The 243793-nt window shown below is 44.4% G+C and overlaps 2 protein-coding genes and 1 long non-coding RNA gene across 3 annotated transcripts; 1 reads left to right on the top strand and 2 right to left on the bottom strand.

The window, feature by feature from the left end:
• Window positions 1-5878: 5878 nt before the first annotated feature.
• ITGA1 (integrin subunit alpha 1) lies at window positions 5879-136920 on the bottom strand. Its single transcript, XM_090038058.1, has 30 exons — window positions 136426-136920; window positions 97221-97341; window positions 92433-92545; window positions 91413-91501; window positions 91204-91318; window positions 90428-90555; window positions 78036-78184; window positions 75413-75563; window positions 69356-69521; window positions 53236-53309; window positions 51696-51837; window positions 47601-47743; window positions 45415-45558; window positions 44222-44476; window positions 42512-42642; window positions 37708-37874; window positions 37359-37495; window positions 34883-34993; window positions 33661-33746; window positions 33324-33459; window positions 32002-32082; window positions 30088-30164; window positions 29275-29364; window positions 26044-26146; window positions 23285-23398; window positions 20721-20825; window positions 19322-19426; window positions 17779-17871; window positions 15849-15965; window positions 5879-10868 (listed from the first exon to the last, which is right to left on the bottom strand). The coding sequence occupies exons 1-30, from the start codon at window positions 136763-136765 to the stop codon at window positions 10824-10826; spliced, it is 3828 nt and encodes a 1275-aa protein (XP_089894184.1). The 5' UTR covers window positions 136766-136920; the 3' UTR covers window positions 5879-10823.
• PELO (pelota mRNA surveillance and ribosome rescue factor) lies at window positions 117096-128873 on the bottom strand. The gene is made up of 2 exons (XM_090038059.1): window positions 127456-128873; window positions 117096-125493 (listed from the first exon to the last, which is right to left on the bottom strand). The coding sequence occupies exons 1-2, from the start codon at window positions 128179-128181 to the stop codon at window positions 125062-125064; spliced, it is 1158 nt and encodes a 385-aa protein (XP_089894185.1). The 5' UTR covers window positions 128182-128873; the 3' UTR covers window positions 117096-125061.
• Window positions 136921-176285: 39365 nt separating the features above from the next.
• On the top strand, window positions 176286-203924 carry LOC149868143 (uncharacterized). The gene is made up of 5 exons (XR_016441190.1): window positions 176286-176467; window positions 179847-179879; window positions 181415-181513; window positions 202199-202305; window positions 202561-203924. It is a non-coding gene; the product is annotated as an uncharacterized LOC149868143 (long non-coding RNA).
• Window positions 203925-243793: the final 39869 nt, after the last annotated feature.

Raw genomic sequence — 243793 nt, 5'->3', positions numbered from 1 at the left:
TTTAACTCATGCCTCAATTTGCCTTAAGGCTTCTATAAGCAACCCTCTCTCCTGGAGCTCCAGTCGTGTGGCTCCCACATACTCTGCTAACTGGCCTCCAAAAACCTCCAACTTTCCCGCTAGGCTGTTTGTGTTCACCCTGGTTTGTGATTCCCATTGACGCCTGCTCTCCTCTCTACACCTCTCAACCTCTTGGAACCGGTTGAGTTCCAAGGCCGCTTGGCTCTTTATCTCTAAGAGCTCTTCCCTCAGGGTTTGCAGTTCTCTCTGCAACTGACCCTGTTCAGTGGTGAGACACATCTCTTTGGCCTGACTTCCAGCTAGGAGAGCCTTAAGTGTCTGGGTCTGTCCCTCAAAACAGTCTTTTACTGTCTGCAGACTCTGCACTTGTTCCTATAGCTCCTCCTGCTCCTTCTTAACAGCTGCTCTCTCTCTGGCTAATTGTCCCTCGAGGTCTTCCACCTTCTGCTTGAGCGGGCTCACAGTCTCTATGACCTGCACTCCCTGACTCATTAGGGTCATGGCCTTTTGCGCCTCCGCTTCCCTGACCTCACGAACCTCCAGGGTCAGTTGGTTATTGGCCTCCCGGAGCCCCTGTATCTCTTTTTCCAATATTTGTTTCTCCCCCTGTAACTGTTTGTAATTTTCCAGGAAGGCTTTTACTTTTTCTATCTCCTGCTCCACTATTGTACTATCCTTCTCTATTTGGGCCCGGGATTGGTTCCGCTCTTCCTGTAGCTGCCTAACCTCCTGTTCAGCCTCCAGACAGTCCTCCTGCCACTTCTCTCTGTCTGCCTGTAGCTCCTCTCTCTCGTTCACTTGGTCACGGATTTCCTTTTGAAGGGCCTCTATTATGGTTTTGGCCACATTTAGTTTTTGTTGGACCTCCCACTGTTCCTTTATAGGGATTGTCCCACCCTCAGGAGACCGTGCCATCCAGGCCACCATATTCTCTTGCATCTCCTGCAGCGTTTTTTCCCCTCTCCTGACCTTTCTGGATTTCTTGGGCCAGCAACCTTTCTATTTCTTGAGTCCTATCCGCCTCTGCCGCCATTAGGCGTCTAATTTCTTTCGTCGCCCCTTCTTTCTTACTCGGCGACAGTTGCTGATCGAGCGTCGCCACTTTCGCCTCGGCCCTCTTTCTCTGGGCCTCCGCTAGAGCCAGGTCACGCTCCAGTAGAGCTATCCTTTCTTTCATTCCATTTTTAGCATGTCGACAAAATTCTCCAGCCCCTGGCCGTTCAGCCTTTTCTTCTGAGACATTATTTGCCCTACCCTTATCTGCCTTGGGTCCGGGCCTCAGTCTTTCCTACCCAATTCCTAGCAATGGGTATCTTCCCATTGCACCGCCACTAAAGCGGGGCACTCTCCCTTCACTATAAACGTCCATCTACTAGTTTAGCCCTGGGTTCGCTTTCCCTCTAAGGGGACACAGGTTTCTTGCCCACGCATGGCCGAGTTCCCGGCCAATGCACCACTTTGTCACGGGGTGGGGCCCACGAGCAGCCGTGAGCTCACTAGCGCCCCCTTGCCATGCCAATTAGGGTGATCCGGCACCCTGTACTCGCCCGCCATGTCTTTGATGTTGAGGTTCAGAGTGGGAGGCTGCCTACTTACACCTATGACAGCTTGCTGGTATCACCTCCGTTCCAAAGTGGGGTACTCTCACCCCAGCCTTATGGGCAGTGCGTGCCTCCAAACCTCCCCTTTAGCACACCCCAAGCCTCGCAGCTGTTTGTGGACGATATCTAGTCCTTGTGTCCCTATGCCTGTCTGGCGCCTCCGGGCCTGTCTCCCCACCAGCGCCCCTAGCCTGGCACCCCTGGGCTTGCCTCGCCCAGGTACTCCTTCAACGCCTCGCCCCCTCAGGGCCTTTCGCCCACCTCTGGGCTTCCCGCCCCTCTCGGGGTCTCTGCCGTGCCTCTAGCACCTCTCGCCCCTCTTGGGGTCTTTTGCCGTGCCTCTAGCGCCTTTTGGGGTCTTTTGCCGTGCTCACCGTGCTTGCCGCCCACTCTGGGGCCTCGCCCACTCTGGGGCCTCTCTCACCCCTCTCAGGGTCTTTGGTCGCGCTCACCGCACTTGCTGCCCCTCTTGGGGTCTTTGCAGCCCTTCACGCTGCGCCCACTCTGGGGCCTGTACCGCGCCCCTCACGCTGTGCGTTTCCCGTGCTTGGGGCTCAGGTGGCCGTAGCCCCTTATAGTTTCATAGTTTGTAGGGTCAGAAGGGACCTGAGCAGATCATCTAGTCCGACCCCCTGCCATGGCTGAAAGAATACTGGGGTCAAATGACCCCAGCAAATTGTTCATCTAACCTCCTCTTAAACACCCCCAGGGTAGGAGCCTGCACCACTTCTCTTGGAAGCTGGTTCCAGACCCTAGCCGCCCTGACCGTGAAGTAGCGCCTCCTGATATCTAGCCTAAATCTACCCTCTGCCAGCTTGTGACCGTTATTCCTGGTCACTCCTGGCGGTGCTGGGGGAAACAGTGACTCCCCCAATGCCTGCTGATCCCCTCTGACTAGTTTATAACAGGCCACAAGATCCCCCCTCAGCCTTCTCTTTTGGAGGCTGAACAGGTTCAGGTCCCACAGCCTATCCTCATAGGGCCTGCCCTGCTGTCCCCTGATCATACGAGTGGCCCTCCTCTGGACCCTCTCCATGCTGTCGACATCCCTCTTGAAGTGCAGCGCCCAGAATTGGACGCAGTACTCCAGCTGCGGCCTGACCAATGCCGCATAGAGGGGAAGGATCACCTCCTTGGACCTGCTCGAGATGCATCTGTGGATGCATGCCAAGGTGCGGTTGGCCTTCCTTACTGCCTCTCCACACTGCCGGCCCATGTTCATCTTGGAGTCAATGATGACCCCCAGATCCCTTTCCGCCTCCGTGCTGACAAGAGGGGAGTTCCCCAACCTGTAGGTATGATGCCGGTTGTTCCTCCCCAGGTGCATCACCTTGCACTTGTCTGTGTTGAAACCCATCCTATTCTCGTCCGCCCACCCTTGTAACCTGTCTAGGTCAGATTGTAGCCTTTTGCATCCTTCCAATGTTCCCACGTTCCCCCACATCTTAGTGTCATCAGCAAATTTGAACAGGGTGCTTTTTACCCCCTCGTCCAAATCGCTGATGAAGATGTTGAACAGTGCGGGCCCGAGGACCGAGCCCTGCGGAACCCCACTGCCCACGTCCTTCCAGGTTGAGAAGGACCCATCCACCACCACCCTCTGGGTGCGGCCCTCCAGCCAGTTGGCGACCCATTTGACTGTGTGGGTGTCTACACCACAGCCCCCCAGTTTCTTAATGAGAACAGGGTGAGAGACAGTGTCAAAAGCCTTCCGGAAGTCCAGCAAGATTATATCCACTGCTACCCCTGCATCTAACGATCTGGTGATCTGATTGTAAAAGGCCACCAGGTTGGTCTGACAGGACCTGCCACTGATGAACCCATGTTGGTTGCCCCTAAGCATGCAGTCTCCTGCTGGCCCCTCCTGGATGTGTGCCAGCATAATTTTCTCGAACAGCTTGCCTAGGATCGAGGTGAGACTAACCGGCCTATAGTTTCCCGGGTCCTCCTTCCTGCCTTTTTTTGAAGATGGGGACCACGTTGGCCCTCTTCCAGTCCTCCGGTACCTCACCAGAGCACCATGAGTGCTCATAAAGTTGTGCCAGGGGACTTGCAATGACCCCGGCCAGTTCCTTTAGAACTCTAGGGTGGAGATCATCCAGGCCAGCTGACTTGAATATGTCCAACCCCTCCAGAAGCTCCCTAACTAAATCCTCGCTAACCCATGGTCCAGGTGTGCCTCTCCCGGGGCCCAAGGGGGGCCCAGCAGGGAGGTGGCTGTTCTGGTCCCTACTTAGGAAGACGGAGGCAAAGAAAATGTTAAACATGTTAGCTTTGCCGTCTGGTGTGACGACCAAGTTACCCATGTCGTCCTGCAAGGGCCCCACATTACCCGGGACCTTCTTGTTACCCCCTACGTATTTAAAAAAAGACTTCTTATTGTCCTTAATCTGGGAAGCTAGCCCCAGTTCTATCTCTGCCTTGGCCTTCCTAACTGCCCCCCTACATCCCCGAGCAACTCCCTGGTGATGACCCCTTCTTTCCATTGGGTATAAGCCTCCTTTTTAGCAAGGAGACATTCCCGGATGCTTTTGGTGAGCCACAGAGGCTTGTGTGCTCTCCTGCTCCCTTTGATCCTCATTGGGATTACCTTCCTTTGGGCTTGGAGGATCGTCTCCTTAAGAAGCGACCACTCTTCTTGGACACCTGGCTCCCCGCCCCCGCGGGACCTCAGCGCTTCTCCAACTATCCTCCTTAGCTCGTTGAAGTCTGCCCTCCTAAAATCTAGGGCCGCTGCCTTACTGCATGCCTTTGTCACCTTGCACTGGATGGTGAATTCCAGCAGGCGATGATCGCTGTCGCCCAGGTGGTCGAGCACTCGCAGCCCCCTCACCAGGTCATCACCCGTGGCCAGCACTAGGTCCAAAAAGGCATCCCCCCTGGTGGGGCTGTGCACCTCCTGGGTTAGATGGAGGTCCTGCACTCTGGCCAAGAACCTACGGGAGTGTTCAGACCTGGCTGACTGCTCTTCCCAGCATATGTCCGGGAAATTCAGGTCCCCCATGACAACCACATCCCTAGCCTTCACTACCTCTGTGAGCTGACCCAAGAATTCCTGGTCAAGCTCTTCACCCTGACCCTTTCTTGGGTCATTTGCCCCACTGCCCTCATGGGCTGGGGTCCAAGCCCCGTACACCGCGCCACTCCGGCGCAAACAGTTGTGCCCCACTGGCACTGTGCCCCTGCTGGGCACCGGGAACTCCCAAGCTGCTGGGGAGCTCCCATGAGGCCTCCTCACACCCCTACAGCCTAACCCGGTCCTCCGGTGTAACTATAACTGAAACCCATGCCACCTGGCTACAACATAAACAGCATGGAGCCTCCCCGCTCATAATGCCAACTCCAAGCCCCTCTAGGGCTCCCAACCCTACCTCTCTTCAGGGTTCACTCCTCCCTAGCATCATTGCAGCCGGTCAGCAAGGTAAGGCTGCAACCACCAACTCTGGCCACTCAGCTCAGCCACCGAGCCCGAGCCCCAGCCCCAGCCCCAGCCCCTGCCCCTGCCCCTGCCCCTGCCAGAAGGGAACTGCTAGCTAGGCATCCTGGTGCCCTGCTACAGAGAGTTTTCCAACTAGCTTCAAATGATCTGATATTTCCACCACAGAACATTTGGTAAATGTTCCCTTTTTTGGTACGAGGCTGAAGCAGGTTCATATCTGATAAGACCAAAGTTTTAAAATTGTGGGAGTGTAATTGATTACATTTTATAAACATGCAGAATATGTTGCAATCTTTGTATTCCAGGAAATCCTGTTAAAATGTTCATCAAGGAGTGGAGACAGATGAGAAAGAAATGAGTCACTTAGAAACTAGACAGCTGAGTGTTGTCTAGTGCATGCTGCAAGAAACATTGGTAAGGGGATGGATAAGATGAACTCATATGCCTTCATTTTTAATGACCATGGTGACATGATCATTTCTCAGAGGTAGAATCTAAATATGATATGCAGATATATGAATATTTACATATGTTATTTATTTTAAAGTTTTCACAATAGTGCTCGCACACAAATCTGAATATACAATTTCAGTTATGAAAATCTGGCTCTGAATTTCTGGTATTATCAGGTTAATTTAGCAACAATAATTTCATTCTTAACAACAGCCATTTTTCCCTTGTGTTAAAATCTGTACCAATGTGTGTTTTTAACAATACTTTCTATCACTATAGAGGCAGCTTTTGTTTTCACAAATTTGCATACTTTTTAAAACACTTATAGTGATTCAATATCAGACAGACAATAAAGACAAACAGGTTGGCTGGACATTTCTTTATTACTTTTTATCAGTACATTTTATGGAACAATGTCACAGTAGAAAAGCAAAACATAGACTGTCGCGCAGTATGTAATTAGTTTTTCTTGTAATTGCTTTCTTAAAAATAGTGCAAGATTTCAACAGTTTTTCCTGTTAAGTGATATAACAAACAGTGGTGCTCTCTCTTTTAGCCTGTCTCATCCTTTTTTGTTGATACTACATACAGGAGGTGGTACAACAAACTAAAAGATCAATAATGTAGAACCATAAGCCACACAATATCAACAGCTTATATTGGGCATGATCCTCACTCCAACTTCACCTCTTATGCTTAGTAATAGAAGCACAGTAGCATTAAATGGGAAACAAAAGCTCTGATTCCAGTTAAAGGAGAATTTCCCTGGCATGAGTACTTAAAAAACCAAACAAGCAGTGCTTGGATTATTTTCCCAAAGCCCTTCTGTAGACCTTAGCACAGGAGGTGTATCTGTCCTCCGAGAAGCCACAGCTTACACCTGGCAGATACATATCTCATACTGCAGCACTAAGAGGCTGCTGTAACTCAGGCAGGCCCCTAGGATTGCTTATATTACATTAGGGCAGAGGTGTCAAACTCATGTGTCACCCTGATCCGGACAGTGGGGCTCCTCACAGACTGGATCTGGATGCGACAGTGGCTGTGGGCAGGGTTCGAATTATGCTCTGATTTGGGGCAGGTGAGGTGGGGTGGGGGGTCTGTGGTGGTGGCAGCTGGAAGCCAGAAGAAGCAGCCACTGCCTGCACTGTTTAGAAAGGCATGGAGGGGGTTTGGGGCTCTTTTTTATTACCAGGGACTCTTGTCTCTTATGGGGAGGCGGGGAGGGGCTCAGCCCCTCCAAGCCACCCCATAATTCAAACCCTGGCCATTGGGTTTAATGTTGCTGTTATTTGCCTCCACTACTGACAATGGAGATCCACACTACAGGGAGCTGTATCCCAGATTTTAACAGTAGACCCCACTCCCAAATTTCTAGCCCCTACAAGCCCCACAGGCCAGGCAACATGGCTCTGCAGGCTGGATCAGGCCCACAAGCTATATGTTTGACACCCTTGGTCTTGGGTATTCTATAGTCCCAGAAGCAACCCAGGACTGAAATGGAGCAAAGATATGTAAAGCCCTTTCTACAAGTTTATAAAATCTGTGCTGTGCCTCATAGAGCGCCATGCCTCATACCTTCAATCAACATAAAGAACACTAGAACAGATCTCTCTTGTCTTAGGCTCCTATCCTGAAACAGTCTTTGCATATGTGCCAGGAGCTTCAAAGTATGTCTATGATGACAGAGGAGTAATGTGCATGATTGGAGCTCTTAGTCATTTAAAACTAATTTAAGCCTAAAACTTAATATATACAGGGGACCTAATGTTAGACTTTTGTTTTAAAAGAACAAAAACATTCTCGTCCATCTATTATTAGAATAATATTGAAACCTTGCTGGTTTTTAACAGAGTTAGGAAGCAAACTCTACTTTTGTAACAGTTATAGTCGCTGCAGTGTTTTTGGTGTTTGTATCACTGATTGCAGTGGTATTTTCTATATTGAGCAATGATATTGTTTATGTGATATTGTGTGGAGAGGTTCTAAGGAATACAAATATTGTATCTGCTAATTCAGAGGGCATGATAGGAAGGTGTTCTGTGGCAGTACTTACTAAACCTATGACTATTTTAAAACAGATTTTACTTGATAACCAAAATGAGGAAGGAAGAGGCACCATAATGCAAACAGAGAAGACAGGCAATTATATATTGCACTTATGATGTAAAGTGAGACTAAAATGAATTGAACACTGATTTCAGATATTCTTTACATAGAAAGAATACTTATCTAGGATTTTGTATTCTTTTGCTAGGGACATGTGCTGTACTGCTAATGCATATTATAGAGTAACAGTACTGCTCTGAAATTAAATGGGAAACTTAATTAGATCCTCCAACTCCTATTTAAGAGATTATTACAGTTGCAAAGTGAAGTACTGAAAGAGTCAGAACCTACTCCAATGAAAATGGCCTGCATAACATGAATGCTGCCTTACTGAACCAATGGTTAATGGTATGAGAAAAGGAAGGATGGTTCTGTGGTTAGGAACTGAACTGGGAGTTGGAGGCCTGGTTTAGTTCCTCCAGGATAGGTACAGACATTCAAAAAGCATGAGGTGGAATCGGTTTAAGTTGCACAGTTTTCTGTAAGTGAAGTAGTTTAGATGGGAACTATCATAGACTTCATATCTGATCATAGGTAAATCATTTAATCTCTTATTGCTTCAGTTTATCTTAGCTTCCCTCCCCCAGAGAGATAACAGCCCTTCTGCTTTCCAGAGGTACTGTGCTGATACAATATTAAATTGTGAGGCACTTGAGGTATGTCTACACTGTGGCATCAGAGTGCTCAGTCTTGCTACGAAGGAAATAAGCCTCACCTACCTGCTTCTGCTCTGTATGCATCAAGCCCATATATGAGGGGCAGAGGGCACCCTAAAGGATAACCAAACTGACATGCTTGAGGATGTTGAAAACCCAGACTGAGTGTGATGATAGGGGCATCTCTCAGGACATCTTTGCCACTTTAAAGGTTAACACATATGGAATGGGAGATGGTGAGTGAAAATTTTCTCAGTCGTGTGACTGCCCACTTTGCCAGTCATACATGCATACTCTCATTTCTTGTAATGATTATTATAATCCTGACGATGAAGGCCATAACAATACTCCAAGCAGATAGACATGCTCACATAGTATGATTTTTACAAAGCCTGCATACCACATAATGTGCAATTTAGACTGCAACTAAAGCTTCTGCTTAATATTAGATTTTAATCTTCACTATTAAATGAGCAGGCCTCTGCCAGTCTGAATACTGGATAAAGGAGGGATATACCGATCTTCTATTTCCATTTACCTTGAGGGCCTCATTCTGCTCTCGGTTTTATGGCTATTTTTTTGAAGAAATTCCAGTAACTTATAAGGACAATCTATGAATGTCACAAACTAGATGGGGCAGTGACTTATAGAGTTCCTGTTGCGAGTCTGCCCAGGTTTGGATTGTTCTTACTTAGAAGCCTAGTCAGATGGGCACGTATATGGTGACTGTGAAATCATAATCATTCATGTATGCACAAGAAAAAATTACAAATGCTTTGAAACTAACTCAGACTTACTAAATTTATGAGTCTCAAAACATCCAAATGACTACCTTTGTAAGCCAGAGAGTACGTAAAAAGGACTCAACATGACTTTTTTTCTGATAACATCTTTCAAATATGAAGCATCATGTGTAAATTTCCAGAGCTACATAGGTCACCTTTGATCACTATTTCACAAAAATAGAAAATTATTATGAATTAAACTGTTTCTTATTAGACTATTAAAAAGAAATAAAATAAGCATGTCCAACTGATTTATGTTCTAGAGAAAAGCTGTGGTGGCTTTACTGAAACCACTTCAGACTGAACATAAGGAAAAACTTCTTTACAAGTTGTGTGCCGAGGGTTTTGAACAGGCTCCCACCAAAAGGCTGTACAGTCATCCACCCTGGCGATTTTCAAAAAGCGTCTTGATGCCCACCTTGCTGGGGTCATCTGAGCCCAGCAGTCTTTCCTGCCCAAGTGCAGGGGGGCTGGACCTGATGATCTGTAAGGTCCCTTCCAGTCCCTAACATCTATGAAACTAAGGAAGTGGATGAGTAAGCTACTTTGAAGAGGTGAAGGTTTATCCACAAATCATATAGTAACTGTGAAAAGGAGGCAGTTTTATATTAAAGAATATCCTAAATGGATTTAAAGAAACATTTTACTACTTATAATTTCAGTGTACTCTTATATATCATCTTTTAAATCTGTGATACAAAACAGCCATCATTTGTTAGGTTTTTATCAGCTACACACATACTGTATCAGTACTTAAATTCATAAATATTAAAAATGAGGTGTGGCTTGTGGTACTAAAAAAAGCTCATCAGTGCTAAGTTTCCTAACTGTGCTCTTTTTTATCATCAACAAACCTTTACACCTACTGGATTAAACAGTAACCTTACAAGGAAAATTCAGCAAGCACCCTGCTGGCTACTCCAAGATATACAGCAACAGCCAGATTTTCAGGGTGAATCTAAAATGCACCTGCAATAGTAGTGAACACGTGAATTTAGAGGTCTAGAGGGGCATCTGCTTATTTATTTACACTGTGCAAACAGATCTGCTTGAAATTATTCTGGGCTAAATTTTACACCTGAAAATCTATTCATAGTTCAGATATTTAAGTGCTAAAAATATCAATCCCTAATAGCCTTATTAATAATAGAAATTTCTTTCTTGGAGTAGCCCCTGTACATCTGAATACACTGCAGTAAGTAGTAAGGGAAGCCCCTGGATTTGCACTAGGCTTCATGTAAAGCTCTGCATATGACACTTGCATCAGGGTTACTGTTTTGTGAATGTACTATATTATATTTGGGGTGTTTTCAAGGTTTGAAAGTCTAATCAATGAATTATGACAGTCAGTTATCTCTTTTAAAGAATTTGGAAACTCAGTTAAAAAATGGCATTTACTCCCTAAAACCCAGTTTCTTGAATAATGTGGTATGAATTATTATTTCATGTATAAAAATATATGAAGAGGCTTGCCTCCCTATATAAAACATTTCAGAATTTTAAAGTGGAATTACTTGCCAAAAATGAGTAAAGACTTAAAATATTTTCTATCATATTACAAAACATTATAGACTTGTTCTCTTCCCTTTGTTTTCTCCAGCTATGCGCCTTATTTGTTTTCTTGTTTTTTTTAAAAGAATGACACTAATTAGTCCATGAAAGAGTTCAGAAAACCTTGTGACCAAATTTATATTTATGTTTATAACACCTGAGGACAGATCGTATAATTGCCACATTTCTTTTCTTTTTATATGATTCTTCATTTTGCCATTTTCTTCTTTAGTGGCCTTTTGAAAAATCCAAGCTGTGTATGAGAGGAAAAATGCAATTAAAACCAGAATTTTAGAAATCTTTTGGCAAAGTTTACAAGACTTTTATTTATCTTATTTTATTTTTTAAATGCATTGATCTAATGTTCATGGGTGAGTTATAACTCAGGGCCATATCAGTGAAGCTCAATGCTGTTTTCCTAAACTGGAAAAATAGAAGACATATCTCATGCCAATAGGCAAACTTAATGTACAGTAATTGCTGTATCATTCTTATGTGACAAAGTGTCAACGATTCATTAACTTCAAGCTAATAATACTCGAAACAGTGTAATACATCTTAATTTACTGTATAAACATATACATTCAATGAATAAATACCACATGTTCAGGTGATTATGCAAACCTAAATTTGCTGTAGTAATGCTAACAGAGTATTTTAATAAAGCTTTAGCTTTGGGAATACTGCCCACTTGTGTTGAAGTGGTGGTAAAGCATGGGATGATGAACAAGTATGAGTTTTTTGATTTTCGGAAAGTGATGAACATCTACCCTCAGAAGTCTGAGAATGTTTTTAAATATAATTTGATTGCTGAATGTTAAACCCCAACCCAAAATGAAAACATATTTTAGTATACTAGAAATCTCTTCAATTTGCAGTTTATAATATATTACCACTATAAATGAAATGTTGGCAGGAGAAATGGATAGCTATTTTAACAACATCATTATTATTATTATTCCTCTTATAGTCTATTTTTTCTTAACCTGTGTCTGCAAAATTGTGGATTAAAAAGAAACTTGCTTATGTGCCCAATGATCTGGAAATGGCAGCTTATCTGTGAATGTAGTTGATGCTAAGCCACCTAGCACAAAATTGGCTCCAGGCTAGCTAACTGTTGAAGACACTGTCATAGTTAATTTATTTGTATTTTAACTCTGCAAAGATAAAGAATCAATCAGTAGCTTCTAATTGTACTTTCATGCCCATGGTTTGAAATTTGCTAGTGATTTCAGGTGCCTAACTGGACTCCTTTAAAGGTTCAAGGGGGTCAGGAACCAGCATTTTCAGGAAATCAGACCCTTTTAATTAGGGTGACCATATGTCCCAGATCGGTCAGGACAATCCTGGATTCTGGAGGCTTGTCTCAGAGAACTGGCCATTAAAGAAAACTGAAGCAAAAGTCCCAGATTGGCAGGAATCTATGTGTGTGGCTCCTGAGTCATAAGCCGAGCACATGTGGGTGGATTCATGCCAACCAGGGACTATTGCTTCAGGTTTCTCAAGGGAGCTTAGCCAATGGACTGCTCCCGTGTCTGGACTCCATTGGACTGCAACTGGAGTCACTTGCCCAGTAGAGTCAGGATTGAGGAAGGTGTGTGTGCGCGTGTGCGTGCGTGTGTATGTGTGCATGCGTCATGCTGTCTTTCCTGGTTCCTGGGAGCCACAGGGTCATGGCTGGTGCCCCCTGTCCCAGATTTCCCTCAAATTATTATGGTCACCCTATTTTTAATGCATGTTATGTTGGGCACTCAGCATTACTACTTGATTTTCCTTTTGTTGCCAAATTTATTTTCTTAGTAATAAAAACATAAGATCCATGTTTGTAGAAATAATTATCATGAGTGTTGTTGTGTGTCCATAAATGACTAGCTAGCAAATACTGTAAACAGTTTGATTATATGACCAGTGACTATGTACATGTGGAACTGTCTAGCTGCACAAATATGTGAAACTGAATGTGGATTCTTGCATAAGAATCTCAAGCCTCTTTTTTTAAAATGTAGCACTATATTTTACAGTTTTCTTTTTAAAGGGGAATACTAAAGTTTTATTAGCACCATATTTGTTCTGCTCTTAACTGATCTCTGAGCACCTTCACATGAAATAAATTGGAAATATCAAAGTTCTACTGAGCTTTATGAAGTTTGACTGTTCTCCTTTTCCATAATGTAATACCACTGTTTAGGATAGTTAGGGCCTTCTTACACATTGCATTTTGATCTGCTCAATAGTTGATCAGTGTTAGTGCTAGCTCCATGCCCATATTTTGAAATTTTGAAATAGTTTGATGCAGTCACACCTTAAGTCTAAAAACTTTCTCTGACTGTCCTTCACCTGCATGGCTGTGACTTGCCACTAGAGGGTTGGTGAGCAGGAGCCTGACTAGGAGCTACAGCTGTGAGTTGCCACTACAGGTGTACAGAGTCAGGACAGGCTTCTATATAGGTGGAGGTGTGTGAGTGATGGGTTGGAGAGTGGACAGAAACATGAATCTGGGAGGTGCAAAGGAAATGGGGGTGGGGGAAGGGTGGTGAAATGAAGGAAAGTAGCCCCTGAAGAATAAAATAAAAAGAAGTAAAAAATAAAAATATTTTAAAAAGGAATAAGGAGCAACTAAATTAAAGAAGGTCTCATGTTCTAATAAACTGGGATTTGGGAATGGGATGTGGGGGGTGCTGGTCATGTTTCCCGAGGTGGCTGGGAAATGGAAGTGGTATGGGGAGGTGCTTTTGTGGGGGATAATGCCTCTGTCCTGGGAAGGAAGCCCTAGCTCATGGGGACCTGATCCAGCCTTCAGCCTTATTCCTGCCAACCCTCCCCCTAGACTCCACTCCCACTCCCGTCCATGCCCTGTGACTTAGCTAGCTGTCATATGCTTTGCAGTCTGTTTTCATGGGGTTGCATCCATGGGGGTGGGAAGGTCACACCTACAGGGTTGTGGAAGGGAGTTTTCTTGGTGTGAGAACTGCCCCCTGGGCAGTAGAGTTCAGGGGGTGGAAAATTTGCCCGCACAGAACAGGAGGGTGGGGGAGGGGACACTGCATCCTTGGATGATGCAGGACTACAACGTGGGCAGTTCGTCATTGACAGCCACACATCAGTGGAACATGATCTGAGTAACATGGATCAGAGATAAACCTGCCCAGGAATGGTGTAACTTTAAACCATCTAAATTGTGCTTAAAAATAGTTCAGGTGTTAATGTGTGGACAATCCAAGGGTTAAGAGCTCCAGGAGCCACCTAAAATCAATGTTTAACCAGGCCCTTAGTAAGTGTAATAGCATAAATCTTTTGCCCTTTACTTAAGATTTCCGTGGAGAGGAGCAGTTAGTTACTCATTAAGGTACTGCAGGCAGGGATCAGAAATAGCTTTGGATCATCAACAGTAATATCCTGAAAGATTTTGCATGCTTCTTGTGGAATTCTGAGAAATCTTAACAGCCACTGATTTTACTGCAGTTGAGCTGCCTCAATATGCTTATCCCTGAGAGATTCTTTAACTTTTTAGTAAGGTTTTAGGATTGTAATTTAGCTTAAACATCTCAAAATTCAAGGAACCCAGAAGAAACCTGGCACTTCACTAAAATTATTTACCATTATGTATTGTATACCTTATTGCCTTCAGTTTGGTGAATAACTATTAGTATTCCCCAGTGGTTAAAGAAGTAGTTTAGTGAATCTTTTACTATTTTGATTCTCAGAAGCATGACTAGAATAATTTGGCTTAGCAAAGATTTCACAAGACAAGATGAATATCTTCCAAGGGCAAAAGTGCAAAGCAGCATAGTTGCTAAGCTTAACTGGTGGCATACAGACATTCATTTTTACCAGAAGAAATATCTCCCTGGGTACCAGGGGGCTGCTCCCACTGATAATTTACAGTGTGCCCTCTCCCCTGCCTGGGAAGGGGGCAGGCTGTCCAATTGCAAATGACACCTGCTGAAAAGAAGCAGGTACCACAGACAGCTAGGGAGGGTTCCCACCCTGGGGGAATGCATCCTCATCCTGCCAATCAGCTGATTGGTAGGAGGGGGCATTTTCCTAGGGTGGGAATCCTCCCAGTTCTCTGCATAAGAATAACCCCACTCCTTGCACTCCTTCAGGTGAACCTGGGGGACAGCAGGGAGAGGAAGAAACACTCAGTTGCTCTGGTAAGCTCTGAGAGCCTTGTGGCAGGGGCATGGCAGCTTGCCTTGCAGGATGAGGCAGTGGCATTCTTCTGTGTCAGCAGAGCTTCGAGTCTTGCTGCCATGGCACATCAGCTTGTCTTGACCTGCACTGCTATGGGTCAGCTGGGTTGCATGGGTAGTGAGGGCAAGCAAAAGGGGCTGGGAGCCAAGTTGGGGCAAGCCTCTGCATACCAATTTCCCAGGCCCTTTGGTTTTTCCTTGTTCAGTACCCAAAGGCAATTTCCACAGCCCAGCATGTGGCTCTCTGCTCCCCCTTGTCCTGCCACCTGCTCAGTGGTGGAGCGTCAATTTAAAAGCCAGTGGCTGGAAGCGTGTTCACTTTCAACAGCAGCTTTTAAATCGCTGCCCTGCTGCTCAGCTGGGCAATAAAGATGACAAGGAGAAGCTGGTGGGGGCTGGTAAAGCCCCCACCTCTTCCTGAAACTGGGGACTGCCTAATTGGGGGAAAAGACAGGGGTGGTGGGAGGGGGGATCAGGTGCCCCCCATGCATTTTCAAGATCAGATGGACTCTGGTCTCAGGAAGGCAAAGGACATTCATCTTAGCTCCATTCCCCACTCCAGCGGGAAAGCACATAGACAGTCAGTCTCCCAGGAGAAACTCTCCTGGGAGCTATTTACCCTGGTTATTGCCAGGTCATTTTTCTCCTGGAGTGGACATTTTCGTTCCAGGAGAAAAAACATGAATATCTGCACACTTTTGGCTTCTACTGGGAGAATGGCAATTCTTCCAGTAACACCTGGATGTCTGTCCTTGGCTTAAGTTAAAAAGCCAATTTCTCTCTGAATTTTGTTTAATTTTAATGAAATAACACTCTTGGAAAACCAACACATACTGCCCAAGTGCCTAGAATACTTCATTTTATTTAGGGGGGAAAACTGAATTTAATTAAGTTGTCATAATTCTAATAATTTTATTTTATTATAGGTATCTCTTATGCCTAAGAAATTCTAGCTGAAAAAAACCACACACCTGAACCTTTAAAAATATCTTAGCACATCAAAATGAAAACATAAAATGAAATGATAATATGCAGCTTACCTTCCACAATGTAAATATAAGAAGCGCAAGAATCAATAGTCCAATAATAATGCTGAGTAAAATGACCCACAATGGAACATCACTGGATGGATTATATTTTAAAATTGTAATCTTGCTCTGTAAATTATTTCAAATATAAATATTAATGGTATTTTCTCTAAAACAATGACAATATTACTTGTATTATAGATACCCACTTTCAAGAGTATCAGAGTTTCATTTTTTTACTAGGAATTTCCCAGAGGAAGATGAGACTATAACCACCAATATGAAGCTTGCTATCTAGGCAACTCTCATCAGATGTATCAAGTTCATTACTATAAATGCTGCTGTGCTGTCTGATTAGCATAATAATAATAATAATAATAATAGCTTGTCATGGTTCTCCAGTTCTCATGCAAGAGTACTGAAAAAGACTGCACCCCCTAGGTTGTCTACAACATATTTTTAATAATTCAAAGACAATATTAAGCGCTTTTCTACATTGAAAGTTTGCAATGGCTTGACTAAATATATGATTTTAAGACAATGTAGTTAAATCAGTAAAGAAGGCTATACAGATACTCTGATTTTAAGCCAGTTTTATTTGGTTTTATTAGCAAATGATTTAAGCCAAACTGAAATAAGGTACTACTAAACTGAAATCTGTTTGCATTAGTTTAATCTAAACTGGTTTAAAAACTCATTTAAGTTGATCCAGAGCAAGTTTTTTGTGTAACAAGATCTAAAAATCTGAAAACTAAATATTCAATGTATAGGACTTGACATCCTAAGAATAGTATTTCAAACTCTAAATGCACTGAGGAACCAGTCCAAAGTATCTTCCATCCATGCCAAGCATATTTTAATTCATGTACTGAATATTAATGTGTGACTTTGTTTTGCTATACAAATTTAAGTGTAGAAGGGTTTTAACAAGAAGGCTGAAGGTTCATCACTGATACAATTCCAAAAGGAGTATGTACGTACAAGACCTAATTTTCCTTAAATATCGTTTCCACAGAAATTTGAGATATTTCAATATAACATAAAGTTAGATTTTTACAGAAAGTTAGCACTGCAGTAAGCTATCACAAGTATGTAAAAATCAAAATGACCTTAGATAAAAGTAAAAGATAAACCATATTCCAGATGTTTTAAAGAGTTTTTAATAAAATGATAAACTCAAAATATGGTAGGTAGGAAGATAGATATAAAAATCCATGTTCTCATATTATATATGAACTTTTTGCAAAATTTCCTATACATTTTGATTAGTTCATATGGGCTATTTCAGATCAGGCACATACAGGAGGGGCAGACGTATTTAAAAAAAAAAAAAGATCCTGTTTTCCTTTATGAGTTATTGGTAATAAAGAGGAGAGAACAGAATTAGAGAAAACACTGTACATAAGTAGTATGGTTTCTAAGTATTTACCTATAAATTATTAATGCTCTAAAAATAATTATTTTAAATCTGCTTCTAATCTTGAAGGATAGGCACAGTACTAGTTTACTGCAATGGCGAGGAGTATGCAAGGTCCTATGTAGATTGGTAAATAGGTTGTATACTCATCATTATTGATAATGTTATTTCAGGTCAGGTCAGAAATTTTGCTCTTGGAAATATTTTGGCTACTCAAATTGAAAATGTCTACCTCAGACAGCACGTCAACACAAGAAGCTACAGTGACACAGCTTATCGTCATGGTAGTGTCAGCAGGCACGAGCCATGACTCCGATGCTACATCGCCATAGCTCATCAGTATGGTGAGGTAGCATCTAAAAATAACCAAGTACTGCCAGGACTGCGCAGTACTGAACACGCGGTCAGGGGCACGTGTAGACGTGCCCACTCAGAGTAGCGGCTAATTGCTGCAGGTAGTAAACAGAACATGCCATTAGCAGAGTAAATCCAACAGAGGGTGACAGAGACTATGGCTGCACATACCTCTAATTCTCGATTTTCTCTTCGTAAAATCAGTGAGGAGTTTTTACTCTGAAGTAATGCTTTTACTATGAGTGTTAAATTGCTAATGCTTGCCTAGAAGAAAACAAGAGACTATTGTTAAGGTTAAGTATTCTGATTTGAAAGATGAATCAGTGTCTCTTCACCTTGCATGGCAACGTAAGCAGGGGATGAATGCAAACATTAACGATAAACAGCAAAATATCAGGGAATAAGCATAGTGAGGTGCTACTGGAATTGTTAAAGAAAACTGCAGAGAAATATGGATCTCTGGCCAAATCCTGAAAATTGCCTGGCCCCATTGTTTCTCCCACCTCCTTGGAGCCTTAAAGAATTAAACCCCAAAAAGATTAAAATTAAGGTATTGAAATGAAAACAAGGAATTAAGCTTGATTTAAGGCCTCAATCATGCAAAACTGTATGCTTTTAACCAGCAAATAATCCTTTTGAAGTCATACAGGGCTGGAGTCTAACACATCTTTATAAATAAGGTAAAGATTAGGTATTTAAAGAGGACAGATTTTTGCAATATCATATTGCTGAGACAGCAGCCAGTAATACAAAATACTGAATAACTGGACACTGCTTTGGGCCACATACACAATGCCATGAATGAGAAATGTCCTGTATACATTTTTTAAATAATTAAAAGAATAGCTTTCTTGTTCTACACCTAGATAAAGCAAAGAGCAATCTATTTTTTTTTTTTTGTGGAAAAACTAGAGAAAGAGAGAGACAAACATGCATAAAATGACTACTGGCCTACTGATCCAGAGTAATGGTATTAGCCTAACCTGTATTTTCCAGCATTCCTAGTGACTGCCCTAACCATCAGGGTCATTCTGGGGTAACTTGCTCACTCTTGTTCTCTCTCTGTTTCTTACCAGAAATTTTATTCTGGATGAGAGAAACATTTCCAGGATAAGATTTTACTAAAACCTGATACATTCCAATGAAAAAGCTGAGTTTCAATGAATCAATATTTTCTACTGAAAGAAAATTTTGCCCAAAAAATCCTGATCAGAAATCATCATATCACATAACAGGCAAAGAGAACAAGTGGTGTTAGTCTAAAGTCAGAAGGCAAGGTAGAAGTGCACCTTACAGACTAACTGAATCAGAGAGGCGTAAGAACAGGTAGGTGCTAGTGCTTGCCAAGCTTCTTTAGGTAAATGTGATATCTTTCATTAGACCAGCTAAATAGTTGGAAAAATTGTTTTGCAAGCTTTCAGTACAAACACCCTTCTTCAGGCACAGGGAGAGTTTGTTGATTCTTGCACTTATTGACGTGCTTGCCAAAACACTTCAAGTTCTGTGCTTTCTAATGGTCCTTCATTTCTGGGCACCTCGGCAACAGAATAGATGTAGATTAATTTTGAGAGAATAGCATGGAAAAGGATGGCAAAGAGTCAGCTACTAATGAGAATTAAGGAATTAAATATACATGTACATACTAGGTAAACATAACATTGACTTAATATTGTTTCAGCTTCATAAGGACACTGAACGTCGACAAGATACTTACTTTTATAAAAGTAGATTTCCATATTCTTAATGAAACATTCACTTGAGATATACCAGATGGATCCAGAGTACAATTAATAAATGCACAGTTGTGTGTTTCACAGTCCTGTTTAAAATGAATAATCACACACTTTCTGCATTACTCTACAATAACATAACTTCAAACATACTACATGTAGACCAGTATCTGGCAGTAGTTTAGCTCTGACAATTAACACTAACATACTTTGGGAAAAGCGGCTTTTCTACACAAAAACTTATATTGCAATAACTAAATTGATTTAACACTCAGACTCTGAGGGAGAATAGTGGAAGTTTTGGTAGACTTGTCCACATTAGATAGATTGCTGCAACTATAACTAATGGAAATGAAGCAGACAGGCATGATTTTCTGCTAGCATAGCCACATAATCTCCTTGTAGGACAGAAACTAAACTGACAAAAAGCGCTCTACTGCTGCCATAACTACATCTACACCGGAGAGGTGTCAGCTACAAAGTATGACTTCTTATGCTCCTAGCTGACTAGTTATATTGGAAATACTTTGTTGTGTAGATCTGTCCTGTATAGACTTATTCTGACTTTGATCAAACTTCTCCACAGAGGTGTAAATGATGATGCAAATTATTTGGACATTGTATAATACTGAAAGGGAAGAATTTATATATTCTATCTGCACTATTTCAAATGGATAAATAATTTACCAGATAGTGGAGAGTGAGGCATTTAAATATTACTTATTCTTTAATTCATTAGACTAGGAAAGATGGGACAGGAGCTTTGGTGTAAATGGGTACAATGCCACAGAAACCAGTGGAGCCACAACGCTCTATACCAGCTGAGGATCTCCCTCAAGGTTCCTCCCTTCAGCTTCATGATAAATATATTACATTTTATATAGAAAGTTAATTTTTTTAGCTGTCAAAATATAAGATTACACTGCATTAACATATTTCTTAAAACAATCTCAGCACTATTCTGCTTAAAACATTCCAAGTAAATGGTATAATTCAAGGATGCACAGCCTCCAACCCCTGGGCCAGATGTGGCCCATGGAGCCATGGATGTGGCCCACAGGATTCCCCACGGTTCAGGAAAGTTGGCAGTGGGAGAGCAGTGGCTTGCCCCACTTCCAAATTCTCTCCTCCAACAGGGTTGAGCCAGGGTTGGGGCCAGTTCATGACCTTTCCTTTCCTGTCATGGGGCTGGGCTGGAGTCAGGACCAAGCCTTTTCCTCCATGCAGCCAACTGGTGTCCCACAATGTCTACCCTGAGCACCCTATCAGGAGAATCAGCCAGATCCAGCCCATGGACGGACTGGGCACTGGTCATCCACCCCACTGGGCCAAACATTTGGGCACCACTGGTATTATTAACACATATATACTACACAGACTTACCATGACTGTATCTTTTGTAGGTTCTTTTATTTTGGACAACACAAATGGCTCCCCAGAGCTGATATTTAATGGATCTTCGGGATGACTAGTTTGGCAGGCTGCGTTCTATGAGAAGAAATGCCAATATCTTTCTTATTGTCTGAGCTTATAAACTAGTATATAAAAAGAATACTTTGGAAATGCATCTACATTCCTAATATTAAGCTACTTTACTTGGAAAGTTACTGTTAGTGCACTTGTCTCTATTTGTAAATAACATAACATAGAAAATCAAATTGAACTGAATTGCTGTACTGCTAAAGTGTTTATTACCATTCATATTGCAAAATAAAACAGAAAGATGGGTAGGCCAGTCACACTTGGAAGAAGGATCCAGGGGAGGATGTTTAGAGGAAGTTACCCATGAGAACTTTATCCTTAAGCCCCAGTACCCTTCAGGAGGGAAGTAGTCACCTGGTGGCATGTTCTGAGGAGTAGATATATTGGGAAGTCTCTTTAAAAGTCCAGATGGAAGGTTACCTACTAAAAAGGAAACTATAGGCTGATTCAACCAGAGTAAAGAACCACATCACTAAGAACTTCTAATAAGTGGGGATAGCCTGGCATAAGGAGAAGAATTCTATTTCCCTTTGGGCACTTAAATGGCACTTACCCAGTCACACAAATAATCTGGCACTTATGCCCAGTTTGCATTTCTATTGGTCTTACAGTGCAGAAGCATTAATGTACTCATGTACAGTAAACCATTCTGGCCAATCAGCTATGTATGCATGCACATATACAGACATAAGCCCCAAAGGAAAAAAAAGGGCAGGTAGAAGGGTGGCCTGCCATATTTCTGTCCCAATAGTTGAATGATTAGGGCACTCATTCAGGAAGTGGGAGCCTTGAGTGGTAGACACCCCCTCCCTAAGTTGAATGTACTTTTCTCTCACTTTCTACCATGCCACAGGTCACACATTATCTAGTCCTTTCTCCAGTACTCCTTCTGAAACTTAGCCACAGCACCTTGCATTGAATAGTCTTTAGATAAAATGGACAAAGAGCACTGGGGAAATTTCTGCCCCATTGGGAGCAAGTGTTTCCCCCCCTCACCCCTTTTGACTGTCTTGAGAGCCAGCTTCCAAAGAAGCCCTGGAGGAGGGACTAGATAATGCCTAGCTTGTGGCATGGTGTGTAGAGCACTATGCTGACAAAGTCAGACAGATGCAGGTTCAAACGTCCTCCGGAGGGAAGGTGGCCTAGGACTTAGGACTCCACCTTTCTTAACAAGTACACTAACTGCTCAGCTATGGGACTAAAATGCAAACACTTATGTGCTCACACTTTATCCACAGGGTAACATAATTGCAAACTGTGAGAAAATTATTAAAAAGTCACTTAAGTGGCTTGAAAACTGCTATTTAGGCATAAACATGTAACAGAACTCAAATTGCTGGAGTCCCAGTCCAAAGTCCAGGATACTGTATCGCCAATGGCAGTACCACAGGACTTACTTGGCTTTTTCATATCCAGTGGTTTACAATCTGCTTAGTTCACAGCTGGTGCATCTACATATGTACTAATGTGCTTTTGCTACTTCACATTAAGTTTAGTACCCCTGGGAAGTTTTAAATGTGCTCTGGGATTTGGGGTGGATAAGGGCAGTGCTTTAATTAGCGAGCCACTCTAATTAAAGTGCCATAGTGTCTCATGTATCAGTGTCCCTGTGCTTAAAAATGGCAGTGGGGGTGCTTCAACTAAAACTCATTCAATGCAGGAGGCTCCTGGAGTGCAATAATTCCCACGCTCCAGCTGTGCTGTAATTACAGCATGTCAGAGCAGCCTTTGTGCTCATGTACAGACACTATCTAATATGAGGTATTACATAAATAAGCATTAGGTTGCCCTAATGAACAGCAGCAAAAGTACATGCCTTTTTAGTGATGCTTAATGCACAGTAACCTATTTCTACTGTGCATTAGCATATTAGCACTGCTTTTGATGTGCCGCTTAATATGCAGTAGAATAGGCTACTGTGCAGTAAAGCACATGTGTAGACACACCCAGTGTATTGCTGAATTAAGCTCAAACCAATCAGCTACTCACTGGGACTTTTTATTTTAAAGGGTGCTGCTTTCCATTCAGCTGGAACATGACTGTGGTCCCATGCAGCTGATCAGAGAAGCAGAATGTTTTGAAATGAAAGCCATGGCAGTCAGCTTGTGCAGTTTTGTGGTCCTGCACAGCTGTTTTAAGTGACTATATATGACACCCCACTGGTTCACAAATCCTCATCTTCATAGTTGGGGTTGAATGCAGGTTCCATTGTACCATTACCTTGATCTCTTCAAAACATTTTATAACATCTTTACTTTGTCTATTTCTATCACACATCTATCAATATACCTGGTGCTTTAAATTCTACTTTTACTGTGGGCTTTCTTCATTAGAGTCCAATATGAGCTAAGCTTAAGCATATATGTCATCCAAATGAGTCTTGAAGTCTCTTACTCCAGTTAAACAAGTGCCTTTCATGTTTAAAATAAACTAAACACGCATTCGGTTTTAAATACGTAACTTACATCTGAATATGACAGCTCAGTTAGATAGAGAACTGGGTTTTTGACTGAAGTTAAGTTGGGGAATAAAATCTCCAGTTTCAGCTGAGGCACTGGAAAGTGTTCACCTTTTTCAATCTGTAAGAAAAGAAAAGCACATTATTTCTTGTTTTCACCTAGCACCTTCTTTATTGTATTGGCCTTTGGTAATGACTAGTCTCTGACTGTGGTCCACGGACACGGTGTTAATGCGCTTTAACATGTCTACACATGTGTTAATGCGTTTTAACTATTCATACCTAAATTTGATACCTGCACTTGCAGGTATCAAATTTAGGCACAATTAGCCCAAAATTGCCATTTTTAAAGCATATTGAGAGACGTGTGCCCAAATGTGCCTTATATTTAGGCTAATGCACCTTAAAGTCTCATGTAGATGTACCCATAATGTAGTAGTAGTGAAACTGAGCTTATATAAATGCTACTACTATTCCTACAGCAGCAGTTTGCATCATTTGCTATTCACAGTTAGAAAATACATTTTACTGGGGGGCTTGGTGAGTAATATTAAAAAGCAAGAAAAAGGGATTTAATGAGCATGTTCAATTTTGATGTTTTTTACATCCCAGGCTGCTATTTTGGATCCCCTTCTGCTCATCATTTGGAAATTGGGCCACATGAGTTCTTAAGGGCTAAGGACAGACATCCAAAAAGCTTGAATTGATTCAATCTTTGCAGGTTAATTTAACCTGCCTTGATTGAATCAGTTTGTGACTGCACAGACATTCCCTTGGGACTGAAGAAATGCAGGCACATTCTTGCAGTGGCACAGGATAGAATCTGGGAGGCACTAGAGTAGCCCTCTCTCCCCTTCCAAAGTGCTGAGCTGAGGGGAGGTGTGGCCAGGCCCCAGCAGGATGCTCTGATTAGGCAGGGGTTTAAACCCCGACTCTGCCTGCACAATCCCAGCCTTTTCTCTGCTTGCTGCTTAAGGGGCGGGGGTGTTGCCAGCCCCCAGCCCCTGGCTAGCACTCTGAGGCAAAGTGGGTGGGGGTGTGCAGTGCATACATTTGTTGATGATACTGAGATTTTCAATCTCCATCTCTCTGCAAACCTGACAGGTGAGTGAGCCATCAACAAAACAAAAGCTTCTCTCATAAGTTCAAGTTCTTCTTAAAAAGCTTTTTTCCAAGGAAGAAATGGAGGGAGATTACCAGCTGACCTGTTGATTAGATCTAGAAAGCTCTAAGTGGTCACTGTTCTGTTTGTCTGTCCCAGTGAAATTGGAGACACATGCACATGGACACCTCTCAGCATTAGCTAGCATACCACATGCCTAGGGTCTGTGGAACTGGGATCCGTGCTGTGGGAGATGGGAGGAAGGGAGAGAGGAAAGTGGAGATCCCTGCTTGAGCAGCGAGTGATGGGGAGGGAAGAGGAGGGGCAGGGGGAAGCCAGGCAGATGCTGCTTTGCCTGCGGTCTTTGCTGGAGCTTTGGCTAGGGAGCAGAGGGGCAGGGCCAGCTCTGTTCCTGGAGCAGACAGCCCAGCCCAGCCCAGCTCAGCGCAGGGTTGCAAAGCATCTGGGATGCTGAGGGATGCTGAGGGACTCTGGTTTAACTTAAACCAGGAAGGAGAGGTTTTCCTTTTTTATTTTGAGTATTGTAGTCAAGACCAAAACAACATTTTCACTTGGGAAGCAGGAAAGCAGCCAGTGAAAGGGAGTGGCTTCAGGTAGTGGTCCCACCTGTCTCAGAATAAAGTTTTTATTCAGAGGCTTTTAGTAACAGTCCCCCTGACGTTTCTTTCTTCCTTACTATTTCCTAGGCTTGGTGTTTAGTCATAACAGTCACAGTCCTTTGTGGAAAAGTATGGAGAGAAAGAACCTACAAGCTACTTGCAGAAATACTGCCTATTACATCAGTGACTATGTACTCTGGGGCCCGTTGGCACTTATCTTCATCCAAACCAGTAGGATTTAAAATCAGACACCACCTTTAAATAATCTCTTTATCATTAAGACAAATACTGGGTGTTATAGTAAGGAAATATTTAATACTGAGTGGCTAAAAACAACATTAGAGGGACATCATGTATAACAAAAGGGAGATTATTTCTTGTTTCTGACTGCTGTACAGAAAAAGGTTAGATTTTTCTCATGGCCTGTGTACTATAGATAATAGGTAGCTGACTCAGTCTTTTCTTCCATGTGGCTGGAGTTGAGGTTCAATGCCAGATTGATATTGGGAAACACGGATGTTTCAGGGCTAATTAAAATCAGTCCTTCTATAGTGCAAGAGTGGACTTATAACTGACGCATCCTAAACTCCTTTATTTTTTTTCCATCCTAAGCTCCTTTATTTTGTCATCTTCATTTGATTAAGAAGGCATAGCCCTTAAAGCATGGTACTCCCATTCTTCAAAGTTGACTGCTTTCTGGAAATATCTGTTCTAAACAATAACTACACTTTGTAATGAATTTAGGGCAACCTCTGATTTCAATAGCACATGCTTCTCTTCTTCTTTGTGAAAGTGGGAATGCTACAGACCATCTGGAAGGACTCCATCACCAACAAACCACATTTGAGAACCTCTGATACATATTGTTTCAAAGAAAAAACAATGCCCCTCTACGCCCACAAACTGCAGCTGTAGAAGTTTTAATATGCCACGGATCTGGCACTTAAGCAATAAATTATCATAGGATTATTCATATATTCAGAGCAGATTAAGAAAACATGGTACCAGTTCCTTTATAATAACATTTTGGTTGCTGTTTCTTACCTTATAATTTATGTTAACTTCATCCCCAATGTTCTCAGTTGTGTTAATAACAGCAGGAACTGTATCATTTGCTAGAATTGTAAAGGGGGTTCTTTTAAAAACACTGTGGATTAAAAAAAATAGAAGAAAATTTATAATTATGCACTCCAGCAGTTAATTACAGACAGCTTTTCATTATTCTGTTAATTCTCCAGGGCTAGTTTTGCCACAGTAAGTGCACTACTTCTTCCATTAATGCTCAATTCATCAGTTTCTGATTAATGCTTGATTTTTAAAGTACTGTTTACATTTCAAATGTCTTATTCAGATAAAACTTAATCTGAGCAAATACTGATCATAAAAGAATGATGCGTTTAGGCCCTGATTCTGTCATGCTTGCTCACAAGACAGGTATTATCTCACCCTGTGAGTAGTGTCACATGAAATGGACACAATCCAAGAGGCAAACATGAAATAGGAGGGAAGGTATCAAGAAAGGATGGGATAATTGGGCTCTGTTCATCAACGGTCCAGAGGATGGGATGAAGTGCACCCTCAGCAAGTTTGCAGATGACACTGCGTGGAGTAGTAAATAGGCTGGAAGGTAGAGTTAGGATTCAGAGAGTGACCCTGACAAACTCGAGGATTGGACCAAAAGACATCTTATGAGGTTCAATAAGGAGAAATACAAAGTTCTGCATTTAGGATGGAACAATCCCATGCACTGATACAGGGATCAACTGGCTAAACAACAGCTCTTCAGAAAAGGGGCTGGGGATTAAAGTGGACAATAAAATGAATATGAGCCAACAGTGTGCCCTTGTTACCAATAAGGCTAACAGCATACTGAGCTGCATTAGTAGCAGCGTCGCCAGCAGGTCGAGGGAAGTGATTATTCCCAGATATTCAGTACTGGTGAGGCCAGATCTGGAGTACTTTGTCTAGTTCTGGGCTACCTGCTACAGAAATGTTGCGGACAAATTGGAGAGAGTCCAACAGTGGGTAACAAAAATGGGTAGAGGGCTGGGGAGCATAATTTATGGGGAGAGGCTGAGGGAGTTGGGTTTATGGAGTCTGCAGAAGAGGAGACCTACCTGCAGGGTGGTTCCAAAGGGGATGGAGCTGGACTGTTCTCAGTGGTGGCAAATGACAGAACAAGGAGCAACCGTCTCAAGTTGCAGCAAGGGAAGTTTAGGTAAGATATTAGGACAATGTTCTCACTAGGAAGGTAGTAAAGCACTAGAACAGGCTGTGGAGATTAGACCATCCTGTAGGTTTTTAAGACGCAGGTAGACAAAGTCTTGGCTGGGATGATATTGCTGGGGACAGTCCTGCTTTGAGCAAGTGGTTGGACACCTGAGGCCCCTTCCAACCTTTATTTTATATGAATCTATGATTCTACATGGGGTAGATTCAAGGTTAATTTGATGCCATTTATTAAAGATGATTTAAGTTTGAAGTCAGAGGAGTTAAAGAAAGAGAAAAGGGGAAATTTAAAGGGCACAAATATGAATAAGTAACTAATACCCTTAATTTTCAGAGGGGTAACTGCCCTGCAATACTGTGCAAATGCCAGCTGGAATCAATTTACTCTAATTATTCACATAAACACCATGTTGAAATATATAGGCTCACCCGTAATTTTTTTTAAGAGGGCATACAAGCAAATCTCAAATATTTTTAAAAGTAAGGTATGTATTTTTAATATGTTAGGACTTCAGAACAACAACAACAAAATCATGTGCAAACTGATAAACCCTTTGACAACCTGGAAATTAAATCCATGAAACCCTAAAAGAACCTCCCAAAAAACAAAACAAAAACAAAACAACCCCCTACAACTCACAGTTCAGGTTGCTGGTTTTCTTTAGGACGGCTCTATGGGCTGGATTCTATTCTACCTGTTAGGCTCATAAGTAGACTTAGGCACCTAAGTGTGATTCTATTCACCCACCTGAGTCCCTAAAAACAGTTAAAGCATAAGGGGGATGGGTCCTTCTCCTCCTTGCTGCTTGTTTGTGACTCAGTCCTACAGGTCAGAGGAAACTGTGTTACAAAAGCCAGTAACATAACCAGTGCAGGATGAGTGGAGCACCAACCCCAGGTGCTGACTTGGGGGGATGGGTGTGGGGACAGTATGGCCCCCTCCCAGCAGGAATCTTTACCACAGCAGGTTCAGCCCATCCCTAGGAGTTAGCAGGTGCAGACCCATGCTCAGCAGTCTGTCTGAAATGATGCTACTCCGCCAGGAGTTTTTGTCGTGGGAGGCACAGCCATGTGCCAGGGGGTAGGAAAGGCTGAACTGGGTACCAGGAGAAGTCCATCGGTAGCCCACGCTATAGTCTTTCCTTCAGTACCAGGAGCCTGAGCCCATCCTGCTGCGGCAGTAACAGTAGCAGCTGCTGATCAAGTAGGAGAGTTATGGTGTGTGCTTCTCTCCTCACCTATTTCCCTCCTTTTCTGCCTGCCCCCCACTAATGGCTTGAAAATAGTATTTAAAGGTTTGCTTCTTGGGAATTGGCTTATATATATATTCTGAACCATTCTAAAACATTCACGCATACATACATATATACATATATACATATGTGTATTAGAATGGTTCAGAATGGGCAGCAGGGGTCAACTGATTTTTAAAAGCCTAGGTGACACACACACACGTACTTCAATCTTCAGAAGCAGAAAGGTTGTTTAACACAACAAAGCCAATGGATACACCGCCTCCCCACCACCCCGGGACAAGGCATCTAGGTCCTAAATCCAGAGCCAACACCCACCTCAGTCTCCTGTGGTCAGCATAATTCTTAGCCCCAGACAATAAAAGATTTTGCTATGGCTCTGACAAAAGTTGATACACTGATGAATTTTCAGGACTTTAATACAATAAAATCCAACTTAGGCACATAAATTCACTTAGATGCAAAAAGGTGGGCTAGATCCTGGCCTTGTGGTATTTTCTAAGGCACCTAAAGCACTTCTGAATTAAAAGAATAAGAGTGGAAGTCCACAAAGATCCTTTTGCACTGCAAATCTAACTTGAAAAGGAGCTGCAATCTTCTGCGGACAGTGACTGTTCCATTATTTCCTACCACTGCTGTTTTCAGTCAAGTCTTCGGCTTTTTGTTCATGAAAACATTATCTGTTATTTGTGCACAATACCAAACACAAGCTAACAGAAAAATGATGTTATATTTTCTGTGACCGTCTGCTATATTCCATTCTGGAAAAGGAAGTACAGAGCTAGATGAATACCTTGAAAATATCAATCCTGTTTCATATTTTACTGGAAATGTAATTTGTCCTCTGTTGTCAGCTACAGTTTCAGGTGGTTCTTCACTGTCACTAGAAAAAAAAAGAACCCACCGAGATCAGATTATGATATTCATCATTACACAGGAGGAATAGTTGGTAGGGAGAGCTCTGGACAGATTGAAATACCTGGAGTAAAACACATCAGTGACCACTTCAAGTTAATTATGGTCTTTTAAACATAAATTGAAACAGTTCTTTCTAGTAACTACAAGTGCATGTACTGCATCAGGCCAAACTCAGAAATACATCCTTGTAAAAATGAGAATACAAACTGTTGTGGATTGAAAATAGCTACATTATATCAAGTAGAGGCCATCACCATTGCACAATCCCTCTAATTTCCAGTGACAGCATATACTGCAGGGAGATTCAGTACAATTTGCCCCGGCAGATATGTCCAGGCACCTCAGTCTTGACCTGCTTCAACATCACTGAGTGGTAGGCCTCTCTTTAGCAGAGACTGCAAATTATTTTAAAGTGTATGGTAATTGTGTAATGGGAACAGATTTCTTCCATAGCTGAGTCCAGCAAATCTGATTCAGTTGTGACTCACTAGGCTCAAAAGATATAGCTCTTTATTTAATTCACTTCATTAGGTAGTCTCCAGCCAGGTATATCTTGGTACATCACTAAAGCCAGCAACTGCAGATATTAAATATCCTTTTTTGAACTGAAAACAGCTCATTTCTGTTTAAAAAGCATTGCTGTACAGTGACAGTACAGGGCAAACAAACAATAATTATTGTAACTAACCTTGTTACATACACCTCAACAGTAGCCTCTTCTAGAAGGTAAGCAACATTGAACTGAAATGCTATTCTGAAAGAAATCTGGGAGAGAAAATACATTTTAAATAAGTAATAAGGGAAAGAAAAATAAAGGAAAGAAAAATGTGTTCAGCTATGAACAAAACAATTACTCTGATGAAATGAGCTAAATGCTTTCAATGACATTCCACAGTCCTTCTTTACTTTTTACTCCATCTATCTGAAGGAATGTGATTTTATAATTCTGCCCCGAAGAAAAAAGAAATCCATGAGCTATCAATCACTACAGACTAAAGCTGAGCATAGGACTTGTAATACATTAATGAACGGCATAATTTTATTTCCTTGGCCTAAGCAGCTTAAATCTGTTCATCTTGAAAGCATGCCAAAATGGTCCTCTCTTTCCTGTGTACCAACCCCTGAGGTGGTTGTTCCCCTCCAGGTGAAGGAAGGCTGACTGGCTTTTTCCTTATCTGGATTTTAATAGGTTGCAAAGATGCCTAGAAGAATAAAAAGGCTTTAAAAAAACCTACAGAAATAGGGAATCTTAGATTTTATCATAGTTTATTAATTATTATGATTGCAGTCAATAAACCATTACATGGTCACTGTGCAAGCTCTGGGAGCTTTGTTCTAGTCATACACTTCTCAGCATCATAAGATAGATATCCCAGTAGCAGTTTTGCTTTAGTTTAATGAAAACCATCTGGTAATGCTACTAAACATAGAAAAATAGGATTGGAAGGGACCTCAGGAGGTCATCTAGTCCAAACCCCTGACCAAAGCAGGACAAGCCCCAACTAGATCATCCCAGCCAAGGCTTTGTCAAAAACCTCCAAAGATGGAGATTCCACCACCTTTCTAGGTAACTTCTTCCAGTGCTTCATCACTCTCCTATAAAGTAATTTAAGTGATGTAACCTTCTTAGTTTGTTAATCAAATGGAGTTTAAATCTGGGCTGAATCTCTTAATTTCTATAAAACAAGTATAATGTAAATCAGAGAGAGAGAGAGAGAGAGAGAGAGAATGACAGTGCTGTCTGGGAACTATGACCATATAAAAATTAGGAAGAGGCCCAGAAAAGAAAAGTAATGGGAATGTTTAGGAGCCAATGAGAGTTAAATGAATTATTCTTTGACTGTAAAGAAGGGCCTGAAGTTTCTGTGTTTTGAGGTTAAGTGGGAATTGATGGGCATCTAGCCACAGGAATACTGGAACTGAAAGCTGGAAAATAAAACAAGAAGCTAGGAATGGGAACAACATGCTCCGGTTTCTTTCTGATATATCTTCAAGGAAATAACAGCTGATGCAGTTCCTAGAAGTCAGAGACTGGAACTGGAACACAGGGTTTAGGGTTGGGGCAGAGAAAATTTAACTTTTAATCTAGGCACACAAGATCCATGTTTTCCAAAACTCAAATATTTTATCCTGAGGCAATTCACATGCAATTTGAAATCTAATGTCTATAAAATCTATGAAATTTATTGCCCCTGTTTTAAGCTACTATGCAAATATTTAAGTTTTTCTTTAAGATATTTCATTCAACATTTGGTTTTGACTAACAAAGAATGTCTGTGTGCATATACCAGAAGTTAATTCTTAAAATGTGCAGACATTGGTTACAATTGCTCAAACATTTTACTTCCAAGTCCCTGGGCAGATTTCTCAACAAAAATACAAGGAGGATGTGGGCACAATTCTTTTATCTGGCCTATTTATTTGTGATAAATTCAACTATGTCACAGAAGTCACTCATTTTGGTTCAGTCCATGGAAAACTCAAAAATTCAAAAAGGGGCTGAGAGTTTATATAAATATGCTTTTATATATCACATGCAGAAAAACGAATTATTATATTCAAGGATAAGTTGGGAACTTTACTGTATAGGAGTATCACTTACCTCTTCTTCAGATTTTAGAAAAGGGTACCCCACTCTGCAAGTGATATTGTGATTGGATTCACAACTGTCTTTCTGTATACCCTATGGAGACATTGTACAAGTAACACAAAAGTGATTTTATTTTTATATGCATCTGTCATAAAGTTTTGAATTACAAAATAAATAGTTGAGGAACACCTAACAATACTGTCATTTTCATTTTTGGGCATCACTACAGTAATTTAATATTCTAATGTTTAATTAAATTGAAACAAAAAGTAAAATGCCACAATATATGTAAAATAAATCTCCCTTACAATGGATGTATAAGACTACATCAAAGTTACTAATGTTGTTTACTGGCAGAAGTGCTCGAAGCACTTTAAGATGAGTAGGGCCTGACTTTTAAAAGTGGATTTGTGTAACTGACCTGTAAAAATGACTTACAGCAACACCTTACTTAAAAAAAATTACTGTGCTTCTATGTAAATCTAATGTTGATTTCATACAAATCAGACATCGCATAAATGAGCCATTGTATATAAGTATATGCATGTAACCATGGAAATTGTGTGTCCAATGTGGGCATTCAATCAGAGGCGCATTGGTCAATATCAGGCCCCATAATACATAGGAGCATGGGCATTTAAATTCTTTTCTCCTAATCACTGTCAGACTAGGAGGAAATTAAACCAAAGCCTTTTATGACCTAGGTGTATACTCAAACCATTTTGCTAAAAGGCAGGTAGTACCACCACCACACATCCACCTCCCACCCACTATGTACTTGACTGAAGGCGGGCCATGACTGCTGTATTTTGTATTGAAATCAGTGCTGTCAGTGTGAGGTATCCTATGGAAATACCAGATTTGCCTCCTCAGGGGACCTAGGTAGAGGGACACCTAGTTTATGGATCCTTTGGAGGCTTTTGTCCCAAGGTAGGTGATAAACTTTTCAGTCTTGCCAAGATAGTGTTGCTTCTGTGCATGCATCCTAGATAACTTTACTGGTGAAAATGTAATTGTCTATGAACCTTTAGAAACCTAAGAGGATCAAAACCTTGGACTTCACCCAAATCTCACTTCAGGTACCTAAGCCCTTTTGTGGTATTCAGCAACAATCCATTTAAATCAAAAGATCGCTTTACTGGTATTTGTTTATTGATCAGCTGAAGACTGTGTCAGAGCAATGACCTGCTCTTATATAGGCCATAATTGTATTTGGCTCCCTTTAGCCCAGGAAAATATAGTTCCATACTAATTCTCAAATTTAGCAGTATAATATCCAACCTTCTCAGACCCTACCCCCCACCCAAGAGAGTAGTAAAAAGAATAATTTCTACCTCAATTCCAGCAAAAATAATATTTGGAGAATACCGAACTAAAACTCTGGTATTATAGGCACTGTCTTTTTTATTCTTGACAGACAGTAGGACATTGAACTTGTCATTACTTGATTTTACAATGAATGGAGAAGAGCTGTAAAATAAAATGACTTCATTAATCATTTTGACTTTCCAAATAATTAAAAAACATAGACCAAGGAACCTTTTAAGGTGGCCACACTCTTTTATTTTGCTCAGAGAACATTTCATGTCAGTACTCTATTAGAGCACAGTTTATAAATATATTTATATATGCAGCTATTTTAAGAAACATAACAAGTTTCAGTGGAGTTACCTGTTACCAGTTATGCTTGCATTTGCTTTCAGAACCAGGTCAGTAGTACATATGTTTTTGAGTCCACAATCTTTGGTGAAAGGAATCTGCAACAATATTTTAATTCAAAATTCCTTATTTAAAAAAATCTATGTTACAGCATTTCACAATTCTCTATTTTATATCATATAACTTTTGATAGATGGCATGAAGATCTTTGCTAGTATTAGAGTTTAAACAAATATAACTTTGAAGCACTTTAAGAGGGGAGGAGAACTTGGTCAGTCACGTGCATCTGCTATTCTGATATAACTGCCACATGCATTGACATATAAATGAGATAAATCACTATAAATTTTAACTATGAAGGAAATAGGGTTAGTATCACAATAGTATTGCTTCATCTATACTGGTATAGAAGCATGCATTCATAATAGTTATAGCTGAACAGCATCATTCCATATATACAAATGAATGAGTAAAGATGAAATGATGTAGCCAGGATCACAAACTCAGTCAATGTAGCTAAGTGGTCAAGGTCACTAAAAGTCCTGACTCTTACCATATTTTCTTACATACCACCCCCACCCCCAAATAAAACACCTGATTTTGTGAAGGCAGTTTAAAGAAAAAAAAAGATTTTTCCAGTCCTGGCTGAATGGTGATTTCAGGAGAACCTGACTGCAGCAGCTGTGGTTGTTAGAGGGTTAAGACTGTAACTCTGATCCTAAATGGTAAATTCTGCCCCATCTCCCCCTGAGGGTGGCTGAGGGAGAAACACAGCAGTCATCTCACAGAAGTGTGTTCATGCTTCTGTTTTGTTTGTTTCATGTTTCTAGTCCAGCAAAGAAAAATCAGCTTTCCCATTTAAGACACTCCACACCTCCCTCTCCAGTTTCGGGTGCCTGATTTGGGGGGAAAAGGTGTATGTGGTATGCAAATAAATACGGAGTCTTCTTTTTATCCACACAGATGGCACAGCTGCCTGCCTCCTGCAGATTTGTATTCTGGCATGTCAGATGTAAAATCCAGTCAGGGTTCCACAAACTTGACTCAAAGCCTACTGAAATAATGTATTCCACTACTGATGGCTCTCTGGACAATGCATCTTCTGGCAGGTTCCTTTACCCTTACTGACCAATTGTGGACTATGCCAAATATAAGGCCCTATATATGGTAATTGTAGCAGGGTGGATTTCACCTCAACTACATCAGACATTAGTAGTGAAGCTTGCTGACTTACATATTCATATACTGAGTTTGGAAGGCTGCTATCAAGAACAGGACCACTCTCTGGATCAGAAAAATTGAACTCCAGCAAAACCTTGACAGAGTTCAGAAAATCTGGCTTGTCCTACAAAGAAAGCAAATGAAATGTTGTTATGATCTTTTCTCCTTTAGACCCCTTTATTGATGAAGCCACTGAAAGAAAATAAATATGAAAAGCTGAAGTACAGCATCTTTCAGTTCCATTTTTATCACAATCATAGTATTGGAGAATTATCTGAAGTATGAACTATTAATAAGCTGAAGATGGTTAATGATGAAAAAGCAGCTTGTTCCAGCCAGAATTTCAAAAATACATACCCCTATTTGTTTTGGATGTTTTATATGATCGTAAAATGTCAGTTGACCCATCCTAAAGTAGCATCCTAAAGTATTCAAGAGCAGGGAAGGGCAAAATACAGCCTGCGGGCTGGATCTGGCCTGCCAACTGATTGGATCTGGCCTGTGGGTGGGTGCCTGCCAATTGATTATATCTGGACCATGGCTGCCCCCATGGTGCTCTGCATGGGGTCAAGCCATGCCTGCTCCTGTCTGAGGCAGCACGTGCCATGCTCCCACCTAGACCCACTGACAGTTCCAGCCCTGGCCAGCACACACAGCTTCCCGACGGGGCTCTTCCCAGTGTGGCTGCCGCTACCCAGGTGCTCCTCAGCTCCCTCTGCCTCCAGCAGCTCCTTATCCTTCTCCTGCCCCTGTTGTGCCACTTTGGGCTACAGGTACCACAGAGAAGCAACAGTGGCTGCAGGGACATGTGCTGGGCATTATGTGCCCGGTCAGGTGGGGTGGAAGCTGCAGCTGGGCAGCTTCTGCCCCAGCATGTGGGGCTCCTACTCCAAATCTGGCTGCCTTACAACCCACCCAGCATAATCATCAGCCACCTATGGGCAGCTCAGTGAGAGGAAGGCAGTCTCTTTGTGAAGCTGTGTACACTGGCTGGGGTAGGTGCAGGTGGGAGCATGGTGCAAGCTGCCCTTGGTGGGAGTGGGAAGGGCTTGGCCCCATGTGGAGGGCTGTGGGGGTAGCCATGGCCCAGATGGGGTGTGGGGTGGCTGCACCTACACTGCACTTCCTGGATGAACTCTGCTGCACATATCCCCTGATCTCTCTTCCCTCCCTCCACCCCCGGCCAGCTCCTGTGACGTAATGTGTGGGCAGCTCCCCCTACATATGTGTGCAACCCCCCCACCTCCCCACCCTCTGACACACAATATACAAGAATAAGACTGTTTTTAACTATTATACAACTGCCTCTACATACACTACTCAAAAACACATAAATCAAGGCAAAAAATAGTTTTTGAAATAAAATTAAAATATTTTATAGTAGATGCTTGATTTTTAGTACGTGATTTGTTAAGATGATATCTTCTGAAAGATTTTGTATGCAGCTCTCAACAGGACCTATCATATCTATGGTTTTATATGTAGCCATGGTGCTTCTAGATGTTTCAAGATTAGGCAGATCAGGGTTGTCCAACTCATGGCCTTTGGGCCATGCACAGGCCACAAGTGGTTAAATTGCACCCCACCCCCCATCCCCCGGGCTCCTGTCTGGCTGCTGCTTCCCCTATCACTCTGGGATCCCTCTCTCGACACTGCCTTCTGCCTTCCTGCTTCTGTCCCTGGGGGCAAGGTAGTGTACTAGCATGAGGGCTAAGAGGCTAGGGGCAGAAATTACACATAAACAGGTATGAGTGATCAGGAACTGGTTCAACTCTGTAACACAACAAGAGTTCAGAGCACGTAAACTGCTTTCAAACTGGCTGAAACCAGTTAAAGATAAACCTGGTTGGATATAGTATCAGATTCAACTGATTTACGTTAAATTGGCTTATTGAACTTTTTGCCCAGATCCTCTCCAGATTCAAGTTAATTCACACTCCCCCAGCATCCCAGGATGCTTTGCATCTCTCCTACAAGCCTCCCCACCCCCTCACAGGGTGGGTGGGCTAGCCTTGACTCAAGCAGGGAGGCATGCTTTAGTGTCCCCTGACTTCTGGCCTGAGCAATAGTGATCATGGCCAGATGATGACTAGATTTGTCATTTACATTTCTTCCTATGCTGAAGAGTTCTTGCTCACACTCTCCATCTGAACAAGTTTACAGAAAAACAAACTAGTAAGGAGGGACACCAATGAACTTCAGTACCCCCTGTGTAAATTTGTTCAGATCTATTCATTATCAGTCTGATTTGTGTTATGCTGCTTTTAAATATAGATAAACAGCAAAGAAATTATAATAAATTGAGAAAGGACCATTTTCTATGCAGTTACAGAAATATAAATCCTGTGCAGTGGATTGATTATGTTTACAATCGCTATTAAAAAGGAATCTGAAGCTTTTATATCTATTTTAGAATTAATGCAATAAAAATGGACTTAGGGATCATTACGGTGTAACAATTAAATATAGCCACTATATGATTTACTTGCCAACATGTAGAAGTTATGTTTACTACATTCTGACCCTTTGACAGTGATATTTTTTTGTATCTTCCTTTCCTTGCTTCCCATGAACAAGCTTCGAGATATTTGTCTTTGTGAATCAAGGGTAAGCCAATACTGTATACCTGCAGAGACAATAGAAAGAATAAGTTATATATGGTTAGTATTAGAAAGACATTGATCTTTTCATTATTTTACCCATTTTTTGTTTTGTTTTAAAATAACCCAAACTGAACTTAAAAAAAAGCTTTTTTGGAGAAAGAAACAAACAAAGAAACAAATGTAAATACAGTAGGTTTGTAAGCAAAGATTTGTTGGTTTAGTGCAATCTACTTACTAGATTCATATACTGTATGCTCCTTAGACTTTAGTCTGAGTTCAAAGCAAATGGTGGCATTTATGCATACTGTTTCTTTTTTATCCATCCTACAATTCTTCTTTTGGATATTGATTTTGTCGGGTGTGAAATTCATGGAAACATTTACTTCAGCCACATCACGCGACCTTAAAAATACACAAAAAGGATACAGCCCCTTTTAAAATAAAACATTTCTACATTTGAAAAATAACTTTACAAAAATGTGTAATTCTTTTCATTACCATATGCACGTATGGTGATAAAGACACATAATAAACTTGGTACTCAACATATTATACAAGTATTCAGTATATTCTTCATGGTGTTGTACTTACTAGAGAAATAAACAAACAGAGAGTACATGCAGATATTACATTTATATTGACTTAACTAGGCTTAGGTCCATCTATGTGCCAAACTGCATATATGTTTGGGTAATTAAGATAGGGCAAAAACCGGCAGCCTGATCTAACTTAGTTTACTTAAGGAGGCACATTATGTAGACTAGGCTAACCCATGGCCTCTAACTGTATGTGTATACACATTCTAAGAGCAGCTCAGTGGCTTGCCCCAGCCCTGGGACTGTGGTTTTCCTCCCTCTGTCCCCCACACACCAATCAGGCTATTTGTAGCCCTCCAACCCCCATCCCCAAAAGGAGAACCCCCACAGTGGACCTGCTAGCTCCCACCATTGATCCCACCTACCTCCCCTCCCCTCTCCCAATGTATCTAGATTGCATTCCAAGTGCAGCTCCTGACACTGGTGAAGGTCTGCACAAGTGGTAACCCAATCCATGATCACATGACTTAAAGAAGACCGGGTCCTGTGAATGTGTGCACATGCCCAAAAGGGTAAGATGTTCTTTAACTGTTTTTGCAATTCAGAAGTGTAAGGGCTTGTCTACACTGCCTCCATGCTTCACCCAGGAATGTTATTGTGAAGCACGATTGACCACATGCTCCTATTCTGCACAGGACAGCTCCTTAAAATGGCGAATGTAGTAGCTTTAAAGCAGTCCTGAACATATGTCAATAAGATCTCAGGATGCTCAACAGAATGCTCACAGCCACCCTAAGGCAGTGATGTTACCTCATTTCTGGAGTTAGTGTATGCAGAACAGGCACAAGTGGCAGAAAGTCTTTTATGGAGATTCTCTTAGTGTCTTAGATACACAGTGACAGCATAAATGCGCCATTATGTCTCATTGAAAGTCAATGGGATTCAGGTTCCTGAGCATCAAGTCACATTTGACAAGGGATTTTAGACTTCTAAAGTCACTTATGCATTTAATTAAAAATATTCACAGTGCTTATTACAGCCAATTTTTGCAAAATATTAAAAGACAACAATATAAACATGTATAGATATCAAAAGTGAAAGCTGTCCAATATTATTGGAAAAGGAAAAATTATGTTTTTATGATGCAATGTGTTTTTTAACTTCATAGACAGCAAATATAGCTCAGACCCATATTATAACATTATATTAAGCACTATATAAATGTATGGAAAAATCAGAGTCCCAAATTTTGCCAATTTTCAGGATTTTATCATGAATCTTGTGATATTTGATACTTTATTTAAAGCCCTACCCCTTGGAAATGATCACTTATATGCAAATCTTAAATCCCATTCAAAATAAAAAAAGCCGAATTGCTCCCTGTAATGTCAGTGGAAAGCTTGAAAATGTAACCCACCTAGACTTTAATTGTTAAAAAATTGAGGCTAAGTAGAGATGTTCAAAAAAGTCTGAGGTGGAAGCACTCTAGGTAGCATGCTTTACTCAAAGTGCTGTAGATTAGTTTAGGAGTGAACAGAATAGATGTTCGTTACTAGAGGGCGGAGCTTGGAGTTTGCCTGCACTGGCTGAAGCCAGCAGGCTGGGGGTGCTCCCACACATCTCCCAGGAGGTTGCTGCAGATTGCCAAGTACAGGTGAGCCCAGCTGAGCAGCTGGCCACCCCTGATTCGCCAGTGTAGCCCATCTCCCCAGCCCTGTCCCCACGCCAGCTGGCTGCTGTCAGTGCCAGTGGTTGTTGGGGGAGGGGGAAAGAAACCCCTCTGACGTGAGCCTATCCGCAGTTTGCTGGCCCAGGTCCTGGAGGGGGCTGGACTGGGATAGTGCGGCAGGGGGACCCTGGCCCAGACTCCTGACAGCTGCAGCTCAGAACTGGAAATGGAGGAGGGAGAATGGAGGCCCCTGCCATGCCCCCCCAGCTTGCTGACTCTGGTCTTGGCAGGGCTGGGCTCGTTCTGTGCAGATGAAGGGCTCTATCCACCTGCCCACCTGTCCATAGTTTCTGGCTCAGCGAACAGCCACACACAGCTGTGAGCTGCAGCTGTCAGGAGGCGGGGATAGGCAGTGGGAGAAAAGAGCCCCTTGCCGGGTGGACCTGGCTTGGCCTCTCCCAAGCAAGATCTGAGCCAGCAAACTGTGTGTGTGGAGGAGGGCTGCACAGCAGTGATGCTCTGTTTCCTCACCCTCTTGCTAGGCCACACAGAGAGGAGACAAGGCCTCTTCTGTCTCCTCTTTGTGACAGCCCAGGGGAGGGGCTGAATCAGTACTCACCTGGAGCAGATGAGGACCAGACAAGATTAGCAAGGATCTGGTACTTCAATAAACTCCTCTAACCTAAAGCGCTGTAGTCTGATACTACATCCATCAGGATTTTCACAGTGGGATTCACCGTTTTTAAAGCATCTATGTGCAGTGAACATCTGTTCAGTTATGGCTGTAGAGCAATAAGTATGTCTATACCTAATCTGAGGGTACAGGAAGATCCAAAACATAATTATTTTTAAAGGCTTTTCTAAATGAATTTAAAGCCATGGTGACTAGGGGAGATAAGTAAGTTATTCTGGAACATTTGGGGGTGGTAATTCTCTCCCAGTAAGCTTGCATTCCTACTTTCCAGAACTATAGGAACTTACACACTGAGTTGGCCCTTGACTTTGCAGGACTGGAGGTTAAAAAGATGAGACAGGTGAAAGAGACAAAGAAGCAGGCTGGAAGGGAGGAGGAGAAAATGGTGTAGTAAAACATAGCAGGATGAGTTTAAAATAGACTAATGATGTGTGTAATACTCAGCCAACCCTTAAAAATAATCACAGCCCATTTATATTTGTTTCTAATGCCTGCTTACATCCCCCAATGCCTATTTACATTATCATAATGGATCTTTATACACCTAAGGTACATTCAGAGACATGCAGGTTACTGTGCAGAGATTTGGTCCCCCACCTCAAGACAAAATATAGAAGAATTTTAAAAGATACAGAGAAGGGCAACATGAATGATCAGGGACACGGAGAGGTTTCCTTATGAGAAGAGAATAAATAGGCTGGGACTTTTCAGCTTAGACATGCTTGAGAGGGACATGATAGAGGTTTACATAATATTAACGGGTACACAGAAAGTAAATTTATGATTGACTGGCATGTCTACACAAGATACTGACTGCACAGTAGCTCATTACTACTGCACAGTAGTGTTGCGTGGCACAAAATGTGACGCAACACTAATGCACAGTAGTAATGAACTCCTGCTCAATCTGCATCACCAACAAGCATATCAGGAACACTACTGCGCAGTAACACCAGTTACTGTGCAGTCATTTAGGGCTTGTGCATGCAAGTAGTAAATGACTGCGCAGTAACAACTATGTCATATATACATAGCCACTGTCTCTTGAAATCCAGAACTTGGGGATATAAAATGAAGGTATTAGGTAGTAGGTTTTAAGATAACACCAGGAGCATGCAATTAATTTATTCACACAGAATATTATTAACTTGTGAAACTCATTGGCTCAAGATATTGTGGAGGCTGATAGTTGCCCAGTTCAAACTGAAACTGGACAAATTCATGGAGGAAAAGTCCTTCAGTAATTACTGAATAAGACAGATAGAGATGCAGCCTATGAATGGAACTTCCTAAACCTCTGGCTGCTGGAAACTGCAGTGGGAGAGGAGCAGGAGATGCTAAAACTCAGGACGTGCCCTGCTCATTCTCCCCATCAGCACCTGCTTTCTCTCACTGTGTGAGACAGGACACCAGCCTGGATAAGCCTACGGTCTGACCCAGGAAATGTCAGGTCTTACATTTTAATAGGATTTTTGTGTAGTTACTGTGTGTAGGTTTGCATATATGCGGTGTGTGTATTATTTTACTCTGTATACATTAAGCCATAGGTGTAGCAATCTCATAGTAGCAGCCTTTAGTTTGTCTGAATTCTAAAATAAAAGAATCTTTATGCTTAATTTTCTGTAATGTAGGGGTTTATTTGTTCCAGTGAGAACAGACAGGGAACAATAGAGCAAACATCTTTGTGGAGTGAAGAAAAATTGCAGGCTTCCACCTAAAACAGCAGGCAGCAACAGGAGATTAAAACCATGCAGAATAGTGCCACCTACTGACAAGTGTGCATAAAAAGCACACATAATAGTGCACATTAATACTTTGCTAGTTTCTCTATGTTAAACTTTTATAATCACTAAGTTTATTTTTTTCAATATTTCAATCTCCAAGAGATCTTAAAAAATTAAGATCCACAGATAGCATCAAATTATGAAATGAAAAAATGTGAACAAGTAAGATGCATTTTCCTCCAAAACAGTACATATATATTATTTGGTCAACCCAAATTACATACCTATTTGTACCTGAATGTACTACAGCTACTAATGAAACCAACATTAAAACTTTAACGTATTAACAGGAAATTTTGAAGCATCTAACTTTTGTAGGCCTTTTCCCATTAAACAAATAATTTTCAGGTACATACCAGAAGAGGGCAGCACCACCAAGGCCTCCAATAGTGACATCTATTAGACCATCATCATTTAAATCCATTTCTCCATGTATAGACTGACCAAAAAATTTCACTTTCTCCCCATCTCCGCCTGATGCAATACGCTGTGAAAAATCATTGATAACTTGAATCTATGTATGTACGTGTATACATATATATACACATAAGTATTCTATCTCAAATAAGTGCAAATAAGCTTTTAAAAATTTTGGGCTACTGGATTTTCACTAAAACACTTCTAAGAAGGATTACCACACTGATAAGCACAATATAAATTCCCAGATTTACTACTGTGTCTTTCACAAATGAATTTATATGTCAAAGCCTCCAAAGCAAGTCCAGCACTGCTAGTGAGAAATCAGCCCCACCATTATATTTTTGCCTGCTCACTGCACACTTGGGCCTGCAAATTAGTCAGCGTAGATGGCTGCTCAGAGAAGTCCTGGGCATGCAACCCAAATGTCTCTGTAAGGAGGGCCTGAGCATATCACTGAAGCCTGCACTCAGGCCTACTTTTGAGCTGTCTTTGCTGCCTAATTTGCAGGCTTGGGCAAGCACAGTGCATGTGTTAATGGGAGAGGCTTATTTCAGAGTGGCAGTCCTCAACAGCCTATGTAGACATAACCTGCATGTTCTGCCTGGATTCCCTTGATGTCAATGCCAAGTTTGCCACTGATTTCAGTTATTGTTGATTTAAGCCGCGTGAGATTGGAACAGGGAACCCTGACCTTTGTTACTGAGGATAGTGTCAGCTGCAGTGTGCCAGCTGCAGAGATGCAGGCAATAGGAATGCAAGCATCAGAGCTGTTGGTAATGAAGAATGCTATTCCCCATTATGAGAGGGAGAGGACAGGTGACCCAAAGGGGCAGAGGCTGGGAGCCATAAAGGCCCTGCATCTGGGCTGTGTCAGCTGGGCCCAGGCTAGGCTTGGTGAAGGAGCTTCCTGCTGGATAGAAGTGAGGAGAGCCTGGGGACTGCAAGGGAGAGAGTCCCACAAGAAAGACAAGTTAGTTAAATGTCTGTCTCTGAGTTTAAGCATGAGGCTTGAGGTGAGGAGTACGGAAGCCACGGTGGGTGCCTGGCAAATGTGCTGTGTGTTTGGTTGATTTGGGGATGAGTCCCTTGGAGCTGAGAGCAGGCAGGCTAAGGGTCCTGGAATTAAGATCAGACAGGCCAAAACTCTTGGGACTGAGAGCAGGAGAGAGATGGAGCTTGCTTAGGGGAAAGATGCTCAAGGAAAGGCTAAGCCCAATGGAGAGCAGTGAAGCGCTGCAAAGAGTCGGTGTTTGACTGGGTCAAATAGAGGTGGCTCAATGATAAGCAAGACAGGGTGTGGTGTCACTCTAGTAATTTGAAGGCTGCCTCCTAAATTGAGTATCAAGGTCAAGGTGGGGCGGGCAAATACTGGGAAGTGCTGTGATGGATCTTGATATGAAATAGGCTTTAGATTGGCAGCCAGAGGCTCATGTCAGAGCCATGTGGGACACAAGGTGCCATTACAAGATGTAGTAAAGAAATTTAGGATCCGAAGCTCACAGAAGTGAATGGAAAGATTCACATTGATTTCAATAAGAGTTGGATGAGGCCCTAAGAGACTTATGATTCCACTCTCACCAAGGGTGTCTGTCTTAAGACATACACTTCTTATAGCAGACACTAAGTTTTAATTTCATACTCCATACCTGTGCATATTCTTTCCTTATAGTGGTGCCATTTCCATGATAAATGTATACAGCTCCCCGATGATCATCTTCTAAAGGAGATCCTATCACAATATCATTATATCCATCAAGGTTGAGGTCCTTTACTGAGGCAATTGCAGTTCCAAAGCGAGCACCACAAGGTTCATTCTTGTGAGTTTTGCAGGAATTATGTTTTAACAATGAACAGCAAGTTTGCTTTATAGGTTCGAGGCTCATTTGATACTCAAATGTTGTCTGCAGAAGGACAAATATAAGTTTATGGACTCCAATCAACTTTTCTTCAAAGCAAATTTTTAAAAGCACTTACATCAAAGACAAACTGACACTTTCAGCAAACACTTAAAAGCACTAAACCAAGTGATATGAAAGTATCAACAGGGAAAAACTGTAGCTTCTAAGTTATGGCTATTGGCCTGATGTAGGTAAGGTAATGTATCTGTAGGTACATTTAACACAACTTACTGTAGTTATAGGCCATAAAAAGGTACAACTTCATGACAGCATCTGTACAATGGTTTACAGTTCAGCACTTCAGTACTGGGCCCACTGACTAGCCATAGACCTAAGATACTGGAGGGTACTGGACCAAGATACTGCAGATGATGAGGTGGTTGGCACCAGGACTGCTAAGGAGGTAGTGCCAAAAAGCTGAGATGCTCAAAGATAATTAATACCCCCAGGAGCTTTTTAAAGTCTCATCTGTACCTGACATTTCAGCAAAATCATTTATAATCCAAGAGTACAAAATACTGACATAGATACACAAGATCAGGAAGCAGGTACATAAGACAAAAGGTTTCCTGGAAATCTTTTGTCCTGTGTGCTGTAATACATATGGGGTAGCAAACTCACCTGGCCTCACTAGCTGGATGAGTGACACAGGGCTGGCTCGCAGGCTAGCTCAGTCCTCTCTCTCCCAATCCCACTTTCTCCCCTCTCCAAACCACCCCACTCCCAGACTGGCTGGAGGTGGGGGGGGGGGCAGACTTATAGTGTGTGGTTCAAGTCAGACCCAGGGGCAGCAGTGTTGGGTGGGTGATAGAGTTCTGTGGGCTACATTTGGCCCACGGTCCAAATCTTTGACACCCTTGATATACATTATTTGTTTAAAATAATGATCCAAAAATCTAATGAGCCTTTCTCTGCTTCCTGCCAATTGCAATCAGTCTTACCTTGTTCAAAGAATATACGTATACTTTTCCTTGTTCCTCTTTTTCAGTTCCCATATACATTGGAGCACCAACTAGAAGAATATCTGTAAATGAATCTTTGTTGATGTCTATTGTAGTAATAACACTGCCAAAATATGATCCAATCTGCAATAAAATGATAAGATATGTGATAAGCAGAGCTAGTAACATCACCCAATATCATAAGATCCTTTTTATTAGTTACTTATAAAATCAGATGGGTAAAGAATCAGGGGCTCAGAGTGAGACAGGACAGAGGCAGAGGGAGATGATTGATGATTTATTAAAAATCATGAAACATAACATTATATTAAAAAAAAAGACCAGACTGAGACGGGACATAGGGTTTCAGTTTGGAAGAGAACAGGCAGAACATCATGTGGCCATAAGAAAACATTGCCTTCCTGAACTGGAAATGAAACCCAAGATTCACAAGCCTCACAATCTGTTGTTAGCAAATATCTTTGAAGCCCACTGGCAAAATGCTCTCATTCCTCTGCAGTGTAAAGGATGACAGTCTACCACTGCTATCACTGGCCATGTCTAGATGAACACGGACGTTTGGTTCCCCAGGGACAATTAGCAGTGGTGCACCTTGTGTTGCAGCTACTTGTCCCTGGGGAATGCCTGTGCCATGTGTGCTTTGGTACACAGCAAGTTACCCTGGGGGCAGTAGAGGAGGCTGGGGCCAGCATGTGCTGGCCCCACAAGCCTTACCTGGGGTCCTGGGGACCTCTTGGAGCTACTGCAGTGGTGATCATGTTGGGCGGAGCCTGGCTGGCAGCTGCAGCACGGCTCCTAGTGGGCTGGCTCCACTTTTCAGTGGTGTGCACTGCTCCAGTTTTTTTCTCCACAGGTTGTTTTTGCCCCTGGGATAACAGAAACCCATGGAGAAAAAAATTGGAGCAGTGCACGCATGGACAGTGCACCCTTGCAGCATAGAAAACACCTGACTTTGTGGTACGTGGCACTGCAGATGTGTTTGCGGTGCCACATACTGTATGGATGTGCCCACTTATTCTATTGGCTAAAGTGGCAGGCGTGAAGATTCATGGATGATGTCACGTAACAGCATTAAGGAATTTGTTTTTTCAGAAGCGGCATGCATGTGTGCACGCGCACACACACACACATTATGGGTGCAAAGTTAAGAATGCAAGAAACAGCAAAAGCTAGAATTAATGTTGATGAGGCAACCTTATTTTAGCTCCCTTATAATGGTTTTTTGGGGGATTTTAAAAATATTTTTCCCTCCATAGGACCCCTGCCTCATTCAGTGAACAAGATGGATATTGCTCAATTAATGGGCATCTATTCAATATTTCATTTTATCCACATTGTTCAATGTATGGTGGTAGGCCGTATTTGTTGAAAAGAAGAACTGCTTTAATTAAAGCGCCAGGATTGTCTTGTGTATCAGCATCCCCACACTAAAAATGATGTTGGGGGCACTTTAATTAAAGCTCGCTGATGCTGGAGTCAGCTGGAGCACAGTAATTACCATGCTCCAGCAGACTCAGTTAATTACAGTACATTGCAGCAGTCTCACTGCACGTGTATAGGTGTCCATTATGTCCCTCTGCCACAATTAAACCTACAGAAGATTGCATGGTACATATGAAGGTATGCATCAAAGATACAGTGTCAAAGCCTGTATGAAATGTGCATGTAAGATCATCAGCCATGAAATAGGATGAAATCTTTTGACTTTAGATATTAGAAAGGAGTTATCTTAAATATATATAGACAATCATTCTCTACATCTGCGCTGTGCTAAAATACACTTGACAATGAGGGGGAAAGGGACTTCTTCCCTGATCCTTAGTCCTTAAAGCAGGAGCAGGAGCCTACTCAAAATTTCACCACTCTGCAGAGTATGAAGTGGAACTCTGCAGCTACTTCATCTGTCTTTCTCATGACACAACAAGGGGTAAGGGAACTGCTGTGGTTATGCCACCTCCACTCAGTTTACGCTGGGAATATTCTCCAAAGGGAATCTCTGGCTGGTTTAAGTCTACTCAGCACTGCTGAGTAGACCAGAGAATCCAGCTCATATTTCTTTGGGAATCTATAAACATTTTACATTTCAAATTTCTCTTTCCACTGAAATAATGCTGCTAACATTTTATTTCCAATATTCCACTTAGATTTTAATTACAAATACATACTTGTTTTCCTTTTAACCTCTGTATTATTTTTACATCTTTTCCTTCCATTTTATAAACAATAACTTGGCCTGTGTGATTATATCGAGGTTGTCCAGCAATGTATAGAACTTCTCCAGGTGTTGTTGCAGAATTTACTGTATATCCTGGGAAAAATAAAATAATTCAAAATGTTGCATTAAGTGATGAGATTCAAATTTTTTTTAAAGCTCAATCCCACAGACACCCTTCTAACTCCAGTTCTGATAAGAAGTGCTAGTAGATGCATATGAAGGACCTGAGCATGTTCTGGTGTACAGTGGCTGCTGAGCCATGATCACTGTGGTCTTATCTAACAAGACTGGTTGGATCCTTCTTTGACAGGCTAACTGGCCTTGAGGATAAAGAGGAAGCTGCAGTTTACTAAGCTACTACTTTACTAAGGCTCTTGACACTGTCCTGCATAACAGTCAAGTAAACACTTTAGGAAATTATTACATAGTTGAAATCATCATAAGTTGGCTCTAACAATTTCATGCCACAGGTGGCCATAGTGTCCCTGGAGGTGTCTCAGCCCTTATACCAGGGGCAGGCAAAATATGGCCTATGAGAGTGGAAGTGAGGTGCCCATGTGTACAGCCCCAAACATACCTTACTGCCTTGCTCCCACCCTCATCAGTGGAAGGGCCCAGTCCTTTTGCATGGGGCTATTGCTGCAGCCCCCAGGGACCTACTCCACTTCCCAGGTCTCCTGCTGGCTCTGGGCAGCAGGTAGGGACGCAGTTGGGCAGGAGCCCTGAGTGTGGGGCTCTAGTTGGAGCTGGTGGCAGTGCAAAGCCTGCGCCCAGAGGTGTGGTAGCAGCGCAGAGCTTGGGTGGGGTATGAGGGAGGGTGGGTGTGTGTATGTGGGGACCCCTGCTCTACACTCCACCTAAGGTGCACAGCCCTAGCAGGCAGTGGCAGCAGCAGCAGCAGCAGCAGCAGATGGATTGCTCAGGATGCTGGTGCCTGTAAGGATGAAGCTCCGGCCAGCGCTGCACATTGCAACAAGGGGTGCAGCCTCTGCCAGGCAGTCTGTATCACTGGCATTCCCTGCCAGTCACGAGCAGCCCCTGCACTTGCCAGGCATGGAAGGGAAGCACCAGGCACTGGAGCCGGCTGCCTTCCCCACCAGAGCTGTGCAGCCTGGAGAGAAGCATCAGGCACTGGAGCCGGCTGCCTTCCCCGCCTCCCAGAAGAAGGTGCCTGGGGCTTTTCCCCCCTGCTGCACAGCAGCAGTGGGAAAAGCAGCCCTAGCTGGAGCCACACCCTGCTGGGCGCCTGTGCCCTGAGCACCCTGCCTGCTGCTACACCATGGGGGAAGTGCCCTCACCCCCCACCATCCCTCATACCCCACAAACCCCTTGCATACACACCCTACCCCCACAACTCCCCACATATATGCAACCCCCCAACATATCCTATATACACACAGCCACACCCCCTCATAAACCCTCCCCCACCATACACATCCACCCACCAGACATACACACAGACATACACGCATACACCATCACCAGATACACACACCCACACCCTACCACATGCAGCCCCACTCCCACACCCCACCATACACCCCCCACACTATACAAGACTAAGAATTTATTTTCAATTATTATGCAATCACTTCTATATACACTATGCAAACACAAATCATGACAAAATATTTTTGTAATAAAATTAAAATATGTTATAGTAGTTCTTTGACTTTTAGTGTATGATTTGGTTTTCTTCTGGTTCTAAGATGGCAACTGCCCCTCCTAAAAGGAGTATTTCTGGGGGGCAAAGGGAAGGGTGTCTGGTAGCAAAGGTCAGGGGTTAGGGGAAGGGACCTCTGGTCCCAAGATAGTGACAAGAGGGCAGGGCAACTGTCAAGGGGCAAGACTAGGCGTGTGACCTTCGACAGCTCACCAAAACTCGTGAAGTGGCCCTCCACCTGAAATAATTGCCTGCCCCATCCTATCCATTTCACTCTCTTTTGGGCAGTCACCCCTTCTCTCAACCATCAAACTCTGATGTGTTTAGTTTCTAGATAAAGGGAGGCTGCCCCAGGGCTTTCCAAACTTGACCTTACTCTCATGACAACAGGTATCTGTGGTCATTATGTGGCTCTGACCACCTCTTTACACTATACCTATGCCTCACAGGTGATACTTCTTCCTGTTGTTATGTGCCGCTCTTGGGCTATAGGCTCCCAGCCCCAGTCCTTGCCCCTCATGGGCCACAGGTTCCTTGGCCTCTGGTTGTGACTCCTGCTCCTAGGTCAAGTGAGACTCCTGGGCCCCTCTGGCTCTGTCAGTCTCCAGATGTGGCCTTGCTTGGCCTTTGGCCCCTCTCTGGGCCCTGGCCCCACTCCTGGACCAGTCAAACCTTTGGCTTCCCTGGCCTTGCAGACACTCATCCCTCCAGGCCTCCAGACCTCTGGGACTGCTGATGCTTGACCCTCTCAGGGCCCTGGGCCCCCATTAGTCCCACACTCTTTGCTCTCTGTCTCCTCTGTCCCCACACTCTGCCCTGCTCTGGCCCCACTCTGTCCTTTCTCAGGCTCCAGCTTTGCTCCCAGGTGTGGCTCACACTTGCTTTTCTCTAGGCACTTCTACCTTTGCCTGTGTCAGGCTTCAAGCTACAGGTCCTCTTTACTCAGTCCCTCCTGGGTTCAGGGTCTCCCCAACAGGGGCTATGGCACCCACACAGGGGTTACAATCCCCCCCAACAGGGGCTATGGCCCCACACAGGGGCTACAGACCCCCAACAGGGGCCAAATGTCCCCCAGAGGGGCAATGGCCCCTCAACAGGAACTACAGCCCCACACAGGGGATACAGCCCCCCCAACATGGGCTATGACCCTACACAAGGGTTATGGCCCCCCAAAAAGGGCCAAGTGGCCCCTGCAGGGGCTATCACCCCTGTGGGGCCCACAGGTCCCACCCCATGCCCCACCCCAGCCCCCTGATTGCTGCCCCACTTGGCCCATCCCTTGCCAGCTGCTGCAGCCTCCTGATGGCTGCCCCACCAAGCACCACCCCCTGCTCCCCCACACTCCCCAATGGCAGGGCCGGGCTGGGGGGGGTCTGGGGGAATGGGCAGGGCTAGCGGGGGTCCCCCCCATAGTCCCCTTCCCCCTCCTCCAGCCCCCATGACCCCTTAGCACTGGAGCCCTGGGCTCAGCACCAGGGCAAGGGGCCAACCACAGACTGTGCCCTGAAGCAACTGGAGACTGGGTCCTCCACAGAGATGCTGTGGCTACCAGAGCATCTCTGTGGTTGACCCCTCACCCTGCTTTTTTTAACTTATTTTTTTTTAGACCCCTGGATATCCAGGGGTCTAATTTTCTCCCCGCAGTGAACACTTTTTTGTTCCTGCACATGCCTCTTGCCCCCTCTTGAAGGGGTTTGAGATGGGACAAGAGGCACATGTGCATTGAGTGCAGTGGGATGTGCCTCCACAGGCTGGATCTGGCCCACAGGCCACTGCCCCCTGGGCACCCCTGGTCTAGGAAATGACCTATGGCAGAAAATGGGTTTGCGTAGATTTAAAAGGGGAAGACTGAGAGGAGATATATAACAACAAACAGTCTTTCAGTATGTAAAATGTGGTTAAATCATCTATCTCTTTGTCCAATGGTGTATGGATAAGAAAAAATGAACTTACTTTGCAGCAAAGATGAATTAGATTGAATTTTCAGAAAAAGAAATTTAACTTTTTTTTAGCAAAACTCCAGAACAAGCCACCCTAGAAGTACTGTGAAACAGGTGTTTATCTAATTTTTTCTTAGTAACCAACACAGAAGGAGTTGCTTCTTCTGTGCTGGTTACTAAGAAAATATTAGATAAACACATGGTGGGAATGGTCTAAGTACACTTGAACATCTTTAAGTATAGGAGCTGCACTAAAAACTTTTTAGCTTTACACACCTATGACGTATATTTCAATTATTATTTCTAAAATGCTAAAATATTGGCATGTAGACATTTCCCTAGAATCTATTTTCTCTAAAGTGGCTGAAAGTCAGGGCAAGATCATCTGAGAGAACACACAACATTCGTAAGAAAATATTTTGAGCTGGATCATTTCTCTTACCTAAATAAGCTGCAAGAGGTTCATTTTTTTCAGACTTGTCACGAAAGGTATTATTTCTTGGCATAAAAACTGCATTGTCTTTTTGCATGACCACTGTCCCATTCCAGTCGTATGCCCCAACTGCTCCAAGCATGATCCAATCCTTACTCAGAGAAAAGAGTGTTACTTATTCAATATTTTTAAATCTTCTTTTATCATTACCTTGTATTTGATTCATGTTTCACATATACTTTCAATATTTAGTCACAACATTAGCATAGTCTTCACAATCATAACACATGATTTAAAAAAACAACAAAACAACAAACTTTGGACCAGTGAAGGGAAGCAGCACAGGGGAAACTGATTTCTACAGCTTCACTCCATCAAAGGAAAGGAGGGAAAGACCAGTTAGGAGATGCACCAGTTTAAAGCTATTCTTGGTAGTCTCATTGGACAATGAATTTTGGACAGTTCTCCTTCAATGGAACCCCTAATGGTCTGATGTTCTCTTGTGCCAGCAGGAGTGAGTCTCACCCTGCAGATGGATGGTCTAAGAACACTTGAAGATCCTTAAGTGCAGGAACTGGGCTACAGAGCTTCTAACCTTATATACCTGTGACACATATTTCAATTATTATTACTAAAATGCTAAAATATTGAAGTGTAGACATATTGGAAATATTGGGAATGGGGCAAATGCAGCCCATCATCAATTTGTTCAGGTACCAACAATCTTAAATTTGTTTGTGAAACTATGGTTATGCTCATGATTGCTTGGCCCGTTGAATACTTCAAGTTAATGTACAGCTAAACATATCTGAAGCTTTCCTTTGGCTTCTGCTCTGGATAATGTCACTTTGTAAGGGCTAACACACTTTGGGTACAGACAGATGTAATAACTATAGTGATATCAAAGGATATAAACATAAGCTTATTTGCTGCAACTGTTATATCTGCATGATTCTATAGTGATACAAGTGTAGCAAAACCACTCCAATCTTTTTTCATTCAAGGGTCAAAGTTAGGGTGACTAAGCTAATTTATATCACTACAGGCTCCTGCAGATGTAACAGATTATAACAACAAACACCTTCCCAAGTAACAGCTCTCACTCTCCTTGTAAAGCAGCTTCACTGTACATTAGTTCATGCTATTTCTGAAGCATAAAAAGTCTGCTATGGACCTCAGTGTAAAAATGGAGAGAGTATTTCTGAAACAAAGTATCTATGAAACAAGGTTTGGTGTTCCAGGTTTTACCAGTGATATACTTTAGCTGTATTCAAAAGAATGTGGAAGATCTTTTTATTTGGGTCAGTTTGTCTCTGATAATTTTGGACTTTCTAAGTGTATTTACTCTCCCCTTTTGTTTTTGTTTTTTGCTATATTTTGTCTTTCTTAGAGTCTGGTTCATTGGATCCCACTTTTAATTGCCAGTTAAATTTTGTGCATTGTCCAGATGACTGTATTTGCATTTTACTTTTTTCAGAATAAATAAATACATACAGATTCATAAATAAATAACTACTTTAAAAAATATACTTCTTAACAATCAATTTACCTGAGAATAATGAGCACTGAAACCAGCTTGTGACATTTCCATTTCAAATGAGGATGCCTGCTGGTCTGTTGTAGCTACAATAAAATAAAATAAAATACAAATTTTAAACATATGGATTTCCTATATAAACAAATATGAATAGTAATAGAATGAGATGGCATGAAATTATATAGTGAACTAGAGTTTTCTCTAAACTTGGTTTGCAATACATAATTACTAGTGTTCATGACTCAAGGAATGTGTACTATCATTACAAAAGAGAAGCGTTTTCTGTTCCAATCCTTGTTTCCAGTCTTATAACCTGTTCTAAAAATATTTTTTCACTGAAACAGACCAAGATGTCCCTCAGTGCCACGGTAAATATGTTTGGAACGTTTGATAAATGAGTTCAAACATTCTTCAGTTGAGCCAAGAAGAGCAAAACCACCATTTGTGTGACCTTTTATTTGTATGGAAATAACTGAAAAATGGTAGACAAATGGCCATTTTTTTATGAGACATACTTGATATTTGGAGTGCTTGAACTTTCCACATCAAAACCTCACACCAGGAAAAACTCTTTTGTATTTTTTTCCCAAGCATCTATTCAGTGAGCCTTGGAGAAGATTCAAGGTGCAATGGCTGCAGGGAAAGGGTAGACTCCTTCAAACCTTTCCAAAAAAACACTGCAATGTTCCATATTTTTTGTTAGGTTGCTCTGAGTGAGGCAGGAATCTGGTGACCTGGTATTATACCCCATCTTTTTCAGAAGGCAACTGCCCAGCGTCTTATTATATCTTCAAGGGGCTAACTGGCTTTCTGGTTCTTATCACTTTGAACATGAGGTAGCAGGTAAAGTCATCTTCCTCACTCTTAATACAGGAAATATTTTCAGGGGAGGAAAAACCTGCTTGTTCCCTCATTCATCAGTGACAGGACTCAGAAACCTCTCTGCTTTCCAATGCTAGATGCAGCCTTTATCTTATTCTGTGGCTTGATACAACTTGAAAAGCAACCTGGCAGAAGAGCAGGGAAGGTTATAATATCTGCCATGAGGTTTGCTTGACAAAAAAAGCATAGTATGAGAACTAGACAATTGTCAAAGCATGTGACACATCCATGTGTAACTGAGCATGGCCACATGTATTCTAGATGCTGAAGTCACCAGAAGAACCTGAATCTGTGAACAGCAGGACAGATCACAGGGACTTTTCACTTCAGCAAGAAGGAATAATTTTCTTGTAAATTGTCAATCTCTGGGATCTTGCATTAAGGGGAGACATGATCACAAGCACCAATGGAATATGTTACATGTGCAAACAGAAACCAGTAGATTTTAAGGGATCTAACAACAGCTTTGCCAAGCATGAAGAAAGTGTTTTATTAAGCTCTACAGCAGGGGTGGGCAAAATATGGCCCATGGGCCACATCCAGCCCACAAGGCCATTCTATCCGGCCTGCAGGGTCCCTAAAAAAATGTAGAAAATTAATATTTCTCAGCCCTTGGTTACAGGAACCAAGGGCAGTAGGACCCAGGGGAAGCCTGGTGGGCTCCCACAACAGCAGGGCCTGCCCACCCCTGCTCCACAGCCGGAAGCCCGAACTGAGGCTCCTGGCCTGGAAACATGTGCCTGTCCTGGTGCGGGAGGTTCAGGTAAGGGGAGGGGGACCCTGGGCAGAGAAGGAGTGCGGGGGGGAGGCAGCCCTACTCCGCCCCCTGTCCGGTGCCCTGCACTGCAGCTGCTCGCAGCCCTCCCGGGGCTGCCTGTGCCTGAACCAGACAGTCCCATGTGGGCTGCGAGCGCCTGCAGTGTGCAGTGGTGGAAGGGCCGCTTCCCCCCCCGTGCTCAGTTTTTCCCTGGGCTCCTTCCTTGCATGGAGAAAAGCAGCCCCTCTTCCGCCCCATGGCTGGTGCTCCACGCTGCAGGCGCTTGCAGCCCATGTAGGGCTGCCTGGAGCAGGCACAGGCAGCCCCAGGCAGGCTGTGAGCATCTGCAGCGCAGGGCCTTGGACATGGGGTGGGCAAGGGGCTGCTTTTTCCCTTCCCCCATGCTCAGCACCAGTTTATAACCCAGCTGGTGCTGGGCGTGAGGAAAAGTGGCCAGCACCTTGCATGAGGCTGCCTGAGCCTGCGCAGGCTGTGAGAGCTGCTTTTCCCCACACTCAGCAACAGCTTCTTCCCTGCTGATGAGCAGGGCGTCGGGACTGTGCGCTGCCACCCACCTGTACCACGGGGCTGGGGGGGGGCACTGGGTGTGAGTGGGCAGGGAGCCAGCAGGGGCGTGGGGCCCGCACCAGTGTCCTGGGGCCAGTGCTGGTGGGGCCCAGAGCAGGGTGGCAGGAGCATGGGGTCCTAACTGCCGGGGGCTTTATGGAGCCGGTCCAGCTCCATCCTCTGCCAGCCCCCCAGGCCCCTGCCAGCCTGCGCCCCACTCTGGGCCCCACCCATGCTGGCCCTGGGACATTGGTCCCAAGACATTGGGTCGTTGGTCCCAAGATGATGACCAGGGGCCGGGTTCCTGTCAAGGTGTAGGGCACCTGTCAAGGGGCGGGGCTACACATGTGGCCCTCAACAGCCTGTCAAAACTGGGTGAGTGGCCCCCTGCCCAAAATAATTGCTTGCCCCTGCTCTACAGCTACGTATTTGCTAATACTTGATATCTCCAGTGTACAATTTTAAACACTCAGCATTGGTTATTCCACCATGAGTAGGTCCTAATTGTTGAATAGAAGATGATATAATAGCTATTTTGAGTATCTTAAATTGTATGTTACTAATTGCCGTGCTAATACTCTATGTCTTTTTTTTAATTGCCAAAGATTCTAAGTAAGTCTCCTTAAACAAAAAACAAAACAATCCCTGACCCCAACAAGCAAAAAACAAAAAAACCCCTTTGTGCAAAACCTTCTTGCCAGTATAGAGGGTGGATAAAACATAAAACTGCTGTTAGAAGTACAGTCCAGGCCATGATTGGAGTCATATGAAACAGATTATGAGTAAAAATGTGTTTGCTCCCATAGTATTGAATGGCACAGTCTTTCTTGGATTGAGTTTTGTTGCTTTTTTAAATTTTGTCTCCTTTCTTTCTTTTCTTTTCTTTTTTTTTTTAAACAAATAATAATTCAAGGAAAAAAAATGTAAGATTACTACAATAGGACACAATAGGAAAGGATATGCCAAATGGGTGTAACATGGCTGAGTTAACTTTGGTGTCATAGCCTGTCTCTAATAAGAAACTCATCTTCTGAAACTCTTTAATGAGTTTAAATTCTGAGTCTCAATAGCAGGAGGAAAAAAATATAGAAGGGAAAGGTACAAGGGAAAGAGAAGCTAGTAAAAGACAGGGTTGATTGGATCAGTTGAGAGAAATGGAATAATTAAGGCCCAGAGGGACAAGGGAGTAAGCAACTAGTTCAGGTGATGGGATACGAATCCTTAGTCTCCATTGAGAGCATGATTAACAATCCATCTTGTGGATGATTTCTTATTTTATAATTTATGTTCAGGTCTGTTTTTGAAGGATTTTTTGTTTTTAGTTCAGGGAAGGAGGGGGTTTAAGGACACAATGATGGAAAGTTCAGGGAGGCTACAGTGTTCTGCCATAGGCATTTATATATTTCTGGAACTCATGCACAGGGAATATTTTCTTTCTTTCAGGTCATTTAGTTCAGTTCAATAGCTATGTTACTCAAATTTGGGAAACCATTTAGGGGTTGAAAAAAGCAGGAAAGATCACTTTTCTATTCTACCCCATGAATAAAATCTAAGTTTGGGAGGCTAAACTCTAAAATTTTGGTAAGCAGAAACATATAGTTAAATTTATAACCTGCATATAAATACTTCATTTGTTTAATAAACCAGTTATATTTTTTAGCAAATACACAGCTTTTCCTTTTGAATCCAGCATATTTATTTTAACTAAGGCATTTTTATTTAACTAATAAACAATTAAAATGCTTTTTTTTTAGTATTCTTAATTGCAATATGAATCATGATCTTTAATGAGATGATATGTTGATGATCCAGCATTCACAGCCACACATTGCTTTGGTTACAAGGACATCACGCCTGTCCCTCCTTCGGACGATGACATAGTCAATACGATGCCAGTGCTTGGAGTAAGGGTGCATCCATGATGTCTTCTGGTTGGGGAGACGGAGCACACTGTTAGATATCAGAAGTTCGTGTTCAGCACATAGTCTGAGCAGGAGAAGAGCTCTGCTGTTGTAGCTTCCGATCCCGTGCTTCTTGATGATGTCATTCAATGCTTGGTAGTCAGAGCCAATCCTGGTGTTGAAGTTGCCAAGGAGGATGAGGCAGTCAGACTTCTCTTCACATCTGTCAATCTAACTAAAGCCTTTGACACAGTGAACTGTAAAGGGCTCTGGGAAATCATAAAGAAGTACAGATGCCCCCCAAAACTGATCAATATGGTTCGATAGTTCCACAACGGCAGGATGGCATGTGCCTTTGCGAATGGTGAATGGTTTGACCCCTTTCCAGTCACAAATGGCGTCAAGCTGGGCTGTGTGCTCAAACCTACCCTCTTCAGCATGGTATTCTCTGCTATGTTATCAGATGCCTTCCAAGATGATGATGACCTTGGTATGGGGATCACGTATCGTTTTGATCGAGACATGTTCAACCTGCGCAGTCTCCGAGCAAGCAGTAAAGTCCAGACAGCCACACTTTGCAACTTCCTCTTTGCTAATGACTGTGCGTTTTGTGCAGGCTTACAGGCTGACACGCAACGAGCCATGGACCTACTCTCATCAGCCTGTGACAACTTTGGGCTCACTACTAACATGAAGAAGATTGAAGTGATGTTTCAACCTGTATCTGGAACAACACCCCGGGAACCACACATCTCAGTTACAGGCCAACAATTGTTGATGGTCAACAAGTTCGCCTATCTAGGCAGCACGTTCTCTCATGCTATCCACATTGATGACGAAGCCAATGCAAGATTAGCAAAAGTTAGCATGGCCTTTGACAGACTCTGTAAGTCAGTCTGGGACTGCAGAGGCATCAGAATGTCGACAAAACTGAAGGTTTACAAAGCCATCATCCTTCTGACCCTCCTTTAGGCCTATATAACTGGGACCATTTACCAACATCATGCCAGGAAACTAAACCACTTGCACTTGTGCTACCTGCGAAAGATATTAAAGATCAAATGGCAGGACAAGATTCCGGACACCAAGGTAAGACAGCTAAGATGGGCCGGCCACCTCTCAAGAATGCCTGACACTCGCCTGCCAAAGAAAGTCTTCTATGGCAAACTGTCAAATGGAGTATGCTTTCACAGTGCACCAAAGAAATGGTACAAGGGCACCCTAAAGAGTTTTATTATTGACCCAGAGTTGTGGGACCAAATTGCTTGCAACTGTCCATCCTGGAGGTCCCAAATCCACAGAAACAATAAAGAAATGTGTGGCCAGGAAAACGTTCTTTCTCCTTTTCCCCTTCCCTTTTTCTTTCCCACTTTTTTTCTCTCTTCTTCCCTCCCCTCCCTCTGCTGGATGTGGTTTTCTTCACCTGCAAAGGATGAAAATATAATTGCAATGTCCATCTGTAGTTTATATGGAACAATCGTAAGTAAAAATAAAGTAATCCATTTAGGAAAAAAAAGTTGCCTTTCACTATTTTCAAAAAATAAAATGTAAAAAAATAAAGCTGAAATAAATGTATGATGACCTAGGTAGTCGACCAAATGCAAACAGTCAGAAGTGTAATGTGTGGTGGGCAAGAGGGACACCAGCCACAGGCCCCAACTTTGTGGAGTGCTGGACAGACACTCCACCAGAAAGCCCACTCCCCAGAAGCAGAAGCAGCAGCTCCATATCTTTGCTGTTGTGCCAGCAGCCAGGTGCATGCACATCATTCTACTCCTGTAGCAGCAACTGCTGGAGTGAGAAGAACACACCATGGCATCAGCTGGAGACTTCTTTGAGTCTCCAAAGCAGGAAGATTCCTGGGCCCTCACTTCTACTCCTTGGTTCTCCCTCCCCTCTGGTACTCAGTGGCATACCTCTCTGCCATGCTCATTATGCCTCTGTATGTGGTATAATTTCTTAGAGCTATTTTCAGGTGCAGGGCCATGAGACATAGACCCTGGATCACTTTGAAAGGGCTATAAGACCTATTCAGCAAGGGCTAAATTGAGACGCATGTGATACCTGCCCTGAATTGGAATCAATTGTGAAATGAAGAAAGAACCAAAATAAAATCACAGACACGCACTAGTATTCAAATATGCAAGGCACTGAATGTGCCCATGTATGTGTTTCAGCACAATTGCTGTGATAATTGTCCTTTGATAAAATGCTCATAGACCCCCAACCAACAGTGTGCCCAGGGCCTCCAGAATCATTGAGCTAAGCCTATCCTCTGGGGTAGCAAAAAGAAGTACCACATTTGGTGTGAAGACTATATTAATCACAAGACATTATGCCTGAATGCTTATGAACAAATAAGGATAAACCTTTCTTCATCCTAAAGCTAAAAAGACTCTAAAGCGATCCAGGAATAAAATAAGTGATTTAAATTGAAGTCTCCTGCTTGCTGATTTTAATCACAATTTAAATCCTTTGAATTAAGCAACCCACCTTATACTTTACTTATCCCTTCTATCAAACAGTGAGTTATCCCCATGTTCTGTCACCTTCAGATCTCATAGTAATTTCTGCACCTAATTATTTCAGAGCACATCTCTGAGGTATTAGGCTGCTGGTTACCCTATTGTCAATATATTGTAGTTCAAACCTAGGTTGTATTTCAACCCTACATCCTGACCTACACAAAGGATTAACCAAAACAATCTGAGAACTGGTTAAAAGTTTATTGTGACTGATTTCCTCCTTTGTTTAAATTAATAACCTATTTTGGCACAAACAACACTTTTTGCTAGAAAGTATATTATTTCTTATTGTAAGAGGGTTCTTTTTTTCAGCTAAATCTTTCCCTTTAGAAGGCCAAGAATTTACTCCCTTCAAATAAATGAAGTTTACAAGTAAGGAAATTAAGTCTTCCATAGCCAAGAAAGAAAAATAAGATTTGAAAGAAACTGTAGTATTTAAAAACAATCCAGTTAAAAAATACTGTTACTTTACCAGTTGAAATGCTAACAAGGCCCCTAAAAATACCTAAAAGTAAACTTTAACTTGTACCATCTTTATAAATATTTTCTGATATTTATATTATTTCATAGTATCATAGTGCTTAGGGTCAGAAGGGACCTAAACAAATCATCAGGTCTGACCCCCTGCCCTGGGCAGGAACAGATGTTGGGGTCATATCACCCCAGCCAAATATCTGTCCAGCCTCCTCTTGAAGACCCCCAAGGTAGGAGAGAGTACCACCTCACTTAAGAGTCCATTCAGCCGTAACTGTAAAGTAATATCTCCTGATGTCTAGCCTGAACCTTCTCTCTAACAATTTATGGCCATTATTCCTAGTAACTGCGGGTGGCGCCCGTGGGAACATAGACTCCCCCAATTGCCACTGGTCCCCCCGGTGAGTTTGTAAATGGCCACCAAATCCCCTCTCAGCCTTCTTTTGTGGAGGCTGAATAGGTTCAGACCCTTTAACCTCTCTTCATAGGGCCTGCCCTGCTGCCCCTTGACTATGCGAGTGACCCTCTTCTGGACCCTCTCAATGCTAGCCACATCCCTCTTGAAGTGCAGCGCCTGGAACTGAACACGCTACTTCAACTGTGGCCTGACCAATGACCAATGCTGCATAGATGGGAAGGATCACCTCCTTGGACCTGCTTGTGATGCATCTGTAGATGCATGACAAGGTGCAGTTGGCCTTACTGACCGCTTCCTTGCATTGGTAGCTCATGTTCATCCTGGAGTCAACAGTGACTCCAAGATCCCTTTCTGCCACTGTGTTGACAAGAATGGTGTTCCCCAGCCTATATGTGTATTGCTGGTTACTTCTCTGTAGATGCAGCACCTGCGCTTGTCTGCACTGAATCCCATCCTATTCTCATCTGCCCACCTCTGTAACCTGTCTAGATCTAGCTGGATTCTGTCCCTTCCCTCCAGTGCCCACCTTGCCGCACAACTTGGTGTTATCAGCAAATGTGGACAACGTGCATTCCACACCCACATCCAGATTGCTGATAAAGATGTTGAACAGTACAGGCCCCAGATCCAAGCCCTGGGGGTCTCCACTGCCCACAACCTTCCAGGTCGAAAACAACCCATCCACCACCACTCTCTAGGTGTGACCATCTAGCCAATTTGCCACCCATCTGAATGTGTAGGCATCAATGCCGCAAGCACCTAGTTTTTTTAAGAGAATGTGGTGGGAAACCGTGTCAAAGGCCTTCTTAAAGTCCAGGAAGATTACATCCACCCCAACACCCTTGTCCAGGGACTTTGTGACCTGATCATAAAAAGAAAACACGTTAGTCAGGTAGAATCTGCCCTCAGTGAACCCATGTTGGTTGCCCCTGAGCATTACCTCCCCTGCTGGGCCCTTGCAGATGTGTTCCTTGGTAATTTTCTGAAAGGTCTTCCCAAGGACCGAGGTAAGACTGACTGGCCTATAATTGCTGGGGTCCTCCTTTCTCCCCTTCTTGTAAATGGGGACATTGGCCCTTTTCCAATCCTCTGGTACCTGGCCAGTGCTCCACAAGCACTCACCCTGCTATGATCCCTGCCAATTCCCTCAGCACTCTTGGATAAAGAACATCTGGACCTACTGAGTTAAACATGTCCAGCCCCTCCAAAAGTTCCCTAACTAGGTTGTCCCTGACCCTAGGCATGGCGGTGCCTGCCCTGGGTCTGTCCGCAATTCTAGTGGGGAAAATGTCCTGGTCCCTGTTCAGGAATATGGAGGCACAGAATTCGTTAAAGAGGTCTACTTTATCATTTGCTGCAGTCACCAGATTGTGAAGCCTATCCTGAAGGGGTCCCATGTTACCCGGTGTCTTCTGCTTACTTCCTATGTATTTGAAAAAGGACTTTTTATTATCCTTAATTCTGGTTGCTAGCCCTAGCTCTATCTTCCCTGACAGTGAAGTAGCGCCTCCTGATGTCTAATCTGAATTTACCCTCTGCCAGCTTGTGACCATTATTTCTAGTCACTCCTGGTAGTGCTTGGGGACTCCCCTAATGCCTGCTGGTCCCCTCTGACTAGTTTGTAACAGGCCACTAGATCCCCCCTCAGCCTTCTCTTTTGGAGGCTGAACAGGTTCAGGTCCCGTAGCCTCTCCTCGTAGGGCCTGGCCTGCTGCCCCCGATCATGCGAGTGGGCCTCCTCTGGACCCTCTCCATGTTGTCCACATCCCTCCTGAAGTGCGGCATCCAGAACTGGACATAGTACTCCAGCTGCGGCCTTACCAGTGTCGCATAGAGGGGGAGGATTACCTCCCTGCACCTGCTTGAGATGCATCTGTGGATGCATGACAAGGTGCGGTTGGCCTTCTTGACTGCATCCCCACACTGCCGGCCCATGTTCATCTTGGCATCAGTGAGGACTCCAAGATCATTTTCTGCCTCTGCACTGACGAGCAGGGAGTTCCCCAGCCTGTAGGTATGCTGCTTGTTCTTCCTCCCCAGGTGCATCACCTTGCACTTGTCAGTGTTGAATCCCATCCTATTCTTGTCTGCCCACCCCTGTAACCTGTCTAGGTTCAATTGTAGCCTATTCCTTCCTTCTAACATGCCCACATCCCCCATATCTTAGTGTCATCAGCAAATTTGAACAGGGTGCTTTTTACCCCCTCATCCAAGTCACTGATGAAGATGTTGAACAGTGTGGGTCCAAGGACCGAGCCCTGTGGGACCCCACTGCCCACATCCCTCCAGGTCAAAAATGACCTGTCCACTACCACTCTCTGGGTGTGGCCCTTAAGCCAGTTGGCGACCCATTTGACTGTGTAGGTGTCAACACCACACTCCCCCAGTTTCTTAATGAGAATGGGGTGAGAGACAGTGTCGAAGGCCTTCCGAAAGCCCAGAAAGACTATGTCCACTGCTACCCTTGCATCTAAGGATTTGGTGATCTGGTCACAGAAGGCCACTAGGTTGGTCTGGCAGGACCTGCCTCTAATGAACCCGTGTTGTTTGCTCCTAAGCATAATCTCCCCTGCTGGCCCCTCACGGACATGTGCCAGAATAATTCTCTCAAAAAGCCTACCCAGGATCAAGGTAAGACTAACCTGCCTATAGTTCCCTGAGCCCTCCTTCCTCCCTTTTTTGACGATGGGAACCACACTGGCCCTCTTCCAGTCCTCTGGCACCACACCAGAGCACCACGAGTGCTTGTAAAGCCATGCCAGGGGTCCCACAATGACCTCAGCTAATTCCCTCAGCACTGTGGGGTGGAGATCATCTGGACCAGCTGATTTAAACACATCCAGTCCCTCCGGAAGTTCCCTGACTAGATCCTCCCTGACCCTTGGCCTAGGTGTGCCTCCCATGGGGCCTGAGGGAGGCCCAGTGGGGGAGCTGATCTGGTCCCTGCTCAGGAAAATGAAGGCAAAGAAGTTGTTAAATAGGTTAGCTTTGTCATCTGGTGTGACGACCAAATTTCCTAGCCTGTCTTGCAGGGGCCCAACGTTACCCGGTACCTTCTTTTTGCCCCCATGTATTTAAAAAAGGACTTCTTGTTGTCCTTGATCCAGGAAGCTAATCCCAGTTCCATATCCGCCTTGACCTCCTTGAATGTCCCCCTGCATCCACAAGCAACCGCAGTATAATCCTCCCTGGTGATGGCCCCTTCCTTCCACTGGGTGCACGCCTCCCTTGTAGCTAGAAGACATTCCCGGATGCTTTTGGTGAGCCATGGGGAATTTTGGGCCCTCCTGCTCCCTTTGATCTGTGTTGGGATTACCTCCCTTTGGGCTTGGAGGATCGTCTCCTTAAGAAGCAACCACTCTTCTTGGACACCTGGCTCCCCTTCCCTCCGGGACCTCAGGGCTTCCCTAACTATTCTCCTTAGCTCATTGAAGTCCGCCCTCCTGAAAGCTAGGGCTGCTGCCTTGCTGCAGGCCTTTGCCACCTTGCGCTGGATGGTAAATTCCAGCAGGCGATGATCACTGTCACCCAGGTGGTCGAGCACCTGCAGCCCCCTCACCAGGTCGTCACCTGTGGCCAGCACCAGGTCCAACAAGGTTTCTCCCCTGGTGGGGCTGTGCACCTCTTGGGTTAAATGGCGGTCTTGCATTTGGGCTAGGAACCTACCTGAGCGGTCAGACCTGACTGACTGCTAATCCCAGCAGATGTCTGCAAAGTTCAGGTCACCCATGATGACCACGTCCTTTGACCTAACTACCTCCATGAGCTGACTTAAGAACTCCTGGTCTAGCTCTTCCCCTTGGTTGGGTGGTCTGTAGTAGACCCCCACCGTTAAGTCTATTTCCCCTTGACTGCCTTGTATTCTAACACAGAGCACTTCCATGTGCTCCTCCGCTGACTCTGTGCTACCTGCAGTGTAATCCAAAGCAATGAAGGTGTAATCCTCCTTGGTGATAGCCCCTTGCTTCCACTGTTTGTACACCTCTTTTTTTGCCCTAAGGCATCCCTGGATGCCTTTGCTGAGCCATGGGGGCTTCTTAGCACTCCTGCCCCCATTGGTGCGCAATGGGATTGACTCCCTTTGAGCTTGTAGGATTTTCTCCTTGAGGAACAACCACCTGTCTTGGAATCTCATCTCACTGAAGCTCAGAGACCCCAATCCCTTTCCTACTAATCTTCTTAGCTTACAGAAGTTGGCCCTCCTGAAGTCAAGGACCTCTGCCTTGCCTGTTCCAAGGACCAAGTCCAGCAAGGCATTTCCCTTGGTGGGACTATGCACCTCTTGGGTTAGGTGGAGGTCCTGTATCCTGGCTAGGAACCTACATGAGTGGTAGGACCTAGATGACTGCTCCTCCCAGATGTCTGGTTGTGTGGTCTGTAGTAGACTCCCACCGTTAATCTTCCTTGGTGATAGCCCCTTGAATTTACAGCCAACCACATCCCTTGAATTTACAGCCTCTGTGAATTGACCTGAGAATTTCAGGTCCAGCGCATCCCCCTGGGGAGGCAGTCTATCAGACTGCCCACTATCAAGTCCCTTTCTCCATGCCTCCCTTGCGTTCTTACCCAGACAACTGACACCCAGGAAAAAACCAACCAATTAAATGGGTACATTGCATCAGTTTTTCATCAGTCCCATGGGACGACCATGCCCACTATGGGACAGGGAGATCTGGGTGAGGGAGATTCCTTGCCCTCCATCAATGCTGACCTCATGAAGGAACACCTTGAGAGGCTGGATACCTTCAAGTCAGCTGGCCCTGACAATATACACCCCAGGGTATTCAAGGAGCTGGCAAGTATCATAGCCCAGTCTCTGGCACAGATCTTTGAGACCTCCTGGTGCTCTGGTGAAGTGCCTGAAGAGTGGAAGAAGGCCAATGTGGTGCCTATTTTCAAGAAAGGGAGAAAAGTGGATCCAACAAACTATAGGCCCATCAGCCTGACCTCTATCCCGGGCAAGGTCTTAGAAAAGTTTATTAAAGAGGCCATCCTTAATGGACTGGCTGACACCAACACCCTGAAGGATAGCCAGCATGGGTGTGTTACGAGTAGGTCTTGCTTGAACAATCTCATTTCCTTCTATGACCAGGTGACCTATCACCTGGACAAGGGAGAAGAGATTGATGTCATATATCTTGACTTCAAAAATGCCTTTGAACTGGTATCCCATGATCACCTCTTGCCAAAACTGGCCAATTGTGGCCTTGGGTCCACCATGATCCGCTGGCTGGGAAATTGGCTCCGTGGTCAGACCCAGAGGGTGATAATTGATGGAGGTCAATCGTCATGGTGCCCTGTGACCAGTGGGGTCCCCCAAGGCTCTGTCCTTGAACCCATATTGTTCAACATCTTCATTAATGATGTGGACATTGGAGTCAGGAGTGGACTGGCCAAGTTCGCCGTTGACACCAAACTTTGGGGCAAAGCATCCATGCCAGATGAAAGGCGGGTGATCCAGACTGACCTGGACAGGCTCAGCAAATGGGTGGATGAGAACCTGACAGTGTTTAACACTGAAAAATGCAAGGTTCTCCACCTTGGGAGGAAAAACCTGCAGCATGCTTATAGGCTTGGCAGTGCTACGCTGGCTCGCACTATGGAAGAAAGAGACTTGGGGGTCATCACTGACCACAAGATGAACATGAGCCTGCAATGTGATACTGCCACTAGTAAGGCAACCAAAACACTGGCTTGCATCCATAGATGCTTCTCAAGCAAATCCTGGGACATCATTCTCCCCTTGTACTCAACCTTGGCGAGGCCGCAGCTGGAGTACTGTGTCCAGTTTTGGGCTCCACAATTCAAAAAGGATGTGGAGAAGCTTGAAAGAGTCCAGAGAAGAGCCATGCGCATGATCAGAGGTCAGGAAAACAGACCTTACGATGACAGGCTGAGATTTATGGGGCTCTTTAGCCTGGAAAAGCACAGGCTCAGGGCTGATCTGATGGCCACCTATAAGTTTATCACGGGTGATCACCAGTATCTGGGGGAACATTTGTTCACCAGAGTGCCCAGTTGGGATGACAAGGTCGAACAGTTATAAACTACTGCAAGACCACTTCAGGCTGGACATCAGGAAGAATTTCTTTACTGTCCGAGCCCCCAAGTTCTGGAACAGCCTGCCATCGGAGGTGGTTCAAGCACCTACATTGAACACCTTCAAGAAAAAATGGAATGCTTATCTTGCTGGGATCCTATGACCCCAGCTGACTTCCTGCCCTTTGGGCGGGGGGCTGGACTCAATCTTCCAAGGTCCCTTCCAGCCCTAATATCTATGAATCAGAGTACCTCATTTTCCCCCTCCTCTGACCCCATTCTTATCATTAAGCATGTGTATTGCTCTTTGACATAGAGCACTACACCCTCCCCACTTTTTCCCTGCTCTGTCTTTCCTGTACATCCTGTAGCACTCGATGTCCACTGCCCAGTCATGGGTAGAATCCCACCAGGTTTCCGTGATCCCCACTAGGTCTGGGTTTTTGCTAGCTAGCAGGAGGGTGAGTTCATTCTGCTTACTGCCCATGATTTGAGCATTTGTTTCTCAACAGTCAAATCAACAATGTCTTTTAATCAAGTCATAAACAATCCTATTTCAAGTATTTCGAGAAATCAGATGTTGAAATGTACATAGTATATGCAGATGTTTTGCTGCATGGTAGCTTAATCGTTTCAGAATGACCATAATTTAAAATGAACAAACAAGTTTCTGTTCTGTTGCTACTAGCAGATTTGAAACATGCAGACTGTTGCTTAATTTCATTGGAGGATGTGGACAGACATCATTACTTTAGGATCTTTTACACTAATAGCCTGCATTTCATGTTTATTTCCAAAGGAAAAAAATATAGTCTGTCTCAGCTCTGCGGTTTAGCTCAACTGTCTTATGGAGCAAAATACAGTTTTGTAATCAATAACTAGCCAACATCTAGGATATACTTACATATTACAACGTGATAAGAAAAAACATAAAATAGTCAGATTTGTTGATTATTTATTGCTTGGTTGATCACACCAGCAGTATTTTACTTTTTAGGTGAAAATTAAAACACTCAGTGGTTGAAATCCTCCTCTCATAGAAGTCTGTCGCAGATTTTTGGCACTCCTATTCCACCACCCTTCAAAAATGACTGTATCCCTTTAAATGCCAATGAAGCCAGGGAAACTAAGGGATTCATTATTAATATGTTATTTTATTAATGTACACATTACCATATATTACCTTATCTATCTACCTCCCCACCACCAGTGCCCCTGTCAGTGGCAGAGGGGAAACCCCCTGAACTGTGCTTGCTTGGGGGGGGGGAAGGAGCAGGGATGGGCCTCTGCTCCCCCACCCCCTTGACACCACCTGGCTCAGCTGATAGCCTGCAAGGCTCTAAGTCCTTCTCCTTCCCACTCCCCACTGCCCAGCTCAACAGATACCAGCAGGCATGACCCAGGGCTGAGGACACACACCAGGACTGTCAGCCTAGCCACTCAGTGCTGGGAACACAGGGGATGGGGTAGCAGAAGCCTTGCAAGCCCTGCCCCCGCTTCCCCAGAACCAAGCAAGCACAGCTCCGGGGAAGGTGGGGAGGGGAAGGGCAGCTTGGCTGGCAGTCCTGGTGTTGCTCTCAGTCCTGGCTCCTGCTTCCCCATGTCAGCTGAGCCAGGCACAGGGGGCAGGGAGAAGCAGAGTCCTCAGGCTGTGGGCCTGATCCTAGTCACCCCAGACCTGAGCAAAGCCAGCTGGGGGGAGCCTGTACTCCCTTACATCCTTTGCATGCCTATGCCACGCTCAGCTGGCATAGGCAGGTAGGAGCAGGGCTGAGGTGTGCAAACTGTCAGCAGAACCAAGTAGCATCCGGGGTGGGCACAGAGGCCCATGCCCTGTGGCTGAGCCTCATTGCCCTTACCTGAACAAGCAAGGGAGGCCTGCATGGCAGGGGACATCCACTCCCTCCTCCCCCCTCCACTACTACTGGCAGGCAAAAGCAGGACACAGGGCTAGGAACCAGAGGGTGTGCTGTCTCAACAATGTGACAGGACAGCCTAAGGGGTGGCGCCAGTTGGGCTCTGTGAAGCAGACAGTGTGGGCGTGCAAAGGATCATGGGATACTGGAGGACACGGAGATAACTTGAGTTGGGAGGGGAACTGGGACAGAAGTTCGATAGATGGGTTTAACCTAAATCAATTAAGTCTGATACTACATCCATCCAGGTATGTCTTAAACTGGTTTTGGCCATTTTGAAATGGTTTATGTGTACAAAACTTCTGTTCTGTTACAGGTTTAAATCGGTTTCCAGTTACTTAAACCAGTTTATGTGTAATTTCTGTTCCTTGCCTTAGTTTAGTTCCACTAAAGATAGTTATTGAAGTGACCTTCCCTTTTATTTTCCAGTCTACTGTTTTCACGTACTCTGACTTCAAAGCACGTTTTATGTCATCATATACCTTTATTAATGTGTCTTGTAAGTCAACTGTATGACCAGAATGTTCGAAAATCTTTTATAACATTGTATTATACCGGGTACAATATATCACAAAATAAGTGATGAGTAGATTTCCTATTCTCTACTTTAGTTATAGTTCAGTTATGCATTAAACTATTAAGAAATTTCATACCTTCCAGGGCAAATATCCTCTCTCCAAGTGCTTCAACAATAGTAACAAGGGCTAATTCATCTGAGACATTGAAGAAATGCTTTTCGGTAGGTTCACTTGCAATTGATTTTATTTCCTCCAAAAGCTTTTCAGGACTTAAATTTTCTCTTTTGTAGCTTCCAAGAATCTAAGATATTAAAAAAAATTATCAAGGACACATTTTATACCCCATACATCCTCAGAAATTGGTCAGTGAACATTGGGAAATAGTGCTTTAGCTTAATTCATTAAACACTATCTTCATTGTGTCAGAAAACTGCTTCTGATAGATAATGATATATTATGACTATGAACTGTTACATGAATTTAAAAATTTTAAGTTGACATAAACTCTAGTCCTTTCTTGAAGGAAGAGACTCACAAGCACAAGATGAGAAAAACAAATCCTCTACAGTAGTGAGAATCTATTTCCATTTGAGGTCATTTTGGGGGCATCTACATGTGCACTTTACTGCAGAGTTGACTAATTATCTCCATGGTAAAGCATCACCATGTACATGCGTGGTGCTATTAGGCAGCAGTAGACTAATTAACTCCACTGTGAGATTGCAATGCCCAACACAAGTACTATTTTAAGGCAGAGTTATTTAGTGCACCAAAACTGATGTGTAGATGGTGACCAGGGCTGGCTGGGGCATGAGAGTGCTACAGTGTGGGAGCTGCCTGCTACTTAGCCCTGCACTGTAGTGCCCTTGTGCCTCAGCCATATCCCTCCCCCACAGCATACTGAACCAGGCCAGAGCAGCTCTGGGCTGACAGACTGACCCCCCTGCCCCCCCCGGCCACCTGCCAGCTGGGGCTGTGCCTCTCCTGCTCAGCATACTGCAAACCTGGGAGCACGTGTAAACGCTGCTCCTGGGATCAATAAACTCTGATGCAAGCTGCCCTGGAGTTTATTCAGGCACACTAATTTCATGTACACCTTGTAGGGAATGCAGGGTTAGAAGGGACTGCTAGGGTTATCAAGTCCAACCATAACATTGTAAACCCTTTCATACCTTTATCAAGTTCCATCTTGAAAATAGTTAGATTGTTTGCTCTCATGACTGTTCTTAAGAGGCTAATTTCAGAATTCCTCCAATAGATAAAAACCCTTTTCAAAATTCTAGCCTAAATTTATTCAAAGGCGTTATTCAATGAAAACAGATTTGCCCTCATGGCTCAGGCTTTCTTTTTCTTAAATAGCAGCCACATAAAGTAAAGCAAAGCAAAGCCATGGCACAGTGTCTGTTGCTTTCAACCTTCCACCCCGCATAAAAGAGTTCCAAGCATTCACAAATTACATCCCAAGTTAAGGTATGTAATAATCCTACATGTGATGACTACTTTCAGTATATTCAGTGAAAGTGAATATATCAGTCCTGATCACATTGTGGGATGGGCCATTGATTATATGTTTTTGGGACAAAAATTCTCTTTTTTTATGTTTTATATGCCAGGGCCACTTATTCAACCTGGGGGCTGCCTGGTGCCACACATGACATAGGCCACAGTCCTCAAGGCTGCATGAGATGTGGACAATAGACCAAAAAGCTGCTTGCCCCCATCCCTGAGCTTTCCCCCATTGTACAGGCAGCTTAGCATGATCCACTTCTAGATCCCCATGCCGCACACATCCCCTGCAGCTATGTAGCCACCTGCACAGCAGTCAGGCTGGCTTCTCTCCTTTACACGTGCAGCATGAGCAATCCACACCCCTTCTGCATGGGACTCAGACCCTCTGGCCCCTCCAGCTGTGTTGCCCTGCCCCCAGTAGCAGGGACAGGAAGTAGAAACTGAAGGAAGGTGAGGGAGCCTGAAAAATGCAGGTGCCATGACAGGAGTGGGGCAGCAGTGGCAGCTATGCTGGGAGCTCACAGGCTGCATGCTAACCATTTGGGGGGCCACATGTAGCACTAGTGAGACAGCCCTGCTATATGCCATGCAAATATATAGCACTATAAATCAAAGAAGCATAGAGAATTAGGGATGGAAGGGACTAGAGAGTTCATTTAGTTCAACCCCTGCCCAAGGTAGAGTCATCCCTATCCAAACCAAACTGTACAAATCCATTGTCTAACCTATTAGCAAAACTATACAATCAACACTGACACAACCACAAGACATAACACACTAACCTGGCACAGGTAAAGAGGGGGGCCACAGTGGCTAAAATCCTATTACTGCAAAGGTTGTTAAAAACACACGCAAGAGATCCCAGAAGAGGGTCACACCCCCTGCAATGTAGCCAGAAAGCAAGTCTGTACCATCTGACCACAGCATAAAATTCCTTCTTGATCCTGAATATTGTGATCAGTTTGACCCTGAATGGAAGGGCAAGACCATCTAGCTAGGAACCTCTAGGTTCAAGTCTATGTGGAGGGCCTGCTGCTTTTGCCCGGCAAGATCAGCTTGGAGAAGGATACTTTGGATTGGTGGAACATTTCTACCAATCAGGTAACAGCTGGGAGAGGCTTGCCCTGCCCCTGCTTGGAGGGGGGAGGAGCCCCTGGACTTGATTGAAGACTGCGCTTTGCAGGTCTGGCTGACTTCAGGGGTGGAGCCTCTGGTGTAGATAAAAGCAAGGGACAGAGAGGGACATTGGAGAGGGAAGAGCCTCCATGGATCCCTTCTTTGCCCCAGTGGTGTGCAGCCTGGTGCATGGGGCTCAGGCTCTGGGAGCTACATCAAGGCAGCTTGAGCCTGCATCCTCATTAGAGAGCCGGATGGAGCGGTGTGCAGACCAGCACATGGAGAGCTGGCCCTGGGAGCAGCTCGAGGCTGCTTGGGCCCCAAGCAGTGTGCAGTCTGGCACATGGAGAAACTGCCCTGGGAGCAGCTTAAGGCTGCTCAGGTTATTCCCAGTGTAAGCCAGAATCCCAGAGCCCCACAGTATGGCCTGGCCAAAAGGTTAGCCTCGGCATAAGTCAGATAACTGGAGACCAGCAGTGTGGCCTGGTCAAAGAACTAAAAGAGCCCCGGAGCCTAGAGCAGGGCCTGGGAAAGGGGAGACCTAGGCATAAGGCTAGGTAAACCCAGCCAGCAGCGGCTAGAGTCCCTGCCATGAGAGCTGGAAGAACACTTGGTGCCCAAAGTGGGGCACAGGGCCAGGAGGGGAGGTCTTGGAGTGACGCAGACAACGCGTGTGGGGCCTCTGATTGAGCAGAGGGCTCTGAGGCCTGGTTGATGGCTCCTCAAAGAAAACTGTAAGTTGCTGGTAGAGTCGGGTCCCCCAGGGAAGGGATTCCAGAAATAAGGCAACCCCCCACCCCCCAGAGGGAAGCCCCAGGTGGAAGTTTCCCTCCCAGCTAGACCCATAGAAGAGGAAGTGCCCCTTGCTAGCTGGGATCCAGGGGTAAACGCGCCTTATATAATGTAAAACTGCGCCTCATATTTTGTATAATTATCATAATTATGAATATGTCGTACAAAATGTTATGGAATTGGGTTAGTTTGGTATAATGGGTTTTGGGCTTATCGTATTGTAAATATTTATCTGTATACATTTGGTGTTGTTAAAAGATATTGCTAAGAATATTTTTGGGAAGTTTTCTTTTGTTGCCTATTAGAATATTTACCTATATATATATTGAATAAGAAATAATATGTATATTATAATTCAATAAGCTGCAAATAGTTAAGAACATTGGCGTGGAGTTGACTCTATAGAGGAAAGAGGGACCCGTGCTCAAATCACCAGTGTCCCTCTCACAGCACTGTCACCTGCCTCATCTATCCCTTCCAATTGAGGACGGGCACACCCTTGGGTGTTCCCGGGTTACATCTACACAAGAACAGAGGGCACTTCCATGGAGTTTTAATGAGACAGCATGGAACCAGGAAGCTGAGTTCCTGAATTTGGTTCCCAGCTTTTGTCACAGACTGTAAATCTGTAAACCTATGGGCCTCATCTGCAAATTAGGTATCTTCCTTAACTCTCAGGAGCATAGAACAGTGAAGGATGGTTAGCTGAGCTTTGTAAAATAAACTCAGCAAATTTGCCCTGTGGACTACCTTTTAGATAGGGTTATCATATTTCCATTTTCAAAAAAGAGGACATCTGTTGGGGGAGAAGAGGAGCAGGGGTTTGGTGGTAATATGATTGTAGGGGAGACAGTGTTATGCCTGTGCCCTCCCCCTGCCCATCACTCCCAAGCCACAGGCCCTCCAGCCCTGCTGCTGCCACTTACTCCTAACCCACAGTACCCTGCCTCTCAGACCACCCTAGTGCCTCTCACTCCCAACCCACTTTCCCCGCAACCCCGTTCATACACCTCACTTCCAATGCAGCCCCCGACACTGCCTGTTCCATGCGCTCCCAACCCATAGTCCCCCACTCCCCACAGTGCCCCTCATTCCCAAGCCACAGCCCCCACAGCCCTGCCATGCCTGCTCACTCCTGGCCTGCAGCCCTCTGCCCCCTCAGGTGCTGCCAGTGCCCATCACTCCCGATCCACAGCCCACCCCCCCAGCCCTGCTGATGCCCCTCATTCCCAAACCATAGCCCTCTGCTCCTCCCAGTCTTGTAGTGCTTCTTGGCTGCCCCACCCTGATGAGCACGGGCATTGGCCCAGCCATGCAGGTCCTAGCTGCCCCAAAATGCCCCTGCACCCCCTTTCCCTGCTGGAGGGGCAGGCGCCTCCCCCACCTCCCCTGCCCTGCTGCAGCCCCAGTGCTGTGTGGGCCCTGCCTCCAATCTCCCGCCCCCACCCCGCTCTCCTCAGTGCCAAGCAGCTCTTTGCTGGGGCAAGCTGGGAAGTGCCAGGAAAAACTTTAATGTGAGCAGAGGCAAAGCAAAATCCCAGACATTTGTTGATATTTTTAAAAAACTGCCTGGATGAAGATGGGAGGACCCAAAAAGAGGACATGTCCAGAAAACCCAGATGTATGGTAAACCTACTTATAGATTGTTTGCAAGATGAATCAGAAACAAACCTCTGGATTCTTATACCCTTTGCCACAGGGAAAGTTCAGTTCCAGATCTAAGTCTTAACTGTAGTAAAACCCATCATTATCTACAAATTACAGTTCCCTGAGGACTTCTGACAAATTACAGTTCCCTGAGGTGAATTCTTGACTGAAGGAGACTTCCAAAATTTCATGTGTTAATAGATGCAACTTAAAAATAGAAAAAAACCTGATAGCAGAAAACCAAAGATGATATCCATTTTGAAAACTCATGATTCCAAGCCTAGATGCATCAGTGTTTAATATTTAAATAGTTTGTATGAGTTGTTTGGTGTAGTTACAATATGCCCTAAAAGCACTATTTATAATTAGAGGTGGAGGAAAAATTAAAAGCATATACTACCTCAATCAGTTTTGGATTGGATACAAAACTTGGAAGCAAGCCAACTGAGGGTGCTCTTTTGGGAACCATAAAGAGAGGACATAATAATGAACAAAGGGAAAAAACAAGATTTTAAAAATATCTAGTTAAATGAAATGAGACTAATTCTAACAGCAAATAGTTCACAGCTAATACATTATTTAACATTCTTTTTTCATACTACATGAAATAGTCCCACATAAGGAATAAAGTTTCAGAGTTTTATTTTCATTCTCCCATTGAATTACTGGGTTTGCCTCCTACTAAAGAGGCAACTTCAGGATCTTAACAGCATAGATCAGTAGAGAATAAACTGATTAAGACCTACTTTTTAAAAGAAAAACATAGTAGCTGACAGCATCTTTTCTGTAGGTTGCTGGGATGTTTTAGACTAATCCACTACATTTACTCTTCCTCTTAACAAATGCATTTTACACTATTCCCTTCCCCTTACGCCTACCACCCATACATACCAACCCACACACATACATACACATCATTATCAGGAGGCTAGATTGATTGTTTTCTTCTGATGTTATAAAATCAGAAAGAAATCTTTTATGTTCTTTTAAGCTTTTCTCATTTCCTTTCCTCTCTGAGCGATTATACCTCCATAAAGATGCTATGAAATAAACTTTTTAGCAGGCATTACAATTTAGAAGATGCAACATGCTTTTAAGATTTCAATTTCCCTGTAACATTTCACTTACAGCAATAGCAAACCGCTGAATATTTTCATTTTCACAATCCTTAATCACATCTGCTAATCTGTAGTTGTCATGTGATTCCCCATCAGTCACAATAACCATTACTTTCTGTACTCCTCTTCGTGCACCATGAGCCTCTGTGAAAGACTCATTCCTGAAAGAAATATGAAAAGGAGAAGAAAAAAGTAAAATGTGTTATTTACAGTGGATCAGAGATTAGAATTCCTGTTATCACCCAAGAAGCAGAAGCAAGACATGAATAAATGCTAAGTAGGTTCAAATATTACTAACAAGAATTAGCATTGCTATAAAAGTTACGAGGTCAAAAGCTTTTCAATGATTCATTTGTCATTCCTTAATTGATATCTCTTGCAATAACAAATCGAACTGGGCAGGAACTTTTCTCAATCCAAAAAATGGATTTTAAAAACTGGCCTGTTTCTCATCAGGATGAAACCAAGGTCTTTAGAATTTCTTCTCCCCACCCCACTCCTTTAAGTAAACAATAATACACATAAAAAAGACACAGAAAAAGGGGGTTTCCTAATTCCTTGAACTGCAAATAGCTTGGTACTAAGGGCAGTTACTTGGCCTGGGGGATGTCCACCATAAAGCTCTTGCTCTACTTGCTTCAGACTGGGGACTTGCATTTGCATCTCCCATATCTAGAAATGTGCTCTTAACATCAGGTAAGTGGCTACTCCAGGCTGTATGAGTTGAGGATGGTGGTATAGAGAGCAAAAGCTGTATGTCATTCTCTGATTTTGACCAAACATCAATTATAAGAAACCCCTCTGGTTTCTTATATTGAAATTCCCATGGGAAAAACAAACAAACAAACAAACAAAACTCCCCCCCAAAAGTTGGCATTTTGTTTGCACCAAAGATGCATTACTGTGGAAAGGTCATTCAACATAAGATAATTGGAATAAGTCAAGATTCATGGTAATAAGACTAGCATAAAATGACTGGGTGAAGACAGACACTGGCCATGTACCTGCACTATGTTTCTACTGGAAGAATCTCTGCTTTTTCACTAGAAATTATGACCATACAAGCATTCATTCAATTTTTCCTGAGGAAACATTCCCTATCCAGGAGAGATATCCAGAAAGAGAGTGGAGCAGCTTCCACTCCCCTCCTTTTCTCCAGAACGGGGAAGACTCTTTTGCAGACTGGCATTAGTGCTGGACTGTACCAGCACAGGGCCATTGCTGCTCCGCACCTCAGCTCCAGAGCCCAGACTGCCCTGTTTAGGGAATAGGCTCAGCGACTGTCCCATTTGGGGAATTGCCCAGCCGCTACATTCTCCTCCCAGACTGGTCTGTAAGGAGAGGGAAGCAGTCACTGCTGCTCTCTACCTCTTCGCCAAACCAATGATTAATTGGTCTGGCTGTGAGTTTTGTCCCTCTGCTTCACTCCCCTCCCAGACTGAAGACCAGAGCAAAGCAGAGGAAGCTTCTCTCCACCCATTCCCCAGCCCAGAGGTCCCTGGCCTGGAGAAGGTGTAAGGAGTCTTTCCCTGCCACTCCCCTTGCAGACTGGAAGAAGTAGAGCAGCTACTACTGCTAGGTTTATGAACTGAGGCTAGGTTTCTCTTTTCCTATTGGAAAGCTTTGATCCTGACCCCTACAATATAATGATGGATGAGGTCTGGAGAAGATAAAGAAAAGAACAAGGTCTTGTAACAAATTGCATTGTCAAAAGGGATTTTGTTATATAGTAAGATCATTAAATACATTTGAACAAATAAAGCAGATGAGGCTGGGCTAGGAGCTGACCTCAGGAAGAGTATAGAAGATACTGGTAGATTAAGCTGTGGGGAGACACAAGGGGGAGATAGACATAGACGAAAATCCCTTAGCGCCAGTATTCAGCTCAGACCTTTTTACCCAAATTTCCTTTTTATTCTTCACAAAATGAGAGAGGAGAAAGACAAAAGTAAGTAAAGGCAACATTTAAACACAGGACTATAGGAATAATTAAACATGAAAATTCCAAATATATAGAAAATATAGTTCTACATGTTGTAGAGATAATTAATTATAGTATATAGCTGTATTAAACATACAGAAAGAGAAACCTAAAAGGGATTGTCACACTCAAAAATAAGAGCACACCTAGGTGCCATTATAGGTGAGATCTATATATCAAAAAAGTCTCTTCCTCCTATCTTCATTTCAAGATGTGTGGATACAAATCCTTGATTCAATATAGCACTACAGCCTTCTGAGGAAGAAAAAGTAACACTACAAGCCCTATAATTTACTGTGCAGAAGTTTGTTTCAAATAAGACTTTAAAAGGCAAATTAAGTCTTGACTACTAAGCCTGGATATTAAACATTTCTTCACATCTTGCTTTCGATTAGGAGTTTGTCCAATGTGTCCATTCTTCACCAGTTAACTGATTTTCCACCAAACTAGTGATGGATGCCATTCCAATTATAATTTTTCTAGAGGCTGAACAAAGATTTTTTATCCTCCTTTTCCTATAAAGCTTTGTTGGTTCAGACAAATAGGACCCAGATATAAGCTTCCGCTAATTTTCACTTTATAAAATCAAATCTACACAAAGAGTTATCTATTTTCATTTTCTTCCCTAGTTGACAATATCATATGCACATACCTTGCTGTATCTATTCCAAGTGCTGTCATAGTTTGGGTACCACCCCTCTGAACTATTTTCTTGGCTGCTTTCTGTACATCTTCTGTTGTTGAGTATGTATTGAGGTAAAATTCATGGACGACAGTTTGTCCATACTGAACAATGCCAACCTGAAACACCCAACATCTGTTAAAAAACAGCCTTCAATAAAGAACATTTCTGAAACTGTTAGTTTCTCTCAGTGGATGAAATTCACTCCAGTGTGGAAGACCAGATCAAGGGCTGTGCAAAGCCTACTCACGTGGGGTGAATTTCACCTAATAGCAGTACCTAATTAGCATGGAAATAGGGCCACTTAGAACATAACAAATTGGTTTTGTGAAACATAATGAGATTTTAAAATTTATCCATGAAATGTTTTGAGTGAAATATTTAAAAAAATGTTTTCATCCACATCAGAACAAAATCAGATCCAGTTTCAAGTCCCTGCTCTTTCTGATTTTGAGTGCTCTGGAACAAGAACATTATACTCTGAATTAGGCCAGACTAGGTTAGTGCTCCAACCAGTAAGATATTGAAAGTTGTTCTCTCTCATTCTTATACCAACTTTTTTTGACCAGCTCTGCATGTGACAATGCACAACTGTCTGTGGCAGGGGCAGTTAACTTCTTCTGGCTGCAGGTCAGAACAACCTATACCAGGTTAAGGGCAGGTGGACTTAAGGATCTTGCTGTCGTTGCCACTTGTCCCTGTGGTAGCATGGAAAAAGTGCCCACAGTTGAAGCCCCCTACAGCAAAAAGGCACCAAAGTCCAATCCACAGGCTGGATCTAGCCCATGGGCCTTAAGTTGCTAACTCCTGGCTTATGGTGTAAAAGGACACATTGCACTAATATTTTTGTCTATTAGATTTATATGCCACCCTTCCCATAAAGGCTCAAGGTAACTTACAATAAGACAACAGAATAAATTATAAAAAACAAGAGCAATAAGAGAACAAAACAACTTAAAAGGGAACTAAAATATCAACATAAAATAGATACAAAGGATTTTGCTTTCAAAAGATTTTTTTCTGTTCTATCTAATAAGATATTTATCCTAAGCCTGCATCAGAAGTAACCATGCATTGGTAAGTTCAGGCCCCACGATGAGGGTGGAAGGAACATCACAATGCTCTTTAGCATGATGGGAACCACAGCATAATGCAGAAAAGGGTTGTTCTTCCAGCAGGAGTCAAACCAATGCAATAGTTTCTATATGGCTGACAAGTGCCTGAGGATAGAACTTAAATAAAATGGTGCCCCCTTAGAGTAAAGCAATGACAGAAAACTAAAAAAGACCTCAGTTGGTCAAATCATTGTGCAAAGACTGAAATAGTGAATTAGAAGCAGCACACAGGTCCTGAGGATACCTACTGCAAAAAAAAAAAGAAAAAGGGAAAATAAAAAATAAGCAATATTCCTAAATATTAATTAATTTATCTCATTCATCTTAGTCTGTTTTAATGTTATGGCAGGTTGTTGACTGCTTTTACTGGGAAAAATCCACACAATGTTCCATTAGCATATTTCAATTTTATGTTACACGTTACAATTTATAGTGTTATTTAGGGTAATGCACTATTATGTGGCATATTTATATCTCACTCATCTATTATTAAAAGCACTCTAACATTTAGGTATTGAGGATCAATAAGACTGCTATAATGTTTATATAGTCATATTATTTTATTGGTAGTTCAGTGTGTGTTTTAGGTTTGCTTTATAGATGTTAGAAAGAGGTAGTTTCATAATCTTTCTCCCTGTCTGTGCAAAGGTTTTGTTTACTGGCATTCACTGATATCAAAACTGAATATCAGAAAGTAACCTGTAATAATAGTGCAAGAAAGGGATAAATATCCTATACTGTGAGAAAAAAATAAACACCAGGACTGTAATAATTAATTACACTTGATCCATTATCACTGAAAGACATATAATAATAAAAGCATAGTCCTAGCATCCCATTTAACTTCTGCATTACAAATTTGTTTGCTTTTTCACAGGAAGAAAAAATGTGAGTTCATCATTAGGAAAACTTTCATCCCTTGGAAGATATCTTTAATTGCTTCTCAAAAATGGGATCTTCTTTCAGCAAATGTCCAGGGGTTTTTTGAAGAGCAGGATGTTAATTCAATAATGATCCTCTCTTGTTTAGTTTATGTATAAGATTAACGCACTTGAAGAGGGAAATTCTTAAGAAGTTGCCACCAGTGTGCCTATGATGTAGCATGTGTGGGAAATGTACCAAATCAAAGGGATCAGGTGATTTCTTTATCTTAGATTAGAATCTTAAATCCATAGTGAAGCTCTGCCTTACCATGATTGTGTGATAGCCAACAATAAATTAATTCTCTTCAACCATGATCTGACTCATGCATATAAACTAGTTCTGGCGATGGACTGTAAATATTTAAAAAAGGGGATCTAAAAAAAATTCCCATTAATCTGTGATAGACCACAAAGACTGTAACTTTTCCCTGCATTGCTTCATGCACTTGAAGGAGTCACAGCATGTAGGGATCATGATGTAGCTTGTTAAAGAAATCTAATATGTAATAAGTTATGGTGGCTGCATCTACATGAGATGCTGACTGTGCAGTAGCTCGTTACTACTGCGCAATAGTATTGCATGGCACAAAGTGTGATGTACACTGCTGCGCAGTAGTAATGAGTTACTGCACAGTAGTAACAAGCTACTACATAGTCAACATCAACAAAATGCCATTTGAGGATACTACTGCACAATGATGCTAGTTACTGCACAGTCAGCATTTTATGTAGGTGTGGCCATCTCATGTTTGAGTATATTCTTATATGCCAGTGTGGATCAAACCTCCAGGAAGCTGTAGTTTAAGCAGTCAGAGAGACGCAGAATCTGAAACCATTAGCTGTGAATTTCCTTGTGTTCAGAGAAATACCTAAGCAGATTAGTTTTGTAAGATTGGTACAAAAGACAAACTCCTATGCATTTGATCCTTTGGTTCAGGGAAACTGCCACAGGCATGTGAGAGCCCTGAAGGAGTGTGCTTACAGCACTCTGTACCCCTGCAAACCTATGCATATGGAATACCACATAGTGAACTATTATTGATGACTATGATCAATACAAAGGTGCCCCTAATTCTCAGGATCTGGGAAGCTGAACAGTAGTTAGCAGTTGCTTATATACCCCTCACTTCTGGTGTGTCCCCTGTATGCCAGGGCATATCATTTTGCAGAGAAGAGGAATGAGGAATCAAGGAATTTGTTTTTGCCATTTAAAAAATAAACAAACAAAAACACATGTCCCTAATCATGGTTTCCCCTACATATCATCTCTTGGCAACCGTATACTGAGAACATATGATGAAAACATTTACTCTTTGTTTCTGAGAACTACACTGGGTGCACTGATGGTACAGCACAAAACAGCAGGGCATTCAGCTTGTAGAGCAGGGTGTGGATGGTGAATATGACAGCCATGGAGTTTTGCAGACTCCTTCCCGAAGCAGTTTCTGAACACACCCATCACCTAGCACATTATATTGCAAGCCTTCACTACCTCTGCCAGCGATAATTTGGTGTTTTTTAGAGGAGAGATAAGGAAAATATTATACTTTTCAATATAATGACAGAATCAAACATATCATTTTAAATAAGATGCTTTTGCTATAGGAGTCTTACATGATCTTATATGTACCAGGAGTTTTGATAGGTCAGATTTAATTGAATTCTGGGAGGTGAGTGCTTATTAGTTGGAGTGACAACTCTTTGCTGTCACAGAATGTTTAACATTTTCCCCAGATCTACTGATCGTATCCTACTGAACATCTTTTTAATTCTTGATTTTTGGTTCTCTTCCTTTACATTCCATGCATTTTATACCATGTGAGGGAACAGTTCTTTAATTTTCCTTAAGTCTTTTCAGAAATAACATGCAAGGAGAAGAATCATGCTATTTTAAGACACAACATTTTTGACGGGAATATGCACTGTTATTCTTTCTATAACCAAAAACAGTTCTTTGTTTAAAATAAATATGTTGGCTGTCTCAACAAATGATAAACCAAAACAATTGTATTATTTACAACAATAGAAGTAAAATCAGTTAATTGAAAGCAAGAAATACTGGGACATTTCCCACTGGGATGTGGAGGAGGGAGAGAAAGCAGCATAAAATTACTGGTTATACTTAATCTAATTAAAGTGAGAGAAAAACAGAAAAAGGCTTGGAAGCATTAACAGATGGTCCATTTTAACATACATAGAACCATTTACAACAAAGTCTGATTTATTCCATGACATCATGTTTGGTCTAGCTCTGGTATGAAGTCAAACAAAAATGACTTCTAAGCCCTTGTGAAAGCCTTTCTTCCTACTGAAGCTTCTTAATGCCTCAATATTTTTCTGCATTTAATGTACTTTCATTCTTTTGGAGATAAAAGTGATCATTAAGATATCGCATGGTGTGTTTTATTAGTCCACTGACTACAGTCCTTTGGGGACATCATGAAGCATAGGCCAACTCCTACAGCTATTTGAGCACGAATTAATGCAATAATAAAACATGTTCAAGCTTCTTTTGATGCTATTGTATTATGGTGCTATTGTTTAAATTAAAAATTAAAAAATATTTGTCCCTATTTTGTATAGCCTTTTACCACAGGAAGTACTAAAGGATAAAAAGGACTTGTATGGAAGAGGCAATGATGCTTTTACTACTTTATTTAAGATGTTAAAAGTGTTCTATTAAAATCTATATTATAGTCTCTTTGCTTTGCAGCAATTTTTGAGCCTCTTTCACATTTTAACTGCTTTTTTTCCTTCCAATTTTCCCTTTTCATGACCTTTCTTATCCCTCTCATCCATATTCCATTTCTTTTTCCAATATTTCCCTTCATTTCTCCTTCAGAAGAAGCAACCAAAATAAGGAGCTCTGCTGACTGGCAATAAGGAGCTAAAATTCACTTTATGAGTAGAGAGGTGGCTAGCTCCGCTAGTCGCAAATCAGGCAGAAGGCAAGGCACGGTGGCACCTTAGAGAGTAACTGTTTTAGAAAGGCATGAGCTTTCCCAGGCAAGAGACTACTTTGTCAGCTTCTACTAGTATTAGCATCTGAGCACTAGCTGTTGCCTTTGAGAGCTCACACTTCTCTGAACTTGTCTCTAATATGCCCCCCTGCCTTGCCTTCTGCCTGACATTTCACTTGGAGATTTTGCCACATAATCTTATGAGTGTCTCTTAAATGACCAAACTTCAAAGGAGAAAAACACATTTCTCTTTATTTCAGCTGCTTCTATCATCAGCTACTGTAGAGATAATTGTGCTCCTTTGAATTGAGCCAGCTGGACTGCTTTTGAGATGAACATCTGAGGCTCCACTGGGAAACATACATTGGGTGTCTGATGTATAGCTTAGAAGCCTGAGAAACTCTGCTGAGTGGTCTGGCCAAATAAAGGGGAAAAAAGGGACAAGGAGGAAGTTCTTGTGGGAAAAACAAATGCAATGAACTCAGGCACTTTGCACCTGAATCTGCTGGGTTTTGTTTTCAAATATCAGTCTAAAATGGGAAGGGGGGAGTGTTATTTAAAATCTCCTCTTGGCATAAATTGATGACCTTTTACATGGAGGAGATAAACATGAATAAGGAAAGATCCCATAACTCCCAAGCAGAAATTCAGAATATGATTTTGGATAATTTATGGAATTTATGTCTAACAACATTTTAAAACTTGCATCTTGTACAAAAATATACAGTAAAGACCAGTTTTTCATCTTAATTATGATGCACTGGTTTGACATAAGTATTAACCTGGACTTTTTACTGCTCAGCAGAATCATCCTTAGGGAAAATGGGACCCGTGGTTTAGATTCTCATCTCTTCCCATAGCCCCTTTCCTCCTTATACCATTCTATATGCAAGCTGGATCAGGGGAGGGGATAAATATAGCCAAGCCTGTCACCCCCATCAACCCTCCACCTGGGACCCCAAGATTGTTTTTTCTTGCCCTAAGATCAAACATCCCCTCTCCTCATACAGGAATAGGGAAGCAATAGAGATATGGGCGCTTCTATTTTGGATTCCTTGAAAGGGTAATATTACAGTGGGTGTCTGCTATAGACCACCAGACCAGGAGGATGAACTGGATGAAGCTTACTTCAAACAACTAGCACAAGTTTCCCAATCACAGGCCCTGGTTCTCATGGGGGACTTCAATCCCCCTGATATCTGCTGGGAGGGCAATACAGCAGTGCATACGAAATCCAGGAAGTTTTTGGAGAGTTTTGGGAACAATTTCATGGTGCAGGTGTTGGAAAGGCCAATTAGAGGCTGTACTCTTCTTGAGCTGCTGCTCACAAACAGGGAAGAATTGGTGGGGAATGTAATAGTAGATGGCAAGTTGGAGAGCAGCACTGTACCTGGCAGCACGGTTTGGGGAGAAGGTGAGCAGCTGACAGTGGTGAAAGAACGGGTTAGGGACTATATAGAAATGCTAGACATGTACAAGTCCATGGGGCTGCATGTGATGCACCCAACGGTGCCAAGTATGGCTGTGTGAAATTTTGCCGGCTATTTCGCTTTGACACTTTGCGACTCATTTCAAGGTCGAAACAGCAAAATCAAAATGAAACAAAGGCCGTTGAAATAGCCTTGAAACAAAACGATGCTAGTCCCAGGTAGGGGGTCGGATTTGATGATCTATTTAGGTCTCTGCTGACCCTACATCTATGAATCATCTATGAACCTGTAACTATCTTATAGTTTTTAGCAAAGACTTTATATTATTTTCTCTTTTTTTGTGTAACTGCCGCGCGGCACTCTCACATTTATGTAACCTTGAAGTAGACTGTTAATCAAAATGAACGCTTTGTACTTTTCTCCACTGGCATTAAGCTACACATGCGCATTCTGTAAATTTCATTTCTTATCTAGAAGTGTCATTTCTGCAGAAATGAAACTTATGTAGAAAATCTGCCTAGCAATAATTATGTAAAAGAAAATTATCCTATCTGTATACTATAGTTAGTGTCATAGAGGCAGTCCAACAAACATTTATAAAAGAGGCAAAAAGCAGGAAGCAGCAGAGACGACAACTGGAAAACTCTGTGGGCCTGATCACCCCGCAGACCGGTTCTCAGCCTCCCCGCCTGGGCGTATCCCAGCGAAGATAAAGGCCTCAGAAATCCGACAACAGACAACGATTCACTGTGTTACAGTATTGCTTTGTGTTTCCCAATTATGAGCCGTTGACCAGTTCTGGGACTTAAGGAGTCGGCAGCCGCACCTAGCTTTGGACTTGTTCCACTGTTGGAATGCAAGGGCTGGCTCTGGAACCTCGTGAACCAACGGACACCCTATAGAGTATCCCATTCATGAGCTGTTGACCAGTTCTGGGACTACGGAGTCGGCAGCTGCTGGCTCTGGAACCCCGTGAACCAACAGACCCCTTTAGTATCCAGCATACTGTAACTGAAGAAACATCGGAGACTCCGCTTCTCGACTGCCTCTCATCGTAGCTTAGACAGCATACCTACGCTCGCTATACTTGTATTTACTGCAACTTCGTTCCAACCGGCCTCCCCTCTTACTTGTAAGAGGGTGAGGCCAGGTGAGTGAATAAATCTTTTTATTTTACTCTATATCTACTCCGTAATAACTTTTATGACTAACATTCCATATCAATGAGCCGTTGACCAGTTCTGGGACTTAAGGAGTTGGCAGCCGCACCTAGCTTTGGACTTGTTCCACTGTTGGAGAGCAAGGGCTGGCTCTGGAACCTCATGAACCAACGGACACCCTATAGATTAAGAGACACTAACTACTTACTCTAAGTCGTCTACTTGTGCCAACTCGGCGAACCTCGAGGGCGGCTAAGAGCTACCTCAATCCCGCCCCACAAGCTGCGCGCTCGCACAACTCCGCAAAGCCCGCGGCTCCCCTAAGCGGTGCCGGAGCCGCTAGCCCGGCATTTCGCCACAGAACCATTTATGAAATGTTTTGCAAGTCGAAATGTTTCAACCATAGCGCTGGGGATGGGAAGTCAGTCCAGCTGGGCTGACTTCCCATCCTCAGCACAAGATCTGGCAGGGGACAGGGGATCAGCTCAGCTGGATTGACTCCGCATCCCCCGTGCTAGGTCGTGCCTGGGGCAGGGAGTCAGCCCAGCTAGGCTGCCTTCCCACCCCCAGTGAAACGTTGAAACAGTGTCTAAATAGCCTTTCCATTTTGACAGAATGGAACGGACCAGCTGTTTCGAATCTAAATGAAATTTAAAACAGAATGCTGCTCTGTAAAACCGTTGAAACTCAAGGTGAAATGGAATGGTGCCGTTTCACACAGCCCTAGTGCTAAGGCAGTTGGCTGATGCGATTGCAGAGCTGCTAGCCATTATTTTATAAAACTGTGGTGGTCAGGAGAGGTCTCTGACAATTAGAAAAAGGCAAATATAGTGCCCATCTTTAAGAAAGGCAAGAAGGAGGATTTGTGGAAGTACAGACTGGTCAACCTCACCTCAGATACTGAAAAAATCATGGAGCAGGTCCTCAAGAAATCAATTTCTAACCACTTGGAGGAGAAGAAGGTGATTAGGAACAGTCAGCATGGATTCACCAAGAGCAAGTCATGCCTGACCAACCTGATTGCCTTCTATGATAAAATGACTGGCTCTGTGGATGCAGGAGACCAGTGGACATGACATACCATGCTTTTCAGCATGGCTTTTCATATGGTCTCTCACAACATACTTGAAAGCAAGCTAAGAACAGGCTGACCATGAAGAAATTCTGCATATCTGGAAAATTAATCCAGGGACATTACCTGCCCTTACCCCTCTCCATCCCCCATGCTTTCACAAGTTGGTGAGGTGCGGCGGTGCGCTGGGCAGGCAGTGGAGCTTGTCTGCCCACCCGCAAGGTGCTCTGCATTGCTCTGACTTCTGGCCAGACTGAGACCCATCCCCCTGAATTTCCGGGACACCCATCTTCTGAACAGCCAGCCAAAAGCAGCCTTTGAAATCCGGGACTGTCTTGGCTAAGCCAGGACATGTGGTTGACCTAGATAAGAAAGTATCTGTTGGATGAATGGACTATAAGGTGGATAGAAAACTGGCTAGATTGTCAGGTTCAAATGGTAGTAATCATGGCTCAATGTCTAGCTGGCAACCAGTATCAAGCGGACTGGACCCTGGGCCTGGTTTTGTTATATGTTCATCAACAACCTGGAAGACGGAATGGAGTGCACCCTCAGCAAGTCTGAAGATGACACCAGGCTCCAGGGAGTAGGAGATATGCAGAAGGATAGGGCTAGGATTCAAAGACCTCAACAAATTGGAGAATTGAACCAAAAGAAATTTTGTGAGGTTCAAAAGGACAGGTGCAAAGTCATGCACTTAGGACAAAACAATCCCATGTACTGGTACAGGCTGTGGACTGCCTGGCTAAACAGCAGCTCTGCAGAAAAGGACCTGGAGGTTACAGTGGACAAGAAGCTGAATATGAGCCAAGAGTATGACCTTGTTGTGAAGAAGGCTAGCAGCATACTGAGCTGCACCGGTAGGAACACTGCCAGCAGATCAAGGGAAGTGATCATTCTCCTCCATTTGGCACTGGTTAGGTCACAACTGGAGTACTGTGTCCAGTCTTGGGCTCCCTGCTACAGAAAAGAAGTGGACAAATTGGACAGAGTCCAGTGAAGAGCAAAGAATATGCTTAGGGGGGCTGGGGAACATGATTTCTGAGGAAAGGCTGAGGGAACTGAGCTTATTTAGTCTGAAGAAGAGAAGACTGAAGTGGGGGGGAGAGATTTAATAGTAGCCTTCAACTACCTGAAGGATGGTTCAGAAGAGGATGGAGTTAGACTGCTTTCAGTGGTGACAGATGACAAAACAAGGAGCAATGGTCACACATTGCAGCAAGGGATGTTTAGGGTAGTTATAGGAAAAATCTTCTCACTAGGAGGGTAATAAAGCACGGGAACAGTTTACCCAGAGAGGTTGTAGAAGCTCTATCCTTGGAGATTTTTTAAGACTAGGCTAGACAAAACCTTGGCTGGGATGATCTAGTTGGCGCTGGTTCTGCTTTGAGCAGGGAGGTGGACTACACAACCCCCTTAATTTTCTATGAAACCTGTTTTTCTTTTAAATCACAAGGCTTTATTTTTTCTTTAGTTGTAATATTTCAAATCGTTTGCTTGGATTTGATTTTATTGGTTTAGTTGCCTCCATCATTTTATTTTGAGCACCAAAGCTGGCCTTAGAGGTGGGCAATGTAAGTGACCATCCAAGGCACTATGATCTGGGGGGTGCCAAACACACATGTGTGAGCAGCCTGCACCCAGCAGCGTTCTCCTCCTGCCCCACCCTGCCTGATCCCTGCCTTAAGCAGAAGGAGCAGTTCCCAGCCCAGCCCAGCCCACCCCCTGCATCTAGCCACTGCTTAGGAGGAGCCCAGCTACATACATGCAGGCAAGGTGGTGCCTGCTCCAGTCTGCCTGCCTTGCTCCCACACAGCAGCAGCATCTGCTTGCCTGGTGCACCATGCTGCTCCACTTCCCCACCAGACAGCAACCCGGGCCTCTGCTTGCCTGCTTCTGCCCGCACCACTGACTTCGTGAAGCGGGGGGCACCAAAACACAAATTTACCCAGGGTACCATTTTCCCTAAGGCTAGCTCTGCTGAGCATTTTCCCACAGATCTACTGACCATATCCCAGTGAACATATTTTTAACTCTTGATTTTTGGTTCTCTTCCCTTAAATTCCACACATTTAATACCATATGCAGGAAATGTTCTGTAATTTTCCCAAGGCCCTATGAAAAAATGGCTTTTAGGAAATAATGTGTAAGGAGTAGGAGGCTGCTGATGATTCAAGGAAGGAGAGTGGATTGCTTCTCAAATCTTTCCCCTTCCTATATGCAAAGTCCTTAGGACATGGGGCAACAGCCATTGTGCTTCTGTTGGTGCCCTACCCTGCTTGGCTTATAATGGCAGTACAGCTTGAAAATATTTTGAAGATGCCATGTGTCCAAGTGATTAACACATTTGAAGATCAGGAAAGAATTTTTTTCTTTTGTGGCAAAAACATGGAGTATTCACCTTTCTCGTTGTGTCTGAGGGCCTGTGGGTTTAGGTTTAAAAGACAGGATTGAACAGTTGTCAGTATAAAAATGAGTTTTTAATTTGATTACATCTTGTAGGTCAGAGGCTCAAAGGAACCAGCTCTTGGAGGTAAATGCGAGACACTGGAGATAACTGACTGGCCCAATTGTCCTGGAATAAGAGGAGGAGATCTGATACCCTTTCTCAGCATTCCCCCTCATAGAAGCAAGCTGGGAGGACTGAAAGCTGGGCTAGAACTTGGTTAGGCTGAAGGGGGGGCAACCCCTAATACTGGTCATTTGGCCTGAATGTTATTTGATATCTCAAGAGCCCCAAACAAATGCTTGATAATTTGGGGAGAGTTAGATTTTTCCACTCCAGTTGAATGTTTATAAAATAGCAGACTTCTGCTTTCCTGTCTGCCTCTGTGTCTGCTTTACATTGTCCTGTGTGTTCTGAGCAGCTATGCTATTTACTTCCTGTGTTCACCAGACTGCAAAATATATGTCAAATCCTCAGCTTGCATAACCGAGTGAAGTTTATTAACTTTGATGGAGCTAGGCTGATTTTTACCAGCTGGTGATTTGGCCCTCTCTGTTTTATTATATAAATATAACCATTTCCAGTAATAGAGTGTTTTGTTTACCAGTCAAACATTATGATTATTAAATGTTGTTAGAATTAGCCACATGCTCAGCACTATGGTGCAGAACTATTAAGACAATCTGGAGACCTCAACGAACTTAAAATCCAAGGTCATGAACAGACAAAGACATGCTGTAGTGTTTTGTACATTAGTTTTGTAGACTATGGAAATTACACTGGGATAACGGATGGATAGACATGCATTTATTTTAGGTTAGCTGTTGTTTCTCTATGATGGATATTGAGAGTTAAAACCCGAACCAGTGTAACTTATACAAGTAGCATTTTTACCCTTGATTCTTCAAGGGGTAATTCTCTGCTGTCTTAGGAGTCTGCATCTTTTGTCTGCTATTTTTTATACTAGCATAAATGTGCTATCCACCCATGCCCTAGGTTTTGATCATGCTTTATTATCCATAGAGATACGCTGCAAGGGAACAGCAGTCACTTGTAAGCCACCAAATGCAGAATCAGGCCCTAAAAAACACTGACAGAAAACAGGATACTCTGAGAACACAAAAGTTGGCATTTGATTGTTTTATTTTACTTCTTTATTGTAATAAGCTAATTGTATTCACTATGGCTATCATTTTATTTTATTTAAGGATTATTTTTCTGCAGAACTAAACAGAACAAAACCACTGTCACTTTACCTGCGTTTGCTGTGGGCCAATATCCATATTTTTCAAAAGACTGTCTAAAAATTCTGTGACACTCTTCCACGGGTGAATGCTGTTGGAACCGTCAAGAACAATGACAATATCCAGTTGGGTCTTACACTCTACAACAAAAATTGCCAGTTGACAACTGTTACAAACAAGTGTCAAAGATATAATAATACAACCCAAACAGTGTCATTATTAATAACAGTCACAGAATATTTAAGAGTGTCTTTGAAAAGGCATGCCTACAATAATCTGGTAGTCAATACATTTAACACAGTACTTCATATTATAAACAATGGACCTACTTGCATGTAGAAAGTTACACACAAGCTAAAATGTTTATAGGATTGGGACCATTATTAGTAAACCCCTAATATTCCAACACCACACGTTTCTACTCCAGATTTTGCATTACAATGTGTCTTTAAGATTCTGTAATTTTATCAGTTTAGGCTTATACAAAGTTCCAATAACATGCTTTATTATTCGAGAAGACTCTTTTGCCCATAAGAAAAGGCAGAATAACTATTTTTAGCCATTATGTTTGGACATTACATAGCACTCTAAAGATTGTTTATGCAAAAATTAATTCCAAGAGTAGCCAGAAGTTAGGTTATATACTGACAATGAAAACATTTACTTAATTTGGTAATGCTGGTAACTAGGAAATGTAGTTCGTGCTTTTCAGTATGCCTGTGTGTATACATTTGTCTTGCTCAAAGCTTCATACTTTTAAACACAAAACATTCCCGTGGTATGCATACCTTGTACAGATGGTGCAATGGCATTTACAACTTGAAATGTAGAGCTGACATTAGAACAGATGCCAGTTGTGTAGTGCAAATGTCCACATTTATAAGCATAAAGTGGTCCACATGCCTTTAAGACACAAAAAGTGTTGAAAGTGAGATAATGACAATTCTGGGAAGTTTATATTCTTTATTATTCTTCAGGAATTTAATTATTTTCTTACCAAAAAGCCTCCTTTTGGGTTAGTCACTAAAGTTGTTCCAAGGGTCATGTTCTCTTTTATTTCCATGACGTTAGGTACTGAAGTATCAGCTATAAATAGATCAAAATGTCAACTATTTGGAAATGTGAAAACAAGATGTTAAATAATATGTCTGCTAGTACAAAGCTTCCAGCTTTTAAAACAAAACACTTTTTGGTTCCATCAAGCAGAATAGCACTCTTCCTCCCCCATGAATAGTTATTAGGCTTGTAGTGAACAAGAAAAAAATTTCAAAGACTGGATTCCATCCCAGAAAGTTTGTCTGGGTCATCGTCTCAAATAGTTTTCTTGAACTGCAAAAGGATGTAGAAATAACGATGTGATGAAGGCAGGAGATTACTATTTACACAGTTCTGTTAATTAGAACAAACAAATTTATGTCATATATAATTCTGCTGTTATAAATGTATAGCATTTTATTCTGAAATTCACCCTGGACCTGCCAGCATTTCAGTGAAAAGAACAGCAAAAAAGTTAATGAGATTATTCATCTGGCAAAACTCAACTTTCAAATAACTCTCTTCCTGTTGATATCAAGTATTCTTGAATCTAGCCAAAGAATGGTGGAGATTTACGTATTTACCAAGACTGCCACATTAATGTGCTTCAGCTCTGTATCCCTGAGACCAACAACGCTCACCAGAAAGGGTCTCATCCAAAAACTATTAAAATATTGCAGAAGACTCACATTAGTTTCAATGGACTTTGAACGAAGACCTGATTTACCCGCCTATCTTTCCACAGGAACTGCCAGTCCAGATCAATTAGTACCAGGTGGATCAGTGTGTTTGTAAAGCAGTCACTAATATTCAAATGAGTAACATCAATCTCAAAAGCATCCTATTTCATTGTCATGAGGCATTTAGCTGTGTAAATTCACTAGCTTTCTTGTAAGCTATTTTAATTCAAGTTTTAGCTATAAATTTCCCAATATGTCATCTCCATAAGACCTTTCCTGTTGCCATTTTATTTTTTTTATACCTGGTAGATTCAGTTTTATGCAAGGTGATTGATTGCCATTTCCAACACGGCATTTATAGACATCTCCTGTTCTCTTCTTGGGCTGGCCAACTAATGGAGAACCAATTAAGACCCTGGAAATGAAAACAAGTTATATTTTCTTCAGTTTTTTTCATCAAATAAAAAACTACCTGTGTTGTCTTCTGCTCCATAAGAAAGATCACAGAAGAGAACAGAAACAACTGTACAAGTATACATACTGTGAGGAGGCAAAATAGAATATACCAAGTAAAAATAGATGGGCAACTTAGATGGATAAGATTAAAAAGTCATTTAAAAAATACAGGAAAACCCTATTAATTTTTTCTCTTCACCTTTAATAGTTTAAAAATAAACACAACATTTAATTTCCAATGGATTACAAAGTGAAAGATCCTTCTAAGTATCCAAGGGATTAGCTGTGACTTAAGCATCAGCAACTTTTTACAAATGGCAGGCCACCACTTGCAACCTAACCATTACCACGTGCTGCTGATCTCTTCTGCAGCCTCCCTATTTTGTGCCTTGACACCCCTACTGCAGGCTTTTCTTGCTATCACCAATGACTGCTGCCAAGTCCTGCAGCCAATGGTGATGGCGATCAGTGGCCAGGATGAGCACGGTCTGCAGGATGGCCAGGGTGCTGTGGATGGGACTGGTGGCATGAAGCAGAGGAATGTATAGTGCAGGGTGTAAAAGGTGACCTCATTGCTGTGCACTGCTGATTCCCCCTCCCCTCCCACACTTGTCATTTCTTCCTTTCCACCCTTTATAGGCCAGATCCAATCTCTTCAGGGGCTGGAGATTGCTAACCCTTGCCTTACGTATTTTCTCATATACAACATCTTTCCCCCACAAAAATCAGCCACCCCAAACTGGGGTGCACATCTTAAGCAGGGAAGCTCTTTTCTTTGTCAGAAAAGCAGCAAGCCTGGAAACAGCATGGATGCTATACAGCTGCCAAAATGGTTGCCACTCACTTGGCTCAGCAAACTGAAGGAGTAGAGTCCTGTGTTAACTCTGCCACAGCTGTATTTACTGGCTTAGCACTGGTGGTAGAAGCAAGTGAGCTGCTGGCGGTATCTTGGTGAGGCTTGTGATATGGCAGCAACATTTTGTTTACAAGAGCTTACCTAAAGAACTGCTTACAGGAAAGAAATAAGTTTTGCTACTGTTGTTGCAAGGATCTGGGGCCTAATCTTGTGGGACAGAGTCAGTCCACCTGAAAACAAAGAGTGTCCTGGAAGTGTGACTCAATCTGGATGACTGAGTACCAGGAACTTCCAACCACACCAGGAACATCCTGCTGCCTCACCCAGACTTTCTCCTGAATGCCACACTTCCTGGCATTCCTTCTTTGTTAGGAGGAGGACTTACTCTATGTCACAGATTTGGCCATGACTCTAGAAGAATATTTTTTCTATATTCTGCCTTCCAAAAACAAGATGCATGTTTTGTTTGCAGGCATCCTGTGTGCAAGAAAATATGGTAATTTAAGCAAGTGTTAAAGAAGACAGTTTCTCTCAGTATTTATAAAACTAATGGTAATGTAGACATTATAACATTACGGCATATACATTATTATAAAATTTCATAGTTTTAATGACAAATTCTCAGAGTTTCATATAATCAAATCTGTATGTATAACACTGGAATGCTCCACATGATATCTCTTATGAACTTTAGCAATTAACATTCACCCCTTAAATCCATATATAGTGTTCAGTGAAAGTGAGAGATTGTTTTCTCTAGAGATAGACTAATTTTTTGTCTGCAAATCTTCATGAGTTATGCTAAATAGTCCCAGCACTACATAACAAGGACTGATTGTTAAACAGTAGTGTTCTATGACTGAAAAATCATTTAACTCAGAAGAAATAACCCACACCTAATTTAGAATCCATAGAAAATTGCTGGAAATGTATAGAAACAGATAAAATACCAGCTTTTAATATTTTTTAAACAGGACAGTGTTTTTTGGTCTATTTATTTGCTGTGGTACACTTGCCAAAAACAGCACTTTGATCTTGATATAGGTCATCCTTAACCTTAACAAGATCAGCTGCTTAGCTTAGGAGAGGAATGTTTACATTAGTATATTTAAAAGTGTATGGATAAAAAATAGAAATAATTTGGCAAGAGAGGTTATTTTCACAGAATTTTACAAATGCAAAGTTAATACATAACCCACCCCTAAAACAAACAAATATGAATATAAATCAAATGAATACATACTGGGCACATCTACACATGCCTCTGACTGCGCAGTTGTTACTGCACAGTCCCAGTGGTACACAGGTCATTTCCAACCCTACTGTGCAGTAGCAATGAGTTACTGCACAGTAGTTCATTGCTATCTTGCAGTAGCACTGGTGTCATGGTGTGTGCCCGTGGATGCTATGTCGTTGCAGCTCATTGCTACGGTAATGTAACGTCTCATGTAGATGCACCCATTAGATTCAAAATCAGACTTTTAGTCTAGTAAATAACTTTTTATGCAAAATAAAATACTCTGAATACATCTTGGATTAGGATGATGTTTCCCTTCATGCCATACTGTATATCACATTGTATGTAGTTTACATAACAAATCTTCAGAAGCAGGACCTGCACAATTTTAAGCCCTCTTGATTTCCACTTACTTCAGTGGAACTGCGTGTGCTTGACACCATTCATCATAACTTGGCTAGTTGTGCCCAGGGTTCTTTTCTCTTTAGCAATGTTGAACATAACTTGAAATGGTAATTGTAAGAACTTTGCTAAATGGTTTCAAAGGCCATCTGACTGCACTGGTGCTTCTGTAGAAGATTTTGTGGTTTTTTTCTTGACAGACATTTGCAGACAAGCTTACAGGGAACTCATTACTATGAACACTTTGGTTTCTAATGAGAGTTTCATCTCTTTTAACATATCATTAAACTTTGTGAACTTATTTATAGTCAGAAGTCAGTTTATTTTCTCTTCTTTATGGCATGCTGGGGCCAACCAACAGTCTATTTAAAAATGAATAAGTATAGCAGAAACACTGCAAAATGATGAATATGAACTCTAAATGAACATGGCCTACACAAATGTCTATGCCACTTCCATTTCTATTTCTTAACTAGATCTTTGAGGACGTTCAAATCCAAGGAATGCCTTTTTCCAGACATTAAAAGAATGTACATCTGTGCCTTATATTTTTTACTATGCACTCTCTCTAATGAGCATATCTGCCAAAATCCCAGCTTCTGAGATACATAACATTTCCTGATGATCCAGTTCAGATCTAGGAAGAATACCGTTGATTTGTCATTGACCTTATTGCATATTTATATTTAAAGAACTCACAAGTGAGAATATCAAGGCATAACATTTAAAAAGCAGATTTCTCAATGTCATTGAAGTAAACATTCTCTAGCGAGTCTAGTAAAGTCTAGTAATTCACAATCTTGTATATAAATTCATTGATAGCAGGCCTGGAGCTATTGTAGACTTTATGTATAGGACTAGGGCAGGCATCGCCTAATGATTGTATAATCTAGCAGAAAATATCTATGGCCCAGGGGCTATCAACTGCTAGACTGTAGTGAACTGTGCAGAAATTTTAAACTTCTAAGGAAGCCATTTTGTAAAAAAGAGAAACGTGCATAAAATGGTAAATGCTTTAGAATTCCCAATTCCTGAGCCTACAAGTTGAATTCAACTTGTAATTCAATCTCTCAAGGAATGACCAGTATAGAAAGAGTCAAAATTGTCAAAAGAAGTGAGTATTTTTGTGTCACTACAGGTGGAGAGATGGATTAATCACTTTTCAAGTAGACATAGGGGACGTCTACATGTGCACTTTAATGTGCAGTAGCATATTTCACTGTGCATTAAAGCGTCACATAAAAAAAACATGCTATTGTATTAAAGTGCAATAAAATAGGCTACCGAGGATTACACAGCACTTTTTTGTTACTGTGCATTAAGGCAACCTAATGGACATTTGTTTAGTACCTCACTTTAAATTTAATGCACATTAGGAAAAGCACCTTAATGCATGTGTAGATGTGGTCACAGAGGAGTCAAAAATACTCTTTTACTCTGTATCCCATTATCAGGGAAGAGGAAATCTAACCTTTTCCATAGCATTGTCAGTTCAATGGAACACCCAAAACAGCATCATTATGAAGAAGCAAATACAGCTATAAATGTTTCAGAGTATAATTCCAGGAATGGAGGCTGAACAGGTAACTCAAAACCCCAAACACCAATACACTCATCAAAATCAACACTGACAACTGAAAAAGAAAGGGAGACAGTGCACAGTGCTATTTTAAACTGGAAGTCTTTCAAGATAGGCAAAAATCAATCAGTGACAGAGCCCTTTAGAAACAATTGTATAATGAAGTTTATTTAAGTGAAAATAATCACCTCCAGTGATGATGCATTTAACTGAGTGAATAGCAGGCATGACATAACCCCTTTTTTTAAGAATACCTGACTTGCATGACCCAGTCAGGTATTCTTGCATAAGCTGCCTGATCATCAAATGAAGAGGATTCACTCACTTGGGAATCCCTGAATATGAAGGCACTTATCTATGCAGGTTTCTTTAGAGAGACTCATGAGTTAGGGAAATACTTCACAGGACTAAGAAAGATGCAAGTTGGCTTTTAGTTATTGAAATTATTAATCAAAATACAGGAAATACTTATAACTACTCAACACTTTTAATACACCTTATTTCAGGCACTAAGTACTTAACAACTTGTAGATGATTCCAAAACAAAAAAACAAGCTTACCATTTTCCTTCTTCATTTTCATATTGTTGAACAGTATACCCAAACATATCCTCTACGGGGCCATTAAAACTCATTGCATTTTTCACATCAACATTGAAGGATGCACTGAGGTGAATCAGAACTGTAAAAGTCAAATGAAATATAACCTACATTATTATATTGCTACACACACAAATATAAAGATTAGTAATGAATAAAGCAAGATTCTGTTACAACTTTGATTAAAAATGGACATTACTGGAGTCATTGCTGGAGGCAGCTATTACAGTGAAAGAGTCATTTTGACAGTGGAAATAATATCTTAAACTGAGACACTCACTTAAATTTCAACTTTGTTTCATGATACGTTTCATAACTTTCCTCTATGAAAATTGATTAGCTTCTAAACAAAGTGTACTTGTGATTTTCTCCCAAACATTTGGCACTGCAGAATTAACTGAATAAAAGAGAAATATTCATTCTTGAACTGGAGAACAGGTTGGATTCTTGAGGGATGGTTTTAAACAACTCCAGATAAGGGGAAGGATAGGTAAGGAAGTTTGGGAAAACTAGAAATATCTTATGTTTACCAAAGCTGGAGTCACATTTTAAAGACTCCTGGGATATTTAGATTCATTTCTCTGTCCAGAGGTTGTTTTTCAGTAGGAGACTGTGGTATACTATAGAATCTCAATTAGTTTATTTTGGAATATGAAACGACTTTCATAAAAGGAAATAAATTAAAAGTGGCTGCAACAAAAATTGCTGATGAATATCTCAGTTATCACAAGACACAGGTAGAAGTTTGGATTTTCACATGTATTTATTGTCTAATATTTAAGGCTTTACATATGTTACATTTAGGGTATATACCAACATTTGGGGAGGTTAGATTGACTTAAAAACTGCCACCCAATCTAAGGTAAGTTGGAAGGGGAGGAGGAGGCTACTGGGGAAATTTAGGGAAATTGGGAGGGCAAGAGGGGGTAGGGGTTGAAAAATTGGGGGGGCAAGATGGTCCACTGGGGAGTTGGTGAGGACTAGGAGGGTTTGGCAGGATTGGTGGGGCAAGTGGGGTTCACAGGGGGCGTGGAGGGATTGGGGGGCTAGTGGGGTTCATGGGGGGGTTGTGGGGTCCACAACAGTTTGGTGAGATTAGAGAGGCTAGCAGGCTTGAAAGGATTGGAGGCTCTCTTCCCCCCAACCTGAACCAGGGGTTATTTTTTGTTGTCCATCCCCAGACAACTGCTCCTCCCTCCACCCTGACTTAGTTTGGCTGACTCCTGGAATTGGTGAACGCAAGTAAAACTGGCACTAGAAATGTGCCCTTGGGATGTGGGGAATTGGCAGCCTTGCAGGGGGAGGCTGACTGATGTGCTGGGTGGGAAGGGTTGTCCACCTGAGCATGGGGCGAAAGGCCAGGGAGCTAAAAACAGCCTCATGTTGGGGGTGAGGGTAGGAAAAGCATAGCACTGGGGCTGAGGCCAGCAATCGGGCTTTCCCAGGTCTGGGGCTGCACTGGGAACTGTGCAGAAGTTCAGTTAGTCAGTATCACTGAACCCAATCTTAATTAGATTACTTTGGAGATAGGGTTAATTTAGATCAGCTTGGCCATTCTTAGACCAATCTAAACTTCCTGGACTTGTGTAGAGGTTGCACTTAGGTCCCTAGTTAGGTCAATCTAAGTGTAAGGTCTGCACTTGGGTGAACTAAGTTAGATTTTCCTTTTTAATGTAATCTAACCTACCACTAACCTCCCTGAACTTCTGTACCTAGCTTTAGTATGTCTGAGGTGCTAGTTCTTCAAACGCACATTGTGGCTGATCTGTTGGAGCTCTGCAGTAGCATTATAGCTAAGCACAAACTCCCATATAAGTTCACCAGTGAAACTATTGAAAATGATCCTTAGCTCCATTATGTCAAGTGGATGGTAAGGAGGGAGTATTATTTGGAAGCACAAAGAGAATCACATACTTCTAGAAATGGGGAATGAAGCATGTGAGGCAGTAGAAGCCAAGCTAGCATTAAAGTTAGACAAACTAGTAAGCATAGAATTGAGAGATGGATACAAAGTCGCCTCTAGTGGGTAATTTTTTATTTAAACTGTGGGATTCTTCAGGGGCCTTCCTTTATCCTTTGTGTTATTTATTTAACATTTCCTTGCTATATGTCAGAGTGTTTTTTTTCTCACATACTACCAGAGCTATATTTAGAAACAGTCATTCTTCTTCCATTACAGAACAGTTCTTCAGCTCTCATGATTTTATGTCTATCCATGTAAAAAAGTAATTTTTATTATATAAATTTCTTAATCTGTTGGTAAACTGATATTATAATGGATCTTGGTTTATAATCATTTTCACTGGGGCCACCTGGGCATTCCTAATGTAAAATGAGGGTTCACAAAACATACCCTTTTTCATTAGGATCAATCTGAATAAAACACTTGTTTCAATAACTATCACTGGCAGTGACAGTTGCGGTGGGGGTGGGGAAGTAGTGGATGGGATACACCTCAACTTTAGTGCAGCTTTTGACACCATGTCCTGTGAGATTCTCATGATCAAACTAAGGAAATACAGACTAGATGAACGTACTGTAATGTGGATACATCTTGCTTAATGAAGAGTGGTTAAATGTCTAGGTAAGAGGAGTATCAAGTGGAGTTCCTAGGGGTCTGTCCTGGGTCTGGTATTGTTTAACATCTCATTGGGGAAGGGAAACATGAGGGCGGAGGAAGCCTTGGACCACTAAACCAAGTGTCACCCACAAAAACAGCACAGCCTAGACTGATGACAAACAGAACAAATACCCAGGTAAGCAACATGGGCCCAGGTAGTACTGGGATTAGGAGGGCAGTGCATGCATCTTCAGGAGGCCTCAAATGCCTCTACACTAATGCTCGTACTATGGGGAAAAAGCAGGAGGAACTTACCCTCCTGCTAGATAACACCAACCCAGATATAGTGGGGCTCACCGAAACATGGTGGGACCGAATGCATGACTGGGCGGTGAATATCAGGGGCTATAGGCTGTACAGGAGGGATAGGACAGGAAGGAAAGGTGGGGGTGTTGCGCGCTACATCAAGGAGAAATACACATCCTCAATGAGTAGCACTGGGTCAGAGGAAGGGCACACTGAAGTGCTCCAGGTTAGAATACAAGGAGGTTGAGGGGGAAGGGACTTAACGATGGGGGTCTACTACAGACCACACAACCCAGGGGAAGAGCTAGACAGGGACTTCTTAAGTCAGCTCACGGAGGCAGTTAGGTCAAAGGACGTGATCATCATGGGTGACCTAAACTTTCCAGACATCTGCTGGGAAGAGCAGTCAGCCAGGTCTGACTGCTCACGTAGGTTCCTAGCTGAGATACAGGACATCCACCTAACCCAGGAGGTGCACAGCCCCATCAGGGGAGATGCCTTGTTGGATCTGGTTGTGGCCACAGGCGACAACTTGGTGAGGGGTCTGCAGGTGCTCTACCACCTGGGTGACAGCAATCATCACCTGCTAGAATTCACCATCCAGTGCAAGGTGGTAAAGGCTTGCAGCAAGGCAGCAGCCCTGGACTTCAGGAGGGTGGATTTCAATGAGGTAAGAAGAATAGTTAGGGAGACATTGAGGCCCCGGGGGGGAGGGGAATTGGGTGTCCAAGAAGAGTGGTCGTTCCTTAAGGAAATGATCCTCCAAGCCCAAAGAAAGGTAATCCCAACACGGATCAAAGGCGGAAAGAGGGCACAAAAGCCCCCGTGGCTCACCAAAAGCATCCAAGAATGTCTCCTAGCTAAAAAGGAGGGGAGGGGCCATCACCAGGGAGAACTATAGCTCTGTTGCTCGGGACTGTAGGGGGGCAGTCAGGAAGGCCAAGGAGGAGATGGAACTGAGACTAGCTACCTGGATCAAGGACAACAAGAAGTCCTTTTTTAAATATATAGGGGGTAAAAAGAAGGTACCGGGTAAGGTGGGGCCTCTGCAGGACACACTAGGAAATCTAGTCGTCACACCAGACAACAAAGGTAACTTATTTAACAATTTCTTTGCCTTCACTTTTCTGAGCAGGGACCAGATCATCCCCCTCTACTGGGAATCCCGTAGGTCCTAGGGGAGGCGCACCCAGGCCTAGGGTCAGAGAGGACCTAGTCAGGGAACTTCTGGAGGGACGTCCGTATTTAAATCAGCAGGTCCTGATGATCTCCACTTCAGAGTGCTGAGAGAATTAGCAGAAGTCATTACAGGACGCATGGCACGGTTTTACGAGCACTCATGGTGCTCTGCTGATGTGCCAGAGGACTGGAAAAGGGACAATGTAGTTCCCATTTTGAAAAAAGGGAGGAAGGAGGACCCAGGAAACTACAGGCCTATTAGTCTTACCTCAGTCCTGGGTAAGCTTTTTGAGAGAATTATCCTTGCGCATGTCCATGAGGGGCCAGCAGGGGAGATTATGTTTAGGGGCAACTAACATGGGTTCATTAGAGGCAGGTCCTGTCAGACCAACCTGGTGGCCTTCTATGACCAGGTCACAAAACTATTGGACGCAGGTGTTGCGGTAGATGTAGTCTTTCTGAACTTTAGGAAGGCCTTCAACACTGTCTCTCACCCCATTCTCATTAAAAAAGTAGGAGACTGTGATGTCAATACCTACACAGTCAGATGGGTCAATAATTGGCTGGAGGACTGCACCCAGACAGCAGTGGTGGACAGGTCTTATTCGACCTGGAGTGATGTGGGCAGTGAGGTTCCGCAGGGTTCAGTCCTAGGGCCTGCACTGTTCAACATCTTCATCAGTGACTTGGACAAGGGGTAAAAAGCACCCTGTTCAAATTCACAGATGACACTAAGATGTGGGGAGAAGTGGGCAAGCTAGAAGGGAGGAATAGGCTACAATCGGACCTGGACAGGTTACAGGGGTGGGGGGATGAGAACAGGATGGGTTTCAACACTGACAAGTGCAGGGTACTGCACCTGGGGAGGAACAACCGGCACCATACCTACAGGCTGGGGAACTCCCTTCTCATCAGTGCAGAGGCAGAAAAGGATCTTGGAGTCATCACTGATGCCAAAATGAACATGGGCCAACAGTGTGGGGACACGGTCAGGAAGGCCAACCATACCTTGTCATGCATCCACAGATGCATCTCAAGCAGGTCCAAGGAGGTGATCCTCCCCTTCTATGAGACACAGTTCAGGCTGCAGCTGGAGTACTGCATCCAGTTCTAGGCGCTGCACTACAAGAGGGGTGTGGACAACATGAAGAGGGTCCAGAGGAAGGCCACTCGCATGATCAGGGGGCAGCAGGGCAGGCCCTATGAGGAGAGGCTACGGGTATATTTGGCACTGGTAAGGCCTCAGTGGAGTACTGCATCCAGTTGTGGACCTCACACTTCAAGAAGGATGTGGGGAATTGCTCTTGCATACATACTGCAGCAGCGGAGGATCATGCCCACATGCCACATTGGTGGTAAGTGCCGATGCCACTATGTGGTGGGTGGACAGCCCACAGTGAGCCTGGTGCACCAGGAGGAGCACGTGGCTCCTAGGGGCTTAGAAGTACAACAGCCATGTTTTTAATCATCAGAAAAATTTCATTTTCATTCAGATTGCAGGTCTGGGCAGTGTTTGAAAGTAGAATTCTATCAGAGGGGAAGAAAAGAAGAAAATGCTGAAAAAAATCTACTTGGCAAAAACTCCTTTCATTAAAACGTTAGTACAATTTGGCCCCATCCTTTCAGATATAGAGTAGTTCCTTACTCAAGAAATTCCCAATGGGCGCGTGCACATGAGACGCATTAATGCGCATTATGGGCATGCATCTACACTCATGTGCCCTTAATGCACATTAAAGATGGTGAAATTATGCTAATTGCACCTAAATTTGGTACCTGCAAATGATTAGTTAAAGCGCATTAACGTGCATGTACATCCGACCTGGCACTAACTATAATGCTGGCTCTGCCCAGCCACTGGGGGGACCGGCCTGAGCCTAGCCCCAGAGCTCCTGGCTGGCTGCCTCTCCTTCTCCAGGGTTGGGATGCTCTCTATATAAGCAGGTTTTTTATTATGGGTAGGTGGAGAGGGAGGTGGAAGGACACTGTTTGTTGAGGGCAAAGTTGGGGTAGGGTGGGGTTGAGAGTATCATAAAGCTTTTTTCTGTTTCAAACAAGTGTCTGGCCCAAAAGTGGTGCTGGGGGAAAGCAGGGGGTGTATGGGTGGTGGGGCAAGCAGGCTGGAGCAGGGAGTGCAAGAGGAAGGGGTTGGGTAGGGCCTCCTGCAGCTGGTGCCCTGGCCCATGCTGGTGGGTGCACAGCTCTCTTGAGCCCTGGGTGGGAGGAAGGAAGTGGGGACTGGTCGGGCCAGCATTATGGCCAGCAGGAGCACAGGGCACTAGGCGTTGCTGGCAGGGGCAGGGCTGGAGCAGCAGGGCACTGGGCATTGCTGGCAGAGGCAGGGGCAGCCCTGGCACAAGGAGACAGGGTGGGGAAGGAGGGAGCTGGCACATGTTGCCCCTGCACTGGGCACATGGCTCCCGGGCAGGGAAGGTGCTGGCCAGAGATCAGAGTTCCAAAGATCGCTGCCAAGTGCTGGCAGCTGGGTCTGGCTTCAACATTGCTGCCAAGTGCTGGCAGAATACCCATATTTTTCTCTCTGCTCCTTCTTCCTTGAATTAGTTACGTCACTAATTTGGTTCTATGGCCATGGGTAAGCTATGAACATTTCATGTCTCAATGGCCCCGCTATAAAATGAGAACACCTCATAGACGTATCGTTAAGTTTAAACCACTACTACTTGTAAAGTATTGTTTAGCTCACTGGAAGAAAGTGCTTCTTTTTAAATGCAGAATATACTTATAGTTACTATTTTACAGAATAATAGAATTGCAGGAACTAGGAAAGAGAAAGACTATTTATTCATGATTTTATAACTTTAATTGCAATAGTTGCAGCAGGATTGAATTTGGCTCTCTTAGCATCTGGCAGTTGATACAGTCCCCTGACAATCCAAACTATTCCTTATAGCATATTTTCCCATGCTTTGTTTTAACTATTTTCATGGCTAGGGCTTCCACTGCTTTCCTTGAAAGAGTTGCAAAGTGTGCCGCATCTGACTCCATTTCTGCTGGATAAATCCTATACTAGGACATAATCTATTTAAATTAACAAAATAAAACACCATTTAGACTCAGTGCTGCATAACACTGGGGATGATATTTCCATAGTATCACACTCCTGCTTAAGTATCTGGTCTCATTTTCCTCTATTCTGTGTCTCAGACCCTGCATTCCTCCTTATCCTGTCTCCTTACTGATCTGGTTTTTCTACTTTTTTCACTCAACTTTGTTCTTCCTGTCTTACTACTCTCTATACTTCCTTCCTACAATTGCCTCCAAACAAACTGTCCCTTGACACACTTTCTTAACTGAAGTATGTTTTTTGCTGTCATCCCTGTATTAAGATATATTTAAAGTCACTTATATTATATTATATGCATTTCTGTATATATTCACCCATATACCATACAATATTATAGTATATAATTAAAGTCACCTATATATATACATATATATATATAAAAGTCACCTATATTATATAAGATATTATATGCATATATTTACAGTAGTTTTAGAGAGGACTTGATTCAAAGCCACTCTAGTTAATTATTTCAGTAGGCTTCGGATCAGATCCTAAAATGCTTAGTGATATGAAATATATTACCACCGTCCTATTCTACAGTCTATTTTACACATGGCTTTCCATGAGTTTAACTGGTACACACAGACTCATGAAGCTAACAGGAACGTACGCAACCTAGAAAAACGGCTGAACTACTCTCACTACTGTGAAGAACAATTATTTTCTCCCTCCCCACGGGTCCCTGCTAACCTTAGCTATCAGCATCCATTTGCTGGAAATTTTCTTCATTTTTACCTTTAAATTATCAAAGAATGCAGTTTTTCCTAAATATACGTTAGCTGCCAGTAAGATATTGCTCAAAGGAATCTGCAACTTCATATCTCAGAGCGCATAGACCGCTCCTTATTTGGAGAAGGGATACTTTTTCCTGAGAAGCATCTTGGGGTGGGCAATGTTTTTTGGCTGGAGTGCTGAAAAAACCACAATGTCTACTTTGGAAGGTGCTGGAGTGCCGACATGCCAGAGCCCGGAGCAGCTGTTTGCAGCCTCCCAATTGCAGCCCTCCCACAGAGCCCAGCCTGCTTGCAGCAGGGCTTGCAGCCTCTCAGCCACCTGCTGGGCGCAGCCTGGGCTCCGTGGCTGGCAGCAGCTGCTTAGAGCCTGGGTAGGCGGTGGTGTGCCAAGCAAAATGGCCTTGCATGCCATGCTCAGCACATGTGCTGGGGATTGCTGACCCTTGACGTACACAAAGCTTCAATACAGACACAATTACATACTATCTCAAAATATTTAGAGAAAGATATCATACTGTGAAGATACCATACTTCATACTAGCTGTATTTAGCCTATTTGCTTTCAAAAGCTTGGCTTTAATTTCTGTCTAAAATGTACATGTTCTCATTGGCTTCTAGCAGTGGTGTAGATAAAAAGACTACTGGCAGGATCAGTGGGAAAAAATCATGAGAGTTTCAGGGCAATTTCAGAAATCGTGGAGTTTTATGAAAGAGGGAGAAAAAAGCATGATACACTTTGACTGGTGTCTTTAATGACGGTTATTTTTTCATAATTTTTTAAAACCAAAATTGAGACATCACTGTTCTGTGGTTGGTTAGATAACATAAGTAGGTACACTGAAAATCCGACACTTTGCAAGCACATCCTGAAAAAAAGACACAAGCACCAAACTGAGACATGGGATCCCAGGATCAATCTGCTCAGTGGAGCAGGAGGGGATACCATAGAAAGTACTGACTAAAGCACAATTTGTGGCTTCTGATTATCCTTGTGAACTAGTTAGTGAGTTATATGATTGTTCTTACAAAGGAGCCTGCAATCACACATCACACCTGTTAGGAACAGATAAGCACATTTTGTCCCTATAGGAAGCCAGAGTAACATGTAGCTTCTTATGTAGCCAACATTAACAGTTATTTTCCTGTTTAAACACCCCTGTGTTCAGCTGTAGAGAACTGCTTTCCTCTCAATGTCCTGTGCACTATCTCATGTACTGCTGATGTCTCTTTATGTAGCGTCTCCATCTCTAAAGATTTCCTCAGAACAGACCGATGCATAGCCAGGACAGCAGCACAACATCTGATGCACAGCTTTGAATTTTCACACATCAACCACTCTAGGTGCCCTATTGATTAATCAACAATATGCAGAACAATTTGCATTTACCATATACTGACTACATACCCATCTTCCTCCTGAACAACTTGTGGTCAGTGCCATAATTAGCTTATTTCACACCTTGAAGATCAAAGAGATGTATAAAGAGATCTGTCTTTATGCAGATTCCTACCAGAAGCTTTAGGTTTCATATTTTGTAAAAAGAAATTGGTAACAAAGAGTATTTAATAAAAAAGTAAATAAGATTCAATAAAAAATAAAAAACAAAGCAGACAAACAGATCCATGTGCACAAATGAAAAATATTAGTTGATTTTAAAAAAGCAGATAAGGAAATACAGTATCTCTCTACCTGTGATTGTGTGTCATAAAAGAAGACAGAGAAATTTACAATGACAATTAAAACACTGTATAGCATATACACATTCAGTCAAAAGCTTATTGAAGGAAAATATACTGCTACAATATTTTGTGTAACACATAATACATCAAGCAGTGCTCTGAGGATGGTTTTAAGGCCTATAGACTTGCAGAAGAGTACATCTTATAAAATAATAATTAATAATTAAGTGACAATTGGGTGGGTGTCCCATTTTACAAGGCTATAATCACATTTTTGAGTGCCTTGTACCGTAGTTTATGATGATAAGGAAATAAGATCGTTACCTTGTAAGGCTAGGGACAGAAGTTACACATAAACTAGTTTCAGTGATCAGAAACTGGTTTAAACCTGTAAAAGAACAAAACTCTGCACATAAACCAGTTCCATAGGGCATGTATAGACAAAATGGGGGCCCTAAATTGACATGGTGGGTTTTAAATAACACCACGTCAATTTAGGGCTGATTAAACCCCTATGTCATGCCCACACCCCACTGACTTACTTGCCTCTCCGGCGGGAAGGGGAGGGTGAGCTGCTGGCAGGTGGAGTGGTCCCTGGGTTGTGGAGGGGGGTGGGGGCTTTTGCTTCCCTCTGCAGCAGCAGCAGACCCTCCCCCCCCCCAAACAGCTCCCACCTGCAGGCACACAGCTCAGGCAGTCCTGGGCAGCCACAGAGGGAAGCACCAGGCCCCCATACAGCTCAGGCAGGCAAGCTCCAAAGGGGTGGGAGGGAAGATCAGGCTCACCGCTTTTCTCGGGCAGAGCTACTTTCCTGGGCTGTTGTTAGGCTGCCTACAGGGCTTCTTACAGAGCCATGGAGCTGCATGGAGCCTGGTGCTTAGCTTCATGGCTGTAGGGGCAGCAAACTCCTCAAAGGAGTTTAAATGTGATGCGCCATAAGTCATTGAAGGCGCATTATGCTGCTGAATTTCCTAGAGTGGCTGAAATTAATGTGTAATATGCCACTGAGGTGTGCAAACAGTGTCACCATTGAGGCAGTGCAAAAGCATTTAGCCTGCTTTAAAGTGTTGTGCACACACGCTTCTCATTTCATCCACACACAGCCATAATGGCTTAAACTGGTTTAAGGTAAACCTGGTTGAATGAAGTATCAGACTTAACTGATTTGGGCCAAACTAGTTTATGGAACTTCTGTCCCAGACCCCTACCTAGCTTAAGTTAAATTACAGTCCCCCAGCATCCCAGCATCTTGCAGCCCTGGGCTGGGCTGGAGCAGTGAGGCTGGCTGGCAAGCAGGGGAGGGGAGGCATGCCCAGCTGGGGATGTAGCCCAGTCTACGGGGGGTGGGGCACGGGAATGGGACGACTGCCAGTCTCCAGGCAAACCCCAGTTGGGGCTAGGGCTAGGGAGGGTGTTAAACACTCTTTCCCTTGCTCAAAATGACTGCTGGCTATACCTGTGGACTACAAATCCCTAAGGCACTTGGAAGCAGGAAGCAGAAGTGAGCAACCCTTCAGAGTCCTGCTGCTGTAATTCTGGACTGGAAACCCCAGAGGCCTCAGGGACAGAAGGAAGAGGAAGTGAACACACAGCCAGAGAGCTGTGCTCTAGCACCTCCTGGCTTCTGCCCTGAGCCAATGCAAGCAGGTGGTTGCATTTCCTGAGTCAAAGGTAGATGTCTGTTCATTTCTGTCTCAATGTTATCTGTGCAGTTTAGACTAACCTGCAAAGACTAAAGCGATTCAGCCTCAGGCTTTTTGACTGTCTGTATTTAGCCTAAAAGTTTGACTCTCACATTTTCAGCTGTGCCATAAGAAAAACAGAACAGCAAGCAAATGGAGGGGAAGGGGGGAAGGAAAGTTTCCAAGCTACTGATGAGAGATATTTGAATATGATAGAAAATTAAGGTTGCCTGGAGTGTTTGGTAGGCCTCAATGCTAAATTTGATGTGAAAAAGAAACTGAACAACATTATACTTTTCACCAAAAAAATAAATTTTGCTGCAGGATATTATGCACCTCTGAAACTAAGCCTAAAGATCATCATAAAGATAAATATTGCTATCCCTATTTTATTGATGCAAAAACCAAGTCACAAGCAGAAATCACTTTGCCAAAGTCATACCGTGAGTCAGTGACAACTACAGCCTAGGATAGAACCAAAAAGGACTCGCCAGTCATGGGCTTATTACTGGGCCCTACTCTTTCCCATTTATGTAAAAGAAATGCTACTACCTAACCAAAGGCTCATACGCAGAAGAGAGGATTTCTCCATTTGGTAAGCTAAGCGTGGGAATCCTTGCACTTTAACTTTTGTCTCAGTACTGTCTCTACTAAGTTTTACAAGCACGATCTACTATTTGTCAAATCAGTCCATTTCTTAATGAAAAATAGAATTAGTCACAAACATTCCATATAGTGGAAAATATCCATTTGTGATACAACACACTTTTGTGAACTCAGATTGCTTTAGCTTCATAGTAGAAGTCTGAGAAGGCTGTGCTGAGAGTTCGCATTGCATTTAATTCCGGATGGTTACATATCAGCTTCTGTGTTTCAGATAAAGCCTTTATAAAAAAAAGTTTCTAACTTTTAAAACCTTTTCAGTAGGGAGTTTAAATCAGGCTTTTTATTTCTCTAGACTATAAAAGAACCTTTGTAAAATATTGCCTCCAACTGTTCTTTCTTAATCTTTAACCTTTGAGGAGCAAAAGACTAACTTTCTGGATAGTTTCCAGTGAACTGAAGAATGACTCTCCATTATTAAAAGTAGAAAATTGTCCAAAAAAATCAAGGCAAAGACATATGCATCTTATAAGTGAATCCAGATTCAGTAGTCTCAATTTGTTCAAACCCAATAACATGTTTTGTTTAATCCAGCAAATAAAACCATCCTTTATTGGATTATACCAAGTGACTCGTATTGGAACATAGCTTTACAAAGGGGTGTCAAGCCTGAAAAAGTACTGAATCAATGCTTTGTAATCTGTTCCTGAATGAACAGACTCTATATAATGGTGAAAACCTTTCTAAATACAAGACAGTTCTAGAAAATATGACCTAAATAATTGTGCATCTCTCTGAATGGGGGCACTGTTTCAGAAATTTGGGAACTGACATTCTCCTATACACAAGTCTTAATACTCTGCACTTTCTACCTTAAGAACAAAAGTCCTGTACTCTGCTATACAGATATAAGCAAAAGTTCACCAACTCATATAAGACTCTTTTACAGATATGTAAAATGAGGAACAAAAAATTTAAGTGGTTTACTGAATGCCACATAGCAAATCCTAGAAAATTCTTAAATGTAGCTTTTCAATGATCTCCAATTCATTTCCTCTTAGACCCCTGTTTTCACTTTACACTGTTGACTTTAGTTGGCTTCCTGGAAATTCAGCTCTCCCCTCAAATCAAGATTCCCTTGCCACTTTCACATCTATCCTGTGCTGCAAAAGTAACAATTGGCCTCCACTCCTGCCACCTTTCCTATTTTATTGCCAGCCGAGACTCCATCATTTTTCCCAGACCTTCTCTTAAAAATAGGCCTTCATATATGCATTCATTTTAGAATGCTAGAAAGTGCTGCATTCATTGACTTAGCAAATAAACACTTTTACTTTTTTTAACAAGTGATGTACTGGGACAGAAAAAATGAAGTTCTATATTTCATGGAAAAGGTTATATTTAAGTACATATTTTCACTTTATGCTTTGCAGCTTTTTCTAAACTTCCAACAGCTATGGCTGTCTACTCCTCACCATGCCCTAATCACTGTCTTGGAATATTTTTTTTCCCTAGCATTTTCATTTTTTAAATATTGAGTCTACAGTTATAATCAAGACATTCTGACTTCCTTCCTCCCAATTATGTTGACTATGAGAAAAAGCATAATCAATATATAGCATAGTATTGCATATTCAATAATTGTTTATGTGCCTGATCCAATTTCTATTGAAGTCAGAGTGATTCTTTATAGTGACCAATAGAAGTTGGATCACTCCCATATAAAAGCATTAAAATGACCCCATTTTTAAAATTATTATTGAATATATTTACTTCCTTAGTTCAGAAGGTAAATTGAGAAACTTCTACAATTTTAGCAGAACGTAAAGAAAGGCTTCAGTTCTTTGAAGATAATTTTAACCATTTTGTAAAGTACAGCTCTTCCACAAACTACAACAAACTGTAAATCAAAGGCACTTCTGTAGACTGAACTCTGATTTGACCTTCATAAAAAATAGTAGCACCATATATGATACAAAACATTTTAAAAGGGTAAATATTCTAGTGAAGTTTAAACCAAAGATGCTAAGTTTAAATAACAATACTCACAGTTTCCCAAGAGCAGAAATGACTTTCAATAGGTGGGGGTGGAATAAAAAACCCTCTACACTTAAAAATGTTAGTTTTGAAAGGTTTAAAAATATTCTAAATTGAAGCTATATTGACCTGAAAGTGTCACTGTAAGTGTTCCTTTTTCCATTGCTTTTAGTGTGCTAATTCTTCACAAGGAACCAAGTTGCTAAGTAATATTGTTCAAGGTGTTACTTTAAAAACATCCTCACATATAACTAGGAATCATAGCTGCAATGACGATATGGATTTAAAGAGGCTGCTACAAGTGGTGGAAGAAAAGAAAGCAATATTAAATTAGTTCCAGTGTTGGACTTCTCCCAGGGATAAGCCCCAGCTGTTTCACACACTGCCAGTAATTCTCATAAATGAGAAGTCAAAGGGAAATGTCTCCTCATTCCCAATTATATAGTAGCTAAATTCCAGCATGGAATAACTAACTTCTTCTTCTCTGTTGAAACACTGTAAATTTTAGCAGATGCAGCCTGTTCAAAGCCATCAACAGCAGCATTTATTACTATAATTTTAGATTGCCATGGGCCCACATCAGAGCACACTCGTAAGGAATTAAGTTTTCTGTTAAGAAAGGGGTTATATGATTTTACCAAAAATATATTCCATAATGTAATCATTACTGAAACAGACATTAAACCCTCTGTCCCAAAAATTTTTACATGAAGTACTAAAATCCGTAGGGTTTAACATAGGTCCAACTTTCACTTACACCGCACAACTTGCAGTTAGAAAACACTTACTGAGTAGTTTTAAACCCCTAGCCGCAGTTGGTTTCGACTAACCATTAGAAACATTAGCTGAAGCTGGGATTTGTTTTGAGATTTTTTTAAATCCAGAGACAATTGTTACTCCACTGAGGCATTCCACAAAGTGCTGCTACCACCTCTCCCTTAATGTCTAAACAGTTTTATTTTGATTATTTTCTGAAACAAATAAGATGAAGAATCTTACAAATTTGCTATCCTATATAATTTGTGCATCTCATTTACCTTTATCTGAACTCCAAGAAGAATATAGTTCATAATATAGTTCATAATATATGTAGGTCACCGATGAAAGAAAACGTCTTGAAAATGGATCAATGTACCAGTAATTCATTAAGTGGCTTACTCAAGGGATAATCACAAATCCAAATGAAGCCCATGGGTACCAAACTTTACACTTGAATCTCCCTTTAGCTCAAATAAGTGCAAAAAGCCCACATAGCCAGACAGCATCATACAGTATTCACTAGATTCTGAAAATTCTGTTTTATATGCTTTATTTGAAGTGTGTTATACTCAGGGGAATTGTCCCTGCCATTGCGATTCCAGTTCATGAGTTAATCTGGTCTAAAAAATAAGATATTATATGAAATGCATTAACAGGTGAGATGCGTTTGAAACTAACAATTAAAATATCCTACCATTTTATGCAAGAAGTTGATCATTTTTCCAAAGAACTAAAAAATGTTAATATATCTACAACTTAAGTAAGTAGTTGTATATCATCAGCTGTATTTCCAGCCAGGGGTTCCTTAACTGCTGGGTTCCTTAACTGTCTATACTCTTAGACAGTTAGGCATACAAGAAAAGGATCTTACAGCCATGTGGCCTTCAGCCTCTCTTTGATTGTACACACAGTAAACTCTTTTTATTTGCAAACTAACTGACACCACAAAAAAATTAAACTCTGGGCTGTTCACTGCAGTTACAGACTAGTAAACAACCCAGGAAAAGTTAGAACCAGTCATGAAGGGATTTTGTTTTTAAGAGGGATTTCTCCTTAGATGGAAACTTTAATTTTGATATTTGCATTTTTTAAAAAGGAAAAACCAGTATTTTGGGTTTACTTCTAAAAACAGGGCTGTTTACATGAGCATTTGGTACTAGACACTTCAAGTCTCCCATCTGAGTCCATCAGTGAGTTTACCCTGTTTGGCCTAACACATTTAAATGAAAATAACTATCTTAGCAGAATAAGAAGCAAGTGAAAATCCTGCTGTTCTTCCTTCAATCATCTAAAAAAGCCTTGCAAAAATGGCAGGAAAATTGATTAGCACAGAAAGAATCTGATTTTTTATTTACCTACTACAAATAGAAATTTTCCTCAGTAAGGGAAATTTGTCAAAGTGTAATTATGTATTGCATCGCTGATTAGGAACAACAAGAATATGATGTTTTGAACTCAATGGAAGCTGAGAGTGGTCAGCATCCTTTAAAGTCACATCATAAGTAGAAGAATCAAGTGCCACCGGCATGTGGAGAGACCAGTCCCAGAACTCTTGTGAAAGCTACTGCAAATGAGCAGTGGCACTGCAGGGGCGATGGCCCCCTCCGAGCCCCGGTGCTGCCCTGCACAGTCTGCAGCAGCACTGACCCCTGCTCGCAGCCCCCTTACCGGAAAGAGGCTCATGCTCACCAGACACCAGGACAGGGGCTGCAGTCAGGGTCCTGCCCCCTCGTCACTCCAGCAGCAGGGCTGGAGGCTTGGCTAGAGGCCAGCCGGCAGAGCCTTTTGGGCAGCAGGCAGGGAGGGGCATTATTCTCCTTTCCTCTGCCATCTGGAGGAGGGGGCTTAGGCTTATCTTGCTTTTTGCCCCATGCACGGAGAGAGCAGGGGCAGTGGCAGGCAGACCCTGCAGAAATCCCCTGGGGGAAGTAGGGGTAGAGTGGGGAATAACCCCCATCCCTGCCCCCTCTGCCTCAGGGACCATGCTGGCCAGTATTTTCCTGTACCTCTGGCCCCACTGCTGCAGCAACAAGGGGAGAGCACCAGGTGGACCCTGGCCCATGCCCATGCAGGTGGGACAGGGATGGGGGAATTCAACCCCCTCTGGCCAGGTCACTCTGAGCTACTGCCAAGGCTGGCCAAGCCCCTACCACTGCAGCAACCAGCACAGACATGCAGGTCTGTGCTGGTGGGACAGGGCAGTGGGGGGAGCAAAAAAATAAACCTCTTCCCTGCCCCCTTCCCAGGGCCAATATCTGGCCATGCCCCTGCACCTGTTGGGCTGGAGCAGAAAGCCCAGCCCAGAGAGCATGCTGGGATGCTGGGAGACTCTGGTTTGACTTAAGCCAGGAAGGATTCTGGCACAGACATTGCATAAATCAGTTTGACCCAAATCAGTTGCGTCTGATACTACATTCAACTAGGTTTATCTTAAACCAGTTTCAGCCATCGTGAAGCTGGTTGATGTGCACTGAACTTATGTTCTGTTACAGGTTTAAACCATTTTCTGATCACTTAAACTGGTTTATGTGTAATATGTGTCCCTAGCTTAAATTATAGTTCCAGCAGTGTGCAAAGGGCCCAGAAACTGGCTGCTTTTAACCCTCCTTTATAAGGGCTATCTCTAGAGTGGTGCTATGCTGGAACTACTCTCACCTGACTGAGAAGTCCTTGGAGGTCACTGCCAGTTGCCAGAGCACATGCAGCTGTTGTCCCTAGCTAGCAATAGGTTGATATTGGACTAAGTATGAGCTTCCAGTGCCAATGCTTACAGCTTCTGATAGGGGAAGTCAGAAGTAGAGTGACCAAGTTCCCTAACTCTCATTTGTAAACCTCCTAGAAATCTTCCAGGGGAAAATGTTTTATAAGGGCACCCACACAAGTGGTTGTAATACTAGAACTAATACTGTAATTAAAAATAATCACTCCCCTAAATCAAAAACACTTTTAGTAGTAAAAAACCTGTGTACAGACCAGCTTCAAATCTTAAAACAACAGGGAAAAGGGCATTTCTCTTTACCAAATACCAGAGGCCTGCTGCAGATAGCAGACATATATAGTAACTTCTCAGGGAAGCTTAAGGAATTATTTATAATGTAAAGCTTCAGATGACTTAAATAAGCTTTGCTGCTAGCATCCCTTAAAATTTAAGGCTATGTAGCCTGCACATGACACATTAATATGAGTATAAGTTATACAGGTGGACAAAACTGATATACATTACACTGCTGCCAGAGCAGACCAGTGCCTTCCCATGTAGCTGCTGCAGTAGGAGCTATTGTAATGCCTCACAGCTGGCAGGGAAACTGGTAATACATTAAGCAAATGGCAGTACTGAGACGGCAGGAAATGTACATCGCCATCCCCCCAAAGTAAGCTATGCCAGAATAGTGTTTATTTCTTCTCCAGAAGCAACACTTCGCCAGATTCTAGTATGCTACACCAGTAAAATGGTTAACAGGGTGCAGACATGCATAACTACTGAAATACTTCAAGTGTAATACACCTGGAAAAGTTTCAGCCAGGCAATGTACATAAAATCCCTGTGCCATTCCCCAACTGGAACATTTCAAAACACTGCAGCTCATCCTCACAAGGATGGGAGGTAGAGGGGAGTGGAAGAGAAAGCAGAGAGCCCAGAATTAAGTGGTAAGGGGTTGGGAGACAGCAGGAACTCACGAGCCCCACCACTGGAAGTCTAACACTCCAGCCCCAAACCTCTTCCCTGCTCAGTGGAGAGGTGGAGGCTCTACCTCCTGTAGCAGCCACAAGTTGTGACAGGGTAAAGGTTTCCAGCAGGGGATGTTTTCAGCTCTGCCCCATGATCCAGAGGCGGCCCAGTGGCAGGACAGCTGGCAGGCTATCCATCTGCTCACCGTCCTTTCCCCATGCACATGTAACAAAAAGTGAAATAACACCCCCCCACCTACCTCATTTAGCGATATTTTGGTGTGGAGCATTTCAGATGCCTCTGAAACATTTCGCAAGGCTTGTACATTTGTATAGCTGGTCCTCAGTTGTTAAGCACCTCTGCATAGCGTCTGTTCTTTTTAGTTTATATCAGACTACAAGCATGTTACATGCGTGTAAACACGTCATGTGCCCAGATCCACCTATAGCTACAACCATCTTCTTCGGCAAATGGAATTACAACGTAAGGGCTCATTTTTATTGAAAGGCAATTAGGTTTGCCTTTCATTTGACATTATTAATGTTTGTGTCATTTGCTGGTCTTGAAATTCTAGCATTAACAGTCAGTTTAGTTCTAATAAACTGGAGACACTGGGTTAGAACTTGGTGGGAAATTATCCTGTTCTCCCACAGAAGATTGAAAGTACAAAAAAGTCCTATTCTGCATCAGCCCAAAACCTTTCTAAAGGTTTTTTTGAGGGATGGAAGGAGGAAAGCAAGTGGTCTACCTCACACTAACCACCAGCTGAGATGAATGGTTAGGAGAGTCATTAGAGAAATAGGAGATAAAGGGTCAAACCCACTGGGAAGAATGAGACTCAGTGTCATATGCCTTTGTCTGATCTAAACTGGGCATTTGAACCTTTATTTCATATCCCAAGCAAAGATTCCAACTGACTGTCAATCTCCCACCCAACTCTTATTATTGACATAAAATGGAATGGATTTAATTGTAGAGACTGAGACATAGAGACTGACTCTAAAGCTCAATGGTTGTAATAAATGAGAGAAACTTCAGCATTAGTCCAAGAAGAGAAAACTTTAATATTAGTCTCCCATGCTCTAAGCCAGCCCTCTTAACTACTTACCTTTTCGTTATTCCAGGGTATCTAGAAGTTCTTTTTAGGATCTGAGCAACTCTCAAAACTAGTATATATGGCTCTGCAAAAAATGTTATTTCCACTAATTAATATTATCTAATCCAAATTTTGTGCGTCAGAGAGCTGCTGCCTGACACTAAGTAGGATAAATAGTGATAAAATAATCATTTGCATTTTAACCAGAGTAGCTACATTTTGTTCAGAATTCAGAGCTGCCAAAATAGGTGGCAATAAGATAAGAGATTGATGCTAATATACAATAAAATTTGCCAGACGCTTGCAGTGCTAGGAAGCTGTTGCTTAATGTGGTATTTCCTAAGTCAATTCAAAAGTTAACACTGTTCCAAGTTCAGCTACCCTCCACGACAACTCAGTTACCAAACAGGATGAGGAGAGAAATATTTTCCACCAGTAGACTGAATAAATGCAATAAAGATTTTATTGTTGCAATATTTTGGACTGACGCTACAAAAGAACAAGACAATTATATTTCTAATTCAGCTGGCTGAGACAGAGTACTACTGGTTAGGTTTTGTGCTGGAGGTATAAGGGAAAGAAAATATTTCATGCCTTGCAAGTAGTCCCTGTTTTAAAGTCAGAGTCACTGTACCAGATGAGTCTACCACAAAACATTTGGCTAGATTAACCATTATGCTTATTAATTCTTTATGCAAGTTTTGAACCAGAAGCTCTGCAAGTCTTTATTCATTCTTTTCATTGCTGAAAATAAATAGACAAACAAATTAAAAAAAAACCTTAGACTTAATACTGGAATTTAGAATTAATACAATACTTGTAAGACTAAACCTTTTCACATTTTCACCCATACACTCTTGGTTAAATAGACATTTCCTTAATGAGAATGTTCATGTTACTATCTTGATTCCAAAATGATACCTTTTATTAGACCAGCTGGAAAATGGCAAGAAAATTGTCCTTTTCTGCAAGCTTTTAGGATCAAAGTCCCTTTGTCATGCTCTAGGGAAAAGTGTAGATGGTACAAGATGGTAAAAAGTCCCCATAGGCAGGAAATAAACTTCATTTTTGCAAGGAGGGAGCTGAAGATGGAAGGCTTTCCCTCTGGGTCTATGATGGTGGGTGGTGGGCAGGGATTGAGCCACCCAGCGCCCTGCAGCACTACTGCTGCACCTCCGGCCCCATACGTCTCACACCCACCCCCGACCCTGTGCACCAGAGCAGGGGGGCAAGGCCAGCGCTGCACTGCCAGCACCCTGCACTGCTGATGCCTCCAAGGAGTAAGCGGGGAGGGGTGAGGCCACAAGTGCTGTCTTGCCCCTCTGCTCTGGCCCTCCTGGGGGACAGCGCCCCCATGAAAGCAGGGACAGAAGGGTGGGGGCAGGCCAGGCTGGCCTCTCCCACTTGCTCCAGCTGCTCAGTTTCTGCCACCTTCAGGGAGCAGGGCCGCCTCGCCTCCCTGCTCTGCCCCCGCTGTCACGGTGGCGCTCTACCATATTGCTGCCATCGCTGTTGGAGAATTCTGATTGGTTGCTTCAGACAACAAGAGTGCAAATAAAGCATTACGGATAGACAGACAAAGGCTTTTGTAATATTACACACACACACACAAGTGGGGAATGGAGGGTGCTGGTAACCTAAAAATTCCAGGTACCTGGGGCACAGGGGTTTCTGGCTAGACACAGAGCAGGGGGGTGGTGGCGGCCGCATATGGAGTGGTGGTGGTGGGTGGCAGCCGCCGCATGCTGCGTGCTTCTTCTCCCCCCGCGTGCAGCCAGCTGGCCAGAAATTCCAAAGCGTTCTGGTTATTCAAAAGCCAGACAATAGGTGTATGTATGTATGCATGCATGCAAAAAAGGTAAAGCAAGCGATTTTATATACATACGCACATACATATACCGGCACCTTACAAGCTGTCATGCTCTATTAACTGGCATGCCAGCTTGTAAGGTAAAGTGAAACCAAAAGTGCCCACTGTGGCACTTTTGGGTTGTCAGAGCCCGCACAGCCCAGGGCAAAGCAGCCTGCACTGCCGAGTCCCCATGGCCCAGGGCATAGCAGGCTGCACGGAGCCCGCCTCCGTCCCTCAGGGCCCATGGGAGGGGTGGCAATGCGGTGGGAGGGGTGGCGGTACCCCGGATGCAGTGGAAGAAGTGGCGGCACGCACAGGCAAAGACGCCTGTTCAGGCCTCTCAATTAATTGGCATATTTTGTTATCCGGCACCCCACTGTTCCCCATGGATGCCAGATAACAAAGCTTTTACTGTACACACACTTTTTTTTTGTACCACTTGCTGGTAACGTGGTAATGTTCGTATGCTTTTATAGATATCATTTTGAAAAACAATTCAGAAACATTTGGCAGTAGACATCAGCTGTATTTTGTTCCACAGTAACCCCCTGTGAAGATGAGGGTTTACAAAGTATCTGGGGGTACATGTTGACAGCAAACAGCTGCATGGGACCACTGAGGTGCTCCAACTGTTTGCTATGGCTTTTATTTCAAAGAACATCACTCCACTGATAAGCTGTGCTGCACTGCTGACTAACTCCAGCTGACTGGAGAAGTGGTACCTTTTGAAGTAAAAGCTCCAGTAAATAGTTGAATGTTTGAAGAATTCTTAGTTCAGCAACTTTTTGCAAAGTAAAGTTTGCAAACCACACAGATACGAATAACCCAGGTTCTACTTCTGTTTGCTTGCATGATAGAGGCCTTAACTGAAATTAGTAAGGCTACTCACATGCTTTAAGTGATGAACATCCTGGGTTGCAAGACCAGGGCCCAGTGCTTGATATGAAGAACAACAGCTGTTAGTATAAATTTCTTTTTCTTTCAAAACTGACATACTTAATCTTGGAAAAGCGGTCACTTCTTGGAATAAGAGGCCAGTAAGATAATGAGGAGCTACACCATATGATATAGGATCATCATAAATTTATACTTGTCATTTTGCTTCCAAAAAGGCAAACTTAAGTCCTGTTTGCTATCACTGAAGAACAAATCACACACAAATAAGGGAACTCTCCATTTTCTGACCAAATCCTAGTTCAGAAATCCCTAGTTATAATAGTTTCTGTTGAGAGAGATATTATGCTTAGGGCAGGAAATGAGTATGACTAAGTTGCTTAACACTTACTGACTGTTAATGGTAAACAAAATATCCTTATATAGGATTTGTATAAAAGTTAAGATATTAGCCATGCGAGCATGCACGCCAACATGGGGTCTGAATTCATTCAAAATTCTCTTAACTATCAAAGTAAAACTAGCAGGGGACTCTGCAATACATGAATTTAAATAGAATAAATTCTGGTAACATTAACTGTTAAGGTGTTAACATGAAAAGAACTGTGCTGAATTCAGGTAACTGAGCAACAGGGCACATTCAACGGAGATTGGGCAGGGGTGGGCAATTATTTTGGGCAGAAGGCCACTTACTGAGTTTCGGCAAGCCATTGAGGACTGTATGACAGGCAGCCAGGGGCAAATGAATATTAATTTTTAAAATTTTTAGGGGCCCCTGCAGGCCAGATAGAATGGCCTGGCAGGCCGTATTTGACCCATGGGCCACATTTTGCTCACTCCTGAGTTTTTTCTTGAAAAATGATTAATTTTTTTACATGGAGCATCTGTATTCTTCTTCAAAACTTTTTGTTAACAAAGTTGCAAGCTTTTGACTGCCTGCAAGTCTACTTTGTTCAGCAGACAATTACAATAATAATAATAGTAGTAGTAAACTAAATAAATAAACAATCTATTTTTATCCACATCCAGGAAGGAAATGCAGATTTCCCATTCAAAAAGCTTGAACAGAAGCACTGTAGAGAATGAAATTCACCATAAATACAAAGTTATTTTACTCAAAAGACAAAGATATTTGAACCTCAAACTGAAGGAGACAGTTATTAATACCAACTAGAAACTGGATGCTGCAGTCTGATCTTAATTATAAACAACCTTACCTGGATGATTACTGCAATAGTTGATAACATGTCTTGGCTTTTTAACATACATATATTCATTATTTAGACATAATGAATTGACTTGTTGGATGTAAGATTATTTACTACGTTTGACCCTTCCAGGTACTGAATACCCTTCAACTGGCATAAATTCAATGGATTCTGAAGAGTGCCGTTCTTTGTCGGATGCTTAGCGACTTGCAGGTAATGCTAGAATCTTTCATTAAGGTTAAGAATGTCCTTGTGGCATAACGGTTCTAAGTTTTAGAGAACTCTGCTAATTGTATATTCTTTAACAAGTGACATCTTCAATAAATGAGGACATAGAGCACCTTGCAAGATCAGTATCTAAAGCAAAAAGCCTGTGGTTGAATTTGCATAAGCAAACTCTTGTTACTTCACACACTGCACTGAGGTCGCATCTTCTTTAAGTTACAACTCAAGTACTGCCCTATCCTTAATTTTAATCAACATATGGAAAGGCTTGAACTCAAACAGGCAAGTTCAGAGGTGTCAAAAGATCCAGCATGTGGAGCCCTATCAACTGTGCCACGCTACGGCCCGTGCGTCTCAGAGTGGACCAGCCAGCCACACACACCACAGGACGCGAGGGAAACAGTCTGCAGGACTGCGGCCAGGGCATGTTCCACACAGGGCTCAGGGGTGGGAATGTGCGGGGTTAGTCCAGGGCTCCCGCACCCAACCAGCTCATGCACTACATCCAGCATGCAGGGTCTGTCTGAGGCTGATCTGGCCCACAGGGCCAAATGAGTTTAACACCCTGACGTTAGTTGCTAAAGCTGGGATTTAGCACAGTTTGTCAGCTGCCTACATTAACATATCAGCAGTGTTTAGAAACAGAGATGTGGGTTTTTCAGAAAAATTTTAAATTGGAAAATTCTTTGACTTATATTTAGTAAACAAAACTAAAAATGTATCCCCATCTTAATTTTATGTCCTAATAGCCACAAGTATTTGAACTGAAAATATTTGATTAGGAAAAAAATTAAATACAGCACACCTAATGTGGTTTAAATGTTATATTCAAACAAATTCAAAGCTTTATGTGAAAAAAAATATTTTTATTGGAATACTTGTAAAAATGTAAAGGACAATACACAATAGCATGTACTTCTCTTACACTGTTTTTTAAATTTAAGAAAAAACCCAAAGGCACAGAAAAATGCTGACAGACTAATTTTAGCACACCCAAAAAACTGTGCATATGCCATGCTTTGGTTTTGATTTGACCAGTACAGCTAATTAGGAGAATTCATAACTTGATTTTTGGTTTGGATTATTAAGTGAGTGTATTTATCCTCTTGTTTACAAATCAATAAAACATATGTACTCTCTCACAGTTCCTAGGGTTAATCACCTGAAAAACATTAAATTACAACTTTAAAACTTCCAAGCTTGCCTAATATTGTATTGGCATCCATTCATTGTAATGAATGAATTTTCTGAAACAATGAATTTTTAGAAATGGAAAATTTCAAACAGAAAAATAAAGCACTGGAAAATTTTCTGTTTTGCAAAATTCTCCGCCCCACATCTCTGTTTATAAATTATAATTCCCCTGATTATGACCAACTGTAATGCTATAATGCTGTTCCAAAACTCCCCCTCAATATCCATGTATGTCAAGCTCCTTACCAATTTACTATAAAAAAGTCAGATTTATGAAAAGTACCATATCCTCCTGAAAGAGTCAAGTGCCATACCAAAGTACAATTCCAGTTGGATGCAACACCAAGTGCTATTTCACAGAATGACCTCTCAGTTGAGCTACATGAGCTTAAGAAAAGTACCATTATTAATCCTACCATGAAAATGCATAACTCAAACTGAAATGCTGAAAGTCCTGCAGTATTAAAGATCAACAATCTAAACAAAAATACACATGAATGCAATTAAGCATGGAAAGTTGTATTCCAAAAGGATTTTTTTTCAGAAGAACATGAAAATGTTATTATGGGATAGAAACAGTAACTATACCAAGTCATCCTGAAGCTTTTGATACCATTAGCACGAACCCAAAAGAAAACTCAAACTCGCCTCTAAAATTGCTAGCTATTTATTCATGATTCTTTTAGTTATTTTTTAATTTTATTTTTTTTTTATTTTTTTACACACACACTCACAAGGATCTGTGAAACCCCCCCACCAGAAAAGTCAAGTACTTGGCCCCTGATGATCAGTCAAGCATCCTGGCTAATTTTAACAGCTGAAATTTGCAACTCTTGTTAAAGACTAATTATATTTAAAAGGACACATAATTATAAAGAATAAATGAATAATTTAATTATTAATAATTTGATAATTCTTAACAGTTAAGTGATGTATTTTATTAATCAGGTCTTCTTTATAGCGTTGCAAGAGGCCTCACTAATTACCATGTCAACACCAGGTCTCAACTTGTTCCTGCTTCTGAAAACAGAAACAAAAGGGCTATATCAACAAGAACCTGTGTAAAATTATTTTACAAAAAAAAAAAAAAAGAGTAGTGTTCAGTTTACATGCTGTTTTGAAATGAAGATATTTTACTTAGATTAGAAACAGCTGTAATTACTTAAAACAATTTTTAAAATCTTATTTTTAAAAACTGCTCTATTACTTCACTTAGAAGACTTGATTTAATAAGAGTTTGAGCCAAGTCTTTCCTGTCAACATCCCTTAAAAAAAAAAAAAAAACAAATAAAAAAAAGCCCCTTAAGTTTTATTTATACAAAAATCTACCTTTATTATATATTACAGAATCTGAAAGCAAAGGGAGGGAGGTTTGTTTTTTGGCTTTTTTTAATTTCCTTTGGCTAAGCTTTTCTCCGTAACTCAGTGCTGTCTAATTGATAACCCAGGGATCACATTCAACTTCTGGACTCTCAATTCGGGTCCTGCTCCCCACAACCATTGTAGCTACTCTTGCCATCACTGGAGTCCTCCCTCCTTTGGCTTTCCACTGTCTGCCCCTGGGAACAGAGCTAAGGTAGTTTGTAGCCCGGAATCTCAAAGGGACCCAGGGATCTAATGCAGTGGAGTGGGTGCTGGCACAGTGCAGCAGAGCTGTTTTCACTATGTGATGTAGTGGCAGGGGAAGTGGAAGGGAATATGGCGCAGTATGATAGGGTGCTCAAGGCACAGTAGTACAGGCCTGGTCTTATGAGAGGCATGCAGTCTGTGTGCCCCAGCTATGCAGGAGTTGGATAGCCCTGCTTTAACCTGTAAGTGTTATGAAAAATAGGGTTATTAACACTAAGAACTCAATTTTGAGTTTCATTAATAAATATGTATAAATATATTAAATAAAACTGAAAAGTAATTATATTATATTTTTTCAGTTGCCAATATTTCTAAATAGGCTAAAACCTTCCTGGTTTTATCAACTGCAAAAAAGTGCACCTATTTTAAAAGAGTATATAAACTAAGAATGATTTTTTATGAAATTATGATCCAAGCCATTCATCTGTTGTCAAAATAATTCCTGGGAAGGGAGTACGGACCTGCTTCTGCAAATTCTTATTCAAGCCAGTAATTGTTTGAAGAATCAGACCCTAAAATTATCCTACTGTTAATTCACTGGAAAACAGTCATTTAAAGCAAGAGTGTATGACATGACTAACATCACAGGTGACACCACTTGCACATAAAGATCCCAGGTAGCACATTAAAAGTTATCTAAAATGCGGCCTACAAAGCTCCAGAACCTAACCTGAACCTCACATTTAAGGAAAAATTGTGAAGTTTTTGGGTTTTTTAATTAGCTGATATTTTTAAATTTCAGTTTTGATGGAGCGCTTCTCCTGCTGTATCACCTAATTTCAGACAAAGGGCTAGACTCTTGCGTAGCTCACAACCATGTTTATTATTCACCTCATCCCTTCTATAATTTACTCCTTTTTTATCAGTTAGGCATGCCCCCCCATGTTCCTGATCAAGCTGTAAACACGCTGTGTGTGAGAGGAAAACATGGACAGGTCTCTGAATAAAAAGAATATTTCTAGTTCCAAATAAGACACAGAGCAAGTTACTTCCTATAAATTATAGCACTGTTTACAAGCACTAATTTAAATGAGAACTGTGACACTTTAACACTGTTTTTCGTAATTTATTAACCTTTTTTGTACCTGCTCCAAAATGTTCAGTTCCTTGTCTGCTTTAAAATACCTAGCCAGCAGCTTTCACAAGCAAAATCAGATGTTTGTTGTGCTACTGGAGATCCCGGGTGTAGTTTGTAGAGTCATTTCCAACCTACAATACACTATTATAGGAAGTGTAAACATACATGGATATCTGTTAGAGTGGATTGACTAAAAGCTAGACACTTTAATAAACACAGTCCTGCAATACGCAAATCACAGCATGGCACATCTGCTTAACAGTATTTGAGCAAGGAAGGTTCTGACTGTCACTGAGTCTTATTATGCTATGGGGAAAGGGAACCACCTCCATTAATCCTCTTCAGAGCTAGATTCATCCTCCTCATCAGAGAGTTCAGCAACAGGAAAGCGGAGGATAGCTGCCACCCCTGTCAACTGGCCGAGCTGCTCCCCAGACACGTGGAGGCTGGAGAAGATGCGCACTGTGCCCATGTTCTCTTTCACGCTATCTACCAGTTTCACATATCGGCTACGCGTAGCTACATCCTGGTGTCTGAACAGCTCATCACTGATCAAGAGAGTATCAATGGCCATGGCCTCATTGGCCTTCTCCACATGCTTGAGACCATAAAAAGCTCGGTCAGGCTCATGCTGTAGCATCTTGTAGAAGTCATCTAAAGCTTTGACTTCGCCAGCTGCCTTGGTGTCAGAGAGACGATTGGCTACTGCTGGGTCACAAAGGGCTTCCTTCAGTGCATATTTATGTCCAGAGGATGAGTGGACCTATAATAAAAGTTAAACAGGAAGATAAAATAGGATCACTTAGTTGATCACACAGACCCAAAATATGTTTTCCACTATCTACTGTATTCTCAGATGCTTACATCTGATACAGTGTGCCTTTAAAACAGAAGATTGTTACTATCCTTTTCCAAAAGGGGCACTTTGAGTAAATGAAGGGGGAAAAATACTTCCTCCATTCAAAATTAGTTCTAAATGCTAAACTCTTGAAAACAGGTATTTAGCCAACAAAAAAACAAAACAAAAACCAAAACCCTACAAAATCTGCACTTCTGCTAGATTCAAAAAAGCTTCCTTTCCTTTTCCCTGCAACTTTGCCTGTGAACGTATAGAGAAGACATTATGAAAGTAGACAGAAGACATTCTAGACCAGGGGTTGAAAACGTTTTTGGCCCTTGTGCCAAAAAACACTTCAACCTTGACCCATGCCTCGACTTGTTATACCAGGGGCAGATGGTGGGGAACCCGTGAGGGGTCAGATCCTCATTGCTGGCAGCAGGTGCACAAGCATCTCCAGGCAGAGAGCAGCAGAAGGGCTAGGGTTACGCTGCTCCAACCTCTCCCCGATGTGTGCTTGGAGATGTGTGTGCAGCTGCTGCTGCCACAGAATGCGGCCAGGGCTCCAGACTCTGGTGCAGCTGTTTGCCATCTCCCCGCTACCTGCCGCAGCCAGCCTGGGCTTTGGCAAGCTGCAGACAGTTACATCGAGGCCCCAGCACAGGCTCTGTGGCTGAGACTATATGTGCGTCTCTGGGTGGATGGCAGTGGAGGGGCTGCAGTTGTGCTGCCCCAGCTCCTTCCCTACAGTTTGTCCCAAGGTCTGCGTGCGGCTGCCACCACCACGGAGCCAGTACTAGTACTGGTGCTCTGGACCCCAGTGAAGCTATCTGTAGTCTCCCGGCTGCCTGCCAGTCTACTTGGGCTCTGGGCAGCTGCTGCCTGCCAGGGAGCCTAGGCTGCTTGCAGCAGGGGTTGCAGCCTCCCAACTGCCTGCTGCGAGCAGCCGGGCTCTGTGGTTGGTGGCAGCTCCCAGAGCCTGGGTTGGCTGTGGCATGTCCAACAAACTGGCTTTGCATGCTATTCTGTGGCATGCGTGCTAGGGGCTGCAGCCCCCTGTTCTACACTACCAGAAAACACATCGCACGTCTCTGCATAGGCAGGACATGTGCATTTCTGAAAAAACAACTGAACTCTGTCCCTCAAACTGACTGGGGGGGGGGGGGGGGGGGGGCGCAATACATGAAATGGACCTGTATTCATTTCTATTAAGCTACAGAGTGATTTAATACTTCTGAGGCTATCAAGTTTGTGCCCCAGAAATTACAGGAACCCCCAGAACTTGAAAGCCTGAGCTTGGACTGGAGGCCTGCTTAACTCAAATTTTGTTAATGCATCTTTAACAAACCCAGAGCTAATAAAATCTGTTTTCTCTATCCTCCCAATGAAAAAAAATAGATAAGACATGAGCAGTGAAGCCTTAAGACTGCCCAAACAAAAGCCAAGACAGACAGAAAAAAAATGATCAGTACCATCTTAACTCAGACATGCCAGATACAGATGGTAACAGAATTGTTTATAAAAGCAACCTGGTTTGCCTCATTCATGGTATATTACATAGGCCATACCCAGGCAAACATTGTTGAAGATGATTAACAACTTTTTGTAGGTTGCATTTGGGGTAAGGGGAGAGGAGAAGCATTCAAGTACCTGTAGTATCTGGTCCATCTAGATTTACAAGTCTCAAATGAAAAGGTGTTGTTGGTTCTTGGCCCATAATTTAAGCTCAATCAAGAAAAAAATTAAAATCAATTAAAAAAAAAAAAAAAGGAAGACTTTTCTTCTGAGGCTCACCTTGCTGACACCCACCCCGCCCTGTTTCCTGCATCCCATCACGTCTGCCCCCCGCCAGACCCCGCAGCTTTGAGGGGGATGGGACTCTTTTACCTGCAGGAACTTGCTCCGGTTCTCCAGCAGCAGCTTGTTGTCAGTCTTGACGGCCTGCTGGAACATGTAGTCGCAGAACTGCTCCCGCACGAAGCCCGGGCTGGCCACCAGCACACACTTGACCACGTCAAAGTTGATGTGGCGCTGGATGGCCTGCGCCACCTGCTCGTAGAAACGCTCCAGCGCCCGGTCATGTTGGGCGCAGCTGCCCCGGCGCTTGCGGGGGATGTTGACCTCCACCTTGGCGCGGGTCAGCGTCATGCTGGGTGTGACAAGGCAAACATGGGCCAGCCCCTCCTGCATGACCACGGCAGCCACGTCAGCGCTCCAGGCCGGGTCACAGGCCTGCTCGATGCGCTCCAGCACCACACTGTCCCACTGCTTCTTGGCCAGCGTGAACTGGCGGTTGGGCTCCAGCTCAATGGTGTGGTAGGCGCCCATCTTGACGTACTCGTTCTCCTGGATGTTGGTGCCCTTGACGCGCAGCTGGCAGGCCTGCGAGTCGAAGTCAATGGTCTCCACGCACAGCGTGAGCGTGGTGCGCACGCGATTGCTGCCCACGCTGCCCGTGGCCGACTCGGTCTGCACCTTGCGGATGGTGGAGGCACGCAGGCTGTCGCCCGGCCGCAGCAGGTTGTACGCGTGCCACATGTCCTCGGGCTCCTCGGGCATCAGCGTCACCTGCCCCGCGTTGTCCTTCTCGATGCTCTTTCGCAACAGCTTCATCCTGCCCGGCTCCGGCCCCGCGCAGTTAGCTCGGGAGGCGCCCGCGGGGCTTCGGGCCGCGCCTGCGCACTAGCCGCGGCCCGACGGAAGCGGCTGGCACCAGCACCTTACCCCTGTATACTACGTCGACGGAGCTAGCCTCGCGCATGCGTACACAGCTGTGCGGCGCAGCACGGGCGTAAAGGCAGCTTCCGCCAAAGCACGGCTATGGTGGCTGGGAAGGCTCGCGGCAGCCTCGGCGCATGAGTGTTGGAGAATGTGAGCGCGCGGTGCTGCCCCTTGGCGCAGGCACTAGGTGCGGACGCCCCGGAGTGGGGCGGGGCGGGGGCTCCTCTCCTGCCCCAAGCGCGCGTGGCAGAACTGAGCTGTGGCCCTGGGGGCAATGCTAGGAGGCGGCCCTCCCAGGGCGCATGTGGAAAAAAAACCAGAATATTTTCCTAACGTGGTGTTAAAAAAACCCACCCCAGTCCCTCGCAGAGCCGTGCTTCCAAACCTTGGCTCTTGAAGCAGCTGCTCGGTTTTCAGACTTGAAATATTTTTTATAGACAGTTGATAACACACTTTCAGAAGCTAAACAGCCGCACGTCAGCCTTCTTTTGTGGACTTGAAATTTGGGTTGCCGACTTTGTTTGAATCTATTCTGGGAGGTCTCATTACATGACATAGTGACATTAATGACTACAACACAAGGCAAATGCACATGACTGTTACATTGAAACCCCCGCCTGCCCCCCCCCCCCACTGGACTACTGTATACATCAGATTCAGCATTTAATGTGTATTTTAGTGACTGCTCTATCAGTATCTCCTGGGTGACTCTCGGCAGTCTCCTGGGGATCTGTGTCCAGTTCCTGGAGATGCCAGGGCAATCCTGGAGGACTGGCAGCCCAATTTGAAATATCCCATCAATATCCAAACTCAGCAACTGATGCTGCCCTCCGCTTCTTCCAGGAGGTTCCTGATAAATATTAATGAAATAGTTCTCATTCAGTCAGATGGAGGGAATCACTGACTTTCATCAAGGTAAAAAACACCCATAGCTAGATCCTACAAACCCTTTCCCAAATGAATAGCTGCTGCCCTAATAGAAACTGGAACTGCAAGGTCTCTAAATATTTTGTTGTTTTGGGTGATGTAGAGGAATAAATATTTTAGATGTGTTACAAACCTATAAGCCTTGCCTTGCATCTGGCAACTTCTTAAAAACAATACAGTAATTAAAAGTCAAATAATAAAGCATTTAAAATTATGATAAGATAAGGAATGCCTAGCACAGTTGCTGCAGAGGGACATCGTTTTACGGACATAGAATTCTCCCATTGTATCATTAAAGTTGTGGATAAAAGAACTGCCAAGTCATTTATTTAGATTTCTGAAAGACCATTAACATAGACCAGCACAAGGAGTTAGAAGCAACTAAATAGACAAACTACTATTTTGAAGAAGCCAGTTATTATTACCATGGTTCAAAACCTGGTTAGGAGACAGAAAAGTAATGGGTCAGTTTTCATCACAGTAAAAATGAGTATCAGGATAATCAATACTCTGTACTAGGTTGTGTTTTAATAACCTAGTATAATATTTAATAGTTCTAATATATTTAATACTTACTAAAATATGGAAAGGGGGTAAGTTAAGAAAAAGCACTATTTGCAGATGGTAGCATCGAGTGATGTAGCCAAGATGGGTCCAGGAAATATGCAAGAGGCAAGGATTTTCATGGCTGATATATTTTATTGGATCAATTTGAAGATAACAGCTATTTAGGGCTGTCAGGAACAGAAAGGACGATGAGGGGCTTCAGTAAGAATGTTCAATATGGTAGCAAAAGACATTTTGGATTGAAAAATTCAAAACAAGGCACATTTCAAGGAAAAAGCATAAACTATTAGTATAGGAGAGCCTAAATTAACCTAAACTGCACAGGAAGGGTACCTGGTTATAACTGTACATAGAGAGCTAATGAATGAGCTAATGACTGCTGTTCAATAGAAAGCTGCAGTCAAAAAAGTAAACCAAGTGCTGGAATGCATAAGGATGGAGAACCATAAAGTATAATAATGCCATTCTATAAACTAATGGTGCTGCTTCATTTGGAATATGGTGTGCAGTAGTGGATGTTTCTCTTCAAAAGGCATGTTGCAAAATTAAAAGGCGTTTAGAAAAAGGTCGTGAGAGGAATTATTAGTGGAATGGAAAAACTCATGTATACTGAGAGACTGATAAGGATTTGAATAATTTAGAAAGGAAAAAGCTATATGGGGGCATGACAAAGATGTATAAAATAATTAACTGTATATGAAAAAATAGATTGGGGGCTACTTTTCTCCCTGATAGTAGATGAGCAAGGGTAAAATTAAATGGTGGCAACTTCAGAAGAGGAAACTTTTTCTTATATAACATATAATAAGGCTTCCACAGTCACTGCTACAGCAAAGCCCTAGGATCAAGAATATAAGGAGATTCAAAAAGAGTGTAGAGAGTTACATAAGAAATTATTCAGTGTAATAATCTTTTTATGTGACAAGAAAAGTTCTGAAAGTGACAGGAAACTTTACAGTCCAGAGGAAAAGCCAATTTTAACTAATAGAGATCCAGTTGAGACCTAATATGACAGCTCCTGTGAACTTTATACCCCTTCTTTTGAAAGATCTAGTGCTGACTGTCAGACATAGGACACTACTAAATGGGCATTAGGTCTGACTCAATATTGCAGCTCCTAAGTTCCTAAAACAGAGACCATAAATGAAACAAAGGCAAAGACAGGTGTGGCAGATATTTAGTGGGCTTGCATAGTTATACCTAAGGCCCCATTTTTGTAAATAGATACATGTTCAGTTCTATTAGTATAAATAGATAAATACATGATTGGAATTACTTGTTAGAGTAAAATAAAATGCGCACACAATTTCTTGTAGAACTAGGGTCTGTATTTATCATCTCTTTGCTATCCTAAAATATACAAGCTATGTAAAATATGAGATTTTTTTCTTAGATGTTTTCCCTTTCCTGGTAGCATTTTTCTAAATCTGAAGATGATGGTGCATCTAACTCTCTTGTATTGCTTCTGCGTTCCCTTTTCCCTGTTGAGACCCAACACAATTAAGTTTGGTTGTTCAGTGTTCAGGAGACACTTCAAGAGGCTGGTTTCCTTTTTCAAGCAAATAACCACAACAAGCTACACAAATTAGGAACAATGATCTATAAATATGGTTTATAGCTACTCTAAACTTTAAGTACGCCATCAATCATTAATGAGGCAACTGTCAACTTTATAACAACACTTCCAGCTGAAAATGTTGTACTTGTTCTTTAACATGTGGCTACTACATGTTGCCATTCATTTAACTGCAAGAGAATATGAGCCCCTGGCGATGGAAGTGTCATATTAGTAAATTTGGGAGCCATAGAGCTGAGCTGACTGCATTATAGAGCCCTAGGTCTAGCAAAGCTAATGAGACTTTGGCTTCAGTAGAGCAGGACTGAACCCTAAACACAAGAAGATACTTCTTATTGCTAATTACCTAAAACTAGATATAGGTAAGAAATTTTGGGGGGTGATATCTTTTATTGGACAAACTGTATGATTGGACCAACTGCATGACTGGAATAAGGACAAGGTTTCAAATGCAAGACATTATTTATCAGGAAGAATGCTGAAAAATGTCTTGCATTCAGAAGCTTGTCTAACTTTATTCCAATCATGCAGCTAGTTCAATAGAAGATAGCATCCTCCAAAACACTTTGCCTCTCACATAATTCCTGGACCATCATGGCTACAACCTCACTCTAACACTAATAAAACTGTATGTATTTTAGTATATAATCCTGTACAGTTCTGCTATTTTACTTTAATTCTCAAAGAACTGTTATGGGTACAATACAACGGCTCTTGCTATAGGAATATAAGAACAACAACTTCTGTGCTGTTTAATTTTTGTCCTGGATGATTAATGCACCTTTTTTTCTTTCTAGAAGTAGCAATATAGCACCTGCTTTAAGAACTTCAAAAGGCAGTGTAGCGGGATGTGGTTGGGCATCATATTAGCACCTTCCTCTGGTCATCTACTCCTGTCTATCTGGTCCCTGAGTCCTTCTCTCTCACTTTCTTGCCATGCCTTTGCTGTTTCTAAACTCTAAATAAGTGCCCAGGACCCAAGGGGACTCACTGATCAAGGTCCTACCACTCTTTTTTCTTATCTTAATATTTAATGCCTTAAAGTCTGTATTCATGATTTCCAGCACCTCTACAGCCAAGCCCATGCCTTGCAGGTGTCAGTCAGTCATTTAGATGGGCTCTTGGCCCCAAGTCCAATCTCTTGCTTCTTCAGGCCCTTTTATCTTCAGGTTCTGTCCTTTTTGGGTGCTGATCCCTGGCCCTGTCTCTTACTTCTAGGCACAAGGCACCTGGCCCTGGCTAATTTTTGCAGCTTGGACCCACCCCAGCAAGGTCCAGCCTCTCTATGCCTCTCAGGCACTACAAGGACCTCAACATCTCCCCTTTCTAGTCCCTTCCTGATCCTCAAGTGAAAAAACAAACTGAAAGTCTAGGTGCTGCTTTAACATAACACGCACCTGCCTTGCAGCTCAAAAGGGAAAAAAGTATGTTGTCTCTTTAACTTATACAGCCCCAGGGCTACAGCTAGCAGTAAAACTAGCCAGTCTAGTACAGCAAATGAAACCCACTCAGGTAACCCACCCCTGGGGGCTTCTCACTACTCTGTGCCCAAAAGTCCAGTCTCCTGCTGGATTCCTCATCACACTTTCTTTCCCCTTCCTTGGAGAGGGCTCAGTTCCTCCACAGGCCTTCTCTGTGAGGCAACCCACTTTCCATTCCTCTGCTCCCTGCTTCCCAGGAAGCCTTTTTGCTCTTCCTGTTATAACCTGCGGGCCTTTACTTCCCAGTCTCTAGGTGTTAGTCTTTCTAATTACTAATTAATTTGCAGCTCCTTTCTGCCATCTGCTCCCTGGTTAGCATTTCTTACCTCACCTGCTTTTTTACTTGCCCAGTAGCCATTACAATGGGTTTGATCCTATTATATCAGGGAGTCTCCCATTGTACCTGTTCTTTAACATGGGGCTGCATGTTGCCACTCATTTAATTGGGAGACAGTATGAGCCCTTGGAGATGGAAGTGTCATATTAGTAAATGTAGGAACCAGAGAGCTGAGCTGATTGCACTATAAACTTTGTCTTAGGTCCTCCAGCTCCATGGTACAGGCAGCATAAGACCAACTAAAGGTTATCTACAGTGCATTAGCACATGCTTCTCTGTGGTTTCCTTTCTTTGTAAGAATACAAGTGTCTTGTCACCAAATGTCATGCAGATCTTAATCTTTAGTCAAAGGAAAACAGCAGCACCCACCTCATTTCTCAGTGCCCACCCTAGACAGCACCTGGGTGGGGAGCAGCTAGTGGAAAAAGAATACAGTCAATGCTGTAGAACTAGGACAGAAGACACTGTGGCCATGTCTACAGGAGATGCTGACCATGCAGTAGCCCAATACCACTGCAGTAGCATCACAAAAAAGATGTTCATCATTGTGACTGTACAGTAACTTGGCCCACTGTGCAGTCATTTAGTACCTGCTTATACAAGTACTAAATGACTGTACAGTAATGACTGCACTGTCAGCATGTCATGTAGACATTGTCTGCAAACTGTGCTCAGCTATTGCTTCAAATGATGTGAATTCCCATCATTCCGGGGAAGGAATGGGGTCTCTGAATGGGAAAGGTATGGAGACAACTGCTGAGAAGTAGTAAAAGAGGAAGTGCTGCAAACAGGAGAAAAAGAATAGACATGAAGGGAAAATGGGATGTGAAAAAGAAGGGATGGGATAAATGCGTTATATCTCTTTTGCTCATCCTGTGTGTGTCTATCTTATCTGCACGTATTTTGGATGAAGCCTCCATTTGCATGTCTTGCACATGGGAGCTGGATTTTTTTTTGCTTGCTCTTTAGTCACTACTGTAATACACGTGATTATTATTAAGTAATAAATATTTTGTGGAGAAAATTCCAGGAGGTAAAAGGGTCAGAAGCTAAGTAAAAAAAAGGACATTTAGAGATAGAAGGATAGTGAACAGGTTGAGGAAGTCTAGGGAATTTATTCCTTGCTTTCTCTTTTGCATAGGCTTATAGAAAGAAAAAAAGCCTCAAGAAATATTCTAGCTCAACCCTCTGCACTGTTGCAGCATGAAGCAGACATATCTCACAGCACAGATGTTTGTGTAACCTGTTCTGAAAATGTTCCAGTGATGGGTACTGTTTTTACAACATTGCATGGCAGACTGTTTCATTCTAACAGTTAGAAATATTTTCCTAATAGCCAGCCCCAGATCCAAACAAATTAAATTAATTTCTTCCTGTTCTTCCCCTATAGGGATAGAGGACAGTTTGCTTAATAACAACCTGTTATGCACTGGAAGGGTTTCATAGTTTCATAGTAGCTAGAGTCGAAAGGGACCTAGGTAGATCATCTAGTCCGACCCCCTGCCTTGGCAGGAAAGAGCACCGGGGTCAGATGACCCTGGCAAGGTGCTCATCTAACTTCCTTTTAAAAATCCCCAGGCTAGGAGCCTGCACCACTTCCCCCTATCATGTTCTCTTTTCTAGACCAGCAAAACCTTTTCTCAAAGCTTATGTTTCCTAAAACTCTTACTGTTTTTGTTGTTCTCCTCAAGACTCTCTCCAATTTATCAACAGCTTTCTGAAAGCGTAGTGCCCAAAAGAGTATACCATACTTAGCTGAAGCCTCTTTAGCACTGAGCACAGCAGAGTATCTCCCATATATTGACTACTAAGCTTCCATTAATACCTCCCAGAACGAGATTTGTCTTTTTTTGCAACAGCATCACATTGCTGATTCACATTTACACTATGATCCACTATAATCCATAGATCTTTCTCTGCCATACAGCTAGTTATTCTCAAATTTTGTATTTATGCATTTTGATCTCTCCTTAAGTATAGCACTTGTACTTATTCAGTTTTATCTTGCTGATTTCAGAACACGTCTCCAATTTGTTAAGATCATTTTGAACCTTGCTCTTGTCCCCTGGAGGACATGCCACTCCTCCTAGCTTAATGTCATCTATAATTTTGACAAATACACTCTCTCTACTCCATCATGCAAAGCATTAAATAAAATCTGGAATAGAACCAACCAGACCTTGTTTCCTGTTTATAATGCCCTCTCTTTCTTCTCTTTATTCCTTGTTGCTGAATTATTTGTAGTTGATACAAATGTTAATTTTATGGGAAAGGAGTCTGAAAGTGGTTGCAATTGTTGTATACCATCCCTTTAAAAAGAAGTACCAGCAATAACTCCCACAAAAGCAGGTACTGACATTTGGAAGAGGATCACATAATAACATTTTAGAAAATATAGTAACAACAAGAGGAAGGTAATGTAAATCTACAAAGCACTTCCTGTGAACCGCCTAGTAAACCTACATTACTCCAACAGACCATGTCTCCACATGAGTCTCACCTGTTCTTTCCTCTAGAACACTCTTAAAGTATGGAAAAAAGACTACAAAACACTTCATGTACTATATCTTGTTTTTCCCTGCTCCCTGCTCCATATATTTTGATGATTCCTGTGTCCTTATTTATTATTTAATTTCAGACATTCTCAGATTTTAGGCTGGCCCAGAACCAGTCAGAAAATGGTACCCAAGGGTGCCAGACTTCAGCACTTACAAATGTTTGCACTTCCTTAGCCCCTTTCTATTTCCTTGAGTCTCGATTCTACAAAATACACATACTTCAGCACAACTCCAACCCACACGATTTACTGTCCATATTTGCACGGCTTTGTTTTGCCAAAGCAGCAACCCCCTCACCCCCAAGAGCAGAACATCCTTAAATGGAAATGGGCAGCCCTATCCCCAGACAAACTCCTCTCTCCTCTCTTACTCCAGAGCAGCTAACATCCCCCTGCACAGCCTGCAAGATCAGAAAGCAAAGGGGAGACACTTCCCATGAATGTTACTACCCACATTTCCCCTCCAGCCACTTTTAATATCAGTATTTCTTTGCCCCTATCCATCCCGCTCTTGCACCCTAGTGTCCGAGTCACTCAGTGAGGAAGAAGTCCTGCTCCAGAGCTGTCCCAGACAGGGGCACTGCGAGAAGCGGCAGGTTTCCAGGGGACCAGGAGGGCAGATGTCATTCCCAGAGCAGCATCTCCCTGACAGATCGGGGCATGGGAGGAGAGACAAAGGATGTTTGCTCACCTGTCAGAGTCCAGCACGAGGCGGCGACGCCCGGGTTTCTGCCGCGGAAGGGCCGGGAGCCCATGGCCGCAGGGGAGCGCGCGGGACAGCGGAGCGCCGGGCGCGCCTGCTCCCGGCGCCGGCCCAGGGAGCGCAGCTCGGGGCGCTGCCGCCGCCGCCGCCGCCGCGATCTCTGCCTCTGCAGCAGCAGCCGCCGCCGCCGGGTTAGGCATTTCCTGTTTGTTGGTAACAGTTTTTCTGCACATGGAGAGCTAGCCCCCCTCCCCGCGCCCTCCCCCCAGCCCAAATGCTCTCGGAGCCTTTGAAACCCCCACGTGGCAGGAGCCCGGAGCGGAGACATGGACAAATAAAGGCAGAGCTCGGCGGCGGGGGCCCGGGCAGAGCAAGCCCGCGAGGCGCGCAGCAACCCTTACAGGGACATCGGCGGGGCCGGGGGATAAGGCATAGGAGTCTCCCCGCGGCCGGCCGCCGGCCCGGGGGAGCGGGGCTTGGCTCGGGAGGCCGCCTCAGCCCCGCTCCCCCAGCCCGCGACTTGTCTGCGGGGAGGGCTGCGCCGCCCCGCCAGGCTGCTCTCGGGGACCTCATTTTTCACTTGCGGTAACTTTCCCCGGCTCCCCGCGCGCGCGGCCCGCCCGGCGCAGGAGCGACCTTCCCTGCCCGCTCCGGCGCTGGCCGGGGAGTCGCTGCCTCCGTCGCGCAGATACTGCTCAGGCAGTCCGACCGCGGGCAGCGGGCAGCCGGGTGCCCCTGGGCGCGGGGAGCCTCGGGCCCTCGCGAGGTTGTTCTCCTCTTTCCCCTGCCACAGCCGTGCCCTGAACACGGCGGGCGGCAAAACCAGGGGAGCCAAATCGCCGGGGCAAGAAAAGACACGCTGGTCTCAAGTACTTGGCGATGTTGCGGGTTAGTGAAGCCTCCTCCCCTTACTGAGCCGGGGCCAGGATTTTAGTGAATAATCAGGAGTTCGTGGAATTTTCTTCCGTTCCTCCGAGGCTAATAAAAAAGGTGGCTCATGGCCACCAGCAGGAGCTAAAATGTGTTTTCTATTTTTGTCTTAAACCAGTGGTGGCCTTAGGGCTGTTGGGGCCCTGGGCAAGAGAGGCATTTGGGGCCCCCGAGAGGCATAAGTTGAAGAAAGAGCGTTTTCAGTAAGTTGAAGAAAGAAAGAAAGAGGGGGAATTAGATAAATAGTCCAGTGTTAACATGCACATAGAGCCACTTCCTTGCAATCACTTCACCCCTCCCCCTCAAATGCGTTGCAAATTTTGTTGCACACTTTAGGGGCCCAGGGGCAGTTGCCTGGTTTGCCCTCCCTTAAGGCCGCTACTGCTTAAACGTTATGAGGAAATGCTGAATGTACTCTCACATGTGGCAGGCTGGACAAAAGCTTTTTTTCAGAGGACATGGCATATACTTAGAGCAGTCCTGTTCCCACAAAGATTTAGGCACGTGAATTCATTTAATCCCATTCTAAAAGCTGTGATTTTTTTCTAATGGATCTACTCCTGATGCATAAAGTTAAACAAGTCAATATGTCTTTGCTGGTCTTACCATTGGCAGTACTCATGAAAGAGGCCAAGAATAACTGTTTCTTCAGACAAAAGGTATGCTTAAACCAATGAAAAATTCAAGCAATTAAAAAGCTAGCCTATGAATAAACTTTTTGAATATTTTTCCAAATGAATAATTCAATATTTTTCCAAATGAAATCTCCCCTAAATTTCTGAGAAAATGACTTCACACATTTTATGTGATCCAAATATTTTTCTTTTTATTCCCGTATCGTTAAACAGATACATTTGAAAGAGCATATCTCCCCTTTAAATATACTGAAAGGTTTCTTTCAGTTGTGTAACAAAGTGCTCCAGTGTCAGCTTTCCAAAAGGGAAAAAAAAAAAGGGAAAGTACAGGAAAAAATGTCATTTCAAATATTTCTATACTGAGCACATGTTTAGGAAATATATATAGTGGGTGGGACTAAACTACATGCCTGAGGTCAGAAATAACCTTTCTTGATGGTAGGATTATTCATTCTTGCTTATAGATTATCATTAGCACTATTCTAATATTATAATAGCCTAAGTGTGACTGTCTGTTTGTCCATAATGGTTTATTTGCACTCTGATTGGTTGACGGAAACAGCCAATCAGAGTACTCCAAGCATGGAGCAGCACCACTGTGATTCCAAAGCTGCGCCAAGGACTGGACAGAGGCAGGCCAGCAGCAGCGCGGGGCGTGAGGTGGCGGCACTCCCTCCCAGCCCCCCACCCCCATCATTCTTGGCGGGCAGTCGGCTCGTTTATTTCAATTACTGTAGTATCCAGAGCGTAGTTGGGGACAGTATACTAGATTAGATGGGTCACTGGATTGATCAAGCATAGTAATGCTTATCTTCTTGTAAGCATGTGAAAATTTGAAGCATATGGCAGAATATCAAATTTAAAACACACCAAAATTATTTCCTGGTTCAGACATTCAGTAGGGTGAAAATTTTCTATCTCTAAACACCACAGGGTCAGGGGTGGGCAAAATATGATCCACCAAGGCATTTTTTTTTTGTTGGGCCCACAGCAGGTCTCTTGGCCCCGCCTGGCCCAGGCACGGGGCAACCCAGACTGGCATGTGTGGCCAGTCCCACCACCCCCGGTGCATGGCAGGGCTAGGGCAGTGACTTGGTTTTCCAGCAGCTCCAGCGGTTGCTCCTTCCAGCTGCCACTTCTGGACCTGGCCCTACCGCCCAGGCACCCCAACCTTCTGCCCCCCACTCACCACCAGGAGTGGGACCCACATGGGCAGGGCATGACTGGGATGGGGCTGCAGATGACAGGGGAGCTGTGTCCAGGAGTGGAACGGGAGGGTGGGGCTGGGGCAGTGACAGTGCAGGGCAGAGCCGTGGCACCTGTGACAGCCACCAGTTCTGTCGGAAAGGGCATGCAAGGAGTTGATTGCGACTGCCCCAGGCCCTGGCCCTGTGCTGTCAGCACCCCAAGATCCCAGGATTTCCATGGAGAGCAGCCAGGACCCACATGGGCAGGGAGCTTAGACAGGTGGACGGGACGGAGCTGTCGCCAGGAGGGAGCTGCATCGGGGAGTGGGACAAACAGGGCTGGGGATTGAGATTGTGGGGTAGTGACAGCAATGGGCTGAGGCCTGTGCCTGGGCTGCAGGCAGAGCTGCGATCCAGTCCCTGCACAGCCTTGCCTGCAGAACCAGTGCCTGTTGCAGGGGCGTGTTGGCAGTGGATGTTAGCTCTATCCTGGGCCCCAGACCTGTGCTGTCACTGCCCTATGATCCCCAGCCTTGCCTAACGAAGATGACTTCTCTTTAGGTAACCACCATTTGTCTCCTAAGACTCTGACCAAGAAAAGGTTTCTGTATGTGTACAACTATAACACGGTAGAAAAAGTAAGTATGAATTTAAGAGATTTTCTGGATCAGAATATGAGAGGGGAAAAAACAGTAAAAATCTTAGAAGCTCCTTTGGGTCTTGTGGGTTGGAACCTGTGGAAATAACTCCCATCCAATAGGTGATGAGTGCAGGAGCAAGGCTCAAAGCTATGAAAATACTTTTCAGAGCCAGTCTTCTGTACTGAGTAGCTCTCTTGATTGTGCATATGTGGGATCTACATTCCATAGGCCTGCTTTTGCCAACATGGAGTTGATGCAATTTCCACTGAACGGAGGACCTCTTGCCTCATGAGGAGACCAGAACTTGACCAAATATTATGATATATTTTCTAATTGAAGATTTATTACTGAAAGCCCTTATTAGCTCCTTGGTTTTCATTGTACTGTAGATGTAATGTAGCTTCCATTTTTTTTTACATTTGATTATTCACAGTCACTAAGACGTCTTTCACCTTGCTTTGCCATGTTCTCATTATTTACATTCTCCATTTTTATCATCTGATGCTAGAATCAGGTCACAATTCATCTGCCAGAATTAGTGGGATCATAGACTTATTTTTGTTATGTCTGAGTGATCCAACGGTTCCTTGTCAAAATACTGAAACTAACACCTTTTAGGATCTGGTATAATTTCAAGACTACACTATGCCTAAATCTTGCCCTGGTTTACAGTTCAACTTTTTCAGTTAATACATGTTATTCTTGGAGAATGTCTATGTTTCTGCTCTGTCTGCAAGTCCTTTTTAGTTTAGACAGAGATCTTTATGAAAGGGTTTGCTTTTCCAGTTTCTTGTTGTTAAATTAGTTCGAAGAAAAATCAAAAGGCAGGGTTGTTTTTTAAAAATCTTTTATTGAACTAGCTGCATAGTTGGGAGGGTGCCCTTCCTCAGGTTACTTTTTAAGTGGAAAGTACTACACAAAGTATCTGTATTCAAATTTATTCCCATTTGTTACTTCTGATATTGTCAAAAAGACTGTACTGATTCTGACACTTTTTTTTGTTTGTCTTCCTGACTTGAAATGTATATCAGGTAACAGAAAATTCCTTAGGCAACCTTATAGAGAGTCTGTATGAAGCTTAAGGATTTGTTACATACAGGTGTGTCTACATGTGCCTTTACTGAGCAGTAATTTACTCTGCAGCAAATTACTGTGAAGTAAGTGGTTTTTAGACCAGTATCTACACGTGTAGGCATTACAGCACAGTAACACTGTGTGCGCACCAACCTGGGAGGAAAATTACTTCCAAGTCAGTACATACAAACAGGGTTACTGTGCAGTAAGGCATCTACACATGCCTTACTGCGTAGTAACTACTTGGGATTGAATTTGTTACCTGCATCATGCAGGTTGTAAATTTACTCCCAAGTTGGCATAAGTCACCATAATTACTGTTCAGTATGGGCACACACATGTAGATGTGTGCCTGTACTGTGCAGTAATTTTCGGTTAGTGTACAGTAGCCTAAGTTACTGTGCAGTAACAGTGCATGTGTAGATGCACCCACAGTTTGTAAATGGTTCCCATTCATTGTCATATTGTTTTTCTTTCCCAACATTTTTGTAAGATAGTTTTTTTAGCATTCAACTTGATTTTGTAATCCTTATTGTGATAATACTTGAACTATTACTGGAAAATACCAGCAATTTATTCTGATAATTTCTTTGCATCTGTAATGACCTTCAAAAGCAGAAAGGAATGAGTTGAAATGCATCTCCATCAAGTTTCAAGTTGATCATTATACTCTCTTTTTGACCAGAAGTATGAATGCATACCTATGTAGAAGGATGTTTATGTAAGATAGAATTTAAGATTCCTATTCATGGTGTTTCGTTGTTTCCATTATTTTCTGTACCATTTTGACTTCTAAGAGCCAGCTACTTTTTTATAATTAACACTGAAAATCAGATTCACCATATGTCTTTGCCCTTGGGACATTGTTTTCATTTTCTTCTTCTTTTTTAAAATTTTAATTGCTTTTAATTCAGGTTTGTTTCTTTCAACTCTATGACATTTGCAAGAATTAAAAATACCTTTCAATATGTATCATATTGATTTAATGTTTGATATCTAAAATAAAGTCAGAAACATTCGAATGATATTAAAAATATGTTGATCTCTTTTACTGAAGATGTGCATTACTATTAATTAACCATTAAGAATTGTGCCATTGACAAATTGTTCCAATGGGAGGTAGACTTCAGGCTTATGACTGAAAAATTAAAAAAAAATAAACTTAGTTATTTAGGCTTAAATGTACTTAAAAAAAGGCTGATGTTGAAGGTCACATTATAGATAAAGTTTACATTAAAAGGATACCATACATAAAAATCCTGTAGTTTACATCTTCAACAAGCCTCATCAGTTCAATTTTGTACTTGCGTATAATGAGGCCAGAAATTAAAGATAGTGAATTACATTTTTATTATTATAATTTCATAATTTCATAGACATCAGGGTTGGAAGGGACCTCGGGAGATCATCGAATCCAGCTCCCTGCCCAAAGGGCAGGAAGTCAGCTGGGGTCATAGGATCCCAGCAAGATAAGCATCCAATTTACTCTTGAAGGTGTTCAGTGTAGGCGCTTGAACCACCTCCGCTGGCAGACTGTTCCAGACCTTGGGGGCTCGGACAGTAAAGAAATTCTTCCTTATGTCCAGCCTGAAACGGTCTTGCAGGAGTTTGTGACCGTTCGACCTAGTCATCCCTTGGGGCACTCTGGTGAACAAACGTTCCCCCAGATCCTGGTGGTCACCCCTGATAAACTTATAGGTGGCCATCAGATCACCCCTGAGCCTGCGCTTTTCCAGGCTAAAGAGTCCCATGTCTCTCAGCCTATCATCGTAAGATCTGTTTTCATTACCTCTGATCATGCGCGTGGCTCTCCTCTTGACTCTCTCAAGCTTCTCCACATCCTTTTTGAATTGTGGAGCCCAAAACTGGATGCAGTACTCCAGCTGCGGCCTCACCAAGGCCGAGTACAAGGGGAGAATGACGTCCCGGGATTTGCTCGAGAAGCATCTATGGATGCAAGCCAGCGTTTTGGTCGCTTTATTAGCCGCAGCATCGCATTGCAGGCTCATGTTCATCTTGTGGTCAATGATGACCCCCAAGTCTCTTTCTTCTGTAGTGCTATCCAACATAGCACTGCCGAGCCTATAAGGCTGCTGCAGGTTTTTCCTCCCAAGGTGGAGAACCTTGCATTTTTCGGTGTTAAACACCATCAGGTTCTCGTCTGCTCATTTGCTGAGCTTGTCCAGGTCAGCCTGGATCACCCGCCTATCTTCTGTGCCCCAAAGTTTGTGAACTTGGCCAGTCCACTCCTGACTCCAATGTCCACATCATTAATGAAGATGTTGAACAGTATGGGTCCAAGGACAGAGCCTTGAGGGACCCCACTGGTCACAGGGCACCACGATGAGTGACTGCCATCAATTATAACCCTCTGGGTCTGACCACAGAGCCAATTTCCCAGCCAGCAGATCGTGGTGGAGCCAAGGCCACAACTGGCCAGTTTGGCCAAGAGGTGATCATGGGATACCAGATCAAAAGCTTTTTTGAAGTCAAGATATATGACATCAATCTCTTCTCCCTGGTCCAGGTGATAGGTCACCTGGTCATAGAAGGAAATGAGATTGGTCAAACAAGACCTACCCGCAACAAACCCGTGCTGACTATCCCTTAGGATGTTAGTCTGGGCCAGTCAATCAAGGATGGCCTCCTTAATAAACTTTTCTAAGATCTTCCCCAGGATAGAAGTCAGGCTAATGGGCCTGTAGTTAGCCGGATCCACTCTCCTCCCTTTCTTGAAGATCGGCACCACATTGGCCGTCTTCTAGTCTTCGGGCACTACACCAGAGCACCAGGAGTTTTCAAAGATCCGTGCCAGGGGCTGGGCTATGAAGCGCGCCAGCTCCTTGAGTACTCTGGGGTGCAGATTGTCAGGGCCGGCTGACTTGAAGGTATCCAGCTTCTCAAGGTGTTCCATCAGGAGGTCAGCATTTATGGAGGGTAGGGGATCCCCATCACCCAGATCTCCCTGTCCCACAGCAGGCATGGGCGTCCCATGGGACCGATGAAAGACTGACACAAAGTACCTATTTAATAGGTTGGCTTTTTCCTGGGCGTCAGTTGTCAGTTGCCCCATCTGGTTTAGCAGGGGTCCAACATTGCCCTTGCTTTTCCTCCGGCTCCCCACATATCTGAAAAAGGACTTTTTGTTGTCCTTGATGCTTGAAGCTAGTTGGAGTTCAGTTGCAGCCTTGGCTTTCCTGGTTTGCTCCCTGCAGGACCGGACCAGCGGCCTCAGTCAGTTCCTGGGCAAACTCCTGGTCAAGCTCAGGACTTTGAGTGGGAGGTCTGTAGTAGACTCCCACCGCTGTGTCCCCTGTGCCGTATTCCCCACGAATTTTTACCCAGAGGGTGTCTAGCTGTCCATGCTGGTCGCCAACATCAGCTTGCAGGGACATGTAGCTTTCCTTCACATAGAGAGCTACACCCCCTCCCCTTTTGTCAACACGATCCCTCCTGTACAGGGTATAGCCCTATATACCCGTGGTCCAGTCATGGGTGGAGTCCCACCAGGTCTCTGTTATCCCAATGACGTCATAATTCTTTGCACTGAGCAGGAGGATGAGCTCCTCCTGCTTGTTGCCCAGGCTCCTGGCATTAGTGTACAGGCAGGCAAGTGTGCCCTTGGGGGCTCTTGCCTTGCCCACAGATTGTGCCAGGGCTGGGGCAGGGGTGGGCTCTCTTAAGCGCCTTGGTCTGCTGGCTTTGCAAGGGTTGCTCAGTGGGCCAGCAGTGGCAGTAGTCCCCCCATCCCCCAGCAGGCTTAGTTTAAAGCCTGGTGGAGCAGGTCAGCCAGCCTGGCTGAGAAGAGCCTCCTCCCCAGGGGGGAGAGGTGGAGGCCATCTCTTCCCAGCAGCTCGCTGCCTCTCTCACCAAAGAGCGGGCTGTGGTCATGGAAGCCAAAGCCTTCCCGATGACACCAGCTCCGCAGTCTTTGGTTCACTGCGTGGATCCTCCTCTCCCTCCTCAGCCCATAGCCCGAGACTGGAAGGATCGATGAAAACACCACCTGAGCTCCCAGACCCCTAAGCCCCGCTCCCAAATCCCTGGTAAATGTAGTTTAGAAAGCTACATTCTATCTGCATATCTCTTTATTGTAGTGTTTTAGTCATAGTCTTTGTTGTAAAAAGCAATGTAGGCATATTTTAAATAAGGATTATTTATTTATTTGTTTATTTCAGGCACATTCCAATCTTTCAGCCCGGAAGTACTCCTTTTGGGAAGGGGGTTTGTCATCTTGGAACCAGAAAGAATCTAAATTGTTTACTGAAAATCAAACATTGACAATAACATATTTTAATTTTATTTAAAAAAAATAATTTTGTCCTTGTGACAGTGGCCAACTTGGGGCCAGGTCTCATTGTTAGCCCGCCCCCCTGTCTAGGGCAGTTCACCTTGCCTCACCTTCATTTCTTGGTATGTCAAAGTAGATGGAAAAATGTGTGAGGCTGCCCATTAAATGCCCTGATGCCAATGCCTTAATGCACGGCTCTGAGCTTCCCTTTACTATGTCCCATGCCTTGCATATGACATCCAAACAGTTCATTCTCACTTAGCCTTTTCCAGGGCCAAACTCTGCCACTGGTCCTCCTTCATGCCGCATAACTGGGTCCCACTCACACTGCCTCTTTTACTGGGTCACTGTGGCAGGGCACTGTAGGTGCCTGCCACTTCAAGGGCCTGAGCCAAGCTGCCAGCAGGTGCCTGATTGCAGCAGTCATTTTAGATCCCTAGCTGCCTTTATAACCAGATCAGTTCCCTGCTGGCAGGAGAGGCAGCAACATCGCCTGGCTGTAAGGCCGTAGATATCATCCTGGAGGTAAGGGAGGAGCTGTAGGCGATGGTTAGGAGGATCCTGGTCCTGGGCATGACTTAAAACTGCACCCTACCAGGAGTGGGTGGCCTGGTGGGGCTCTCAGTGGCACAGGAGGCCCCAGGAAATGCCAGGCCAGTGATCACCCCAGTGAAAGGCGAATAGGGGTGCCTTAACCCCAGCCCTCACCTTCTGGTGGGTAGAGAGCAACATCAGTGGCCATCCACAATGGCCTGCTGCCCCAGGGGGGAGTGAGAGTCCCCGTGAGACCCTGGAGTACCAGTAGTGGTGTGTGCAAAGAATAACATCAAGGGAGGAGTAGAGGCCAGGTAGGTTTTTGGAAACGCCTGAGCCAGTTGGGGAGAGACCCTGCAGTGCCAGACACACTCCCAGGAGCACCTGAGCCGGGAATGGGGAGCCCCACTCCAGAAAATGCAGGCAGGAGGTGAAGACCCCATTGAGGGACTCGACTGGTCAGTGCTGGGGCCAGGACCTGAGGGTCAAAAGGGCCCTGAGCCTGGTCTTATACTGTAGCAGCCAAAGCCCTCCTCCAATCAATTGGCCTCCTGCTTGCCATGTGACCCCCCTAATTGGCTCTGCAGTCACCTACAGGCTCCCCTGCTGCCTGCTCAAGCCCTTAAAGTAGCAGGGACCAAACGTACCCTGCCACAGTCCTGATTTGTGTGTGTTTGTGGGGTTTATATAGAGGTGATTGCATAATAGCAGAAACAAAGTCTTTTTCATTACTCAGTGTTGGGGAAAAGTGGCTCTTTCCCTTCCTGCTCCTGACTGTTCCCTGTTACACCTGCCCGGAGCCTGGGTTGGGCTGCTGTGTGGCTGCTCTGCACTGCCAGCACTGTCCTGCTGGGCAGCCTGGAGGTGGAGGTGACAGTGGCAGAGACTTGGGGCAGCCCCATGCAGGCTCTGGGCAGCTACACTAGGAAGCACTGGCAGCAGGAGGGGGAGGAGGGGCTGCTTTCCCCCCACACTGAGCAACAGTTTTTGTTTTGCACTGCTGCTGCTGAGCCTGGGTAGGCAAGTCTGGAGCAGGGTTGGGGCACATAGGATTGGGGCTGTGCAGTACCATGGGGCTGGGGCCGCTGATGTTAAACAGAAGGAGCTACCACCACCCAGGCTACCTAGAAAGGCAGTCCAGCTGTGGAGCTGCCCCAGCCCTGCAGTGTGCTCAGGGGGTGGCAGGATGTGCCATGGCTGGATTGTGTCCAGGCCAGGGAACCGAGGGACCCACCGCAGGCCAGACAAAAACCCACTATGGGCCGGATTTGGCCAATGGACCATATGTTGCCCATCCCTGAATTAAGTGGACCATAGCACTGGAGTGGGGGGACAGTTGTGCTATAGCTGTGTTCCTTGCTCATTGCAGGCCACCCACTTGCCATGCTTCTCAGTAGTGATAGCTCTGTGGAGCAGAATCTGCGTTCAAAACTTTGAGTCACCAATTGTTGGGTTGGGTTGGGTTGGGTTGGGAGGGCTACCAGAAATAAAACGTGTTATTAAGGTATATAAATTAGTTTAAATGCCTCAGTGGGTTGAGAGAGGTAATTAATCATTAAGACTGGGTTATTTACAGTGTCATTTTGATGATGGCATATGGCTCCTTTGACTTGGGGTGGGTCATTTAGGCCTGCATCCAGAAAAGGTTGCCTGCCCCTGGCCTAGCCTTAGACAATAGAAATACTCACGTGAGGGGTTAGAACAGAATCATTTATTCTCTCTGGCCTTAAGTACCTTATGCAGGAATGCAGGCAGGTGCCTCACTCTCCTTAGATCCATGGATCAGGATTCTGTCTGGTATGTAGATGCATACAACAATTAGTTCAAAGCATTGAGCAGATCTCACGCTTTCCCTTTATCAGAGGTACTGGAGCAGGTGGTGTCTATCTTTTTTTATTCAGTACTTCCTCAGTTATCTGAACCCTGGCTATATAAACTCTGTGGTTCAAAGAGCATTGCTTTTTTTTTGGCTAACTTGTAACTGTTAGTATTTTGCAAGAAACTGCTCTCTTTTAAACATTTGTTTAATACCCTACTCTATCCCTCATCTAGAATTTGACACAGTACTATAATTTGGAACTGTTTTAATACAATAACCTAATCTTTGATATTTGAATTCATTCAGATAAGTGGAACAGTTTGATAGTAACTTGTAACCGTTCCACTTAAGCTGAATTTATTTAGATATCTGACCGCAGCAGACTTTCATTCCCAAGTGCAGGGGGGCTCTACCTGTTGATCTCATGAGGTCCCTTCCAGTCCCTAACATCTATGAATCTGTGAATCTTTGTAGCTGGACCCTTTCCATAATATAATTGACAATGTGCTATAATAACTTTGTTATAATAGTTAGCAGGAAGACCCTCTAGTTTACAGATGCTGATCAAGAAATAAGCATCAACCTCTTCAAACTGAAAAAAATGTGTTATGAGCAGAACAAGTCATTTAGGTGCCTGGAGAATCTTACAGTGAATCAGGTAACTTCCTAGTAAATGCAAATTTCTCTAGAATTAGCAGCTGAATAAGGGTTTTTTGGTGTCTCTGTTTTGGAGTTAAGTGCCTTAATTCTGTTTAAACCCAAGGTTTAGGCACTTAATCTCTGGATTTAGTCCTTGGGACCTGGGAAAAATAACTAAAATTGTTTTGTAAAATGTTAGTGATCTTTCAAGGACACCAAATAAGGAGCTAGTTTCTATTTCTGTAGCATGTGTCTGGTGTATATCGAAGATCTGTTTAGCATTATGATTCACTTAAAGCATACTGTCATAATAACAGAAATTTCTGCTGTGACAACTCAACAGCTACTGATGATAACTTGAGTTGTCAGTCATCAATACCTAGCTGTTTATTAGCCTGAAAACTCTTTTTTTTGGTGGGCTAAGAAATAGTTTCTTTTGCTGTCATAATCAGGGATATTATCCATAGACAGAGAGATAGAGATTAAAATATCTACTTAGTAAGCAGATCATTGGGCAGAGAGAGAGTTTCTGGACAGGTGTAGCACCTCTCTCAACTGAGATCTTCCTGGGTCTCCTGGTACAAAGTCTTTTATATCTGGTCCTCTCTTCTAGTCTGGTTTACCCATCCTGATAATTTAATTTGTCTGTTGTAACTTCTTTGGCCATCTCTATCAGGAGCTCTGTCCTCCTCCACTGTCAAAAATCCTTCATGCCCTTATATCCCTCAAAGGGGCAGGGCTTCAACCTATGCTCATTATCCAAAAGGAACCTTCTGTTTTTTTCTCATACTGGAGACTGGAGATTTAGGGGTATGCTGCAGCAGCAGGGTGCTTCTGGCTGCTTAAAAGATGGCGCCAAAACCCTGCTGCTACTCTGACTGGTCCCAGAATGGTGCCTGTACTGAGCTTATGTCACAGACTCAGCACCTCATTTGCTGCCGTTTCCCCTCAACGTGTTTCAAGACTGCAGGGCTTCTCACCCACCCTTTTCTATGGTTGCCAGTAAGGTTTTTGTTTCTTTTTTTTGTTGTTGCAGTGAGCCTGCCAAAATGGTGGAGCCTGCCATTTTTCACAGAAACATCTGATTTTATGTTTTTTGTGTAAAACGTGAAATTGCAACTTCACTAGGTCCATAAGCCGACAGCCTAAATGCAATCACAGAATCACAGAAGTAGGGCTGGAAGGGACCTTACAGATCTTCAAGTACAACCCCCTGCCTGGGCAGGAGAAAAACTGGGCTCAAATGACTCCAGCCAGGTAGGCATCAAGCCTCCTCTTAAAGACCCCCAGGGTAGGAGCCAGCACCACTTCCCTTGGAAGTTGGTTCCAGATCCTAGCTGCCCTAACTGTGAAGTAGTTCTTACGGATGTCTAATCTAAACCTACTCTCCAACAACTTGTGGCCATTATTCCTTGTTATGCCAGGGGGCGCTAGGGGAAACAAGGTCTCTCCCAAACCCTTCCGGTCCCCCCTAGTGAGTTTATAGACAGTCACCAGGTTCCCCCTCAGCCTTCTCTTGTGAAGGCTGAACAGTTTCAGGTCCCGCAGTCTCTCGTTGTAGGATCTGCCCTGTTGTCCCCGGATCATGCGGGTGGCCCTCCTCTGGACCCTCTCAATGTTGTCCACATCCCTCCTGAAGTGGGGCGCATTGTCGGCCCATGTTCATCTTGGAGTCAATAATGACTCCAAGATCCCTTTTGCCTCTGTGATCTCAAGAAGGGAGTTTCCCATCCTACAAGTGTGCTGCTGGTTACTACTGCCCAAGTGCAGCACCCTGGACTTGTCAGTATTGAAGCGCATCCTGTTTTTGCTAGCCCACCCCTGTCTTGCTGCAGTCTTTCCCTCCCTACTAGCGTGCTCGCCTCAAACCAAATTTTGGTATCATCAGCAAATTTAAACGGGGTGCTTTTCACCCCGTCATCCAAATCGCTGATGAAGAAATTGAACAGTGTGGGCCCAAGGACCAAGCCCTGGGGGACTCTGCTGCCCACTTCTCCCCAGGTCGAATATGACCCGTCCACCACCACCCTCTGAGTACGACCCCTCAGCCAATCTGCAATCCATCTGACTGTGTAGGCATCAATGCCACAGTCGCCTAGTTTTTTAATGAGAACGGGGTGGCAAACAGTGTCAAAGGCCTTGCTGAAGTCCAGAAAGACTACGTCCATGGTAACACCTGCATCCTATGCTTTTGTGACCCGATCTTAAAAGGCAATCAGGTTGGTCTGACATGACCTGCCCCTAATGAAACCATGCTGGTTGCCCTTGAGCATCATCCCTGAAGCTGGCCCATCGCAGATGTGCTCCATGATGATCTTCTCAAAGAGTTTCCCTAGGATTGAGGTAAAACTGACGGGGCCTATAGTTGCCCGAGTCCTCCCTCCTCCCTTTTTTAAAGATGAGGACCACGTTGGCTATCTTCCAATCATCTGGCACCTGGCCCGAGCACCACGAGCATTCGTAAAGCCATGCCAAGGGCCCTGCAATAACCCCTGCTAGCTCCCTCAACACCCTGGGGTGGAGAGCATCTGGACCCGCTGATCTGAACATGAAGAGCCCCTCCAGAAGCCCTCTAACCCGGTCCTCCCCAACCTGAGGTCTGGAGGCGTTCCCCTTGAGTCCATCTTGCATCACGGTGGGGAAGTCCTGGTCCCTGCACAAGAAAACAGAGGTGAAGAACTGGTTAAAGAGGTCTGCTTTCTCCTCTGGCACAACCACCAGATTGCCCAGAGAATCTTGCAGGGGCCCCACATTTCCCTGTGCTTTCTTCATCCTCCCTATATATTTGAAAAAGGACTTTTTATTATCTTTGATTTTGGACGCTAGTCCCAGCAATATGTCCGCCTTAGCTTTCTTGACAGCCCCCCTACAGGCCCGAGCAGAGAAGGTATACTCCTCTTTGGAGATAGCACCCCCCTTCTACCGGGTATATGCCGCCTTTTTGGCAATCAGGCATTCCCGGACGCCCTTGGTGAGCCAGGGGGGCTTTCGGGCACTCTTGCCCCCCTTGCTTCTTGTTGGGATGGTCACCCATAGTTTTTATTTAAAAGTATTTAGTTAGGTCCCATTCATTGTTCTTGTAAATTAGAAATGTTCTATTAAAGCCAACATAAAGTGGAGTTTAGCTATAGAGTGACTTCACTGGAGCTATATGGAATAATGTGCATGTTCACGATAAGTAGAATTAATTTTATTAATAATCATAGAGTCATAGAAAATTATGGTTGGAAGGTCATTTAGTTCAACCCCCTGCTCAAAGCAGGACAACCCTCAACTATATCATCCCAGCCAAGATTTTGTCTATCCAGGTCTTAAAAACCTCCAAGGTAGCAGTGGAGGAAATACCTGAATGTGCAACGTGGCACCACAGATGGGTCTCCCATGCCACATACTGCATGGCCACCCTTGTCTGGACACAGCCATAAGTATAGTATGAAAGGGTCAATTGTGTCTCAACAAGGTAATTGCCATTAAAATAGTCCTTGAATATTTGAGGGTTAGGATGCAATGCCTGTAAGCTTTTGAAAGTAAAGAGATAAAACTTGGTTATGAACTACAATCTGGAAGCTAGATTCTCTACTGAACTGGCATTAATACTACATTATATTATGCGATTAATTTAGTTCATGACAATATACCATCTTGAGGACAATATGTCGTTCTTTAAACTGTGTAACCCTGTTCTTATTTGGTCTTTAAATCTGTTTGGGTGAGAAAAAGAAAGGTTACCCATTCATCGCATTATTTGATTCTGTGCTTTGAACAACCAAAGCCCAAAGAATCCATAAGATATATGCTATTAGTAATTCAAATATTTAATCAATTTATAGCCATACTTTATCTATAGTATTATTCTCACAGTATTGATGCTTTTTTACATCAAACAAGTAATTTTTAAAATGTCTAGAAGTTATCTTGTTAACCTTCTCCAAATCTTCAGGCCAGTTATAGGGCTCCTGCATTGAGCCACCCACCTCACTGTGCCCAAACATCTTCCAGGCTCCGAGTGCCTCCCTGGGGGTGCCTGGCCGACCCCCTTTCTGGAACACATCCACTAGCCTGGGGGTTCCACTGCCACCACCCAGGGCGGGACTTGATTCTGGCTCTGTGCACCCTGGGAAACACAGACCTAGTAGCCCTCGAAGGTACTTGATTCACTTCAAGAACTTGGGATGCTTCCCTCAGTCAGAAGCACAAGTAGTGGTCTCCTTAGTCAGCCAAACCAAGGGGACCCCAAGGCATAATCTAGACCCACTTCTAATAAGTCTCCCATGCTAGGTACAAAGGAGAACTTTATTGGTTACAAGGGGTAGGGTTGGAATAAGGTACAGAGTAGAACAATATCAGAGAAATCTCATAGAGCAAACTCCCATGGCTGGGTAGCCTTTGATCATGCATCTGAGTTACTGCAAGCTATATATCTAGTTAGATCTCAGGTAACTTACTCGCAAGTATCATCCAGAGGCAGGTGGAGATTCCCTCTGGAGGCAGGCGGTTCCTTGATCATGAGTTTTGAGAAAGAGAGCAAGTTTCAGATGGTTCAGCTCTTCTCTCTCTCTGAGCCTTCCTCATGGCTGCTGCCCCCTCCTTCTGGGCAGTCCTTAACTTATATAGCCCTTGTGACCTCATTTACCTGGTCCAATGGAGGCCAGCACCTGTCCTGTCAGCCAACCAATTTGAAATGCATCACTAGTTGCTGGGCAGACTGTCAGTTCCTAGCTCCCCAGGGAGCAAGCCCCTCACCCAAGTATGTGATGCCAGTCATGTAGGCAGAGGGAGCAGGTTTCCCCCCTCCTTCAGGAATGTATCCAGCTCAGATTAACTAAAGAGATAGGGTAGGGTGTGTATCCTCTGCTGGGCCCATCCTAACCAAATTGTCACAGAGCAGAGTTTATGGGGAGAAACAGAGGTGGCCTTCTGCCAGAATGCCCAGACCTGGATACTCTTTGGTCAGAGGTTCCTATCAACCTCCTCATAGATATACCCTAGGAATTTGGAAAACTGGCATCCTCCTATTGGTACAAGCAGGTGTGTGAGCACAATACAACTGGTTCTCCTGAATATGTGACTTTTCAGATAAAAGCCATCAACATCAACCTGTAAGCCAGCTGGACATGTTTGCTATTATTATCAGCCATGCAGTCATAGCTGTATTTTCTGTGTTAAACTATTAGATGTCTGTTTTTAAGATCCAAATTGTGATAGCTAATGTCATGTACAGACATTTAGTTTCTCTTGGGACAGTTGCTGCTCTCCCAGGAGAAATCATGAGTGTACAGATTAAACTTTTTGAACCAGAGTAAAAATGGCTTCTCCAGGAAAAAATAACCTGGGAACAACCAGGGTCAAATCCCTCCCAAGACAGTTTTGCCTCATGGGGCAAAAGACTGTACATGCTGGGGCTTCTCTCAGAAGAGAACTTAGTTTTCTAGCATTTTCTCCACTCCACTCCACCCCCACCCCCACCCCCACCCCCAGAGACAGTATGTCACTTGCAGGATTCTGCTGCTCCAGCAGGGAGCAAAACATTCCTCCTTTCTAATCCTCACATTACTGCAGGGAAACGCAGGCTGACCATGGGCAGTTTGGTCTGCCAATCAGCATTTCCCTACGCACTCTTTGGTCGGATCCAGACACGCAGGCATGTGAGGTTTGTGGTGCTGCAAACCTCTTTGACATGCTACAAGCCATAAGTGTGGCATGTTAAACCATTTGTAGTGCTGCTAATTTGCAGTGCTATAGCACAATTTGCAACTGGTATTTCCTGGTAGGAAAAAAAAATCCCAGGAGAAAAAAGCGGCGCAAAGCACATCTAAGTGGTGTGCAGTGGAACAAATGTGGAGATGGGGGAGCAGGCAGCCACCAGTGCACATCACTTTGGCGTGCTTTGTGCCACATTTTTCTTTAGGATTTTTTTTGCTACTGGTAAATCCTGATAGAAAATTTTGCCCCAGTACTGTAAGTTATTAGCATCGTGCATGGTTTAGTGTACAATACATGTGGTTTGTAGTGCTACAAAGCAGTTTTGCAGCCGGCTGGGGCTCAGGGTGTCTCAGCATGGGGGCTCCGCAGCACATGGAGATGGGGAAGCAGGCAGGGCTCCCTGCTTCCCTGTCTCCCCATGCCACTGTCTGGCTGGCCGGGGCACAGGGTGCCTAAGCACAAAGGATACCTACCAGCTGGCTCTACGCTGAGACATCTTGTACCCCAGCCAGCTCCTCTGCAGCACATGGAGCAGCAAGACAGTGTGTCCCACTGCAAAGCAATCAGCCATCAGGGGGTGACAAATTTGTGCCACTACTATTTGGGATGCTGTAAATGTATGCCTCTGCTTGTGTGGACGTGGCATTTAGGGCCTCTGGATATGAATGTCTGTACATTCAGCTCTGGGTAAGTTTTTCTCCAAGGAGAAAAATTCTGAGAGAATTCTCCCAGGTGATCTGAATGTGTGTATGCAGTCTAAGACTGTACCATACATAGATTCATAGACTGTTAGGGGCTGGAAGGGATCTTGTAGAGCATCGTGTCCAGTCCCCCTGCACTAGGCAGGAAAAGACAATTGGAGTCAAGTGACCCCAGTGAGGTGACTGTCCAGTCTCCTTTTGAAGAGTTCCAGGCAGTGGTGACATGTAGGGGGTGCATGGGGGTGCACATGCACCCCCTGGGAGTGCTCGTGCACCCCCTGATAGCTGCACTCACCACTTAGGTGATGGGCAGGGGGGACATGCGGGAACACTGGTGCACCCCCTGCAAGCGCCAGCTGATCACTGTGCTTGATGCAGCTGCTTCTGAGAGTGGTTGCAACAATCAGCCGGTCCTTGCTCCCAGAGGTGGCTGCAGGAAGCACAGCGATCGGACACAGAAATTGGCTGTCATGGGATTGCCCAGGGGGACACCTCCCTCCCCCCCTAGTTTTCAGGATTGCCCACGGGGCCCCCCCCGGTTGGTGGGATCAGCCATGGGCCCCCCCAGTTGGTGGGACTGGTTGCAGGGGGGGCACATGCCCCCCTAAGGCGGCACCAGTCGCCCATGTTTCCAGGGTAGGTGATTGTACCACCACTGGAGGGAGTTTATTCTACAGTCCAGATACCCTGACTGTGAAGGAATTTTTCCTGGAACTGAGCCTGAAGTGGCCTTCTAGGAGTTTGTATCCATCGCTCCTGGTCTTCCCCAGGGGTGCCCTGGTGAACAGCTGTTCACCAAGTTCTTAATGTGCTCCCTTGATGTAGCGGTAAGTTGCTACCAAGTCCCCTCTCAGCCTTCTCTCTGTAGGCTGAAGAGGCTCAAGTCCCTCAGCCTCTTCTCATATGGCTAGTCTTACAAGTCCCTGATCATATGGGTGACTCCTCTCTGGATCCTCTCAAGTTTTTGCAAGTCCTTGTTGAAGTACGGTGCCCAGAACTGGATGCAGTTCTCCAGCTGTGGTTTCTTCTAGTGCAGAGTACAGTAGGAATATCACTTCCTTAGTTTTGCATGCGATGCAATGGTTAATGCCTGCCAGTGTGTTGTTTGCCCTCCTGGCCACAGCATTGCACTGCCAGCTTATGTTCATGCAATGGTCGATAACTGCCCCTAAATCCCTTTTGGCTGTGGTTTAAGTCAAATTGTTGCCACTGAACCTGTAGGTATGTTGGGGATTGTTTGTCCCCAGATGAAGCACCTTACACTTCTGAGTGTTGAACTTCATCTGGTTCTGGTCTGCCCAACTCTCCAGCCTGTCCTGCAACCTATCTTCTGGCATGACCATGCTCCCCTGTAACTTGATGTTGTCTGCAAACTTGGCCACCCCCACATTCAAATAATTGATAAATATGTTGAAAAGCACTGGTCCAAGCACAGACCCCTGAGGGACACCACTGGCTGCTTCTTGCCAGGATGACGCAGATCCGTTTATGAGAACTCTCTGAGTCCTATCATGCATCCAGTTTTCCACCCACTGAACTGTTGAGTAGTTAAACCCAGGGTAGGTATGATGACAGGTTATAAAATAAAGTGGTAAAGTGGACCTCTGCTGGATTATAATCAGGGATCTGGGTTTTCCATTCACCCAGGTAAACCCCAGATTTTCTCATTTTAAGGAAAAAACTCAGATTTTCCCCTTTAAAGGAGAAAAATGTGGGAAATGGTAGGTTTGCCCTTGCAGACAAGGGGCTGGGCAGAGTGGGAGGAAGGCGATTAGGCAGGGGGTACCATGTGACCACCATATGGCCACTAGACAGCCTGAGGAGCAGCTCCCTGCGGGTAAGTCTGGCAGTGGGTGGGGGGGGAGGGGAGAATTGAGGCCCCCATAGGGAGGGAAGGAGTTGGGCAGGGTTGGGGCTGGGGTCCAGCTGGACTGATGCATGGGGCTTGGTACCCAGGACCAGAATGCTCTGCTGTAGGGCCCCAAAGGGGAGTGGGACAGAGACACAGGTGGTTCATCCAGGAAGCAGAGGGACAGCTGGCTACTTGCCACTGCACACACTCTCAGAAGTAGTATGGGCAGCATGTGCCTCCCAGATTTGTGCATGGGATAGGGATAGGGTGGGAAGCACTGCCCACTGTGGGCTAGGGGCTCCCTGCCCTACTGCCCTTCCCCTGGGGCCTTTATGGCCCAGCCCAGGGTAAGACCTGGCACGGCAGGGCAGAATGGGTCAGGGAAGCTCAGTGCTGCTGCCATGAGCCCTGTGCCATGATGGTGAGGTGCTTCCTGTCTGCCTGGTAGCATTGAGGGTGGTGGTACAGAGTTGTGCCCCTTGTTGCTGCTGGGCAGGCATGGGGTATGTTGCCATGGAGGCGTAGAGCTCCCAGTAGCAGCAACAAATTTCCTCACCTGGCCCTGCTCTGTCCTGCTGCACTGGGCCCCATCTGCTGGGCAGCAGAGGTCCTCAGGGGAGAGAAGCAGGGTGGAGATCCCAAGCCCACAGTGGGCAGCCTGTATCCTCTCCACCATGGGCTTCACTCTGGCTGTGCTGTCCATGGGGGAGGGGGAGTTGGGCTCTGTGCTCTGCTCTACTGCAGCAGCCACCGCCTCCCAGCGGGAGGTCTGATTTTCCATGATAGAAAACCCAGAATCGAATACCAAAATTTAAAGGTATTTAAAATTTATTATAGTGATTGAAGCACTGGCAGACTTTGAAATTGATTTAAAATGGTAAATATATCAATAAAACATTATGTTCAACTGATACCTATTTTTATATATATGTATGTATGTATGTATGTAGTAACATTTCATTTAACTCATGGAAAAACATGGATTTGGGGGTTTTAAACCAGAGAATTTGTGATTTTTATCAGACAATTTGTGATTTTCAAAACAGAAAAAACCAGGACCCCCAATTATAATTGAATTGGAGAACTTTCTTGTAGGTACTAAAATAGAATTGGTTTTGGGATGGATTTCAAGAAAGGAGAGGTAGTGACAATATGGATTAATTCAACAAGGGCCTTTCATCCATGGGCTATACAGCAAAGGTGAAAAAGTAAAATTTGTCAGGAGGGATAGGGTTAAGACACAAGCTTAGATTCCAGATGCTCACCCATGTGTTTATAATGAACACAACCTAGTTTCCTGTTAACAAACAGTATTCTTTCCACACCCTGATCTAAACAGTTTGCAGGGTATTAAACAAGTCAAGACTAAAAAATATCAACCTGACCTGCATATGGTTAAGAGCTGAGACACTGGAATTCCACATATAAAAGTATACTATTAGAAGTGTTGCTGCAATAGGTTACCAGAAATGCAAATCACCCCTAAAGAAAGTGGCTCCAGTTGCACATTGTACCCTGTTCAAAGGGAAGGCACAATGACTGTTAAGCAGCGCAAGTCATGACATATAGGAAAGGAAGGCTATGATGAAGCTAGGGCTATGCCCTTATCTCTGTCTATATTGGTGCATGACATTGTTTAAGTTTGCTGTTGGGGCAGGCAGCACCATTCAAGTCGCAATGCATCTGCAGTGGTGGGGAAAAAGGGAAAGGGATTCTATACAAACACTGGTGCCTGCTTGACTGAATTCATACATATATATTTAATTGCCCCTAGGTAAAAGCTATGGAAGCAGTGAGTTACATGGCTGCTCATATTCTGCCATGTCATACGCTTCAGAGCAGTAACCAGCTACTCTAGCAAAGCTGTGTCTTTTCTTCTGTGTCAGCATTGCATCACATCTGTTTCCTGGATATTTCTCATCAATGAGTATAGGATTCTTGGGAGAAAGTTACTAATCAACAAAACAGCTTACCATCCAGAATATATTTTTAAAGAAAAAACCTGAATGTATTTTACATGATTAATTATTAATGAAAAAAAGTGCATACACACAAATAAAATATTAAACCCTGTCCTTGTTGAAACCAAAGGTAAAATCCTTTTCAATGGGAGGAAGATCACACCCAAGAAACAGGAGAGCATTAGAAGAATCTTTTGCCAGGACAGACATACACACACATGTATGAGTATATGCATGTATGTGTGTGTGCCCAGATGTTCAGAATGACTAAATTATTTTTGGGTCTAGTATGATTGTGGGTGTTGATTGCCCAACCTGTGATATATTGAAAAAGCCTAATTTTCAAAGGTGGATGATTTCACAGCACTTTTTAAAAACCAGTTTCCCTTAAAGCAGCTGTGTCCAACCTTTTTGCATGTGGGGCCAGATCATGCACTTTTTATCACCCAGTGGGCCAGTGAGCCATATTCAAAGACCTCACAGGAAGTGGTATCACATCAGGAAGTGATGTCACATAACCTTTGACACCAATGACATTGTAGGAAGTGACAATGAAATGGGTCTAACCAGTTCAAAACACTGCCTTGTATAGCATCCACCTCTGCCACTGTTGAGGACAGGATACTGAGCTAGATGGACCATGGGGCTGACCAATCATGGCACTTTTTATGCTCTTATGTTCAGAAGCTCTTATGTTCTTTGGCTGAGCTTCCAAACGATGACTGAGATTTGCAAAAAGGGGTAGATAGGCATGTTACAAAGTTGTCATAAAAGATTTGGAGCCCTCTAAATCCCATTCATTTTAATGGAAGTTGGCCTTTTGACTCAGCTTTGAAAATCTCAGCCCAAGGTGCCAACCAAATAAGTCAAAATGTATTTTGCATTTCGATGCAGTGCATCTATGTGGGGCTCTCCAAGCATTTTACAAACATGAAATGAACCTCAGGATGAGCCCAGTCGGAGCAGCAGGGCCTCAGCTGCACTTTCCACTGCCTGTACTGGTCAGTCCTGAGTGGCACATGGCTCTGCCACCACTTCTGCTGGCCGGTGCTGAGCTACTGGGGATGGGAGGAGCCCAGCTGGGTCTGCACCGGCCAGCAGAAGCGGCAGGGAAGTCATGTGCGGCTCAGGTTGGGATGAGCCCAGTCAGAGCGGCAGAGGCTGAGCTGCATTTTCCCTCTGCCTGTGCCCATCAGTCCCAAGCAGCACATGGCTCTGCCGCCGCTTCTGCTGGCTGGTGCTGACCTGGCCAGGCTCCTCCCAGCCCCAGCTGCATGTGGGAATCCGGCTTCAGCTGCGTGCTGCTCCGGATGTGACAGACCCACCAGAGTCGGCACCAGCCAGCAGAGGTGGCGGCGGAGCCGTGTGCCACTCAGGACTGAGCAGCGCAGGTAGGGGGAAAGTGCAGCTGAGCCCCTGCTGCTCTGGCTGGGCTCGTCCTGTCCCGAGTGGCACATGGCTATTCATCTTCCCACACACACTGCATCAGCAACATCAAGCTGATACAGTGTGTGTGTCAACCTTGTCCCTTCCCCAGCTCTTCAGCAGCCATTAGGAAGCTGCTGAGGGGCTGGGGGATGGACAAGGGGTGGGAACAAAAGTAAACCATGTTTACTTTCATTTTCCATTGCAGCATTGCAGGCCACAGAAAATGCCTTGGTGGCCCACATGGTGGCCCACGGGCCGTATGTTGGACAAGCCTGCCTTAAAGTATCTCAGGATGGGCATCCAAAAAGTGACTTTTTTAAATCTGGTGATAACATCCAGCAACAGGCATTCTTCTTACCCATTAACAGGTTAGGTTACTACCTGCAAGTGTAGGTTATATTTTACCACAGTTTTTGAATGACATAGAATATTGAGCAGTAACCATAAGGATACTGCAAGAGTATTTCTTGAAGTTAGTAGTTTCCCCATAGGAGTCAGTGGTTCATGAGGAACTGGGACTGTGTTACAATGTCTATCTGTCTTTGAGAAGGATGAGAGAAATGGAATAGATAGTGATGGGAGATGAAATGAAGGGGAACAGTAGATGCTGTGCATTAAACTATCCCAAAAGTATTAAATGACAAACTCCAATTAAGTATCTCTAGAATTTTGGATTGTGTTTCAGAAAGGATAAAACATATTGTATTTAAGATAATTAATAATACATAACTTTTCCCATTGTTGCTGTAAATGCCACAGGGATGACATGATTGTGTGTGGGAAGGGAAGTGGTTTATGAGCTAATTTCTCTACTGTGATGTGGGACATATTGTGTATAATTCTGAGAACCCTGCTCAGGGCCTGGGTAAACAGAAATAAAAATATAATAATTCTATGATCACTATTTCTAAGAAAAAGTAAGTGCCCTAATATGCACTTTCAGTATTAGTAATGTCAGAGCTCATATACATCTTATGTGTAAGCATCTATAGTTTTCCCCCAATTTTTTGCATATATTTTTCATTAGTTCTACTACAGTAGTACAAAAACAGGAAAGGGAAAAAAAAGATGAACGATTGAAAAAACAACAACAAGGTTTTATGAATGTGATATTGTGTATTGTGAAAGAGACTGTGGAATCTTCTCAATCATGCTTTCTTCCCAATTTATCCTAAATAGTTTATATTGTTGGTTGAATAGCAGTGATATACGCACAGTATAGATTTTCAGTGTATGTAGGGCTCAAAAGTAGTGAATAGCAAATGCAACATTTGAGTTTTTACATGAGCACCTGCATACATAAAGGGGAAGAATGCTTTTCAGCCCCAGACAAAAACATGGAATGGTGAAGAAGCAGAAGTCTCTACTTCCACAAGTATAACAGCCTCTTCCCTGTGTACACTGGTACTCTTGCTTAGGATTAAAGGAAATGAAAAGCAGAGTCTGAAGAATAAGTATTCCCTTTTGACCGTTGTGATCAGGAGCCCCATAGAAGGCAGTTTAAAGGCACCATCTATTGATGTCATCAAGGAAAATTAAGTGTCCTTTCCCTTTTCCAGTGTCCAGTCCCAGTAGTACTAAACACAGTGAGAACTGAGAATGTGGGAATCCATGTCAGCTAAACTTCTGCCTAAGATAGAGAAGATGAAGAGCAGCAGTTTCCTAAAAGTATGGCCAGCCATAATGACTTTAAGGGTTCAAATAGCCAAATATCGCCAGTTTCTAAAATATCTTCACTGAGCATGTCTACACATGCATTAAGAAACTTTTTCTAATACACATTAAATTCGGTACCTCCAATGTGAGATACTGCACAAATGCACATTAGGCTGCCTGCACAGCAACAAATGCACACATTTTTTTAAGTGAGGCTTAATGCACAGTAGCCTATTTTACTGCACATTAGCATAATCATATATTTTTTTTATGCAGTAAAATAGGCTACTGCACATTAAAGCACATGTGTGGCCCACTGTATCATAACTATATAGGCAAGGAAGCAGCAAAAATATAAAACTCCATAGGAAATTAATACCATTTGTTGCTTCTAAGACCTGTACATATTAAATACATCTCTCAGCAAAATTAGAGAAGCAGTGAATTAAACTTCCAGCAAAATGGAGCTTTAAGGCATTGATTTTCTAGGATTTTGTCTATATATGGAGTTTCTAGGAAGCTGACCTCTTATGTCAGTAGAAAATGGCCTTCTGCTCTTATTCCATTGGAAAGATGAGAGCAATAGAAATAAAATTATATTGTCAAGGGAGATGCAAAATCACTCATTCATTGTTGGAGGACTGCTCTTCACTTTTGTCAGTCTTCAATCTTGTTTCCTTGAAATGTCCTTAAAGGTCTTATTAAAATTAAGAGAGTATGCCTGAATAACAGATTGACCTCAAATGTTCAAATGGGTCCTGCTTTTCAAAAGTAACAGAACTATTCCTATTTTGAACTTTTAATTTTCTGGCTATATTTTTTAAGATTATGAAACATAAAAAAGAAATTTAATTGAAATTACAGATCTCTGTTTTCACCTTTAACACAGGAGTAATTATGTCTGGTTTTAGCATTAATAGTCAATCTTTTATTGAGTTTATCATACAAAGAACAAAATTCTCATTTTCAACATCCAATTCAAACTTCTGGACCAATTCTTTGGAATCATATGGGTAAATTTAGGAACCAGCCAATGGATCTCTAGGTCATCCTAGATGTGGACTGGCTAATGGTGAGCAGCTATACTGATTTTGGCCAAGTTTTTAGCAAATAGTTGAAAATATAATTTAAAATCTCCAGAAGACTTCTGTTTCCTGTTCATTATGCATATAAAATAGCAAGCTTTTTTTGGAGAGGGTAGGGAATAATATTTTATAAATCTAATCAATCTGATATAATCTTTATGACTTAGTCCTGGAATGAAACTCAACTTTTTTTTTTTTTCATAGACTTCTGTCATTGGGGGAGAATAGAAAATTATATGGGGAAAAATAACTCTGAGATATAAAATATAGGAAAGAATCTTGGATCAACAGAATATTAATAACTTTTCAAAATGAACTATGGCGTGTTTTTTATTTTGATATAGCTCTCCCATTCTATTACTGGTTTTAAAGTACTGTCAACTAGGGCTGTGTGACGCTTCAGTAGCTGATTTGATTCGGAGGAGATTCAGCCCAATTTGGTGGCCGAATCTCTGAATCCAAATCAAACTGGGAGACCCATTAAAAGGTCCAAATTGATTTGGAAGCCTCCTAATCGATTTGGAAAAGATTGAGAGAGATTCAGAGATTCAGAAGGCTTGCAGGAAATAGAAACTGAGAAGATGGAGTGGGAGGATGGGTGGGAGTGGGGAAAGATTGCTCTGATATTGAGATCGGTAGCTGGCCAGTGACTGTGATCTTTCCCTCAATTCCCTTCCAATCACAGTGCTCTGGGGGGTGGGGGGACATAGAAGCAACTTATAAGGCTGTGTATGAAATGATCTGTGCCGTTTGTGAGCTGTCTCTCTTGGACCAGCAGCATCTGAAAGGTTCTAGCTTGCTATCTAGTCTCTTGGTAGCTAGCCTCTCTCTTCTTCTGCATTTTCCCTGACAGTGTGTCATCATTGTGCGCCGCAGGAAAGCACAACATATATTACAGACACACACACATTTTACAGCACACCAAGCATTGTGAAGCATGCTGGAAAGGCAGGTGCCAGGTCTTCTGGCAGGGAAGGGTGAGGGGGCAGAGGGAGACCTGCAAGTTCCCCCCACCCCACCCCAAACATAGATGTACCCTCTTTCCTGGCAGTGATGAGTCTTCTATTGCTCATGGGAAGAAAGGTGGGAGCAGTGTCTGCACCTGCACCACCTTCACTAACATGAGCAATAACCACCAGCACCAGCATGACAGTCTCCACCTCAATTTCAGTTCCCAGCACGAGCCTTCCAGTGCCAGAGGAAGAGCTGGATCTAGAAGCAGTGGAGCTGAGTGCCATAGCTAAGGAAATTCTGGGGAAGGAGGGGGAATTTGAGTTTGTGTTCCACACCTGTGAAAGTTCCCCTAGAGCAGGGGTGGGCAAAATGCAGCCTGCCAGGCCATTCTATCCAGCCTGTGGGGCCCCTATAAAATGTAGAAAATTAATATTAATCTGCCCTGGGCTGCCTGTCACACGGCCCTTGATGGCTTGCTGAAACTCAATAAGCGGCTCTTTGCCCAAAATGATTGCCTTCCCCTGCCCTAGAGGCAGGTGTCTTCTGGAAGGCACTTTGGAGGAGGTTGTGGGGGTAGGTGGCTCAGCTCCTTCTCTTGTTGTGCCTCTGCCTGGTGAGGAGGGGGATAAAGCAGGATCCCCACCATCAACCCAGAAGTGGGTGGGTAGTGTAGTGTGGGATCATTTTGAGGTGGCAGATGATCCCAGGTATGCTACCTGCCACCACTGCTGACAGCAGATCAACCAGGGCAAGGATGAGAAACACTTCACCACCATGGCATCCTGCTGCATCTCAGGAGGCAGCACACCCTTGCCCTTGCTCCTCCTCAACCTGGCACCAGTGGAAGCATGCCCCAAAAGAAGTCCTCCTCTTGCTTCAAAGCCCCTGTCCCCAAGAAGCAGAGGCAGGCCACCCTGGATCAGTGGGGGAAGACAGAGACAAATGGGGGGTGCATTCCCAAGGCGAGCAAGTTCACCCAGAGAATTGGGGAGATGCTTGCTCTGGATGGACAGGCCTTCTCCTTTGTTGAGTATCCAGGGTTCAGGTGGCTCATGGTGCATGTGGCCTCTTCATACCAAGTGTCTACATGCACTATCTTTGTCAGGACAGTGGTGCCTTCCCTGTATGAGCCATGCAGGGAGTACTTGAGGGAGGAGCTGTGGAAGGCAGGGCTGCAGGTAGCTTTGCACTTCACTTCGGACATCTGGAGCAGCTGGGGTGGAGATCATGCCTACTGCTCCATCACAGGGCACTGGTACAATCAGTCAGGGCATTGGTGGGTTCTCCTTCAAGCCGAGGTGATGGATGAGTCCCACATGGCAAGGGAGATCATGGTGGTCATGAACCCCATGGTGCAGGATTGGCTTGTTGGGCAAGGCAAGCTCACTTGTGGGTTAATGGTCACTGACAATGGGACCAGTATGGTCAAGGTGGTTCGTGATGCCAACTTTTTTGCCAACACAAGTTCTACCTCATTGTCAGGGATGCTTTGGAGGGGGACAGGGCTCCCAGTGAGGGTGGCGTTACTACCACTACCAGCCAGCTCATTTAAAAATGCAGGAAGGTGGTGGGCTACTGCCACCAGAACATCAAGGGGATCAAGATGGTGCAGGACAAACAGGCACAGCTGAGTATCCCACAGCACAAAATCATGGATGATGTGGAGACTCAGTGGAACTCCACATACCTGATGCTCAAAAGGCTGGGCAAGGAACAGAAGGCCTTCTATGAGATAGCCTTGGTCGGGGAGATTGGGATCATCAGCCCCCTTAACAAAATAGAGTGGGATACTATCTCCCAGATCTTGGTGGGAGGTCACCAAGAGCCACAGTGCTGGTGATAGCCTCCTTAGCCAGGTGATCCCCATAGTGAAGGAGCTTGAGAATCAAATGGAGAAGTTCCAGGGGATAAATATTCCTGGCTAGGGCAAGCCACTTTCACCAGAGGTGCAAGTACTGGTAAAGCAGCTGAAGGAGGGCATCAAAAAATGGTTGGATCTGTTGCAGTCTAGTACATGTGCTAGCAGACATGTGCAATCTGAGGGTGGAGGGGAGCATCTGTGGCAGCAGAACCCTCAATCACTGGATGGAGGTTCTGGTGAACAGAGTCAGGGAGGCAGAAGGGTAGAAGCAAGGGGACATGGAAGGGGGGATCCACTTTCCCTTGCCAGCACTCCAGCCAATCTCCTCCACCATAGCCACTGCCAATGTGGGCCAAGGGCATGGTTTCAATGTTGGAGTTCAGAGGCACCAGACCCTACCATCTCACAAGCAGTGTGGAGGCCTCGGTGGCTACCTATTTCACCAAGGATGTGGAGTCACTGTAGTGCGACCTATTGGACAACCCGAAGCCAGGTGTGGCAGGATCTGGCCACGGTTGCCCAGGAACACCTGTTCTGTCCACCAACCAGTGTTCCAAGTGAGAGGGTGTTCAGCATTGCTGATGATGTCGTGACATCCCACCACACCTGCTTGGATCCTGCTTTGGTTGAGCAGCTGGTGTTCCTGAAGGTGAACCTCCCACTGCTGGGGTTCCCCAAGCTCCACATGCAGATGGAATGAGTGCCACCCTTCTCACTCTGCACCTATTTGCTTTTTTTAGTTGCTTTTAGAACCATTTAATGCCATGCTCTCAGAGCTGGAGGCGGCAATTTAGTTTATCACCAGCCAGCAGGGGAAGAACATCTCCCTGCTGAGCTCATATGCCAGGACGAACTTGGAGGTATGGACTGGGGCTGTGCTTTGGGAAAGGAGGCCTCAGGTCCTGGGCATGACCTAAAACTGCACCCTGCCAGAGTAGGGAGGCCTGGGGGGACTGTGGGTGGCACAGCATCCCCAGAAAATGCCAGGACCAAGAACCTTCCTAGTGAAAGGCAGGTACGGGGCTCCTGATAACCTCCAGCCATTGCATGCATTTTCTGGCTGGGGAAAGCCCAGACCTGTAAGTCTGAGGCTTACTGGTTGCAGTGGAGTTATGATGGTGAGAACAGGTAGGCAGCTCAGATCTGACAACTCATCTGGTCTGTGCTGGGGCCAGGACCCAAAGGAGGGGTCAAAGGGCCAGGGCACACGGCGAGGAATGCCCAGAGCAAGAGGGTTGGGATTTTGATTGGCTTGAAGGTAGACCAGGACCTAAGGGGGAGCCAAATGTTCCAGAGAGGTGACCACAGCTGGAGGTAGTGAAGGATGCAATATGTGAGGCATGGGCTGCAGTGTAGGGGGGGTATAGAGCTGCAGAATGGATGTCACCCCTAGACATCAGGGGCCTAAATGGGCAGCCTCCTACCTGGGTAACATCTGAATCAGTTTTCCATCAAGAGCAAGAGGCTTGGGATTCTGACTGGCCTGAAGGTGGAGCCAGGACCTAAAGGAGAGCCAAAGGTCCCAGAGAGGGAACCACAGCTGGAGTGGGTGGGTGAAGGATGCAATCTGTGAGGCATGGGCCACAGTGTAGGGAAGGTATGGAGCTGTGGAATGGATGTTATCCCAAATTAAATAGTTGGAAAAAAATTTCTTAGCAAGCTTTTGGTTTTAAAAATCCTTTGTCAGGCTGAGGAAGCATGTGTAGTTTGTGTATGCTCTTCCTGGATGGAGTGAATAGTAAAGAAGCCAAAGCCTGATATGCAGGAAAGAAAGCTTGTCAGTGAAAATGTAAATTGAGGCAGGGGGTGAGAGACAGGCTGGGAAGGGAGAGAGGAAGGAAGGGGGATGTAGTAGGTAAAAGTGGAGAGGTATTTGGGCATCCGTGGCCTTGTTGGTTACTCTAGGCCTGTAATTAACAGATGATTTAAAGGGTTGTAAGGACAAAGCCCATCATGTCATTTGGGAATTATCATTGTCTCTTTTATTTAACCACTGCAGTGGAGCATGATCAGTCACTAACTTAAACTTTCTCCTGATCAAATAATAGTGAAATTAATAGACCGCCCATTTTATTCCAAACACTCTCTTTCGATAGTGGAGTATCTTTCCTCAGCCATGTTTAGCTTTTTGCTGTCAAAGGCAATTGGTTGCTCTGTGCCCTCAAGTTCTTGGCACAACATGGCTCCTATGGCCATCTCTGACGCATGTGTCTGCAGGATAAAAATTTTGGAAAAATTGGCTGTTATGACTACCACGTCACTACACAGAGCTCTTTTGATGTCCCTGAAATCCACTTCCATTCAGGGTATCCACTGTATGGAGCCACAGACCTTCCTTCTTATTGCATCTGTTAGTGCTTCTGCCTTTTCGGCAAAGTATGGAATAAATTTTCTATATAATTGGCCAGGCCTAGGAATAACTTCATCAGTTTCTTGGTCTGGGGGGGTAGGTAGTTTTCTATTGCGGCTACCTTGCTCACCATGGGCCATGTGACCCCTTGTCCCACTCTAAACCCCAGATAATTGTTTTTCCGCATCCCCAGTGAACACTCTGAGTAGATAACAATATCATCAAGTACACGGCTGCATATATAGTGTGAGGTGTGAGGACATGGTCCATAAGGTGCTGGAAGGTTGCAGCGACCCCATGGAGGCCAAAAGGCATCTGTGTAAACTTAAACAACCCCCATGGTGTGCCAAAGGCAGTTTTCGACTGGTCTCTTGCTGCCATGGGTATCTGCCAATACCCTTTTGACAGGTCGATCATAGATATATATCAGGCTTGTCCTGTCCTTTCTAGAAGTTCCTCTACATGTGGCATGGGGAAAGCATCAAACCTTGAAAATTCATTCACCCTTTGGAAGTCTATGCAAATTCTCATGGAGCCATCAGTCTTAGGTAGTACTACCCTTGGGCTTTGCCAAGGGCTATGAGATGGTATTATGACCCCTTGGGCCAGCATCTTCTGTATATCCTGGTGTATATTAGTTTGTAAATGGTGAGGAATGGGTCTCCACCTTTCTTGTACAATGGTTCCCTTTGGGGTGTGTAGCAGGACACCAGGGTGCCTGCTACTAGATAATGGTATGTAGCAGGGCACTAGGTTGCCTGCTACTGAATAGTGATGATATAGGCCTAGCTGCCATTCATTAGGGCAGCAGGTGCCAGTTATTATGGATACTAATTGGGTCAGCTGACCGCCAGGGGGCAGGGCCTGGCCTTTATAAATAGAGAAGGCTAAGGCCAGAGCGAGTTCCCCTCTGGCAGCTGGAGGAGCAGCAACTCTGCTGCGGAGCAGAACACGGCACGGCCTTCTGACTGACTAAGAGTCTACAGGATGAGACGGGGGGTGGGGGTGGGGAAAGAACCCTGACAGGAGTGTACGTTCTAGCCGGTAGGCTTATTGTTATGTCAAAGCCGTGTGGCTTGTGGTTCTGTTTAGTTATTGTTACACCGGAGGACCAGGCGAGGCTGTAGGGGTGGAGGAGGCCTCATCAGGAGCTCCCCAGTAAAGTGGGGGAGTTCCTAGCACCACAGAGGGTGCCGCGTAGTGGGGTGTCCCAACCCCAGGCCAGCGGGGGCAATATCGGGACAAGCCCCAATTGGAAACCCCAATTGGGAAGAGCCCCAGTGGGGCATAGGCCCGAGAAGGCGGGTCTGGGGGGCCAGGTGAGACTAAGGCTGCCTGAGCCCCAACCTTGGGAAGCCCGAGTCTGAGTGGGCCTAGAAGGCCCGAGTGCGGGCAGGTGCACGAGAGGTGCAACCTGAAAGGCCCGAGTGCGGGCAGGTGTGCAAGAGGCGCGAATATAGGCCCGAGTGCAGGCGGACATGTGAGGAGCGCAAGCATAGAGCCCGAGTGCTGGCAAGGAGCGTGAGGAGCGCAAGCATAGGAAGCCCGAGTCAGGCATAGAAGGCCCCAGTGTGGGCGGGTGCGCGTAAGGCACAAACGCAGGCCCGAGTGAGGGCAGAGAGCGCGACGAGCGCAAGCAAGGGCCCGAGTGTGGGCGAGGAGCGCAAGCACAGGCCTGAGAGTGGGCGAGAAGTGCGAGCAAACCGAGCAAGGGGCCCCGGTGGGGGCAGAGAGCGCGAGAGGCGTGAGCAAGGGCCTCAGTGGCGACAAAGAGCATGACGAGCGTGAGCAAAGGCCCCCAGTGTGGGCGGAGAGCGCAACAAGCATGAGCAAGGGCCCCAGTGTGGGCAGGGGAGCGCATGAGGCGCGATGTACATTGAGCAGGCCCCGGGAGAGGGTGCACAAAGTGGACACTGGGCAGGCCCAGTGGGGCACTGCCTGTGAAGGGGAAGCCCCGGAAGGGGGCAAGCCCTGGGCTAGGCCCCAGAGAGAAGGGCGAGTCTACTAGGGAAGCCCGAAGAGAGAGAGCGGGCTACTCAGAACAGTCCCAGAGACAGGCCGGCGAGGGCCAGCACAGGGAGTAGCCTCAAAATCATAGTATCAAGACCGGCCCCGTGCCAAGGGGGCAAGAAGGCAGCCTCCCATTGATAATATAAAGATCAAAGACACGGCAGGCGAGATAGAGGGTGTGTTCAGGACCCAGACTTGGCACAGTAGGCAAGGGCGCTAGGGGAGGTCACGGCACCCCTAGGGACCGTCCTGCCACAGGGTGTTAATATCATGCCTTATGCCCTTGTCCTTCCCAGGTCTTTCATTGAATATGTCACTAAACCTTTCTATGCGCGCTTGTAGCTGCTCTCTTGGTCTTTATTCAGCTATGGCCCCTGTTCTTTCTTCTGCAGTTTTACCTTTCTCAACTGATAGTCTGCTTCAGGTTCTTGGAGGGGTCCTCTGGACTAAGCTTCCAACCCTCTGGTTCCCGCCAGGCCTTTTGCAGGTTAACGTGGTATATCTGTCGCTCCTGCCGGTGCTCTGGTCGATACACCTCATAACCTACAGGGCCAGCCTATTTTATAAGGTCAAATGGCCCCTGCCATCTTGTTAACAATTTGTCTGCAGTTGTGATGAGTAATACAAGGACCTTGCTACATGGAATTCCCTGACTCATGCTCATTTATCGTATTCCTGGTTTTGCCTTTACTGGGCATCTGCTAGATTTTCCTGAGCTAATCACCTAGCTTGCCTAAGTCTTTCCACCATCTCCTGTGTATGTCACTGGATTCTGACTTCCTGCCATCCCATACTTTCCCATTCCTCCCTTATTTCTTGCAGCAAGCCTGTTGGCTTATGTCCAAATATTAAATTGAACAGCGATAGTTTGGTGGATGTCTGGGGCATGTCCCTTAAGGCAAATAGCAGAGGTATCAGAATTAGATCCCACCTTTGGGTTCCTCCTGAGCACAGCCCCGTAGTAAATGTTTAATTGTGCCATTTAAACATTCCACCAAACCTTTGGTCTGTGGATGATAGATAGAAGTTCGTAACTGCTGGATTCCTAGCACCTGCCACATGGCTTTAATAACCACTGCCATAAAGTTTGTGCCTTGGTCTGTGATTATTTCTCTTGGGACTCTCACCCTTGATATCCATTTTAATAATTCTTCAGCAATTTGAGGTGCAGTTGCTGACAATAGAGGTACTGCCTCCAGGTAATGGGTCACATAGTCTACTATGACTAATATGTACTGGTACCCTGCACTACTCTTCGTCAGGGGGCCCACAATGCTATTCTGTCAAAGGGTGTCTTGATCAGGGGCATTACTTGCAATAGGGCCTTTGGTGGCCATCTCTCTTGACCCTTTGGCATTAAGGGCAAGCCTCACACCACCATGTGATCTCTTCCCTCATCCCCGGCCAAAAGAACCTTTGTTCAATCTTGGAGATGGTCTTGTCCCTCCCAAAATGGCCTCCCATTGGGGTGGTGTGCACTAATTCCCATACTCGTCTATGGAAGGGGTGTGGTACCATCAATTGTCATGTCCATTCACCTGAGTGTGCACTTCCTTACTCTATATAATAGCCCATTATGTATTTAAAAATGCGGATCTCTTATGATCAGAGCTGGCTGGGTCACCTCATCCGCGATATGGGCCACCTCGTCTCCCCGAATCCTCAAGGATTCCTAGTCATCTTCCTGAGTCATCCAGAATTGGGGTCCCATGGCTGCAGTTCCTAAGTTCACCAAATCTTCCTTCCCCAAGGAAGATGCCTCTTCTTCAGCTACCCAACCTTTGACTTCGGTCGAGCCTTTCCTTTTCAATTCGTCCCTATGGACTTCCTCTAGGACTTTGTACAAAGGGGGCAGTCCAGTCCTATGATCATTTGGCTATCTAATTGGGATGCGAATCCCACCCACATTTTCCCCTTCCGGTCAGCTATCTTCGCATTGACATAGCCTCTCTCATACTGATTGGCCTCCCCATGGATGCAACACATCCTTACTAGCTTGCACCAGTCTATGGTGTCTTCTGGTATCAATCCAGCCCTCACTAGAGTCTTGGAGCAACCCATGTCTAGGGTAGCTTGTACTGTCTTACTGGCTACCCAGGCTGTCACCATAGGCCTATTCCAAACGGCTACTTCCTCACTCTGCCTGAAGCTGAAATCCAACTCTTGAATGGCTTCGTTGGCTTCAGATCATTTCTTTAACCCTGGACTGTCCCCCACTGACTTCCACCTTTCTTGCCTGCCCAGTGTGTATTCCTGGGAGATGTGGCCTGACCTCCCATATCTATAGCACACTACCCCTTTTCTTGGGTACCTGGATGTAAGCTCTAAACGGTGTAATATAGCTGCCTTTAACTTATCATAATAATAGGCCTCTTCCCTAGGAAGGACCTGGTATGCCACTTGAGCTTTCCCCACTAGCAGGGACCCTAACTGGCTTGCCAACTGCATCCCATCTAGCTCCATTTGTATGGCTGTTCGCTTGAATGATTCAATATATGCCTCAATGTTATCTTCTTTGGTCATCTTGTGCATCTGGAAAGAGGTCCAGTTTCTCTGCATCCATTCTTGCTGCTGCAGTGCCTGTTGTTGCTGGACCTCTAGCAGTTTAGTAACGGTGTGTAATGTCTGGCCTAACAGCTCAATTTGGGGTGCTAGATTTACTTCCATCTCCACATCAGCATTGCTGTCTCTTTAACAATTGACAGTTCGCTGTTCAGTCAGATATCTTGGAAGGTCCCCAGGGGTTCTCACCTTCCACATCTTGTTGGAATAAATTCATTATCAGGAGGATGATTTTAAGTCCTGCCTTTCCTGGGTCCCTTCTTCAATCTTCCTGTCCGGCTTTCTACCTCAGGGCTCCTCCTCCCCTAAACCCCGCCTTACACCAAACAGATGTTAATTCCAGACTGCAACTAGGACTCATCACAGTAAAGTTTTCTTGTTGTATACTTTTAAGTCAGAAAACTCTGATTTGAATAGCGTACCATCTGGCTTTAGGCCCTATATCAACTGGCTTGCAATTTTACCAGCCCCAGATTACCTTGCTCTCCGGTGTGCTTCTGTTTCCCTCTGGTTTGGGTCCACGGCAGCCCATGGATCCATCTCTCTCTTTTTCTCAGGTTTGACATCATCCCACTCCCAGCTGGTCATATCCGGGACCCAGCTCTCTGTCTCTGGTAAGTAGTTAGGCCCTCCTGGGCTTAACTTATCTTTGCCTGCTCCCTCTTGGGGATGTCACCACATGCCCTCTAAGGGGCTATAAACAGCTCCAAGTCACTCTGGGCCCTCCAGAGGATTCTCATCGGGTGGGTTTTTTATGTCCCCTCCAGGGGGCTGGCCGGTGAATCGGCATTGGCATGCTGCCATAAAACGGGTCCATCTCCCCGCTCCTCCCAGCCTGTCTCTCATCCCCAATGCCTCAAACATTTTCACTAACTGTCTTTCTTGCCTGCATACCAGCCTCTGGCTTCTTTAGTATTCATTCCTTCCAGGAAGAGCAACACCAACTATAGAGGCACCCTTGGCCTGACGAAGGGGTTTGAAATCTGAAAGCTTGATAAGCTATATTTCTCCAACTATTTAGTTGGTCTAATAAAAGATATCAAATTGACCCAAAGTACCTTGTCTGCCTATGTCCTTACATCAACACAGCTACAACCTACACCCCCTAACATACACAAGAGATATGAGTTTTCCTTTCAACAGTTTAAGGGGTGCCTTCACAGAAACCCCTGCACCTATTTCCTTGAAACGTGGCAGGCTTCATGCCCTCAGAAGGGGCTACCATCCCTGCTGCTTTCTTTTGAATCTGCAAAAAATTACAAAGTTATAGGTATTTTAGTGATTCTCCATTATACTCTATGGCCAAATCTCTGAATTGGCACTGAATCTTTGAATTTGATTCAGCCAAATTGAATCAGGACAGTGACTTGAATCACTGAATTGAATCCAGATCAAATACTTGCTGCTTTGCACAGACCTACTGTCAACCCATTAACAGATGTATGGATGCAAGGCAGGCAAAGTTCTTTGAGTAATGTGATATCTATCTTTCATTAGACCAACTGAGTAATTGGAAAATAGTTCTTAGCAAGCTTTTGGGTGCAGTCACCTTTCTGTAGGCATAGGGAGTCTCTGTATGGATGCAATACCTTTTAGTATGAGCATAAATTTAATATGTTTGTGCTTCAATAGCTTAAGAGCTCAGACACAACTTCTGGTATAAATAGTTGCATCATGCTTATAAACACATTAAAATGTTTGCTTAGCATCAGCGATTAGCAAGATAAGATTGCAAAGAAGGTCTGGATCCCCTGTTTTCACTTACATAACATGTTCTCCAGATCCAGGTTCACTACTTAACCTCTCTTGTCCTACTCTAGATTCTACATATGAACTAATGAAATCCTTTTCCCTGGTCCCTCTGCAATGTATCTGTTTTGGTTCTATTGTGACTTGGCCCTGCCCAGGCAATGGAGGAATCACCATGATATTAAGAAAGCTGGAATATTATTTATATTATTTACTGGATGCATTATTGGACTAACTATGGTCTATTTCCTGCCAGACAGGTCAACATTAGAACAGATGGTACAATAATTACTTGATGAGATTTATATCTATAGTATGCATAGGCCCTGACATTTTTCGCATGAACTTAATTTCTAATATGTGATCACAATAGGCGTATTTCAAAGAAAGCCATGCTCTATGTTTTCCTATAGGAAAAGAAACATAGGGTGATGATATACTCCCATATGAATACAATATTTTGTAAGAAGAACTGTGGTAGATTTAGAAGCTTTGCAACAAAGCAAATTGTAAACATAGATTTCAGGAAGTTTGGTACACAAAGCCATCCACTCCTTTTCCTGAAACAGGATACACTGGTTTTTTTTGAACCAATAATGTTGTTTAACAATGCAGTGTAGGATCTCTCTGAAATTAGCAAAAGAACTTTGAAGGATTCTAGTTATTTTTAATAAATGGAATATCAGGAATTAGCCATTCCTAAGAAAACAGACCTGAGAAGACTTCTATGCAAGGCTTGGTAGTTTTGCAGGCAGTGCATGGTAGGTTAATGCTTAATATATTCAAGTTTAATATAATTTGTTTTTTCCATGAATCATAGATTAACCATACTTGTAGCACATGCTTTTAGTTCCAATGGATAGGGCCTTCCATAAAATTTTGTTTCCAAAATATATTTATGTATTATCCTCCATGACAGATAAAATAAATACTATGAAATTTTCATGGCTAGGGTTATATGGGATCAGATTGTATTAATTTTCTCTATTATTTACCTGAAATGACAACTTGATTTGAAAAATATTCATATTTTATTAAATGGCAACAGCATTCCTTACTCTTTAAAAAGCTGGGAATATTTGAAAAACCCTATTACTTGATTATTATAAAATCACATGTGGCTTACCTTAGACTTTATCATCTGCCAGAATAGTATTTATTGATATAAATTAAATTCCTTTATACAACCAGATAAAATAGATGCATCAGAAAGATTTAATGGATGGAATATGGACATAAAAGCTTAATTCATACCGTGGATAAATGAGATTCACTATTAGGTGAAATTCAGTGCTAGGGCTATGTGTACCACATGACGTATAGGGTTTTTGGTTTTTGGTTTCCTGAGAAGCCTTGATATAAAATTTGAGTAGTGTAGAGATTTCTCATGTTTTCTCTCTCTCACTTCAAGTTTGATAAAATTCTCCCTGTAGTTAATCCTGTAACTCCAGAATTTGAATTATGGACAATCCTACTCCTGCTGAAATAAACAGGAGTTTTGGCATCAGCATCAGTGAAAGGGATCAAAATTTGTTGCTTAAGATTTTATTGTTTAATGCTGGCTTACTCTGTTGCCCTGTAATATTTTTTTCCTTTTTCCTCCTCAAATTCTTTTAAAAGCACAGAACTTGATTGAAGATTCCTTGGAGAGTGGTCAGGAATCTTTCTCTACCATAATACTGGGTGTGTTTCTTTGTGCTAAAGTTAACTACATGGTAAGTGAAAGTCCCAATAAACAATACGTGACCTCAAATAAACCATAATGATTGTAGCATAATGTGACTGAACCTCCCGTCCCAAATAAATAATGTGGCCAGTTCCTGAGATGATGTAACACATGCTTCTAGGAGAACAACAAAGAACTGCGTGTGTATGTTTCTACAGGTCTATGAATAAGCCTTTGGGATAAAAGTGGTTCACACCTTTTCCTAGGTACCTGAACACTGGGTAGGCAAAAAGGACAGACATTCCATTGCCTGTTTTTCAACAGCGAGCTGCACCTATTTATAGAATGAAGATAAAGAGTTTTTTTCCTAACTGCAAGAGAAGAGGAAAAGATCAAAATGCTATTACATTTCTTGAAGTTTTTCCGTAGTTATGGTCAGATGGATATGAGGAGCTTTCATGTCTGCTGGTGAGAAGGTTTGAAAACTGTTCAAAAAGTTAATCAGGAGCTCCAGATTTCTATTTATAATTACAGTGGGCTGTAATTTGAGATATTTGCTTCCTAACGTATCTTTCCATTACTGTTTATATATTATCTTTCAGTTTTTCAATGGATATGGCTTCATTTTGGAAACTGACATTAATTCACACCCCACTCCTCCTCTTCTGGGACAGTTTGTTTCTAAATGATGAAAACAGAGGTTCTCATTTAATGAATAACCTCCTTGTTTCATGGCAGGAGGGTGAGTGCCACCTCTCAACACTGTTCAACTTTGCTTAGCTACATTCCTTAATGGGGTAAGAGATTTCTGGAAGAGAAGAGACTGTGGATGTAGATGTGCTGTGCACTGTTGACCCTAAAAGTCCAGAACCTACAATATAAATTTATTATTTTTGGACTGTGGAAACCTTGATGTAGAATCTTTAATGGTTCCAAGTGCAACTTCATGGCTCTATCACAACTTTGAGTTCCAAGTATAACCTAAACAATGTTTTAAGGCTGCAGGCTGGATTGATTCAGTTCTGGTCAGTCAAGCCGTTAGACAGATAGGCACTAGGACCCAGCCGCTGCCACTTTGCACAGTAATGGCATGGGGGAATGACTATTGTTGAAGTCCCTGAATGCTGCTTCTGTCGTTGGGCCAGATCAGCGTTGACAGAAGTAATTAGTCATGTTAATCTGAAGTAGGTCAGAAGGCAAGGTAGATATGTACCTTTATAGACTAACTAAATAAGATTTATATAAAACTCTCTATAAAATTCTATATATATAAAGGGCTTAGTCTGTCTGTGTGTCTGTCCATAATGCTTTTGCCCAACTGCATGTGCCACCGAGAGGGCAGGCAGTGATTGGTTGCGGGCCCAAGTTTGAGCTGCTGCCAGAGAAGTTTGTGGTAGCAGTGAGCATGCCCCAGCTGCCTGAGCAGCAGGGCTTTCCCACACCTCCCTGCCTGAGGGCAAAGGTGGGAGGGTCACAGTGGTGGTACCCCCCTGCTACCCATCCCTGACACCCCCTCAGAACAGTTAGAAGGGAGGGAGAGGTAGCAGGGGGGCAGGGAGGGAGGGGAGCAGGGCCAGGGGAGGCAAAGAGGGGGTCACAGTGGTGGCTGTTGTTGGGACTGGGCAGCAGGGAGGGGAGCGGGAAGGAAAGCTTGACAACAGCCAGCAGGGATGGGGAGGTAGCAGGAAGGGCAGAAGGATATGTGGGTCCAGGTGGGCACAGGGTGGAGGGAGGCAAAGAGTGGGGGTCATGGTGGCTGCTGTTGTCAGGGCTGGGTGGCAGGGAAGGAAGAGAGGGAAGCAGGGAGTGGAGTGGGGGGTCACAACAGTGGTGCCCCCCTGCTGCCCAGCCTCGACAACAGCTTGCAGGGAGGGGAAGGTGGCAGGGAAGGAGGGGAGCAGGAAGAGGAGGCGGGGGGAAGCCCTGCTGCGAGGCAGAGGTGGAGGTGGGCAGGGGGAGGATGCCCCCATGCTGGATGTTGGAGGAGGAGGCGGCAGTGGCAGAGGGAGTCTTTACATGTCCGGCCCTGAAGGGTTAGCAGGGGGCATGTAAACACTCCCTGAAATCTGTCATTCTTGATAGGCAATTACCTAGTGTGTGTGTGTGTGTGTGTGTATAATACATATATATATATGTATATGTCTTATATATATATAATAGATGCACACACAAAGGGAGAGAGCTCATGCTTTCATGAACTCAAGTTCACTTCATCTGGGTCCCCAGAGTATGAACTCTCTATCAGGTCCTCCTCTTGGGAGACAGGGATCAAAGTGGTATTGTGGGGGAGAGGGCTTAACTTGTGACACATCTGCCAAAAAAAACTTGACAAGCACTGATCTAGGTGACCCAGAAACCATTAGCTTCCTCAATGAGACATGAGCTTGAGCTTGGCTTTTCTTCTGAGTCCACCAGTTTGATCAATAATGACAATAACTGATTCTGTTTTATCTTTGCTTTTCAATCACAAATAGAACAAACTGGAAAAACAGATTGACACTGAAGCATTTTAATAATCATTGAAGACAGATATCTTTTTAAACATAGCTGAAAATAATAGAATGTGTTGCAAAAATGTGAAAGCACATGGACTCTGGAAACAATAGAAGCTTATTTGCTGACTGATCAATTGCAATATACAACTTTGAGGTCTCTGAAGCAAGTCAATATCACCACAACTACTTTCCTTCTAAATGGAAATTTCATATAAGATGACATTAGGAAAAACTGCTCAGTAGAGTTCAACTATAATTATTGCAATTTTTAAACAGATAAAGTAATTTGGCCTTCAGCTGTGCACCACAAATATATTCCTTTGTCATGTCCTGTTACACAATTAACTGTTGCCTTGAAGTTGGTAGTGTTCAGCATACTAAATGAAAAATGTTTTACGTCATGTAAGGAAATAATTTGATAAAGTATCTATTGGATTTATGAGATGCAAGCAAATAAGATATCCTGATAAGCAAGTGTAGAGATTCAAGTTAAAGATTAATAAAAATTTTGAAGCTTGTCTCATTTTTCATTCTTTATGGTAATAATTTAAAACATGGTCCAATCAGTTATGTAATAAACAGATTTTTAGTAGTGTTTTATTAACCTTTTTCTTATGCTTTTTTGTGGGGGGGCTGTATTTGAATCTACTACTGTTTTGCTGGCTGTTGAGACTGGGAAGTGAGCAGAACAGGGGTTGCGTCTACACGAGACACTGACTATGCAGTTGTAATTGTGCGGTCATTTATTACTTGCATACCCAAGTACTAAATGACTACGCAGTAACTGGCATCACTGTGCGTTAGCATCCCTGCATGGCTTCATGGTTACTGACTGCTCAGTAGATGGTTACTACTGAGCAGTAGTGTTGCATCATGGTTTGTGCCCCATGATGCTACTATGCAGAGCTAACAAGCAACTGTGCAGTAGTAACAAGCTACTGCCTAGTTAACGTCTCATGTAGACACAGCCAGGAAAGGGCAATTACATTATGGCACTTTTCCAAGGTTATTCTAGTATTGATCATTGATCTTTCCAGGAATGGAGTTAAAATTTTCATTCTTGGGATAACCTATGTAAATGAAATGGAAAAGAGCACAATTGAATCCATTCCCATAATAGCAGTAATGAACATGATCAACACTTTTTGGTTATAATCCTATGAACTTTAAGCTCTCTCTGATTTCTGGCCACAGGTCTAGATGAGCGGTGGCCACAAGTCTAGTTGAGCGGGGGCTTTTCCCTACCCAATCAGACTCATTTCCCTGCAACTGTAGAGAAGCAAGTCTTAGATAGATAGATAGATAGATATTTCTACTCTGTATAGTCTATACTGTGCAAATCTACCCTTCTCTCTGTTGAAGTACAGCTAGCATGCTTAGCAATATTGCTATAATTTTACGATCCAGGGCTATTCTAAATAAGTATTTATCAGGGCATACGCCACTTGTTGGCATAAACAAGTGTAAGCCAGTGGGTTAAAGACTTCCTGGAATAGCACTTAGATACTGTGGTAATGGCTGTTATAAGAATATGATAAATTAGATAGTTATGGAGTTTGTCATTTTTTTTTCTGCATTGGGAAAAACTCCATGATCTTGAATACATTCCATTAATCTCTACTCAAGCAATATCTCAATGGACGATTCTGCAAAAATACAGTAAGTAGAATCATCAGAGACTATGATTTTTTCTTCTTGTACAGGATAGAACATCCTGTTTTTGCATAATATATCAATAAGTATTAGAAACAATGTTTGATGTATCACTTGAGTTAAAACTGCACTGTGGTTGCGGAATTTTTTTGTGTTCATATCTATCTAAAATATTTCAAATTTGGGCTAGAAATTTACATGATTTATATATTGCTGACTAAAGACCATTTTATTTTATTTGGAATATTTGAACAAAATCCCATTGGCCATTTTCTGAAAAAAAATGTTTTCCTATTTTTTAAATAGTCTAATCACTCCCTTTCTGAGAGGGATGAATTAAAATGCTGAGGTTTGAAATGTAAAACTTGACATGGAAGTAACTGTTTCAAAAATATCATTTTAGTTTGATTTTGGGAAAAAATACTTTGTGAACTGTATATTTGCAGGTTCTCATGAACTTACTTCTACAGGTTCCCTTAAGCTGAAACATACATAGTAATATGTGCACTTAATTAAAGAACGCAGACTCTAGATTTCCTTTTTTTTAATTTTTCCCTTAGAAACTTAAGGCATTAAAATTGAAAAAAAAAATACTCAGGAATCAGGAAATTCAGACTAAAGTTGCTCTACCAGTGTTTATTGGTCTACAAAGCATATACTGTTTTCTGTCTTTCTCTTGAAATAGACTTGAGCCTGTACTTTAATTTATAATGGGTAATACTTGCTTGAGCAAACTGTGATTGGGTTTCATCATCCAAAAGCAAATTACTTTAGTGAGTAAGGACTCTAGGACTAAGATTCAGGTCTAAATTTTATTACGTTATTTTGTTTTGTATCTATACTTTAATATATACAGGATGCAAGATGATGGCACAGTCAGGGTTACTGAAGAAACTTATCTTCTGGAATTTCCTGATTTTGGATTTGGATTGTTCTCACATTCCTTGATTAATACTTTTGTGCATTCATTAGAGAAACTGTAGTTTTTGTCTCTTTCATCCCAAAGAAACAATGTGATTTGCTAACTGCGTGCAAGTAGGGATTGCTTCTCCACTGAAACACAGTCACTTCTAGGGTGAAGGACAAACTAAAGACACTGAAAGAAGCCTTAACATTTTTCTTTACAGAGAACAAATCAGTCCTTTGACATTAAGCAGCTCTCAGGAAAAAGACTAACACTGAATGAAACCTATTTGGACTTACATGTTGCATCTATTTTTGAAGAAAAGTAAATTTCATCTACAGTAAATTGCATAAAACTACTTCTGAAATATGAAAAGCTAAATTAATTTTACCAGGGTCCAAATCCTGGGTATGTGACTGCAGATCTGCATGAATCACTTAGCTGTCTGAAGCTCAGTTGCTGGAAGAACAGAGGGGAATCAGTTCTCCTGAGTTCTCTGTGTGCAGCAATCCTGTAATGTGGGATGCTTATTCTTCTTTGTTTATTCTGAGTGCATTTCAGTACTTAATCCTTATGCGTGGCTTGCCTGATTGGTAATGGCATTTGCTGCTTTGACACTGAATTTTGTTTTTGGCAGGACACTTGCAGAAAACCACAGGAGCAACTGGAATGATTGAAGCTGTAGCTAAGAGTGTTTAGTGAGTTGCAAGAGCAGGCGGAATCTTGTTGGTGGAGGGTATGTATCTTACACTGGAAAAGCTGGAAAGTACCATCTGTGTTTTTTGCCCAGGGCTTCGCAATCATTTGAAACAACATAACAATTCATCCCTTACAAGACAGGATTCTAAATTTTTTTCAGCAACAGATATGCAACTCTAGTGATTCCTGATACAGACTAAAGGATCATTCAAATCAGTTGAAACGTGTACAGAAGAACATAAGAACTGCCCTACTGAATCTGACCAAAAGTCCATCTAGGCAAATATCCTGTTTGATGCTGTCAAGTAGCAGATGCTTTGAAGGAAGGATATAACAAAATGCTACTGCCCTGTTTCTTATCAACCTAAATTTTCCAAAGTTCAGTACAAGAAAGCAGACTGGGGCTGAAGAATAGGAAGAATCTTACTGTTCTGATTTTGTTAATCTGTAATAGAATATGAAATCTAATTTTACCTTCACTTGGCTTTCAGCTAAACATTAAGCCAAAGCACATTTGAAGGCATAGCTCTGAGTAAAGAGCAGCATGTTTCCATCCCTCAGAGACATTTATGACTCTACTAGACAACTGCCTGTCAAGAGTGGCGGGGGTTGGGGGGGTGGGCAGGGACAGAGGGCCACTATCTACCACCCCATGCTGCTGCTGCCTCCCAGGAGTGTGTGAGGGACAAAGCTTGCCCCGCTGTCCCCTATGTCCCCCTCTGCCAACACCCTGTGCCACCACTGCCTGCAGCATCATTGGCCTCATGTCCTCCCACTCCCCTACCCCTGCTCCTTGGAGGCAGTGGAATGCTGCTATGACAGTGGGGATGGAGTGAGGGGGCAAGGGCTGCTGGCTTTGCCCCACCCCACTCTGTCCCCTCCATCCCCACCATCATGACGGTGCTCTGCACTCTGATTGGTTGTTTCATTAACCAATCAGAGTGCTCCAAGAGCGTGACAGACTGACTAAGCCTTTTATAAGAATAAGGGTCCTTAGAGCTGATCCTAAGCATGGCTGATATACCACCTCATTCTGAAAATGAAGTATGGCTTGCATATTTGCAATTATGGCCAAGACTTTTAGAAAGATGCTCAATAAAAGGAATGTATTATTTATCCTTCCCCTCCACAGTTTTGTAGTGGGCTAGCTACAGTTTTGTCCTTTGCATTTAAATCCAAAGTTAAGAAACTTATAGTGATTTAGGGAATTTGTACAAAACATATGACTTCTGGCTGATATCATGAAATTGCTGCATCATGGAATGCCTTAGTTTATAGAGAGCAGACTAGAGAGAATGGTCAGTCTTCAAACCTTAATGGCTGCCTGTTCAGATAGGCTAGGGACAGACATTCAAAAATCCTGAGCCTGAATTGATTCAACTTTTTCAGGTTAGTCTAACCTGGCTAGGTTGAACCAGTTTCCAACCATTCAGACAATCCCTTTGGACTGAGGAAATTCAGGCACATGCCTGCAGTGACTAAGGCTGGAAGCCAGAGTGTGCTAGAGCAGCCCTCCCTGCCCTTGCAGAGCTGAGCTGAGGGGGGACATGGCTAGGCTCCAGCAAGGCTCTGATTAGGGTGGGGTGTAAATCCCCACCCTGCCTGCATTCTCAGGCTTTTTTCCTGCTTGCTTTTCAAGGGGTGGAAGTGTTGTCAGCCCCCAGCCAGCACTGAGGCAAAGGTGGGGCGTGCAGTGCATGCCTCTGTTGATGATAGGGAGCTTTTCACTCTCTGTCCCTGCTTCTGTATACTACCTGCAGGAAACTAACAGGCAAGCAAGACAGGGTTGGGGGGAAGGGGCTGATAACCATGTTTATCACCCTTATCTCAGTGTTTATCACGCCATTAAGACTGTTGATTCTACCTGTTGATTCAGCAGGGACCCAGCATGTGGTCTGTTAGCTAATACATAGACACCTCCTCAGCAAGGCAGAGGGCAGGGGGTAATTCTTGCTTAGCAAGGAGTGGGGAGGAGGAGAAGGGGAGCAAACCATTCTTAAACAGGGTTTCCAAAGAGGGACATTAAGCTACCTGTTAATTAGCTCCAAAAAGCCTGTCTGTTTCTGTCCTCTCCCCTAGCATGGACTGTAGCCAGCATGTGGTCTGCTAGCTGATGCTGAGGTGTCTGTGGGGGATGGGGGACTGCCTGCTTAGCACAGAGTGGGGCAGGGAGCAGGGACCAAAAGCCAGGCAGATGCCTGCAGAGACTGCAGAGCTGTAGCCAGGGAGCAGAGGGGAGGGGCCAGCCACACTGTGGAGCAGACAGCCCTTCCCAGCCCAGAGAACATGTTGGGATACTGGGGGGCTCTGATTTATCTTAAACCAGCAAGGAGTCTGGGACAGACATTGCCTAAACCAGTTTGAGCCAAATCAGCTAAGTCTGATACTACAGTCAACCAGGTTTATCTCAACTCAGTTTCAGCCATTTTAAAATTGTTTATGTGCACTGAACATCTGTTCTGTTACACGTTTAAACCAGTTTCTGATCATTTAAATTGGTTTATGTGTAATGTCTGTACCTAGCCAACGTGTTTCCAAAAAGTTATCTGGCTAATTTGGGTCAAGGGGTGCTGCTTCAGAATACATTGGTTCAGAAAGTTGGGAGTCAGTATGGTAGCATGGGAAGTAGAAGTTGTAGTGAGCTCATTGATCTCCTGGGATGGGGGAAACGGGGATATGTTGGGGTATGCTGACCACTGTAGGGAAGGGGGACATGGGTGAGTGGAAGGGAAGGGTTACTTTCCTGGGCTGCTGTTGCTGTAGCAGTGTCAGCTCTGCTCAGGCTGCATCAGTCAAGAAGCTGGGCTCCCTAAAAATGGACCCTTGTGACCTGTTCCCTTCTTCCCTCCCCTTCCTGATACACACATATTGAGTACAGGGTCACGCCTGCTCTGACAGTCTCCCAGGGACAGGTGAAGCACCCTTCCCCTGGCTTCACTGATATCCTTCCCACCAATACACAGCTTGGTGTAGCATTGCTGGCTCCTATGACTGCCTGTGACATGGCATAGACTCCTGGGGAAGCAATTCTGGCACCCTGTTTGAGCTGGTGGCCAGGATTGGTGCGTCCACCCTAGCCATGATACTGATGGTAAATGTCCAACAGAAAGAGCTTGACTAGGGCTCTGACTTAACTAAAGGACAAGACCTGTCAACCTCAGTTTTCAACTGAGCAGTGCCATTAATGCCATCAAGAAAGAGGATGCTCAGATGTGTAAGGTCTGCAGTATCAAATACCAAATATTGAGCTTTTGTGAAAATATCTGTATGCCATTTAATAATATTTAAAATATATATGAGTGGTAGTTGGACACAGTGCACATCACCCAGTTTAAAGTTGAGGAACAAAAATACCATGTGGTGACTGGACAAAATTTCTTCAATAAATTGATTCCATGATGTATGACTGTGAGAATGACTGTATCACCTATAATGTGCCAGGAGCTTTTGAAACTTCTCAGAAGACTCAGGCCCACATCCTCAGGTGGTATCAGTCAGTAGGATAACTGGGGTGGGGAGGGGACCAACTGGAGCAGAAGTCCTGGGTGCCATCTTAGGTAGAGGTAGGGGCGGGGTGGGGGGAGGGCACAAAAATAGCCACAATTGCAGAGTCAGCTGATTGTGTTATGATAGCCAATGCTGCCCTGGATGTTGTATATCTGCTCAGGGCATGGAGATGCCCAGCTACCTCTGCTGTCCTTCACACTTCTGCCACTGAAGTCACTAAAGCTGAACTCATTGCTACCTATTAGGAATCTGCCCCTCTTGCTTGCCTCTGAGAAACTCATGATTAATCTAAGCTGACACACATGCTAGCCAACTCCTTTCAATTTCTATTCTATGTTTTTTTTCTAGTCTATGCAGAATAATGTTTTCCAGTAAAGAAATAAAACAACCCAATATTAAAGCTCACTGCAGTCAAGAGAACCTGCCTATGGACCACAGTGTATTTTGAAACAAACTCTGAGAGATTATTTCTTTTAGGAGAAAGGCAGAATTCTGTAACGGGGGTACAGGCTGGGTTGCTCTTACTCGTATTTTATTGTGGGCTGGAGAGCGGCCTTTTATGTGCAAAGATATTACGTTAGTCAGTGTCCCTCATTTTTACATAAGCCTGCTTTGTTTTATTCTTTTAATCTGATTTTAGAATGTAGGACATGCTGCACCCACTCTCTGGGTAGTTCGTTTGCCAGCACAGTAATGGCAAAAATCTTGTAGGGAGAACAAGAGAAGCTGGGAATTTTTTTTTTTTTAACTCTGGCACCAATTTCAGTTCTCCTAATGCCAGCAATATTAGCTAGTTTACTACTTTTGGAGAAAGACAATATGATTAACTCCTTTGAAGATAATTGTTTTTAACAAACTCAAAATTTCCTTGAGATACTAACAAGACAGAATAATACTTAGATGTATATGATGTTTTTAATCACGTGAGTAACCTCAACACTGATTACTCATGAGAGTAAGTGCTGGAAAAGCAGGGCCTAATTCATTAGCCATATAGTCAGTTCTTTCTGCCTGCTTACTGGTATTTAGGAAAATGGTTTAAATCCTGCACATAATTCAAGCAAAACTCCTGCAAGCTATAATAAGAATGTTCAGACTCTCTGGACCTGATTCTGCTCCACTTAATATCCAGCACATGCTGCATTTTTAAGTCAGTCAGTGCATCTACATGAGATGCAGTAGACTAATTCTCCTGTGCATTAGTGTGTCACAGCAAAAGCTGTGCTAATGTGCAAATGTGCAGTAGAATTAGTTTATTGTGCATTATCATCACTTAAAAGACATGCGCTTGTGCTACTGCGCAGTAGCGCTGATTACAATGCATTTAGTACGTCTTATTACAGGTACTAAGCTTAATGTGCCGTTATTATGACACATTAATTATGGCACACATGCATTAATGCACATGTAGATGTGCACAGTGAGAGTTTTAAGGTAGATTCTATGCCAGTAGATTCAGCCCTATATGCCAGTGTGAATTGGAAGTTACTACAGTGATGTCAGTAGAATTAATATGGAACCTAGGAAACTAAAGGGACTAATAAAATTTAATGCTAGTCCTATTGAAATCAATGGTAGAAGTCATTTCACATGGTATGTTTATAGTGTAAGACTGATATCGTAGCCATGTGCTCCAGAAATTATGCGAGGCAGAAAAAATTCTTGCCGTGTTTATAATAGACACCATTTAGGATGACACTGTTTTTTTACATAAGGAATTATTAGGCTTTACATTTTATTTTTTATGTCAGGATCATACCTTTCCTTGTTCTGCTGAGTGTAGGGAACATTTAAGAAAACATTGATTTTTCTAATTCCCATTACTAAAAAATAGGCAAGCCTTTCTAAGATTTATTCAGAGTTCTGCTGTACTTCATACAGAAATATTCACGAGTGTAAGGTTTGTTTTATAACAGTTCATGAACTTCAGGAAATGCTCCATTTTTCACAAATGCTTTCTTGGCTTCCATTACCTAGAAAATTCAAGGCAAAAAGCTGCTGTAAGGAATATCAAGTATTAATACTACACCCCAGAACACAAATTAGAGTAACTTATAAGATTCACTGATTGTGTAGGAAAGTGTGAATTACATTTCCCTGCACCAGCGGCAAGTGGCCTGGCCACTTGCATCAAATACCATGGGGAAGGGACTCTCTCCTGGGCAGAGCAGGCATACAGTCCTTAAACAGACCCTGTTGAAGATGAAGCACTTGAGGGCCATATCCTTGGTCCCTGATCTGGCAGCATAAAGGAACTGAACTGTTCAAAAGCCAGCAGTGGATTTCCTCTATGGCAGGAGGATTGTCTGCAATATAGTACCAGTGGATCCAGTTCTTTGTTGGAAGCGGGTTGCAGAGCATAGCACCTGAGCTTCATTTGGCTCCCTATGGAACCAGTGCAGTTGATATAACATAGATGGCACATTTGAGAAAGTAATTCTGAATATGTAAATAGTTAAAATGCTTGAGATAATGAGAGAAAAAGTATAAGGGTGGTTGTAAGCCTTTTGACATGGGAACAATGTTTTCCTAACAGTTCGCAAATAAATACAGTTTTTGATTCAGAAGTGTCTTTTTGAGATACAGCTACAACACTATCCTTGAAACATCCTTGGTCCTATCTACCAGTGATCAAATCAGCCAGTTTTGACTTAGGAAGATAAAGTCATTCAGGTATAAAACTTCATAAATCTACTTCTTAATAGATAAGAAGATGGATAGAAAGACTTCATTTCAACTAGTATGGGGACACAATAAAGGAAGAAAAAATGAGATAACCAACTGGCAGAAGACAAGTGGAATAGAACTTTAAAGCTATGGGGCCATGCAAAACACTGTACAAATTAATCAGATCCAGAACCAGACTCAAAAAACAGATGCTGGAGATTTGAAATGGGAGGCAGATAGAACTGGATATCAAATAATATTTCTGGGTGGGGGTTCAACTCAAAGTGCTTGTTAGTTTAAAGATGGATTGCTGCTGCCTCCCCTACGTTTAAACCCAGTGCTCATTGGTGAACACAATCAACACAAATATTCCATATATTCATGAAAGGCCACTACAGAAGAGTGTCCGAGCCTGTATTAATTATGTTGCAAATTCAGTAAAAATTAGAATTGCCATGAAAATGGGGTTATTAGGAGAGAAAGAAATCTGTCAGTGAGACATAAACTACTACTGCTTATGGAAAGGAGCTGAGAGATGAATGAACATCTTAAGGTTCTCTTTTAATCTCTTTTTTTTTCTTGAAAACATGTAGGAGGCAGTGATAATGGCTGGAAAATACTTTTAGTAAAGTTGGTTGTAAAATTGACGTCCTGCTTTTGACAGTGTTCTGTAATATTAGAGTTGAATAATCTTTGGGTGAATAATCTTAAACATGGAAGCATGTCAGCCAAAGACAGCTGGAATCACAGCTGGGTTTTTTGTATGCTTAGCTTGCAATTCATCTGTACAAGGCGGGGTTCTTTATTTTTTGTCTCTAGATTCTTGCCTAAAGAAATGCAGTCAAGAAGCCTAATATATTACTGCTAAAGTAAAAGTTTGTCACTGTGCAACTGCAGCAATTTCCTGAATTGGAGAAACAAAGAGAAAAATGTTTGAGATTTTGCTTCTAAGTTGTTTCAGCCTTAACTCACTCCTAGCATATAAAAACTTGATCTAATTTTGAAGAACAAACAAACAAGCTAATAAAACTCATATGCATTTTAGTCCAACATGAAAAAATTCTCTATATTTTATCTAAAAATATGTGTGCATGTTTGTGTGCAGAAAGCAAGTGTTAAGCAAATATAGACTACAGTATCATATTTGTGTGTATCCTTCTCCTGAAATCAATGCCCTAAGAGAGTGTTATTCTTGCTAGCTTGTACACTGGTGGTTTTCTTTTCAAGACTGGGGCTCTATTGTACAATAGAAACCTTTGCTTCTTAGATAAGAGACAAATTCAGCCTCTTTGCTGTTGCTATAGAAAGCCCTGCCCATGCCATTATATGAGTTAGAGTGGTATATATCCTAAATTCCTGGGGATTTTCTCCACATCCTCATACTCATATATAGGCAAGGTAAGGACTCCATTACTGAACTGAAGTCAAACAAAGGCTGCTACTTAGATCTACAAGAAGCACCATGCAGAAGGTGGGAAGAGTTGCCTTGTAGAGTCAATCTACAAACTTCCCTGTCATCTTGGCTCAGAAGTAATTCTGAAAAACACTTCCTTTAACCAGCCATGCTTATTTTCACTTTTGATTAGACAGCTAAAACAATCCAGAAAACATTTTTCCCAATTGTATAGGAAATGCATAAACCAATATCAGTCCATATTGCTGACCCATCTAGAGAAGAGTTATGTTTTCTAGCTTATAAAATGAGCTGGTGAGCTCAGTAATAATTCTTAAGGGCTTGGATTCCAAAAGCTACAACTAAAAAATTCATTAATTTCCCTTCTTGTGGGAAGGCTCAACAGAAGAGCTCAGACTGAGAGCATGCCAAGCTGGAATTATTTTTTCACTAGTAAAAAGGCTAAGATTCTTTCATGAGAACTGAATTCACTGAAAACTCCATACATAAACCGCTCTCACAATTATTCACAAAGAAAAAACAATTGTTCCCACAGCCCTACATTCTATCCCACCAAATGGCACCTATACACAGCAAAGTTAGACGTATTTTAAAACTGGGGGCATACACTGATTTTGAGCTGTGTTTGTAATTACCAAAAACTTCATGCCAACCTGCTTTGCATACTGTTTCCTGGAGAAGTCAGATTAGCTGACACGTGATTATTCCAATTTGAGCCACACTCTTGCTTAAATCTAATACTGTAAGAACGGCTAAGCTATCCACACTGCTTCTCCAACATGAACACGAGTGTCCTTTTTCCTTTTAATCTTTAGCAGGAAGCTAGGTTGGAATAAAAGTTAAACACAGACTGAGTAGAGAATCTTTTTTACCCATTTAAGAAGTATCAAAAGAAACATAATTCCACAATTCTCTATCACTATCATGAGACGTTTCCTATATAGCATGGTCATTAAAACACAGTAGCTTAAACAACCTCTTCAAATCTCTTGGCTGTCAGCAGGCAACATGCACTTTAAGTTCCATCCAATTTTTTATGGGTGTCTAGACTTACCAGTTTATGTGCAAATAGTAAGTCGTTAGCATTGTGGTGTTTGGTACTTAGAAGCAAGTTAGGGCACAGTTGCCAGAGTTTGCTTGGAATGATGCACAGTTTATTTTAAGGAATGCCTTGTCTTCATTCCCATGCCCTCAATAATCAATCTAAATCTTATTAAAATAGTGGGCATATTTACTGTATCTTGATAAATTTATTTTGCTATGGCTGTCTCAAATTATTGTCTAATTGAGAAGTGGGCATTCTATTCATGGAAAAATGTAATGTAGTAGAGAGGATATGTTGCAAATAGCCTGGCCTAGCTATTTCATTCCAAACATGCAACATCAGAATAGAATAAGATCAAATGGCCTTTAATATTCAACTGTTTTCAACTTGTACCCAGCTGGGGAGCTTCCCAAACCCATTCAATCAAACTTTCAGGTTATTGGAAAAAGTGAAGTTAAAGTAACACTTTAAGCTGCAGTTGCTGAAGGAAATTAAGGAGGGAAACTAGTGGACAGTAAAACTATGGAATATACTAAAATGGATTTGCTCATAATCTTAGTTCTAGGCCAGGGGCAGGCAAATATTTTGGGTGGAAGGCTGCTAACCAAATTTTGGTAAGCCATTGAGGGCCACATGGGTAGCCCTGCCCCTTGACAGGTGCCCCACCCCGTGGTTGTCATCTTGGGACTGGACATCCCACCCTCTAACCCCTTACTTTGTGCACCAGAAGTCCCTCCCCTTACCCCCTGGAAATACTCCTTTCAGCAAAGGGTTTTGCCATCTTTGAACCAGAAAAATACCAAATTATATTCTAAAAATCAAACATGTAGTACAACATTCATTCATTTCATTTCAAAAAATATTTTTGTCCTGATTTACATGTCTTTGTGTAGTGTACATAGATGTGATAGTATAATAGCTTACAATGAAGTCTTACTCTTGTATATTGTGGGAAGGTGTGGGCAGGAGGGTGGGTATAGGTTTCTGGGTATGTGGGGTATAGGGGAGGGGGTGTGTTTGTGTGATTTGTGGGGGGGTGGACAGGTGTGGGGGATGTGGTTGTGTGTGGGGTGTGGGTTGGTATGGATTTTGTGGGGGGCTGTGTGTGGGGGAGGGTGACTGGAGAGGGTTGTAGCTTGTGTGGTGGGGGAGGGTTTGCCCATACTGCCCCATCCCCACTTGTGGCAGGTAGAGCCCCTGCAGCACACCAGCAAGCCCTGCCTCTGCACTCTTGCCATTCCTGGCCTTGGGGCACTGGTGCGGCCCCCCTGCTCCAGCTCACTGCCACTTGCCCCCTGTCTGCCACTGATGCCCATCTCCTGTGGCTTACCTCTCACCCCCCTCCCCCTGGCCACTCTGACACCATGTCCCAGCTGCTCCTGCAGTCCAGGCGCTGCAGCTGGGAACCATGTGTTGCAGGGATGTGGCATGTGGTGGGGAGGAGCAGGGAAATGACTGTGGCAGGTTGGGGGAAGGGGCAGGGAGTGGATGCACAGAGTGCAGTGACAGCCAGGTGGGATCGCGGGGCCCACGCTGGTGTACCAGGGTGAGCACCAGCAGGGCTCAGAGAGGGGTGACAGGAGTGCAGGGCCCAGGATGCCAGGGGCTCTATGGAGCCAGGCTGCACTGCTTAAGCAGGATGAGGAGGGAGCCAGCCTGGCACCACAGAGCCCCTGCCAGCCTGGCCCCACGCTCCTGCAGTCCTTCTCTGGACCCCCCTGGTGTTGGTCCCAGTGCAGCATCGTGGTCCCCATGCTCCTGGCTGGGTGTTGCTGTGCTCTGCAGACCCGCACACTACCTCTTCCCCTGCCTGCCACAGGCATTTCCCAGCTCCACCCCCAACCTACCTGCTGCCACCACATAGTTCCCAGCTGCAGCACTGGGACCACAGAAGCCAGCCCAGCCACCCGTGAGGACTGGTGCGATACCCATGGTCCTCCCCTGCCTCCCTCCCGCTGTCCTGCTTATCCATATTTCTCTCAACGCAGGGAGGCAGGAACAGTCCCAGGCCAGAAAACTCCAGAAGGCCCTGCTAGGCAGAGGCTTCCAGCTGGGGCTCATGGCTCAGAGGCTGCAGGGTGGGGCCAGACTTGCTGCTGAGGCTTTTTAGTTTTGCCACTGGCTCCCCCTGAGTCCTACTGCCCCTGGCTCCTATCATCTTTGACAGGCAGCCAGGGGCAGATAAATATTAATTTTCTAAATTTTTTAGGGGTCTGGAGGGCTGGATAGACTGGCCTGGCAGGCTGAATCTGGCCTGTGAGCTGTATTTTGCCTGCCCCTATTCTAGACATACTAATACAGCTTGTACACCTTACTTGCTCACTATTGTGGCCTAGTTTTCAAACAGCATGGGCAGCCACATGAGTCCTTGAAAAACAGGCCTCGCTGTTTCATAAGAATAATATAAGCTTCACTGCATGAGTACATGCCTTCAAACATTTTTTCAAATGTAGATCTTATTCATAAACATATTTTAAATGCTATAGTACGAGAAAACAGCACCTTAAGAAAATGGACCTTATTCTCCTTTCACTTATACTGACTTTACATCAGTGTTTTAATTCTCATTGATATCAGCAGTACTACTCCTGATTTGCACCAATGGATAGAATGAGAGAATGAGACCCCATGATTCCTTTGGCTTCTATTTTTGAAACTCTCCCACAAAATATTACTTAGAAAAGAAAACTTCCTCTGTGCATTTAGTTATTAATCTAGATCAGAGGCAGTTGATGGCTATTCAGATCTGAAAGGCCAGAGGCCAGGTCACAGTCAAACTTGAAGGCAGCACTGTTGTTCCAGTCTCTGATTGTAACTGTTTCCTTTATATTCTATTCACAGAAATAATACATTCAGTAATCATGTACCCCATTACTTCTTGGAGATGCCAACCCAGTGAATGATAGATATGATTCAATTGTTTACTGGTCTTTCATCTTTAAATGGCTTTTTAATAGACCATACTTGGGAACTTGTACTGGAAAAGAGAACAAAATAAAGAACATCTGAACATTTGCAGAGCTATGGGTGCTTCATAGATGTATTCCCAGTGTTCTATGACTAATGGGGCATCTACCCCATTACAAGAATGGGAAGGGGATGCAGAGGTATCTTCAGCCCCTCCCCCACATTTTCTTTTCTTACTGTTTGTATGATTGCGGTGCATCCTTCCCCTGGTAGGGGTCCCTTCTCCCTGATTTCCTGGTTACAAGGTTCTGATTTTCCCTTTCCCTCTTGCTTCCTTCCAGTTTATCTTGGTGTCTCTTCTGCCTGTGCCCCAGTGGTGCCCCAGGGTCAAACTCACAGACAGGGGAATCTAAAGCAAGATAGCTACGAGGTCTGGGTCCAGACAGAGCCTGATGGCCCAGGGAGAGGAAATAGAGGGTTCATGTGACCCAGGGTTCATGTATAAGCCTTAGTCTCAGGCTGGGGCAGGTAGTTCGGCTGTGGAGCTGCTGAGGACAAAACCTTCTTGGAGAAGTGTGAGGACTGGAGCCCAGACTGTGGAAAGGACTCAGGAGGAAGCCCCAAGTGAAGAGAAGCTGGAAGCCTGCATAGAAAGCAAGCTAAGTGCCCTGGGAACTTGTTTTTCTTTCTTTTCTACTTGGAGCCAGCCACCAAGGGATGTGGCAAACCCTGTATGAGATTCTTTTGAACTGGGGATGGTGCTTCATTCTATGGTTTTTATTCCCATCCCTCCCTCAAGGGCTGGGTTGTAGGAGGTGACTGGGGGACATCCCCAACTTGAAATTTCTCCAGGTGGACAGAGGATAAGATCAAGGGTGTGTTCTGTGACTGAAGCCAAGCTTGCCTAGACTGTAAAGCCAGATGGGTGAAGTATGTTCAGTGGCCACAGGAGGCCAAGTTTACTTGAACTGTAAGGGAGAAAGTTGCAGGGGAAAAACAGGACTCTAGGCTCCTAGCAGCTTATGTAGCAGACTGTGGGTGCTGGAACCTGAAGTTGTGGGGCATGACCAGAGCTAAGTCAGGAGCTTGCAGCACTGAACAGTGGGTCCTGAGCTATGAGACTCAGTGAGAGTAAAACTGGGATGAGGCCTGCCTCTTCAAAGGTGTGCCTCACCCTTTGTGCAGCCTCTCCCAGTAATGTTAACATCAAAGATGTGGTGGTTGACACTACTTAATATGGGAGAAATGGGAATATGAAGGCACTAGTAGGCCTCTAGAGGTGAGCACCCCACAGCAGCACTCATAAGTGGCCTACAATGACTTTGTATCAACACATTGCAGTAGTGTAACTAGCAGGATGGGTGAGTGGGTCACCATCCCTCACTGCTAACTTAGAGTATCAGAATAGTGCCCTCCAGGGAGTAGGCACCATGGTAGAAGCAGCAGCCCCACACCTCTGCTTTAGTAAAAGCAGCTTGGTGCAGGGACATCACAGATGTTACATCAGTGGCAGCAGCAGCAATAATTGAGGGCAGCCAGACTATGTCACTGCAGCAGCAGCAGAGGACTTTTGAGTCCCTGGAGCAGGCAGAGGCATAGCAATGCAGGTCTGTCCTCAGGGTAGTGCTGGCTCCTGCTCAGGGTAGTGGCTGCTTTTAAACCCCTCCATAAAGGCAGTGCTTGGAAATGCTGCCCCAGTTGTTCCCCTTTCAATTATGCTATTGGAAATAAGACTAGTACTCTCTGGTCTTTTGCACTGCTCCCTGGCTCCCTTCTTCCCTTACCCTCTTGCTCAGGGTGCAAAACTTGCTAGTTGTGCCTCTTGGCACACGGTGTATGTCATAAGGATTTAGCACAGTGGACCTTTAGAGTATTCCTTAGCCAAGCAAATGCAAAATAATTTAATACATTTTTTTTGCTTGGGGACAAGTGACAGGATCTTACCCTAAATGAACTGCCAGTGAACAGTTTTATGGTATGCTGAAATTACCAATATCTAGCATGGATTTGGTTTTCTTTTCTTTTTAATTTCAGACCAAATTTCCTAATGGTTCATGAACCTCAGTGGATGTTTCTTTGCCTTCTATCCAGAAAACCCCTTAGAAAATAAACTATATTGGTTTAGTAAACTTGTACTGAATTCTGAGGTAATAAGAAAGAAATTATATTAAACTGTTGGATCAGTAAAAGGTCTATGGTGAGAAATCTTGTATATTCTACGTATGAGAAACAAATTCATAGCATATAATAAAGCAGGTTGCTTATGTTGCTTATGAAAGCTAGTTCTTCCATGAACTTATTATGGTGCCACCTGGTCCTACCTTCTGTTTTTAAAGTTTCATTACCATGAGAACTTCTGTAGTTAACAAAGGTAAATGCTTTCACAACTACTACATCTTTCTAAACACTCATGTTGAATGAATGAACAGAAAGAAAGCTACAGGATATTTTCTGAGAGATGATATTGCTTCTTCAGCTATCTCTACCCAAATCAAACTAATATAGATTCAGAATGTTTTAGTCGATTAGTCTTAAGATGCAAACTTCCAAGAAAATGTATGTAGTTGGCTTGCTGCCAGTTCCTTTGAGCAGACCCTGCATGATTCAGTCCCATACAATGAGCACTGTTTTTATAGCCTTAGCATTCAGGTACATGCCATGCCTACATTCATCATTACAATACAGATTAACTTGTCCAGCAGCATGGCACTTGACATTTCGGGTTACCACAAGTTGGCACACCAGGTCATAATAGCTCAGAAGATAATTCATATATCCACTGTGAATGTGCTTGGAAAGGGAAATGTGGACTGGATTTTTCCTGCAGCATTACAGTCAATATGATTTTTTCTCTAAAAATAAAATGGTAGCTCAGAAGAAAACTGCCATCTCTTGGATTTAGTTTCATCTACTTCACACTGTGCAAGAAAGTGGAAGCTAAAATAAGAAAATATCTAATGGTGAAGCATGCAGAAAAAAAATGTGTAAGAAAAATAGCCCACTTCAAAAGACATTCTAAGCTCAGTACCACTCTGAAATAGTTAAGGTGTGATTATCATTTTCTCTAAAATAAATGAATTGTTTTTATGCTGTCTGTAGGACTCTGTCACATTTAATTTTTCACTGCTTTGTTAACAGGAATTGTATAGCATACCTGCTAATCAGATATTGATCAGAGTATTCCTTTTGCTTACATTACCATAAATACTGCCAATACTCCTTGGACAGCTTTAAAAGGACACAGTTTTGCAAAGTTTGCCAAGACCTTTCCTAACAGAAGAATGATCTGCATCCATAAATAAAATAACTGATCAGGAAACATGCTTTCTCAGCTGGTTGAAATAATAATTGATGCAGCCTTTTGATTATGTCTGTAGAGCTGAGAGAGAGAGAAACTATACCAAACATCAAGCACTAATTGCAGTAGAAGACAAGCACCTGAATTTCTGCCACAAAGGGAGAATACTATTGCCAATAGCATTGCAGATGGCCATTCAGAATTTCAGCTGTCGGCCCTGCAGCATATAATCACAGGGTATATTTAAGTTCTTCAGCAATTGCAACTCTACTAAAAATGTAGTATTCTGACATCCATCAAACTGAAGGAATGACAAGTAAAAAATACATATGAATATAAATTGCATTCTTCCTGAGGGTGCTTTTTATGTTCAAAATGACTGAACTCACTGTTGAATGAGTGTTTTTTCCCCATCTTGTGCAATCCTAGAGCTCAGTTGGTAACAATAGCAGACCATAATTGTTTTATAAGCTATTATGAACATTTTACTTCATAACAACTACCTGCATAATATGCAGAATGGAACTGTTCATCCAGACAGTCTTCTAAAATTGGACCTGTTGAAAACATGAACATGTATCATCTAGCATACATGGGGTTCCTAAACTGTCCTAGTTGTAGAAGTGTTTGTGCCTTTGGATAGTGTACTCTGTTCCCCTCAGAGTGCAAAGCAGTTCCAGGTGATGGCATGAGGGATAATGAAACAACAACTTAACTTCCATCCTGTGGTGATCTGCGGCCCAGAAGGCAGGAAGTCCTGCTTCTTTCATCTTCAAATGTAACCAGTTGGAAGAATTTCTCTAATTACTCTCTTCTTTGGATCTGTGCGATGGCCAGAGATGGTCTTGGGCACAGAAAATATAAGGTACTACACAGAAACACTAATGTGATTATAACAGTGAGCCAGGACACTTCTCTAGGGATAGGGACAGACATTCAAAAAGCCTGAACCTGAATTTCTTCAATCTTTGCAGGTTAGTCTAACCTGTCTAGGTCGAACCAGTTTGCAAGTGTACAGACATTTCCTCTGTGTCCCAGGGCACCAGGACGGGACTTACCCATGGCGGTGGCAGAGCCCGAGCGGAACGTCTGCCGCTTGTTTACACCGACGTGACCGGAAGTCAGCGTCAGTGCCGGCAAACGGACGCCGGTGATAAAAGTGGCCATGGAGAAAGGACAGCTGGGGGAAGGAGCTGGGGGCCTCGCACCAGCCAAGGCAGAAGACCTCAGAGGGGAACAGGCCATGGACCCCTCAGTAGGAGGGATGGGAAGCCCCCGAGCAGGACGAGCCGCAAGCCTCTCAGCTCGAGGAGCAGAGAACTCCAGAGACGAGCAAATGGCTAACTCCCCAGAGGAAAGGACAGGGAACCTCAGTGGGGAGCCGCAGCTTACCCAGAGGGAGGGGAGGATACCAGCTATGGCCAGCTGCAGGATGATGAGTGAGGAGCAGCAGATGAGCTTCGAGGACGAGGAATCCAGCGGTGGGGAATTTTGGGACTGCGAACCCGAGACACGCGGGACTTGCAGGTCCAGGGTTGGTGTACGTCGCAGGAACGTGACGCCTCCAGAGAGGGTTGGGACCCGGAAGAGCGCTGAGGAGGCGCAGTCAGGCGGAGGTCACCGCCAGCCAGCTGTGGCCATAGACTAAGATAGGGGTTGCCCAGAGGGGACCTAGGAAGTTCTGGGTAAGAGGCCCAGCCAGTAGGGCTGTGGAGGCCTAGCTTTCAGTTCTTTTCAGGTTTGTTTTCCCATTAAAGGGATACCCCAGCTGAGGGGTATAGCCAGGGAGTTCGGGTCGGGGACCCCATAGTGAAACCTTGCCTTGGCCGTGACCCAGTCCCAGGTCAACCAGGATACGAGGAACCCGAAGACAAGGGTCGGTCAGACCGGTGAGGCAGTCGGCCCGTCTATAGGAAGCCGGGTCCCACATTAGTGGGGAGCACCAGAGGAGGCGTAAGGCCGGGGTTCGGGGTGGTGGAGCCCTGCAACGTGACCGCCGAGGCATCCTGGGCTGCGGAGTGCCCAGGAACCGTCCTAACTGAACCTAAACAACAAGTCATTGCGGGCAATAACTAGGGCAGGGAATGGATGTCATAACACCTACTCCAAACCGGTAGCATTCCAGGGTGATCAGCGATGGTTCTGCTTCCACAGGCAACTACCCAGAGGGATGACCCCCCCCAGTCCGGCGGTCACAGGTGGTACATTGGCCGGGAAATCTCATCCCGTCCAGGGTAAGGGCTGCCGACATGCAGTCAGCAGAAATGACAACGACAGACCTGCTGGCCCAGACGCTGCAGGCCGTGACCCAGCTATTAGGGGCCTAGCAAAGAATGATGGCGCAGCAGGGTCCCCCGATGGTCCGGATGCCAAAAATGACAACCAAGGATGACCTGGAGGCCTACCTGAAGGCTTTCGAACGGCAGGCCATCACACTTGGACTCAAAAGGACTTATTGGGTGAGCCAGCTAGGGTCGCTGGTAGAGGGTAAGCCTCAGGAGGCCTATAGAGCCTTATCACGAGAGGAGGCTCGTGACTATGATGCGGTTAAAGCTGCCATCTTATATCGCCTTGAGATTAATCCAGAATACTACCGACGGCTCTTTCGGGCCAAGAAGGGACCCGAAGAGAGACGGCCCCAGTTGCTATTACAACGCTTCAGGGACCTATTCAGAAAATGGCTTAACCTACCCACATGCACTATGCCCGCCCTAGTGGACAAGATTATAATGGAGCAATTTGTAAACGACCTGGAAGAGTGGACACAGAGATGGGTTCGCCAGCACTCCCCCGAGTCCTGCGAGGCAGCCGTAAAATTGGCAGACTCCTTCATGGCTGCCGAATGGCATTATCCATGTGAGAGGCGAGGGCCAGGGTCTGTGACAATGAAAGAGGGGGAACGACGTAAACCTGGTTCTAAAGCCCCAGTTAGGGACATGGTGTGCTTTCATTGCGGCAAGATGGGGCATTTCGCCCAAGAATGTCCAGGACGGAGCACGGATAGATGGCAACCCCAGGGATACCCGCGTGGGCTGGTGGAAGGCCCCAAAGACCAGATCCAGGGAGAACCTATGGATTGTAGCTTTGGGATGGGGGGGCGAACCCGATGGGAGCGGCCTATTGTAAAAGCCCGAGTGGAGGGTCACCTGGTCTGGGCAGTATTAGATTCAGGGTGCACTCAGTCACTAATTAGGGTTGAGCTCCTTCTGCCAGGATACCAGTATCAAGGGGAACCAGTAAAGGTGGCATGCCTACACGGAGAAACGCAGGCCCTCCGCAGAACGCGAGTATGGTTACAAGTCATGGAATTCCAGGATGAGATGTTGGTCGGGGTCACCCCGGGGCTAGTGTGCGATATGTTGTTGGGCAGAGATTGGGCCCCTCTTTATGATGTGTTAGAGAGGGTCCGAGATGTAGAAACGGCCTGTTGGGCTCAATGGGTTCGGGATGAATGGTTTGGGGAGGCCGAGGTGGGGGAGCCTCTCGTCGATTGGCAAGATGTTGCAAGCGGCCCGCAGTTCTGGCAAGGACAAGAAGAAGACCCAGAGCTGCAGGAGTTGTGGATGAGGGCCCAGGACGAGGGACATCAACCAGGGACGGAGTCTGATGGAGAGGAGGAGTTCAAGGTGAGACGCAACCTTTTATATATATCACATCCGGCGAGGGGAGGCAGGTGCAGAGGAGGGGGAACAGCTGGTAGTACCGGGTTGCTTCTGGCAGGTGGTGTGGCAACTGGCTCACGCTAACCCAGTGGGTAGACACTTGGGAAGCGACCGAACCCTTGGAAAAATATCTCGGTGGTTTTTTTGGCCCAAGATGGGAGAAGGTGTGGCCCGGCGGTGTGCTGCATGTCCTGTATGCCAAAAGACCAGGGAAGACCGGCCACTGCGGGCACCTTTAAGGCCCCTGCCTTTCTCCCGCATTGCTATGGATGTGGTAGGCCCATTGCCCCGTAGCAGTAGTGGCCACCAGTACATCTTGGTATTCGTGGACTAAGCTACAAGGTACCCTGACGCAGTGCCACTATGGTCAGTAACGGCGTCAAGAATTGCTGAGGAGTTAGTGAAATGTATATCCTGCATGGGGATTCCACATGAAATCCTTACTGATCAGGGGTGGAATTTCATGTCTGGGGTGCTACATGGGGTATGCCAGACATTGCGAATCAAGCAACTCCGGACCTCAGTGTATCACCCCCAAACCACCGGGTTAGTGCAGCGGTTCAATGGAACACTGAAGAGGGTGCCCTGATGGTGTATCCAGAACGACCCGCAGCATTGGGACCTGATGCTCCCGTTAGTGTTGTTTGTGCTACAGGATGCGCCGTCCGAGTCCCTGGGCTACTCACCCTTTGAACTGGTGTTGGGCCATCGTCCCTGAGGTCTATTACAAACCCTTAGGGAGGAATGGGAGCAGGGCCCTGCTGCCATCGCTAACCCTTCTAGGTATAAGCAGGGTTTCCAGCAATGGGTCCAAAGAGCCTGCGAGTTGGTGACGGACAATCTACGGTATGCACGGCAGCAGCAAAAGGAGAGGTATGACTCACGTTCCCGGCCACGAGAGTTCCAGCCCGGACAAAGGGTGTTGGCCTTATTACCTACCTCGACTAGCAAACTGCTAACCCAGTGGCAGGGGACATTCGAAATCACATGACGCGTGGGACCCGTCGACTATGAGGTATATCACCCGGGACATCAGAGAACGAAACAAATTTACCATGTTAACCTCCTCCGGGAGTGGCATCAGCCAGAAGGATGGGCTACCTTCGGGGAGGAAGAATACAAGGATTCGAGACCGTGAGAACCAATGGGGAAAGGTGAAGCCCCCATACCTATAAAGAACATAAAAATAAACAGCTAATTGACCAAAATCCCAAGCGAGGGAGGTGAGAAGCCTCCTGGAAGAGTTTAGAAAGATCTTCTCGGAGGAACCCGGGTGGACAAAGGACATGTACCACTCGATTCCGACCCCTCCCGATGTTATTGTGCGGGATCGATGGCGGCCCATACCATACCATCTGACCCAAGAAGTGCGCAAGGAGGTAGAGAAAATGTGGGCCTTGGGGGTGATCAGGCCGTCAAGGAGCCCGTGGAGAAGCTCCCTAGTGCCTGTGCGCAAACCCAATGAGAGTCTGCGACTATGTGTTAATTACCGGCAGTTAAATGAAGTGGCGACTTTTGACGCCTTTCCTATGCCCAGTGTGACCAAGCTAGTAGAACGCATTGGAGCAGCGAAATTTATAACCACCCTGGACCTCACGAAAGGGTATTGGCAAATACTGGTGCGGCCAGAGGAACGCCAGAAGACGGTTTTTGGGACCCCCTGGGGCTTATACGAGTTTGTAAGGATGCCATTTGGCCTACATGGGGCAGCAGCCACCTTTCAACACCTCATGAACCAACTCCTGGCGCCACATACAGAGTACGCAGCCGCATACATTGACGACATCATCATATTCACGCAATCCTGGGGCCAGCATTTATGGGCCCTCAAGGCGGTATTAAGTGAGCTACGATGAGCCGGCCTGACAGCAAATCTCTGCAAGTGTGCAGTGGCCCAGAAGTACACGAAGTACTTGGGGTTTTTAGTGGGCCAAGGGACTATACAGCCGTTAGAAGACAAAGTGCAGGCCATTCAAACTTTCCGGCCACCTCAAACACTTAAGCAACTATGCTCCTTTTTGGGGTTAGTAAATTATTATCGGAGGTTCATGCCCCGATTCTCCGAATTGGCGGCACCACTGCCCTAGGCTCTAAAGGGGACACCATGGAAAGGGCTCAAATGGACCGAGCTAATGCTGCGTAGTTTCCAAGCCTTGAAGAAGGCCTTATGTGCAAAGGTGTTGATACATACACCTAACTTTATGAACCTTTTTACATTGCAGATGGACGCCTCTGAGATCACCATTGGAGCAGTCTTGACACAACAAGATGCAGGTGTCAATCGGCTGGTAGCCTACGTGAGTTGGAAGTTGCTTCTGGCTGAAACCAGGTACGCCACAATAGAACGTGAATGTTTAGCAATCCGGTGGGTGGTGGAACACTTTAGATATTACCTGATGGGGAGGGAGTTTACACTCGTCACGGATCACGCCCCTCTTAAATGGCTTAGTTCCACTAGAACCAATAACGCTCGGATCATGCGGTGGGCACTAGCATTACAAGCATTTAAATTCCGGATTGAATACCGGAATAAAATTTAAATGGTTATATTGAAGGATAACATAACAGCCGACTTCCTCTCTAGATGCCCTGAGCCTGAGGCTTCCGATGAGGGACCCGGAAAAAAAGGCGAGCCTCAACGCACTACCAAGCTAAAGGCAGAAAGTCCCCTCAGACCGCCACAAGGCAACTGGCGGCGGGGGGGGTTATGTCCCGGGGAACCAGGATGGGACTTACCCATGGCGGTGGCAGAGCCCAAGCGGAACATCTGCCGCTTGTTTACACCGACGGGACCGGAAGTCGGCGTCGGTGCCGGCAAACGGACGCCGGCAATAAAAGCAGCTGTGGAGAAAGGACAGCCGGGGGAAGGAGCTGGGGGCCTCACACCAGCTGAGGCAGAAGACCTCAGAGGGGAACAGGCCATGGACCTCTCAGTAGGAGGGATGGGAAGCCCCCGAGCAGGATGAGCCGCCAACCGCTCAGCTCGAGGAGCAGAGAACTCCAGAGACAAGCAAACAGCTAACTCCCCAGAGGGAAGGACAGGGAACCTCAGTGGGGAGCCGCAGCTTACCCAGAGGGAGGGGAGGATACCAGCTACAGCCAGCTGCAGGATGGTGAGTGAGGAGCGGCAGACGAGCTTTGAGGACGAGGAATCCAGCGGTGGGGAATTTTGGGACTGCGAACCCAAGACGCGTGGGACTTGCAGGTCCAGGGTTGGGGCACCGGTGCGGGAACGTGATGCCTCCAGAGAGGGTCAGGACCCGGAAGAGCACTGAGGAGGTGCAGTCAGGCGGAGGTTGCCACCAGTCAGCTGTGGCCATAGACTAAGATAGGGGTTGCCCAGAGGGGACCTAGGAAGTTCTGGGTAAGAGGCCCAGCCAGTAGGGCTGTGGAGGCCTAGCTTTCAGTTCTTTTCAGGTTTGTTTTCCCATTAAAGGGATACCCCAGCTGAGGGGTATAGCCAGGGAGTTCAGGTCGGGGACCCCATAGTGAAACCTTGCCTTGGCCGTGACCCAGTCCCAGGTCAACCAGGATACGAGGAACCCGAAGACAAGGGTCGGTCAGACCGGTGAGGCAGTCGGCCCGTCTATAGGAAGCCGGGTCCCACATTAGTGGGGAGCACCAGAGGAGGCGTAAGGCCAGGGTTCGGGGTGGTGGAGCCCTGCAATGTGACCGCTGAGGGATCCCAGGCTGCGGAGTGCCCAGGAACCGTCCTAACTGAACCTAAACAAGTCATTGCGGGCAATAACTAGGGCAGGGAATGGACGTCATAACACCTACTCCAAACCGGTAGCATTCCAGGGTGATCAGCGACAGTCCTCCTTCCACAGGTGACTACCCATGGGGAGGACCCCCCCCCCCCGCCCCGGCGGTCACACTCTGGACTGAAGAAATGCAGGCACATGCCTGCAGTGGCTCAGGCCACATAACGGGGGTACTACAGTAGCCCTCCCTTTCCTTCCAGAGTGCTCAGATGATGAGGAGGCGTGGCCAGGCCCCAGCAGGATGCTCTGATTAGGGAGGGGTTTAAAACCCTAGCCTACCTGCACAGTCCCAGGCTTTTTTCCACTTGCTGCTCAAGGGGCGGGAGTGTTGCCAGGCTCCAGACCCCAGCTAGCACTCTGAGGCAAAGGGGGTGTATGTGTGTGTGCAGTGCATGCATCTTTTGATGATACTGAACTTTTCAATCTCCCTTTCTCTGCTTCTTCATACTGTCTGCAGCAAATCTGACAGACGAGGGAGCCAGCAGGGAGCTGTTAACAGCATTTATTAGTCCATCGAGAAAACAGGACCCTTTCTTATTAGTTCAGGCTCTTCTTAAATAGACTTTTCTTAGCAAGGAATGGAAAGACATTACTAGCTGTCCTGCTGATTAGCTCAAAAAAGCCCTAATTGGACACTGTCCTGTCTGCCTTTGTCCTACCTCAGTGAAATTGGAGATGCATACATCACTCAGCGTTAGCAACTAGGATCCATGAGGCTGGGGTCTGTGCTGTGGGAGATGAGAGGGAGGCAGGGATCCCTGCTTGAGTAATGAGTGGCGAGGGGGGCCAGAGCAGGGGTAAGCAAGGTAGACCCTGCTGTGCCTGCAGTTTCTGTCAGAGTTCTTGCTAGGGAGCAGAGGGGTGGGGCTAGCCCTCTTCCTTGGAGCAGACAGTACAGCCCAGGGCTAGAAAGCATCTGGGATGCTGGGAGACTGGTTTAGCTTAAACCAGGAAGGGGTCTGGGACAGACAGTGCATAAACCAGTTTGACCCAAATCAGTTAAGTTTGATACTACATTCAACCAGGTTTATCTTAAATTAGTTCCAGCCATTTTATAAGTGGTTTATGTTCTGTTATATGTTCAGACCTTATGTTCTGTTATAAGTTTCAACTGATCATTTAAACTGGTTTATATGTAATGCTTGTCCCTAGCCTAGTTGACTAGAGAGGGGTTTAATCCTCTTGCTACACTGTTTTGCTGTGGGCTCCTAAATGAAAGTACTTTGTCAAGATCTATGTAGTTGAAGGTTAGATCAATGAAGGACACAGCATTGCTCCATGTCATCATGTCTAGCCATTAGAACCCTAGACTTCTGTGTGGAATTTACAACACTGTTAGCTCCACACATTCTGTATACAATGCATTAGGTGTTTAGAAATGCACTACAACCAGCCTGTCACAGGGCAGGGACCCAGGAGTGGCCGTGATCTCTTCTGGTGCCCCTACCATGCCAAGTTGTCCGTCGAGCACCCTTGTTCTCGCCCGCCACATCTTTGATGGTTCAATAGTTTATAAGGGAGGCTGCCTTCTGTCCCTTTGGACATGGTGCTAGTATTTATTCTGGCCCTTGCTTCCCTAGATTAATTAGGTGCACTCTGCCTTATGGGCTATGTGTGGCTCCTACCACCCCTAATACCACGCCCCAAGCCTCTCAGATATTCCGGACGTTGTTGAGTCTGTTCCTAAGGTCCATGCCCTCATGGACACTCTCCTGGCCTGCCTTCGTCTAATGGTCCCACCGGGCCGTTCTCTATGCTCTTGCCCTCTCCTGGGCTTCCCTCTACGTGTTCGCCCTCACCGGGCCTTCGTGTCCCTAGATGCCCGCTCCTAGGGCTCCTCTCCAGGGGCCCCGCAATGTATGCTCACCCCCGTCTGGGGCTTTCCACGATTGGGGCTCAGGCAGCCTCAGCCTTACCTGGCCCCCAGACCCCTTTCCAGGGTCTCACGCCCCACTGGGGCTTCTCCCAGTCGGGGCTCAGGCGGCCTCAGCCTTACCTGGCCCCCAGACCCCTTTTCTGGGTCTTACGCCCCACTGGGGCTTCTCCCAATTGGGGCTCAGGCGGCCTTAGCCTTACCTGGCCCCCAGACCCCTTCTTGGGTCCTATGCCCCACTGGGCTTCTCCCAATTGGGGCTCGGGCGGCCTTGGCCTTACCTGGCCCCCAGACCTGCCTCCTCAGGTCATACACCCTACTGGGGTCTTTCACCTGCACCCACACTGGGCTCCTCCCAATATCACCCCCACTGCCCTGGGGTCGGGACACCCCGATACGCAGCGCCACTCTCCGGCGCCAGGAACCCCCCTTCTACTGGGGAGCTCCCTTGAGGCCTCCTCCAACCCCTACAGCCTCACCCGGTCCTTCGGTGTAATATCATAACCAAAACAGAAAACTCCCACTCCTGGGTTCCAACATAAATTTCAAGCCAACTTGGCTCCCTTTTACGTATATCCTTATCAGGGTTTCCTCCACCCAGCATTGTCAAGCAGATGCTCTCCGGCCATCAGGCTTCTCTGTTATGTTCTGCTCTGCTTGCTCCAACAGAGCTCCCTCTTCCTAGGCAGCCAGAGGGGAACTGACCTCTGGCCTGAACCTGGCTTGTTTATAAAGGCCAGGCCCTGCCCCCTTCCGGTCATCTGACCAGACTGGTTGTCTTGGCAACCCACACCTGTGCTGCCCTGGTGACTGGCAGCTGAGCCCATTTTACTGTTGTCAGTAGCAGGCACCTTAGTGCCCTGCTACACAGCCTAACCAGTAGGAAATGTTTTAAAAAGGGAGTTTATGGTACCCACATTTTTACAGTAGTTTAGAGCAGTGGTTCTCAACCTTTTTAAACTAAAGACACTCCTTGATTAAAGTCAAGGAACTCTACTTCAGACTCAAACCATCCCCTTGAAAATGTCAGCTCTTTGTTTTCATTTTTGACAAGAGAAAAATAATGTTTGATTTTTGACAAGAGAAAAATAATGAAGCAACTTGTATTGCAAAGAACTCAGATCACAACTGGTCAGAATGTTTTTAACATTATGGATTCCTATTTGAAATTTCTGCATTTGTCTTGTGAATCATATTTGCATACCTAACAGTGTTAACACTGCATGGCACCCTGTGGCACTCCTGAGTGGATCTCCATACACCACAAGGTGCCATGAGACCCTTGTTGAGAACAACTGAATTAGAGGTCAGGGGAAGTGGTAGGCCTGGGTATAGTTCCTTTTTTATGTGGTTCAAATGGACATCACCCCCACCACCAAATAGTGCCCTAAACACAGGCCAACTGGTGAGACTGGGGTGAGAGCATTCTTCACTCCTATTGAAGTGTAATGGGGTGGATACAATGCCCCCAGAACCCCCTCCTCCCTTGTCAACATGGCTCTCTTTGGGCAATCTCCCCTTCTCCTCATCTGCCATGCCTTGATGAAATGATCTTTTCAGAAAAAGAAAGCTGCCCCAGGGCTTCCCAAGTCAGATCTCCTCATGAGCATCAGTCACTGCTCATCACCTTAAGGACTAATTACATGGACTCCATCCTCCCCAGTACCTGTGCCCATGCCGTGCAGATGTCACACGTATTAATCAGATCCCAACCACTCCTATGGGCTATGAGCTCCTGGCTCTGTCCATCCTTACACCAATCCCCCTATGGGCATGCTGGCCTCCTTGGTCTCTGGCTGTGGCCCTCATGGTCTTCAAACCTTTTCCTTAGACCCCAGCCCGACTTCTAGGCCAGTTGAGGCCCATGGTCTTTCTACTCCTACCAGCCTTGGGCTGTGGCCCTTCAGCCTTTCTTAAGCCCTGGCCCCACTCCTTGGTTAGTAAGATGGGTTTCTTGGCCCCACTTGCTCCCCAGGCCTTCTGGCCCTCTATTCCCATTGACTTCCCCAGATACAAGATCAGGTGCTTAATTTTCTTAGTTCATATTACAGTCAAATGCCAACCAAATGTCATGCCTGCTTGAATAACTAACACAACAGAAAAGGAATTACTTTCTCTATTTAATCTAGGAAGCAGGGCTAATTCATTTAATTTAAAACATCTTTGACTTCTTACCTATTATAAATACTTAAAATTGTTTTTTTGTCATTCTGCCTGATTCAAACACCTCCTCCCTGCCTGAAACTATTGGCCCTACTTATCAACCACCTATTAGGATGTGGAATGAAATACAGAGCCAAGACAAAGTGTTTCCAGATGATCTGTTGTTGTAACTTTTATGAGAAATCATTTTATATTCACGTATACCGAAGTGGTGACTTGATGGCATCTAGTTTAACAGCTTTAATAAAATGTGGTAGTGTAAATGCAAAGCCATCAATGTGAAGCTCAAAGTTTATTTTGTCTAATGGCAGTGGCACTTAAAAGAACCAACTGTATTCAAGGTGAGGCACTGCACAAATATAGTGAGAAACAACACCTGTTGCAAAAGCTAAGATAGAAGGGCTTGAGGCCAGTGACAGCTACTCTCAAATTGGACAAGATCACTTAATTAACTCAAAGGATCCACTGATTTGCTGGCAGGATAAGGCAATATGTGCTAGGAGGGCTTGCATACAGCCATTAGAGGACTTTAAAGCCACCTTCTTGACAAACTCTGAGGGAAGAAAGGAAACAATAGGAGTTCCCATACCATCCCATGTCCCTGGGGCACATGGGAACAGGCCTACATAGGGAAGTATACCAAAGTTAGTCCCTGAGTTGAAATTCTGGAGCTCATGGTTGGAAGTAGTTCATGCCTTATCTCTGACTGGTAGCTTCTGATCTCAAAAGGGCCAGTTTCATATTTATACTTTTTCCTGAGAGAAAAGGGGAAAAAACAGTCTCCAAACTTCCCACTCTGAAAGACCAAAATATTAGCTGCTGCAAATCATCGGCAAAATTCGGCTAGTGAGGATATGCTTCTGACTGGCTCAGCTACTTTCTCACTATGGATGTGGAGTGTACAGTGCTGGAGTGACCTTTAGACACATCTCAATGAGCTTAAAAAAGGCATATGAAACATTGCACAACGTTTCTTGAAAACTCTAGCCAACAAATACACACAAGTCTTAACCTTTGGATTCCTAAACCAAACAGAAAATAAATACACATTTTATTGTAGCTCTGGATCAAAGATGATGCTATTGTGAATGCTACATAGTAAATTAGTGCAGGCAGAATAAAATGCTTAATTCCAAATAAGGACTCATTATAATGCTATTTATAACTCTTTATAATCTTTGCTATATACTGTGACACAGATGTTAGCTGTATGAAGTGTAGTTGATTTTGCTGAAGTACAGTAATTCAAGTACTGCAACAATGAATGTAGTTTAAAAACCTAGACTTTGCTGTAACAGAACAAATGGAAACTCTCGCTACCTGAGAACACACCTCTCCTTGATGACACAGGCTGGAACCTAACTGAGCAAGGCCATGCCAAAAAAAGAAGTAGAAAAACAAGGTAATAAAACTGAAATTAGCTTGGGGAGGAAAGTGTGTCTGGATATTATAAAAGTATTTACAAAAAATGGAGTAAAATGAAAGAAATAGAAGGGTTTTAGTTTTAGTAGGCAATTGCCCATCAAGAATGATAGGGAGCAGGGACAGAGGTTCATGTCTGGCCCCTGCCCCCCGTCCCCCCCCCTGCACTTTGGGTATGGGCCTGCTCCCTCATCCTCCCATGAGTCCAGGCTTGTTTCCCCCCCTCCCCACCCTTTCAGTTCAAGCCCATTCCCTCCCCTCCCCACCGCTTCTGGTTTGGCACTGCTCTCCCTCCACCCCCATGCTTCAGGTCTGGCATGGCTCCCCCTCCACCCCCACGCTTCAGGTCCACCCGGCCCACATCCACCTGTCTCCCCTCCCCACTCCCCCCCTCTCCCAGCTGTGGGCAAAGCCTGGTGGCAGCGATGGCAGGGTGCTATCACTGTGTCCCTCCTGCTCCCCTCCCTTCCTTCCCCTCCCTGCTGACTTTTGTCAGGGCCTGGCAGTGATGGAGCAGTGGTGGTGCACTCCCCACCATCGTGGCAGATGGGGACAGAGTCCCATATATGGCCCTGCTCCTGCCCCCACTTCTTGTCCATTTGGGTGAGGGGGAAAATGGGCTCTTGCCCCTGCCGCTTTGGGACTGGGCCTGTTTCCCACCCCTCCCCCCTTCGGGGCTGTTCTTGGGGCATGGCAGTGGTGGCAGAGTGCCACCACTGTGCCTCCCCCTCCCTTCCCCTCCCTCCTGGCTTTTTCCAGGGCCCGGTGGCTCCGTGTCCCCCTGCATCTCACCCTGCCCCCACTTCTCATTCAGTCAAGGGAGGGATGGGGAACAAGCCCACACCCCTCTCCTCCTACTCTGTCCCCTGTGTCCCCGCTGTCATGGTGGTGCTTCTGTCTGAACACTCTTGGAGCACTCTGGCTGTTTCAGTCAGCCAATCAGAGTGCGAATAAAGAGTTACAGGCAGACAAACTAAGGCTTTTATAAAGTTAGAATTGTGCTGGAACAGAAAGACTTAGTTTATTTTACTTTGCAACTTAACAAGAATAGAAAGCTGTTTAAGCCAAGTGGAATAGCAGAATTTACCCTAGTTATCATCTCCATAAGAAAAGGAAATGACTTAAAGCTAGGTTCAGACTACATATATATATGTAAGGAAGGGGGGGACAATAAGAATTCCATTCCCACCTCTGTGATGTGTATTCAAGTTAACTCACAGTCCCTCAGCATCCCACAATGCTTTGCACCTCCCCTGCAGCCCCCTTGCAGCCATGCTGGCCTAAACTTGGCCCAAGCTGTCTGCTTCAGTTGAGTAGGAAGGCATGCTCTAGCACCCCCCAGCTTCTGGCCTGGGCCACTGCAGGCACGTGGCCGCATTTCCAGAATCAAAACTGAATGCCTGTTCACTTACTTATCAGTTCAATCTACACAGTTTAGATTACCATGTGAAGACTGAATTGATTCAGGCTTGGGCTTGAATTGATTTCAACTGTCTGTGCTTAGCTCTACATGGACAAGCTGCACCCTGTGCTACACATAATGGAAAGAGAAGAGCACTGTCATGCAGGAAATTATTTAACAGGCCAGAAAGCTAAACAAACAGCAAGCAACCCTCTGTCTCACAGCCATTTCACTGACCTTCTGTTTTTACAGATGGCCTCAGTACCTCCTCCTGTGTCAACTTGTGGTGTAGACTAAAGGCAAAGGAAGTCAACCAGGGTCTCCTTTTGGATTTCTTCACAGTCTTCCAACACAGGGTGGGGTTTGCCCCCATGTGAACTGGCTGCAGTGCTGGGCACCCTGTGGCACCTCACATGGATATTGACTGCAGAGCCAACATCTACTGAAGGCATTACAAAGAACAGATGGAGGCCAAAATTGTTGGCTGAGGTTTTGGGGCATCCTTGGCACATGGGAGGGAACCACAGGCATCGGGTGACTTAGGATTGATCAAGCATAAAGTACCTAGTTTTACGAATAAAATGTACAGCTTGAGAGTTGAAGGGGCCTTTTAATAATGGGGAGAGGTTATATTACATCAAAGGTCAAAAAATAAGAGAAACAAAAGTCAGGGGAAAAAAAGTTTCTGGTTATTAGATCAAGGAGTGCTGTCAGAATGGTGCCAGTTCAAATACTTCTCAAGGACATTTGTCTGAAGATAATTCAAAGGAAACTGCTAGGAGAAACAGACCTAAGTGCTAACACTGCAAAAAACACTAGAGAGAGCCTGCAGCCCCTGAACTGAACATTAAGTACATTTGCTAAACTGCTGTTGTTCTGGACTACAATCTTTTCCCATAGGAATGGCAATTATAAGGCCTGTAAATTACTACAGTCCCACAGGATTTAACTAGTGCATATAGTTGGAGCTGGCCTCTGCATAGTGCAGAATTTCACAACTGAAAGACAAAGCATTCTAATCGTTCTAATAGCATTTACCAATTAAATGAGATCTTGGGTGTGCCCAATGAGATTGGATTCCTTGTACAGTACTTTTTCTCCCCATTTAGTTCATCAGGGAAATCAAATACAAAGATAAAATATCCATAACATTCTTTTTTTTTAAAGAGCCAAGAGGAACAACTGAACAACACAGATCACTGATTAAAGAGGAGGAATTAGCTCTAGCCTCCTGAATAGTCCATTCATAACACAAAACCAACATCAGGAAAGAACACCCAACAATTATAACTGAGCAAGAAGCTGGAAGCTTACAATTAGCTACAGTGAACCACATGTTACAACAGCAAACCCAGTCATGCTTCCAGTGGTTACTTCTGTCTTTTTTGCTACCTACTTTAAATGTGTTTGCAATCAGATATTCTAAGATGCTGAACAGCCTTTGCTTCTGTTCATTTTGGATAATCAGGAATGTAAGAACTGACAATGAAAATCTAATACATTACCTATAACCTGACTTGTTTCCCCTCTACAGTAAAACAAATTCTTGATGAACAAGAGAGCATGGACTGGTCTCGAGGCCTCTTGGAGTTTCTGTTTGGTGTTGAAATAATATAATGATTAATATGTAGCTCCCCTGAGGTTGCTGGTGCCCCCCCTGACAACGAGAGCACAGGCTGGTGGAGAGTGCTCATGCCCCCATTGAATTTGGCTTCACTGGCCGAACTTCTACTGCTGCAATGTCAGCAGAGCCAAATTGCCTCACTTGGTGACCAGCCACTAGGGGACCCACCCTCACCCTCTCCCCTACCAGCAGTCACTGACTGGTTGCTGGGGGACTTCCCCTGGTCATGTCCCACTGGTGTCCCCCAAGACTTGGGAGGCACCAGTCACCCATGCTGCAAGAAGGGGCACCAGTTTGCTGCTAAGAGCAGCAAATCTGTTGCCGCATCCTTGCATGTGTAGACAAGTGCCCAGGAGCATTTACTCACAAGTAGTTTCCTTGCAAGTAAACTGATCTCGAATCAAATACATATGTAGACACACTCAGTTTGTACAGTTCAGGCAGCAGGGGTCATACTTTTGTCCTGTATTTCTACACTATTCACCGTAACAGGATCCTATTTCATAACTAGGACTCCCGGTTTTATATACAATATGTGTATGTATAAATACTGTCTAATTACATTTGTTTTTAAAATGTAGCTAGTAAAAAGTAACTACTTTTCAAGAATATTTTTCAAGTTTTTATGAAATTTATTATTTCTTTTTTAGAGATGGGCAGGGAAGGTTTTGTGCTAAGCTGAAAGGTTTTCTGTTGTTTTCATAAAATTGTCATTAGATTTGGGAGATCTCTGGTTTGTGGGGGGAGTTTGGGAACTATATGGAAATGGAGGCTGTTGTAGCAAATTAAGTGGTAGATGGGAGCTGTGCAGGTAGAATTTAATCAGAAATGGAAGAGGAAGGAAAAGACATGTGGAGATAATGTGTCCAAAAGCACAGGAAGGAGGGAAGTGGCTAGTGTAAACAAATGGATGATAAAAATGAAACTATATTAAGTAGTGTAGCAGATAAATAGGCCAAAAAAGAATGAAAAGGGAATGCAGAGGGAAAAAAATCAGGATCTTGGGATAGGCCTTGGAATGTGTTAGGAATCAATCACAGGAAATGTTTAAGATCTCTGTCTGAAAAAACATAACATTGGCTGCATGGGAAATGAAATTGCAGCAATGAAAAACAAAAGGCATTTAGCATCCAAACCAAATTTGGCACAGCTAAAATATTGAGGGGAGAGGTGATTTTTTTTACAATGGAAAAGTGATATGAGGATTATTTAATATTGGTTTGAAATTAAAAAATTATATCAGTAAAGGAATTACATTGAAATTATAGTTCAGCATTGTGGCTTGGAGCAACACTATAAAGAACTAAATGGAAAAGCCCCACGCAGATTGACGTGCTAGTAATAGGGCGCATTGACATGAGATGCATTAATGTGCATTAGTCTAATTTAATGCACAGTAAGGGCACATGTCTACATGTGCACACCCTTAATGTACATTAAAAATGATAAATTTAGGCTAACTTTACCTAAATTTCATACCTTCATTTAGCTATCAAATTTAGGTGCACTTAGTTAAAGCACATTAATACACCTGTAGATGTGACCTGGCACTAACTTTAGCAGCCTTTTTGTTCCCTGGGACATACACACTAGGAGCCTGGACAAGACTAGTCCAGAAACCCAGCAGGCCCCATATGCCCCCTAGGCAGGCCACAGGCTGTCTCTGCCTCTAGAGTTGCTGCTTGGCCACAGGTGAGTGTTGCAAAGGACTGCAGCTTCTTGCACCCCTTGCCCAGGACTGAGATCCCCCAGGGCTGCTGCCTGGCTGTCTCTGTTAGCAGGGTCAGCATCTGCTTCCTGCTGCTGCTCACCCCCAGCTATCTCCTGTGCTTGCAGTCCTGTGGTGAGGTGGTTTTGCTGCGTAGCTCCCAGTCCTTGGCCATGCCCCTGTGCTGGGCACTGTTGGCAGCCATCTAGGGCTGGCCAAGCAGAGGAAAGCCACACAGAAGCCCAGAAGCTGGCACAGGACAACCAGGTTGTTGTCTTCCTCCTTACAGGGCCCCAGCCTTGCCCATGTGTGTACACTTATGCCAACTGCCACGGCCCCCAGCTGGACCCGGGAGGGGGTGCATGACCTTGTGGCACTCTAGGACTGTGCTGATGTGCAGAGGCAGAGGCAGTTTGCACAGGGTGGGCATTCAAACACCTACATTTACAAGGCCTTATTGGGTGGGATGCAGGAGTGAAGGCATTCTCGGTCAACACAGTAGTGCCACATAAAGGTCAAGGTCTTGCAGGCTCAGTGGATGTCCATGATGGACTTCAGTTCAGTCATGCCCTAAAGTCCATGCCCTTTATGTGGCAGCTGACCCACATCTTGGCACCTAAGGAGCCAGGCTGCACCTCTGCGACTGCCACATCACTGCAAGCTGCCAGCAGCACCAGCTTCTTTCAGGGGAGGGGGTTGGGGGAGAAAGGCAGACCCTGGCTGAGTGCCAGCCCACTGTGCATGACAGGCCATGGATACTGGGCACAGCCAGATGCTGTTGCTGATGGGGAGGCTCATGCCGAGCCACCTGCCCCATGAGCTCTGGAGACATGGTAAGTCCTGCACTGGGGCAGGGCCCTCCTAATCCTCACCCCTGCCTTGGCCCCAGCCTCTCTCCCCATTCCCTGCCTGCTGTCCCCTGGCCCCAGTTTCTCCCCACCCCTCACAGCATGCAGAGGTGGGGCACAGTTCATAACTTTATTGACCAGCCTGTGTCCTCACAGCTTGGTAGGCATGAGCCTCTGACACACCAAGGAAAGTGTGGTCATTGACAGCAATGTTCTTCTCAACACTGGGAGGCAGGGACATGTAGCACTGTGACAGGTAGCCCTCCAGGCAGCAGTGGAGGTTGTGGGGTAGCCCAGACTTGCCCCCTGTGCCACTGCAGCTGAGGGTCCTGATCCAGGAGTGCAGATGTGCCCAGGGTGCCAGGAGAATCAGCAGCACTATTGTGTAGCACCTGGGGAGGTAGGGTGAACAAAGAGGGAGTTGGTGCATGCTGTCCCTGTGCTGTGTATGTGGCTTCTGGGCAGGGCAGGGGCTGGCCAGGGAACAGAATTTCCAAGATGGCTGCCAAGAGCTGACAGCTGGCTTTGGCTTCAACTTGGCTGCAAAGTCCTGGCAGCTTTGTGGCTGGAGGCTGATGCTCCCTCTGGTGGCCAAAGGGGCGCATGGCAGGACAGGAGGGACCTGGGACTTGTGGAAGAATTCCTTCTCAGTCTCTTTTATTAGTTTTGTTTCCTTTGTCATTGTCCCCTTACCTGTCTCTCAGTCTAGTTGCCTCAGGTTATGGCTACTACATGACCTCAAGCTCATACAGGGGATGAGCCTAGTTTCTATTGTTTTAAGCACTGACCTCATGGCATAGAGGCAGGGGCTTGAGCTTGGGGGGGGGTGCAATTATTTTGGGTGGAGGGGTGCTTACCCAGTTTTGGCAGGCTGTCAAGGGCTGCATGGGTAGCCCCGCCCCTTGACAGGTGCCCCGCCCCCTGGGGCCATCTTGGGACCAAAGTTCCAGTGTCTTGGGACTAATGTCCCAGGGCCAGCACCAGTGAGGCTCAAAATGGGGCACAGGCTGGCAGGGGTCTGTTGCTGGCAGGGGTCTGTGGAGGTGGGCTGGGCTGCACCACCAGGGAGGGGGGGAGCCGGCTTGGCTCCATAGAGCCCCTTATGGCTGGGACCTTGTGCTCCTGCCACCCTGCTCTGGGCTGCGCCAGCACTGGCCCCGGGACACTGGTGCGGGCCCCGTGTTCCCACTGGCTCAGTGCCCACTCACACCCAGTGCCCCCCAGCCCCGTGGTACAGGCAGGGGACAGCTCACAGCCCTGACCCCCTGCTCACTGGCAGGGAAGAAGCTGGTGCTGAACGCAGGGAAAAGCAGCCCCTTGCCCGCCCTGTGGCCAGCACTTGCAGTCCACACAGGGCTGTCAGGAGCAGGCATAGGCAGCCCCACGCAGGCTGCAAGTGGGTACAGCATGTGGCTCTGGCCATGGGGTGAGTGAGGGGATGCTTTTCCCTGTGCTCAGCACCAGCTTGTAACCTGGCCCTCCTGCCAGCCTGGGCTCTAAGCCAGCTCCAGGATCACTCATTGGCAGCAGCAGCTGTGGCCTCCCAGTTTGCTGTGCCGGGCAGTGTTGGCTGCTGCTCCTCACCCAGAGCTTGTGCACTGGGCAGCACAGAGGACCAGGCATGGGGCCCAGGCAAGGCCTGAGCCACCACAGGGCCCAGGCTGGCAGTGGGGCCAGGTTACAAGGTGGTGCTGAGAGTGGGGGGTGGAGGGAAAGCAGCCCTTCACCCACCCTGTGCCCAGTGCCCCATGCTGCAGCCGCTCACAGCCCAGCTGGGGCTGCCTGTGCCTGCTCCGGACAGCCCCATGTGGGCTGTGAGCAGCTGCAGTGCGAGGCGCTGGCCATGCGGTGGGGCCGCTTTTCTCTGTGCTGGGAAGGAGCCCTGGGAAAAGATGAGCCTGGGGAAAAGTGGCCCCTCCCCCACCCCAGGGCCAGTGCTCCCTGCTGCAGCCACTTGAAGCCCATGGGGCTGTCCAGAGCAGGCACAGGCAGCCCCAGCCGGGCTGTGAGTGGCTGCAGCATGGGGTGCCAGCCACAGGGCAGGCAAGGGCCTGCTTTCCTCTTGCCTGCACTCAGCTTTTCCCTGGGCTCCTTTCCTGCCGGGGTCCTCCCTGCCCTCTCGCAGCTTTTCCCCTTACCTGAGGTTCCGACACTGCCAGGGGGGTGGGGACGGGTGGGTCCTGCTGTTGTGGGAGCCCACCAGACTTCCCCTGGGTCCTACTGACCTTGGTTCCTGTCATTTTTTACAGGAATCAAAGGCAGATAAATATTAATTTTCTAAAATTTTTAGTGGCCCTGCAGGCCAGATATAATGGCCTTGTGGGCCACATCTGGCCCACGGGCCATATTTTGCCCACCCCTGGCCTTGAGCTATGTCACACCCTTAGGTGTCCGTGATGCTTTTTAAGTTGGTTGGTCAGCATCAAACAACACCTGCCTTTGATTGGCCCTGAAAAATGAGGTCAGAAAGGGGATTTAAGGGTCCTTCCATCTTGGGAGAGGCATCTTGAAACTCACTAACACACAATGAACTGCCTGCCTCCAGAGGAAACTTAATTATCCTCTGGATGATACTTATGAGTAACGTACCTGAAACTTATCTAGAAATATAGCTTACTGTAATATAGAAGTGTAACAAAAGGCTACCTAGCCACAGTTTGCTCTGGGTTATTCTTTGACAATTCCCTAACCTGTACCCTTCCCCAAACCTACCCTCTTTAACCAATAAAGCTCTCCACTATAACAAACTTAGTGGTACTTTCTGGGAGAAGGATTGGGCATGCCTTTATGCTCCCTAAGCTCGGTTAACTAAGGGAGGCAACTTTCTATGCTTCAGGCTTAAGGAAGCACCCCAAGTTATCACAGTGGGTCAAGCACTCTCAAGGTCTATAAGGCCTGTGTACCCCAGGGGGCACAAGGCCTGAATACAGAACAGACCCCTAGGTGGTGGCTGTGGTTACCCCAGGTTTGCAGGTGTGTTCCAGAAAGGGGGTTAGCCAGATGTGAGATTCCCCGGGGAAGGCACTCAGAGCTTGGTTTTTGGTTGGGTGCAGTGAGACGGGTCGCTCAATGTAACAGCACCCCCTACTGTCCTGCCACAGGACTAACTTTAGCCCCAAGTCTCTGCGTGTGTATATATCTGCCAAAAATCACTTAATGCTCATTAGCTTAATGTGCATTAAATGTAGTCATACTTATTTGCACATGTAGGCATGCCCATAGTGTTTAGTATCTGCTACCCAGGTATAACTATTACTCAGAGAAGGCTATATTTTCTTTCCTCTTGCATGGCTGTTGGAATGACTGGGAAAACCACATTGCAAAAATTAACTCTTAGGCTGCACCTAGACAAGCAGCAGTGTGCACTTGTAGTGGCACAAATTGCCTCAGTGTACACCCCTGCATGTGTGCTTCATTGCAGGACAAATTGTCCTGCGATGGGGAAACTACCCTTGCCCAGATCCTCGTAGCTCTTCAGGTGCTGGCAAATTTATCTGGTGACCTGGCGGTGTGCTAGAGCAGCAGGGGCACACCTTGGGCAGCATGGAGGCATGGGTGGCAGCCAGAATTGCTCTGGACAGTCCAGCCTCAGTTTGTGCCAACACATGCTTGTTTTGCATGTGTTGCACTGCTCTTTTTCTGTTTGTTTTTTTTTTTTGGGGGGGGGGCGTTGCTTCCAGGAAATCCCAGTAGCAAATTTTGCCACTGTGCTGGAAGAACATGTTTTAATATTCACCACATGCAGTTTGTGGTGCCACAAACCACACGCCCCTGCTCCTCTGAACGTGGCCTTAGATTTTTGTTTCATTACAAGGACTCTCCAGCAAGAAAGGGCAATGTGCCTTTAATTTTAGCACCACTCAGGACTGCTCACTTATAAACATATGAAGAACAGCAAGCTTGAGACTAATAGTTTCCATCTGAGGGTCAAATTCTGCCCTTGATGCAAGCACACCGATTTGCACATGTGCATGGGAGAATGGAATAGTTTACTTTGTTTTAATGATAATCTTGTTAAGAGATGCAAGAGTGGGCTAGCATCAATAACAGAGTTCTTTTAATACTCAGGGCTAATAGGTTTTCAAATTGAGGAAAAGTGAAGCTGCAGCATTTCAGTACGATGAATTATGGAAGAAGATGGAAGATGCTGGGTGAAGTAACAGAGAAGAAGGATACAGAAGAATGAGGCATAATGTTTATGGTTAATGAATATAAGTGAAGTGATGCATGCCATCTAGCAATTAATAGACTAGAAAGAAGAAATATAGTTCATGTCAAGAAAAAATGAACTGTAACTGTGAAAGTGAAATCCAAATACAGAAGATAGGATAAACATTCACAATAAAATTAGGAGCAGGGAATGAATGATCTATTTAACAAATAGGTGCACAACTAATATAAAATCTTCTTATACTTCTAGAAACAATAGATCAGTGAAAAAGATACAGAGGCCTGTAAGGTGATTTATTGACAAGAAGTACATGCTGCTAACTTGTAAATGAATTATTAATATGGGGTCTCAAAAGAAAGATTGGTACAGACAGCAGAAGCATTGATTTCCCAAGGGAACAAAATGAAAGATTGGAAGAGAAACAAGAACATGCCATAAGAGATGATCAGGAAATTAGAATGTCTGAAGACTGTGCAAATGTCAGGGCAAGATGGATCCATTCCAGATCTCCCAAGGAAGCAGCAGAAGAGATAAGGATGGTTTTAGCAGCTATACAGCAGGCAAAATGCCTTTTGAGAGCAAAGAGGCATAAAGCATTTACTGCGCTTAATATTTTAGAAGGTATATAAGGAAGATTTAGAAAACAAATGATCTTCAAAATTAAATCAGGAGACTGTGCATCTGCAAGACAGCATGGGCTACAGGAAAAAGTCCAGAAGTCTTGCATTCTAGACATCAAGTTGCTCTCTAGCTCCTGGAAAAATCACTTCACCTCTCTGCTTAATCTTACTTCGGAAATTAGAGCTGCTGATAGTTAATCCTAGGACATTCAACGGAGTTGGGGACTTATAACTCCTTTCACTGGAAATTGGGTCTTTTTTAATTCCCCAATTCTTTAAGGTATCCTTGCCTAATTAACGACATTGGAATAGGTCTTTGAGTTCTTGAGATTCATTAGAAGTGCATAGTATTAGACACAATTCTTACAAAGTTGACAGAACCAAAAATGTCTATTTTAAAAGTGTGTCTGTTTTTAAAACCAAGCTTGTCTACTTCTATAACTTTTCCATCTGTTCAATGCCACAGTGTCATCCATTGTTATTGTTTGCCAGTAATTTCATACAGACAAGAATTCTCTGCTGTCATATTCTCAATAATAAATTACTGTAGTCTTATTATATAACTTGCAATCAAACATGAAACACAGACTCATTAGATCCTTTCACTAAAATCCAACCAATTCTTTTTTGGGGCCAAATAATGAATCTCTAATGCATGTGATTGCATCCGCCTTAACTTTCATTCTTAAAATCATGTATGATTATGATAAGGCAATTTCTTGACAGCCACATTGAAAGTTTCTAGGAGATGTCATATGGAGCACATGCTTAAAATAAACACTAGAGCTAGAGGTTTTCTGGAGATGTATCAGCATTTCTGTTAATATATTGAACATTTCTAAACTGAAATAAATGCAGGAGGTGCATCTTTAAAAAACTGCCATTGTAGTGATTTTATATTAAATATCTTTATAGGAACAGCTGTTGAAGTTATACAATAAGAATATAACAGAATAAAATACCATAATATAATGACAGTAATGAACATGAAGAATTCAGTGTAACATGCACTAATGTAGTGGAGATGACTATGAAAACTAGACTAAAATCTTTGGGCAGTACTCAGATGCTTAATCAGCTTTTTCAGGCATGGGGCAAGCAACACAAAAATCCAATAGTGAGATAAAAAAGTAAAAGAAAAAAATACCAAAGTGTTAACAATAGATGTAAAAACCATGATAGTAATTTAATCACATATGCAAGCTTGTTTTTTATAGAGACAATGATAATTCTGAGGATAATTTTGGTCATAGCTTTTGAAATGTTTTCAATATCCTTACATAGGACAAACATTTTCACTATTCATATGTAGACAGTGAAAGGATGGTTTACACTCAGGCATGTGATGGGTTCAGTCTAACTCTGGCTGCAGTCAGTTGAGAGATTCTAGTTGGCTTCAAGGGGTGTGAGGAAATAGCTCAAAATCTCTAACAAACCAAGTGATCTTTGCTGCTGTAAATTACTCCTTCACTTCAGCTGCTAAGTTGAAACACCAGTGTGAAAGATTTTCAAGTCCAATTAAAAGAATAAAGCAAACTGAATTACCAACCCAAACCAGAACTAAGTAAACAAAATAAATTCACAGCAAAATAGAAACAGCCCACTAAGGCTAAACAACAAAAAATAGACTCATATTGGCATCAAAGCTGGCAGTGCCATAGCAACAACATTTGGTGACCGGGGCAAAGCCCACAGCAGCAGCCTGCCCTCACCCGTGCACAAATCTGGGGGGCACATGCCCCACCACATGCTTGTCTGGGAGTGCATGCAGCAGTGGGAGCTGCACATCCCCTCTCCCTACACCCCCTAAACGAGCTGCTCATGGCTCCATCTCAAGCCCTGCCCCAGCTGGGCAGCGCCTGCTTGCGCTCCTTCACTTCCACGTGCGGGGCAGTTGCCCAACTTCCCACCCCCCACCGCCGGCCCTTGTTACAGTGCTGGAAATTGGGCATAGTTGGGTTCCAGTATAAGAGAAGTGAAATTCCGTTTCTCTCAGTGGGCACATCTGCATGAGACACTTTACTTGAGATTAGAGGAAATGACTGTGCAGTAAGCATCGCTGTATGCACATGAAGATGCTTACTGTACAGTCATTTGCTCTAATCATGAGTAAACTGGCTATAGGCAGTCCTCAGATTTATGACATAACTGGTTCCTGAAAATCACATCTTAAGTCAAAACTTTGTAATTTGGAAACAATTTTTTCATAAGAAACAATGTTATAAATGGGGGATTGGTTCCTGAACCAAGGCCTGATACCTTAAATTCACCAAAAATACCCCAGAATTTTGTACTCGATCAATTATAGATGAGTAATATAGCTACATTAGCGTATTTATATTGTAAATAGAAATCATATTGATTTGGAAGGACTTTTTTGAGGTGACTTTGCTGGACTTTTTGAAAGGCTCTTGGCTGGACTTTTTGAAGGGTTCTTGGCTGTAGTCTTCTTAGGAGTCTTGGCTGCAGGTTTGTATGGAGTCTTGTCTGCTTTCTTAAAGAAAGTGTCCAAGGATGCTTGGACAGATATTCTCCAGGGAGATAAGTGATGCAGCGAACTTGCTCGCTGACATGGCGTCACATTGGATCAAGCATTGTAAAGTTGAAAGTGACATCATAAAGTTGAAGCAGGGTGTCAATTTCTAAACATTGTAAGTGCAAAATGTTGTAACTTGAAATGTTGTAAGTCAAGGACTGCCTGTACTTGTAAATACAAGTAGCAAATTTACTTGCGATTAGTTACTGTGCCATAAGGCATGTGTAGATGGCCAACCGGGAGCAAACTTGCTGGGCAGCAGGGGTCAGGAGATTGCTCTCTACCCCCAGGAACTGCCTGCTGCCAGGGTAGGGTCTGCCACTGGAGCCCAGGAGGGGACAACATGCCCTGGCAGCAGGGAGCTCCCAACACCTGACTGTGACTGTGGAGAGGGGGTTGAGGAGATTGTTCTCAGCCCCAAGTTGTTATCGCAGAGTGGGATGGGAACAGGCTGAGAGCTCCCATTCTGTTCTCAACCCTAGCTCTGCAATTGTAAAGCTGGGCTGGGAACAATCTCTCCAGGCCCTGCCCTGTGATCGTGGAGTGGGGGCTGGGAACTGTTCCAGTCAGGGGCAGGTCTGAGCCCTGTGCCCTGATCAAGTGACTGAAGCACATGATTTGGAAAGAGCAGCAGGGGAGGTGCCCCGATACTTTGGTGGGGCAGCTAGCAGCAAGCTGGGCTGGGAATCCTTGCCCAGCTGTGGGTTCACTGGTTGCTGTCCCACCAGTAGATTGGAGCAGGTGGCTGGGACCTGCTCCTCCCTTGCAGCTTTTCCCAAGCCCCCTGCCCCTGATCAGTGTCCCTGCTTGGGCTGTGGAGCTCACTTCAGCAGCAGGCAGCTCCCAAGGCCAGAGAGCAATCTCCCAGCCCCCATCATGAGACAGCTGTCTCCTAGCCCTTTGGCTTCCTGCCAGCCCCTGGGCAAGTACCCAAGAGGAGCCTAGAGCTCCCCCTGGCTGCTGCAAGGGACCATTGAAGGACCAGAGGTTGGGGGGGGGGGGCGGAGCAGATGCCTACTGGGGAGGGTTTACTCTAGAGCAGGGGTGGGCAAAATGTGGCCCAGGGGCCAGATGCAGCCTGCCAAGACATTCTACTCAGCCCGCAGGCCCCCTAAAAAATTTAGAAAATTAATATTAATCTGCCCTGGGCTGCCTGTCATGCAGCCTTCAATGGCTTGCTGAAACTCAGTAAGTGGCCCTCTTCCCAAAATATTTGCCCACCCCTGCTCTACAGTAACTTACTCTAAAGTAAACCCACCTGCATTATTTGCATGCGTAGACATGTCCAGTAGGTAAGGTATAGGGCCCAAATCTGAGATATATGGATGAAGCTCAAATGCACATATAGCAGAGACTTTGTACAAGAGTCTACCATACAGATTTAAGTACAAGATTGGTGTCTAAATCCACAGAAGCCCAAATTATATACTATACTGTTTTTTTTGTTTAGTTTTCCAAACACAGACCATGTGGTTACTGATACAACTTTAGGGATGTCTTTCTGGTTGCATCTCATAAACTGCTTAGCAGTTCTTTTCCTTGACATGATAAATAGTGCTATATATTATGAGGTGAGATCTTTTTGATTTATAGACGTTTCAAAGCAGCAATGTGCACCTGCTCATTTGGAATATGCAACAACAGATGCTAGAATAGCTTGACTATCTTTTATTTTAATTTGTTTTACTGAAGCATGACAAAAATGGGGTTTTAAAAATATTTTATGATTTAAAACTTACAACTAGGGGAAAACTTACAACTATGACACTACCTTTTGAAGCCTGCTCTAAAACCCTCAGAAATCAATGGGAGCTTTCCCATTCGACTCCACTATGCATTATGTTGGATCAGCCCTTCAATAATCTCAAAACAGAACAGAATTTTTTTACAATCAAATCATTTTAGCATAGAAAGTGATGCTATCTCATTTTGTGCATTTACACCAAACTGCTTCCTTTCTAAACACACCTGGTTTTCAATGACTGTTCTGCATTATACATGTTTAAATGGATTCCTTTTATTCTCTATTCATGTATTCATCTCTGAACTCTAATAGGCTCTGCTTTTTCATGTTTCAAACTTTTGTGTTTGTGATTTATTCCCAACTTACCAACAGTCCTTCTTACTTGTCCTTGTAATGCCCCATTCTTGTATGTAAACATTTGTAGAAGGCTGAAGTAATTTTATTTTAGTATTTTTGCATGAAGAATTATGTGTCACTGGCATAAAAGATGAGGGGAAGGAGGTTATGTCTTTATTCTTTTCCTCTTTAAAGTAGGATTCAACATGTATGTGATTAGCAACAGCTTTCTACTCAGCATCTGTATTTAATCAGAAGCTTTTTTCCCATTTCCTACACTGGTTAGTGTAACACTTCACCACTTCTTCTCTCTTACCCTAATCAGGTAATAAAGTAACTCTTCCAAACTTTCTCTTTCATGGCCATCCTACTGAATCTTGACAACACTTTAAAATATTTATTTTTTTGCAGTTGTAATGACCTGCAGAAGTACCACAAATGGCAGGACACATTTTTTTTCACATGCTATGACTTTCCACTGTGGGATTTGCACTGTATTTTGACCTATATAAAATACTATATGGTTTGAAAGGATGGGACAACTCAGATTATTATCTAGTTTCCAAGTTTCATTTCAAATGTTAATTTCAATTGCTGTATAGCTAAAATTGGAGAAAAGCCATGTTTTCCTGATTTGTTTCTGTTTTTTTAATAGTGTCCTAAGTGTCTAGTATCTCTAATTTTCATTAGAAGTCCATATATCTATCTCCCTCAAAGCTTTTGGTCCTTTCAGCTGCCTAATAGGGGTGTGCGGAATGGGCTGTATTCAATTTGGATTCAGTCTGAATCAGGAACAGTGATTTGATTAGTTGATTTGGATCACTGTCCTGATTCGATTCGGCTGAATCCGAATCTGAAGATTCAATGCTGATCTGGAGAATCCGTGATTCAATCATAGCCACAGCTTTAAATGTTTTTTTTACATATCTCAAGGTACCAGGCATGGCTCATGACTGCTGTGGTGCGCATGGGGGGCGTTGATTCTGGTCCACTTCTGAGCCTGCCGCCGAGCATGCTGGGGACCCCCCCTCACACTCCCATGGGACGCTCCACCCCACCATCTCAGTGTTCACGAGCTGTGCTTGGTGCTTCAAGGTATATAGAAAAATGTGTCTATGTCTAAATCATTGAATCTCTCTGAATCTCTCCAAATTGATTTGGAGGGTTCTGATTCCATTCAGAGAGATTACAGGTCTCCTGATTTGATTCAGATTCAGAGATTCAGCCACCAAATTGCGCTGAATCTCTACCAAACTGAATCAGCAACCAAAGCTTCGCACAGCTCTATTGCCTAATATGTGTCCATATACCTATGAAGTATCAAAAGTAACTCACATGTTCAAAGCAAGCCACACTGGAAAACAATGTAACCACATAAAACTGAAGGATAAAAATTTAGAAAGGAAGACTCCCTTTTCTGTCTGTGGTTTGTAGCCACAACATATACATTCATGTTTATACATAAAACTCCATATACTCAACCTATTACTTGCTATACATGAATGTTTTTCTTTATCATATACAGGATACTGCATTCTTTACATTAAAAACAAAGCATACATTTGAAAGAATATATTTTTAAATAATCTATTTCAAATACATTTTCATACAGTGCACAAGGATGTTCCAATTAGTATGATAAAAGCCAAAGCATGTCCATGTACCCAACCTTACTTAGTTTTACTTGATACTACACTCCCTTGCAACCTCCTTCACTCGCAAGTATTGTATCCAGTGCAGGCTGCTTTGTTTTGTTTGATTTTTTTGTTTTAATCAAGTGAAAATTATCACCTTCAAAAGGACCACAATTTGGACAGTGCCAAAAAAGGCAGATAAAAAAGTAATTAGGAATGCTTTCTGTTCCCACTTCCTGCACATGAGAGACACATGCTACTTTGTACACATTGGTCCCAGATTGTCTCCTGATCAAACTGTCATGGAGAATGGGAAGGTTTCCATTGAAGGCACTTTATTAAAACAATTTTTGGGTTAATATGCTTTTTTGGGGAAGTATTTCTCATAGAGAATCAAATTTTATCATTTCTAAAGGGCTGCTAAACAACTGGCTCTTAGACATTAAGTATAAGGTTATAAAGAATTCTCCATATCTGCCAACATAAGCATCCATGGCAGTCAAGAGGATTCTCACCACTGATGTGAAAAGGACCAGAGTTAGGTCAGTATATTTGAAACTGCAACCACAAAGAAGATTAAACATAAAGAGCAAACCAAACAGCAAAATGAATACAGAAGGTTAGCGGAAAAGGAGTAAGTTATATGCTTTTCATTGTTACAATTGGAATATTTGTACAGTTAGTAATCCAGAAAATTAGCACGTAACAGTAAAAGAAAACCGTGTTAACATTGTAATCTGTCCCAGTCTTTAGACTTGGGTTTCTTAAATACTGTAAAGAGAGGGAAATGTTACTGTAGTTCATAGGGTTATGAAATATAAGCTTTAAGTCTTCCTATTTCATATGAATATATTACATATTGCCCAGTTTTTCCCATCATTGTGCTTCCAAGCACCACTGAATGTTAACATTTGTGTCATTAAAGAATGTCTGGAATATTAACAAAAAAGGGACCTTTTCTCACCCATCCAAACATTCCTGACATCACTGAATGTAGCTCAAGTTAAAGTTCTTCTGCTACCTTGTGGATATAACTTGAAGTACTGTATATTCTGTAGTCCAGTAGATATAATTTTTGGAGAGGGGTGTGTGTGCATATGTGTGTGTGTGTGTGTGTATGGATAGACAGACAGACAGACAGATGCACTTTTGTTGGAGTTTCTTTTAGCCAATCCAACAAGGGTGCTACTCTACACTAAATCAAAAGAGAAGTCAGATTGGATTCTTTGCTTCCCATTTGCCTTTGTTTACATTCTTACACTTTTAAGACCCATTTTTATAGCATGCTGAAGGATAGTTAATGTCTGAAGACAATTCACAAAAGCCAGGGAGTTGCCCTTTTCTAGCCACATCCACACAACCATGGGCATTTGTTTCCCCAGGGACAAATAGCAGTGGGATACCTTGTGCCACTGCTACTACTTGCCCCCAGGGAATGCCTGTGGGTATGGGGCAGGTTATCTTGGGTAGGGGAGAGGAGGCTGGGACCAGCAACTGTGCTAGCTCAAGCAGCCTTATCTGGGGTCCTGGGATCCTTGGGGAGCTGCTGCTGCATCACACCTGCAGTTGGGAGCCTGCCTGGCACCCAGAGACTGGCTGGTTTGGGGTGGCATGCGCTGTTGCAATGTGCACTGCTCCACTTTTATTCTGCATGGGTTTTTTTAACTCCAGGATCTGAATGTGCTGTATGTGGCACTGTAAACAGGTCTGTGGCACCATATATCACATGGCCATGCTTGTCTGGACTTAGTCTAGGAGTCTTATTTCATCCCTTGTTCCTGTTTGAGTGTCAACTACAGACAAACACTGAGTACTCAGCATTATTACATCCTTATGCTGTTTATGACTGAACAGCTGTGAAGATGACACAGTAAATGTTATCTCCATTTTACAGGTTAGGAAACGAAGCCAAACTAGTTACATCACTTGCCCAAAGCCTCAAAGTAGCATTCATGAAGCTAGGATTAAAACAGAGGAATTCCTGTTCCTTCAGTCCTATCCTCCTTCCTTTACGTCTTCCTGACTGTCACAGTATTTGCAGCATTTTTCCATGTAAATTTGTTATTCTGTATCTTTTTAAAAGGCTCTTTTATACAAAGGCCTGGTATCCATAAATGAACTCTAAGTGAATTTTACAGGCTATTTGTTTTATTTTAGTACCCAAGATATCAAATCACAACCAGGCACCCTGCACCCCAGCCAGCCAGAAAGTGGCATGTGGAGACAGGGGAGCAGGCAGCCCTGGGCTGTGGAGCCCCCATGCTGAGGCACGCTGCATCCCAACCAGCATGGCTGGCTGTCTTGGGTGCAGCCTCTGCACTGCAGTGTGTGGAGATAGGACTATACAGTTCAGGGCTGCCTGCTTCCCTGTATCAAGGCACACTGTGCCCCAGCCAGTCACAGACTGTGCCCAGCTGCCCTCAGAACAGCTGGCTGGGGTGCAGCGTGCCTCAGCATGGGGGCTCCAAAGTGTGCTGAGATAGGAAATCCCGGTAGTAAATTTTGCTGCTGTGCTGCACATTAGCAGCGTGGCACATGGTTTAACACGACAAGTGTGCAGTTTACAGTGCCACAAAGAGGTTTGTGGTGCCAAAAACTACATGTGCCTGCATGCGTGGACACAGCCTCTGTGTATAACCCTATACTAGTATAAATTACTCACATCTGATGCAAAATTATCTCATGAAAAATCAGGGATAAAACTACACCATTGTAGGATACACTGGCATATCTGTTATTGGTTCACAGGTTATCCCCTAGGGTAGGGATAGGGATCTCTGGGGTATGCTTGTTATGTACTCTTCATTCATGTTGCAGTGTGGCACTATAATACTTGCCTAGTGTTTGTAGATCCCTTTGGATAGTTGCATGTCTGTTTACTTTGGATCTTGGTGTCAATGGTACTTTGGTATACAATACTGATGTAAATTATAGCAGTGTAAATGCATTTCATGTCCAAGCCCAAGGCATAAATGATACAGAGAGATGAGAGTAAGGAAACATGACAGAGCTGGAGATACCTCAATAGAATAGTTTAAAATATTTAGAAACAATTTTGCATTTCTCTTACGTTTTCAGCTTTCTCTTTCTTAGAGCCTTGTTACATGTTACTTTTAGGTAGCTCCTAAGCTCTTAACTCCAGAATTGTCTGCACTTTAGCACCTTTAAGCAGCTTAAAGCACTTCATATGAAATTCAGAATAATGCCACTCTGGGGCAGGATTATCTCTCATCCACACAACCGAGCTCCTGTTAACATGTGGCCACTCGCCACTGATGTGCTGCCCAAGCTGAAGTCCTCCAGTATCCCTGATACAGTGGTTCCTCCCCACCCTCCTGTTCCCAGATCCCCCTAATTATGCTACAGGGGCTAACCTCAAGAACATAAGGGTGGGCAGGGACAGGAAGGTGAGGAGGGACCACACCACCTGGATCAGTCCACCACAGCACAGGCACCATGTGGCAGGTCTAATACTTCTCCCTCCCTCTCTCTTCCCCTACCACCATCTTCATCCCTGCAAGTGCCTCTTGGTATCAGCTGAAAGGTGATTGCAGCACCTCACACTTTGCCTGCCAGACTTCCTGCAGCCCCCACCATCCCTGGCTCCCACAGATGTTCCTAACCACCTTGTGTGCCCCACAGCCCTTTCTCTCACTCCTTTCCCTCACTGTTGACTCAGCCTTCCTTTAGCCAGGGACTCAGAGCCACACAGCCCACGTCTGAGTCCAGAGGTTTTTATGAGAGCTCATCTGAGCTACCCACATACATGCATGTAGCAACTGTAGATCCAAACTCTCAAAATCCTTTATGAGCCAGGCCACCCCCCTTATTCTGCTGAGTGCCATCTGCTCTGATCAGGGACAGGGAAAGGGCAATTTTTGCTCAAGTCTTGCATCTCAGCTAATGTCCCTGGTAAGCATCAGGAATGTTCAGCCTAACCAGGAGGCTAAGGTGCCTGGCCAAAGCAGGAAGCAGTGAGTGGGTTCAGGAAAATCCTGTGTGTCCTCCCCACCCCCCAAACTGTGATTTTCTAAGAAAAGGAAAATGCCCCCCACTCTTCTTTTCATCCCTGGAGATGGCATGCGTGTATGTGAAAGAGAGAGAGAATGGTATCCAGATTCATGCCAGCTGACAGAAGCAAGTCAGCTTTGAAATTTTCTACCTACAGCTCCTAGTCCTGCCCTGCATCTGCAATCCAGATCCACCTGCAGCTTCCCTGCCCCAGAGCAGCAGCTTCTCTGGCAGCAGGTTGCCTCCCCACGCCCCTGCAGGGCGCAGGGTGCTACTGAAGCTGTGGGCCTAGAACTTTTTGCCTAGAAGGAGAGGTAAGGAATGAACTGTAGCTTTAGAAGCACAGAATTACAGAGAAGTGGGGCTGGAAGAGACCTCCCTGCTCACCAGGCCTCTAGCAGCAAGACACAGCTGTGCAAGCAGGGGAAAGTCAGAGTAGGTTTGTAGACTAAAGGTGTGACTGCTCCAAGGCCAAGCTGCCACAGTATGGCAATCAACATGCGTGAGCTCAAAGTACAATGTGTAACAAGGCCCACAGTCCTTGTTGCTTTGCTGTTGGCACAACAGCAGCACTCTTCACTTTTTTGAAGATCACCTCCTCCAGCTGCTTGCTCATCAGCTTGGGTCATTTCCTGATTGCATTTAGATTTTCACCAGATATCACTTCAGTGACACAAACAATTTTGATTTTTGGATTCAGTTATGTCCCTCCTTCAGCATCTTCTAACTGTGCAAGGCAGAGTAATGAGGAAGGACTGGGGACTTCAGGCCCAAATTATGTCTTGGAGGAATTCCAGAAAACTCAGCAGTAGTCAGACAGGACTCTATATCTCTGCATAGGGAATCACCAAACTGGCTTGCATCTCAAATTAAGGGCCCATAGTCATGCTGAGTAGTATTTGGATACGCAATACCATTATATTTATGCATTACTTATGTCTTAAGGGCTATTCAGCTACAAATAGGGGTGGCAGAATTGACAACCAGTTGTCTTTGTGATGATGTAAAGACATTTCTTTTCCTACATGTAAACACCATCCAATAACCCTCAAAAGAAAACCCCTGGGGAAGACATTCTGTTGATTGAGACTACTATTCCCACTGCTGAAGTGGACAATTTGGGTACCTGTACATCTTATGGGGTTTAATCCTCATTAAACAGGTATATAAAATTTAAACTTGTTTATTTTGGAGCATTGCATGAGTAGATTTTCAAATAAATTAAGCTTTGGAGCGGTGCATCAGTGTTTTCAAACAAATTAAGCCCAGTCCCTGGTCAGCGCTGCAGAAAAGTGGTACAGTCCTGCGCTGCCCCTCTGTGCCCTGGGTAGCCATGTGATATCTGAGGCAGTGCCAGCAGCTCTTGTGTCGACTGCAGTGGTGTGATCAGCCACTGCTGGGATTGTGGCTATTTTTGTGTCCAGACAAAGTGGATGCCTGAGGCTGCTGCCTAGATCACTTTAGTTATACTACTGGGGCTGCCATCAAAAACAGATTCATTACTAATTGCAGTACCATTCTCTGACACTGTAAAAGAGTTAGCAGGCAGTAATATGGGGTTCTTACAGCTTTTATTACTGAAAGATACATTTTCTAATCCCAGGCTCTGGCTGATAGATGTTTACAAATTTATTTAAAGGGTGAATTTCAAGGAGGCAGAAGATTTCTTAGCAATTTTTTGCATTGTTCTGATATGAAATTCCTCTTTTTCTCAGTCCTTCACCCTCTGCCTTAGATTACCAACTGGCAGTAAGAATTTTGGTGTTGGACCAGATTCATTTTGATGATGGTTTTTGTTTTTCATCCAATGATTGTCTAATGTAAAATGCATAAACAGTTTTCAAAGAAGGGACCAGAAACTAGACTGCTCTTTGTTAAGCTGAGTTACTTAACCATTAGGCTACTGGGTCATGCTTCCTCTTGCTTTCTTTCCTCTTGGCCCCATTAATCTTGCAGTATTGGATGCACAATATTGGCTGTACAGTAGTTCAACTTCAGCAGAAGATACCCTCACCCAGACTACTGTTTTATGGCCTGGTGGGTAAGACTCCTTTCAAGGAGGTGGGACGTGTGGATTTAAATCCCTCAGGCTAAGGGGAACCTCAAACCCAGGTTTATGATTTACTTTAATCATCAGACTATTGTACAAAATAGTACAAAACAGTGGTAACACATAGGGAGTGCACGGGGATGCTCGTGCACCCTGTGAAACCACTGGTGCACCCTCTGACAGCCAGCATTCCCCACTTATGTGACAGGCTGAGGAGGCAGGAGGGATCACTGGTGCTCCCCCCCCGGTGAACAAATTTAGACTGGAAATTAGACAGAGGTTTCTAAGAGCAGGGTAGGGATGTGACTGGGTGCCCAGGGCAAAGTTGAAGTGGAACTTCCAGTTTGCAATTACATGGCTGTCAGCAGCAGCTGATTTTTTTGCCTTCTCCCCTTTCCCCAACTTGGTGCCCAGGAATATTGATCCTATTATCCTCCTCTTCCCCTCCTCTATTTATGCCACTGGTTTCTAATGGTCAAAGCAGAGATGTTTTGGAATGGACTTCTGAACAATGTAGTTGGGGCAAAAAGCCTGAATTGCTTCTTGCCTGAATTGGAACTGAGCAATGTTATGGTAGGGATTTAAGGACACAGACATTCTTGGAGCAATAATCAGAGCAGGTGATAGATGGAATCAAATATTTATTGTCCTCATCTTGGAGATCTGGCTGGGAAGTATGCGATAATCCCATGGTTTCCTGTTTTTTACATGCAGGGACCAGAAAGAATTGTTTTCTCCTCTTGAATAAATTATTTGGTGAGTGGAATTTTTGTCTGTTTGTTTGCCTTTTTCCTGAATTGTGGGAGGTGGGCATTTGGTTTGGAAGTACTCCTTGTAGCACCTCAGAAACCTCTCAAGTGCTTGCCTGGAGGGTCTTACACATGCACTACCAGAGCCAAACCAATTACCATATTTGGGAGCAAGAAGGAACTTTTTCTCTAGGTCATGTTGGCAAAGACCATTTTTCCTAACATTCTTTTGTAGTACAGGCATGATCACCTAAACGTATTTTAACGTAATACATTTTCTGACAGGGAATTTCAGTACACTAATGATAATTCTACTGCTGTTCATTTGTAATATGTAGCATGTTATATAATTCAGTTGTAACATATTTTTCACAGAGTACTTTGAGGCTGTGCTGGGTAAGAAGGGTTGTCCAGATGAACTTGTAGACACTTTTGGAAAATACATGACTATAAGTGCAGGGAACATAACTCAATGGCCTAGAAAGATTTTACCACCTGTATGTGCACTCAGATGGGGAGTCCAGGCTCTGGATCCATAATGGATGAAACTGCCTAATGTATAGCTCTGAATCAGGTGATTAAGCTCTGGAGAGTTATGGGACCCATCCCTCTATTCATCATTTCCCATTTACTAGTATTAGATGGCTCCCTGTTTAGCTTGTACAGTTTTGTAAATCTTCTTTTAGTGATTCTTTCCTCCCAGTGACCTCACTTTATCCTCCTTTTTGACTCACTTTCCTCCAGACCATGCACTTCATTTCTAAGAATGCCAAAATCTGAGATGGAGGGTTCCTCAGGGCCTTATCAGGATTTTGTTCAAGTAGCAATAGCTTTTAGACTCTCATTGCTAGATGTTATTGTCACACCAGGACATGGGCATCCAGGTCTGCAGGCACCTGCGGGTCAAGGGGCTGGTCAGGGTCAGGATGGATGAGCAGAACCTGTAGTCAAACCAGGTCAGGAAGTCACAAGGGCTAGGGACAGACATTACACATAAATCAATTTAAGTAATCAGAAACTGGTTAAAACCTGTAACAGACATTCAGTGCACATAAACCAGTTTCAAAATGGCCCAAACTGGTTTGAGATAAACCTGGTTGAATGTAGTGTTAGATTTAACTAATTTGGCTCAAATTGGTTTATGCAATGTGTCACAGGGAGGACACAAGGAATGGACCCCGAGGGGTCAAGGGGGACCCCTGGGGCCCAGAACACCCTGAGAAAGATGAGAAGAAAGAGAGAGTCAGGGAAAATCCCTTACCTCCAGCCGGAGCTGCGGCGAGACTGGAAGTGGCTTCCGGACCCGTGCGGCTCGTTAGCCTCATCTTTTAAAAAGTGTGGCCAGCTGGAGAGAAAGGGAGGAAGAGCCAGCATGGGGATATAAAAGGCATCATGAGTGAGGCATTGGGAAGGAGGGCGGTAAGTGAGTTGACAGAGGACCTACTCCCAGGACCCCTTCCTGAGGACAGAAGAAACAGGATTGCCTCTCACAGGGCAGAAGGCTGCCTCCGAGTTCTTCAGGAGGAAGATGCCAGTGGCAGGCTAGAGAGAGAAGTAGGCACGCTGCATCCCGATGGAGGACTCCTGGGAGAGAGTCCAGTGCATCAGAAAGGCAAGTGGGGTAACCAGGGTGGGCCCCAGAGAAGATGGGAGAGCGACGGGATTCGAGGCGTTGAGCCAAGAGGGTTCGATACAGGTTCAGCCAGGCTCCAGGGACAGTCCTAAGTGGGAGGCGGAGGGCTTAGGCAACAACAGGGGCTGCTGGAAACATCCCACAGGACATAAAGTGGCCCAACGGGGAATATTAAATAGCCAGAGCTGGAAAGGACGTCGAGGGTCTAGTTAGCTCTCAGATCACCCACCACAAGGAAAGAAAGAGAGTGGCACCCAGGTGTGGGTAGGTGTAGGTCAGGGCCAATTAGGGAACGCTCAGGCTAAGCTGACTGATTTTGGCGTAGTCAGAAGGCCACAGGTACTGTGAATATTCTCTCTTTTTTTTTTTTGGTTTTGGTTTCCACCTTTGGAGGGGTTGGGATGTTGGTGACATAAAGCCCTAGTGTTAACCGTTTGGGAAGGAGGGCTCTGCCATATAAAGGACCGAGATGGCTGGGCAGGCCCATGAGGCATAGCTCTGATTTGGGTAATAGTGTGAAGTCTAACACGTAGTCCCAGGATAAACTAGAATACTTGCAAGTGACTGTCAGGCCGAGAAAGATATCAGCAACCCATCGTGGCTGGGTTCAGGGCGAGGTACAGGGGAGGTTGAAGCCTCGCAGAAGATTTCCATCAGAGGTCCTGGATGTAGACAAGCCCCAGTAGTCGGACCCCACCACTGAAAGAATCATCCAAGTCATGGCAGGAGGGACTGGGGAAAAACTACCTTGGGGAGGAACATCTATCTACCAAGACCAAAGGGACAGATTGAAGAACAGCCATACACATCCAAAGCCAGGTGACACGGGACTGATCGATCGAAGTCCGACGGGCGCACAATGTCTGTCCCAGACCCCTTGCTGGTTTAAGATTAATTAGACACGCCTAGCATCCTGGCATGCGCTCTGGGCCAGCGGGGCTGTCTGCTCCACAGCAGGGCTGGTCCCTCCCCTCTGCTCTGTAGCCAGAGCAGGGACCAGCCCTAGGGGAGACACTGGCAGGCATGGCCCCATTATGGCAAAGTGGGCGGGGAGGAGGTTAATTTTTCCCTCCTTCCCCACCATAACTAAGATTAGCCTGTCTGCTTGGGAGCAGAGGGGAGGGAGCTGCAGCCATGGCCCCTGGAGCTGCCAGACCTTGGCTGCATGGAAAGGATAGAGAGAGGAATTAACCCTTCTCTCTGCCCCTTTCATCTTAACCTGGCCAAGCTTGGTAGGTTGTCCTGAAGGGTGGGGTGGGGGGCTGTGTTCCATGCTGGGGGGGATACTTCCCCCTCCTCTTCCTCCCAGAGTGGGGAGGGGGGCTCTGTGAGGTTCTTGATAGAGACTCTTCCTCCTCCTCCCCTTCCCCCTTGATGCCCCAGAGTGGCCAGGGGGGCGGGGGGGATGGCTCCAGGCAATGCTATCTGGCCCCAGGGTGGGACTGGAGAGCAGAGGGAAGCTCTGTTCCTTGCTGGGAGGAACTCTTCCCCTTCACCACTCCCTCTAGGAGTGTGGAGCTCAGCTGGGCAGGGTGTAGGGGTATAGGGACCCCCACACACTCCCCTCATGGTATACAGCCCCCACTGCCTGGCAGCAGCAGCAGGTGGGGATATCAGGGCACTCATGCCTGATGCAGGTGTAACTGGCCAGTGCTGTGTGGAGGAGGAAGCAGAGTTTGCCTTAAACCTGAGGCTCTGCTCCCCACATCTGTAGCTTCAGCCCTGGCAGGAGGGGAATCCCCGCATTGGAGTGTGTCCCCCACTCCCAGCTTCACAGTTCCTGCACTCTGCCAGGAGTGGAAGGAGCCCTGTCCCATGATTCCCCACAAAGTCCACCATGGGGCTTCCCCTCTGTGAGTGCAGAGCTGTAGGCACACAGCATGGAGCCCCAGGGACAGAGGCAGCCAGTGCTGTGCTCGGGGTGAGGAGCACAGCCCGGCACAGTCTTCCCAGCCACCTCTATTCCCCAGGGCTCCAGCACTGGACTTCCCCTGCTGCCAAGGCTGGAGCTACAGGTGCAGGGAGCAGAGCTTTAGGGATAAGGCAAGCTCCGCTCCCTCCTCCGTGCAGCACTGGGCAGTGGCAGCAGGGGAGGAGGAGGGAGAAAAGCTCCCTCAGCATTGAACAGGGGCCCCTCCTGGCCCTTCAGCAGTGGGGTGAGAGGGAAGAGGGGGAAGAGGTCCCCTCTGGGGCTGGGCAGCCCTGTGTGCTGGACTTGCTGCTGGCTGCCAGGGAGCTACTGGCGTGGGCCTGCTGGGGCCTGGGCATGCCACCCCACCTCAGCTCAGCTTCCCCGTGGAAGGGAGGGCTGTTCTAGCTCCCTGTAACAGGTTGCCCTCCCCAGCGCCATCTTCCCTGTTAATCTGCACCTTACATGGTCCTCTTGGAGTCCTCTTTGAAGTTCTTATGTCCCATTCTCTACTCTCCTGCCATTTCTTGATGGAAATTATTATGCTGATGTTCTTGTGAGTGGGAGGCTTCCTATTGTTTTTTGTATTTTGGGACCTTTTGCCTCCATGGGCCTTGACCCTGGTCTTTCTTTAGCTAGGCCTCCCCATCTAAACCCACCACATAAGGTTTGACTCCAAGGCTCTAGCTTTTTTCACTGTCTTGTCCCTCTTTCCTGCTCCAATTTGGAGCCCGGCCTCCCTGGCCCCAAACTCATGCCACCTCAGTCCAGAAAAGAAAAGAAAAGGAAAGAAAAAAAAATTGCACCCGAGGTGCACCAGACCACCCTGGCCTTTTAAAATCGCGCCTTCTGGTTCTGGGGTCAGTGCACCCCAAAAATCCTGCGCCCCCACTGGTGCTAGAGTCTGTGCCCCCAAAAAGCTGTGCCCTCATTGGCGCTGGCGTCTGTGCCCTTAAAAAGCCATGCCCTCTCTGGTGCTGGGGTTCCCACTCTGTAGTGGGCCTCCAAATGAGGCCTCCTTCTTCCCCTAATAGACTCACCCAAATTACCCCGCTCTCTTCTCTTTTGTCTGGGGTCTTCCTTCCCCTCTGAACCTTTTTCTTCTTATTGTCTTGATAAAAAAAATAATAATAATAAAAAAAAAATCGGCACTTACATTCTTAGTCCCTGGGCGATGCTCCACCTCAAAGCAGTATGGTTGGAGACTGAGAGCCCATCTCATCCGCCTAGCATTATCTGTCTTCATGCTTTGTAGCCATTGCAGCGGGGCGTGGTCCATCATTAATGTAAATTTCTGACCTAACAGGTAATATCAGAGCATTTCTATGGCCCATTTGATCGCCAAACATTCCTTTTCTATTGTAGCATAATTCCTTTCCAGAGGGTGTAACTTTCTACTGATGTATGCTATTGGACATTTTTCTCCTTCCTTCATTTGAGCCAACACCACATCAGTAGCCCAGTTTGTTGCATCTGTCAATACCAAAAACGTTTTACTGAAGTCTGGCGTATATTGTAGTGCCTGTGTACGCAGTGCATCCCATACCTTTTGGAATGTTGCTTCTGCTTCTGGTGTCCACCTCACTTTGGTTGGAGCCGCCACCTTTACCATTTTGGTCAAAGTCACCACTAAATCTGAGAAATGAAGAATGAATTTCCTATAATAATTTGCCATTCCCAAAAAAGCCCTCACTTGTTTCTTTGTTCATGGAGTTTGATACTTCCTTATTGCTTCTATCTTATCCAACAGTGGTCGTACCTTACCACTTTCTACCTGGAACCCAAGGTACGGTGTTTCCTCCTTTCTAATTGTGCATTTCTTTTGGTTGGTGGTTAACCCCACCTTCCTTAAGTCCTGCAACACTGCCTGCAGTACTGTTAAATGCCCCAGCCAATTTGCAGTATACACAATAATATCATCTATATAAGCCGCAGCGTAACCCACATGTGGAGCCAGGATTCTGTCCATTAGCCACTGAAATGTTGCAGCAGCCCTGTGTAATCTGAATGGCATGCCTTGGAAATGGAATAGGCCCCATGATGTGGCAAAGGCTGTCTTTTCTTGGTCCTCGGGTGCTAAAGAGACCTGCCAGTAGCCTTTCATTAAATCCAATGTGGAAATATAGCTGGCTTGCCCTATGTTCTCCACCATTTCGTCCACCCTCTGCATTGGATAAGCATCGAACTTGGCCACCACATTTACCTTTTGAAAGTCAATACAGAGCCTAATTTTTCCATCTGGCTTCAGCATGGCCACAATGGGGCTGTGCCAGTTGCTTTGGGACTCTTGTATTATGCCTTTTTCTAAAATCATTTCAAGTTCCTCTTTTATCTGTCCTTGAAGTTGTTGTGGAATTCGTCTCCAGTTCTCGCGGATCACCTGGCCTGGAGGGGTCCTTATTCAATGTATCACACCTTGAACCTCTCTGGGGACCTCCTGGAACACATCTCCATATTCCCTCACTAGTTCCATTGCCCGTTGCCTCTGCTCTTCAGAGAGTCGGGGGAGCCACTTCCACTTCACTTTTCCCCTCCCTCTCCTTCAGGGAGAGTCCTAGTTCTTGTTCATCTGGTTGGAGGGCCAAGTACAGGCACTCTCGTTCTTGCCATGGCTTCAACATGTTAATGTGGTATATCTGTTCTTTCTTTTGCTTGTCTGGCTGATGTACTTCATAATCTACAGGCCCTATTTGGCAAGTTATTTCATAACGGCCCTGCCATCACGCTAGTAACTTACTCCCCTGGTCTGGCAAGAGAACAAGTACATGGTCTCCTAATTCAAGCTTCCTCTCTTGAGCCCCTTGATTATAATGGGTTGCTTGCCGCTCTTGGGCATCCCTCAGATTTCCTAAAACTTCTCTCCATGCTGACTCCAGGTGTTTTCTCAGTTGTATCTTGTATTGAACCAGGTTCCGGTCTTTATTTTGTTGTTCTTCCCAGCTTTCTTTAATCAAATCAAGAATTCCTTTTGGTTGCCATCTGTATAATAGTTTGAAAGGGGAAAAGCCTGTTGAAGCTTGGGGTGCCTCTCTTATCGCAAACAACAAAGGCGGTAACATCTGAACCCACTTCTGGGGGCTCTTTACCACAAACTTCTTCAGCATCTGTTTCAGGGTTCTGTTAAACCTCTCCACTAGTCTGTCAGTTGGGGGATGGTATACTGTGGTCTTTAGGTGTTTAATTCTCAATGTTTTACACATTCCCTTGAACATATGAGATGTAAAGTTCGTCCATTGGTCTGTCAACAATTCTGTAGGGAGCCCCACTCTGGAGAATATTTTTAATAACTCTTCTGCCACCTTGGAGGTGGACACCATTCGCATAGGTACAGCCTCTGCATACCTTGTTGCATAGTCCAGGAGGACCAAAATAAATTGGTGCCCTTCACTGCTTCTTGGCAGTGGCCCCACAATATCCATGGCCACCTGCTCAAAGTGGACTTCCACCAAAGGTAGTGGTACTAATGGGGCTCTTGGAGGATGACTAGGGTTTACTTTTTGGCAAATGGGGCAAGATGCATAGTACTTGGCCACTTCTCATATTAACCCCAGTGAAAAAAATCATCCCTTAATGTGAGCCTCGGTCTTGTCGCTCCCTAAATGTTCACCCATAGGGAGTTCATGAGTAGGGCCTTTCGGTATCGTCAAGGTACCAGCAATTGTACTATTTCCTCTTCCCCATGTTTTCCCTGTTCTACTCAATATAGAAGATCATTCTTCACCTCAAATCACAGGGTGGTCTTCATCAACTCTGGTCTCAGCACCTCCCCATTCTGCTGGGCTAGGTGTTCCTGGAAGGCATACTGAAACCCTTCCTCTCTGCTTTGTTCCAATCTGAAATGTTCATCCTCCCATAAATGTGCCATGTCCACCTCCCGTTCTGCTTCTTCACCTGATAGAGGTAGTTCAGGATCACTGACGAATGCCTCTGTTGTAAGATCATCCTTAAATACCACCTCGGACCTCAGTGTCTTGCATCCTCTTGTCCCTGCTCCAAGTGGTCTCCAGCTGGGGCCTTCTCCTGCCTCTGAATTCTCCTCAGAGGCTTTCCCTCTAATGTGATTAGGGTAGCATTGTGGGAAACCTCCATTGTTCCTTGCCCCTCTCAAACTGTATGCCTGGGCTATAACTGTCAGAAGTTCCGGCCAGTCACATCCCAGCATCATCATGTAGGGTAAGTGCTTAGCCACTCTGACCAGCATTCAACATATTTTCTTGCTCACTTGCACAGTAACTCACACTCAGTCTCATCTTTGGGCCTCCCCACACAAATATTGAATGGTGATCTGATCCGCCACTTCCCTCCTCCTCTTGGTAAGATGTCTCTCTGCAGTATTGTGTGTGATGAACCCGAATCCAACATAGCCTGTATCTTCTGTCCCTCAAGCCTCACATCTATGGTTAGTGCATGCTGTTTCTCTCTTGGTTCAGGATAAACCATACCCACAAATGCTGGTGGGGGTGCTCGGTTTGTCCCTTGCCATCTTTTCTAGCAATGCCTGTTGTCTTTCTGCTCATTTCTGCAGACCCTGGACCACTTGACACATGAGTTCCAATACTTGTTGTTGTGCCTTTAAATCTGAGGTTTGGGTCTGTCTCATCTTTCCTGCCCTCTTCTTGGACCCAAGGGTTCTTTCTTTCACTTGGGTCAATCGTCTCAAGGTACGCATTACCATGGGAAGTTTCCCGGCCAATGCACCAATGTAACAGGTCACCCTCCCCAGTGCCATCTTCCCTGTTAATCCATGCCTTGCGTGGGGCTCCCTTGGAGTCCTCTTTAAAGTTCTTACGTCCCGCTCTCTACTCGTCTGCCACGTCTTGATGGAAATTATTATGCTGATGTTCGTGTGAGCGGGAGGCTGCCTATTGTATTTTGTATGTTGGGGCCTGTTGCCTCCACAAGCCTTGACCCCAGTCTTTTTCTAGCTAAGCCTCCCCATCAGATTTGACTCTGAGGCTCTAGCCTTTTTCAGTGTCTTGAGGCTCATGACCATCTTTCCTGCTCCAATCTGGAGCCCGGCCTCCCTGGCCCCAAACTCATGCCACCCCAGTCCACAAAAGAAAAGAAAAAAAGAAGCCGTGCCCTTGCTGGTGCTGGGGTCTGTGCACCCCTAAAAGCCATGCCCTCGCAGCACCAGGGTCCCCATTCTGTAGCGGGCCCCCAAACGAGGCCTCCTCCTTCCCCTAATAGCCTCACCCAAATTACCGGTGTTATTCAATAACCAAAAGAAAAATAAACAGTCCCGTCCGTGGGCAATAAGTGCAACCAGAAAAAAATGCGATTAAGAAAAGCTACATGCCAGCTTACATTTACACAGGGTTAGTGCTTCGGCTCCCCACCATTGGCTACAGACCTTACTCTGGGGCAGCTGCTGTCTCTCCGGGGTTTCCATAGTTCCCCTCCTCCAGTCTTTGGATTGCTTTCACCAAGCCTCTCCATGGAGCTCTGGGATACACTCCTTCTTTGGCTACTGGCCTCTTACTGCCACTCTGGCCAGGGTTTTTATAGTCCTGGCCTGCCCCTTCTGGTCAGCTGATTAGGCGGCCAGGTGCAGCATTTAACCCCCTCCTTACCAGCACTCCATGCCCTGAAAGTTCTGTCCTTAAAGGGACAGATCTGTCTTCTGATGACAGGGATAGGGTTCCCTGTTACAGACCCCCAGGCTTCTGTCTTGAGCCACTGCAGCCATGTGCTGAAAGTTTATCCATTTGCAAACTGGGTCACTCTCTGCAGGTTGGACTAACCTGCAAAGATTGAATCAGTTCAGACTCAGGCATTTGAATATCTGTTCCTAGCCAAGATCAATCCAAAAGTAGAAGCAAACTGAGGTAAGATGCTGGGATATCCAACAGGGAAAATCAGGGGGCAGGGAGCAGAGAGAACAATAAGTAGTCTTGGGTTGGGTTAAATCCTGTTCCCCATACATTTGCTGTTCTGGGTCAGTTTATATGTGGGAAGTGGAGAGTCAGCTGACCCCTGCCAGTCACTCCAGTGACAGGGAGTAAGCAAAGAGTTGGATCTTACTAGAGGCCTCCAGTCAGCTTTGATTAGCCTGGGTGACTAGCAACAGGCTAGCAGGGTGAGTAGAGTTGTTACACTAACAGGCCAAAGCCCCAGCTTCAAAGCTGCAGCTTTACAGCTTACTCCATAAGCTTCAGTGTAATTTATCAAAGCTACAAGTGCCAGAAAAATTTGGTCTGAAATATGCTGTGTGGATTTCATTTCTATTGAGTGATTTCTCTATTGGAACCTAGAAGTAATGACTCCATATACAGAAAGAATCCATGCAGGGCCCAGTACAGTAGAGACCTGAGAACTTGAGTGTTGTTTTCTACCCTGTAGCACAGCAGCCTGTGACTTTATTGACAGATGTAAGTAGATCTTGAAAACAGTATTTTATACATAAAGTATTTTAAAGATTTTTTTAAAAGTTCAATGGATTTTTTATTTAAAATATAAGTTCTAGTTGCAGCTAATCATCTAATAAGCAGTTCTACTTATGCAGTGGCTCAATACAGCATGGAAGAGTATGTTATAAATAGTATTGACTGGAAGAGCACATGTTACAGCTCCAGGCATTCATGTTTGGGTTAATGACAAACTTAGTAACTGATGTAACAGACATTGAAAGGCTGCTTACTTGACCAGAGCATGTCCCACGATGAGGCTTGTCTCTTTGGAGACACTGTACTAGGGCAAGGGAAATTTGTCCCATTGGGGACCCTGTACTCAGAGCAAAATGAAGCTGTCCCAGACAAAGACATCTTTGAAGAGGGAAAAAATGGAAAAACTCCTGCCAGGGATTTGAAATCAGAAAATTAGGGAGAGCCTGTAAAAATCCTAGCCTCAGGATTTGCTGGGAGGGTTTCTTTAAAAGCAGGGAGTTTTCCTCACCCAGAGAGTGAGAGATGGGGAGAGAAGGGCCTGTGCTGCAGGGAGAGGGCTGACTCGCTTCCCCTCCCCGAGCTGTGGTGAGCTGGTGATGGGTCTGAGCTGCACTCGCAGCCCCAGGACTTGAGCCAGGCTTTGTAGGGAATGGGCTGATCACCTCAGGCAACTGCCTGAGGAGCACGTGAGGAAGCAAGCCCTGGTAAGCGTGTGCATGCTTTATCCAAGTGAGGGGTGTGTGACTGTGGAAGCCAGGCCCAGCGTGTGTCAGTGCTCAGAAAAGGGAAGGCATGACTTGGGGAACTAACTCCAGTTTGTTGGTGTGCTTGTGACCTAATGGGAGGGCGCAGGCTGCAAGAGCCAAACCCAACATGCCCATCTGTTCACCTGTGGGAAAAGTGTATCTGTTTTAGCTTGCAGCCTGAGCTGAGTGGCTCACCATGCAGGGGCCGCGGGCTGCAGCAGTGTGCATTGTGTGTTGCAAGGACCAAGACATGGGAGCAGCTGCCAGCAGTGTGGTGACACCTGAGTCATTGTGGGAGAACCTCAGCCATGAAGAACCCACCACAGTGCAGTGGGAGGAGCTGAGGATTGTGTGTAAATTCACTGTGCATAAGGGTTGTTAGTAGTGTTTGTAAATAAGTATCCAATAGCTCATGCTGTAACTATTAAGCAATTTATTTATTAGTACTTCAACTGTTAATGATTGTTTATGCTTCTTCTATAACCTAA

The sequence above is a fragment of the Crocodylus siamensis genome, chromosome 3, assembly GCF_052110815.1.
Source record: "Crocodylus siamensis isolate JL-2025a chromosome 3, ASM5211081v1, whole genome shotgun sequence".
Taxonomy (NCBI): domain Eukaryota; kingdom Metazoa; phylum Chordata; order Crocodylia; family Crocodylidae; genus Crocodylus; species Crocodylus siamensis.
Note: the sequence above shows the minus strand (reverse complement) of the source record. Positions and strands in the feature narration are given on the sequence as shown.

Excerpts from the sequence above, each read along its gene's own strand:
- ITGA1 (XM_090038058.1), bottom strand. The coding sequence starts at position 136,765 with ATGTCTCCGCTCCGGGCTCCTGCCACGTGGGGGTTTCAAAGGCTCCGA. Across the intron at positions 37,496-37,707 it reads GCATACAGTATATGAATCTA|GTATACAGTATTGGCTTACC; the intron begins GTAAGTAGATTG and ends TTGTCTCTGCAG. Across the intron at positions 33,460-33,660 it reads GCAAGCATAACTGGTAACAG|CTCTTCTCCATTCATTGTAA; the intron begins GTAACTCCACTG and ends TTTATTTTACAG.
- PELO (XM_090038059.1), bottom strand. The coding sequence starts at position 128,181 with ATGAAGCTGTTGCGAAAGAGCATCGAGAAGGACAACGCGGGGCAGGTG. Across the intron at positions 125,494-127,455 it reads ACCGGAGCAAGTTCCTGCAG|GTCCACTCATCCTCTGGACA; the intron begins GTAAAAGAGTCC and ends CTTTTATTATAG.